Source organism: Podarcis raffonei, chromosome 8 (genome assembly GCF_027172205.1).
Source record: "Podarcis raffonei isolate rPodRaf1 chromosome 8, rPodRaf1.pri, whole genome shotgun sequence".
Lineage (NCBI taxonomy): Eukaryota > Metazoa > Chordata > Lepidosauria > Squamata > Lacertidae > Podarcis > Podarcis raffonei.
The window spans coordinates 5,625,912-5,914,269 of NC_070609.1; the positions used below are offsets into that span (position 1 = coordinate 5,625,912).

At 48.2% G+C, this 288,358-nt stretch overlaps 2 protein-coding genes across 6 annotated transcripts; one reads left to right on the top strand and one right to left on the bottom strand.

Annotated features, from left to right (window-relative positions):
- Positions 1–7,914: 7,914 nt before the first annotated feature.
- On the top strand, positions 7,915–130,273 carry SLC8A2 (solute carrier family 8 member A2). Its single transcript, XM_053397737.1, has 8 exons — positions 7,915–8,049; positions 54,649–56,482; positions 111,850–111,953; positions 113,146–113,163; positions 121,711–121,835; positions 123,558–123,657; positions 127,952–128,227; positions 129,795–130,273. The coding sequence occupies exons 2-8, from the start codon at positions 54,678–54,680 to the stop codon at positions 130,169–130,171; spliced, it is 2,805 nt and encodes a 934-aa protein (XP_053253712.1). The 5' UTR covers positions 7,915–8,049; positions 54,649–54,677; the 3' UTR covers positions 130,172–130,273.
- Positions 130,274–165,472: 35,199 nt separating this feature from the next.
- Positions 165,473–253,439, bottom strand: MEIS3 (Meis homeobox 3). 5 transcript variants are annotated; one of them, XM_053397764.1, is made up of 13 exons: positions 252,366–253,439; positions 248,595–248,797; positions 238,020–238,167; positions 233,125–233,175; positions 228,045–228,095; positions 222,113–222,262; positions 207,931–208,042; positions 190,891–191,036; positions 174,126–174,202; positions 171,644–171,702; positions 169,284–169,370; positions 167,652–167,735; positions 165,473–166,329 (listed from the first exon to the last, which is right to left on the bottom strand). In XM_053397764.1, exons 2-12 carry the CDS (start codon positions 248,768–248,770, stop codon positions 167,686–167,688), a joined length of 1,107 nt encoding a protein of 368 aa, XP_053253739.1. In that variant the 5' UTR covers positions 248,771–248,797; positions 252,366–253,439; the 3' UTR covers positions 165,473–166,329; positions 167,652–167,685. The 5 variants fall into 5 exon arrangements, with proteins under 5 accessions (XP_053253739.1, XP_053253736.1, XP_053253740.1 ...); XM_053397761.1 differs by having other exon boundaries at positions 251,954–253,439; XM_053397765.1 differs by lacking the exon at positions 252,366–253,439 and adding an exon at positions 249,617–249,641.
- Between the last annotated feature and the right edge of the window lie 34,919 nt (positions 253,440–288,358).

Here is a 288,358-nt window from a genome sequence, read left to right on the forward strand (position 1 = left end):
CAGGCCCGACTGGCATGTTCTCTCCCTCCTGGTCGATCGTTCGGGAGCTTCAAAAGCTTTCTTTTGCCCGAACATCACAGCGACCAATGCCAACCAACACCGGCACAGTTAGGGATCCGCAGAGTTTGTGCAGTTTGCGTAACAGACCTAAGCAACTCAGCATTTTGGCTAATCTGCTTTACATATAAACACAGACGGAGCACTGCAACATGGCTCCCTCTCTCTCTAGTATCAGACAGCAAAGAGAAAGAACAAAGGACAATAGTCCCACTTCACGGAACACAGTAACACAAACATCCCGTCTCCGTCACTTCCCACTCTGTGGAGTCAAAACCTCCACCGTCATGTGATAGACAACAATCCCATGACTGCAGTCATGGAGCAGGAATTCTAACAGAATGATCCTCTGGCCATCCAAGCAGAATGTCCACTGCTTGGCTCCAATCCTAAGAATCCCATGGACTCCTCCAGGACAACAGAGAAGGGGGGGACTTGGTGGTAGGCTGTTTTGAAGGGTGTGGTGTGTGGGCCTTTGATCTGCTGCCTCCCCCACCCCAATTTTCTTGCTAACTGTGGTTTAGTAAAATACAGAGCCTTCTAGCTTGAAGCAGAGAGGCTCTGGGCACCATTTCCTCAAATCAACGGGAGGTTCTTTGGCACTGCTTTTGTGCAGATATATATAGAGCCTCTGAAATGTGCTCAGAAGAGTCTTTTGTAGACGGTGCTCATCATTTCGTTGGTACTCGTTCTCTTGCTGACGGTTCTGCTCAGTACTCAGAAGGAGGGAAGAGGAAAGCACATCCCGCTTCATTGTCCAAAGAAGGTTCATTTTCCATCTCCTTTTAAGTTCTTTTTCTGACTCTCCAAGGTCTACTGCTGAGTGAGAAGCACATGCTTAAAAATAAACTGACATTCAGATTATGCTTTCTCAGGTGTTTCCAAACCCGGCATTTGGAAGCCGGAATCCAGGAATCAAGAGGACGCCATATTGCTCAGAAAAGAGAACTGTTTTGTTTGTTTTTTTTTCATTTCCCAGAATAGGAACAGATATTTGCTGGTATATTAGCTGGGTTTTCTGTAGTGAAGAAAGACGGGTTTGTCTTTGGAGTTCCTCTTGAAGAGAATAGGGAGGGCTTGTTCCATTTCTTCTCAACTGGGACTGCCTGCAGGGCTTGTGTAGGGCAAGCCCCTGAATTCTTTTCTCCTGCATCTTTCCTGTAACCTTTAAAAAAAAAAATTTCATCCCTATGTCCGTACATATATAAGTGTATGGTATACATGGACATAATGGTTTCATTCAGAGCAGACCCACTGTGTTGTAGCCAATGTAGTGCTAAGTTAAAGTTACTTAGCCGTCCAGTAAAATATTTTGCACAAGCAGAATTGTGCAAGAGTACAGGGAAGCAGCTTAGTCCTGCTGGCCACATGACCCGCAAGCTGTACACCGGCTCCCTCGGCCAATAAAGCAAGATGAGCGCCGCAACCCCAGAGTCGGCCACAACTGGACCTAATGGTCAGGGGTCCCTTTACCTTTACAGGTAAACAGACTGCTGTTAACTTCATTGTGCAATAGATTGCTCCATCCATGGTGCAACAGATTCTTACAAGTGCAACATTAACACTCGCCCGTCCATTAATGCAAGAGTCCTTGCTAGGTGGATTGCAAACGTTGGATGAAGTCCGTTGAAATTCATGAGCCCCAATTAGGCGATGAGCCCCAATTAGGCGTGTCTACAAACTTCACAGGGTCTGCTTGGGGCATTGGAAACAATACAACTATAGCAAAAAAAAATTGGGGGGCGGGGGGGGGGGCGGTGAATCAGAGCACCTCAGAGCGCTGCCGCTCTCTGATTGTTCAAGGATCCCTCATAAGTGGAGATTCCTCTGACATGGTCTTTCTTCCATTCCCATTCATTTGTCTTGCAAATTAAGGGCGGACATTTTCAAGAGTGGTTGCTGGATCCCTAAGTCTAGTGCAGGGGTCAGCAACCTTTTTCAGAAGGGAGCTGGTCCACTGTCCCTCAGACCTTGTGGGGGGCCAGACTATATTTTGAAAAAAAAAAAAGAATGAACAAATTCCTGTGCCCCACAAATAACCCAGAGATGTATTTTAAATAAAAGCACACATTCTACTCATGTAAAAACACGCTGATTCCCGGACCGTCTGTGGGCCGGATTAAGAAGGCGATTGGGCCGGATCCAGCCCCCAGCTTTAGTTTGCCTACCCATGGTCTAGTGCTTTCAAGTATGGTAGTTTTCACCTCTTTTAGCTTCTAACCACACAAGTAGACCCTGTGCTCAGACAAGTCCTTTCTCTTCCAGAAGTTGTGTGTGGCTTGCTCTTTTGAATATGGGACACCAGGTCTCTCCCCCCCCCCTTAGTCTTTTTTGCCTTTTCTGCCTTAGTGGCCATTTTAAGGATTTATCCCTGGGCTGTCTTTGGTTGCAGCACGACTGGAATTTTTTTTGCTTTAAAATAAGCAGTTCAGGGAGTGTTTGGGCACCAGCAGAGAGCCTGACTATACCCCTGACTGAGGACTGAAAGAATTAGTAAAGTATTAATGGTTTCAACAGGACGGGAAACCTTTTAAGCCAGGAGCTCCTACTTCAGCTGTCCATTTACCTTGCACGGCTTCCCTTTTCCCTTCTACTGCTTAAAAAAATTAAAATGAAAAATGCACCACCTTTCTTCCATAGAACCTTCCATCCAGAAACAGGTCAGACCCACACCTACTTAAGCTTCAGCAAGGCTGCTGAGCCATGGTGAGAGCCAGTGTGGCATAATGGTTAGAATGTGGGAGACCAGGGTTCGAATCACCACTAGGCCATGAAGCCTCGACCCTGAGCCAGTCACTCTTTCTGAAGGACCAGGTGCGCAGCCTGGGAGTCATTCTGGACTCACAGCTGTCCATGGAGGCGCAGGTTAACTCTGTGTCCAGGGCAGCTGTCTCCCAGCTCCAAGTGGTACGAAGGCTGAGACCCTACCTGCCCGCAGACTGTCTCGCCAGAGTGGTGCATGCTCTAGTTATCTCCCACTTGGACTACTGCAATGCAGTCTACACAGGGCTACCTTTGAAGGTGACCTGGAAACTGCAATTAATCCAGAATGCGGCAGCTAGACTGGTGACTGGGAGTGGCCGCTGGGACCACATAACAGTGGTCCTGAGAGATCTGCATTGGTTCCCAGTACGTTTCCGAGCACAATTCAAAGTGTTGGTGCTGACCTTGAAAGCCCTAAACAGCCTCAAAGGCCCAGTATACCTGAAGGAGCGTCTCCACCCCCATCGCTCAGCCGGACACTGAGATCCAGCACCGAGGGCCTCTGGCAGTTCCCTCATTGTGAGAAGTGAGGTTACAGGGAACCAGACAGAGGGCCTTCTCGGTGGTGGCGCCCACCCTGTGGAACGCCCTCCCTTCAGATGTGAAGGAAATAAGCAGCTATCCTATCTTTAAAAGACATCTGAAGGCAGCCCTGTTTAGGGAAGTTTTTAATATTTAATGCTGTACTGTTTTTAACATTTGATTGGGAGCCGCCCAGAGTGGCTGGGGAGACTCAGCCAGATGGGCAGGGTATAAATAATAAATTATTATTATTATTATTATTATTATTATTATTATTATTATTATACCTCACAAGGTTGTTGCGTGGGGATTAAATGAGGAGTTGGAGAACCACGAGTTCCTTGGAGAAAAGGGCAGAATGTAAATGCAATCAATCAATCAATCAATCAATCAATCAATCAATGTGCCTTCTGACCAATTCTTTGCATGCATATGGGAGAATCAGGTGATCTGTGTGTTGATGCAGGAGAAGAAAATAATAATAATAATAATATAGAAAGATGAATTCTTGGATGCCAAGACCCAAGTTTGGGGCAGGTACTCTTAGGTGAGAGAACCCCAACAGAGATTTAAATTCACAGAATATGCAGCAGAGTAAAGTGGGGAAATATAGGATGTTTGGGAGGAATTGTGCCTTTCTAAGTTCCTCCCAAAGTTTCCCTAGCATAGAAAAAGACCACACGTTTGGTAAGTTAAAAATAGTTTACTTACAAACTACCCAAAGGTTAGATTCATGTACTTTCCCATACAGCATTCAGAAAAAGTTGCATAGGCAGTAAAACGTGGCTTAGTTGCAGTGGTGAAAGTTCCCTTTTTGTGTGTACAGAAACTCAAGAGAGGCTTGTAAGAGCCATGTGGTCTGAGCTGCAGCAACCCTCTCAGACCTCCTCACACGTTGAGCTTCTCAGATAGACTGATGGAGAACAATAGGCCTGATTACCTAGTCCCTCCCAAGCTGAGCAAATCCAGGCAGGACAGCTTACTTTATGGTCTTAACCCTTTCATGCTTTAATTAGACTTAAGCACGTTGGCTATACAAGGCTGGTTATCGCACCCTATGGCTGTGCAAAACCTGTCAATTCATACCACAGTGCATGCCTCTGAACAACCAATGTTAGAACCAACCAATGTTAGAACCAATGTTAGAATCAATGTTATAGAACAAGGCAGCTATAGCCTTGTTAAGTTTGCTTATTTAGTTATTTGATCTGTTTATATGCTGCTTAAGACTAAACTTGTTAAGTGGGTTACACTACTCTGAAGACATTTTTAAAAAATAAAATCCAGGCATTTTAATAAAAGTTTAATCTTGCAGATTTAACTGGGTTGTGGGGAGGGGTTTTTTTGGTACCTCTATTGGTTGGTTCTTTATTTGCACCACAAATAGAGAACCAAAAAAATACTCTAGGCAGTATGGAACGAAATTTCCAAGATAAATATATTTTCATACTTTTTCAACCAATAGAGACTATATATAAATGGCCACTAAAGACCCCTCATTTTATGATGGGATTTTTTGTCCTGTTGGGAGAGTAGCAGTACAATAAACCCTGAAAACATATTATGAAAAGTAATTAAATGTCAACCACTGTATGATACAAGATATGTCCTATAGGGTCATCAAACCTGATGCCTTTTGCATTCTGTTAAATACTCCTCTACATCTGACCAGCAAGGTATCAGTTTCAAACTTACAGGTAAGAGTATGAGAATTTTAAATTACTGAAACAATACAAAAATATATTTAAATATTTAAACTAAAATCCAAACCTGTGGTCCCAAAGCTTCTTATGTTGCTCAGCAAATGGCTAAGACATGGCTTTCCAATAGATCTTTTCGCCCCCAACTAAATTTTATTTGCTGCTGTTGTGAATTTTCTTTTGGATGCTTAAATCCCCTCCCCTTGTGGCCATTTTTAGTTTTTTTAACACTATTGTTTTCAAAAATTGTATTGTAATCCCTCTTGAGGAGGAATTAGGTCTTGAGGAAATGGCAGGATATTTTGGTAAAAGAAATAAAAGCTGGTGTATGCAATTTGTTTTGTTTTGTTTTTTTAAAAACAACAAGTTTCTAGTCCACATGCCAATGAAGTTGTGCCTGAATGTATGTGGACACAGCTGGCTGACAGCTCAGAAGCCCGGGAGCCTGGTTGAATAAAATCTCAGGAGAGCAAGCAGATGAATTATGCAAACTTGCTCCAATGTGCATAAGCTATACTGTACCAGGTAACAAAAACTTATTTTTCAGGGCACCTTGGGCAATTTACATGTTCTATATCTATATATGTAGTGTGTGTTCACGTGTAAAGATATATACCATTATTGATATATAGCAGAGAGTGTTCACAATCTTGATTAAAAACAATTAAATATAATGCACAAGATAAGCATTAAATGCTTCTTTCTCCAACCCAAGAAATGGTGCAGATCTTTAGGAATGTCTTTTAAGTAACTTTCAGATGTGCCAGCCCCTTCCCTAACAAGGCAACCTCCAGATGTTTTGGACGGCATTTCTCATCAGTCTTAGCCAGTTTGAACAGTTTTCTTGTTGGGGAGGAGGCATAAAAATGTTAAACCAGTTCTTTGGAGGTGGATTCTGAGCATCGGGAACACCCAAATGAAATAAACGGGGACAACTCCTCTCCTTCTTCATTTTTGCTTCCCACCTGCCCCCTGCCCCCAAGCCAGAAGCCAGAGACTAGTGCTGGTTAAAGTGTTTGGTGGACCTAGAACAGGCCCTAGCTGCACAGATGTGGAACTCTGAGCAATGCCTCCTTCTTGTGATCTTACAGGATGGATGGACATATTTTAAGAGAAGAAGCAACACTATCTGGAAATGGCCTTGCACTTGTTTTCAGCAGCTAGACTGGTGACTGGGAGCGGCTGCAGAGACCACATAACACCGGTCTTGAAAGACCTACACTGGCTCCCAGTACGTTTCCGAGCACAATTCAAAGTGTTGGTGCTGACCTTTAAAGCCCTAAATGGCCTCAAAGGCCCAGTATACCTAAAGCAGCATCTCCACCCCATCGTTCTGCCCAGACACTGAGGTCCAGCGCCGAGGGCCTTCTGGCGGTTCCCTCACTGCGAGAAGCCAAGTTACAGGGAACCAGGCAGAGGGCCTTCTCGATAGTGGCACCCGCCCTGTGGAACACCCTCCCACCAGATGTCAAAGAGAAAAACAACTACCAGACTTTTAGAAGACATCTGAAAGCAGCCCTGTTTAGGGAAGCTTTTAATGTTTGACAGACTACTGTATTTTAATATTTTGTTGGGAGCCGCCCAGAGTGGCTGGGGAAACTGTGCCAGATGGGCGGGGTATAAATAATAAATTATTATAATATTATTATTCTTATTTTCTTCAGTTGCATGTTCTCCCCATTTTTGAATAATTTTTATTGATTTCAGATTTTCGGTACAAGACGTCTCGAGTCAATTAAAAAAACCACCTGTGCATTAACATAAACTGCAAAAATAAAACAGAGGCACTGCCTTTGCAAGGCTTTAAGTCACACATTGCAGCTAGTTCGTAAGAAAGGTACTGGGCGTTTACAAACAATGAACTAGTAGGACTAATCCTCAGTCCTTACTTTTCCTTTTCCCCAGGGACCAAAAAATTCTGTCTGATGGTTCTGTTGCCCGACGTTCCTTTCTTGCCTTTGCAAAAGCCTTGGCCAATGAACCTTATTCCCATTTTACAGATAGAAGAACAGAGGCTGACTAAGAAGTGTGTGCATTCGCGCCTGTGCAGATAGCTGCCCAAGGCTGGCTAGTTCATGGGCCTGAGCTGGGGCTGAAACCAAAGGTTTTCAGCCTCATATCCAGCAGCCCACAACGGTCAAACCATCTTTTTATTTTTAAGTGTGTGCGACTTTCGGCGTTCCTTCCTTTCCAAACACAACTTCAGAAGCAATAATGCGAAGATACCAAATATTTGCACTGTTAAAATGCCAGTCGCGCCCTCTCTCTTCAACGCCCCCTTCCCCAAATACATTGGATGCGCTGTCCGGTCTGGGGAGCTGTCCACCGTTTCCTGGTGCTGAAATGGCTATTCTCTGTCCAGACTCACCGTGGTACTGATTTGCTGGGGGCGAAGGGAGCTGCCCGGCTGCTCGAGTGGGTGGGTGGCTTGGGCCGCCTTGAGCAGAAACCTGGACCCGATCCGGGCATGGCGAAGCAGCAGACTTGGCGTTCTTCCACGCAGCTCTCACGCCTCGGCCACACTCTCTGGCAACGTGGGCTCAGCTAACCACCACCCAGCTTGAGTAGAGTTGCACCCCTTCCCTTTCCTGGTGGTGGCGGGGGTTTCCTTGCACCCCCTCTCCCGCCCCATAGCTTCTTTCTGTGGGTCTTGAGGGCTCATTTCTCTCTTCCCACAACCTCAACCCACCCCACCCCGCACCAGCGCTGCCCCTCCCCTTCTCTCCTCCTCCTTTCACCAGAGGCGGGCTCGCTCTCCATCTCTCTCTCGTCTCTGGCTCCGAGGAAGGGACACTCTCTGGCTGGTGGGGGCAGCGACCAGGATCTGGGGGCTCTCGGGCTTCCACCGCCACCCCCTCGTGTTAGGCACGGCGCCCAGCCCTGCTGAAGAGCAACGTGGGGAGGAGGGGGGCGGGCAGAGAGCGCGAGAGAAAGACCATGGCGAGGAACTGACCGGCTTGGCTCAGCCACAGCTGTGGGGTGTCTCTGAGAGGAGGCGCAGAGGAAGGTAGGTGCTGGGGCGACGTGGGGGGTCCTTTTCCGCTCGCGGGGCAGAGGATCGTGTGTGCGTGTGTGTGCGTGTCGGGGTAACAGAGAGAGGGGTTCCTGTTCCTTCATTTCCTCCCCGCCACCCACCTACCCAAATCCCCTTTTCCTGCTTGGATTGATCCGATGGCGGGGGAGTAGTGTGTGTTGGGGAGCTTCTGGGTCGCTGGGTGATCCGCTGTCGATCAGGATCGGGACCACGGGCTGCCTTGAGCCTTCCCTCCCTCTCTGCTCCCGTTTACTTCTTACTCTCTCTGTCGCTCTTCATCGCCGCTGACTCTCGGGTCCCTTCCCGTTCCTTCCTCTCCGGGCACCGCGCGCCGATTTGAGCCACAACCTGGTGCCGGTCAGCGATCGCCACATGATAGCCCCCTCGGGGGCGGGTGGGGGCCGCGAGGCTCCGGCCTCCTGAGGGCATTCCCCACCACCTACCAATTGTAGACCCGGTTGTGTTGACACCATTGGGGTAAAGAGAGATGGAGAGAGAGACCTCTTTGCCTCGCCCAGGAAATATGTGCCGTTTTAGCTGTGCTTAGTTAAAATACGGCGTCGAGGTGTGATTAATTCCTCCACCCGCTATGAAAAATCTATATGAAAAGAAATGAAAACCCAGCTCCAAAATTCCTACTCACTTTAAAAAATAAAAATCTGGGACCATGGTGTCAAGATCCCGACCCGCCTTTAAAAAAAACAAAACACAATTAAAAATCTTGTACCAAGACTCCTTTCTGTAATTGAATTCTCAATAATATTATGATTTTTTATTTTTTAAAAAAATATCCATCCCACACATTTTCCCTCCATCCTTCTTTACGTCCCCCATCTCACATATCTTTCTAGCTAGGACAGTTGCTATAGACAACCACCTTCAGTTTTGAAGGATCTCAGAAGATAATTCGCCGCCGCCGCCACCTCGCTTTTGCAGAGACATGCATGCGTTACCCACTCCTCCACCCCCAAACTTTTTTTAATTAAAAAAAAAAAGATAAATAAGAATTATTTCTGATTGCCGTTCAATATACTCTGACAGAGTGGGATAGGCGCGTGTGCGTCCTCACTCCCCGGTTCAGTCTAGTTCAGTCTGAAGTGATTTGGGCTCCACAATGGCCACATCCTGGACTAAGAGAAACCAGCGCCGGGTTGGGAGAGGAGGCTGGATCCTGCACATAAACAAAGTGAATTTTCGCCTGGCCAAAAGTAGTTCGTGGGACCTGAAGCCCTGCAGTTCCGAGAGGAGCAAACCCCTTTCCTCTCTGGTTCAGCAACCATATTGAGCAATAAGTGTCTCAACACACCCTGAAAACCATCAGATGTTTATATGTTTCAGATTCCAAACCTGGGAGACGAGAGGAGATTTCCCCCTCCCCAGAAAACAATTCACATCAAATAAGCATCTGCCCGGATCCCAAAATCAGGGGGACTTTTCCTCCTCAACTCCCTCCCCACATTAAGAAGGGGGGGAGGGACTTTCCAAATGATGGAAGTGAGACGTGTAGGTGCCTCAAAGTGGGTATGGATTTGATGCTCTGCTGTGCTGTGCAGTGCATCTCCAGATGTGACATATTTTTTTGCCTGCTCTATTTCCCACCTTCTCCCAAACCCAACTCGGAGGCAACTTGTGGGAAGCAAAGTCCATCATCCTGGGATGTCCCCTGGCAAGGACTGTCTCCCTAGGAGATATTTGTTTGAGATGGAGAGGATGATATATAATGATACTACTACTACTAATAATAACGCACACCTCTTGGCTTGTCTCATGGCCCTGGCATGCCAATTCCAGCCCCGCACCCATTTTGCCAATCTCGTGAGTTGTCTTGTAGGGTAGACCAAGCGCTGGGGGAGTTGGGGGGCTGAAAGGAACTGGACGCAAACTTGTTCTTATTATAGCGCTTGTAACTATTGTGTCTGGTGGTGTCATGGTTTCGGTTGCTGGATGCAAGATCTGGGTTGGCTGACTGAGTGGCTTTCACTTACAGCAGTTCTCAACCTGTGGGTCCCCAGATGTTGTTGGACTACAACTCCCATCATCCCTGAGCTCTGGCCTTGCTAGAGAGGGGTGATGGGAGTTGTAGTTCAACAACATCTGGGGACCCACAGGTGGAGAAAGGCTGCAGCTAGGAGATCCCTGAATCTGAGAGAGTCAGAGAAGGTGGCTGGAGGCCTCTAGCCTTCTGAGGGGCTCTGTGCAGTTGTGTGTGTGTGTTAATGTTATTATTGTTGGGGTGGTGGTCTTATTGGCAGAGCAGGAGACCCCGCCAATGCCCAGCCCCATGATGTTCTGCTCCTTGCCTTGCTCAGTTTCCCCATCTGCACAATGGGCACAATAGGGAGAGGATTCCTTTCCCCTCTTTTGATCGATCCTGCTTATTTCTTGCTCCGTGTTTAGAATCTAGATGTTGAGATGGCTGGTTCAGAAAAGCTTGGGTGTAAGTTCCCTCCTCCAGGTTAAGCACAAGAGAATGATGAAAGCTGTGGGCATCTGATCCCGGTTCAAATCTTAGCTCTGCTGTGAAACTCACCAGGAGTCAGATCAGCTTGCAAGATCTAGTATTTGGGTGATGGTACAGAGCTCCCTCACAGGGTTGTTGTGAAGGTGCCTCTTGAGGAAGGGCAGGATACCAGTGAAAATAATTTATTACAACATCTCCTAGAGGTGCAGTAAGACTATTTTATCTCTCTCCCTAACAAGCCGTTGATGGCAGGCAGAATGTGTCAGCCTACTTTTCATCTTTTAAGGTGTCTGTTAATATTTTATTCAAACCTGTGCATTGACTGGAGATGTGTGTTGCGCGTACCAGGCAGGTTATAGCAGTGCATGTACCAAAAATTCACCAGGTAGATCTACTGCATTTCATCGGTCGAGGGGGGAAAACTACACCTCTTGAATTTGCACCCGTAACGCCGCTGGTGGAGGCAAAGGAATAATTTTGGTGGTGATGGGCAGGAAGGAGAACCATCTGCTTTAACTGGGATTTCTGTTCAACATTCCACACTCCTCTTAAACAGCAGGCAGTTACTTGTTGCTTGTCTTTCTAAACTAAAAAGCACATGTTGAGGTTGCATGATTGTACCAGCGGGTCCTGGGACGCTGCTCAAAGCCTAGGAGACATTTGTGGGTCCATACGTGTGACAAGGTGTATGTTTTATTGGGGTGGGGGGGGAGGAATGACTCTTATTCAGCACCGAGGGCCATGTCAGAAATAGACTATGAATCAGAGGGCTACTGCTAATTCTAGCTGCCAATCATCCTTGCAAACATTCATTTGGGCCGCAATTCACTCTTGCAGCCATGACAGGTGTCAAACTGCCACCGTTCCTTGCAGTGCCATTTTTATTCCACAACTGGGAGAAAACCAAGCTACCTTGGAGGCAGCAGCAATGATGGGGAGGGCAAACACACAGGGCTAGGAACTGGGCAGAGTTGAAGTGCAGAGGACATGGGCTTCTGGACGATCTCTCTAATCCTAATTCTGCACGAGCCAGAGTTGTGTTCCACTATTCGAAATAATAAGGGACACAGGTGGCACTATGGTCTAAACCACAGAGCCTAGGACTTGCTGATCAGAAGGTCGGCGGTTTGAATCCCCGCCACGGGGTGAGCTCCCGTTGCTCGGTCCCTGCTCCTGGTGACCTAGCAGTTCGAAAGCATGTCAACATGCAAGTAGATAAATAGGTATCACTGCGGCAGGAAGGTAAACAGCATTTCCATGTACTGCTCTGGTTTCGCCAGAAGAGGCTTAGCCATCCTGGCCACATGACCCAGAAAAACTGTCTGCGGACAAACGCCAGCTCCCTCGGCCTATAGAGCGAGATGAGCGGGCAACTCCAGAGTCGTCTGTGACTGGACCTCATGGTCAGGGCTACCTTTACCTTTTATTTGAAATAATTGATGGGGCAAAAAGTTCAGTAAGCTCTAGAGTAAAATGTTGACTTCTAATGATTTTGCTCTCTCCATCCCCTCTATGAAAATATGGCTGTCATGCAACCATATAGCACAAAACAATGCAACCATGTGCACCAGATCCGTTTTTTAAAAAGTGTTTTTTCAAAAAGAAAATAAAAATTATACTTCATAGCAGCCTAGTTTCTGAACTGTCTTCAGAGGCAGCCCTACGTATAACATGTTGCAGTAATCTAACCTAGAGTGTAGATGACAGAAGGCAAACTATCCCTGTCCAGAGAGGGGCACAGTTGGGCACCAGCCAAAGCTGATGGATGGTACTCTGCGCCACTGAGACCACTTGAGACTCAAGCAACAGCAAAAAATTCAGAAGTGCCCCCCATGCTACCAGGTCCTTCAGAGGCAGTGGAACCCCATCAAGAGCAGGCAACCTCCCAGCCGTCCGGTCTATGGAACTTCCCACTAACAGTGCCTCAGCCTTATCTGGATTGAGCTTCAGTTTTTTGGTTCCCATCCAGGTCATTATCAAGGCAAGACAATGGTCCAGCACATCCACTGCCAAACCTGAAGATGTAAAGGAAAACTGGAGCTGTGTGTCATCAGCTTATTACTGACAACAGACTCCAGACCTCTAGATAACCCCACTCAGTGGTTTCATGTAGATGTTAAACAGCATAGGGGATAAAATTGAACCATGAGTAGCCCCACATTGAAGGCTCCATGGGGCCAAAGCATCACCCTCTGGAAACGATCATTCAAATAGGACCAGAACCACTGCAAAGCGCTGCCACCCCCAACTCAGACAGCCACTCTAGAAGGAGACCACGGTTGATGGTAATGAAAGCCGCTGAGAGGTCAAGGAGAATTTATAGCAACACATTCCACCTCTCTCTCTCCCGACAGAGATCATCATACCAAAGCAGTTTCCATGCCCAAACCAGGCCTGTACACCCGACTGAAATGCATCTAGAAAATCAGTTTCCTCCAAGAGTGCCTGGATCTGGTCCACGACCACCCGCTCAGTCACCCACTCAGCCAGTGTGGTGTAGTGGTTAAGAGCGGTAGACACGTAATCTGGTGAACCGGGTTCAATTCCCCACTCCTCCACATGCAGCTGCTGGGTGACCTTGGGCCAGTCACACTTCTCTGAAGTCTCTCAGCCCCACTCACCTCACAGAGTTTGTGGGGGAGGAAGGGAAAGGAGATTGTTAGCCACTTTGAGACTCCTTAGGGTAGTGATAAAGCGGGATATCAAATCCAAACTCTTCTTCTTCTTCTTCAAGAACCTTGCCCAAGAAGGGAAGATTGTCAACTTTGATTTTCCAAATCCAGGGAGGGTTTCTTGAGGAGTGATTCTGCCATGGCCTCCTTCATGCAGGCAGGAACCAGCCCCTCTTGCAAAATGTTGAGGGTTTTGCCCTCAAAACGCTTTGAAAACGAGTTGCAGTGAACTACTCTTGGTTCTACCTTTGGGCCAGACCGTAAGAGACCCCACACCACCTGGAAAAGCTCTACCGGACAGCACATCGAGAGCACACTCTTTTCCTTCTTTGCTGCCTTCGCTGCCACTAGGTAGGCTCGACGATGAGCCCTCAACACTGCGCAGTTGCATTACACCCGAGCTTCCCTCCACTCGCGTCTGAGCTGTCTCCCAGCTTGTTTCCTCACTGTAAGCTCTTGTTGTTGTTTAGTCGTTTAGTCGTGTCCGCCTCTTCGTGACCCCCGGACCAGAGCACGCCAGGCACTTCTGTCCTCCACTGCCTCCCGCAGTTTGGTCAAGCTCATGTTTGTAGCTTCGAGAACACTGTCCAACCATCTCGTCCTCTGTCGCCCCCTTCTCCTTGTGCCCTCCATCTTGCCCAACACCAGGGTCTTTTCCAGGGAGTCTTCTCTTCTCATGAGGTGGCCAAAGTCTTGGAGCCTCAGCTTCACGATCCGTCCTTCCAGTGAGCACTCAGGGCTGATTTCCTTAAGAATGGAGAGGTTTGATCTTCTTGCAGTCCATGGGACTCTCAAGAGTCTTCTCCAGCACCATAATTCAAAAGCATCAATTCTTCGGCGATCAGCCTAAGCTCTAGTATATCAGAAAGCCAAACTGGCTCCACGAAGTGGAAGAGGGCACTCAGGGGGCAACGACCCTAGCCAATGAGATGTTCCAGAGATCAGCAAGGGCTTTCACAGGAGTGCCAGTCATATCAGCTGGAAAATGCGTTGTCAGTTTAAGGAGCACACTCCATGAGGCATATTTATGACCCATCAGCTGCAGTGGCTCTGAAAAACGATCGGACAAATTTGTTGAAGCAGCTGCCAGCTATGGAAGTGAAATGGAGCCTCCATATTCAAGAGCACTATACCAGGTCGACCTTTTAAAACCCTGTTTGTGAGTACCTGGATGGATGACTGCTACAAACGGGCTAGATCCAGTACGTGACTTTTTATAATAATACAGTCATACCTCAGGTTACAGCCGCTTCAGGTTGCATTTTCTCGGGTTGAGGACTGCCGAAACCCGGAAGTACCGGAACAGGTTACTTCCAGGTTTCTTGCTGTTGCGCATGTGCAGACATGCTAAATCACCCTTTGCGCATGCGCAGAAGCACCGAATCACAACCTGCATGTGCGCAGACACAGGTTCCGAACGTTGTGGGTTGCGAACGTGCATCCCGCACGGATCATGTTCGCAACCCGAGCATCCACTGTAACTTTATTGTCAATGTACAGCCTGTGTACAATGAAATTAACCGAGTCTCCCTCCCCACACACAAACACTCAATCTCATTGCACTCTGTGTGCTTGTCGCACAACACACCAACACCGAAAGTCAGTTGCACTATATTATTTTCCGTTCAGCAGCCTAACAGCCCACGGATAGAAACTGTTTTTTTAGCCTGTTGGTACGACTGATTATACTTCTATATCTCCTGCCCGAGGGTAGAAGATTAAAGAGGTGCTGGCCAGGGTGTGAATCGTCCCTGAGAATTTCTCTCGCTCTCCTAAGGCAACGGTCCCTTGCGATGTCATCTAGCGGGCTCAGGGGACAGCCCATGATATCATGTGCTGTGTTCACCACCCTCTGTAGAGACTTTCTGTCCGTGGCTGTCAAGCCAACGTACCACACTGTGATACAATATGTGGACCGGTAGAAGGAGGTCTTTTCTTAAACATTCCCAGGAGACTCTTGAAATAAGTGTGCAATGAATTGGGTTTGGGGGTGGGAATTCTAATGGGAATTATGTTCATCTCTGTCCATGCTCAGAGGTAAGAGCACATGCAGGCAGGCACCTAGCACATTTGGCTCCGCATGGCAGGCACATGCCAAACGCGGAAGAGCGACCCATGCTGCGTGCGAGATTTCTCCTGCCAAAATCCAAATCTGATACACCACATGTCCTAGTAACAAGTCACAATCTGCTACTGAACAGCAGATGCGTATGTGTGAGAGTTGCCTCAGAGGAGGCGTGAAATAAATCTCTTTCGTGCCTCCCCCTCCTGCAGCCCATAGGAGGGGGGGGAGGGAAGCAAGAGAGAGGTGATCCTCTATCCACCTTGCACCCATGTAATATTTTGTGCTGCCACTCCAAGGCTCATCACCCATTTCCCCAAGCTATAAATACCACGCTCTCTTAATCTCCCCTCCTGCGTCAATGCCTGAGGCTTCCTTAATCATGCTTTTGCGATTCCCCCCCAGTTTCTCTCCCAGTTGCTGCTAATGAAGTACCTCGGAACTGGCAGGGTCAGTCGCAACCTGAGAAAGGTTTATGGCCACCGTTGCCTTGCAGTCTCTGATCCAATTTGCCACCTTCCTCAGTGGAAGCAGAGACCAGGAAGCTCAGGTGAAAAAGAAGGAAAGAGGGAAGTTTCCCTCTTGGAAATCTGGACTCCCTCCCTCTGTCAATGCTGGAGAAGTGGAATATGGAACGTCTCTTGTTATTTGGCTCTGAAGTCCCCTCGTTTTATATTGTTGTGTGCACCCCAGTTTCTGAGCATTGAGAGACTCTGGGGTTCTGGCGCTTACATAGGATGAAGAGGATCACAGCAGCAACCTTCCAACAGTTCTTGCTTCCCTATTAAGTTTCCAGGGAAGTCCCAAGCCACAGCTTTGAGTCTGGCAGAGAGCAGCACATTTCTCTGTCTCTCCATCTTAACTCAGGCACACCTCACTGCCAGTTCCTCCTCCAGCAAACACAACCCCCCACTTCTGACACCAATGTTGTGTGCACCTCAATCTCAGAGCATTGTTGTGTGCACCTCAATCTCAGCATTGCCTACACTTACCTAGGGTTCAGCTAACTTGGAATGAAGGTCAATGGACACTGTGGTATCTTTAGGATATAGGGTTTTATTTACACAGGTATACAACCTGAGCATAGGATGGGAGGGGCTCACAGCATTGACACTGCAACAGATCTTGCCTCCCAACTCAGTTGCCAGGGAAGCCCCAAGCTACCACTTTGGGTCCAGCACAAAGCAAAACACAACTCTGTGCCCTCAGCTTCCAGCAGTAGCCAAAACTCAAACATTAAGCTCTGGCTATGGTTCTTCTACCTTACAAGGTGATGTCGCTTCCAAGTGGATAAGGGAAGTTTCCCTTGCTTGTCTCTATGGCAACAGGGCAACCTCTTTGGATATGTAAATGGGTGTACTTGGCTGGCTAAGGCCACTACCTTAACAAAGAAACTGGTTGAGCTGGTATCCTCTTATTGATTCTACAGTTGCTTACATAGGATTGCAACTGTCTCTTCCAGTTTTGGAAGAGACCTACAAGTGTCATCCAAACTGACAGCGCCACCCGCGTCCCTCGCAGGCTTGCATACAAGAGTGCAAAAATCGAAGCAATGGACTTTAGGGTTTTAGGGAGTTTTTAGGGACTTTAGGGTTTAAGCTCTGGATTTTAGGGAGGCTGACGCCAGCAGCCTATGTCCTGCGCCTTGGAATCTGACATCCTCTGTGCCATTTTGCAAGCGATCCTGGGACACAGGTTTGCAGGGCACAGCGTGGCAAAGCACAGGGTGGCCATGAAAATGTGTCTGTTTCTCCAAACGTGTAACAACACCCTGCTGAGTTAGAAGGTATTACACTGCGCACCTCTCTAATGAGGCTCTGCTGATTCGCAATCCCCTTTGGACGCCAGTCTGTGAATTAGCGAGAAAAAGATCCATTTAATTTTGCCTAATTTACCCCCTCCCTCGCCCCCCACCCCTTTGTTGTGAGTCAAATGTGCGTTAATCTCCCCCTGCCTCCTTTTCTGAAATGGAACGTGGTTCGCTGGGTAAGCTGTTCTCTTTCCACTGGACAATGCTGTAGAGCTTGGTAATTCTCCTTTATCCAGTACATTTCCAAGCACAATTCAGAGTGTTGGTGCTGACCTTTAAAGCCCTAAACGGCCTCGGCCCTGTATACCTGAAGGAGCGTCTCCACCCCCATCGTTCAGCCCGGACACTGAGATCCAGCGCCGAGGGCCTTCTGGCGGTTCCCTCATTGCGAGAAGTGAGGCTACAGGGAACCAGACAGAGGGCCTTCTCGGTGGTGGCGCCTGCCCTGTGGAACGCCCTCTCTTCAGCAGTGAAGGAAATAAGCCGCTATCTTATCTTTAAAAGACAAGGCAGCCCTGTTTAGGGAAGTTTTTAATATTTAATGCTGTCTTGTTTTTAACACTCGATTGGGAGCCGCCCAGAGTGGCTGGGGAAACTCAGCCAGATGAGTGGGGTATAAATAATAAATTATTATTATCATCATTATCATTATCATTATTATTAAATTATTATTAAATTATTATTATTATTATTATTATTAATAATAATAATCCATAAACCCCGGGAGCTGTGTCTTCTGGGCTCCAGGAGCAAATCTCAATAGAAGCTGCAGCCCTGGCAGCTTGCAATCACTGCCAAAAACATCAAGAAGAAAATGTGTGGCGAGGTGAGGAGGCTTAGAACTGTAGGCTGATTGTGGCTGCAAACTCTTATCTGGCCCCTGGGACACCCCTTTCCTAACCATACCCCCACCAGCCCTGCTCTGCACCAACCTTCATTGGTTTTGCCCGGCTGGAATTTGTCCATGACCTCTGACAATGCCTCTTCATTTTTTACTCAGTTAAGGGTATTTTTGCACAGTTAAGTGTGTCTCTCTGTGTGCAAACTAGGTAAACTTTGCTTCAGCTTCCCACCCACTTTGACCTCTGACCTGGTGTTATGTACTGAGTTGAATAGGATCCAAAAGGCAGCAGTCTGATTGGTCCTAGAACAATAGGATTCAGAATGCAGCAGTTTGATTGGTCCTAGAACAATAGGATTCAGAATGCAGCAGTCTGATTGGTCCACAGGAGCCACCCAATCCAGCTCCAGGTGGAAGTGAATCTGCAACCTGATTGGCCTACAGGTGAATCCTGGAATTAGCCAATCACGTGGGGCCCATTGTGGAAATAGTGTATATATAGCAGACATTCTGGGGGAACTTCCATTCCTCCTCACCACTATGAGCTGAATAAAGAGCATGAAATCCACTCTCAACTCCGAGTATATTTCACCTGGCATGTGGCCCCTGGAATTTTCCCCAGAATAGAATGTGTCCCCCTGTTGAAAAGGGTTCCCCATCCCTGGTTGGTCTACAGCCGTGCTGCTGGCTGAGGCCTCATGGGAACTGTAGTCCAGAACTGGGCTCAAGTGGCGAAAGGCTGACCTAAAGAACACCGGCATGGCCGTTGGAGAGAGGAATGATGGGAGTTGTAGTCTAACAGCATCTGGCAGGCCACAGGTTACCCACCCCGTAATCTACAGAGGCCCTCTTCTGAGTATTACCACCACCTGACGAATGCTCTCCCGAGAGAGACACTCCTGGTGCCTATTTTAAACACATTTTCAGTGCCAAGTGAATACTTGGTGAAATAAATCACCCCAGGCCTTTTAAGACCTTTGACCACCCGGTTTAGTTATTTATTTAGATGATGTTGGTTTGTTCTCTGCACATTGATGGTGATTGGTCGGTTTCCAGCTATTCTGGGGTGCGTGTGGCTGCGCTCTGCTGATGGATTTGCAGAATCGGTTGCTGATGGGCTGAGAGTCCCAGGTGTTTGTTGCATGTTGGGCTAGATATTTTATTGCTGAATTCTTTGCTGGCTTGGATTTTATTGGTTTTCTTGTTTGAGTTGCCGACTTCATTGCGTGTTTAATTTTCTTCCACGCTATCATTGCCTGTCGCCTGGAATATATATCTTTTATTTATTTATTGGGTGACTAATAAAATGGGAGTAGCAAGGAAATATATAAAATTTCACGGCTGGTGCCAGTGCTCGATGGATCTCGCATCGCGTGGATATATCCTGTCTTTTTTAAAAGACCAGCCTGATCCTTCTGTGTTTAGAAAGGCTGCATAGAATCAGATAATTGTACGGATGGAAGGGACCCTGCCATCTACACATTTAAAGCACATTCAAATAATTCTGGGAACCGTAGTATCGCCGAAGAATTGATGCTTTCGAATTCTGGTGCTGGAGGAGACCCTTGAGAGTCCCATGGACTGCAAGAAGAACAAACCTATCCATTCTTAAGGAAACCAGCCCTGAGTGCTCACTGGAATGACAGATCGTGAAGCTGAGGCTCCAAGACTTTGGCCACCTCATGAGAAGAGAAGACTCCCTAGAAAAGACCCTGATGCTGGGAAAGATGGAGGGCACAAGGAGAAGGGGACGACAGAGGACCAGATGGTTGGATAGTGTTCTTGAAGCTACCAGCATGAGTTTGACCAAACTGCGGGAGGCAGTGGAAGACTGAAGTGCCTGTCGTGCTCTGGTCCAGGGGGTCACGAAGAGTCGACACGACTAAACGACTAAACAACAAATGATTCCCTAGCACCCTCAACAAACTACAGTTCCCAGGATTCTTTTGGGGTGGGGGAAAAGCATGCTTTAAATGCTTGTTGAGAGAAAGAAAAGCAAAGCCAAGGGTGCTGTGGAGTCCCCCAGAAAGGGGGTCCCCCTAATTGAGCCAGGATTCCCTGGTCAGGCGGGGCTCGCCCGCCGCAGAGCTGTTTCCCTTGCAGATTCTAATCGTGATGGATTTTCCAGGTTCCTCGCTCTTTTCTTCTGGCAGTGCCGGGAGTGATTCTCTTGTCAGATCGATGCTTCGTTCTACATACGTGACGGGCAGGTTCATTAGGGGAGGATTCACCCTGCTGGCCATGCAGCAGCAACAGAAGATGGAGAAGGAATAGAAGATGCAGGGAATCCCACTGTCAAAGGCAGGGGCTTGGGAGAGGCGTCCGTCTGCAAACGAGGAAGCCCACCAGGACACAAGCTTGCCGTGAGGAGAGCAGAGCACTTTGGACTGAACTGCAAATTGGGCGCTCTCCTTCTAGTACTATTGCTGCCACTAGTAATAATAATAATACTGCTTAGCATATATTTTGGTCAGCAATGTCTAGGCAACACGATGACCACATGTACATATGCAATAGACAATCTTTATAGAATTCCTTCAAACCATAACAAGTCCAAAAGGAAATCTTTCGTTTCAAAGTCTCTGAAAATCTATAAATGAAGCAAGGGACCAGACTTTGTAGGATGAAAGACAAGCTGTGAAGCTTTGTGTATTCGGCAAATATGATGTCCAGCGCTGAACAGTGACTACTGTTTCGTAGAATTCTTCGTCAGCGTGGTGGGAGGATATAGAATTGCTTCATAAGCCCATCTTATTTCGACTGAGTGTATGTAAATGAAAATATCAAATGCTGTGGAACAGTGCTCATGTAATAATGTAGTCACTGCATATATTTGGAGCATTAGCAGACCGACCCAAGTATCCCTTTTTTCCAGGGACAGCTCTGGATTTACAGAAGCTGTCCCGATTTCTGATCCGATCACAGAATGTCCCGCTTTTCCTTAGGACGTCCCTATTTTCACAGGAGAAATACTGGAGGGTATATGGCAGGACGTTGGAGGGTATGGAGTTTTCTGATCCCCAAGGCATCTGAAGGCAACCCTGCCTAGGGAAGTGTTTTTAAAAAATTATTTTATTATATTTTTTATATATGTTAGGAGCTGCCCAGATGGGCAGGGTAAAAACAGTGAAATCATTATGATTATGGAATAAAGGTAAAGGTAAAGGGACCCCTGACCATTAGGTCCAATCGTGGCTGACTCTGGGGTTGCGGCGCTCATCTCGCTTTACTGGCCGAGGGAGCCAGCATACAGCTTCCGGGTCATGTGGCCAGCATGACTAAGCCGCTTCTGGTGAACCAGAGCAGTGCACGGAAACGCCGTTTACCTTCCCGCTGGAGCAGTACCTATTTATCTACTTGCACTTTGAGGTGCTTTCGAACTGCTATGTTGGCAGGAGCAGGGATCGAGCAATGGGAGCTCACCCCGTCGCGGGGATTCGAACCGCCGACCTTCTGATCGGCAAGTCCCAGGCTCTGTGGTTTAACCCACAGTGCCACCCACGTCCCTTTGATTATGGAATAGAACATCCCTATTTTCACTGGAGAAATGTTGTGGGGGTGGGTTTATGTATTAGGAAAATGAAAGCAAGCAGGGACAGAGGAAAATAGGGAGAGGTTGATGGGGCTGCCTTGATAGGGGATCCCATTTAGAATAGAAAATAACTCCAGTATTTGCTGCACTGGCTGGCAGTGGATCTCCAGAGAGATCGCAGAGAGAGTTGTCTCTCAGTCTTACCTGCTGGGGATCAAACATGGGACCTTCTGCATGCAGATCACATGCTCTCCACATGGTGCTTTGCACAAACTCCAAGCTTGTCCTGTTTATTTACGTAAGGCTTTTAGATATGTTGCATTTGCTAACACACACACACACACACACACACACACACACTCTGTTATGAACTGGCAAGGACTTAGAGCAGGGGTCAGCAAACTTTTTCAGCAGGGGGCCGGTCCACTGTCCCTCAGACCTTGTGGGGGGCGCGACTATATATATATATATATTGGGGGGGATGAACGAATTCCTATGCCCCCAAAACAACCCAGAGATGCATTTTAAATAAAAGCACGCATTCTACTCATGTAAAAACACGTGGATTCGTGGACCGTCCGCAGGCCGGATTGAGAAGGCGATTGGGCCGTATCTGGCCCCCGGGGTCTTAGTTTGCCTACCCATGACTTAGAGAACAAATTTGACATCTTGTTCTAGCAAACCACAGGACCACTTAATACCTTCCAAGTACCCCTGTTTTCCAGGGACAGTCCCGGAATTACAGAAGCCATTCCAGTCTCTGAACTGAAACTGGAATGTCCCGCTTTCCATCCCTTCCTTGTCTCGGAGAACAATTAAAAGTGGTTTCTGTGTCTGTGTGTGTATTCAGTGGAGATTACTCCCAGGTAACTGGGTAAAGACTGTGCAGCCTTACACTGCAATACTAATCATTTTTACTCAGAACTGAGTTCCACTGTGTTGAATAGGATTTACTCTCTGGTTTGTACCAGATCATTCTCACAGTTTCTATTGTTGTTGCTGTTGCTGTTGTTACATCCTGCCTTTTCCCCTGACAGGGGCTCAAGACAGCTTACCACTAAAATCTTATTCCATTCCATTTATCTGTTAAAGGCGTTGCGCACGATGCCTTCCCTTGCACAAATTTTCTTTACAACAACCTTGCAAGGTAGATTTGGCAGAGAGGTTGTGATTGGCTCAAGGTGGCAGGTGTATATATATATTCGTATATGATGTCTATGTGTGCAGCGAGATCAAATGTGGAGAAGCTTCCTGATGTAGAATAAAGGTAAAGGTAAAGGTACCCCTGCCCGTACGGGCCAGTCTTGACAGACTCTAGGGTTGTGCGCCCATCTCACTCAAGAGGCCGGGGGCCAGCGCTGTCCGGAGACACTTCCGGGTCACGGGGCCAGCGTGACAAAGCTGCATCTGGCGAGCCAGCGCAGCACACGGAACGCCGTTTACCTTCCCGCTGGTAAGCGGTCCCTATTTATCTACTTGCACCCGGGGGTGCTTTCGAACTGCTAGGTTGGCAGGCGCTGGGACCGAGCAACGGGAGCGCACCCCGCCGCGGGGATTCGAACCGCCGACCTTTCGATCGGCAAGCCCTAGGCGCTGAGGCTTTTACCCACAGCGCCACCCACGATGTCCCTATTTTCATCAGAGAAATCTTGGAGGGTATCCCACTTTGCCATGGAAAAATCCACAGCTCTGATAAAGATGACTAGCCCCCGCCATGCCCCCACCATAAAGGCAGGATCTTTCCTTCGCCCTGGCACAATCACTTTGCAAATTCGCACTTTTAATTTTAGCCCTATCAGCATCTATTTAGAAAAATTGAATTAAACGTATAGGTATATCTATCTTAAGTTTTTTTAAAAACAACAACAACAGCAGGCAAACAGTGATGGCTCTGACCTGGTAGAATGCTCTGTCCCATGAGACCAGGGCCCTGCAGGATTTAACCTCCTTCCTCAGGGCCTGTAAGACAGAGCTATTCCGCCTGGCTTTCAACTTGAACTTAGCCTGATCTTTTATTCCCCTTCCTTCCCTCCCTTTCCCCTTTTTATGAAGATTACCCGCTCTGGGATCCCACAGCTAATTCTCCCCTGGTCTCCTCGCCGGCCCAAATAGAACTAATTTAGCCAGCTAGCCCCGGTGATCATCTAATGTTTATTGGATGGATTTCCCCCCTAAATTGATTTTTGAATTCTGAATTTATTGTTATTCACGTTTTATACTGTATTTTATGCTGTTTTTGTTGCATCAATTAAGTGTTTTAAATTTGTTGTTAGCCGCCCTGAGCCCGGTTTTCTGAACCAGGAATGGTGGGGTATAAACAAACAAACAAACAAACAAACAAACAAACAAACAAATCAATAAATAATAAAAATTGATGGAGAATAACCATGGCAGCTAAAAGAGAAGCTTCCATGTCCCAAGGCAGTATACCTCTAAATTGTGGATGCAGGGGAGTATTTTCCTTCCTCTCCTCATTGGAGAGGGAATCTAGCCATATGCGGCTGAAACTGTGCTGTTCTTAGGAGACGGCAGAGTATACCCCTGGGAAAGCCCTCTTCGTGGAAAATTCAAACATGACACCAGCAGATTGTGCACCGTTTCTTTGTGCTAATATGAAAATCCCTTAGCTGGAGAGCACCTGGTGGCAATATATATATATCTGGTGTGTACTAGGGAGAATATGCAGCACAGCGGCTGCTTTACAAACCAGGGAACTGCGCTGTGCATTTAAAGCAGTATCGCGCCACTTTAAACAGTCACGGCTCCTCCCAAAGAATTGTGGGAACTGAAGTTGGTCAAGGGTGCTGAGAGTTTTTCGGAGACCCAGTTAGGGAGCTACAGTTCCCTGGGTGCTTTTAGCAAGCTATCCTTCTCCCCAGGAAACTCTGGGAACTATAGCTCTGTGAGTGAAGCAGAGGGTCTCTTAATAACTCTCAGCACCTTTAACAACAACAACAACAGTAATAATAATCATAATTTATTATTTATACCCCACCCATCTGGCTGGGTTTCCCCAGCCACTCTGGGCGGCTTCCAACAAAATATTAAAATACAATAGTCCGTCAAGCATTAAAAGCTTCCCTAAAAAGGGCTGCCTTCAGATGTCTTCCAAAAGTCTGGTAGTTGTTGTTCTCTTTGACATCTGATGGGAGGGCGTTCCACAGGGCGGGTGCCACCACCGAGAAGGCCCTCTGCCTGGTTCCCTGTAACTTGACTTCTCGCAGTGAGGGAACCTCCAGAAGGCCCTTGGCGCTGGACCTCAGTGTCCGGGCAGAACGATGGGGGTGGAGATGCTCCTTCAGGTATACTGGGCCTTTGAGGCCGTTTAGGGCTTTCAAGGTCAGCACCAACACTTTGAATTGTGCTCGGAAACGTCCTGGGAGCCAATGTAGGTCTTTCAAGACCGGTGTTATGTGGTCTCAGCGGCTGCTCCCAATCTAGCTGCTGCATTCTGGAATAGTTGCAGTTTCCGGGTCACCTTCAAAGGTAGCCCCACGTAGAGCGCATTGCAATAGTCCAAGCGGGAGATAACCAGAGCATGCATTCTTTGGGGTTGCATGCAATGTTGTTTATACCCAAGATTGGTCACATGAAGTGTATGGGTGCATTGGCCAGTCAGCCTAGACAGTACAGAGCTCAATCAACCAGTGGCCTGACTCCATCTAAAGCAGCTTTCTATGATCTTTGTCCTGCAAGAGTTCATGAGGGCTGCCAACTTGTATGGTTTTAAAAGAGGAAAAGACAAAGTCACGGAGGGAGCTATCAGGATGGCTATTTCTTACTGGTTTTTTTATTTTTGTTTTTGTTGGAAGCTACCCAGAGTGGCTGGGGCAACCCAGTCAGATGGGCAGGGCATTATTATTATTATTATTATTATTATTATTATTATTATTATTCCACCTTTGGACACTGTATGCCTGTGTATCATGGTGGTGAGAATGCTGTTGAGCTTATCAGGTCTCTTCTTACATTCTAGCAAAGGGATGACCCAATATATTTTGCTGCCTGAGGTGAAAGACAAAATGGCATCCCATTTTCACCTACAGAATCTTACCTCAATAGCAGCTCAGTCTCTCTTGAGTGCTGGTGATGGGACCTCATTCTGTACCACACCTGAGGTCGGCAAGCTAATTTAGGGGGCTCAGGACAGGCCATGCAGCTCTCCCAGTTCTGTCCATGCAGCAAACCCTACCACCACCCAGTGGCATCTGCCACCTGAGGCCACTGCCTCATTCTGCCTCCTGCTAGGGCCGGTTTAGCTCAGTGGCGCCTTTAAGACCAACCATATTTCTCGAGGCAGAAGTCTGCTTAGCTGAGAGCCAACGCCGTGATGGGTGGCCTCCGCTGGGAAACAATGCGTAAAACAAATTAACTAAGGCTGTCAAACAGGGGTTTTCTTTTAATAGATTAACTGCCTGGCTTTTAATTGATCAATTATTAAAATTAAATAAGTGTCCATGATGGGAAACATCAATGAAGATGCCTCCTTGCAGCTCCTGGGGGGGACGACGAAGAGCTTGTTTTTGGGCTATATCATCTATTAAGTGTTTTTTAGGTGGCTTGAAAACATCTCGGGGGTGTTTTTCTAAGTGTGGACAAATCTTTTATTTTTCCCTTAAGTGTACACCTTGCCGACAAAGGTCCGTATAGTTCAAGCTCTGGTTTTCCCAGTAGTGATGTATGGAAGTGAGAGCTGGACCATAAAGAAGGCCGATCGCCAAAGAATTGATGCTTTTGAATTATGGTGCTGGAGGAGACTCTTGAGAGTCCCATGGACTGCAAGAAGATCCAACCTCTCCATTCTGAAGGAAATCAGCCCTAAGTGCTCACTGGAAGGACAGATCCTGAAGCTGAGGCTCCAATACTTTGGCCACTTCATGAGAAGAGAAGACTCCCTGGAAAAGACCCTGATGTTGGGGAAGATGGAGGGCACAAGGAGAAGGGGACGACAGAGGACGAGATGGTGGGACAGTGTTCTCGAAACTACCAACATGAGTCTGACCAAACTGCGGGAGGCAGTGGAAGACAGGAGTGCCTGGCGTGCTCTGGTCCAGGGGGTCACGAAGAGTCGGACACGACTAAACAACTAAACAACAACAACATAAACCAGCAGACTATAAAACTGTTTGGGATGTTAATCCAGCAATGAACTAAGACCCTTAGGCTCATTGGAATAAAGCAGTGGAATTGCCCAGATTAATTGATTGAACCGTGAAGCCCCAGAATAATACATTAAAAGCATTCGGCTTCAAACATTGTGTGATATCCAGCTAAGCCATACTCAGAGAAGACCCAATGAAGCCAATAGACTTGACTTACTTCAGTGGTCTGGGTACGACTATCATTGCATGTCACCTTAGATCTGCAGACTTTACTTCGGGAATGACAGAAAGCTTCCAGTGGTAGATTTCCCAGCTGACTGTTTCGTAACTGTGGATTAGTTTGTGAGGGCTGGTTGTCATTAAGCGGGACTTAAACGTAGGGCACACCAGGGACAAAACACTACTTCGCTTCTGGTGTGTTACTGTCATGAGCATCAAAAATATTAAAAGGGGGCCTTGCCACCCACTGGTGTTTCGCTCCCCCCCTGAAATCAGAATGCTTTCACTCACACGGTGAAACGTGAGAGCCAAAATGAGGAAAGGTAGTGTGTGGTATGGTACGCGGGTGGCACTGTTGGTTAAACCACAGAGCCTAGGACTTGTCGATCAGAAGGTCGGCGGTTCGAATCCCCGCGACGTGGTGAGCTCCCGTTGCTCGGTCCCTGCTCCTGCCAACCTAGCAGTTCGAAAGCACGTAGGTACCACTCCGGTGGGAAGGTAAACAGTGTTTCTGTGCGCTGCTCTGGTTCGCCAGAAGCGGTTTAGTCATGCTGGCCACAGGACCCGGAAGCTGTACGTCAGCTCCCTCGGCCAATAAAGCGAGATGAGTGCCGCAAACCCAGAGTTGGCCACGACTGGACCTAATGGTCAGGGGTCCCTTTACCTTTACCTAGTGTGTGGTAGCTGCAGCAGATGGACGAGAGGAAGAGCCCATTAAAAAAAAAGAAAGATTAGAACTGTTCTGGAATTTTCCACAGTGACTAGTTGCTCAACCTCATGCCAGGGGAGTTTGCTTAGGGCAGGAAGTGGGGTGTGATTGGTTCCCCAGAACTGCCTGAAGGTTCAGGCCAGAGGTACCAAATCAGGCGCCTAAAAAGGCCCAAATGCTGTAACTTTTCCTCGTAAGATCCCTTTGATCATACAATACAATAATCTTTATTGTCATTGTCCCATACAGAACAACGAAATTGAAAATATCTACATCAGACATTCAAAAACCAACAAGCCTGCTATCCCAGCTATCCTAGCCTGGTTAACCCCCTAAAAACTCTGATACCCCACAATTAAATACAATACATTCCCATAGAGACTACCTTACACTGCGTTTAAAACCAAAATCACATTTGGATAGAAACTGTTTCTCAGACGGCTGGGCCTGGTCTTTATAATGGGTAGGCAAACTACGGCCTGGGCTCTGGATCCGGCCCAATCGCCTTCTCAATCCGGCCCGCGGACAGTCTGGGAATCAGCATGTTTTTACATGAGTAGAATGCGTGCTTTTATTTAAAATGCATCTCTGGGTTATTTGTGGGGCATAGGAATTCGTTCATTATTGTTTTCAAAATATAGTCCGCCCCCCCCAAGCTCTGAGGGACAGTGGACCGCCCCCCTGCTGAAAAAGTTTGCTGACCCCTGCGTTTGACCATTTTTGTTGCCCTTTTCCAACTCTTCGATACCCATTTTGAGGCGAGGCAACCAGAACTGTGTTCCAAATGCAGCCGCACCGTAGATCTATACAGTGGTACCTCGGGTTAAGTACTTAATTCGTTCTGGAGGTCCGTTCTTAACCTGAAACTGTTCTTAACCTGAAGCACCACTTTAGCTAATGGGGCCTCCTGCTGCTGCCGTGCCGCCAGACCACGATTTCTGTTCTCATCCTGAAGCAAAGTTCTTAACCTGAAGCACCATTTCTGGGTTAATGGAGTCCGTAACCTGAAGCGTATGTAACCTGAGGTACTACTGTATAATGGCATTATGGTATCAGACATTTTGTTTCCAGTTCCTTTCCCAATGATCCATAGGATGGAATTTGCCTTTCCTCCCCCAGAGCTGCTGCACGCTGGATCAGCACCAGGCAAGTCGCTCTGCCAACCCCGCCTGGAGGTAACCTTGGGCCTTCTGCATGCCAAGCAAGCGTCCTGTCATTGGGCTGTGGCCCTCCTCCCTGGCCCCACCATAAGAAGGAGATGCTGTCCTGCTCACTGCTGAACTATAGCGCCACCAGTGGAGCTGGCCAGTGGGTGGTACTGCACCTTGGAGTGCAAAGCTGTCAGGTGACAGAGGGGAGCCAATCGGATTCTGCCTGTCTCTACAAAGCCTCTGATTTTAGCACAGCTGCTCAGTGTGAGCGATTTGTTTTTCTTCAGAGGAAGTGGGAGGCCGGGCTGCTCTCCCTTTCCCACATCCGATTGTCCTGCCTCCACTTTAGCGGCACGGAAAGGCGTCTGGCGGGTTGCCCAGGGACCTTCCCCGAGCCCTTTCTCCAAGTCGGCCTCTGCTGCAGCGAAAACATTGCAACGCAACCATCTGGGTTCCTGCTGCTGAACAAACCATGCTTTTGTGTATATGTGTGTGTGTGTGTGTTAGTCACAAAGGCAGCTTAAAGCAGCTATTAAGGAGCGCCAAACCCTCAATCGGAAAAGGGGGAGAGATCTGAATAGAGCCCCATTGTTGTCCTCTGCTAGAATGAGCCTCCCGGATGCAATAATTGGTGTTTCGCCCAGATACAGTTAATGAGGCTATTACGTTAATTACAGGAATGTTTGCCTTGGAAGTAGAGCCCTGGTTTCCCTCTTCTTGGGAGCATGTCAGCACTGGAGATCACAGAATTGTAGAGTTGGAAAAGACCACAAAGGCCATCTAGTCCAACCCTCTGCAATGCAGGAATCTTTTGCCCAACATGGGTTTCGAACCTGTGACCTTGAGATTAAGAGTCCCGTGCTGTACCAACTGAGCCATCCCAGCTGCCTACTTGCTTTTCTTTCTTGGTCCTGGAGCTGTAGAACGCAAGTCATTTCTGTGACGATCCGTAGCTATGAATCAGGCAGGAATCCTGAGGCTCATTCAGGTCTCACTTTCCCGCTTTGCCGATTTATTAATTAAATTTCCACCCCACCTTTCCAAAGGAGCCCAGGGCGGCAAAGAACGAAGCATTAAGATGATACAATTAAAAAATAAAACAAAGCTGGGTTGGCTCGGATGGTAGAGCGTGAGACTCTTAATCTCAGGGCCCTGAGTTCGAGAACCATGTCAGGCAAAATATCCCGGCATTGCAGGGGGTTGGACTAGATGACCCTTGGGGGTCCCTCCCAATTCCATGAAAGCATATTTAAAAACATATCCCCGCAGCGAATGCCAGGGTTGCTGGGCACAGATAGTCTTTCCCAGCCACTAAATGCCCTGGTAAAAAGGATTGTTTTAAACTTCTTCCTGGATGTCAACAATGAGGGAGGAGGAGGCAGGATATTTCAGCCAAATTCCCACATTACAAAGGGGAAGAGATTCTCAAGTGGGGAATACCAGAGCATCTCTCTCAATGGGAAGTCTATGGGATCCTTGCCGCAGGATCACATTCACCCGGTGCTATACCAGCTGCACTGGCTCCCGGTGGAGTACAGGATCAGGTTTAAGGAGCTGGTTTTAACCTTTAAAGCCCTATACAGCCTAGGACCCTCGTACCTACTGGACCGCCTCTCCTGGTATGCCCCACGGAGGACCTTACCGGATTCAAACAAAAACATCTTGGAGATCCCGGGCCACAGGGAGGTTAGACTGGCCTCAACCAGAGCCAGGGCTTTTTCGGCGGTGGTCCCGATCTGGTGGAACGCTCTGTCCCAAGAGACTAGGGCCCTGCGGGACTTGACATCTTTCTGCAGGGCCTGCAAGACAGAGCTGTTCCACCAGGCCTTTGGCCAGGGCACAGCCTGACCCCCTCCTTTGGTAATCCTCACAGAACTCTAGCCCAATGGTTGCCATTAATTTGATTCTGAATTGATTTTAGAATGTATTTTAATTAATTGGCTGTGATTTTATGTAAATTGTGCTATTTTTACTGTTGTTAACTGTTTTGGCTGGGGAGGGTGGGATATAAATAAAATTTTATTATTATTATTATTATTATTATTATTAGGAATATCAAGGTGGTGAAAAACACCAAGCGCAGCTCCATTTGTAAGTTACAAGCTCATGGTCCAATAACAGGTGATACCAGATCCGAGTCCAGCAACATTTCACTGTGGAGACTTTCAGAAAAAGCTTTGTAGGGAAGGCCCATCCCACTTCTGTTATGGATTATTTGTTTATTTAAAATATCTATTGTGGGCCGCCTTGCAGGGCAAAGCCCTTATTTCCTGTCTGCTTGTTTCCTGGGCTCATTGTGAGATTTTGTTTTTCAAGTTTCTAGTCCTTATCGCTGCTGAGAAAGGCTCTTTTTTTGGGACGGAGGATGACGCAGGTCATCTGCCTCTTTCCTCCTCCAGTTCCTGTCTGCAAGCTGCTCCTACGCCAGCTCAGTCCTCTATGGCTTGCCTCTTGCCTTCAATTCTACCTCCCCCAAATTCCAAGCTCCAGAAAAAAAGGAGAAAGAAAACGAAAGAAAAACGCCACCAACTTAAAACTGGACGGCGTGATGTTGATTTGCATATATCCTCACCCTCCTGTCCATATTTGAAGTTTTTTTATAGATTTTAAAGCGCTTGGACGTGGATGGCCCTGTGGTCTGAACCACTGAGCCTCTTGGGCTTGCCAATCAGAAAGTCGGCGGTTCGAATCCCCGCGACAGGGTGAGCTCCCGTTGCTTGGTCCCAACTCCTGCCAACCTAGCAGTTCGAAAGCACGCCAGTGCATGTAGATAAATAGGTACAGCTGCGGCGGGAAGGTAAACGGCATTTCCATGCGCTCTGGTTTCTGTTATGGTGTTCCTTTGTGCCAGAAGCAGGTTAATCATGCTAGTCACATGATCCGGAAAGCTGTTGGTGGACAAACGCTGGCTCCCTCGGCCGGAAAGTGAGATGAGCGCTGCAACCCCATAGTCGCCTTTGAATGGACTTAACCGTCCAGGTGTCCTTTACCTTTTACCTTTACCTAGTATAGCATCAAAGTAACTATTTTTGGATATACAACTAGAAACAGTATCCAAGCCTCTCTTCAAGAGCTATTCCTCTGCAGTTCTGCATGGTGTATTGTTGTGAACAGGGCTTTTCAACTATGACAAATATGGAAGATCAGGAAAGAGAATGGCTTTTTTGTGTTGACGAGGAGATGAGAGTTTGTTTGTCTCAAATCTGACCGAATATAAATGCGATTACCCAGCAAAAGCAAGCTTGTGCCTCTCGTTGAATTTGTGTACAGTCATACCTCGGGAGTGGCGCTGTGGGTTAAACCACAGAGCCTAGGACTTGCCGATCAGAAGGTTGGCGGTTCGAATCCCCGCGATGGGGTGAGCTCCCGTTGCTCGGTCCCAGCTCCTGCCAACCTAGCAGTTCAAAAGCATGTCAAAGTGCAAGTAGATAAATAGGTACCACTCCGGTGGGAAGGTAAACGGCGTTTCCGTGCGCTGCTCTGGTTCTCCAGAAGTGTCTTAGTCCTGCTGGCCACATGACCCGGAAGCTGTATGCCGGCTCCCTCGGCCAGTAAAGCGAGATGAGTGCCGCAACCCCAGAGTTGGTCACGACTGGACCTAATGGTCAGGGGTCCTTTTACCTTTTTATACCTTGGGTTACAGATGCTTCAGGTTGTGTTTTTTTTGGGTTACGGACCTGCTAAAACCTGGAAGTACTGGAACGGGTTACTTTTGGTTTTTGGGGGTTGTGCATACGCAGAAGCACTAAATTGCACTTTGCACATGCGCAGAAGCGCTGAATCACAACCCATGCGTGCTCAGCTGTGCCGCTGCGGGTTGCAAACATGCATCCCGAATTGATCACGTTCACAACCCGAGCGTCCACTGTACATGAATGATTAGTGTTCAAAAATGCTTTCTGGATGTCCCGTGATCATAGTATAAAGTAGTTGTGTTCTGTGTTATAAATCGAGCACTGCTGGGAGCTGCTTCTATTTGTTTCCCAACACATTTTGGTTTGGCACGAGAAAAATCTGTGGCCCAGAGAGAGAAAGTTTGAGAACCACGGTGCTAATGGAAAAGCTACCAGGAGCAGCCCCAAACTTCCATCTGGAAATAGCGACTGGCCGCTCAGCTCCGAAACCATTCCCGGCAAGCTCATCCTCCAAAGCCAGACAGTCCCCGCAGCTTCTTCGTTCTGTATCCCCGAGTTTAGCATCCTTTTTATAGCCCGGTTGCTACGGGAACAGTGAGGTTGCTATGGGCGGAGGAGCGTGGCAACAACACTCGCAAGAGCCAGCCTTTGGAAGCAGGTGTGTGTCTAGTTCCACTTCCCTCCCTCCCTCTCCCTGTGCTAACTTTATAGATCGGGCACACACACATGCAGAGAGAGAGCTTCTTCAGGCGTAATTGCCTCTTGTAGCTCAATTTCCTCTTCATTGAATTTATCAGCAAATGGATCATTGTTAATTGCCCCATCAGAACTGTTGTCAAGGACAACCCTGGTTCTTTCTCCCCTCCCTTTTAAAGTAGAACGTAGGGAACTGCCTTACACCGAGTCAGAATATTGGTGGCCCTCCATTGCTCTCTACCTGGCCCTTGGGATTCTCTACAGGCCACGCCCATTCCTAGCATTGCTCCACCCCCTTTTGGCTACTTCTGCCTGGCTAAGGTAAAGGTAAAGGGACCCCTGACCATTAGGTCCAGTCGTGGCCGACTCTGGGGTTGCAGCGCTCATCTCGCTTTATTGGCCGAGGGAGCCGGCGTACAGCTTCCGTGTCGTCGTCATCATCATCATCATCATCATCATCATCATCATCATAATTTATTATTTGTACCCCGCCCATCTGGCTGGGTTTCCCCAGCCACTCTGGGCGGCTTCCATAGAAACCAAAGATACAGTAAAATATCACAGATTAAAAACTTCCCTGAACAGGGCTGCCTTAAGATGTCTTCTGAATGTCAGGTAGTTATTTATCGCTTTGACATCTGATGGGAGGGCGTTCCACAGGGCGGGCGCCACTACCGAGAAGGCCCTCTGCCTGGTTCCCTGTAGCTTTGCTTCTCGCAATGAGGGAACCGCCAGCATGACTAAGCCGCTTCTGGCGAACCACAGCAGCGCATGAAAACGCCATTTACCTTCCCACTGGAGCAGTACCTATTTATCTACTTGCACTTTGAGGTGCTTTTGAACTGCTAGGTTGGCAGGAGCAGGGACCGAGCAACGGGAGCTCACCGCGTTGTGGAGATTCAAACTGCCGACCTTCTGATCGGCAAGTCCTAGGCTCTGTGATTTAACCCACAGTGCCACCCGCGTCCCTCTGCCTGGCTAGAAGGGGCTTTTTCAAGCGGCTTTGCTGCAGGAGGTTGACAGAGCCCTTTGTTCCACTTTAAACCTTCCCCACCCCGCAATGCAGCGGGGCTCGGCTAGATGGCCCCCGGTGTCCCTCCAATCTGTGACATGCACAAAGCAAAAGTTCTGGCAAGCGTTTGGCTCCCTCTGGAAAAATACTGATGGTCCGGAGGCGCCCCGGATCATATTGCGCTCCATGGTGGAAGGAAGGCGGGCTGTCAATCAATCAATATGTCAAGCTGTCTGTGCCACAGGCTGGAGTCTCTTTACTTCCAAACAATGGGCAGATTGTCGAAGTGGACTGCCTCGTCGCAGCTGTTGAAAAGCCTACGAAAAGGAACTACAGCGAACACTCTGAAAATACGCTGCTTTTGGGTGGCAATGGTGTTGGGGATTTAATCCTAAATAAATCGAACTATAGGCTTTTAGAAGGGGAAGAAATGGAGGCAGTGAGAGATTTTACTTTCTTGGGCTCCATGATCACTGCAGATGGTGACAGCAGCCATGAAATTAAAAGACGCCTGCTTCTTGGGAGAAAAGCAACGACAAACCTAGACAGCATCTTAAAAAGCAGAGACATCACCTTGCCAACCAAGGTCCGTATAGTTAAAGCCTTGGTTTTCCCAGTAGTGATGTATGGAAGTGAGAGCTGGACCATAAAGAAGGCTGATCGCTGAAGAATAGATGCTTTTGAATGATGGTGCTGGAGGAGACTCTTGAGAGTCCCATGGACTGCAAGAAGATCAAACCTCTCCATTCTGAAGGAAATCAGCCCTGAAGGCTCACTGGAAGGACAGATCCTGAAGCTGAGGCTCCAATACTTTGGCCACCTCATGAGAAGAGAAGACTCCCTGGAAAAGACCCTGATGTTGGGAAAGATGGAGGGCACAAGGAGAAGGGGACGGCAGAGGATGAGATGGTGGGACAGTGTTCTCGAAGCTACCAGCATGAGTTTGACCAAGCTGCGGGAGGCAGTGGAAGACAGGAGTGCCTGGCGTGCTCTGGTCCAGGGGGTCACGAAGAGTCGGACACGACTAAACGACTAAACAACAACAATAGGCTTTTAAACCTTGCTTGACAACCTTGCAAGCCTCCGCCCTGAGATCTCTTCCTTTCCCCCCATTAAACTCTGAAATAAGACTCCTGGAGTGGGAGGGATTGGAGATGAAATTATAATAGCTTCCGAAAGACTGAGAGGTTTTGCGTGATTAGCAAAGCAGTAGGTAACAGAGGAAGGGGTGTGTGGCTCAAATCAATCTTTCTCCCCCTTCTCCTTTTTATACACACAACCAATCAGCACCTTGTTAATTAATTAATTCCATGGTCGATTCGTAGATGGTTGCGCAAATCTTGAAAGAAAACGTGGCAATTGGGAAGCACAGTGGAACAGAAGAGCGAGGAAGATTTCTTCGGCGATCCGAGGGGGTTGGACTTGGTCCTGGAAGAGGCAGGTTCAAATCCCTCCTCCGCCGTGGTGTGACTGAGAGACCCTAGGGGACACTCTCTCCCTCTGCTGCCAAAGCATCCTCCTGTGTATTCGTCATGACTCCCATAACAGCGTTGCATTTCATTGCATGGAAACACTGCCATGTTGGGAAATTTGTCAACAGAGCATTACAAGCGCCACTCGCCTAGCTCAAGCACAGCACCTGCCTGGCAGGCAGGATGTCTCAGGAGAGGGGCCCCATCTAAAATCCTGGAAAAATCAGTGTGGATGATGCTAAAGTAGCCACCCACTAACCCATGGGTAGGCAACCTCAGGCCCGGGGGCTGGATGCGGCCCAATTGCCTTCTCAATCCGGCCCACGGACGGTCCAGAAATCAGTGTGTTTTTACATGAGTTGAATGTGTCCTTTTATTATTATTATTATTATTATTAATAATAATAATAATAATAATATATTATTTATACCCCGCCCATCTGGCTGAGTTTCCCCAGCCACTCTGGGTGGCTCCCAATCGAGTGTTAAAAACAATACAGCATTAAATATTAAAAACTTCCCTAAACAGGGCTGCCTTCAGATGTCTTTTAAAAAGAAGACGGCTGCTTATTTCCTTATCTCTGGGTTATTTGTGGGGCATAGGAATTCGTTCATACCCCACCCCCCAAAAAATATAGTCCAGCCTACCACATGGTCTGAGGGACAGTGGACCGGCTGATGGCTGAAAAAGGTTGCTGACCTCTGCACTGACCTCACTCCAAGTTTCTGAAGATGGCTTAGAGCTTTTCCCTCTGCTGGAACTCACCAGAACTCAGTTCTGGCACCTCTCGGGTGGTCGCCATTGCCATCATAAGAGAACAAGGGAGGAGTGTTCAAGGTGAGTTCTGGCACCTCTTTTTTCTAGAAAAATAGCACTGGTAAGCAGTGTTTTGGAAGGCTATGGTTTTCCCAGTAGTGATATATGGAAGTGAGAGCTGGACCATAAAGAAGGCTGATCGCCGAAGAATGGATGCTTTTGAATTCTGGTGCCGGAGGAGACTCTTGAGAGTCCCATGGACTGCAAGAAGATCAAACCTCTCCATTCTGAAGGAAATCAGCCCTGAGTGCTCACTGGAAGGACAGATCCTGAAGCTGAGGCTCCAAGACTTTGGCCACCTCATGAGAAGAGAAGACTCCCTGGAGAAGACCCTGATGTTGGGAAAGATGGAGGGCAAAAGGAGAAGGGGACGACAGAGGAGGAGATGGTGGGACAGTGTTCTTGAAGCTACCAGCCTGAGTTTGACCAAACTGCGGGAGGCAGTGGAAGACAGGAGTGCCTGGCGTGCTCTGGTCCAGGGGGTCACGAAGAGTCGGACACGACTAAACGACTAAACAACAACATTGTGCAAAGCCCACCCTGGCTGCCTGGCCTCTACTGTGCTCCCCAAACATGGCTCCTGTGGAAAACAATTGCTGCAGAGAAAGGAGCAATGCCCTGCTAGCCTTCTCTGTTGCTGTGAGGCAAGCAGCCTCTGCACTAGATGACCCCTCTCTGGCTGGAAGAGGTGGAAATTGCTCTTTGGAAATCTGCTCTCGCTGAACTGGTGCCTCAGCTGCTAATGAAGCAGAAGGGATGGTTGGGTGGTGGGGAGAGAGAGAGGGAAGGAGAACAGCTGCCCACCTCCTGAGATTATTTCCCAAACAGCATCTGTGCTTGGAAGGTGGCTGATAGGCTCCGCTTTGCCGCTTCGACTTTGTACAAAGTTGGGTTCTCTGGTCCAATGGCTTTTTCAGCGGGTGGCTTTTGGAGGGGGCAGTGGGTGGGTAAGGGGTGTTGCTGCTGAGATCGGCTGCTTTGCCTGCCTCTGAGCTGGGGGCATCTTCATGGCTGTACAATTGGCGGTCAGACACTTCGATCGTGTGCCTCCCGCCACCTGCCGTATATTACCAGGGACATCGGAAATGGTGGCTGTTGTCAGGGCACCAGGAGGAAAGCGAGGGCACTGTTGCTGCTGGTGGTTTGACTCGTGGAAAGAGTTCCCGCTGGATGGGAGAAACTGGTGCTCAGATCTCTGCATTTCTGACATAGCGATGGGCACCAAATTGAATGGTTTAAAACAGGGGTCAGCAAACTTTTTCAGCAGGGAGCCGGTCCACTGTCCCTCAGACCTTGTGGGGGGCCGGACTATACAGTGGTACCTCTGGTTGTGAACAGGATCTGTTCTGGAGGCCCGTTCGCAACATGAAAAGAGCGCAACCCGCAGCAGCGCATGTGTGCATGCACAGGTTGCGATTCGCCGCTTCTGCACATGCGTGCAACGTCATTTTGCGCTTCTGCGCATGTGCAAGCGGTGAAACCCGGAAGTAACCCTTTCCAGTATTTCTGGGTCGCTGCGGGATGTAACCTGAAAGAACGTAACATGAAGCGGACGTAACATGAAGTATGCCTGTATTTTGGAGAAAAAAATGAACAAATTCCTGTGCCTCAAAAATAACCCAGAGATGCATTTTAAATCAAAGGGCACATTCTACTCATGTAAAAACACCAGGTAGGCCCCACAAATAACCCAGAGATGCATTTTAAATAAAAGGGCACATTCTACTCATGTAAAAACACGCTGATTCCCAGACCGTCTGTGGGCCCGATTTAGAAGGCGATTGGGCCAGATCCAGCCCCCGGGCCTTAGTTTGCCTACCCATGGTTTAAAAGGGGTAACCAACTATCTTGTCAGGAAGTCTGTTCCAGGCAGATCCGCACTACACATTTAAAGCGTATTCGGTGCACATTTAAAGCACATGACTCCAGTGAGAGCCAGTGTGGTGTAGTGGTTAAGAGCGGTAGTCTCGTAATCTGGGGAACCGGGTTCGTGTCTCCGCTCCTCCACATGCAGCTGCTGGGTGACCTTGGGCCAGTCACACTTCTCTGAAGTCTCTCAGCCCCACTCACCTCACAGAGTGTTTGTTGTGGGGGAGGAAGGGAAAGGAGAATGTTAGCCGCTTTGAGACTCCTTAAAGGGAGTGAAAGGCGGGATATCAAGTCCAAACTCTTCTTCTTCTTCTTCTTCTCCCCCTGCAAAGCGTCACAGGAACTGTAGTTTGTTAAGGGTGCTGGAAAGGGTGGCTACAGGGGAAACTACAGTCCCTGGGATTCTTTGGAAGAATTGAATGTGCTTTCAATGTGCATTGACTATGCTTTAAATATATAGTGTGGATGTGTCCCAGGAACCGGCCTTTTAGTGTTGTGGCACCTGCCCTTGGGGATTCCTTCCCCACGAATATCAGACCGGCGCCATCTCTGTTTCCTTTTTGGAACCTATGGAAGACCTTCCTTTATCCAACAAGCCCTTTGAGCGGAGATCTTTCTCAGTGAAATATACTCAAAGTCGCAAAGTGATTTCATGCTCTTTATTCAGCTCATAGTGGTGAGGAGGAATGAATGAAAGTCCCCTCAAAGTATCTGCTTTATATACATTATTTACACAATGGGCTGCACATGATTGGCTAATTCCGGAATTCTACTGTAAGCCAATCAGGTTGTGGATTCACTTCTATCTGGAGCATGATTGGGTAGTTCCTGCCAACCAATCATACTGCTGCATTGTTCTAGGACCAATCAGACTGCTGCATTCTGAATCCTATTGTTCTAGGACCAATCAGACTGCTGCCTTTTGGATCCTATTGTTCTAGGACCAATCAGACTGCTGCCTTTTGGATCCTATTGTTCTAGGACCAATCAGACTGCTGCAGTTTGGATCCTATTCAACTCAGTACATAACACCCAGTCTGCGTGGAATTGTTTTGAGGCTGTTTTAAAGATGTTTCTATTGGTTTATTGCTTCTTGTTTGCAACCCTGGCCTCCTTGGAGTGGAAGCCCAGACTAGAAATTCAATTAAAAAGTCAGTTCAGGGAAGATGGGGCTATCGTGTAAGGATGTGCGTAGACGTGAGGAGAAGAGATCGTTATTGGGGATTATCCTTCCTTCCTCACGTTTGTGCCATCCCTTTGTATTTAGGGAAGCTTTTAATGTTTAATAGGTTATTGTATGTTAGTGTTTGGTTGGAAGCTGCCCAGAGTGGCTGGGGGTATAAATAATAAATTATTATTATTATTATTATTATTATTATTATTATTATTATTATTATTATTAAAGGAGAGGCTTAGAGAGGCCAGCTTTTAGCCTTTCACTTTAAGTAACCCAGGATGCTTTTAAGGCAGACTAGATTCTCCTGGTATTTCACCCTTTTCTCTCCCTTAAAACAATAATCACGCAAACAATCTTGAAAAAGGTAAAAAAACCCACCCACATTCATTCAGAATACTTGCTGAAGAGCAGGCACCTCCAACCCTCGGTCCTCCAGATGTTTTGAACTACAGTTCCCATCATCCCTGACCACTGGTCCTGTTAGCTAGGGCTCATGGGAGTTGTAGGCCAAAACATCTGGAGGGCCGCAGGTTGGGGGTGCTTGCTGAAGAGTAACAGGTGCAGCATCCTTGTTCAGGCAGGTTTAAAACGGCAATGGAGTCTGAACAATGGATTTCAGACATGCAGATGTTCTCACATGGCTGGAATGAGGTCAAAAAGAGCAGAGAGGAAGTCCAGCCAGGTGTAGCTACACCCTCCCTCTGTCAGCACACAGTGCGGGGAGATCTCTCAGGGATCTCTCTAGCAAACTTACAGGAAAACTCTGTGAGCTTCAGTTCCCACCATGTGCCTATCTAGCAAACATGCATTGTTGGTTTGAAATGTCCCACATATCAATAGGTGCTGACTATGATAGCTATAAGAGGGACGTGGGTGGCGCTGTGGCCTCAGTGCCTAGGACTTGCTGATCGTATGGTCGGCGGTTCGAATCCCCGCGGCGGGGTGAGCTCCCGTCTTTGGTCCCAGCTCCTGCCCACCTAGCAGTTCGAAAGCACCCCTAAGTGCAAGTAGATAAATAGGTACCGCTTTATAGAGGGAAGGTAAATGGCGTTTCCGTGTGCTGCGCTGGTGCTGGCTCACCAGCTGCAGCTTCGTCACGCTGGCCACATGACCCAGAAGTGTCTTCGGATGGCTCCGGCTCAAGGCCTCTAGAGCGAGATGAGCACGCAACCCCAGAGTCGGACATGAGTGGCCCGTACAAGCAGGGGTACCTTTACCTTTACCTTTATGATAGCTATAGGTTCTGCTTCCACCGTCAGTGGAGACTGGTGATTGGGAGCGGCCGCCGAGACTCCCTGAGAGGGGAGTCTTGTCATCTGGGTAGCCCAGGACCTCCAGACACACTGCCCAGGCTTGCGTCCCGGGGAAGGTCACTTTGGTGCTGCTAACAGCGGTTTTGACTTCATCCCTGGAGGTGCACTCCATTGGCAATGACAGATGCCAACAACAGCAACAAATTATTATTATTATTATTATTAAATTTTATTTATACCCCAACCTCCCCAGCCGAGACCGGGCTCAGGGCGGCTAACACCGGTATAAAAACAATTTGATTGAAATACAACTTAAAAACAAGATTAAAACACAACATTAAAACATTAAAATGCAGCCTCATTTCAGTAGGAACTCAAATCAAAAACTTTTTTGAGGATGAAAACGTCAAGTCTTCACCAAGGCCAACTATCCAGACTGGTCCTACGTGGGCCAGAAAAAAGCCAGGGAAGTCCCCAAAAAGGAGTTCCATCCAGTGGCGTAGCGTGGGGGGTGCCAGGGGTGCCGGCCGCACCGGGCGCAACATCTGGGGGGGGCGCAAGTCCAGAGGGCCCAGCCGCGTCGTGCCCTCGGCCCGCCCCTATTGTCAGAGCGGCCGGCCAGCCTCTGCCTGCTCCTACCTTGCCCACCCGAGGACTGCGGCAGCGCCCGCCCCCGTGGCCACCTACCCTCGTCTCGCCCATTGGCTTGCCTCCCTCGGCCCCGCCTCTCTCCGATGGCCGCGGGGGTGTCCTGCTCGGCGCCGGTGACTTTTTTCAGGAAGTAGGGAGGCATAAGTGACCACTCTAATAATGTCTCACACCACTGGTTTTCTCCAGTGCTTTCTTTCCAGAAAAAAAGGTGCTGGTACTGCGGGTGGCGCTGTGGATTAAACCACAGAGCCTAGGACTTGCTGATCAGAAGGTCGGCAGTTCGAATCCCCGCGACGGGGTGAGCTACCATTGCTCGGTCCCTGCTCCTGCCAACCTAGCAGTTCGAAAGCACATCAAAGTGCAAGTAGATAAATAGGTACCGCTCCAGCAGGAAGGTAAACGGCGTTTCCGTGCGCTGCTCTTGTTCACCAGAAGCGGCTTTGTCATGCTGGCCACGTGACCCGGAAGCTGAACACCAGCTCCCTTGGCCAGTAAAGCAAGATGAGCGCCACAACCCCAGAATCGGCCATGACTGGACCTAATGGTCAGGGGCCCCTTTACCCTTTACCTTTTACTGTGCACCCCTGAATACCCCCAGAAAAAAACCCTGTTTTTTTCCTGCCCAGACTGGCAGTGGCTCTCTCCATCTGCTGACACTTCTAACTGGAGACGTCACAGGAAGACTGATCTTGGGGACCTGATGCCAGCAAGACCTGCACTCTGCCACTGAGATCAGGTCCCTCCCTTGCCCACTTTGGGGCTTGTTGACAGCCTGGCCCCTCGACCCTCCTGCAGATCCAGACTGGCTTCTCAGCTGAGTCAGGTGCTGATCTCTGCCGGCTCCCGAGGAAGAGCCAGGAAACCTGCTCCTTGCCCACCCGCTTTGCCTCCTTTCCTTCGGAGGGATTCCCCCTCCTGCCTGCAGTAATGAGGCCTCCAGATTTAATGAGGCCCTTAGTCAGCTCTTTCGAGCAGCTGGGAAACCACCAGGCCTGCAGATGCTGAGCTAAGTGCAAACTACTCACCAATCTGGAGAAGAAAGGGGAATTTAGGACTGGAGGGTAACAGGGAGGCAGTGGCGGCAGCTGGGCAAAGCGCAGGTGGTAGATGCTGTTTAGAAGGCAGTGTCAGAAGCTGCCTTAACACCATACCAGGCCCTTGGTCTGTCCTTCTCAGCCTACATGCGGCTACCTTTGAAGGTGACCCGGAAAACCACAACTAATCCAGAATGCAGCAGCTAGACTGGTGACTGGAAGCAGCCACTGAGACCACATAACACCAGTCTTGAAAGACCTACATTGGCTCCCAGTACATTTCAGAGCATCATTCAAAGTGTTGGTGTTGGCCTTTAATGCCCTAAACGGCCTCAGCCCAGTATACCTGAAGGAGCGTCTCCACCCCCATCGTTCTGCCCTGACGCTGAGGTCCAGCGCTGAGGACCTTCTGGCGGTTCCCTCATTGTGAAAAGCAAAGCTACAGGGAACCAGGCAGAGGGCCTTCTCGGTAGTGGAACGTCCTCCCATCAGATGACAAAGAGAAAAACAACTACCAGACTTTTAGAAGACATCTGAAGGCAGCCCCGTTTAGGGAAGCTTTTAATGTGTGACATTTTAATGTATTTTTAATCTTTGTTGGAAGCTGCCCAGAGTGGCTGGGGAGACCCAACCAGATGGGTGGGGTACAAATAATAAATTATTATAATATCATTATTATTTTCTACATTGACTGGCAGGGAGTCTCTACCTGGAGATGCCTAGGATTGAAGCTGGGACCTTCTGCATGCGAGGAAAATGCTTTGCCACTCAGCTACCCCCCATGGTCTTATTTCTTGAGATGTTCAGACTGCTTAGACTTTGCAACATGGCAGGCAATGTTAAACCACAGTGATCAACCGATGTCATAAAACAGAATGAAAGAACTGAATGTATGGAAAAAGCTGGGGGGGCAGAAGTGAGGAGGGGGCTGTTCGGCTCTCGTGCTTGTGGCATCTGGTCAGAATAGGATGCTGAGTGAGGTCCAGGGATTGGTGCAGCTTTCCGTTTTCTTTCTCTCTCTCTCTGATTTTCATTTTCCGAGCCTGAAGTTCAGTTCATCAAGTTTCTGCACTGGTTTGAGATTTTCTTTTGGTGTATGTATGTGTGTTTTGTTGTCGTTTAGTCGTGTCCGACTCTTTGTGACCCCCTGGACGAGAGCACGCCAGGCACTCCTGCCTTCCACTGCCTCCCGCAGTTTGGTCAAACTCATGCTGGTAGCTTCGAGAACACTGTCCAACCATCTCGTCCTCTGTCGTCCCCTTCTCCTTGTGCCCTCCATCTTTCCCAACATCAGGGTCTCTTCCAGGGAGTCTTCTCTTCTCATGAGGTGGTCAAAGTCTTGGAGCCTCAGCTTCAGGATCTGTCCTTCCAGTGAGCACTCAGGGCTGATTTCCTTCAGAATGGATCAGTTGGATCTTCTTGCAGTCAATGGGACTAAGATCAAACCTATCCATTCTTAAGGAAATCCTCTTCATGGATCACTGCCTTGCCGTGGTGAAGGGGCTTGAATAACTCAGAGAAGCTATGAGCTATGCCGTGCAGGGACACCCAAGATGGATAGGTCATAGTGGAGAGTTTTGACCAAACGTGGTCCACCTGGAGCAGGAACCGGCAAGCCACTCCAGTATCCCTGCCAAGAAAACTCCATGGACAAAGCAACAGTGTGATGCAGCATCAAAAAAAGCTAATGCAGTTCTAGGCTGCGTCAACAGAAGTACAGTGTTCACATGAAGGGAAATCATGGTCCCATTCTATTCTGCCTTGGTCAGACCCCACCTGGAGTCCTCTGTCCGGTCCTAGGCACTTCGGTTTAAGAAGGATGTTGACAAGGTGGAAGGTGTGCAGAGGACGGCAACCGAGACGATCAAGGGCCTGGAAACCAAGCCTTATGAGGAATGGTTGAAGGAGTTGGGTATGTTTAGCCTGGAGAAGAGGAGACTGAGAGGAGATATGATAGCCATCTTCAAATATCTGGAGGGCTGTCACATGGAAGAGGGAACAAGCTTGTTTTCTGCTGCTCTGGAGGGTAGGACCTGAACCAATGGATTTAAATGACAAGAAAGGACATTCCAATTCAACATTAGGAAGAACTTTTGTAGCTGGAGTCAGTCCGGGCCCTGCCCTCCCAGGCTGGGTGGAGAAAGGCCTGCAAGGCAGGGAGCAGGTCTTCCAGGACTCAAACCCAAGGATGCTTCCATGCCCTGGTTATTTTCCTGGTGTGATAGAGCCCATCGTGAGAATGTGAAGCGGGGGAGCCCCCCTCCTTCAAACCATCCTCATGTCACTCGCTTTGTCTTGGGAGAGCCTAATGAGAGCATTCCCACAAATTGAAACCTTTCTAATTGCTCCACCGGTGGCACCGTGTAAGCAGCTTAGCAAACATCCCGGCTATTATATAGGACAACAATCACCGTTAAGAGTCTTTGCTACCCACCGCCCTGCCCCACCTCTCAGCCTGTTCCAGACGGTCATCCCGGCTAGACCCAAAGCTCCTCACCACTAATCCCATCTTGCCCATCAGCTGAAAGTGCATGGTACGTGTTTGTGTTTACCCAGCCGCAAGATTTCACGACTCTCACTATTTAAGAACTTTCCCCTGTGGCTGCAACAACCTCTTTAGGTGATGCCGTAGTTCATTTAGACAGGGGTCAGCAGAATACATTACCTTCTCAAAATGTGGTTGCTTTGCCTGCTGAGGGTTGCTCCATCTGACCCAAGTGTGTTCCTGGATGTGGTCCAAAGCCCTCTCTTGATTCCCTCGAGGTCACTGAAAGAAGGAAGGAAGGAGATGTTGCTTGGGAAGTGAAGCCAGCTGTCTCCACACCAGCCCTGGATGTTGCTTCTAGGAGATTTTCATCCAGAAGTGTGAATAGGTCACAGTCCCAACAGTCTCAGCCTCATACCCTCCACCGCTTCTTCGATGAAAATAGGGACATCCTATTCAACAACAACAATTTTATCATTTATACCCTGCCCATCTGACTGGGTTGCCCCAGCCACATTGGGCGGCATCTGAAACATTGTTTAGTCGTTTAGTCGTGTCCGACTCTTTGTGACCCCATGGACCAGAGCACGCCAGGCACTCCTGTCTTCCACTGCCTCCCGCAGTTTGGTCAAACTCATGCTGGTACCTTTGAGAACACTGTCCAACCATCTCATCCTCTCTCGTCCCCTTCTCCTTGTGCCCTCCATCTTTCCCAACATCAGGGTCTTTTCCAGGGAGTCTTCTCTTCTCATGAGGTGGCCAAAGTCTTGGAGCCTCAGCTTCAGGATCTGTCCTTCCAGTGAGCACTCAGGGCTGATTTCCTTCAGGATGGAGAGGTTTGATCTTCTTGCAGTCCATGGGACTCTCAAATCTCCTCCAGCACCATAATCCAAAAGCATCCATTCTTAGGTGATCAGCCTTCTTTATGGTCCAGCTCTCACTTCCATACATCACTACTGGGAAAACCATAGTTTTAACTATACGGGCCTTTGTTGGCAAGGTGATGTCTTGCTTTTAAAGATGCTGCCTAGGTTTGTCATTGCTTTTCTCCCAAGAAGCAGGCGTCTTTTAATTTCATGACTACTGTCACCATCTGCAGTGATCATGGAGCCCAAGAAAGTAAAATCTCTCACTGCCTCCATTTCTTCCCCTTCTATTTGCCAGGAGGGGATGGGACCAGTGGCCATGATCTTAGTCTTTTGATGTTGAGCTTCAGATCATATTTTGCGCTCTCCTCTTTCACCCTCATTAAAAGGTTCTTTAGTTCCTCCTCACTTTCTGCCATCAAGGTTGTGTCATCTGCTAGAAGACCTTTGAAGGCAGCCCTGTATAGGGAAGTTTTTTGGAAGGTATGCAAAGGGGAAGCTGGACTAGGTGGGCCACTGGCCTGATCCTGCAGAGGCTCTTACTGTGTTCTTAATCTTCAACTGCTTGGTCTTCAGCATGCTAGGCTGCTGAAAAAGACACAGGAACAGCGTGACGGGCGGCAGGGGGAGAGATGGCAACCCTAGACTCTGAGGTTTCTTCCTCCCTGTGCAGTCTCTGCTTGCCACACACACAAACGCACTTCCACTATCACTCCCCCCCCCCTCCCGCTGCCTCTTGTCAGGCTCCAGGGCTCCACAAAAGCCGTTCCTGTATTCCTGGCAAGCCTCCGCCGCAGTCTTTGATATTCTCTTCACACGGCACCGTGGGCTCTTTCCGTTCCTGGCCTCCAGACCCCAGAGAGGGTTTTTCCTTGACTCAGCTGCTCTGCCAGCATCACTGAAATAAGCCCTGCCTGGGAGAATTGCATCTTCCTCCAGCTCTGTTGGCTGCAGGACATTCCAGCTGCTGGGTTGCTTTCTTTTTTTGAATGCAATAAGGACTTGTCCACGTGTACCTTTGCTCTGCATTTCTCGGCAGAGGTCCGGTCTCTCTCTCTCTCTCTCTCTGCCTCTGTGCTTTCCCTGCACAAAGAGTTCTTTGCTGCTGAATCGGAGCAAAGGCTATCTGCGGTAAACCCAAAATGCCATTTGTTCTGACTCAGGGCTGATCCACCTCGCCTCTTGGAGGAAACCGCTCTTTAGCGCTCAATCGGAGCAAACAGCCATTCGGGTTTCCTCTGGATTGCTACCGTTTAGAGCTAAGGAGCAGGTTTCCCTGGGAAAGGAGTGAGGCAAAGAGGGGAAACCACTCAGACCTGAGCCTAGAAAGTGCGGATTAAGCAGGAAACAACTTGGACACTTGCTTTCTAAGGATAAGCGGAAGTGTAGACAATTCCCAAGTGTTAAAGAGTGGGGTGTTAAAGAGTGGGCTTTCCTGGGGAACTCAGCTGGGGGGAGAAGGAGATGGACGCACACTGGAAAGTGTGCCTAGAAAGTATGGGGCAAAAGGTACAATGAGATCCTATTACAAGCAGCCTGCAGCTTTTTCTGCCCTGCCTTTCTAAGGGGCCTCTGTGGGCATCAGAGTCAAGAGGACCTGGTTCCCTCCAGAAGTTCATCTGATCCAGCTCCCAGCAGCCCCAGCGAATACGGCCAACACTCAGGGCTGGCAATAGTTGCGGTCCAGAAACATCTTGAAGATCCACAGTTTCCTGGCCTGGATCTGGGTGAACCCAGAAGCCCAGGTTTGATTTAGCAGTGCTGGACATATATGGTAGAAGGTAAAGGACCCCTGACAATTAAGTCCAGTCGCAAACAACTCTGGGGTTGCGGCCCTCATCTCGCTTTACTGGCCGAGGGAGCCAACATTTGTCCGTAGACAGTCATGTGGCCAGCATGACTAAGCCGCTTCTGGCGAAACCAGAGCAGCACACGGAAAGGCCGCTTACCTTCCCACCGGAGCGGTAACTATTTATCTACTTGCACTTGCGTGCTTTCAAACTGCTAGGTTGGCAGGAGCAAGGACTGAGCAATGGGAGCTCACCCCGTCGCGGGGATTTGAACCAGTGACCTTCCGATCAGCAACCCCTAGGCTCTGTGGTTTAGACCACAACGCCACCCGCATCCCGGACATATATGGTAGTCATCTTCAAATATCTGAAGGGCTATCACATAGAATCATGGAATTGTAGAGCTGGAAGGGACCATGAGAGCCCAACCTTCTGCAATGCAGGAATCTTTGTCCCAACGTGGGGCTCGAACCCACAACCCTGAGATTAAGAGTCTCCTGTTCTACCAACTGAGCAGTCACATCAGTCATGGAAGGTGGGACAAGTCTGTTTTATGCTGCTCCAGAGGGGAGGACCCAAACTGAGGGATTCAAGTTATAAGGAAGGCGATTCCAACTAAACAACAGGAAGAAGTTTCTGACAGCAAGAGCCTTTTTTTGTGTCCAAGGGACGTTCCTAACTCACCGAGGGTTTGAGACCCATCGGCTACCCTCCCCTGGTTAAGCTGGCCAGTCGAAGCCTTTCCCAGGCTGCTGGCACCTTCCAGGAGTCACAGATGGGAGCCAGGAGCAATGGCTCCACAATCGAATCTCGGGGAAATGGCTTGCCAAGCTGCAGCCCAGCAGCCTGACAGGTGACCGCAGGAGGCCGAGTCGTGAGGGGGGTGCGTTCTCCCTTGGAAGTCTGGCTGGGGCAGTAGGGGCAGAGCACAGGCTATCCATCAAACGAGCTGTGGTTTTAATATGCAATCTTTCTCCCACCCACACCTTTTCCAAATCCTTGCAGGCATCTTCCTGGTATCTTGAAAAGGTGCACGTAAAGATTTCTGGCTGGGAAGCCAGCATTTTCCTGTGATCCGATGAGTGAAAGCTCCAGGAGTTGGTGAAGCCAGGTGCTTGCCGGGACCTCAAGACTGCCCACGACACGAACAGGACCCCCAACACCGTTCTCACTTTGCACAGGGCCAGAGGAGCACCTAATGTCCCTTGCATCCTTTGTGAGGAGCTGTATCAGCACCCCCCCCCCAAAATCATTTTACTGCAATATTGTCATTGCATCCATCTGTCTCAAGAGACAATGGAGTGCGCCTCTGAGGGTCAAGTCAGACCACTGTGTTAGCAGCACCAAAGTGACCTCCCCAGGGTGAAAGGTTAGACACATAGTATGGAGGTCCTCAGAATGGAGGACCTCCATATGGCGTCATGCAACTCCAGGGGCTGGTCACTATTGGACGATTGGGCGATGCAATTGCAGGGAGATCAGCTCCTAAAAGAAGAGGAGGGGGAATATTCTCCCCCCCCCCTGAATCCAGCATTTCCAAAAGCAGAGAGACAGGCAGACACAGAAGCTGCACAGCTGAGAGAGGAGCTACCCAACTATGAGATAGTAACTAAGCAACCAGAAGGGAGGGAGCAGCTAGGTGATACATCACTTGAGAGTGGGAGGAACCTCCTCCCTCCCCACGAACTCGGAGGTCTGAGCATGTCAGAGAGCAAAGGAGACGCAGGGGGGAGGGACTTGCCATTGGCGCGCTTCTTGCTGCGGAAGTGGGGAGGAGCCATAGTAGGCAACTGATATCCTCGCGGAGGGTTGCCTGTTAGTGCTTGTAACACAATGCTGAAATAAAAGGACTATAAATCTACCAAACGCTCGTTAATTCTTATCGGTGAGCCACGAGAAGGGAGGGGGGAACTCCCGTACTTGACACCATGTCAAGGAGATGACAGCCTTTAGAAGAAGTTTTTAAATGTTTATTATGCATTTATATGTTTCGGACATATAAAGTCACGGACAGCAGTCACGAAATTAAAAGACGCCTGTTTCTTGGGAGAAAAGCAATGACAAACCTAGACAGCATCTTAAAAAGCAGAGACATCCCCTTGCCAACAAAGGTCTGTATAGTTAAAGCTATGGTTTTCCCAGTAGTGATGTATGGAAGTGAGAGCTGGACCATCAAGAAGGCTGATCGCCGAAGAATTGATGCTTTTGAATTATGGTGCTGGAGGAGACTCTTGAGAGTCCCATGGACTGCAAGAAGATCAAACCTATCCATTCTGAAGGAAATCAGCCCTAAACCACTAAACGACTGTTATGTACTGAGTTGAATAGGATCCAAAAGGCAGCAGTCTGATTGGTCCTAGAACAATAGGATCCAAAAGGCAGCAGTCTGATTGGTCCTAGAACAATAGGATTCAGAATGCAGCAGTCTGATTGGTCCTAGAACAATGCAGCAGTATGATTGGTTGGCAGGAACTACCCAATCATGCTCCAGATAGAAGTGAATCCACAACCTGATTGGCTTACAGTAGAATTCCGGAATTAGCCAATCATGTGCAGCCCATTGTGTAAATAATGTATATAAAGCAGATACTTTGAGGGGACATTCATTCATTCCTCCTCACCACTATGAGCTGAATAAAGAGCATGAAATCACTTTGCGACTCTGAGTATATAAACAACAACAAACGAGTTGCATATGCACATGAGCCTTTCACAGCAATGGAGATCATCACAAATGCCTGCTAATGCTTCAAGCTCCCACGAAGGGCATAAGCCCAGAGGCGGATTGAAACATTGGCAATTGAGAGTTGTGCAATTGACGCCGGCCTGTCCATGCAGTGGGATTTTCTGCATGGGAGGAAAAGGCACCCAGGTTTTTCTCCGTTTTCTGCACTTCCAACCCACTCTCTCCCGGGAAAGGCTGGAGCTGTGCGAATTATGCAAAAGCTACTGCTACATCCAGCAAGCTTCTCTCTTCCCTCGCTCAACTAGAGATAATTGAATCAGCCACCTGCCCTCTCTTTCGGCATCTAAAGAGACTTGACCCCGGCGGGTTAGCTGGAGAATCGCTGTTGGAAGTCCTCGTTCATTCCCACTCTGGCGGAATATAGGGAGTAAATTAGAGGGAGCCGCACGTCATAATTGACCAGGGGGCAGAGATGAGAGAGAGACAGACAGACAGACAGACAGACAGACAGACAGACAGACAGAAAGAGAGAGTCAATCCAGCCATTCTGTGAAGGCACTAAGGTTTTCAGGGGGCACTTTTGTGTGCCAGATTATAATTTCAACTGTGCATTTTATAGCTAGAAGAATAAAATCTGGTGGTGCTCACTATGGCTCCGGTTTGTGAGAGAGATGTTCAGCAGAGACCCACCTTAAAGATAAAGGTAAAGGGACCCCTGACCATTAGGTCCAGTTGCAGACAACTCTGGGGTTGCGGCATTCATCTTGCTTTATTGGCCAAGGGAGCTGGCGTACAGTTTCCGGGTCATGTGGCCGGCATGACTAAGCCGCTTCTGGAGAACCAGAGCAGCGCATGGAAATGCCATTTACCTTCCCGCCGGAGTGGCACCTATTTATCTACTTGCACTTTGACGTGCTTTCGAACTGCTAGGTTGGCAGGAGCAGGGACTGAGCAATGGGAGCTCACCCCGTCGCAAGGATTCAAACCACCAACCTTCTGATCGGCAAGTCCAAGAGGCTCTGTGGTTTAACCCACAGCGCCACCCACATCCACATTGCTTGGTCACAAATACACCATAAATTCAAGGCACATGACTCCTCCCGCTTAAGAATCTTGGGAACTAGAGTTTGCTAAGGGTGATTGGAACGGTGGCTCTCCAAGTGGGTAAACTGCAGTTCCCAAGGTTTGGGTTGTTGTTTTTGTTTTTACAGGAAGCCATGTTCTTCTTACGGGACCGCCTCTCCTGGTATGCCCTGCAGAGGACCTTAAGGTCCATGAATAACCATAGTCTAGAGGTCCCGGGCCCTAAGGAAGTCAGACTATCCTCCACCAGGGACAGGGCCTTCTCAGTGATGGCTCCGACCTGGTGGAATGCTCTGTCCCATGAGACCAGGGCCCTGCAAGATTTAACTTCCTTCCGCAGGGCCTGTAAGACAGAGCTATTCTGCCTGGCTTTCAGTTTGAACTTAGCCTGATCTTTTATTTCCCTTCCTTCCTTCCCTCCCCCTCCCCTTTTTATGAAGATCACCCGCTCTGGGATCCCACAGCTAATTCTCTCCTGTTCTCCTCACTGGCCCAAATAGGACTAACTTAGCCAGCTAGCCCTGGTGATCATCTAATGTTTATTGGATGGATTTCCCCCCTAAATTGATTCTTGATTTTATTGTTATTTACGCTTTATACCGTATTTTATGCTGGTGTTTTTTTTTTTGTAGCATCAATTAAGTGTTTTAAATTTGTTGTTAGCTGCCCTGAGCCTGGTTTCCTGAACCGGGAAGGGCGGGGTGTAAATAAAAAATTATTATTTATTATTATTATTATTTAAATGTATAACGTGGCTGTGGTCTTTGGTTCCACGGCTGCCAGCTGACCCCAGTTGGCCTGCCCTGTGGCCTTACATGATGAGCAGTGATCAGTGCCTCAAGCTTTTCGTAGCACAGGTGACGATCGCTCGCTAGTGTTGTCACATCAAGGTTTGAAGGCGTGGCATCCATGGTCTGTTGAAAAGCTCATGGTCCTCGTTCCATCTGCTCAGCAAGCACCCTGTTCCTCATCAAATCCTGGGCTCTGAGATGGCCTGATGGAAATACCCTCTGTTGGTGGGCAGGGGAGATATATTGAAGAAAAAAAACCTTTGGTCCTCTGCATGTTGCTGAACTACAAAACCCACCATCCCTGGCCATTGGCTGTGCTTCCAGGGGTTGATGGGAGTTGTTGGAATCCGTCTGTCTTGGGAGATAATGGAGGGGTACGCCTTTGGGGGTGAAGTCAAACGGCTGGAGAGTTGCAGCTCCTGCTGTGGCTGTAGAGACCGATATACAGGAGAGACATGTTTTGTTGCAGTTGGGGCAGAGGAAGGCGTCCGGTTGTGCTGCTGCAAATGGGAGTTGCAGTTCAGCATCATCAGGGTGTGTGTGTGTGTGTGTACTGAGTGCAGTAGGGGGACTGATTTACACCAGGACCCTCCCCATTGTGTAGCTAATTGCTGCACAATGTGTGTTTGTGTGATGCTTTCATGGCAATTGTGCTGCGCTCTTGAAGAAAACTACGGCGCCCGGGCTCAGTATGAACGTGTGTGTGCGCGCATGCAAAATACCGAGGACACCTGCAAACTACACATTTTAATGTGATGTGCCATTAAGTCCCACATGTTGCAACTTACTTTAGGTGGCAGGTGACTCATTATTTTACACAGGTGCCAAGAGGGCATGTGCTTTGTCTAGGCCATGCCATGATTCATGTCTAGGGTGGGATTTGAACTTGGACCTCTCTGCCCTCTGTGGCTGAAGATGCAAGCCTTTGCTGTATGGAGCTCCCCTCCCCCCTCCCTCCTGCTTTTCTGCAATCCATGCCTGGTGTTTTTCAGCCTTCGTTCTGTTTGGGAATTAAAAATAGAAATAGATTTTCTCTCGCCCAGGAGGTTGGTGAATGGAACTAGGCTTGTATGTGGGCTGTCGTTGGTAGGATCCGTCTGTGCTGTTGAAGGGTCCAACGCAGGAGGAGAAGCAGTCGGGGGGGGGGCAGGGAAGCAATGTTCTCCAAGCTGGTGTGGGGAGAGGGGTTTGATTGAAACAAAAGCCTGCAGTGGTCTCAGAGCAAAACAGTCCCTTCCCTGAGTTTCCCTTGGAAGTGTGCTTGCCGCACTTCCCAGGAGAGATAAAAAGGTCCAGATCTGATCCTGGACCTTTCTAACCCCTTCCGCAAGAACTCAGCTGGTTAGAGTGTGGTTCCGGTAACGCCAAAGTTGCAGGTTCAGTCCCCGTTTGGGACAGCTGCATATTGCAGTCTTGGAGCCTCAGCTTCAGGATCTGTCCTTCCAGTGAGCACTCAGGGCTGATTTCCTTCGGAATGGAGAGGTTTGATCTTCTTGCAGTCTATGGGACTCTCAAGAGTCTCCTCCAGCACCAGAATTCAAAAGCACCCATTCTTCGGCCATCAGCCTTCTTGATGGTCCAGCTCTCAGTATGCATAGTGAGCTGGACCATAAAGAATCACGTCTACCACCTCCCCCTTTGCCCTCACCCTTTCTCTAAATCAAAAAAGCCTCAAACACTGCAACTTTCCCCCATGAGGGACTTGCTCCACCCCCTGACTGTTTTGCTTGCCTCTTTCTAAAGCTTTTCCAGCTCTTCAGTACCCTTTTTGAGGCGAGGCGACCAGAACCCCACAGTATTCCAAGTGCGGTCGCACCGTAGATTTGTATAAGGGCATTACGCTATTGGAAGTTTTATTTTCAGTTCCTTTCCTAATGATCCCTAAGTAAGTATGTGTTGGAAGCTTCCCAGATTGGCTGGGGCAACCCAGCCAGATATGTGGGGTATAAATAATAAAGTTGTTGTTGTTGTTATTATTATTATTATTATTATTATTATTATTATGGAAGGACTGTTTTTGAGTAGTCATGCATGTGTTTTGCAAAGGGTCCCAGGATAATCGTACGGTCAAATGCAATAAACAAGCAGAGGGAGACTTTCAGTGGATAATAATAATAATAATAATAATAATAATAATAATAATAATAATATTGTTATTAACTGATAACAGTAACTGATGCAGGCAGGAATAGCAGCAAAGTTCCCCGCTGCCTTCCCTTTAGGGTTGTGTTTGTGAATTCAATTCAGCTTGAGAACACACCTAATTTGCACTTTCTGAAGCAATCTGCAAACTGAAAGAGCGCCGTTCTTCAAAATGTGCACTTCTGCAAATTTTGCAAGGCAGTTCTGCCACCAAGCAAGCCGCAGAACAATGCATATACTAGATGGAGCGGTGCATAAAGATGCATATATCATGGTTTTGCGTAAAGAATGTTTATTTCGCTTTATCATGTATGTAAAACAGGGATAACAGTCAGAGCAAAGCAGATAGCTCAGTTGGTAGAGCATGAGACTCTTAATCTAAGGGTGGTGGGTTCAAGTACCACCGAGACATCATCTCCATACGTCTCCTTCAATGCACAGCATGTTGTAAATTTTAAACCTTCCCTCCGTAGCTTTTCCCAAGATGAAAATTCTGTGTTCTTGAATTTCATTCTGTCATGCATCTGAAAGTGACTATCACTTGCTGTTTTTCAGATCCTGTTGGCCTGAACTGCCCGAGGAGGATGTTGCCGTCGCATTGGGGGTGGTGGCTGACCTCTTGCACTTTCGCCAAAGTCTTGGTGGCCTCGGCCGTCTTCGCCGAGAACGCCTCCTGGGCCGGAGCCTACGATGCCGAGACAAAGGCCAATGGCAGCTGCGAAGGATCCAACAAATGTCAACCGGGAGTTCTGCTCCCCGTCTGGCAGCCGGACAACCCATCCTTCGGCGACAAGGCTGCCAGGGCCATCGTCTACTTCGTTGCCATGATGTACATGTTCCTGGGAGTCTCCATCATTGCCGACCGCTTCATGGCATCCATCGAAGTCATCACCTCCAAGGAGAAGGAGATAACCATCACCAAGTCCAACGGCGAGACCAGCATTGGAACTGTGAGGATCTGGAACGAGACTGTCTCCAACCTCACCCTCATGGCTTTGGGTTCGTCGGCGCCGGAGATCCTCCTCTCGGTGATTGAGGTCTGCGGCCACAACTTCCAAGCCGGCGAGTTGGGTCCTGGCACCATCGTGGGCAGCGCGGCCTTCAACATGTTTGTGGTCATTGCCGTGTGCGTCTATGTTATCCCCAACGGCGAGAGCCGCAAGATCAAGCACCTGAGGGTGTTCTTCGTCACAGCTTCCTGGAGCATCTTCGCCTACATCTGGTTGTACCTGATCTTGGCGGTCTTCTCGCCAGGGATTGTGCAAGTGTGGGAAGCCTTGCTGACCCTTGTCTTCTTCCCGGTCTGTGTGGTCTTCGCCTGGATGGCGGACAAGCGCCTGCTCTTCTACAAGTACGTCTACAAGAGGTATCGGGCGGATCCTCGCAGCGGCATCATCATCGGCACCGAGGGCGAGTTCCCCAAGGGGATAGAGATGGACGGCAGCTTCGTGGGCAATGACCACCGGGAGAGCGTTTTTGTGGATGGGAGCGCTGCCTCGGTGGCCCCGCTCCCCATCACCACCCAGGAGGAGAAGGAGCTGGACGAGAGCCGCAAGGAGGTCATCCAGATCCTCAAAGACCTCAAGCAGAAGCACCCGGACAAGGAGCTGGACCAGTTGGTTGAGATGGCCAACTATTACGCCCTGTTGCACCAGCAGAAAAGCCGGGCTTTCTATCGCATCCAGGCCACGCGGATGATGACAGGGGCGGGGAACATCCTCAAGAAGCACGTCTCCGAGTTCTCCAAGAAGTCTGTGAACCTGCTGGAGGTGCCTTCAGAAGCAGAGGCAGAAGAGAACTACAGTAAGATCTTCTTTGAGCCGTGCATGTACCACTGCCTGGAGAACTGTGGCTCGGTCACGTTGACCGTGGCTTGCCAGCAGGGCGGCGACACCTACAACACCTTCTACGTGGACTACAAGACGGAGGACGGCTCAGCCAAGGCGGGCTCTGACTATGAGTTCAGTGAGGGGACGCTGATCTTCAAGCCCGGCGAGACGCAGAAGGAGCTGAAGATTGGCATCATTGATGATGACATCTTTGAGGAAGATGAGCACTTCTTCGTCCGGCTGCTCAACCTGCGGGTGGGGGACGCCGAGGGCATGTTTGAGTCCGATTCGGCTGACCACCCCAAGGGCAGGCTTGTAGCGCCGCTGGTGGCCACCGTGACCATTTTGGACGACGACCACGCCGGCATCTTCACCTTCCAGGATAAACTATTGAGGGTCAGCGAGTGCCAAGGGACCCTGGAGGTCAAGGTCATCCGCAGCTCGGGGGCCCGTGGGACGGTCATGGTCCCCTACCAGACGGTGGAAGGGACGGCACGAGGAGGGGGAGTGGACTACGAAGACTCCTGCGGGGAGCTGGAGTTCAAAGATGACGAAACAGTGTAAGTAAACAATGCCGTTTCTTTCCTTGCTTGTTCAATGTATTTTTAAAATTTGGTTTTACATATTTAAATTTATAATCATATCGCAACACATCCAAAGTTACAAGATTCCTCCAAATCTCTGTACTTTCCCCCTTCCCCTCTGTGGGTTCTGTTGTGAAACCTTTTCTACTGCGTCTCTCTCTTTTTTTAATAATCCGAATTTTTATAACTCCATTGCGTCCATAGTTCTTGTTATACCATGAGTGTTACTGCAGTCCTGCTAAGGTTTTCTTTTTTTTTTTATAATATTTTTATTAAACAATTTTTATATTAATACAAACAAAACATACATAAACAAGCAACAAACAATAACAGAACAAAAAACAAGTACCACTTCATATCCTAATTTCTTAAACCTTACTTCCTCGACTTCCTCTTGCCTCCCGTTTCTGTATTCCAAGTTCTTATAATTATTCAGCGAATCTTCCCTTATTTTACTATAAATTTATGTTAATCATCCTTATTCTCTTTGTCTTAACCATTACTAATAGTAACCATTTATTTTAAACCCAACATCATTCTAGCTGTCATTAATTTTATAGTATTTCTTTAAATAGTCCTTAAACTTTTTCCATTCCTCTTCCGCCGCTTCTCTTCCCTGGTTTCGGATTCTGCTCGTCATTTCTGCCAAACCCATGTAGTCCATCACCTTCATCTGCCATTCTTCCAGTGTGGGTAGATCCTGTGTCTTCCAGTACTTTGCGATGAGTATTCTGGCTGCTGTTGTAGCATACATAAAAAAAGTTGTATCTGTCCTTAACACCCCCTGGCCGACAATACCCAAGAGAAAGGCCTCTGGTTTCTTGGAGAAAGTATATTTAAATACCTTTTTCAGTTCATTATAAATCATTTCCCAGAATGCCTTAATCTTCGGGCACGTCCACCAGAGGTGAAAGAATGTACCTTCCTTTTCTTTACATTTCCAACATTTATTGTCAGGCAAATGGTAAATCTTTGCAAGCTTGACTGGGGTTATGTACCACCTATAAATCATTTTCATTATATTTTCTCTTAAGGCATTGCACGCCGTAAACTTCAACCCGGTGGTCCACAACTTTTCCCAATCAGCAAACATAATGTTATGACCAATATCCTGAGCCCACTTAATCATGCTTGATTTTACCATTTCATCTTGTGTATTCCATTTCAGCAGCAAATCATACATTTTTGATAAATTCTTAGTACTGGATTCTAACAGTTCAGTCTCTAGTTTTGATTTTTCCACCTGGAAGCCTATTTTGCTGTCCAATTTAAACACTTCATTTATTTGATGATAATGTAACCAATCTCTCACCTTCCCTTTTAGTTTTTCAAAACTCTGCAATCTCAGTTTGTCCCCTTCCTTTTCCAAAATTTCCCAATATCTTGGCCATTTCGACTCCATATTTAGCTTTTTAACTGCCTTAGCTTCCATTGGTGATAGCCACCTTGGAGTCTTATTTTCCAGCAGGTCCTTATATCTAACCCAGACATTTAATAGTGCTTTCCTGACAATATGATTTTTAAAACTTTTATGCGCTTTAACCTTGTCATACCACAAATATGCATGCCACCCAAAAATATTGTTAAATCCTTCCAAATCCAAAATGTCTGTGTTTTCAAGAAGCAGCCATTCTTTTAGCCAGCAGAAAGCTGCCGCTTCATAGTACAATTTAAAGTCTGGCAGGGCAAACCCCCCTCTTTCCTTTGAATCCGTTAATATCTTAAATTTTATTCTGGGCTTCTTGCCCTGCCAGACAAATTTAGATATATCTTTCTGCCACTTCTTGAAACAATCCATTTTATCCATTATTTGTAATGCTTGAAACAAAAACAACATTCTTGGCAAAACTGCTTACAGTGGTCTTCAAGATAAGTTATAATTTCCCCCCATTCCTTTTTTAAATTTTGGTCTTCCTGGTTCCTAAGCTTTCTGGTCATTTTTGCCATTTCAGCATAGTCCATCGACTTTGTCTGCCATTCTTCTCTGATAGGGACTTTATATTCTTTCCATCTCTGGGACAATAACATCTGCGCAGCTGTCATCGCATACTTGAAAAGTCATTTCTGCTCCCTTAGAATTTCAGCACCTACAATTCCTAATAGAAAAGCCTCTGGGTTTGTTTTTTTTAAAAAATCAAAATTATTTTAAACACCCCCCCAATTCATTATAATGGTACATCTGGTTGCGAACGGGATCCGTTCCGGAGGTCCGTTCGTAACATGAAAAGAACGCAACCTGCAGCGGCGCATCTGCAAATGCGTGGTTTGCAATTCACCGCTTCTGCGCATGCACATGACGTCATTTTGTGCGTCTGCGCATGTGCGAGCAGCAAAACCCAGAAGTAACCCTTCTGGGTCACTGCGGGACGTATCCTGAAAGAATGTAACATGAAGCAAATGTAACATGAGGTATGACTGTCTATCATTTCCCAGAATGCTTCTATTTATTCATTTTCCCCTCCTGGGTCAGCAAAAGCGAGGCGGACAGTTTGGAATTGAATTATTTAACTGTTTCCCAGCACACCGTGGGCCTTTGTGGAGCAGGTCCCGGCTTAAGTGGGAGGATGCCTAGGGGTGTAAAACAGCATTGGGGACGAGGTGGTACCCTGTGCCTGCCCACAGCACACCTTCCAGGGGCCCAAAGGCCTTCACCTAATGCTGTTCTCTGAAGCCAACCCAGGATATAGGGTCCAGAGCCCCGTGAAACTTTGCCTCCCTATACTCACCCCAGTAGGTAAAGGTAAAGGGACCCCTGACCATTAGGTCCAGTCGTGACCGACTCTGGGGTTACGGCACTCATCTCGCTCTATAGGCCGAGGGAGCTGGTGTTTGTCCGCAGACAGCTTCCGGGCCATGTGGCCAGCATGACTAAGCCGCTTCTAGCGAACCAGAGCAGCGCACAGAAACGCCGTTTACCTTCCCGCCAGAGCGGTACCTATTTATCTACTTGCACTTTGACGTGCTTTCGAACTGCTAGGTTGGCAGGAGCAGGGACCGAGCAACGGGAACTCACCCCGTCGCGGGGATTCGAACCGCCAACCTTCTGATCGGCAAGCCCTAGGCTCTGTGGTTTAACCAACAGCGCCACCCATGTCCCAGTCACCCCAGTAAGTCGGCTCAAATGGGTATCGAAAGGTGCTGAGTGGTCAAGTGGGGGACCGGACTATATTTTTTGGGGAAAATGAACAAATTCCTGTGCCCCACAAATAACCGAGAGATGCATTTTAAATACAAGGACACATTCTACTCATGGAAAAACATGCTGATTCTCAGACCGTCCGTGGGCCAGATTGAGAAGACGATTGGGCCGGATCCGGCCCCTGGGCCTTAGTTTGCCTACTCATGCATTGACCACACTCGGAATCCCCTCAGTTACATGTCTCACAACGTCTTTCTCCACATTTTCCAATTCCTTCGCCCCCCCCCCAATGCTAAAAGCTAAGCTGGGGGCAGATTATCAAAGCGATCAAGAGCTCCGGTTTCTTTTACTTTTCCATTTAAAATGATCCCTTCTCCGGGCTGGCCAAGACTCTCCCCCCCCCCCGCCAGTCGCCACATAATTAAAAATATAGACATTTTATTAGATCAAGTGTGTGAGAGAGGAGGGCTGCAATTTTATTCATTACACCTTTAAAGAGAAATTTCGTCTGAAAAGCTTTCCTCCGAGCTGGCACTCCATAAATTAAAGCAATAATTTTGAACTGCCTTTTCCTAGGCGTCTATCCAAACATTTTAGGGGTGTGTGTGTGAGAGAGAGAGCGCTTGTTTTAAAGGCTGGGACTGGAGCCAAATGAAGTGACTGAGAAAGTTGAGACTCCCCTTCTTTCTCTCCTTATGGTTTAATCAATTACCATATTTTTCTGTGTACAAGACTAGGTTTCCCCCCTAAAAAATAATGTCAAAAATTAGGGGGTGTCTTATACACGGATATTGCCGAGGGTGGATTTTCTTAAATCTGAGTCCCCAAAAATAGGAGGCGTCTTATACATGGAGGCGTCTTATAGACGGAAAAATATGGTAATTACTATGGTCTAGAAACCTGAATGGGACGCGGGTGGCACTGTGGGTTAAACCACAGAGCCTAGGACTTGCCGATCAGAAGGTCAGAGGTTCGAATCCCTGCGACGGGGTGAGCTCCCGTTGCTCGGTCCCAGCTCCTGCCAACCTAGCAGTTCGAAAGCACCTCAAAGTGCAAGTAGATAAATAGGTATCGCTACAGCGGGAAGGTAAATGGCGTTTCCATGCGCTGCTCTGTTTCGCCAGAAGCGGCTTAGTCATGCTGGCCACATGACCCGCAAGCTGTACGCCGGCTCCCTCGGCCAATAAAGCGAGATGAGCGCCGCAACCCCAAAGTCGGCCACGACTGGACCTAATGGTCAGGGGTCCTTTTACCTTTACCTTTAGAAACCTGAATAGGCTCAGTGGTCCAGTGTTGTTGATGGTCAGCTATTCTGGGCTGGAGGTGACAGCGGCCATCGCTTCCTATCACCTGGCATGCACAACCTTCCTTGGTCTTGAAACCTGACCGTGGGCCATTATTGCACCAGCAGGACAAGGGGTCAGTGTGGGGCAGCAGCAGCAGCGGCGGCGGCAGAGAACACCGGAAGCTGCCTTAGTATGGCCCATCTGACTCAGTATTGCCAACTCGGACTGGCAGGGACTCTCTATTTTTTTTTTAAAAAAATAATTTTTTAAAAATAATTTCAACATAACAAATTATCACAACATATCATCTTCATCAATTCCTCCCCAATTTTCCCCCTCCACCCAAGACTTCCCTCATCTCCTCTCTCTGATTTTTCAGCACACGTTGTTCTCTGCGTATTATAAAATTATAAAGATCCTTATCTATCTATTATGTTAACAACCAAAAAAATTGTGTATGTTTATTCAAAGCCTGCCAAGGAGTCCAATCCATTTTGTTGTTTTTTTAAGTAGTTTGTAAAAAGTCCCCATTCTTCTTTAAAGTCACAGTTGTCCTTGTCTCGCAGTTTGTATGTCAGTCTCACCAGTTCTGCATACTCCATCAATTTCTCTTGCCACTGTTCTTTCGTCGGGATTTCCTCATTCTTCCAGCCGTGGGCTATTAAGACTCTTGCCGCCGTTGTCGCGTATATAAATAAATTCTTTATTTTCCTTGGCAGGTAAAAGGTAAAGGTAAAGGTACCCCTGCCCGTACGGGGCAGTCTTGACAGACTCTAGGGTTGTGCGCTCATCTCACTCTAGAGGCCGGGGGCCAGCGCTGTCCGCAGACACTTCCGGGTCACGTGGCCAGCGTGACAAAGCTACTCTGGTGAGCCAGAGCCGCACACGGAAACGCCGTTTACCTTCCTGCTATTAAGCGGTCCCTATTTATCTACTTGCACCCGGGGGTGCTTTCGAACTGCTAGGTTGGCAGGTGCTGGGACCGAGCAGCGGGAGCGCACCCCGCAGCGGGGATTCGAACCGCCGACCATGCGACCGGCAAGCCCTAGGCGCTGAGGTTTTACCCACAGCGCCACCCTTGGCAGGTCTTTCCCTAAAATCCCTAACAGAAATGCCTCTGGTTTTTTTTAAAAAAATAAATGTTAATTTAAACATTTTCTTCAACTCGTTATATATCATTTCCCAGAACTTTTTAATTTCTCTACATTCCCACCACATATGGTAACGGCAGGGACTCTCCATGGCGTGAATCAGCCTGGAAACAGGTTGCTCTGCTGATAAGAACACTAGTTGTTTTGCACGTGACGTAGGGACAAGGGAAGCTATATGAAACACATAAAGAAGAAAGCAAGAAAGGATTTAGTTATACTAGATCTAGGTTTTAAACGGAAGTGATTGAAGGGAAAGTGAAACTACTGAAGGCCGCATATAGCATACTATTAGAATGGGAGATGAAAGATGAAGAGGTAAAATCAGTTATGATTAAATGGGCACAAGATGTAGGTCACAACATTATAGTGGAAGATTAGGTTAAATTATGGAAAACTGATTTAAAATTTACAGATTGTTCCCTACTGAAGGAGAATTACATGAAGATGATGTACAGATGGTACACAACACCAGTGCAGTTAGGGAAAATGTACAAAACTCGTTCAAATATATGTTGGAAGTGTAAGGAAAAGGAGAGGACATTTTATCATATGTGGTGGGATTGTAAGGTAATTAATTTTTTTTGGGAAATGATATACAACAAATTGAAGAAAATGTTCCATTTAACATTTGTTAAAAAACCCGAGGCATTTTTGTTGGGGACTGTAGGGAAAGACCTGCCAAAAAAGTTGAAAAACATCTTCATGTATGCGACAACGGCTGCGAGAGTTCTGGTAGCACAAGGATGGAAGACTGAAGAAACCCCAACTAAAGAATCATGGCAAGAAAAATTGATGGACTACGCAGAACTAGCAAAACTGACATATAAGCTATGGGACAAGGATAACTGTGACTTTAAGGATGAATGGGAACCCTTTACAAAGTATCTGAAGATGCAACAAAGCGAACTGGACAACTTGGCAGGTTTTTTATTGATAATAATCAGCTAAATATTTTGAGGAGCTATACAACTTTGTAACATGCAGAAAACAGCATTCTTAGAGAAACCAAAGACTGGAACTGAGGGAAGCCGGGGTGGGGTGGGGTTGGGGTGGGTGGGGAGGGAGGAAAAATGGGGGGGGGGGAAACAAGGCTTATATGTTTTTGGATAATATGTCTTGTTATAATTTTGAATTTAAAAAAAGGGACAAGGGAAGCTTCCTTATAAGGAGCCTGAAGATTGCTCCATCAAACCCCAGTATTGTCAGCACTGGCTGGCAGCACCTCTCCAGAACTTCAGGCCGGGGTCTAAACCTTCTGCAAAGCCAGTGTTGTGCCCACTGAGCGGAGGCCCTTCTCAGAGGAGCCGCAGTCTTTTCCAAACGTAGGTTGAGGACTTTGGGGAGGAGATGAGCTGAGCTGCTGCAGGAACATCTCCTCTCTTCCCGCCTGCACTTCATCTGCGTCGCTTCCCTCCGCCTGTCCCTGGGTCTGCCAGGCTCCAAAGAGGCATAAATTGCTATTGATTTTTCTCGCTCTTGACGAGGCTTCAAGTCCTCCAGTTCATCAGCTAATCCGGCTGTGCTGACAAGCCGGCGAGGGGAGCGGGGAATGAACGAGCCGTTCCGAGGCGGCCTTCGCCAACCCGGTGCCCTCCAGCCGTTTCGGACTACAACTCCCATCAGCCAGCCCCACACAGTGGCTGAGCCACTGGTCCCTAGGGGCCCAGGTGGACTCAGAAATCCATGCATCCAGAAAAAAACCTCTCCAACCTTTTGAATAATTCCCAGCTTTGTTTGGGTGGACACCAGTGAGGAAATGACTCCACCAGGCCCCTCATGCAGAGGCCTCCTACCCCTCAGTTTTTTTGGGGGAGTCTAAAGAGCTAAACAGGGACACGGGTGGTGCTGTGGGTTAAACCACAGAGCCCAGGACTTGCCGATCAGAAGGTCGGCAGTTCGAATCCCCGCGGCGGGGTGAGCTCCTGTTGCTCAGTCCCTGCTCCTGCCAACCTAGCAGTTCGAAAGCACGCCAAAGCGCAAGTAGATAAATAGGTACCACTCTGGCAGGAAGGCAAACGGCGTTTCCGTGCGCTGCTCTGGTTCGCCAGAAGCGGCTTAGTCCTGCTGGCCACATGACCCGGAAGCTGTACGCCAGCTCCCTCGGCCAATAAAGCGAGATGAGCGCCGCAACCCCAGAGTCGGCCACGACTGGACCTAATGGTCAGGGGTCCCTTTACCTTTAAAGAGCTAAACTGCATACCCTCCCAGTGTCCTGATTTTCCAGGGACAGCCCCAGACTTACAAAAGTCCTCCGGCTTCTGATTTGATCACTGTGAGTGCTCCTGTCTTAAAATGTCTCTCTGCATGTCATCCCTGTTCAGACTCAATGCATGGAAAGTGCTGTCAAAAGTAAGACATTTTGTAGTCTGAGAAAGGGGGTCAGAAGGCAGGATCCATACGACCACTAATGGTCCTGCCTTGAGTCCTTCTCTGTCTTTTGCAAACCTCCTTTGCCAACCCCCCCATCACCCGTTCCTCAGAAGGTCTCCCCATCAAAAGAGCCAAGAGACAGATTCCCCCTTTTTCATTTATTCTGCCCTCTTCTCGCTTCCTGACCTGGCATTACTCATTCCTCAGCCGAGCCGGCTAGGAGAAAGGTCTCCTGTATTTTTAATGCCTGGTATTACTGAGGTGCTGACAGGTTGTTTTTATAAATGAGCACATCTTCTCCTTTTGGTGGCGTCTAGATTAGAGAGAGGAAGAGATGGAGGAGGAAAGAAAGAAAGAAAGAAAGGGAAAAGTGAGAAAGAGACTTTCGGAGGGTTATAATAATAATAATAATTTCGGTCCTGGGATTGGAGGCCAATCAATTACAGTCCTCCAGGTTGGCACTTATCCCCCCATCTTTTCGTTTGGCGAGGACGGTAGGCCACAGCAAATGTCCCTGTTGCCATGGGGATGCCACAGAAAATGGCAGCCTCTTCTCATGGTGACTGATCCCTTCTTGGCCTGCAAATGTTTCGAAGTGCAGCGAGCCTGTCTGCCTTAGCCTAGCTCCCACAAATCGCTTTGCTGGCAGCATAAGCAGAAAAGATACCATCAGGCAACCATGAGGGGAAGGGGAGGAAATGGAATGTGGAAAGAGTGCCCCCTCACCTGTGGACTAGGGACCACAAGAGTCATCTAGTCCAGTCCCCTGCAATGCAGAAATCCTTTACCCAAGTGGGGCTCGAACCCAGAGATTAAGAGTCTCTACTGACGGAGCTATGCCTGCCAAGTGGATGGCTGAGGAGCTAGAGAGGGCTGTGGAACCTGCGACCACTGGGAATTGTGCCTCCCCTTCTCCGCTCTTCCAGCAGGAAATCTCAAAAGCCATTCCCAAGATCTGGAGCAGTCCAGTCCATACCTCTGGCCGGCCCTGCTCTGCACTGTTCTTGAGTGTTTCACTGTCCCTGAACGCTGATAATTGAATTGAATTTTATTATTACGGTCACACACATAGTTAAAGCTATGGTTTTCCCAGTAGCGATGTATGGAAGTGAGAGCTGGACCATAAAGAAGGCTGATCGACGAAGAATTGATGCTTTTGAATTATGGTGCTGGAGGAGACTCTTGAGAGTCCCATGGACTGCAAGAAGATCAAACCTATCCATTCTTAGGGAAATCAGCCCTGAGTGCTCACTGGAAGGACAGATCCTGAAGCTGAGGCTCCAAGACTTTGGCCACTTCATGAGAAGAGAAGACTCCCTGGAAAAGACTCTGATGTTGGGAAAGATTTGAGGGCACAAGGAGAAGGAGACGACAGAGGACAAGATGGGTGGATGGTGTTCTTGTAGCTACTAACATGAGTTTGACCAAACTGCGGGAGGCAGTGGAAGACAGGAGGGCCTGGTGTGCTCTGGTCCAGGTGGTCACGAAGAGTCGAACACGACTAAACGACTAAACAACAACATTATAGTCACAGACCAGTTCCGGCTCACTTACAATATCAGAAAAATCATAAAACATAACAGGAATACATTGGATTGCAATTAGGTATAACAGAGACAATTCAGGTATAGGGGCAATTAAAAATATATATTAAATCTTTAACACTGATAATGCCTTTTCCCTGCCTAGATGGCAAGGGGTGCGAATGTGTGTGGAATCATAGAGTTGGAAGGGATCCCGAGGGTCATCTAGTCCAGTCCCCTGCAATGCAGGAATCTCAACTGAAGCCTCCATGACAGGTGGCCACTCAACCTCCCCCACTGAAGGCGAGAGAGTCCACAACCTCCAGAGGAAGTCCGTTCCACTGTTGAACAGCTCCTACTTTCAGAAAGTCGGAATCTCCTTTCTTGTGAAGCCATTGATTCAGGCCCTCGCCTCCAGGGCAGGAGAAGAGGTACCTGTACGTTTCCGAGCACAATTCAAAGTGTCGGTGCTGATCTTTAAAGCCCTAAATGGCCTCGGTCCAGTATACCTGAAGGAGTGTCTCCATCCCCATCATTCTGTCTGTACGCTGAGGTCCAGCGCCAAGGGCCTTCTGGCGGTTCCCTCACTGTGAGAAGCCAAGTTACAGGGAACCAGGCAGAGGGCCTTCTCTGTAGTGGCACCCGCCCTGTGGAACGCCCTCCCACCAGATGTTAAAGAGAAGAACAACTACCAGACATTTAGAAGACATCTGAAGGCAGCCCTGTTTAGGGAAGCTTTTAAGGTTTGATGCATTACAGTATTTTTATATTTTGTTGGAGGCCGCCCAAAGTGGCTGGGGAAGCCCAGCCAGATAGGCAGAGTATAAATAAATTATTATTATTATTATTATTATTATTATTATTATTATTATTACCGTATTTTTCGCTCTATAAGACGCAACAGACCATAAGACGCACCTAGTTTTTGGAGGAGGAAAACAAGAAAAAAAATATTCTGAATCTCAGAAACCAGAACAGCAAGAGGGATCACTACGCAGTGAAAGCAGCAATCCCTCTTGCTGTTCTGGCTTCTGGGATAGCTGCACAGCCTGCATTCGCTCCATAAGACGCACACATATTTCCCCTTACTTTTTAGGAGGGAAAAAGTGAGTCTTATAGAGCAAAAAATACAGTATTATTATTATTATCATTAAAGAAGAAGAAGAAGAAGAGTTTGGATTTGATATCCCGCTTTATCACTACCCGAAGGAGTCTCAAAGCGGCTAACATTCTCCTTTCCCTTCCTCCCCCACAACAAACACTCTGTGAGGTGAGTGGGGCTGAGAGACTTCAGAGAAGTTTGACTAGCCCAAGGTCACCCAGCAGCTGCATGTGGAGGAGCGGGGAATCGAACCCGGTTCACCAGATTACGAGTCTACCGCTCTTAACCACTACACCACCACACTGCTGTTTAACAGTAGAATGGTCTATTTTGGAAGGTTGGAGTGGACCTTCCTTCATTGGAGGTTTCTGAACAAAGGTTGGGTGGCTTCTTCAGCTGCAGGGGGTTGGGCTGAATGACCCTATGGGGTCCCTTCCAACTATACAATTCTACGATTCTGTGTCGTAAGCCTCCAGAGGAACCTAGCTGGCTTCTGCCTGGAATAGGCAGCTGGGCCATTCACCTGTCCAAGTGGTGTGTGTGTGTGATTCTTACGTAATGGGGAGGGGGAGGAGTTGGCTTGGTGTTTATCAAGAGTTCCCAGCCAATTAGAAGGCTGGGCTGGGGGCCAATCAGGCCCTGGGGAATCCTCAAAGGGAGGAGGGGCAAGCGGGAAGATTGAAAGGCCTCAATTCCCTGGAGAGCGAAGAGAGATCGTAATTACTTTGCCATCGGTGGAACATTGTGTGCCTCTCTCTCTCTCTCTGTGTGTGTGTTGCTTTAATTGGGTTTAAAAATCTATGTTTTGCTCTTGGCTGAGGTGCCACCTGCAATTTTAGGCTTCCTGCTCTGCACATTTCGGTCATGTCTCCAGGTTTCTCTCACACTTATTTTTTAAAAACGCATGCCGGGAGTCCAAGCGCCGGAAGGAAGAACTCTGGCTCATCTTGATAACATGGCAGGAATTTCTAAGAGCTCTGGCTGTTGCCGCCTCTGAGGCAGAGAGACTGGCGATGCCAACAGGTGGGGAGTTTGTCTTTTCTCCAGATTTGCATTCTGGAATCAATATTGTTTTGAAATTTTATGGTGTTGTTTACAACGGCCAGCTGGTTTATACATTTCAAATACTTTTTTTGGGGGGGGGTGGAGGAGAAGTTCCCCCTCCTTCCGAAACAGAATATTTGATTTATTTATAAAGGCAGTCACTGACAAGCCAGCTGCCACTGCGGTGATTGGTGGCGAGGTGGCTTGGCTGAGCGCCTGGCAAGTTTGACGTCCGCGTGGGCATTGGAGGGGGGGGGAAGGTGGAGAAGGTACCGTTTCAGGGGCGCAGGATGAGGTCCGTGACCCTGCGCCCGGCAGATCAGTGATCTAACAGGAGATGTTCCACAGAGGTTTAGGCTATGGCAACGCAAAAGATGTATGAGGAAGGCTGGAGGGTTCTGTGCTAAAAGAAACCTCCCAAATGCATCTATGTGTGCCCCCCCATCTCTAAAAAAAAGAACTGGAGTGTGTATAAATGATGCTTAAATTGCAAGAAGGGAGGCCTCCCTGCTGTTATGTACTGAATTGAATAGGATCCAAAAAGCAGCAGTCTGATTGGTCCTAGAACAATAGGATTCAGAATGCAACAGTCTGATTGGTCCTAGAACAATGCAGCAGTATAATTGGTCCGCAGGAGCCACCCAATCCAGCTCCAGGTGGAAGTGAATCTGCAACCTGATTGGCCTACAGGAGAACCCCAGAATTAGCCAATCACGTGCGACCCATTGTGTAAATAATGTATATAAAGCAGATATTGTGGGGGAACTTCCATTCCTCACTACTATGAGCTGAATAAAGAGCATGAAATCCACACTCGACTCAGAGTATATTTCACCTGCATTGAGGGCTTTCCAATCAAAAATTCAACCAAGGGAATGGAAAGGGAGGCCGCAGCAAGGAGAGGTGTCATAAATTGCGGCAGTTCCCCTTTGCATAGTTTATTCTTCAGCATTGCTCTTTTGCACAGTAATAATCACAATATCTTCTGCTTAGTATCATAGAATTGGAAGGGACCACAAGAGTTCATCCCCTTGCAGTGCAGGAATCTTTTACCCAAGTTGGGCTCGAACCCGCGACCCAAAGATTATGATTATTATTTAAATTTATTTAATCATTTTTTCGATACAAACCACAACCGCAACAGACACGACAACAAAAACCAGAATAACAATAATAACACAATTTGACAATTCAGATTTAAATGCACTGATATACCCATGACTGCTCCCTTTTGACAATATTTCCCCACCTCTCTCTCCTCCCCCCGACTTCCCGCCTCTATCTGCCTTATCGCTTAAATATTCATTCCAGATTTCTTCATATTTATCCATTCTTAATTTGCGTCGACATGCAATTTGTTCATATGTAGCTACTCTGTCCGTATTATCAATCCATGTGCTCAACGGAATCTTTTTGCTGAATCTTCCAGTTCATCAAAACAAGAGATTAAGGGAAACGGCTTGCGTCTTTGGTCCGAGAAGTATGAGTTGGGGAGCTTCTCCTCACTGAAAGCAAAAGAGAAGCAACTATGAGGAACGGCTAAGGGAGCTGGGCATGTTTAGCCTGGAGAAGAGGAGGTTAAGGGGTGATATGATAGCCATGTTCAAATATATAAAAGGATGTCACATAGAGGAGGGAGAAAGGTTGTTTTCTGCTGCTCCAGAGAAGCAGACACGGAGCAATGGTTCCAAACTACAAGAAAGAAGATTCCACCTAAACATTAGGAAGAACTTCCTGACAGTAAGAGCTGTTTGACAGTGGAATTTGCTGCCAAGGAGTGTGGTGGAGTCTCCTTCTTTGGAGGTCTTTAAGCAGAGGCTTGACAACCATATGTCAGGAGTGCTCTGATGGTGTTTCCTGCTTGGCAGGGGGTTGGACTCGATGGCCCTTGTGGTCTCTTCCAACTCTAGGATTCTTCCCCATCCTCTGTTACGCAGGCCGATCGCCAAGGCAGCCTCCTGCCTTTCCTATGTTCCTAATTGCCTGGGATTCTCAAATCGCTAAGAGTGGTGGCTCAGCTGCGGAATGGAAAAAGGCCTCAGTGGAGCTGCCCACTCTGTCCCTGCAGTTTTACACCAGAAGGGCTCTTTGCTGCGGCTTCCCTCCTCCTCCTGCTTCTCCTCCTCCTCGGCCATCTGTATCAGTTGCAGGCAAGAGGTCCCCTCTGATGATGCCCAATTGGTTCTGCGCTTTGCAGAGTGGGAGGAAACAGAAAAATGGCTTTATCGGCAGGGCAGCTGCGCTCACAACCTCACCAGCTTCCTGAGCTTGGCAGTGGCTGTCGACTCGGTTGGAGCCAGGTCTTGATTACACATGGGGATGAGTACTCCAAAGGGGAGGGGCCGTTAGAGCGGGATTTGTTGTTGTTATAATATAGTACCATCCGTATTGGCGATTAAGGTCTAACTGTAGGGCCATAAGAAACGCCCCCCCCCAACGCCTTTCTGAGAAAGGAGAGGTCCGTCAGGAGAACAAGGCTGGCATTGATGGAACAGGCTCAAATGTTTATTATTCAAGGTTGTAAAGAGATAAGCAGACTCAGGAATGCACACTGCAGTGGCGTGGTGGGGCTGGTGCAGGAATTGGGGGGGGGGCAAACCCATGTAAGGACAAAGGAACTTACTATAACTTTCGATTTCCCAGAAATCAGATGGTTTACAAGAAATCAGGTGGTATTGTATTCTGCAAATGTATAAAAAGCAGGCACGGTCAGAATTGTGTGTGCAGATTGCGAGCTTATCGCGCTGTACCTTTGTCCTGCATATGCATTTCAAATAAATCCTGTTGAATCCTGCAAGGTTGGTTGCCACTTCGTGTGAATCTGTGCTCCGGGGACCCAATAGCAGATATGGAAAATGTCCAACATAACCAGGCTTGTGTGTTGAGCCCACTGCTTTTCGGAAGCGGCCAGCTTAGAACCACCAGGAGCGATGCCTCAGTGCCTTCCACAGGCACTCTGTCCTAAGGATTTGGGGCAGAATTCCACGCAAAAGATGCGCTCTTGCAAGTCCACATTCCCAGCATGTGTGCACTCCTATCTCAGCAACATCTACCCAGGCTGAGACCCTACCTGCCCACAGACTGTCTCGCCAGAGTGGTGCATGCTCTGGTTATCTACCGCTTGGACTACTGCAATGCGCTCTACGTGGGGCTACCTTTGAAGGTGACTCGGAAACTACAACTAATCCAGAATGCGGCAGCTAGACTGGTGACTGGGAGCGGCCACCGAGACCACATAACACTGGTCATGAGAGACCTACATTAGCTACATTAATTGGGATGGTCGAGTGGTATGCATTCAGTCCTTGAGACTGAGGTCGCCGTCTCCTGCTTTGCATCGCAGCCACAGTATGCTGTTGCTTGGCGAGTCCCCCCCCCTGGAAATAAAGACACATGACACAATTATTTAAGGTTAATGGGCTAAATATGGCCACAACTTTATTGGTTACAGGTGATGAGCAGTATCGGCTTAGGCATTGGTCCTAACAGACTATCTGGCTTCAGCCAGTTTGCTTGAAGTCCGGGAAGGGTTAACCACCAGTAGGGGGAGTCCTGCTGATGCACTGGTATGCGGGAAAAGAGGGAGATCTTGGGCCGTGCCTGCGTTTAAATCGTGAGGGCCACGCCCCCAAAGCCAGCTGATTGGCTGGCCAGGGGGTGACACGGCCGGGGCCGTGATGCCCGCAATCCCACCTCCTCTGCAGGGCAGAAGTGACTTTCTTCCACAAATTCCAGAGCTAGTGGCTCTCCTAACTGTATCTACACAAAGGTAAATCCAGTTGAGTTCCATGGGGGTTTAACCCCAGGTAAGTGGGGTTTGGGACGCGGGTGGCGCTGTGGGTTAAACCACAGAGCCTAGGACTTGCTGATCAGAAGGTTGGCGGTTCGAATCCCATGATGGGGTGAGCTCCCATTGCTCGGTCCCTGCTCCTGCCCACCTAGCAGTTTGAAAGCACGTCAAAGTGCAAGTAGATCAATAGGTACCGCTCCGGCGGGAAGGTAAACGGCGTTTCCGTGCGCTGCTCTGGTTCGCCAGAAGCGGCTTAGTCCTGCTGGCCACATGACCCGGAAGCTGTACGCCGGCTCCCTCGGCCAATAAAGCGAGATGAGTGCCGCAACCCCAGAGTCAGCCACGACTGGACCTAACGGTCAAGGGTCCCTTTTTTAAGTGGGGTTTGGATGGCAGCCTAAGTGGAAAGCAGGTTTAAAAGCTAAGCTTCTCTAAGCTTTTGCTCAAAGCTCCCAGCATGTTTTTAGACCACTAGATGCCACTTCTTTCCCAGACCTAAGAACAGAAGCCAGGAGTCGAGGCTCCAAGACCTTAATTGGCCCTCACTTCCCATCTTCCACACAGATAGCGATAAAACACTGAAGTACCTGCCTGCCGTCCTATAACTAGACATCAGTTCCAAACCATCGAAGCAGAGAAAAACATTCCAATTCTGGAATCCAGCATTTGCGGAGAGAGAGAGATATTTATAAATGAGAGTCTAGCCTGTTGATCTTTAATGACCCCAATCTATTTCATTTCAGTAAATTAGGCAGGTCACATTTGCAAGGCAGGACACATGCTCTCTGCTCCAGACATCATTGGCGCCTTGGTGGAAGACATGAGGGATAGCAAAGATCAGTGATCTTGCAGGCTTATAGGGAAAGGCTGTGCTGAATTGTACTGGGCCCTCCGGATGTTTTGAGACTACAATTCCCATCACCCCTGACCACTGGTCCTGCTAGCTGGGGATCATGGGATTGTAGTCCCACAGGCTGTCGCAGTTGTGGGGGAGAAGCCTCTGGACGTTGAAGTAACATTACCTTAGTATATGTATCAGATAGATGGAGCTGGTAGACAGCTGCCCTGGACTACAGAATTGACCTGCGCCTCCATTGGCAGCTGTGAGTCCAAAATGAAGAGTGCATATCTCTCATCGAGTCGTCTTCTTCTTCTTCTTCTTCTTCTTCTTCTTCTTCTTCTTCTTCTTCTTCCTCTTCTTCTTCTTCTTCTTCTTCTTCTTCTTCTTCTTCTTCTTCTTCTGCCATCACTCGTAGTCGAGTAATATTGTCTCCCATGAATACGGTCTTAACAGTATGTCTGTAAGTGACTGTGGAGGCCAATTCTGGATCCGCACATCCTTCCACAGTGGGGACATTGGTTCCCAGGCAGAAGTTGATCACAGAGAGGATTTGCCAAGCGTGCCTTCCTCTTAGCACATTTCTCCCTTTCGTCCTGAGTTTGAGCTTCTTCAAAACCCATTATGCCTTTGGTAAAGGCTGTTCTGCAATTGGAACACTCACAGACCAGTGATTCCCAGTTGTCGGTGTTTATACTACTTTTTTAAAGATTTGTCTTTTGTTGTCCACCGCCATTACGCTTTCCATTTTAAAGTTCAGAATAGAGTAATTGCTTTGGAAGATGATAATCAGACCAGTCCAACAAAGTTGATGTTGAAGAATCATTGCTTCAACACTGGGTGATCTTTGCTTCTTCCAGTACACTGGCATTAGTTTGTCTGTCTTCCCAAGTGATATGTAAAAATTTTCGGAGACACCGTTGGTGGAATCTTTCGAGGAGTTGGAGATGGCGTTTATAAGCTGTCCATGTTTCACAAGCGTACAGTAAGGTTGGTAGTACAATAGCTTTGTAAACAAGCATTATGGCTTCCCTGTGAATGTCCCAGGCCTCAAACACTCTGCTTTTTGGTCGGGAGAAAGCCGCACTCACCATGCTCAGGCGATGCTGGATTTCGGCATCAATATCAGCCCTTGTGGAAAGATAACTGCCTAGGTAGGGAAAATGATCCCTTTTCTCATTGAGTAACAGTAGCCAGGTCCTTGTGATTAGGTGAAAAACCTCCCAGTCAGTAAGATGTTTTTTGGGTTCTTCTAGGCATGTGAGCCAGAACTCCTGGGTTCCTTCCCAGTGTTGAGAGGCACACATTGTATCCGTGGCTGGATGTAACACAGCCATCCTTCCTGGTAGTCAATTATAGCCTTAACTTCCATGAATCTAATTTGAGGGAATGGTGTGTCGCTTGCGTACCTAACGATGGGAGGGGCCCCGGTTAGCGTCGCAAACGGGCCAGAGGGGCTTTAAAAGCTTTTGCGCCAGCGGTCAATTGAAAACAGGACCTTTCCCCTTGGCCACGCTGAAGTTCATCCTGCAAATGGATTTTTAATGGCATCTTCCTGCAGAGAAAATGCACGCGAAAGTTGTAAGCCAAAGGTGGTTTATTGGTCGGCTATTCTTGCATCGTATTCCTTTCTGCTCCTCCGCCAGCAAACACGCCCCCCCCCCCAGTCTGACTACTTTCCCCTTGCAGATTCCCTTCTTATGCTCACCCATCCCACCCACCCACCCACCCCCGGCCATCCTCTTGCACCACCAAATGAACAACAATCATAGTGATGATACTAACAGGAGTTTAATCCCCAGTAAGCCCTTAGGATAAAGGAAGCAATTCTCTGGCTGTTTGACACACACACACACACACACACACACACACACACACACACACAGGTTAGATAGCAGGACAGGATGAGATTATATAGTGCCCCACTTAAGCTTCTGGGAGCATTAAAAGATCCAGGGTCTTGCAAGACAAGAGAGGCACCTTAGTTTATTTTGAATGACGGGGAGGAGGGAAGTTCCCTCTCAGGGAGCAGAACATCCCTATGGTGCTTAGAGATCCCAACAAAGGTGTATAGTGGCAAATTCAGAAGTGTGGGGCCCCTTCATGAGAGTCACAGCCAAACTGCCTCATAGCAGAGCCGGCCCAGGCAGGTGAGACTGCTGCTTCAGGTGGCAAAAGCCCCCGGCGGGCGTGCCTGTGGATGCCCCCTCGCTCTGCCATCAAAAGAAGAAGAAGAGTTTGGATTTGATATCCCGCTTTATCACTACCCCAATGAGTCTCAAGGGACGTGGGTGGTGCTGTAGGTTAAACCACAGAGCCTAGGACTTGCCGATCAGAAGGCCGGCGGTTCAAATCCCCGTGATGGGGTTAGCTCCCATTGCTCGGTCCCTGCTCCTGCCCACCTAGCAGTTCAAAAGCACATTGAAAGTGCAAGTAGATACATAGGTATCGCTCCAGCGGGAAGGTAAACGGCGTTTCCGTGCACTGCTCTGGTTCGCCAGAAGCGGCTTAGTCATGCTGGCCACATGACCCAGAAGCTGTATGGCGGCTCCCTCGGCCAATAAAGCGAGATGAACGCCGCAACCCCAGAGTCAGGTCAGGGGTCCCTTTACCCTTTACCTTTTAAGGAGTCTCAAAGCGGCTAACATTCTCCTTTCCCTTTCTCCCCCACAACAAACACTCTGTGAGGTGAGTGGGGCTGAGAGAGTTCAGAGAAGTGTGACTAGCCCAAGGTCAGCCAGCAGCTGCATGTGCAGGAGAAGGGAATCAAACCCGGTTCACCAGATTACGAGTCCACCACTCTTAACCACTACACCACACTGAAGCGCTGCCCCCATATTGGCACTGATTTTGGGAAGTATCATGGAACATGCAAGATTCCACATGGTTTGGGGTGGAGCATGGTTTGGGGAGGCGCTGGGAGGAGCACAGAGGGAAGAAAAACCACTGTATATCTGCAGCAGCACAACCGGACATCTTCATCTGCCCCGGCTGCAACAAAACATGCCTCTCTCATATCGATCTTACAGCCACAGCTGGCGCTGCAGTCTTCCAGCAGTTTGACTTCACCTCCGAAGGTGCACTCTTCCACTGTGTCCCGAGGAAGGAGGAAACCAACCGCCCAAGTAACGTCCCTGTGGAACACAGCAGGGCAGAGGATGGGGTCCAAAATAGAATTATTTGGCTTTGCCTGTCTTTGGCTCTGGTTCCACCCAAAATGGGCACCAGCCACCACTGGGTTTGATTACGCTTCTGGTGTCCGCATGGCTCTGTCCACCCCCACAGTGAATAAGGACATTTTTACAGGGCTCCAGTGAGTGCAATAGTTTTTGAAGCGGCCAAGATTTCAGGCCTGGCCTAGATCTTGCAAATAAAGTTCTTGGTGAGAGATAATTTTAGCAGGTGGCCTGTCTGGATTATTTATTCCTTCTGTGCGGCAAAGGCTGCATTCAGCCAGAACATCCCAGCCAGAGAGGAAACATGGGATGTTAGTGGCTGCAGCCCAGACCTGGGATGGTGTGGCAGATTGCGATGTCAGGCTGCGGCCGGAGAGATCTGGGTTCGAATCCCCGATCAGCCACAAAGCTCAGTGAGTGACTTTGGCCGATCGCACTCTCTCCATCCAACCTACCTCACAGAACAGTTGTAGGGAATGCAACTTGGGGAGAACATTTATGCTTTCTCCTGTCAGTCTTTTGGCAAAGACTTTGTTGTTGTTTAGTCGTTTAGTCGTGTCCGACTCTTCGTGACCCCCTGGCCCAGAGCACGCCAGGCACTCCTGTCTTCCACTGCCTCCTGCAGTTTGGTCAAACTCATGCTGGTAGCTTCGAGAACACTGTCCAACCATCTCGTCCTCTGTCGTCCCCTTCTCCTTGTCCCCTCCATCTTTCCCAACATCAGGGTCTTTTCCAGGGAGTCTTCTCTTCTCATGAGGTGGCCAAAGTCTTGGAGCCTCAGCTTCAGGATCTGTCCTTCCAGTGAGCACTCAGGGCTGATTTCCTTCAGAGTGGAGAGGTTTGATCTTCTTGCAGTCCATGGGACTCTCAAGAGTCTCCTCCAGCACCAGAATTCAAAAGCATCAATTCTTCGGCGATCAGCCTTCTTTATGGTCCAGCTCTCACTTCCATACATCACTACTGGCAAAGACTTAGAAAAAGGATTACCAGAGGGTTGAAGGCTTTTGAGAGGGTTGGTTTGCACCAACTTTCCTGGGTGAGAGAGAGATATTTGAGCAGAGTATTCATTGCACACAGCAGATCTGAGAAGGCTGATTGAGGAGTCTTCGAAATAAATAAAATGCACCCCATGTGTTATTTTCTCTAGTTTATATATATATATTTTACCCCATGGAGGCGCAGGTTACAGCCACAGCCAAGGCGACATTTTTCCACCTTCACCGCATCAAGCAGTTGGTCCCTTACCTTTCCCGCCCCAACCTGCCACAGTGATCCATGCGATGGTCACCTCCAGGCTTGACTACTGTAATTCGCTCTACGCGGGGGTGCCCTTGAAGCTGTCCCAGAAACTCCAGCGGGTACAGAATGCTGCAGCAAGGCTCCTCACGGGGTCTCTGCCATGGGAACATATTCACCCAGTGCTTTTCCAGCTGCACTGGCTCCTGGTGGAGTTCAAGGTGCTGCTTTTGACCTTTAAAGCCCTTCACGGCCTAGGACCCTCGTACCTACAGGACCGCCTCTCCCGGTATGCCCCACGGAGAGCCTCAAGGTCCATAAATAGCAACACCCTGGTGGTCCCGGGCCCTAAGGAAGTTAGATTAGCTTCAACCAGAGGCAGGGCCTTTTCAACTCTGGCTCCGGTCTGGTGGAACGCTCTGCCTCATGAGACCAGGGCCCTGCAGGATCTGATTACTTTCTGCAGGGCCTGTAAGACAAAGTTGTTCTGCCTGGCCTTTGGCTTGGAGCCAATTTGATTCCTTCCCCCTTTTTCTTTTTCTTTTTCCTTTCTCCTCCTGTGATGAGGCTGCATTTTAATATTTTAATGTTTCAATATTTTAATTGTTGTATTTTAATCTTGTTTTTAAGTTGTATTCATTCAACTTGTTTTTATTATTGCTTGTTAGCCGCCCTGAGCCCGACCTTGGCTGGGGAGGGCGGGGTATAAATAAAAATTATTATTATTATTATTATTATTATTATTATTATTATTATTATTATTCATTTTTGTTTAGTTGAAGCATGACATTCAAAAAAAAAAACAATCGCAGAAAGTGCAAATTTCAGGTGTATTTTTTATTTATTTAGTTCATTTCTATCCCACCTTTTCCTCCGAGGAAATCAAGGTGGTGTACCCCCCCTTCCTCATTTTATCCCTCAAACAATCCTGTGAGGTAGGTTAGACCAAGAGACTAGCCCAAGCTCCCCCAGTGAGGGCTTTGTCTCCCAGCTCCTAGGCCAGCGCTCTAACCATTACACCACACCACCTCCATTTTGGTTTACATATTCGGAAAACATAGATTAGGTAGTTTCGCCTCAGAGTCTGTACTGCGCTGAATGTCTCCTCCGTCTCTGCGCGGTCACCTTCATACTGATGGAGAATTCTGGGAGCTTGTCCAGGCTGTCCCAGAGGATTCTGGGAGATGTGGCTGAGAGAGAAGCTCTTCCTGCCAGAATCAGTCTGCACAGCTGCTACGGATCAGGTGCACTGGCCTCCTTTGCCTGCCCTCGTGGGCGAGTTGTTTCACAGGTAAACGATGCTGTGTCTCTGAGGAGATAGAAAACAAAGCCCCCCTTCTCCTCAGCTCCCGTTGGGTTTCTCCCCGCTCCACATCACGCCCACTCTCCTTCTCCCTGCTACCTCCATATTTATGTTTTATGATCTCATTCGCCGAGCCACAGACTCGAATTCCCTCCTTCGAGCGATTAAAGCAAATGCGGCCTGACCCGTTCCCCACAGTAATTTCCTATCTTGGAGAAGCCGGGAGCTCACACTCCTTGAGGGAGGGAGGGAAGGCAGAGGGAAAGAGAGCAGCTGAGAATGTTGTTTGGCAATGCTCATGGGTTTCCCAAAAAGACCTGGCTGGCAGCCGCAGTTCAGAAGAGGATGCTGGACTAAAGGGATATTTGGTCCCATCTAGCAGCAACCTTTTATTGAGGGTGAAAGAGGAGAGTGCAAAATATGGTCTGAAGCTCAACATCAAAAAAACGAAGATCATGGCCACTGGGCCCATCACCTCCTGGCAAATAGAAGGGGAAGAAATGGAGGCAGTGAGAGATTTTACTTTCTTGGGCTCCATGATCACTGCAGATGGTGACAGCAGCCACAAAATTAAAAGACACCTGCTTCTTGGGAGAAAAGCAATGACAAACCTAGACAGCATCTTAAAAAGTAGAGACATCACCTTGCCAACAAAGGTCTGTATAGTTAAAGCTATGGTTTTCCCAGTAGAGATGTATGGAAATGAGAGCTGGACAATAAAGAAGGCTGATCACCGAAGAATGGGTGCTTTTGAATTCTGGTGCTGGAGGAGACTCTTGAGAGTCCCATGGACTGCAAGAAGATCAAACCTCTCCATCCTGAAGGAAATCAGCCCTGAGTGCTCACTGGAAGGACAGATCCTGAAGCTGAGGCTCCAATACTTTGGCCACCTCATGAGAAGAGAAGACTCCCTGGAAAAGCCTCTGATGTTGGGAAAGATGGAGGGCACAAGGAGAAGGGGACGACAGAGGACGAGATGGTTGGACAGTGTTCTCGAAGCTACCAGCATGAGTTTGACCAAACTGCGGGAGGCAGTGGAAGACAGGAGTTCCTGGCATGCTCTGGTCCAGGGGGTCACGAAGAGTCGGACACGACTAAACAACTAAACAACAACAGGAGCAGCAGTGGTGTAGTGTGGGGCAGGAGGCCACAGGGGCAGTCACCCCGGGTGCAAAATGGTTAAGGGTGTAAAGTTTCAACACCCAGTGCTGCCTCAACGCAGCTACACACTTCTGTCTTTGGGCTCCATTGAAAACGGCTTCTCCATGCGAACCAAGAAGTGACTTCTCCAGACAATGGAACAACTCTTCTTTTCTTATCTTTGCGGCTCCGATCTGCTGGATGACATGGATGCCATTAGACAATGGTCACCTATTCCTGCTCTGCGTGACCCCGGGCACTGGCAACCCATGCTATGCAACTGCCCAGCAGAGCTCTTGTTTTTGTTCCTATGTTCATAGCAGGGATCCAGCAAAATCACCCAAGGGCTATCTGAACTGTAAAGCTTATGCAGTTATAAAGCACATGCAGAGCAAAACGTAAACACGGTGCATGACCGTAACCTGAGATGCAGAGAAAGGAGATCCTAAGAATTGTAGCTATGATTGATCCTGGATTATCCTTCCTTCCTTCTTTTGTGGGCGGACAATTGCTGCATCAAGTTATAGGCATGGGCGTGGATGCCAAACTCCCTGCTATGAATGGATAAGACTTCACATTCACAGAAAGGGGCTTCCTCTTTCTTCTTTTATGATGCATGGTGCTGCCCCATCCCTCCCCACCAAGGAAACCTGCTGTGGAGGTCGGGGCATCCACGGGAAAAGCGTGAGATGTGTGCAGGGGACTGTAGATGGAAGGGGAAGTTGGTGGAAATGACAAAGTCCTTACACGGAAGAAGGAGCAACTTGGTACCCCACCAAGTCATGGTCCAAGACCAACATCATCATCATCACCATCATTCTGATCGGCAAGTCCTAGGCTCTGTGGTTTAACCCATAGCGCCACCTGTGTCCCTAGACCTCTACCTGTGTACAAAACTACTGCTGCTTCAGGTCAACTCAACAGGACTGATTCACACAACCTCTGCATTCACCAGGGGCATATACCCATTTTGACCTGGGTCAACCTCGTGCTCACGGCTATCTCGTCCTCTTCTTGGCCACTGGAGTGCCACTAGCGACTGCCCTGCGCCCCAGCTCATCATCACGCCTGCTTGCCATGCTTTTAAAAGCGGCACACACATTCCCACAGACGCTCTTTCCTCCTCCCTCTTGCCAGTGTCACCCCCGCCGTTGCAGCCGGCGAGTTCTCCATCACCCGCCCACATACCCAGGGCCGAGGCTGTTTGCTTGCTTCTTTATTAAAACCCAGTTCCCTGGAGCATCGCTGCCTCTCCGGTAGGCCGGCGTAGATTTGTCATTACCCACCGTTTTCGTCTCGCCGTCTCCCTGGCCAAAGGTTTCATTCTGTTCATTATTATTTTTTGCTATCCAGAGAGCTGCAGAATTGTAGAGCTGGAAGGGACCCGCAAGGGTCATCTAGCCCAACCCCCTGCAATGCGAGACTGATTTCCTTCAGAATGGAGAGGTTTGATCTTCTTGCAGTCCATGGGACTCTCAAGAGTCTCCTCCAGCACCAGAATTCAAAAGCATCCATTCTGAAGGAAATCAGCCTTCTTTATGGTCCAGCTCTCACTTCCATACATCACTACTTTGACTATACGGGCCTTTGTTGGCAAGGTGATGTCTCTGCTTTTTAAGATGCTGCCTAGGTTTGTCATTGCTTTTCTCCCAAGGAGCAGGCGTCTTTTAATTTCGTGACAGCTGTCACCATCTGCAGTGATCGTGGAGCCCAAGAAAGCAAAATCTCTCACTGCCTCCATTTCTTCCCCTTCTATTTCCCAGGAGGTGATGGGTCCAGTGGCCATGATCTTAGTTTTTTTTTTTATGTTGAGCTTCAGACCATATTTTTGCTCTCCTCTTTCACCCTCATTAAAAGGTTCTTTAGTTCCTCCTCACTTTCTGCCATCAAAGTTGTGTCAACTGCATATCTGAGGTTGTGGATATTTCTTCCGGCAATCTTAATTCCGGCTTGGGATTCATCCAGCCCAGCCTTTCGCATGATGAATTCTGCATATAACCTCTGATTAAAGACCTCCAATGGAGGAGAGTGCGGCATCTTTTGAGGACGTCCGTTCCACCGTTGAACAATTCTTGCTGCCAGAAAGTTCTTCCTAACATTTAGTTGGAATCTTCTTCTTTGTCCTTTGAATCTGGTGGTTCTGGCCCTACCTTCTGGAGCAGCAGAATACAAGATTTCTCCATCTTCCATGTGACAGCCCTTTAGATATGTGAAGATGGCTATCAGTCTTCTCTCCAAGCTAGACATACCTGGCTCCCTCTCTCTCCCACCTTGGGCCTCCACCTCCCTTCGTTCCCATGCAGGTGTCGATCAGCAGAGTCTGCATTCAGCAAAATCAGGGGGTTGAGCTTTGCCAGGAAAGCGGCACTCCAGTCTCCAGACTGCAGGGAGTGGTGTGTGGAGAGGCAAAATATACGAATGCTCCTGCACAGAAGCCAAGCCCCTGTTGTAGGTGGAAGGATAATGTTTGTGGGAGAATCTTTCTGCCTCCGTTTTATACACCGAAGTTGTTTTGTTTTGAAATGGATGGCACATTCAAGCACACAACACCTCTCTACAGACTGAAGTGGAGGGATCTGGAGACGGCTGTACCATGCCATTCCAGAGAATGGCAACCACAACACACATACACACACACAGAGAGAGAGAGAGAAAGAGAGAGAGAGAGAAGAAGAAGAAGAGGAGGAGGTGGAGGTGGAGTTTGGATTTGATATCCCGCTTTATCACTACCTGAAGGAGTCTCAAAGCGGATCACAACCTCCTTTCCCTTCCTCCCCCACAACAAACACTCTGTGAGGTGAGTGAGGCTGAGAGACTTCATAGAAGTGTGACCGGCCCAAGGTCACCCAGCAGCTGCATGTGGAGGAGAAGGGAATTGAACCCGCTTCACCAGATTACGAGTCCACCACTCTTAACCACTACATCACACCGGCCCAGACGAAAAGATGGTCATCTCATTTTGCCTGCCAGCAACACTTTCCTCCATTCTTCTTCCACCAGTGGAAACCCAAACAGAGGTGCGGTAGAAATTGCAGAAGTGATTTCTCAGAGGCATGGACTGAGGAACATTAAAAACCGTTGGTGTTTCCTGTCTTCTGGAGGCATTGACTCCAGATTGTGAGCAAAATCCAAGAGGGCTGTTGGTTCAGTTTGAAGGAATGTCGCTGCCTCCCCCTTCCAGCAGAATGGAGAAGGAAGAAGGAACAACAGTGTCATTCTATGGGGAGGGAGGGATGGGGTCTCTAGTGATGGAAGGTCTGTAATACTGAATTAGAGAACAGTGGGTTCCCCCTCACCCTCCGTAAGTTGCACTAAGAAACCAAGGTGTTGCCCAGGATCAGGGATGCTTAGGGGTGTATAATCTTGTTCACTTCATTCCAGCAGAAAAACTCAGAATTGGAACCTTGTGTGAGCGAGCGTGTGCTTTAATTAGAATTTCCCCCCTAATTCACCCTCCCAGGCACTGCATTACATTAAAAAAAAAAAATGACAGTGAATCAAAGGCGCACACGGCATTTCTCATCGTAATTCTAATATATTGCCATTGGCAGCAAGAACTAATTAAAGGCGTAAAAAGATGGGGGAATCGTTTTCTTTTTACGGGGAGGGATTTTTTGATCTCCTTCCACTCCTTAGCTCTTGCAAGACAACTGAAGGCAGGGGATCCGCCCCTTCCATTTTCTCTCCCTCTGTGGTGCCTGTGACTGCAACCTGGGGCCGGTTCTATCTGTAGGCAGCTGCCTTGGGCAGTTGATGGTAGGAGGCTGGGAGCAGGAGCAAGAGAATGGAGGATGGAGCAGTGGCGTAGCTGGGGTTTTTGCTGCCTGGGGCGGTCACTGAGTTTGCTGCTCCCCTCGGTGTTCCTCATCTGGGAGCCCTGCTGGCTTGTCACGGTCTTCGCCTCCTCTCCGATGGAGCCTTTCTACCCTTCCCTTCTTACCCCCACTCCCTGGGCTCTGACCCTTCTTCCCTTAGTGGTACCCCAGCGGGTTCCTCCAACCATCCCTCTGCGTCCAACGTTCCCATGACAACCGCCATATGCATTTAGAGAAAGTTGGGTTTAATTGTTCTGGAAAAGCCATTATGAATTTAAAACCGCAAGAGCAACAGAAGACGAGCAAAGCGCCTTATGTAAATCCAGCACAACTTTTAACATGGGTCTAATTAATAGACTCTGGGCTAATGGGGATATTTATTTGTTTTGCTTACGACATTTACGACGGGGCTGGAGTCATTGTAAACCGCAGGGCCTAAGGTGGGGATCTTCAGGAATGAACACATTGCTGCTTGTTTAAGGGTAAAGAAGATGAATGTTGGAATTTTCAGGATAGACCAGCCATAGGCAAACTCGGCCCTACAGATGTTTTGGGACCACAACTCCCATCATCCCTGACCACTGGTCCTGTTAGCTAGGGATGATGGGAGTTGTAGTCCCAAAACATCTGAAGGGCCGAGTTTGCCTATGCCTGGGATAGACCAAAGAAGGGACTTATCCACACAGCACATCGCTAAACTATGAAACACAAGTGAGCAAGAATGGGGCTGCATCATTGCAAGAATCCAGCCAAACTGACCCCATAAAATATGGGAAGCTGCTGCGCAGCATGTCATAGAGTTGAACTGAGACTCCATTTGGTTTTTTGGGTGTGTGTGTATGTTTGCGTGTCTTGCTGTTCTGAACAGGCCAGTCAGATTTCGAAAGAGTCTGACATCAAAGCCCAGAGTGCTGGCCCAAGGCATTTTGCCGACTGAGGCGAAAGCAAGATGGCGGAGCCCTCCCAATTCCACATCCAGACACCATCCAGACTGGCCGTTGACTTTTTCTTTTGACACCAGCAAGGGAATGGCCACTCACCCAAGGGCAGTTGTAGCTTAGTGGGTGCAGGACAGGCCATGTGACACACACACAGCTCTGCCTGCTCCCTGCTCCCTCAGCAAGTACCGCCTGAGGCAGCTGCCTCGCTCTCCCTCATGAGGGATAGCTCGGTTGGTAGAGCATGACCTCTCAGGGCCAGGGGTTTGGGCCAAAGAATCCTGCATTGTAGGTGGTTCGACTATATGATTCTCATGGACCCTTTCAACTCTATGATTTATGATCTATGGTGGGGCCGGCCCTATCAAAGGGCTTCTGCTACGGGGGCCATGTGACCTCAGGCGAAGAAACCACCTGGGCGTCGAAGCCTTCTCCTGTTCCTGGCACGATTCTCCCCAGTTGGCAAAACCCAACATCATGTTGTAATGAGGGATGTTTAACGTCGCCTCGCCTGAGACATGACGGATTGGCCACTTATCTGCTGCGTAATTCCCAGCATTTGCTGTATCTAACATCTTGTTTTGAACGGCGACGCTTTTCGGATGTTAGTCTAATTCAATACATGATGCAGAGGAACTTGAGATGTCTGGTGACAACCACCTCAGGTCTGTTGGTGGCGGGGAGATTTCCATTGTCTCTCAGCATCCGTGAGAGAATTTGAGGAAGGGGGAGAGAGAGGTTTAGAAGACTGTTGTCCCTTCCCACCTGCAGATTTCTATTCACTCCCTCTCCCCCTCAGTTCAGGAGATGGAAGCTGCATATTATGAACCAGGGTGTCCTGGACACAAATTTTACCTCATCTCCTAAACTTGCAAAATGGACTCTATGGTGGTGGTGGTGGTGTGTGTGTGTGTGTGTGTGTGTGTGTGTGTGTGTTGCTGTTCTCTCAGCCCTCTTCCCCTCTTCAAAACTGGGATAATAATGCTGACCTCTAGCTTTCTCCATAATCCAGCGCATGTTTGCAATTTGGTCTCTGGCTCCTCTTCCCCTTCGAAATCCAGCTTGCAGCAAAGGTCCGTATAGTTCAAGCTATGGTTTCCCCAGTAGTGATGTATGGAAGTGAGAGCTGGACCATAAAGAAGGCTGATCGCCAAAGAATTGATGCTTTTGAATTATGGTGCTGGAGGAGACTCTTGAGAGTCCCATGGACTGCAAGAAGATCAAACCTCTCCATTCTGAAGGAAATCAGCCCTGAGTGCTCACTGGAAGGACAGATCCTGAAGCTGAGGCTCCAAGACTTTGGCCACCTCATGAGAAGAGAAGACTCCCTGGAAAAGACCCTGATGTTGGGAAAGATGGAGGGCACAAGGAGAAGGGGACGACAGAGGACGAGATGGTTGGACGGTGTTCTCAAAGCTACAGTCATGAGTTTGACCAAACTGCAGGAGGCAGTGGAAGACAGGAGTGCCTGGTGTGCTCTGGTCCAGGGGGTCACGAAGAGTCGGACACGACTAAACAACAACAAAATGTTGACCTACCTTACAATATTCTTGTAAGGATCACTGAGATGATATAATAATAGGAGAATAATAGAAATGTAGAGTTGGAAGGGATCATGTGAGTATTCTAGTCCAGCTCCTTCAATGCAAGGCTCTTTTGCCAAATGTGGAACTTGAACACAGGACCCTGAGATCGTGCGGTGGTGTATAGTGACGCTGGACTTAAACGAGGGAGCCCTGAAGTGAAATCCATGCCTAGCCACAAAGAATACTTTGGACCAGTCACTGTCCCTTAGCCTAAACCACCTCACAGGGTTGCTGTAAAAACATTACTTTGAAAGGGAGATAATTAACTCAGTTTCAACCACTAGATATATAGATTTTTAAGGAGAATAGATAATGGGTGGCGATTAATTTGCTGGGGAACCTTCCTTTTTTAAAACCTTTTTTTGTTTTTTCAAAGCAAAGCTACCTAAATCCACCCGCCTTTTAAATTCCTACTGCCTGGGATTTGGGTGAGCCCAGATTCTGAAATGCAGCCCTTGTGTTTTTCAGATGAGAACCCTCTGGTCGAATTGGCTGCATTAACAGCTGGGGGTGGGGGTGGGGAAGCCAGCAGGGATAGAGATTTGGAGCAATAACATTTATATTTTTGTTAAACACGGTGCAGGGCTATGGGTCTTGTCCCCCCCCCCGCCTCAGCAAAATGAGTGGGTGGCAGGAACCCTTTGCTACTGGGATGGTTCCATCTTCCTGCCTGAATTTTGTTGTATTTTGTTGCCATCTGCCAGTGTGGCAGGGTTGCCACATACTGAAAGCAAAAACTCTCTTGGGTGGAGTGGAGCTGTGGCAGAACCCAATGCAGGTCTGAGTATCGAACTGGAGAAAGTGTGTTCCCCTCATGAAATATTCCCGGAGTCGAGTGTGGCTTTCATGCTCTTTATTCAGCTCATAGTAGCGAGGAATGGAAGTTCCCCCAAAACATCTGCTTTCTATACATTACAGTGGTACCTCAGGTTACATATGCTTCAGTAAAAAAAGAGAGAGGACAAAATGGACAGAAATATGCATACAATTTGCTCACATGCGGCTTTACTTGTGCGCAGGTGCAGTTTCAGAAAGTAATTACGATGAGGTTAATAGGAATGCATCTCACTACAATGGTACCTTGGGTTAAGTACTTAATTCGTTCCGGAAGTCCGTACTTAACCTGAAACTGTTCTTAACCTGAAGCAACACTTTAGCTAATGGGGCCTCCCGCTGCCGCCGCTCCGCCAGAGCACAATTTCTGTTCTCATCCTGAAGCAAAGTTCTTAACCTGAGGTACTATTTCTGGGTTAGCGAAGTCTGTAACCTGAAGTGTATGTAACCTGAAACGTATGTAACCCGAGGTAACACTGTACACAATTACAGAGGCACCTCTGGATGCGAATGGGATCTGTTCCGTAGCATCCTGAAGCAAACGCAACCCGCGCCTGAACATCTGCGCGTGCGCAGGTCGTGATTTGCCGCTTCTGCGCATGCGCATGATGTCATTTTGAGCGCCAGTGCATGCGTGAGCGGCAAAACCCGGAAGTAACGCGTTCCATTACTTCCCGGTCTCCGCGGAGCGTAACCAGAAAACGCTCAACCTGAAGCATATTTAACCCGAGGTATGACTGTATGTAAGGGACGCGGGTGGTGCTGTGGGTTAAACCACAGAGCCTAGGACTTGCCAATCAGAAGGTCGGCGGTTCGAATCCCTGCGACGGGGTGAGCTCCCGTTGCTCGGTCCCTGCTCCTGCCAACCTAGCAGTTTGAAAGCACGTCAAAGTGCAAGTAGATAAATAGGTACTGCTCCGGCGGGAAGGTAAACGGCGTTTCCGTGCGCTGCTCTGGTTCGTTGGAAGCGGCTTAGTCATGCTGGCCACATGACCCGGAAGCTGTACGCTGGCTCCCTCAGCCAGTAAAGCGAGATGAGTGCCGCAACCCCAGAGTCGGTCATGACTGGACCTAATGGTCAGGGGTCCCTTTACCTTTATGACTGTATGTAAGTGACATAAGTCACGTGATTTTGCCGCAGAGAGAGGAATAACCGGTGGAAGGCGAACTGCAGCAGGAGGGAAACGCCGGCGCTTGTGACGAATGCAGGGTAGGGCAGAAAACAATGCCTTCTGGCATCTGTGTTGGCTACTAGCCATAATGCCTGTATCCAGCCTCCATTCTCAGATGCAACATGCCTCTGAATGGCAGATGCAGGAAACCAGGAGTAAGGGGAGTGCAGTTGCCCTCAGGTCTCGAGGGCTTCCCATAAGTATCTGGTTTATCAAGATACAAGATGCTGGACTAAACGAGCCTCTGGTCTGCTCCAGCTACAGGGATCTCACTCTCTTAGATCGCACCTTCTCCCAACACGATGAGTCCTCCTTTCAAACTGCTTGCAGCCTGAGTGTCTTGGTGACTAATAGAGCCTTCTCTGCTCCCCGGGGACTTCGATGTCAGAGGTCTCTGTCTGTCCTCTCTTTATCCCGCGACTCCGCTCCAAGCAAGCGACGGTGATGGATTGTGTTGTTGGATGAATCCCAGAGGGTTCTGCTATTTTCATGGTGCGGTTTATTCATCTCGGGTTATTTGCTTGCCACCCGTCAGAAGGTTCTGCTGAGCTGCTAAATTTAGCTTGGCGATAGAGACCTGTGTTGCCATGTTGGGTTCCCACCAGATAATACAAGGTGCAAAACAGGGGGAGGCGGCTGTTTGTTTTCCCGGACCACCTTTGGGTGTCAAAAAGGGCCTTGCTAGATTCTGAGTGGCAGAGATCTCTTAGGCAGGCTGTGCGTGAGATAGAGGGAGGAGGTGTAATTTTTAGCACACGTAAGACTATTTTGCTGTTTTCTTTCTTTAGAAAGGGGCGGGAGGGAAGGCGAGATCAGTAACTCAGCGCTGCTACACCTGAGCCTCTGCGCCAAAAAAAGGGAGAGAGACTGACATGGAGCAAATTAATAGAGAGGCTATTTGAGGGAAATTATTCACTCATTTCCCCCAGCCTGGATCAATAGGATGCAAGGGATCTGGCTGAACCTGCAGAAAGGAAGTGTTTAATTTAAACTTTAACATTTTTAAATCACTGCCTTTGGGATGGAGAGTGAGACAGAAATTTGATATTGCTACTACTGCTAATAGTAATCCCTGAATAAATAAAGACATGGAACACCTCAAAAGCCTCATGAATACTTTGTCCAGGCCAGGCTAGGGGGCTACAATTCCATCTTGTTTTGTTTTAAATCGTCACAGATCGCAAAGAGCACAAGAGCACAAGAGCACAGATCGCAAAGAGCACAGAGATTTGCTGCCTCTGAGTGGGGCGGATAGCATCTCAGGTGTACAAATTATTATTATTATTATTATTATTATTATTATTATTATTATTAAACTGATATACTGCCCTATACCCGGAGGTCTCAGGGCGGTTCACAGAACAAAATCAAAATTGTTGTTGTTTGGTCGTTTAGTCGTGTCCGACTCTTCGTGACCCCATGGACCAGAGCACGCCAGGCACCTCTGTCCTCCACTACCTCCCGCAGTTTGGTCAAACTCATGCTGGTAACCTCGAAAACACTATCCAACCATCTTGTCCTCTGTTGTCCCCTTCTCCTTGTGCCCTCCATCTTTCCCAGCACCAGTGTCTTCTCCAGGGAGTCTTCTCTTCTCATGAGGTGGCCAAAGTACTGGAGCCTCAGCTTCACGATCTGTCCTTCCAGTGAGCACTCAGGGCTGATTTCCTCCAGAATGGAGAGGTTTGATTTTCTTGCAGTCCATGGGACTCTCAAGAGTCTCCTCCAGCACCATAATTCAAAAGCATCAATTCTTCGGCGATCAGCCTTCTTTATGGTCCAGCTCTCACTTCCATACATCACTACTGGGAAAACCATGGCTTTAACTATACAGACCTTTGTTGTCAAGGTGACGTCTCTACTTCTCAAGATGCTACAAAACCACAAAATATAATAATCAAAATAAAAACAATGATTCCCCCCTCCCAAAAAACCCCCACATTTTAAAAGGGCATAGGATGTCAATCAAATAAACCAAAGGCCTGGTTAAAAGGGAACGTTTTTTGCCTGGCGCCTAAAGGTGTATAATGAAGGCGCCAGGCGAACTTCCCTGGGGAGAGCATTCCATAGATGGGGAGCCACTGCAGAGAAGGCCCCGCTCTCGTGTTGCCACCCTCCGGACCTCTTGAGGAGGAGGCACACGAAATCTCAGGATGTATGCATCTCAGGTATCAAAGGCCAGGGAAAGAAATGTATCTCCAGCATTCGCCAAAAGCTGTATAGTGAAGATGCCAGATGTGTATGTGACTAGGGGTCACCGCTCGGGGGCGTGCCTTAGACCCACACCTCCATAGGCTTCGGACAGGGCAACGCCCCCCGGAATCCTTTACCGGACTCCCTTCCCCCATCATTTGCATAACAACACCCCTACCAATGCCTAACCGCCAATGCCGAGAAGTTGTGATGATTTGCTACGAGGTAGGCGAAAAACCAAATGGCTGGTGCCAATTTGCCAAATGGAAGAAAATCCTACCAGGACCCTTGACGGCGACCGACTGAAGTCCATAGCAAGGTCAGAGCAGTAAACTAAGGGCAGGGAGGGTGGGAAACCGCAGCAACTGGAAGGGCGAAGAGAGGGCAGTCCTCGGGTACACCGGCCCTAAATAGCCCAGCCCACGCCTCCCTGGCCAGCCGATTGGCTGGACAGGGGAATGACGCGCCCGAGGATTCCCTCATTCTTGCGGGGGCTGTGAGTCAGCCCCTGCATGTGTGGGTAGGGTGTGGGCCCGCAACCCCACCTCCTCTCTAGTTCAGAAGTGGCTTTGTGGGGGAGGAAGGTGTTACGGCTAAAATCTGGGTGCGGGGCTACTCTGCCACCCAGCTCATCGGACTAAGTCCGTGGGTCCCTGCGGAAGAAAATGAGCTCAGCCGGACAGGAGCAAACTGCAGAAGATCCAAGTTTATTGCGCAACAGGTTCAAGGCAAGATTGAACAGCGAGAAAGGTGTGACATGAACTTTTGAAACTCCCCCCATGTCCCAGAATACAGTGCAAAATACATCCCAGTTACATCATGAATACATTAAGGAGAGGTTGGGTTACATCGGATTAACATATGGAGGAGGGAGGGGGGAATATGCAGAGCTGGAGATAGGCGCAGATAAGCGCTTCCTGAGTGCTGGTGATGGGAAGACAATGGTCCATGTATGCATAGTCTGCCACCTGGCATTGCCCGGAGGAAAGGCTTGGCAGAGCACCTTACTTGAGGGATTATGGAGGACAGGGGAGGTGTCATAGAGTCCTAGAGAAATTGAGCAAATTGGCACGTTGATTTTCTATGGATTTTATAGATTTTAGTCCCTTTTGACATTGACAATTGGGAATAAATGGATATATTGTAGCGAAGAAGAAGGTGAAGAAGACATGCCCCCCCCTTTCCGTAACAAAGGGAAAGGAGAACATTAGCCGCTTTGAGACTCCTTAGGGTAGTGATAAAGCAGGATATCAAATCCAAAATCCAAACCAGCAAAGAAACTCTGCTCACGCTCCAGAGGCAACTGGAGCTTTTTTGCAGAAAAAAGATGTGCCAGGCCTCAGAGCCAGCGGTTCGTTAGCAACCTCCATCCCGATGAACCAATTAACGAGCTTTTTAAAAATAAACACGTTTAGAAAAACAAACCGTCTGCTCCAACTGAGCAACGCCTACCCCGACGGGATCCCAAATTTGCATGTCAAAACAGTCCTTAATGAAAGATCAGGAGAGCGTCCTCCCAAGACGCGGGGAGATATAAACAGATGCATTCTGGTGCAACCTCCCATCTTGCCTGCAACGACTTGGGTTTGTTTTCCGGGCTGGGAGCCTTTCAAGCAACAAGAGTTTGCCTGGGAGGGAGTGGCTAAGGCAGGCATAGCCAACTCAGTGCCAGCCAGATGCTTGCTGTTGTTGTTGTTGTTTAGTTGTTTATTCGTGTCCGACTCTTCGTGACCCCCTGGACCAGAGCACGCCAGGCACTCCTGTCTTCCACTGTCTCCCGCAGTTTGGTCAGACTCATGCTGGTAGCTTCGAGAACACTGTCCCACCATCTCCTCCTCTGTCGTCCCCTTCTCCTTGTGCCCTCCATCTTTCCCAACACCAGGGTCTTTTCCAGGGAGTCTTCTCTTCTCATGAGGTGGCCAAAGTCTTGGAGCCTCAGCTTCAGGATCTGTCCTTCCAGTGAGCACTCAGGGCTGATTTCCTTCAGAATGGATACGTTTGATCTTCTTGCAGTCCATGGGACTCTCTCAAGAGTCTCCTCCAGCACCAGAATTCAAAAGCATCAATTATTTGGCGATCGGCCTTCTTTATGGTCCAGCTCACTGTATATAGTGAGATGGTGGGGAGGGGTATTACTCAGAAGGGTGGTGGGAATGGTTGATTCGCTGATAGGTGTGGTAAACCTGTTGACGACTGAAAGCTATTTTTGGCCATCTCACCCCTTGCTTTTTCCTGTAAGACCAACTGCAGTAATTAACAGTCATCAACAGGTTTACCACACCTACCAGCCAATCATCCATTCCCACCACCCTTCTGAGTAATACCCCTCCCCACCTCTCACTATATATAAAGGTCTGGTGACTTCTGTTTCAGTGTATCTGAAGAAGTGTGCATGCACAGGAAAGTGCATACCAAGAACAAACTTAGTTGGTCTCTAAGGTGCTACTGGACAATTTTTTATATATTTTAAAAATATATTTCTACTGCGTCAGACCAACACGGCTACCTACCTGAATCTAGAACCACTTCACAGGGTTGTTGTGTGGGGATGAAATGAGGGAGGGGGAGAGCCATGTACCACCTTGAGTTCCTTGGAGAGAGAAAAGGCGGATATAAATGCAATAAATAAATAATATTAAGTAAGGAAATGCAATCCTTACTTGATGATAATGTTTCCCAGGTGTTATGTACTGAGTTGAATAGGATCCAAACTGCAGCAGTCTGATTGGTCCTAGAACAATAGGATTCAGAATGCAGCAGTCTGATTGGTCCTAGAACAATGCAGCAGTATGATTGGTTGGCAGGAACCACCCAATCATGCTCCAGATAGAAGTGAATCCACAACCTGATTGGCTTACAGTAGAATTCCAGAATGAGCCAATCATGTGCAGCCCATTGTGTAAATAATGTATATAAGGCAGATACTTGAGGGGACATTCATTCGTTCCTCCTCACCACTATGAGCTGAATAAAGAGCATGAAATCACTTTGCGACTCAGTATATTTCACCAGTGCAGCTTTAGAATCAAATGACAGATTGTCCTTTGATCTGGAGAATGGGTGGCAGCGATGAGAGGTTTGTCCTCATCATAGCTGGGAGACTCACCATGTATCATCAAGCACTTCTACACGATCCTTTCTAAACTGATAGGCTCATTCCACATAACTGTATTTACCAGGCTTCCCCCCCGCCCTGTGGAGGTGTAACAGTGGTGTCAGAAGTGGGGATGTTCATTTTAGTTGTCTGAATTCCGTCCCCACCCCCAGTCTTAAATTCAATTTTCCACAACCCTGCAGCAATTTGTATTTTTAAAAAAGAAAAAATGCTACTCCTGAAAATCCATCAGCATGTTCGTGTCGATTTATCCTAACAAACACAGTTTTGCATGTAGTTTTGTCTTACACCTGCATTTTTGCAAGTAATTATCTGCAAAACAACGCACGTTTGCTAGTATATATGCATTACACACACACACTTTAAAGTAGTATTTGCATTTTTAGTACACATTTACGTAACTGGGACATTGCGAAATGTGCAGGAGTGTTGATTTCAAAGGATGGCTGTGTGTTGAGTTGCATCATGTTTCAGGAAGTGCGGATTACCGAATCGAATTTCTCCTCCGTCCCTAGTCAGAAGCAGCAACGGAGCTGAAGATTCCAATCCTGTACACACACACACACACACACACACACACACACACACTTCCAATCTAGGCCCAGTTGCCATTTTCCCCAAACACCTTCCCTTTCCATTGAGCGCAGGTTTTGTTTAGCGGGGGACTGAATGTGCCAGAAATCACTTCTTGCAGATACCAGCCCACTCAGCAAAGATAAATTAATGGCTGTATGCCTCTCGGGGTGGAGGGGAAACAGGGATGAGAGCATGTCGTTGCAAACTAACACCGCTTATTCATGATTAAGAGCCTTGCAGAATCCCAGTTGTAACAGGTGGAAAGAGTGAAATGTGTTACCTTAGTACGAAAAGCACCAGGTCACCGGCAAAGGATTTAATTTGCTAATTCCACCCACGTTGCTGGGTCAAATTAGGAGCAGCGCCAAAGATGGACTTGCCAGGATTGGGTTGCAATTTCACTTGGTAATGAGCTTCTTTGGTTCCCGAGCAAAAGAGGGCACCTGGGCATTTAGAGTGGGCTTGGTATCCTCTTGGCATGCTCTAGTTATCTCCCGCATGGACTACTGCAATGCGCTCCACGTGGGGCTACTTTTGAAGGTGACCCGGAAACTGCAATTAATCCAGAATGCGGCAGCTAGACTGGTGACTGGGACTGGCTGCCGGGACCACATCACACCGGTCTTGAAAGACCTACATTGGCTCCCAGTACGTTTCCGAGAACAATTCAAAGTGTTGGTGCTGACCTTTAAAGCCCTAAACGGCCTCGGTCCTGTATACCTGAAGGAGCGTCTCCACCCCCATCGTTCAGCCCGGACACTGAGATCCAGCGCCGAGGGCCTTCTGGCGGTTCCCTCATTGCGAGAAGTGAGATTACAGGGAACCAGACAGAGGGCCTTCTCGGTGGTGGTGCCTGCCCTGTGGAAAGCCCTCCCTTCAGATGTGAAGGAAATAAGCAGCTATCCTATTTTTAAAAGACATCTGAAGGCAGCCCTGTTTTGGGAAGTTTTTAAAATTTAATGCTGTACTGTTTTTAACATTTGATTGGGAGCCGCCCAGAGTGGCTGGGGAAACTCAGCCAGACGGGCAGGGTATAATATTATTATTATTATTATTATTATTATTATTATTATTATTATTATTATTATTATCCTCGGAATCCCCAGCCAAAATGATCATAGAACAGAAGGAGCCCCCTTTTTTTTCTTTTTAAAATCAATTTTATTGAGAGCTTTCAACATGAAATACAATACAAGCCAAACTAATCTCAAGAAGATAAACTAATAAATGGGGAAGAAGCAAGAATAAGCAAAGAAGGAAATAAAGAAGAAGAAAGAGAAGAGAAGGAGAAAAATAAAATAAATATAGGGTCCTCTGTCACAATTATCCTTTAGCCTTATTCCATATGCAGAAGAGTGATCTCTTCCAGATCTCACCTGCGGTTCCCAGAAGCTATTGAGAAGCACTGCTGCCATCGTGGCTAATAACAGTCCATGGACCCTTCTGCCATGATTTTGGCCAATCCTCTCTTAAAGGCATCTAGGTTGGTGGCCAACCTGCCTCCTGCAGCAGTGAGTTCCATAGTTCAACCACACACTGTGCGAAGAAGCCCTTTATTTCATCTGTCCCGGATTGTCCAAACTTCGGTTTTGTGGGATGTCCATGCGCTTTGGTGCTGTCAGGGAGGGTGGAAAACTTTCTCTCTCTCCACTGAGTCCAGCATCTTGTTGCGTGTCAAGACCCCGCAACCACCCCCTCGTTGAAGAATAAACACACAGGACACAAATATTTTGTTGTTGTTGTTTAGTCGTTTAGTCTGTCCGACTCTTCGTGACCCCCTGGACCAGAGCACGCCAGGCACTCCTGTCTTCCACTGCCTCCCGCAGTTTGGTCAAACTCATGCTGGTAGCTTCGAGAACACTGTCCACCATCTCGTCCTCTGTCGTCCCCTTCTCCTTGTGCCCTCCATCTTTCCCAACATCAGGGTCTTTTCCAGGGAAGTCTTCTCTTCTCATGAGGTGGCCAAAGTAACACAAATATTAGGTTAATGTTATTGGGCAAATTTTGGCCACAACTTTATTGATTACAGAATGTGAGCGGTATTAGCTTAGGCATTGAATGAACCCGACTATATCTGACTCCTGCCCGTTGCGCAGGGAGTCCGGTAAGGGTAAACCACCAGAAGGGGGAGCCCCGTCAATGCAGACCAGCTTGAGCTCCCCCAGGTGTTCCCGACGGGGTCATGTCATGGCCCTAGCCCCGCCCCGGGCTTCGGACAAGATCCACACCCCCGGATTCCTTTAATGGAATACCCTTAAGCTTGGAGGGGCAGGTGATGGCCACACCTCCCCTCTGCCATCAATGCCTATCTGCAAAACCTTACAAAGTTGTGACGATTGCTACGAGGTAGGCAAAAACCAAATGGCCCCATGCCAATTTGGCCAAGTGGAAAAATTACTACCAGGCCCCTCAATGGCGACCAACAGAGGTCCATAAAGGGTAAAGGGGACCCCGACCATTAGGTCCAGTCGTGGCCGACTCTGGGGTTGCAGTGTTCATCTCGCTTTATTGGCCGAGGGAGCCGGCCTACAACTTCCAGGTCATGTGGCCAGCGTGACTAAGCCGCTTCTGGCGAACCAGATCAGCGCACGGAAACGCCATTTACCTTCCCGCCGGAGCAGTACCTATTTATCTACTTGCACTTTGAGGTGCTTTCGAACTGCTAGGTTGGCAGGAGCAGGGACCGAGGAACAGGAGCTCACCCCGTCGCGGGGATTCGAACCGCTGACCTTCTGATCAGCAAGTCAAAGGCTCTGTGGTTTAACCCACAGCGCCACCTGCGTCCCCCCGAGGTCCATAGCAAGGCCAATAAAGGGAGGGAGGGTGGGAGATAGAAGCAGCGAGCCAAGACGAAGCCCTCCGATTCGTGCCCTGGCTTAAATGGTCCTGGCCACACCCCCACCATCCAGTGGATTGGCTGGCTGGTCTTTGACGTGGCTGGGATCCCCCAGGCAACGGGGGACTTCGTCCCCCACCCCGGAGGTGAGTGGGTGACCATGCAGTCCACCGCAACTCCTCCCCACAGTGAAGTGGAGCGGACTTCTCGCAATGGAATGTGCAATTATCCCCCCAGTGTAAGATTTCAAACTAAAAGAGGGGTAATCCAGCCCAGTAGTCTGGATCTGCAGACTACTTCAGAAGGGGCCTTCTCTTGGCCATCCCACCGCCCTCAGGACATAGCTGTCAACCTTCCCTTTTTTTGCGAGAAATTCCCTTATTCGGGCGCCGTTTCCCGCTGCTTCCAGCTGCTATCTCAGATTGTTAGATATCCCATAGACTGTCCCAGGGACAGGTGAGGCTGCTGATCCCTCGTTTTCGAGGCTGCTGATCCCTTATTTTCAAATCTGAAAGTTGACAGCTATGCCTCAGGAGCTCGCGATGTGGGGTGGCAGCCCGGGAGCAGGGAACTCCCTGCTGCTGAATTTTGGGAGGTTCAGAAGAGACGGACCAAACCCGTGTCTTCATCAAGCACTTAGTTGAAGTTAGGGAATTTGACTTGGTTCTGACCCAGTCTGGCTGTTCTTAGGTTTCCTTTTGGGCAGGTGGGAACAGGACGTGAGTGTTGCTGGTGCCTTAAGTTCCATGAGAGAAGCTTGCAGAATTCTGCATTCCCATTTTTTTTTGCATGTGATGAGAGGCATAACCCAGAGCAGCCCCTTCTTCGGAATGCAGCCCCCGGCAGCTGGTGACACACTAACTGGGCACAGATAAATATTTCAGCACCCAATGAAATATTCATGTTGCTCCATCTCCATCTCCTTTTGCTCGGTTTAGTGCGGGCCCAGAGCATGAAAGATGGAAATAATTGCTCCTTCAGCGAGAGGCTTGTAATAAATGTATGTGTGTTTGTGTTAAATTTTAAAAAATACCCCTCTTAGACACAGATGAACTGCGCCAAGGCACCTTGTGGAGACCATGATTGATGCTTTGTATGGAATCGTAGAATTGTTGAGTTGGAAGGGACCCAAGGGTCATCCAGTCCAACCCATTGCAATGCAGGAATCTCAGCTGAAGCATCCATGACAGATGTCCGTCCAACCTCTGCTTAAGACCCACCAAGGAAGGAGAGTCCACCGCTTTCTGAGGGAGATTGTTCCATTGTCAAACAGCTTTTACCATAAGAAAGCTCTTGTTCATGAATGTGTGTGTTTTTAATAGACCATTTAACCCAGTATTATAGTATTTCTTGGGTCCGGAAACAGGGACATGAGTGGTGCTGTGGGTTAAACCACTGAGCCTAGGGCTTGCCAATCAGAAGGTCGGTGGTTCGAATCACCACAACAGGGTGAGCTCCCATTGCTCGGTCCCTGCTCCTGCCAACCTAGCAGTTCAAAAGCATGTCAAAGTGCAAGTAGATAAATAGGTGCCACTCCAGCGGGAAGGTAAAAGGCGTTTCCGTGCGCTGCTCTGGTTCGCCAGAAGCGGCTTATTCATGCTGGCCACATGACTCAGAAGCTGTACGCCGGCTCCCTCGGCCAGTAAAGTGAGATGGGCACCGCAACCCCAGAGTCGGACACGACTGAACCTAATGGTCAGTGGTCCCTTTACCCCTTTACCTTTCAGTGCAAATGGAATTGGGTTTCTCATGCATCCCTAAGAGAACAGCGTGGCTGTGATTCCTGCATTGGAGGGGGTTGGACTAGATGACCCTCGGGGTCCCTTCTGACTCTTTGCAATTCTTTGAATCAGTTTCCTCCCTGGGAGCCCTTGCACTCAGGTGATCACACACTGCACCATAGTTTGGTTTAGTGTGACATGCAAACCAGGCCTTCGGGTAGATGTGGTTTTGCAAATGTCCTTTGCTCTTGGAAGTTAACCATGGTAATAACACCATAGAATCATAGCATCTTAGAGCTGAAAGGGACCCAAGGGTCATCTAGTCCAACCCCTGCAATGCAGGAATCTCAGCTAAAGCATCCATGGCAGTTGGCCATCCAACCTCTGCTTAAAAACCTCTGAGGAGGGAGAGTCCACCACGTCTCATGGGAATCTGCTCCACAGCTCTTACTGTCAGAAAGTTTTCCAAATGTTTAGTTGGAATTACCTTTCTTGTAACTTGAAGCCATGTGTTCGAGTCCTACCCTCCAGAGCAGAAGAAAACAAGCCTGTTCCCTCTTCCATGTGACAGCCATCTAGATATTTGAAGATGGATATCCTATCTCCTCTCAGTCTCCTCTTTTCCAGGCAAAACACACCCAACTCCTTCAACCATTTCTCATCAGGCTTGGTTTCCTAACCCTTGATCATCTTGGTTGCCGTCTTCTGCCCACCTTCCAGCTTGTCAACATCCTTCTTCAATTGTGGTGCCCAGAACTGGACACAGCACTCCAGGTGTGGTCTGACCAAGGCAGAATAGAGTGGGACTATTACTTCCCTTGATCTGGACACTATACTTTTGCCTATATTTTTAAAAACTGCTTTATGCTTGAAGAGCAAACATGCCCTTCAATCTACTCCTCAGGCTGCTCCGTTGTGAATTAAATTGTATGCTGTAATGATTGGTTCTTAAGGAATTGTATATTTGTTATTAACGGAAGCTGTTTTAGGAAGCCTGTAGTCCCCAAAGCAGCTTAGAAATATCTAAAGTTCATGGAGGGTGAGTGTTTACAATCTCCCTTTGCGCTTCTGACTTTGCTTCCGTTTCACAATAAGCCAAGCAATGAACCCCAATTGTAAGGACTGGAATAATAATAATAATAATAATAATAATAATAATAATAATAATAATATATTATCTATACCCCACCCATCTGGCTGGGCTTCCCCAGCCACTCTGGGCAGTTTCCAACAAAATATTAAAATACAGTAATGCATCAAACATTAAAAGCTTCCCTAAACAGGGCTGCCTTCAGATGTCATCTAAAAGTCTGGAAGTTGTTCTCTTTGACACCTGATGGGAGGGCGTTCCACAGGGCAGGTGCTACTACCGAGAAGGCCCGCTGCCTGGTTCCCTGTAACTTGGCTTCTCGCAGTGAGGGAACCGCCAGAAGACCCTCAGCGCTGGACCTCAGTGTCCAGGCTGAACTTTGGGGGTGGAGACGCTCCTTCAGGTATACTGGACCAAGGCTGTTTAGGGCTTTAAAGGTCAGCACCAACACTTTGAATTGTGCTCAGAAACGTACTGGGAGCCAATGTAGGTCTTTCAAGACCGGTGTTATGTGGTCTCGGCGGCTGCTCCCAGTCACCAGTCTAGTTGCTGCATTCTGGATTAGTTTCTGGGTCACCTTCAAAGGTAGCCCCACGTAGAGCGAATTGCAATAGTCCAAGCAGGAGATAACCAGAGCATGCACCACTCTGGCGAGACAGTCTGAGGGCAGGTAGGGTCTCATCCTGCGTACCAGATGGAGCTGGTAAACAGCTGCCCTGGAGACAGAATTGACCTGTGCCTCCATGGACAGCTGTAAGTGACTCTTTCAGATTTTTGAAAATTGGCAGCTATTTGTCCTCCGCTATGGAAAATTCCACGTCATGTTTGGGAATATAGGTGACTATGGGAGGGGGGGGGCAGACAAACTGACAGCACACAGCTTCACCCATGGATATGAGCCATTACATGTAAATGGAACCTTCAGGAGCAGAGGCAGTCTATCTCTGAATAGCAGACACCAGAGACAGAAAAGAGGGGAGGGCTCTTGATGTCATATCCTGCTTGTGGACTTCCTGGGAGCATCTGGACAGGGAGGACCAGGAAGCTGCTCTCGATGTTCTGATCCAACGCGACTTACCTTACATTCTGAACTCTCTGCGACAGAGAACAAATCTTTCACATCTTCCGTTTGACACCTCAATTCCTTCATCTGGAATATGCATTTTTTAAAAGAAACATCTCTTGAAGCTGATTTAACTTTGACCCGAACCAGGTGTGGCCCCCCCCTTAGCCAGGGGTCAGCAAACATTTTCAGCTGTGGGCTGGTCCACCATCCCTCAGACCTTGTGGGGGGCTAGACTATATTTTGAAGGAAAAAATGAACGAATTCCTGTGCCCCACGAATAACCCAGAGATGCATTTTCAATAAAAGCACACATTCTACTCATGTAAAAACACCAGGCAGGCCCCACAAATAACCCAGAGATGAATTTCAAAAAAAGGACACATTCTTTGTTGTTGTTTAGTCGTTTAGTCGTGTCCGACTCTTCGTGACCCCCTGGACCAGAGCACGCCAGGCACTTCTGTCTTCCTCTGCCTCCCGCAGTTTGGTCAAACTCATGTTTGTAGCTTCGAGAACACTGTCCCACCATCTCGTCCTCTGCCGTCCCCTTCTCCTTGTGCCCTCCATCTTGCCCAACATCAGGGTCTTTTCCAGGGAGTCTTCTCTTCTCATGAGGTGGCCAAAGTCTTGGAGCCTCAGCTTCAGGATCTGTCCTTCCAGTGAGTACTCAGGGCTGATTTCCTTAACACATTCTACTCATGTGAAAACATATTCTAGTCATGTGAAAACACATTCTACTCATGTGAAAACACATTCTACTCATGTGAAAACACATTCTACTCATGTGAAAACACGCTGATTCCCGGACCATCCATGGGCCAGATTTAGAAGGCGATTGGGCTGGATCTGGCCCCTGGGCCTTAGTTTGCCTACCCATGCGCTTAGCTCTCTTTGTATGCACGCACACACACACACACACACACAAGTGTGTGCTAGAGTGCGTGCGTGCCTCTGTCCGTGCATGTGCTCACAGAGCTACCTAGAGGATTTTCACCCGCTCCGGAGCAGAAAGGCGTTTTTTCTCTGAATAACGGCATAATTGCACTCCCACGCAAGCAGCCTGTCTGGCTCACACTGGGTTGGGAAAAGAGAGAGAAGGACCTAGCCTGAGCCGAAATGGAGCAAAAGGGTGGAGATTGTTTAGAGCAACCAAAGCTCCTGGAGTCTGGGCAAGCGGAAAGAAGGAGAAGGCGAAGAATCAAACAAATGTATTATTATTTAATAAAAGGAGAGAGAGAGAGCACAAATATTCTTTGCCATAGTTAAGCTCTGGCAAATCATAGCTCAGCCTGCATCAACATGGCAGCTTATTCCATCCTCCTGGTGTCGGGAAGGAGGCAGGAGGGTTGCAGGATCCTCTCAGAGGCCTGGTGCATCCTTCCCAAAGCCTGGGAAGCTTCTGCCTGACTTAGGGAGGGAGGTGCAATGTTCATGTACACAACATCACACTTGTGTCGGCCCCCCACCAGTCGCCTTTGCAAGCTGGTGCCTCTGCCCCTAACTGTTCCCCTATGACAAATTTCACTGCACACCACTGCAGTTCAGAGTGGCTGGGGCAGCCCAGTCAGATGTGCGGGGTACAATAAACAAGCAATTATTATTATTATTATTATTATTATTATTATTATTATTATCCAAGGGAATCTGCTGACACTTCAGGACAGGCTCAGCCACGTGGAGCCCAATAGCCAGGCTGAATTATTCAGTGTTTGTGTTTGTGTTTGTTTGTGTGTGTGTGTGTTGATATCCCCCACAAGCTCAAGCTCTTGACTTTAGTGGATGATTCTTATTTATTTGTCATCATGGAGAGCAAGCAACTGTGAACATATGGTGTGCGCCAACAAACAAGGGCTGGCTGAAAACTGAGCACCGTCCAGAGTGGTCTCCCAGGCCTGATGTTCAAGGCACAAACGATACGTGAAGTTGCTTTAACATCTGAGCGAACATCTATTTGAGGACCTGGTGGAAGTCCTAAAAGGGAAGCATGGAGAAAGTGGAGCGAGCGAAACATTTTGCTCCCTCTCTCCTGACACTCGAAGTCATGGACATCTATTCACTGCTTTTTTTATGGAAAAAGGTGGGAGAACTAACTATGAAGTTAGTTGGTTAGTTAGTTAGTTAGTTAGTTAGTAGTTAGTTAGTTAGTTAGTTAGTTAGTTAGTTAGTTAGTTAGTTGGTTGGTTGGTTGGTTGGTTGGCTGGTTGGTAGGTTGGTTGGTTAGTTAGTTAGTTAGTTAGTTAGTTAGTTAGTTAGTTAGTTGGTTAGTTAGTTGTGGGCCCAGTTGCAGTGGCACGTGTGCACACACACACACACACACACACCTCGACTGGGAGGTAAATGTAAAGTTAAAGGGACCTCTGACCGTTAGGTCTAGTAGCGGACGACTCTGGGGTTGCAGTGCTCATCTCGCTTTACTGGCCAAGGGAGCCAGCGTACAGCTTCCGGGTCATGTGGCCAGCAGGACTAAGCCACTTCGCGGGGATTCAAACCGCCGACCTTCTGATCGGCAAGCCCTAGGCTCTGTGGTTTAGACCACAGCACCACCCGCGTCCCTGAGCTAAATGTAAGATGTGATTAATACAAGCAGGCAGTTATCTGAATTAGAAATGGCCACAACTTTATTGATTACAGATAAAGGTGGATTTTGGGCTCAGGCAGTGGCGCTGTGGGTTAAACCACAGAGCCTAGGACTTGCTGATCAGAAGGTCGCTGGTTCGAATCCCCGCAACGGGGTGAGCTCCCGTTGCTCGGTCCCTGCTCCTGCCAACCTAGTAGTTAAAAGCACACCAGTGCAAGTAGATAAATAGGTACCGCTCCAGTGGGAAGGTAAACGACGTTTCCATGCATTGCTCTGGTTCGCCAGAAGCGGCTTAGTCATGCTGGCCACATGACCCGGAAGATGTACGCCGGCTCCCTCGGCCAATAAAGCGAGATGAGCGCCGCAACCCCAGAGTCGTCTACGACTGGACCTAATGATCAGGGGTCCCTTTACCTTTCTTGGGTGTATATATATATATATATATATATATATATATATATATATATATATATCCTAGCCCCAGCCCATAATAATAATAATAATAATAATAATAATAATAATAATAATAATAATTTAAAGGTAAGGAAACTTTGTTCCCTTGAGTTCCTGCCCCAAAGACCCCCTGCACCCCATGAAGATGAACAGGACACCTAAAGGGAAGGACTTCTCCATGCAGCACAAAGATAAGCTATGGAACTCAGTTCCTCAGCAGTGATGGCTTTAAAAGAGAATTAGAGAAATTCACGAACAAGTCTCAGTGGCTACTGCCTCACTGATCAGAGGCGATGATGTTCCTGAATATTCGTTGCTGGAAACCATGAGAGTTCTCGTGTGCATAAATTCTGGTTTCCCACGGGCATTTGGTCAGCCACTGTGGGAACAGGATGTTGGACTTATATGGGCCGTTGGCCTGATCTAAGCAGGGTTTTTCTGATGTTCTTACGCCTCTTCTGCTGTTCTTAGTGCCCAGTGCGTGGGTTGGGTGCAGAAGTTTCATCCCACTTCAAAAGGGCTGGGGTGCAATCTCATAAAGTTTAAGGGAAGCTGCAGCGGGTAGGCGGGCAATAGGCTCGGGTCAAGCAAACGAACGAAGAAAAATAGCTCAGTTTTTCTTTCTCTGCTTCCTTCGCCTTTTCCAACCTTGTAACCCCGCGAGAACTTTTTGAGTTTTTCCTCCTCCTCTGCCTTCCCTCCATCCCTCGGCCCCCTTCTTTCCGTGGGGGAGGGGGAACCTGTGTAATTTGTCAGTAATTGATTTTCTCTGAGCCTCATGTCAACAAGACAGGATCTCGGTTGCCACGGCAACCTTGCTCCCTGATGCTTCTGCTGGTGGGAGGGGTGGGAAAGGGAGCAGACAAGCACCATCCCGCTCGTTAGGGCACCAGCGCAATTTCCTCTCCCTGGACACCCCCACCCCCCATTAATTCCCTCCAATTGCTTCATTTCGTTGCAGGATTGGGGGGGGAGGAGTGGACAAAGTTAGGGAGAGGCAGGGACATGCTAGCCAGAGAAGGAGCTGAAAGAGATGTTTGCTCATGTATTTGGGGCGGGTGCAAAGACTCTTTCTTTGGGGTTGCAGTGCTCATCTCGCTTTACTGGCCGAGGGAGCCGGCATACAGCTTCCAGGTCATGTGGCCAGCATGACTAAGCCGCTTCTGGAGAACCAGAGCAGAGCACGGAAACGCCATTTACCTTCCCGCCGGAGCAGTACCTATTTATCTACTGGCACTTTGACGTGCTTTCGAACTGCTAGGTTGGCAGGAGCAGAGACCGAGCAACGGGAGCTCACGCCATTGTGGGGATTCGAATCGCCAATCTTCTGCTTGGCAAGCCCTAGGCTCTGTGGTTTAACCCACAGCGCCACCCGCAGCCCTTTTAGACATGGCCTAATGTCTCCAGGATGGCAGAGGGAACAGCTGCCTGTCTCTCCCAGTTCCCTGGACCTTCTGCCCCCTTAGCCACTGAGGTCAGTTGTTGTTGTTGTTTAGTCATTGAGTCGTGTCCGACTCTTCGTGACCCCCTGGACCAGAGCACACCAGGCACTCCTGTCTTCCACTGCCTCCCGCAGTTTGGTCAAACTCATGCTGGTAGCTTTGAGAACACTGTCCATCCATCTCATCCTCTGTCGTCCCCTTCTCCTTGTGCCCTCCATCTTTCCCAGCATCAGGGTCTTTTCCAGGGAGTCTTTTCTTCTCATGAGGTGGCCAAAGTCTTGGAGCCTCAGCTTCAGGATCTGTCCTTCCAGTGAGCACTCAGGGCTAATTTCCTTCAGAATAGAGAGGTTTGATCTTCTTGCAGTCCATGGGACTCTCAAGAGTCTCCTCCAGCACCAGAATTCAAAAGCATCAATTCTTCCCTTCATAGGGTCCCTTAACTTCCAACTCTGCTAGGACCAGAAAGGACGAGATGGTGGGACAGTGGAGGACTTCTGGGTTAGCGCCATCGGCGAATGGCGGAGTTCCTCCGACCAGAGGAACTGGCTCCGTGGAAACTGGGTCTTCCCGCCACGGCGAAGGTGGGGACCCACTAGAAATCCCAGGTGGAGGAAGCCTGGGAACGTGAGGTTCGGCAGGGCACCAGGAGCGCCCCCCTACTCGTGGGGAACCCCATTTAGGGGCTCCGGAGCGAAGTGGGGTGAGCGGCGCGGTGCTGCGAACTGATTGCTACTTTCACGGAGGGAAGCCGCACAGCCATTGCCGGAGAGCGCTGACTTTTTCCTGTGGACAATTGGACTCTAAACAAGTACCCGTGAGTAGAAATGGAAAATTGGATCAAGAAACACCCTAATTTGGCACCGAAGCGGGAAGGTTCAAACAGGAAGTCTGCCTTCCGCTTTTTGTAAATAGACTGAAGCAAAAACCTTGTAAGCTAATAGCTTGGAAAGTCGTTCGTAAAGGTCAAAATTTCCTTCATTTATAACCACTAAAACCCCCTTGGAAGCAGGAGAAAAGGGGGGGGGGTTGACTGTTCAAGCCTGCAGGAGAGGGAGTAAAGAGAGATAAGGATTTGCTGAATTAACTAACTGAACTGGAATACAAAAAAGGGAGGTGTGAGGAGGTCAGGGAAACAAGTAAATGAAAGACAAGACATGGGAAGATCGATTTGTTTTTTAATTGTTTTTATTTTTCTGTATTTTGTATTTTTTCTCTTTTTTTTTCTTTCTTTTTCTTCTTGTTGTAACTTTTTCTGAAACTTTAATGAATATTATATATATATTTAAAACGAGACGGTGGGACAGTGTTCTCAAAGCTACCAGCGTGAGTTTGACCAAACTGCAGGAGGCAGTGGAAGACAGGAGTACCTGGCGTGCTCTGGTCCAGGGGGTCACGAAGAGTCGGACACGACTAAATGACTAAACAACAAATGAAGGAAAGCATGCAGGGGCCTTGGAACTTGCCTGCCCTCAACAGATAGCAAAACGAGGAAGCAAACAGGTCGCAGGCGAGATGCGCTGCATTCCTATTTCAATTATAGTAATTATTTCTAAATTTGCATCCAAGCATATAAATCAACACATGCAAATTTTATGCAAATCAGTGCCCTCTTTTGCACTCTTCCCCCCCCCCCAGTGTGGAAGTGGCAACCCGGATTAAAATAGTTAATTTTAAAATAACTTGTCTGTAAATCATGACCTCTGGCCTGGAAGTATACTCTCCCTTCGTTAGGAGAGGTGAAGAGATCTGGTTGTGGCTACTTTGGAGTACAGGAGGTGCACTCTGCACATGCTCAAACATAGTCTCAACTCCTTTGTGGATTTTGAGAGGATGCGCAGTGGCAAAGTTTTTTTTAAAAAACCAACCCTGCTTTCAATAAACAGACTATTTAAAGAAATTCATCTAATCTTTAGGTGGATTTAAATTGGGATTGTGTGTTTACATTTTACATGTTGTGTGCGTGTTTGTGTATCAGTAAGTGAGAGAGAGAGAAAAAGTATCTATCTAAAAAATAATCCTGCTGGAGTGGGGTAGGGGATGAAGTAAACCGTGGGCGGAATGAAATGAATAATTATCTGCGATGACAAATCTTGTAGATGGGGATAAGAAAATGAGTCAGAAAGAGGTATTTTCTACCAGAGGGCAGAGGCTACCCGTTTGCAGGGACTTGTCTGCAAGTGAAACGAACTGGGAAGCCGTGATGAAGACAGGCAGATAAATCATCGCCATAATAGTTTATAATGCATTTCCAAATGTTTCACATACATTATCTCAGCCATCCTAATGTTTCACATACGTTATCTCAGCCATCCAAATGTTTCACATACATTATCTCAGCCATCCAAATGTTTCACATACGTTATCTCAGCCATCCTTGCACAGCTGCCAGGGCACGATGAGGACATCCTTGCAAGTGTGGCAGACCTGCGATGTTGTCATGGAAGAGCTTCAGGTCAAAAGTCTTTAGGAAAATCTCTCAAATGACTCCACAGACCCTTAATTCCTGAGTGAAAGCTTGCACTCCTGTCAATTGGGGGGGGGGGGTGGAGTTGCTGTTCTCCACAACGAACTCCTTATTCATCTCTTGTTTGCTGTGTTTATGGAGTTCTGGGCAGCACCTGATCTTTGTAAGCTCCAAGATACTTGGATATTCATGTATGGCTCTCGACTCTCCTAGAGAAATCCACCCATCAGGCCTCATTCTTCAGAGCAAGGGTGGAGAACCACAGGTCGGGAGGGGGAGAATGCAGTCCTCCAAACCTTTCTCTCTGGCCCTTGGTACCGTCCCCAGTTCATGCCCTTCACTCGTCCTCTAAGGCACCTGACTTGAGAGCTTTCACCAGGCTGAGATGATAAAGCCACTTCCGAACTCGGGAGGAGGTGGTGTTGTGGGCTTCACGCCCCCAAAACCCACGCGGAGGCTGGCTTCCAGCCCCTGCATGATCTGGGGATTCCTCGCCCGCGTCATCCCCAGGCCAGCCAATCGGCTGGACCAGGGGGTGTGGCTTGCCTCATTTAAGGCAAACGTGGCCGGGAATCTCCCTCTTTGGCCGCTCAGCTGCTGTGGTTTCCCACCTACCCGCCCTTCGAGGTTTCTCTTTTGACCTTGCTATGGACTTTGGTTGGTTGCCGTTAAGGGGCCTGATACGAATTTTTTTCCACTTGGCAAATTGGCACCAGCCATTGGGTTTTTCACCTACCTCGTAGCAAATTGTCACCACTTTCTCAGTTTGGCGGTTAGACATTGGCATGGGTATTGTTATGTAGATGTATGGGGGGGAGGAGCGCCATCACCTCCCCCAGATTTTGAAGGGTAATCCGGTAAAGGATTCCGGGGTGTGTGGCCTTGTCCTAAGCCTATGGAGGTCAGGGCCCAAGGCACACCCCGAGCGGTGACCCTGGGGGAGTTCCTAGTTGATGTACATCAGCAGGGCTCCCCCTTCTGGTGTTAACCCTTTCCGGTCTTCAAGCAAGCAGGCTGAAGCCGGTTAGTCGGTAGGACCAATGCCTAAGCCAATACCGCTCATCACCTGTAACCAATAAAGTGGTGGCCAATTTTAGCCCATTAACCTAATATAACGGCGTCATGTGTCTTTATTCCTACTGGTGGGAGGCAGGAACTCGCCACGCAATGACTCTTGCTTCTCTGGAGGGAGAATGGAGACAGGTGTGTTTGTGTGTAGAAAACAGCCTCTTGCTTTGTGAAACTGAAATATATACCCATTGTTCTGGCAAGTCTTGCCACTGCTTTAAAGCCTTGCTCAATTCTGAGGCCTCCTGTGCCATTTGGTGTCCTTTTAAATCAGGGGTGAGCAACTTTCCTCCTTCCATCGGGGTTGCGTGCCAGAGATTGCTGGAAACTGAGCTGTTTTATTTATTTGGAAACATTTGCAATTTGCTTAAGCACAGAGCATTCTAAATGGCATCTATCATAACAATACAGGCAAAACACTGCTAGCCCCCCCCCAAACCCTGTTCTCCTGGCTCCCTTCCCAAACAGTACAACACAGGTTGTTATTTGATAGCATTAAAAAAAATTCAAGTGGCAGGGAGTTCCGAAGCACGGCATTGGGAATTCTAATGTGAGAAAGACTGAACTGAACCAGGGTGGAGTTTTCCAGATTATTTCACCCACGACATTTTTCTCTCTGGCTGCACCCCATTCTTGGTTCTGGCTCCATCCACCAGCAGGATGTACCCCTGTTTAACAGATTACATCTGAGGGAATGTGTCTCTGAACCCTTGCCACCCAAAAAAAAGTGTTGCCAAACCTCCTTTGCAGAGGAGGACGCAATTGCAAAAGCCCAATACTTGCCACTTTGAGATGCTTGGAGGAAGGGCAGAACCCAAATGCAATTACCAAGGGTGATGGCAACCTTGTGTGTCACGCAGGTATGTTTGCGAGGGAGCCTGGCTTGGCTGCAGATCCCAGTTGCAGGGCAACAACTACCTAAAGTGAAAGTTGGGGGTAGCGGGGGACGGGAAGATATCTAAGAATTAAACACGCCCTAAGAAGTTTAAAAGGCGTTGTGAGAGATCTCGTTTCAGCACCACGGACAGCGGCAAAGCTGTCCCAGATATTTCATGTAAACTTAGTTTTAACCTGTCTAGTAAGAAGCCAAATGAGGGATGCGGGTGGCGCTGTGGGTTGAACCACAGAACCTAGGACTTGCCGATCAGAAGGTCGGCGGTTCGAATCCCCGCGACGGGGTGAGCTCCCATTGCTCGGTCCCTGCTCCTGCCAACCTAGCAGTTCGAAAGCACGTCAAAGTGCAAGTAGATAAATAGGTACCGCTCTGGCAGGAAGGCCAACCTAGCAGTTCGAAAGCACATCAAAGTGCAAGTAAATAAATAGGTACCACTCCGGCAGGAAGGTAAACGGCGTTTCCGTGTGCTGCTCTGGTTCGCCAGAAGCGGCTTAGTCATGCTGGCCACATGACCCGGAAGCTGTACGCCGGCTCCCTCGGCCAGTAAAGTGAGATGTGCGCCACAACCCCAGAGTCGTCCGCGACTGGACCTAATGGTCAGGGGTCCCTTTACCCCTTTACCTTTAAGAAGCCAAATGAGATCTCCTTCACTAGAATCTGGTGGAGACTTCCCCAAATCCACTCTCTTGAGAGTGAGATCAAGCTGATGGGCCACAGTGCAGACTGCAAGAGCCGCTGGACTGTTAGGAGGAAGAGCTTTCTGGATCATGCCAATGGCCCACTTTGTCCAGCATCCTTGAATCATAGAACTGTAGAGAATAGAAGGGACCTGAGGGTCATCTAGCCCAACCCCCTGCAATGCAGAAATATTTTTGCATCACATGGGGCTCAAACCCAAAACCCTGAGATTAACCTTCTGCATGCGGAATGGATGCTCTGTCCCTGAGCTACAGCATTGACCAAATAATTATATAATAATAATAAAATTTTATTTATATCCTGCCCTCCCCAGCCGAAGCCGGGCTCAGAGCAATTAACAATAATAAAAGTAACACAACATTCTAAAATCAATTCATTTTAAAATCAATTCAAAATCTAATTAATGGCAACCATTGGGCTAGAGTGCTATGAGGATTACAGAAGGAGAGAGGGGGTCAGAATGCACCTTGGCCAAAGGCCTGGTGAAACAGCTCTGTCTTACAGGCCCTGCGGAAAGAAGTCCCACAGGGCCCTAGTCTCTTGTGACAGAGTGTTCCACCAAATCGGGGCCACGGCCGAAAAAGCCCTGGCTCTGGTTGAGGCCAGCCTAACCTCCCTGTGGCCTGGGACCTCCAAGATGTTTTTGTTTGAAGACCGTAAGGTCCTCCGTGGGACATACTAGGAGAGGCGGTCCCGTAGGTACGAGGGTCCTAGGCCGTATAGGGCTTTAAAGGTTAAAACCAGCACCTTAAACCTGATCCTGTTCTCCACCGGGAGCCAGTGGAGCTGGTATAGCACTGGGTGAATGTGATCCCGCTCCTTCCCTCCCTCCCTCCCTCCCTCCCTCCTCTTCATCCTGCCTCTCCGGTTGGTTTCTGATGTCGTCACTTTGCCCATCTGCCAGGGTCTGATAGAGGAGAGGGGAGAATAGCAGGGAAGGATCCCTGCCTCTCCTCCCCCCCCCAAGTGATGTGATCTTCCCCTAATCTGGCTGCCAGCAGATACCTAACCCGCCAGAGAAGCGCCCACTCTTTGGAACGAGTCGGGAGAGGGAGGATGCGAAACCCGGAGAAGGTGGTCTGATGAGAGCATTTATGCGCCACGGAACACACCATGGAAACCAAGGCTGGAAGGAAATGTTTTATTCTGGTGCACTTGAAAGATAAAAAGGGTTTGCAAAATGGGGGTCTTCGGGTGATGGTTTGCTTTCTCAGGGGCTCCCGGCTTTAATTACACTGCAGGCGCAGAGAGAGGGGGGGGACTTTTTCAGCCTTGTGGAAATACAAAGTAAAAACTTTACCTCTGGAACTGGCTGCCGCAGGACACAGAAATGGCCACTAACTCGGATTGCCATAAAAGAGGATTGGGCAAATTTGTTGAGGGCGAGGCCTTTTGGTAGCTCCTATTCACGATGGCTGAGCTGTGCCTCCACCCTCAGAGGAAGCCTGTCTCTGAATGCCAGTCGCTGGGGGATCACAAGTTGAGAGAGTTCTGTTGCACCCAGGTGACCTGGTTCTGGGCTTCCCATGGACACCTGGTTGGAACTGGAGGTTAGGATGTTGGAGTAGATGGGTGCTTCAGCCTGATCCTGCAGGGCTGAATCTCTTTGCGGGGATATCTGGGCATGTGGTTGGCAACCTCAGCATCCTTTAAACTCTTCCCAATGAAGATTTTAATGCTTTCTCTCCCCTCTCACCCTTCCTTCTCCAGGAAATCCCTTTACGTGAAAATTGTGGACGTTGAAGAATATGAGAAGAAGGACAGCTTCTTCATAGAGCTGGGACAGCCACGCTGGTTGAAAAGGGGCATATCAGGTAGGTGGCTATGGGGTGGGGAGAACACCTTTCAAAGACTGGAGGTGTCATCGTGAAAACTGGGGAGTGATGTTCATCTGGAGATGGTCATCAATGGTGGAGTAGCATCCCTAGAGGACCATCTGCTTCCCACCTTCCCCTATAGCACAGGGGAGGCACCTCAGGCCCTGAACCTATTGCTATGGGGCCCCACCTCCATATCCTGGTCCCTGTTCAGTTTGGTTTGAGGGGGGTAAATGTTCTAAGCAGCCCACCTGAACTGGGACACAGCCTTGCAAAACTGCCACCAGCTGCACTTTGCTTTTGGTTTTGCTGCTTGCTGTTGGTTTTATACTTGTAAAGCGCTTACAGAAGCAGTTTTGGCAGATAAGCAGCATATAAATAAGTAAATAACTGCTAACGATAGCAGCTTTGGGATTTTGGAGAGGCTCTAAGGGTGAGGCTCCCCCACAATTCCAAGTTGGGACCTCTTAACCTTGGAGACCAGGGGAGGCGAAAAGCTAAAAGGGTAAAGGTAAAGGGACCCCTGACCGTTAGGTCCAGTCGTGGCCGACTCTGGGGTTGCGGCGCTCATCTCGCTTTATTGGCCGAGGGAGCCGGCGTACAGCTTCCGGGTCATGTGGCCAGCATGACTAAGCTGCTTCTGGCTAACCAAAGCAGCGCACGGAAACGCCGTTTACTTTCCCGCCAGAGCAGTACCTATTTATCTACTTGCACTTTGACGTGCTTTCGAAATGCTAGATTGGCAGGAGCAGGGACCAAGCAACGGGAGCTCACCCCGTTGCGGGGATTCGAACTGCCAACCTTCTGATTGGCAAGTTCTAGGCTCTGTGGTTTAACCCACAGCGCCACCCGCGTCCCTGGCAAAAAGCTACTCTTGTGCAAAAACGGAAAATGACGGTGCTGTTGGAGCAGCAGAGCCTTTCGGCAGGCCTGGAGCCTCAGTAAACACCCAGCCTTGGCTCTTCCTGGTGCCATCCCTAGAGGCAACTAGCAGTTGATTAGAAGGAGAAGGCTGCTTTGAGCATGAAATCCCTGCTGTATTGCCTTTGATGGGGTGGGGCTGGCTCCCCAGCCATTCCGTTCCCTGGTGGCTGTTCCTTCAGATCACAAATCCTTCTGTCTCTTTACTGACGACCTGCGTAATTTCTCTCTTTCTCTCTCCCTCTTCTCTCTGTTTCCTTTGTCGCAGCCCTTTTGCTAAACCAAGGTAAGCTCTCCCTGCTTGCTCTCCCTTTTTCTTCAACCTTCGACTGGTTCTGCCTTCACAAATGCAGCTCACACTCAACCACCCCCATCTGTTCCCTCCACCCACTCTGAACGTCTCACGGGCACAAACTTTCCAGCACCTAAGGCGCAGGGCATTTACTACGCCCATTTTACAGATGGAGCAACTTCGCCCCAAAGTATCGGGCAGGCAAATCCTATGCTCAGAAGTAATTTCCGCTGAATTCACTTGGGCTCACAGTGCCCAAGGGAATGGATAAAGCAGTGGTTTTCAACCAGTGTGTTGTGGCACCTTGAGGTGCCTTGAATGATGGACAGGGGTGCTACAGGCAATCCTGGCCTCTGTCCCTCTTTTCTTTCCTTCCCTCCCTCCTCTGATGCCCTCGTGTCCCCACCTCCCAAAGGCTTCTGCAGCTGTTTGTTGCAGCAGCCCTGGCTATAAGCTCCCTAGGAGAATGGTTCCTCTGGGGCTGGCCAGGGGGTGCTTCTCAGACCCCTGTGGGGCAATGTGAGGAGATACCTGTTGGGATGCTGCCGGGGAGACGGGGGCATTTGGCAGGCCCCCAGCTGGCTCCAGCCACCAGCGGGCAGCCGGGCGAACACTGGTACAGCATCAATCAGCGACACGAGCCTCAGATACGTTTAAAGACTCTGCACGCTCTTATCAGCAGAGTGAATAAATCCTCACAACAGAAGTGGCGGACAGAGTCATGTGTGAGCATTATTTACAACAATTTATTCAGCATAGTTCAAGAACAAAGGAAAAACATGTCTGCTTCCCTTCGTCTCCAAGCAAAACAGCAATAGCAAAAGCAATATACCAAAGGAAGTTCCCAGCAAGTGCTGGAAGTAAACAGGCATGTGACACACAGCAGTCATTCCTGTTCCCTTTTAAGGTGGAACGGAACTATATCCTAACAACACCTCTCTTTGGGGTGGGGGGGCAGTTCAGAGACCAAGGGCAGCAGCTGCAGCTGCCCAGAGGACCCCCAAGTCGAGGGGAGGAGGCTCTGAGGGAACCCTCCACAAGGGAGGGTGTTTGAAAAAGGGCGAGAGGCTGCCAGCTCTGCAGGAAAGGGGTGACAAAACTGGGCTCCTGAGCCCCACAGGGGAGCCGGAGAGAGAATGTAGTCGGTCAAGGGAGCCGTGGACTCAAAAAGGTTCTGCAGAGATAGAAATTTTATTACAAGGTGTCTTTTCCCCATGTTTCATTTGCAAAATAAAATAAAATAATGAAATAGAAAATGGAACTTCACTGGGCATTCCACAAAGTGTCGGGTTCTGCTTTGACACAGGGCCCTCCAGATGTTGTTGGATTCCACCTCCCATTATCCACAGCCAGTGTGACTAATGGTTAGTGATGCTGGGAACAGTATTTTAGCAATATCTGGAGGGTTCCCTTTCCCTGGGTCAAGTTATGTGGGAGGAGAGATGTATTGGTGCTGCAAAGACATGGATATTACAATTTTCGCACATGACTCTGTTGTACACAGACTAGACACATAATTGCAGTGTGTGCAATACTTGTACATGCCACTTCCAGCTGGTTATGGGATCGAAAGGGGCCCTCAACGGTCATCTAGTCCAACCCCCTGCAATGCAGGAATGGCAGCTGAAGAGTGCCTGACAGAGGGCCACCCGACCTCTTGTTCAGAAACCTCCCATGAAAGAGAGTCGACCGCCTTCTGTTACAGCTCCTCATGCAAGCTAAGAGTATATAAATACCCAAGAACTGCCTTGCTGGTCCAGGCCATAATATCCACTTTGGCCATCTTGCAATTTCCAGAAGACACCTCTAGAATCTCGCAAGTGGGGCACGAAGGAGGTGGTTTTGTTCTTTGTCCCCAGCAGCTGGTATTCAAAGGTATACTGCCTTTAAACATGGAGGTTCTGTAACCGCTAGTTATTGGTAAATCTCTCCTGTAGCCCCAGTGCTTCCCCCCCACATGAATGTATGGGGCATGGATCCTAATGCATTGCGTCCTGGACATGAATCCAAAGGGATTGGGTACTTGCTTTGTAGCTGAATCTTAAGGACAAAATATCTGAGGACTTGTGAGGAACGCTAAAATGGTTTCGCTACGGCTGGCAAAAAAAATTAATTGTAATTATTTTTTTAAAAAAACCCAGTTTGCTACTGGATTTTGTCCACTGCAAAATTCAATGCAAATTTGTTGATTTCCTCCGGTGGGGTTAGGAGGAAGGAAATCTAGAGAATTTCGAGGAAAACAAAAACAACAACAACACAGAGGTGTGTGTGTGTTTGCTTCTCTGGTGCAATGGAATTGCATATCGAATGGTGATTTGGTGTGAGATCAGGTTACCAGACATCCCCGTTTCCTGGATTTACAAATCAGTCCCCTGAAAAAAATCCATTTATTTAGTAGGAAGTTGAAAGGTGTCCCTGGATTCATGGGGAGGGGGGGGGAATCTGGTAAGCTTAGTGTGAGAGAGGGAGATATCCTGTTCCTGTGGCCTGTCCCTGCAGCAGTGTGCAGATTCCCCGAGGCAGGCAAAGGAGTTGGCAGATGAGGTATAGCCTTCTATTAAACAGCTGTGGCTGGGAGAGGGAGCACTTTGCGGGGGCGAGGGAATGCCACGGGAGAGGGTGCGTGGGAGAAAGTGTGTATGCGTACGCGTTAGCCATGTTCTGGTGAGAGAGGCAGTGAGTGGGAGAGAAACTATATGCTTTGGAAAAGATTGAGATGAAAATGTGTGCTTTGATGAGAGGGAGGGAGAGGGAGAGGGAGAGAGAAATCTTACCTGCCCCAAACAATGATCTGTCGTCTTCTTCTGGGGGAGAGATTGTGCATGGAACAGGTTGTGGGGTACATGGGGTCACCAGGACATGTTGGCTGGGGTTGGGGGTTTTTTAAAAGAAGAAGAAGAAGACGAAGAAATTTTATTTATACCCCGCCCTCCCCGGCCAGAGCCAGGCTCACGGCAGCTAACATCAATAACATTTCAGTAAAAACATAATAAGAAGGAAAACAAACAAACACACAATTTAAAATACAGGTTAAAATGCAATTTATAATGCAGCCTCAAAGTCAAAACCATAAGGGGAGGTAAACATAACGGTCAGACGAAGTCCAAACCAAAGGCCAGGCAGAACAGATCTTTCTTGCAGGCCCTGCGGAAAGATGTCAAGTCCCGCAGGGCCCTAGTCTCTTGTGACAGACAGTATCTTGGGTTCCACGTTGTTTGAGTACCAAGGCGTTTGAGAACCAAGGTATCACTGTATGCAAAACAAGTGGCAGCGTATCATTTGCGTAGTTCACTGCGCTTGCAGGATCCTGCGTTTTCTCTCTCTGCTGAATTTTGTTGAGGTTTCCTCCCCCTTCCTTTCAGGCACGGGGTATGTATTGCCATGTGATTTGAACGCACTGCCCTGGCAATTTAACATATTGTCAGTGGGGATCATTCTGGCATTCGGATGAGGGTGAAACAGCAACTGTGGTTGAGTAGGCTTGAACGGAGGTTCCTATCTTGGAAATTATCCATTGCCCAAGTGAAGAGAGCCAAGACGCCAGGGAAAGGAAGCAAAAGTGGTCTGGACTCCAGGATTCTGTTACTTCGAGGCATTAATGCAAAATTGCATGTTGCGATTTTTCTCTACAACAGATATTTCAGGCCCAGCCGGAGTTGCACTCCAGAAACATTTCCACTAGGTTGGAAATGGCTGCTCTAGTTGCGTGGCAAGTTCCCGCCTCCCCCTCGGAAATAAAGACACAAGACACCGTATTTAAGGTTAATGGGTGAAAATAGGCCACAACTTTATTGATTACAGGAATTGAGCGGTATTGGCTTAAGCATTGGTCCTGTCGACTAACCGGCTTCAGCCTGATTGCTTGAAGACTGGCAAGGGTTAACTACCAGTAGGGGGAGTCCTGCTGAGGCACGTCAACTAGGAGCTCCTGTTGGGATACTGCCAGGGAGACAAAGTCCATCATGGCCCCCAAGCCGGCTGCCGGACGTCCATCGATCTCCCGTAGACACGCAGTATCAGCAATTAGCGACATGAGCTTCCAGAACTAGCTTGCCACATTCCAGAGCTCATGCACACTCTATCAGCAGATAATGCACAGCAAAAGTCGCACTCAGGAGAGCATTATTTACAAGTTTTATTCAGCGTTGATCAGAACAAAAAAAACATGACTGCCTGCTTCAGTGTCTCTGACACAGAGAGAGCGAAAGCATAGACACAACAGAAACATCCTGTGAAACAGGAAATACGCAGGCTGTGACACAAACATCCTGCTCCCTTTTAAGGTGGAACGGAAATATCCTAACAGCTCCCCCCCGGGGTCACCGCTCAGGGGCATGCCTTAGGCCCACACCTCCATAGGCTTCGGACAGGGCCACGCCCCCCAGAATCCTTTACCGGACTACCCTTCGTTATGGGGGAAGGTGATGGTGCTTCCTCCCCCCTCTCATTTGCATAACAATACCCTTACCAATGCCTAACTGTCAATGCCGAGAAGTTGTGACGATTTGCTACAAGGTAGGCGGAAAACCAAATGGCTGGTGCCAATTTGCCAAGTGGAAAAAAATCCTACCAGGCCCCTTGATGGCAACCAACCGAAGTCCATAGCAAAGTCGAAGAAACAAACCTAAAGGGTGGGAGGGATGGGAAAACCAGAGATGAAGAAAGAGGGAAATCCTTGGCCGCGCCAGCCCTAAATAGCGCAGGCCACGCCTCCCAGGCCAGCCGATTGGCTGGCCAGGGAGATGACGCGTCCGAGGATTCCCCCAGTCTTGCGGGGGCTGTGAGCCAGTCCCCACGCATGTGGGGAGGGCGTGAAGCCTGCAACCCCACCTCCTCTCTAGCTCGGAAGTGGCTAAAAAGCAAAACAAAAATCCACAAATCCCCACACAGAGAAAGCGTGCTCTTCAAGGAGAAGTATACAAAGCAGCTTCTTCTCCTGATGAGCTATTTTTCTACATTAAGGGGAATATTCCTTCCCCCCCACCACCCAGGTACCAATGTCCAAGCAAGTCATTTGCCCATCTGAAGCCTGAAACCCCAAACGCCAGAAAAAAAAGATTACCACTTTTGTTCTGTGGGGTTTCCAAAGCAGCAGTTGGCGTTTGAGAATCTAGGATTCAAAAAATGAAGAGTACATTTTTATACGCCACAGTGGCAGCAAGAGTTCTTATCGCTACAAAGTGGAAGAGTGATGAAATCCCTTCTACCCAATAAAAATGGATCCAGATTATGCGGCGCTAGATAGTTTATCAGAAAAAAGTAAAGAACAAACCAAAACAGGAATTTATTTCAAAATGGGAAATCTTCAAAGTTTATTTGAAAAACAATTGCAGTAGTTTAAACTCTGTCGCAGCACTTGAATAACTTTAGCAGTAGATTTAAGAAAGATATGAAACTTAATATAAATCAATAATTAGTTAATTTAAGATACAAATGTGTTTTGGCAAGAAATAATAGATAATTGAAACAAGGAATGGATGGGAGGCCAGGTCTATAGTCCACTTTTTGCTTTATTGATTTGTAACTAATATTGTCTTTATCATTGTTTTGTTTGTATTCTTGTCTTGTTTTTTCCTTTCTTGAATAACAATTTAAAAAGAGAGAGAGAGATAATCTAGGATCTAGGAAGAGGTATTTTTGGAGAGGGCTGGTTGCTAGCGGAAGTCAGAATATTTCTCAGGGGGCTGGGGGAGGCAGAAATTAATTCCATTTCCCTGTGCTGCCACTGGCCATTTCAACGCCAGGTCAAGCTCTCAGTTCTGCACCTCATTATCCCCAAGGAATCAGTATTCGGGTGTGTGGAGGATAAAGTAACCCCTGACCATTAGGTCCAGTTGTGGCCGACTCTGGGGTTGCGGCGCTCATCTCGCTTTATTGGCCGAGGGAGCCGGCGTACAGCTTCCAGGTCGTGGCCAGCATGACTAAGCCACTTCTGGTGAACCAGAGCAGCGCACGGAAACACCATTTACCTTCCCGCTGGAGTGGTACCTATTTATCTACTTGCACTTTGACGTGCTTTCGAACTGCTAGGTTGGCAGGAGCAGGGACCGAGCAACGGGAGCTCACCCCGTCGCGGGGATTCGAACTGCCGACCTTCTGATCGGCAAGCCCTAGACTCTGTGGTTTAACCCACAGTGCCACCCGCGTCCCTGCATGGAGGATACTTCTGCCCAAATTCTCACTGCTCAGGTAGACTGCTCCTGCCCAGAAGGTGTTGTGTTAAAAAAAGAAAAGAAATAAAGTCTGGTGTTTGCTGCTAGCACCATCCAAATTTTCCAGGCTCCCCCTCCACATCCTAGCGGTTCTCTGTGGCTGAATCCTAGCGGTTCTACTATGTTAGGCTGTGCAGGACCAGTGAGGAACGGCGCCTGCTGCCTGGCCTGCTGCCCTCACTAAGCCTCTGAGCAAGATGCTATTCTTTTTTCATCTTCCATCTCTCAGACAGGCTGAATGCTCCCACGCCAAGAAGAAACCCCTTTGTAATTTAATGTTGTATTAATAGCAGCTAATTATGTGGCCCTCTCTAGGTTATGGCCAAAGGCAGGTTGCACCCTTAATATGTTCTCAAGGCTCAAGAACAGGGGTAGCCAGCATGGCGCCCTCCATAAGTTGAACTACAATTCCCATTATACCCAATCAGGTTGGCCACACCTTCTATGGAAGCCTGTGGGTCTGAAGAGCTCCTGTGGCCAAGACACTATATATATATATATACAGTGGTACCTCGGGTTACAGACGCTTCAGGTTACAGACTCTGCTAACCCAGAAATAGTGCTTCAGGTTAAGAACTTTGCTTCAGGATGAGAACAGAAATTGTGGTCCGGCGGCGCGGCGGCAGCAGAAGGCCCCATTAGCTAAAGTGGTGCTTCAGGTTAAGAACAGTTTCAGCTTTAGAACGGACCTCCGGAACGAATTAAGTACTTAACCCAAGGTACCACTGTGTGTGTGTGTGTGTGTGTGTGTGTGTGTGTGTGTGTGTGTATGACTATGCAGAGCTGACAAAAGAAACTAACAGCAAAAATAAGAAAAGAAAAATATCATCATCAGACGAAATCCCAAGCAGGATTTGAATTATGAGCAGCTGTACAAGATTGATAATATATGAAATAGAAGGATATGTCTCAGGTGAAATGTTTATTAGAATGCAGTATGTAATTGGGGTGGGATTAAGATCAGCATGGAGAGAAAGACAGGATGTCAGAGTTTAAAGAGAAGTGTATAACGAACTTTGAATCTGGAATCAGTGCATTTTCCCTCAGGAGGTACTCGGGGGTACTTGGTACAAGAACCTCTTTGTTGTTGTTAAAAAGTGTGACACTTACTGCAACAACTTGGTGGTGAGTACCAGCGCCTATTTTTCTAGAAAGAAAGAAAAGCACTGTCTAGAATATATATGGCAAGATTTTAAAGTTAAATAAAAACTGGGCTCCAAAATCTCTTGATGCAGAGGAACGGGCTGTGCGACTCAAGAAAGGAAAGCCTGCCGTCAACAGTGAAAAGTTGCAAGAGCAAAATACAGAACCTCCATGTACAAGAGCAGTATATCTCTGGGTACGAAAAGCTGGTTGATTCGGGTCACTTCCTGGAGGACCAGTTGCTATATCTCAGCTTAGCCTACCCCAGAGGGTTGGTGTGAGGATGGTGAAATTTGCAGGATAGAAAGCAACGGTCCTTCGCTAGAGGTTTTTAAACGGGGAGGGTACGGCCGCCAATCTGAGATGCTGTGGAGGTGTGCTCCCTGGTGTTGGCAGGAGGGTCAGGCTAGATGGCCTTTGGAGGTGCCCCGCTTACGATTCTGTTGCTATCTGCGCACCACCTCGAGAAGGTGGGATATCAGTATACAGTGGTACCTTGGTTCTCAGACTTAATCCGTTCCGGAAGTCTGTTCCAAAACCAAAGTGTTCCAAAACCAAGGCACACTTTCCCCTAGAAAGTAATGCAAATCGGATTAATCCGTCCCAGACTTTTTAAATCAACCCCTAAAACAGCAATTTAACATGAATTTCACTACCTAACGTGACCATTGATCCATAAAATGAAAGCAATAATCAATGTACTGTACTATAAAATAAATAAGGCAGTATTGTAGATGATAAAAATTAAAATTATTTTTTTCTTACCTGGACTGATGATTGTTATTGTTATTGGATGGGGGGCTTTTATCCCTTTCCACAGTAACACAATCAATCAATCAATCAATCAATCAATCAGTAACTGAACTGGGTTCCACACAGTCACAAAAACAAATGAACCGAAAAAAACCACAAAAACGCAAAATAAGTAGCAAAAGCGTGGAACTTAATCTGTTCCGGAAGTCTGTTTGACTTCCAAAATGTTCGAAAACCAAGGCGCAGCTTCTGATTGGTGCAGGCGCCCTGGAAACAATAGCCGACAGCCACTTCGGATGTTCGGCTTCCGAAAAATGTTTGAAAACCAGAACACTTACTTCCGGTTTTTTCGGCGTTTGAGGACCAAGGCGTTTGAGAACCAAGGTGCCGCTGTAGTCTCTTCTTCCTTACGCCATGTTTTCCCCTGACTTAGTGGATGCCGACAAGAAGCTCTCGGCCGAGGAAGAGGAAGCCCGGCGGATCGCTGAGATGGGGAAACCGGTCCTGGGGGAAAACTGTCGCCTGGAAGTCATCATTGAGGAATCCTACGACTTCAAGGTGAGGACACGGCAGGTGCCTTGCCCAGCCTCGATTCCCAGCCCTTCACACCTGTGTGGCGTCGTGGTTAGAGCGTCGGACTCTGAGCTGGGAGGCCAGGGTTCGAATTCCCACTCAGCCATGACGTTCACCGGGCGACCTTGGGGTCCAGTCACCGCCTCTCAGTCCAACCTTACAGGGTTATTGTTGTTGTGGGGATTAAAGGGGGAGAGGGAGGACCACGCAAACCGCCTTGCCCTCCTTGGAGGGAAAAGGAGGGATACGGATGCATTAAATAAATAACAAGCAAGCGACATAAAAAGGCTTCGCTGGATCTTGAATTTGGTTTTGCATTTATATGGCGCTTTTGCAGCTCAAAGTGGCTCACAATAGTAACATGAAGCATTCTACTCTTACTATTGTGCTATTCATAAATGCCAAATTATATTACCGTATTTTTCACTCTATAACATGCACCCGACCATAACACGCACACAGTTTTTAGAGGAGGAAAACAAGAAAAAAAATATTCTAAACGAAACAGTGGATGTATGATTTTTGTGGTTCATGCTGTGGCCACAGACATGTGATCTGACGGTGAGTTTGGAGTAGCCCAATGCAAAAATCCTGAGGATCCATGTGGATCCATGCTTTGTAACCACATTTTTGCACCACTGCAGCCCCAGGCAACAGTGGGTGCGTGATTTTTTTGGTGCAAGCTGTAGCCATGGACATGCTATGTGATCTGATGGTGAATTTGGGGTGACCCAGTGCAAAAATCCTGAGGATCCATGTGGATCCGTGCTTTGTAACCAGGCTCTCTGTCCCTCTCTCCTCCCCACTCAACGGCTCTTCTCCCGCTTTGCTGTTTCAAAGTAAGCCACGGAGGAGGGAACGAAGGGGAACCATGGATCCTCTGCTCACGACTGCAGCAGATCCCCCCGCCATCCGCAGGCATTCGCTCCATAACACGCACAGACATTTCCCCTTACTTTCTAGGAGGAAAAAAGTGAGTGTTGTGGAGCAAAAAATACGGTATTTAATAATAGTTAAATGATGATACAGTGGTACCTCTGGATGCGAACAGGATCTGTTCCGGAGCCCCGTTCACATCCAGAAGTGAACGCAACCCGTGTCTGCAGGTCGCGATTCACCGCTTCTGCACATGCGTGTGACGTCATTTTGACCGTCCGCGCATGCGCGAGCGGTGAAACCCGGAAGTAATGCGCCCAGTTACTTCCGGGTCACCGCGGAGCGCAACCCAAAAATACTTATCCCGAAGCTACTTCAACCCGAGGTATGACTGTATTATTTACTACTCCTAATATAGATTTTTTGGGGGGTTATGCGTGAAGGACTGAATTTAAGACTGACGAAACCACGACCCACACTGCTCCCCCCAAAACGCCACCCGCCCTAGACTTTTAGAGCAGTATGGCTTCCCGTGAAGAATCCTGGAAACTGTAGTTTGTTAAGGGTGCAGAGAGCTGTTAGGAGACACCCACCCACCCCACATTCCCCCTCATGGAGCTACAATTCCCAGAGTTCCCCGGGAATTGGAAAGATGGTTAAACCACTCTGGAAATTGTAGCTCTGGGAGGGGAAGAGGGGGTCTTCTAACAACTGTCTGTGCTGGTAACATGCTACAGTTCCCAGAATTCTCTGGGGGAAGCCATGTTTGCTGAAAGTGATATATGCATATCAGGCAGACCTGACTGTGCTTCTGTTGCCCGCCTTCTGTAGAACACGGTGGATAAACTCATCAAGAAGACAAACCTGGCTCTGGTGATTGGCACGCACTCCTGGCGGGAACAGTTTCTAGAGGCGATCACCGTGAGTGCAGGTAGGCGACTCTAACTTGGGGCGATTGAGAGAGGGTGCCATCGTGAGCTTACCCTGCGACTGTTGCCCAAGGCCCTCTTCTGTGTGTCTGATCCCCGGGAGGTCCAGAGGGTGGCAATGCACAAGCAGGGCCTTCTCAGTGGTGGCCCCTCGCTTGCGGAACCTCACCTAGCTCCTGCGGGGAGCTGTCTTGTACATCCGAATCAACCTTGATTGATTTACCTTTGCATTACGGAGGTCAGTCCTGCTTAGAGATTTCGCCAAAGGATTTGAGGAAGGGTGAAAGGGAAGTCCAAGTTTTTCCTTTGGGGGCGGTGCAAGAAGGGGCAGATTGCTTTGGCTGCGGGTGTCTGTTCCCAAACTGCATGGCTCAACAGCAAATGGGCCTGCCCCAATGCTTTTCCACCCCCAAGTCCTTTCCCCCCTTCCCCCTCTGCCACCCGCCCTTCTGTTCAACCTCTTCTCCTTCTCCATTCCCCACCATCCCCTCCTAATGGTCATCACCCTGTGGTTTGCAGGGCGAGCGCCATCTGCTGGCAGCCATGGGAACTACAACCTGACAACAACCTTACACAAATTTATGCAAGAGAAGAAACGCAGGAAAAAATACATTAACCTAAACACTGATATAAACACCTTCTTCTGATGCACTCCCCCTCTTCCCGTCCATCAACACCTCTCAGCTTCCTGGCCCTCACCAAAGACTCCACCCATACCCCCCCGGCTCTCAAAATTCACTTTTAAAAAAAGAAGGGGGAGGGGAAAGGACTCCTCGTGGCGCCTTCTGGCCATACCCCTCCCTCACCTCACATAATTAGCTGTGGGAAAGAAAATGGGTTTATTTATATTTTTTTGCACTGATGACTAAGTAAATCTGCCGAAATCTATGATTTTCCTCTCAACCAAGGAGCCTAGAAATTACTTCTTTGGCGACAAATAAATAAATAAAGCACAGGCGTTGCGTAGTTTTGCTGCTGCCCTGAAAATCTCTTTACGGTGACAGCACCCGCTATAAAAGCTGTGGGTGGATTTTTATTTTTATTTAATTCGAGGGTGGGGAGGGAATGGACCGGGAGGGAAACAGAAAGAGAAATTATATATTCTCCCCCTCCCCTGAGCCCTGCACTGCTGTCCACCCACAATGTTCTTTGCTTCAATCTCTCTTCCCTTCACACGGTCAACCAGGCCTCCCCCCGCCACTGACACTCTTTGGTAAGGAAGAGAGAGAGAGAAGGAAGGAGACTATTTTGTGCCATAGGGTTATAGAATTGTGGAGCTGGAAGAAACGTAAAGGGTCATTCTAGCCGAAGCCCCATGCAGTGCAGGAATTTACACTGAAAGGGCTTTAGTCCGGGGCTCTCAAAATTGCTAAACAGCCCTAGTAAAAGGTAAAGGTCCAATAAAGGTCCAGTCGTGGCCAACTCTGGGGTTGCGGCGCTCATCTCGCTTTACTGGCCAAGGGAGCCGGCGTACAGCTTCCGGGTCACATGGCCAGCATGACTAAGCCGCTTCTGGTGAACCAGAGCAGCGCACGGAAACACCGTTTACCTTCCCACCAGAGCGGTACCTATTTATCTACTTGCACTTTGACATGCTTTTTGAACTGCTAGGTTGGCAGGAGCAGGGACTGAGCAACGGGAGCTCACCCCGTCGCAGGGATTCGAACCGCCGACCTTCTGATCGGCAAGTCCTAGGCTCTGGGGTTTAACCCACAGCGCCACCCGCGTGCCTAAACAGCCCTAGTAACACAAGCCAAATAGTGCTGGCTGGTGCCCATTGGGGCCAGTGAGGTGGAATCCAGGGAGCCCAGATGGTAGGCGGAGCCAGAGGCAGCGAAAGGCAGAGCCAACTCTTTCCAGTAATAATAATAATAATAATAATAATAATAATAATAATTTATACCCCACGCTCCCCGGCCAGAGCCGGGCTCAGGGCGGCTAACACCAATGAAATCACAGTAAAAACATAATAGGGAAAAAAGAGAGGGGGGGGGAGAACCAATTTAAAATACAGGTTAAAATGCAATTTAAAATGCAGCCTCATTTTAAAGTAGCCGATAAACCACCACTTGCAGATTGGAAGGTCGGTGGTTCAAATCCCCGCGACGTATTGTTCTTTTTTTTCGTAGTGTTTAAATTGTTGGAAAAGTAATAAATATTATTTAAAAAACAAACAAAAACAAATCCCCGCGACGGGGTGAGCTCCCATCGCTCTGTCCCAGCTCCTGCCAACCTAGCAATTCAAAAGCACACCAGGGCAAGTAGATAAATAGGTACCACTGCAGCAGGAAGGTAAATGTCGTTTCCATGCACTCTGGTTTCCATCACGGTGTTCCGTTGTGCCAGAAGCGGTTTAGTCATGCCGGCCACATGACCCGGAAGCTGTCTGTGGACAAACGCCGGCTCCCTCGGCCTGAAAGCAATATGAGCGCCACAACCCCATAGTCACCTTTGACTGGACTTAACCATCCAGGGATCCTTTACATTTACCTTTTCTTTGGCGATCACTTGTAGCCAAGTAAGATTGTCTTCCATAAACAGAAGCATTGCTTGCCTCTACCAGTGGAGGTAGAAAGTGGCCATGACGCCCATTAGTATTAATAATAATAATAATAATAATAATAATAATAATATACCACCCTATACCCGCAGGTCTCAGTGCGGTTCACAAGATAAAATTACATTGTAGTTGTTGTTTAGTCGTTTAGTCGTCTCCGACTCTTTGTGACCCCCTGGACCAGAGCACGCCAGGTACTCCTGTCTTCCACTGCCTCCCGCAGTTTGGTCAAACTCATGCTGGTAGCTTCGAGAACACTGTCCAACCATCTCGTCCTCTGTCATCCCCTTCTCCTTGTGCCCTCCATCTCTCCCAACATCGGGGTCTTTTCCAGGGAGTCTTCTCTTCTCATGAGGTGGCCAAAGTATTGGAGCCTCAGCTTCACGATCTGTCCTTCCCGTGAGCACTCAGGGCTGATTTCCTTAAGAATGGAGAGGTTTGATCTTCTTGCAGTCCACGGGACTCTCAAGAGTCTCCTCCAGCACCAGAATTCAAAAGCATCCATTTTTTGGCGATCAGCCTTCTTGATGGTCCAGCTCTCACTTCCATACATCACTACTGGGAAAACCACAGCTTTAACGATACGGACCTTTGTCGGCAAGGTGATGTCTCTGCTTTTTAAGATGCTGTCTAGGTTTGTCATTGCTTTTCTCCCGAGAAGCAGGGGTCTTTTAATTTCGTGACTGCTGTCACCATTACATTACAAAATTACATTATAAAAACACAAAATGCATTATGAAAATGTAAACAGAAACAGCTGAATACACTCTCCGCCCACCAAACCCAAACAAAAACAGTTAAAGGTTTTTTTTAAAAAACACACAATTAAAAAGCAGTTTAACAGAATGCAAACAGTATTCTCTGCTGGGTGGCAGCAGTCCTTTTGTCGTCTATCAGGCCCTGCCCTAGGCCTGATGGAGGTGAGACAGACAGGACCCTCAGAAATCAGTAGAATGAGGCGTAGATCTTCCAGTCATTATGTGGCATGGCCGTGGTGCCCTCTAGTGGCCAACGTGCCTTACAGCACCTTCCAGAATAAACAACGAGAAGAAAAGTACCGTATTTTTTGCACCATAACACTCACTTTTTTCCTCCTAGAAAGTAAGGGGAAATGTCTGTGCGTGTTATAGAGGGAATGCCTACGGGTGGCATGCCTACGGATTTTCCTCCTCTGAAAACTACATGCGTGTTATGGTCGGGTGCGTGTTATAGAGCGAAAAATACGGTACTTTGAGAAGGACTCAATACAGGTAGGTCACTTCACCCTTCTGGCATTAACAGCAGCTTGAACTGATGTTGAGGCTGAGCAGGCAAAGCATACAGGTGTCAAGGGAAATTTTTGCCTCTTTAATTTCCAAAGGTGAATTTGCTGCTGCGAAAGGCCAGACAAGAGAGGCAGCGCGGTGTAGTGGTTAGAGTGTCAGACTAGGACCTGGAAGCAGTCTTCAAATCCTCGCCCTGTTTAGGGAAGCCTTTAATGTTTGATGTATTACAGTATTTTAATATTTTTTTGGAAGCCGCCCAGAGTGGCTGGGGAAGCCCAGCCAGATGGGCGTGGTATAAATAGTAAATTATTATTATTATTATTATTGCCATTTAAATGGGCATCATTTGATTGATTTCAGGGCAGGGCTTACCTGCCCCCCTAATATCTTATTCAAGTTGGCACCCCTATTTGGAGGCCTCAGAAGCGGCCCAGAAGCGCCTCTAATTCTCAGTCCCTACCTCCCTGTCCCTAGGAGACGAGGAAGATGAGGAAGACGGGCGCGAGGAACGCCTCCCCTCCTGCTTCGATTACGTCATGCACTTCCTGACGGTCTTCTGGAAGGTTCTCTTCGCCTGCGTCCCGCCCACCGAGTACTGGAACGGGTGGGCTTGCTTCAGCGTCAGCATCCTGGTCATTGGGGTGCTGACGGCCCTCATCGGAGACCTGGCCTCCCACTTTGGCTGCACTGTCGGCCTCAAGGACTCTGTCAACGCCGTGGTCTTTGTGGCGCTGGGCACGTCCATACCAGGTATTTATCCTTGTTATGTACTGAAGTTCTCACCCTGGGCCAGCAGGGGGATACTGTAGATAGTTTTCGCTCAGGTCCACATATGCAAATAAGGGATTGAAAGTGACGTTCAGCCATTGGATAGTTACAGAAAGTGGTTACAGTTGTGTTGTAGTGGAGCTCTAGATAAGCAGGCTGGCTGAACCCTTCAGTTCAGTTCTGTTCTGGCCTGTGAATAAACAAGAGCTGTTTGAAGAATCGCTGTGTCGTCTGATATGTTCACCCACAACTTAACAAACCTGACGGCAGAAAGGTGGCGGGAAGACTTGCTGGAAGGTGGGCCTCTGAATCCCCAGGGGTGACCAGCCCATGTTCAAGAGGTCGAGGGTCTGTTGCTGGATCTCTTACAAATGTTTCTGTTGCAAATACGTTCTTACCCTTAACCTGATGCCGCCCAGAAGTTCACATGCAAAGGAAAGGCCAGTTTAGCAACTGAAACGCAAGAGACAATAGTATGCGGGTGCTGTTTTCGTACAGCAAATTCGCAACATACTGTATTTTTTGCTCTATAAGACTCACTTTTTCCCTCCTAAAAAGTAAGGGGAAATGTGTGTGTGTCTTATGGAGCGCATGCAGGCTGCGCAGCTATCCCAGAAGCCAGAACAGCAAGAGGGATTGCTGCTTTCACTGTGCAGCGATCCCTCTTGCTGTTCTGGCTTCTGAGATTCAGAATATTTTTTTTTATTGTTTTCCTCCTCCAAAAATTGGGTGCGTCTTGTGGTCTGGTGCGTCTTATAGAGCAAAAAATACAGTAAGCAGGCAGCAATTCATACAGCATGCGCACCTGATGATCTTGAGAGACCAAATAGGATCCCTGGCTATTCCCAAAGCCTAGCAGCCGTTTGCCCACTCTAAAGACTCGTCTACAGTTCTGTTTGTTCCATGATTTCTAGGCCTAAGTCCGAGAGGTCCTTCCTTTCGTCCTGCCACTTTTAAACCTGCTCTTTACTGCTGAATTGGAACAAACATCAGTTGAGTTTTCTGGGGCTTGATATTTGTTCCTTTTCAGCAGTAAAGAGCAGGTTTCCCCAGGGAAAAACCTAAAAAATCTGGGGACAAACATAAGTGAGGATGAGCCCTAAAAGTGAAGTGAGGACATTTGTGGCCTGGGGGGGGGGTGGCATTCCACCCCAAGGCAGGCCCCACAAATAACCCAGAGGTGCATTTTAAAGAAAAGCACACATTCTATTCATGTAAAAACACACTGATTCCTGGACCATCTGAGGGCCGGATTTAGGAGGCGATTAGGCCGAATCCGGCCCCCGGGCCTTAGTTTGCCTACCCATGGGTAAGACTTTCCTTTCGATTGATCTGCTTATTTACTGCCATGGGGGAGGAAGCTGATTCCCCGAAGCCTGACAAGAGATCAGCCATTTCCTCCCTTGAAGAGGGCACTTGACTGCTGTCGCCCCCTTGTGGCACCAGGGCATCACTGCAGGAGGAGGAGGTGGCGGTGCAGGGGGTTGGGTCGCCCAGGGTTGTTGGCCACCCTCTGTCCCTGCTGACCACGGCTCTCCTCTTCCCACAGACACCTTCGCCAGCAAAGTGGCCGCCCTCCAGGACCAGTGCGCCGACGCCTCCATCGGCAACGTGACTGGGAGCAACGCCGTCAACGTCTTCTTGGGCCTGGGCGTGGCCTGGTCTGTGGCGGCCATTTACTGGGCCTTCCAAGGCAAAAACTTCGAAGTGGAGACGGGCAGCCTGGCCTTCTCTGTCACCCTCTTCACCATCTTCGCCTTCGTCTCCATCAGCGTCCTCATGTACCGCCGCCGGCCGCACATAGGGGGCGAGCTGGGGGGTCCCCGAACCCCCAAAATCCTCACCACTTGCCTCTTCATGGGCCTCTGGCTCGTCTACATCCTCTTCGCCAGCCTCGAGGCCTACTGCCATATCAAGGGCTTCTGAGGACCGCTGGGGTGAACGCGTGGGGTCGGGCTGGGGAGAGATAGCTGGCCGACAGGGGGGCACCCTCTGCAAATAGACGCTCCTGCGGCCTGGTTCCCCCACAAGTTTCTGAGCATCATTCCCCACCAGCCAGCCACCCCTCTGAACCACACGGGACAAAGGGGTCTCTTCTCTCCTCGCCTCAGGAGCAGACGCCTGTCCAATGGCTGCTCCCAAAATTTCTAGGCATCTCCAGGCCATATTTGCCCCCCTGCGCTTGTCCCACTTGCTCTCCAACCAGGACATTTCTGTTTCTCCACTCTTCACTCCCCAAGGGGGGTCTGCCATACTCCAGTCCTGGGGTCTCCCCCCCCCCACTGGAACTAGGGACGCCAAGACAGAGGGGAGCATGGTGTGTGTGTGTTTGTGTGTGTGTGCGTTCTGTTTTTAACACCCAGCTACTGCTGTGTCTGCAATGTGTCTGCTCAAACCCCCTCCTGTGGTTCTTCGGCTCCACGGCACCTAAGACCACAAAACCAGAAGGGACCAGTCACCTTCCTTCCTTCTCTCGCTCCCCCTTCTTGAAGGCGGGCGTGGCGTTTTATGAAGGCCGCTCTCGAGAGGCGAATCCTACGCCAGCAGTGATGGGATTTTGCCATTTGTTTTCTATCTCTCTCTCTCTCTAAACGATTTCGACGTTCTCGACACTTGCTTCCGACGTGCTTTTGGAAATGGGTTGGAGTTGTCATCGGCCGGAGACATGTGACAACTGGCTCCACCCCAAATAGAAGGGGACGTTTGACCTCAACATTCATCCTCCCCACACACTGCCCCCCCCCCGTTCCTGGGATTTTGGAGGGGGGCCAACGGACAAGCAAAATCTCCTGCTGCTTTTTCTACGAGGTCATGTTCACCAAACTGGTGAACTTCTTTTGGAACAGCGCCATAACTCGCTTTTAACTCCTGTTCTGCTCTCTACGGCGAAAGGTGTTAGAATAATCGTCTGTACCGCCCTGCTTTTTAAAGGAGGGTGACATCCCTGACCTTCCGACTGTTCGGACAGGGTCTTCCTCTCCTCCTTTCCTGGAATGTCTTTTTCCACCACAATGAGAAGAATTTCGCTCTAGTGGGTGGCTGGGAGAATGGTATAGTCTTTTAGGAGTCGTTTTGTACCTTATCCGTGGTGGAATGGCTTGCCACATCACTATGGACGATTCTCTCAGATGGGGTGGGGTGGGGACCCGATGACCTTCCTTTGAACTATAGGTATGGGTTGTCCTCAGTGATCCGCTCATCCCCATGTGATTCTTTCGGAGAAGCGTGTGGGATCCAGGAAGGAGGACAGAGAAATTTCAGTGTGCCAGAAATGTAAAAATGATGCTCTTTTGTGGGGGCTGGGGCTGGGGAGGTGCTAGATGGCCTCACCTACATGCAGAATGTGAATGGAAGCAGGAACGTTGCCTTGAGCGAATACCGTTTCCTTCTGGCCATCTGAATGTGCAGATCAGTGTTTGTAGATCTTACCGTATTTCCCTCTGCAGGCAACTTGAGGGTCTCTTTCTGGAGCAAAACATTTGCCTAGACCAGGGGTCGGCAACCTAAGGCCCGTGGGCCACAAGCGGCCCGTGGGGGTTGTTTAACCGGCCCATGGACACCCACTCGGTCAGCTCCCATGCACCATGCTAAACTGGCGCAGAGCAGAGTGGCGACTGCCTTCCACAACGCTGGCCGGCTTCCCATTGGCTGCAGGAAGCTCCTGCAACCAATGGGAAGCTACACACACCTCCTCTGCTCCGGAAATAGCTGCGCATGAGTGCATGCATGCACACACACACAGTCCAGCCCACCGCGGCGTCTGTGGGACCATGAACCAGCCCAAACCACAAACCTTTGCCGATCCCTGGCCTAGACTTAACATTACGATTGACACTTGGGCACACCAACTCCCTAGTCTACTAGAAATGTCTCGACTTGTGCTGAGTGCTCATTCCCACCCAGGTACAGCGTACAATCGTGCATGCCTGGCTGAGACGGAAGAGACTGGAGACCAGCCTTCGCTCAGAACCCATTTTGCAACAGGAAGAGGAAGTGCCGCCATCTTGAAACTGGGAGCGCTGGGCTGCTCCAAGCTTGTGGCTTCCATGGACTCTCCCTCTCTTTGAAGAAACCGTTCCCTCTTCTTCGCCTCCTTCTAATAACTTTTCTCCACGAAGAGGGAAGCTCCCCCTCAGTTTATGAACACAGATGCAGTGAGCGAGAGGTAAGGAAGGTGCCATCCTCACAAATCTGCTTCCAACGCTGTCGCAGTGCATGCATTTCACTGCCTCTTTGCTGCCCACTCTCTGGGACTATCCTTCTTGCCCTCATGCCCACAGCCATCCCGGGTGCCAACCAGATATGGCCAGGCACCCCAGCACCATGCCTCTGATGAATGGAGTGGGGATTATTTGAACTCTTCGCAAGACTCCTTTCCTTCTCCACCGGAGCTTTGGCATCCAATTTCGTCCTTTATCATTGGCTGGTGGACCTAAAGACAGCAGATCTGAAACCAGACTCACACTGCCATTGGACAACATTGCCGCCCAATCATACTTGGTCTTAGAGGTTGTCTAGCTTTAAAAACATGGCAGATGATGGGTTTCAATGACTGGCTGAGGAGTGGAGCCAAGGTGGAGGACCAGAAGACTGGCTGTGTGATTGGAAGACACAAGTTTTACTGGTCAACCTGGAAACACGCTAGCCGGTTGGAAACGGCCATCTCAGCCCATCCGTTTGTGCACCGCAAAGCTTCCTGCAGTGTCTCTAGCTCCAGAAATCCCACGTGGTACAGTTCTGTTTCAACCCACTATTTTGAATAGAGCCAGCCCTACCATTAGGTAGAGCGAGGTGGCTGCCTCAGGCGGCAGTTGCTGATGGGGCAGGGAGCAGTGTTCAGGGCTGTGTTTGCTTTGGGGCCTGCCCTGCTGCCATCAGGTGTGTTGTGGTGTGTGGGATGTTCTCCTATTACCATGTTGAAAGTAAGATCTTCTCTAGGCAGATGGTTTCTTTTTGAGTGTCTTCTGCAACGTGCCATCGGTGCAACGATAGTGCATTGGTGGTAGGTTTATAATGGACGCACCATTCTGCAGTTCTTCTGCAACGCTTCCTCAACGTCGCTGCATTATTGCCACCTGGAGGAGAAATACAACACAATGAAAGCAGGACAAAGACAAATAAAAAGTTACAGGATTTCAGCAGGAAGTTATGGGAGACCCACAAATGGGAAACAGTATGCCTGCTCCAAAAGTTTTGCAGGCACAAACAGTATTGGAATCTGGCTTGCGTATAACAGCCCAGATACCATCCTGAGAACAAGCCATCATGAATGCACAATAAACAGGATTTCTGGAGGGGCCCTGATTTTCAACTACCAGCCTGGTTCATTTTTTTAACATGGAATGGGATGGTGCTGGTGGAAGGGAGCCATCTTGGCCTTGCTTGTCTCAGACAGCAAAATAACTTGGGCCGGCCCTACCATTGGTTCATCTACTTATGAGAGCAATGGCCAGTGGGAGGCCTTTGGATGAGGAGTGGGGACTCCAGGTCCCATCAACCTTGGCTATTGGTGATACTGACTTGGGCTGGAGGGGGTTGGAGTCCAGCGCAGCAAAAAAGAAGAAGCTACTGCAATTCTAGGTTGCATCAACAGATGTATAGTATCCCGATAAAGGGAAGTCATAGTCCTGCTCTCTTCTGCCTTGGTCAGAACACACCTGGAATACTGTGCCCAGTTCTGGGCACCACAATTTAAGAAGGATGTTGACAAGCTGGAAGATGTGCAGAGGAGGGCAACCAAGATGATCAAGGGTCTGGAAACCAAGCCTTATGAGGAACAGTTGAAGGAGCTGGAAAAGAGGAACTGGAGAGAAGATATGATAACCATCTTCAAATATCTTAAGGGCTGTCACATGGAAGATGGAGCAAGATTTAAGACTAGTAACTGGGAGTGGCTGCCGATACCATGTAACACCAGTCCTAAAGGATCTTCACTGGCTCCCAGTATGTTTCTGAGCACAATTCAAAGTGTTGGTACTGACCTTTAAAGCCCTAAACGGCCTCAAAGGCCCACTATACCTGAAGGAGCGTCGCCACCTCCATCATTCAGCCCGGACACTGAGGTCCAGCTCCAAGGGCCTTCTGGTGGTTCCCTCACTGCGAGAAATAAAGTTACAAGGAACCAGGCCTTCTTGGTGGTGGCGCCCTCCCTGCGGAACACCCTCCTGCCAGATGTCAGGGAGTTAAAGAATTACACAACTTTTAGAAAACATCTGAAGGCAGCCCTGTTCAGGGAAGTTTTTAACGTCTGACATTTTATTTTATTTTTATATTTTGCTGGAAGCCGCCCAGAATGGCTGGGGAGGAACCCAGCCAGATGCGCGGGGTATAAACAATAAAATTATTATTATTATCATCATTATTATTTCCTCTTGCTCTGGAGGGTTAGGACCTGAACAAATGGATTCAAGTTACAAGGAAGGAGATTCCGACTAAACATCGAGAAGAACTTTCTGACAATAAGAGCTGTTTGACTGGGGACTCCATTGGAGGTTTGTAAACAGAGGTTGCCTGGCCATCTGTCGCAGATGCTTTAGTTGAGAATCCTACATGCAGGGGGTTGGACTAGATGACCCTCGTGGTCCCTTCGAACTCTACAATTCTATGATTCTATGAGCACATACAGGGCCACGGGTTCCTTGACTTGGTGTGGTTAGGTTTAGGGATGGCTGTGCCCCTTTAAGTAGGTCTAAGAAGAAGGGCCATAGCTCAGCGGTGGAACATCTGCTTTGCATGCAGAAGGTCTTGGGTCCAGTCCCCGGAATCTCTAGGTAGGGCTGGCAGAGCACAGTCTGAAATCCTGGAGAGCCGCTGCTGCCAGCCAGTGCAGCATAGCTGTCAACTTACAGATTTGAAAATAAGGGACCAGCAGACTCAAAAATAAGGGATCAGCAGCCAAAATAAGGGATTTTCCCAGCACAGGTATGTTCAACTTCTGAGCCCCTCCGAGCCAAAGGCAGAAAGCCCAGCCAGCAGCCAAACGAAGCCTCAAGCGGTGGTTCCCACAGTGCAGCAACCAGGCAAAGGGGATGCAGCAAAGAAAACCACCGTCACCTCTCCGCTGGGAAGTGCTGAGCAAAGGCGAGTCCCCAGGCAACACAGCCGATTTGATCGGCACAAGGCATGCAAGCTCCACCCCCCAGTCATTCTTAGACTCCTTATTGGGTGAGCAACGCAGCCAAGCAACACAGTTGAAGCCTCTCTCCTCCCTGGCCGGGAGGGAGGGAGGGAGAGGAGCTGCTTCCTTTGAAACCCGGGAAATTTAAGGGACATTCTCAATAAGGGACAGCAGCGGGACATGGCGCTGGGATAAGGGACTGTCCCGCCAAATAAGGGACGGTTGACAGCTATGCAGTGTAGGCAGTACTGAACTGGAAGGATCAATGGTCTGACTCAGTATAAGGTACCTTCCTGTGTCCCTCTGACACCTGCTTTGGTTGCTAATTAAACAGAGCCACTTGACAGCGTAACACAGGGAAGAAAGAAGGAAGGGGGAAAAGAGAGGGAGGTCTCTGCCTGCAAGGAGCTTCCAATCCAAATGTCAGCAGTAAAGAAGAGAATTTAAGGAGGAGAGGGAGCATTGTATCAGGGGTTTAAAAGCATTGCTTCAGCTGGGGATGAGCAACAATATTCTGGAAAGGGAGAGAACGGATGAAAGATTTTGCACCTGCTCAGGTGAGTCTAGGAAGTGTAATCCAACCTCTGCTACTTTGGTTGTTGAATATATTTTTTTACCTTGGCTCAGGCCGTCCACTTTGACTTGGAAAGGGGGCAAAGCAGAAAAACGACCTGTTTTCACTATTCTGAACCCAGAGGGTTTACCGTATTTTCGCTCCATAAGACGCACTTGACCATAAGACACACCTAGTTTTTAGAGGAGGAAAGGGGGAAAGCCCCGTTTTTGGGGGATCAGCTCACAGTTGTGCAGCTTCTTTTGCAAAGGGGAAAAATCCTGTTTTTATGGGGTTCAATTCACAGTTCTGCAGCTTCTTTAGGAAAGGAAAGGGAGCCATTTCTACAGTTTCCAGCCAGATAATCTAATCAGCAAGTCACACGTTGCTGGGGAAACAAACAGCCTCCGTCTGCAGAACATTCAACAATGGAGGCCAGGGCAAGGGGCCGGAAAGGGAGCCAGCAACCGACCACACATTCGCTCCATAAGACGCATAGACATTTCCCCTTACTTTTTAGGAGGAAAAAGGTGTGTCTTACGGAGCAAAAAAATACGGTAAGCGTAGCGGTGGGGAGCAGGGAGAAACCATCAGTTGTACTGAGTACCATACCTTTCAAGTGCCCCGGAAAGAAACAGGTCGTTCCATTTTTTCTCGCGAGATCTCGGCAGCCATTTTGGGTGCTGTGCTCTGGAACTGCGGTCTCTCCCCGAAAAGCCACTTTTCCAGGGCCGCGATCTCGCCTTGCGTCCCAAAATGCACATCTTTGGGTGCCACGCGAGATCTCGTCCCCCCCAAAAAAACACTTTTTCAGGGTGAGAGCAAGGTGCAAGTCACATGACTTGCCCGGGAGCACGTCCTGAAGGACACACGTCCCAGTTTTGCATCGGAATAAGTTGGGAATGATTGAGCACTATCCAGAGGTAGCTTTGCTCCAGCTCACCTCAACCCCAGTCGGCGTGGCCTGGGGTCAGGGGTGGTGTGTTCGAGTCCATCAACTTCCGGGAGGGAGTACAAAGCTCCTGCTTACCTCTAGATGTCGTGGGAGATCTCAGGAGTTGATTGCTCCCCTTGTGGAAATTCCACCTGGGACAAACGTCCCATTCGCCCAATAGCGGGGCCGATCCCAAGCGAGAAGTTACCCATTTCCCAAGTCCTCTCCCAAGACCAGCTTTCCTGCCCATATCTTTGACATGACTCCACTTCTTGGGGGGGGGGCTTCCCTCCCTCCCTTTCCAAGCATGGGGTGGGGGCTTTATGAACTTGTCGCTGGATGGGAGCTCTACTTGCCCTAGAAGACGGGTGCTCGCGTTCCGATTTTTTAAAAATAAAAACCTTTACCAAATCCCCACCTGACTTTCGTAGCCCAAAGTATGGGTACAGTTTTCTAATGCATTTGTGGGGGGCAGAGGGGGAAATGTTATTGCATTGGTGGGAGGGGAATAAAATGTGGTGTTTATAATATCTGGTTTTCTAACCACTTCTTCCCTTTCGGCGTATGACGGAAGATACTTTTCAGACTAAGAGACTTTGTAGTTTCTTTCTGCTTTGCAGTTCTGGGGAGCGGTGGGGGGAAATCTTAATTCAGCAGCCTTCTGTTTTCACTTTTCTAGTTCGCCGGCTCCTACTCTTGCTCTTAACTTTTTAATTTTTTTAAAACTCTGCATTGTACACTTCCTCTCTCTCTCTCTCTCTCTCTCTCCCTCTCTCTCTCTCCCTGTACAGGTTGCCATAAGATATTGAATCTTGCCTGTTATTCATTTTGCAAAGAAAAAACAAAACACAAAATCAACAACCTTGTTTAGCAGAACTTGCATGATGCTCTCCAGAAACAAATGAACAATTTATGAATACATGTTATTTTGAAGGGAAAAAAACAGCGACACCTGGATCCTAACTGAGTGTGGTTATTTTCAAGACGTGTCTCTCTCTGACTTTTCAGATCTGGGTACTCCTGTTGGGTTGGTGGCTTCCTTTGGGGTCTATCGCGAGAACATTCGCACCAGACTTTTGGAAGTGGGAACCTGTTTATGTTAAATTGACACACATTTCAAATAACTAAAAGGTAAAGGGACCCCTGACCATGAGGTCCAGTCGTGGCCAACTCTGGGGTTGCGGCGCTCATCTCGCTTTATTGGCTGAGGGAGCCGGCGTACAGCTTCCGGGTCATGTGGCCAGCAGGACTAAGCCGCTTCTGGCGAACCAGAGCAGCGCACAGAAACACTGTTTGCCTTCCCGCCAGAGTGGTACCTATTTATCTACTTGCACTTTGACGTACTTTTGAACTGCTAGGTTGGCAGGAGCAGGGACCGAGCAACGGGAGCTCACCCCATCGCGGGGATTCGAACCACCAACCTTCTGATTGGCAAGTCCTAGGCTCTGTGGTTTAACCCACAGCGCCACCCGCCAACTGCTTAAAAAACACACACAACAGCTTACAGAAAGGAAGAAGCAACACAATGGTTAAAAGACCGACAGGGGTTGGAAAGGCGGATGGACTGCTGCTAGTTCTGGAGGTTCCTCAGGCAAAACAGTGGAGGAATTTTGAGAGCACTAAAAAGAGGATGATTTTATTATTTACTTCATAAAATGTATAGACCGCTTGATTGTAAACAACACCAAAAACACCCTCAGGGCTGTTTGCACAAAGAATAAAACAATGAAATCATTAGTAAAAAAAAACCAGTTAAGAATAACTATTATTATTATTATTATTATTATTATTATTATTATTATTATTATTATTAAAAACCCCAATTAAAATCAATGATAAGATAGCAACCAGATTAAAACACATGTCAACATTCTCCCTCGCTGGACAGGCTTGACTAGACAATTTTTTTAAAATATCATTTATTTATATTATTATTATATTCTGACAAAGTAATAATCATAAATAAATAAGAATTAAAATGTGCACCCCTCCTCTGAGACCATTCCATTGTAACTATCCAACCTCCCAAAATTCCAACACCTCTTGCGATGGTTTGGCTCCTTTCTTCCGTTTTAACAGTACAAATTCTACAAATTCCTTCCATATCTCCTCAAAATATTTTCTCCTGCATATTCCCCGTCTCGCCTTAATGGCACATGTTAATTTATCATTAATAGCCATATCCCACACCTCTTTATACCATTTTTCCATTTTATATTCCGCTTGCCCCTTCCTCGCTATCATAATTTGTGCAGCTGTCAATAAATTTGTGAGCAAGTCCTTCATAGCCCTGCAAACTTTCCACCCCATTGCAAATTGATAATTACGCTGCCTCTGGACTTTTGGTCTGCTTTTAACCCAGTGATTCCTGTTATCTCCTTAAACACCCTTCGCCAGAAAACGTGTGCATTTTTACGCCCCCACCACACGTGAAGACAAAAATGTTTTAGCAGGTGCCGAAAGGAGTGCAGGGAAGGTGTCAATTGGCAGGGAGTTCCAAAGTGTAGGTGCTGCCACACCAAAAGATCAATTCCTTACACGTGCAGAATGAGTATTATGTGGCGCCCGTTCCACAGATGGAAGTGGTTGGGTTGGCACACATTCGATTAGGGTTTGATAAGATGAAAACAATTCCGCAGGGAGGGCGTTCTGCACCCCCCAAGTGTGGTGAGTTGGCACAGGGGAGTATCTCGGGCCTGGATCTCGGGCAGACCCGTGGCACACAATTCCTTATAACAGGGAGTGGAGAAAGCGGGAAGGGAGACGTTGTTAAACCTCTCTCCTCACGATAGAACCCAACGGGATCATCTAATGAAGGGGGGGGAGGACAGTCGAAAGGAAGTACTGTATTTTTGTTCCATAAGACGCACCTGACCATAAGACACACCTAGTTTTTAGAGGAGGAAAACAAGAAAAAAAAAATATTCCGAACGAAACAGTGGATGTACGATTTTTGTGGTTCATGCTGTGGCCACAGACATGGGATTTGACAGTGAGTTTGGGGTAGCCCAATGCAAAAATCCTGAGGATCCACGTGGATCTGTGCTTTGTAACCACGTTTTTGCACCATTGTGGCCCCACGAAAGAGTGGATGCGTGGTTTTTTTGGTGCAGGCTGTAGGACATGCTATGTGATCTGATGGTGAATTTGGGTGACCCAATGCAAAAATCCTGAGGATCCATGGGCTTTTACCTCTCCCCCTCCCAGGCAGCCTCCTTTATCGCTAGAGTCCCTTATCTCACTCCCGATCGCTTGCTGACCAGCTGCTTCCTTTCAACACCCCCTTCCCTCTTTCAAAAGAAGCAAAAAGCAAAAAGCATGATCTGCTTTTCTCCCCTGGGCAATTCGGCTCCAGGGACCACACATTCGCTCCATAAGACGCACAGACATTTCCCCTTGCTTTTTAGGAAGAAAAAAGTGTGTCTTATGGAGCGAAAAATACGGTACTTCTTCACATAGTTAAAACTACAGAATTCGCCACATAAAAAGGGGTTTGGGCAGATTTGCGGAGCCTGTCAATGGCTGCAAGTACTAATCTCCAGTTCCGAGGCAGGGAATTCCTCTAAATCAAGGATTCTCGAATTTGGGTCTCCAGCTGTTTAGAGCAGGCATTTCCCCAACCTTCGGCCCTCCAGATGTTTTGGACTACAATTACCTCCGAGGATGTGGACAGGCTGCTTGGACGAGTGAAACCAACCACCTGTCTCCTGGATCCTTGCCCATCCTGGCTTATAAAAGCTAGCCGGGAAGGACTGGGCGATGGGCTTCGTGGGGTGGTGAATGCTTCCCTCCGTGAGGGAGCCTTCCCAGACCCGCTGAAAGAGGCGGTTATTAAACCGCTTCTTAAAAAACCATCTTTAGATGCGGCCACGATGGCCAACTATCGCCCAGTCTCAAATCTTCCATTCTTGGGCAAGGTGATTGAGCGAGCGGTTGCCGAACAACTCCAGGCACGCCTGGAAGAAGCGGACCATTTGGATCCCTTCCAGTCGGGATTCAGGCCTCATCATGGGACTGAAACTGCCTTGGTCGCACTGGTTGATGATCTCCGGCGGGCTAGGGACAAAGGTGAGAGCTGTTTCCTAGTTCTGCTGGATCTCTCAGCGGCGTTTGATACCATCGACCATAACATCCTTCTGGACCGTCTTGAGGGGCTGGGAGCTGGGGGCACTGTCATACAGTGGTTCCGCTCCTTCCTCCTGGGCCGTGTTCAGAAAGTGGTGGTGGGGGATGAGTGTTCAGACCCCTGGGCTCTCACTTGTGGGGTGCCTCAGGGTTCTGTCCTCTCCCCCATGCTTTTCAACATTTACATGCAGCCGCTGGGAGAGATCATCAGGAGGTTTGGGCTGGGTGTTCATCAGTATGCGGATGATACCCAGCTCTACCTCTCTTTTAAATCAGAACCAGTGAGGGCGGTGAAGGTCCTGTGTGAGTGTCTGGAGGCGGTTGGAGGATGGATGGCGGCTAACAGATTGAGGTTGAATCCTGACAAGACAGAAGTACTGTTTTTGGGGGACAGGAGGCGGGCAGGTGTGGAGGATTCCCTGGTCCTGAATGGGGTAACTGTGCCCCTGAAGGACCAGGTGCGCAGCCTGGGAGTCATTTTGGACTCACAGCTGTCCATGGAGGCACAGGTCAAATCTGTGTCCAGGGCAGCTGTTTACCAGCTCCATCTGGTACGTAGGCTGAGACCCTATCTGCCTGCGGACTGTCTCGCCAGAGTGGTGCATGCTCTGGTTATCTCCCGCTTGGACTACTGCAATGCGCTCTACGTGGGGCTACCTTTGAAGGTGACCCGGAAACTACAACTAATCCAGAATGCAGCAGCTAGACTGGTGACTGGGGGCGGCCGCTGAGACCATATAACACCGGTCTTGAAAGACCTACATTGGCTCCCAGTACGTTTCCGAGCACAATTCAAAGTGTTGGTGCTGACCTTTAAAGCCCTAAACGGCCTCGGTCCAGTATACCTGAAGGAGCGTCTCCACCCCCATCATTCTGCCCGGACGCTGAGGTCCAGCGCTGAGGGCCTTCTGGCGGTTCCCTCATTGCGAGAAGCAAAGCTACAGGGAACCAGGCAGAGGGCCTTCTCGGTAGTGGCGCCCGCCCTGTGGAACGCCCTTCCAGCAGATGTCAAAGAGATAAATAACTACCTGACATTCAGAAGACATCTTAAGGCAGCCCTGTTCAGGGAAGTTTTTAACGTGTGATATTTTACTGTATTTTTGGTTTTTATGGAAGCCGCCCAGAGTGGCTGGGGAGGCCCAGCCAGATGGGCGGGGTATAAATAATAATTATTATTATTATTATTATTATTATTATTATTATTATTATTATTATTATTAATTCCCACCATCCCTGACCGCTGGTCCTGTTAGCTAGGGATGATGGGAGTTGTAGGCCAAAACATCTGGAGGGCCTCAGGCTGGGGATTCCTGGTTTAGAGGCTGCAAATCCCATCATCCCTAGCTAGCAAGACCAGTGGTCAGGGAAGATGGGAAATGTAGTCCAGCTGGAGACCCAAGTTTGGGAAACACTGATCGAAATACAGTGAAGGTCCTGTGTGAGTGCCTGGAGGCAGTTGGAGGATGGATGGCGGCTAACAGACTGAGGTTGAATCCTGACAAGACAGAAGTACTGTTTTTGGGGGACAGGAGGCGGGTGGGTGTGGAGGACTCCCTGGTCCTGAATGGGGTAACTGTGCCCCTGAAGGACCAGGTGCGCAGCCTGGGAGTCATTTTGAACTCACAGCTGTCCATGGAGGCGCAGGTCAATTCTGTGTCCAGGGCAGCTGTCTACAAGCTCCATCTGGTACGCAGGCTGAGACCCTACCTGCCTGCAGACTGTCTCGCCAGAGTGGTGCATGCTCTGGTTATCTCCTGCTTGGACTACTGCAACGCACTCTATGTGGGGCTACCTTTGACCCGGAAACTGCAATTAATCCAGAATGCGGCAGCTAGACTGGTGACTGGGAGTGGCTGCCGGGACCATATAACACCGGTCCTGAAAGACCTATATTGGCTCCCATTATGTTTCCGAGCACAATTCAAAGTGTTGGTGCTGACCTTTATGCTAGCCCTAAACGGCCTCAGCCCAGTATACCTGAAGGAACGTCTCCACCCCATTGTTCTGCCCGGACCCTGAGGTCCAGCTCCGAGGGCCTTCTGACGGTTCTCTCCCTGCGAGAAGCCAAGTTGTAGGGAACCAGGCAGAGGGCCTTCTCGGTGGTGGCACCCGCCCTGTGGAATGCCCTCCCATCAATGTCAAAGAGAAAAACAACTACCAGACTTTTAGAAGACATCTGAAGGCAACCCTGTTTTGGGAAGCTTTTAATGTTTAATAGGGTTATTGTATTTTAGTGTCCTGTTGGAAGCTGCCCAGATGGGCGGGATATAATAAATAAATAAATAAATAAATAAATATTATTATTATTATTATTAGAGAGCAAGATTGCTAAGGTCTTGCTTGTAGGCTTCCCAGGGGCTTCTGGTTTGCCACTGTATGCGAACAGGATTCTGGGAAAGACGAGCATTTGGTCAGATGAAGCAGGTCTCTTCCTGGAGAGGAAGGTCTGTAGCTCAATGGCACAGCACCTGACTTAAATGCAAAAGGTCGTAGGTTCAATCCCCATCATCTCCAGCTAGGGCCAGCAGAGAGCGCTCTCTGAAATCCTGGAGGAGCAGCTTTCAGCCAGTGTAGCCAGTACTGAGCTCGACAAAGCAATGATCCATATATAAGGCAACTTCTTAAGGGAGTACCAAACCTATATATGTTTCTTGGGTGCAGAGAGTCTTCAAAGAAAGAGTGTGGCATGTGAAGACATGTAAAGATGGCCACTAGGTGGCGCAGTAGGGATGCAGGTGGCGCTGGGGTCTAAACCACTGAGCCTCTTGGGCTTGCCGATCAAAAGGTTGGCGGTTCGAATCCCCGCGATGGGGTGAACTCCTGTTGCTCAGTCCCAGCTCCTGCCCACCCAGCAATTAGAAAGCATGTCAAAGTGCAAGTAGATAAATAGGTACCACTCTGCGTTTCCGTGCACTGCTCTGGTTCACCATAACTGGCTTAGTCATGCTGGCCACATGACTTGGAAGTTGTCTGTGGACAAACGCCAGCTCCTTCAGCCAGTAAAGCGAGATGAGTGCCGCAACCCCAGAGTAGTTCGTGACTGGACCTAATGGTCAGGAGTCCCTATACCTTTAGCTGGCACAGTAAGACTAAGGCTGTTTCTCTACAAATGTATTTTATCCATAAAGGTAAAGGGACCCTGACCATTAGGTCCAGTCATGGCCGACTCTGGGGTTGCGGCGCTCATCTCACTTTATTGGCTGAGGGAGCTGGCGTACTGCTTCCGGGTCATGTGGCCAGCATGACTAAGCCGCTTCTGGCAAACCAGAGCAGCGCACAGAAACGCCGTTTACCTTCCCGCCAGAGCGGTACCTATTTATCTACTTGCACTTTGACGTGCTTTCGAACTGCTAGTTTAGCAGGAGCAGGAACCAAGCAACAGGAGCTCACCCCGTCACGGGGATTCGAACCGCCGACCTTCTGATCGGCAAGTCCTAGGCTCTGTGGTTTAATAGAAATGTATTAATGGTTAAGAAAGCCTGCTCTTTCTACAGAGGCTTTGCTTTCCTGCAATTAGGTGAGAACAAAACTGAATTGGAGATGCCACACAAGCACTTAATTAATACAGCCTTGATTGTAATATTATTAATAGCATTTATTTCCCACCTTTTCCACCAAAGAGCTCAAGGTAGCATACACGAGTCTTCCCCTCCTCAATCCCCAACAAAAACCCTGCAAGGTAGGTCAGCTTGAGAGGCAGTGAGAGGAGTGAGGATTTGGACTCTAACCACTACACAACGCTGCCTCCCAAAGCAATGGTTTCCCCCAGGTCAAGAGCCTTCCCATGTTTACTCACAAGTAAGTCTCATTCAGCAAAAGGTCCCAACAAGGTTAATTAATTTACAAGTTTCCTTCTTCATGTTCACTGCTGTTGCTTCTTGCTGATGGGGGATTAGTGATTAACAGCCTATTAATTGCTGCTTTCGCTGTCTCTGTTAATTGCCCTGCTTAGTCTCTGTTCCCAATTTTCTACCATATTTGTTTTTATTTTGAAAGAAAAATAGCCACATGTTGCTGTTTGAAAAATCAACAGGGAAAAAAATGAGAGGAAAGCTCTGCCCATGGGAACAGAAACTGACATTGTAGCAATTAAGAGATGCTACTGAAGAACAAGGACGCAGGTGGCGCTGTGGGTTCAACCACAGAGCCTAGGGCTTGCCTATCAGAAGGTCGGCGGTTCAAATCCCTGCGACGGGGTGAGCTCCCGTTACTCGGTCCCTGCTCCTGCCAACCTAGCAGTTCGAAAGCACATCAAAGTGCAAGTAGATAAATAGGTACTGCTCCGGCGGGAAGGTAAACAACGTTTCCATGTGCTGCTCTGGTTTGCAGAAGTGGCTTAGTCATGCTGGCCACATGACCCAGAAGCTGTACGCCGGCTCCCTCGGCCAATAAAGCGAAATGAGTGCCACAACCCCAGAGTCGGCCACGACTGGACCTAATGGTCAGGGGTCCCTTTACCTTTTACTGGAGAACAATGGAAACTGCAGTCCTATACATAACTGCCCACTTGCCTGGAAGTCAATTCCATTGAACTCAATGGGACTCACTTATGAATTGATATGTATAGAATTGCTTTAGCAATAATCCTCCAGCCACATTCAGCAGGAATCTATGCAATAGGGTGAACCTGTAAACAGGCAAAGGAGCTCTTACAGAAGTTACTGTGCAGGATTAGACAGCAATTGCATTTTCTTGCTAGACGTTAAGGTGCTGCAATTGCATTTTACCACCAAAAAGGGGAAGCGATTGTGACTAATCGAGTCTGAATAAATACAAAAGGGCAACACAGAAAACCAGTGGGCTTCAACAATTTGACAATTACACCATCTTGCTAAACTACAAAAAACCCCAGTGAATTTGAATTCTGCCAATTAATAGCAAATAACACCTGGAAGTCAAGGAAGGCCAAACACCACGATGATTGGCAGCACTACGACGAGCCTGACATGCAGAAATTAACTTGGTGGAGAACATTCCAGAAACTTCCAGAATGAGGGGAGACTTTGTGTCACCTCTTGCGACACTGATCTCCCGGCAGTGGTGCAGTGTGGAGAGGGCACAGGGGCGGTTGTCCCAGGCACCAATTTGTTAGGGGTGCAATATTTCAACACGCAACATAGCTGTGTGCTTCTGTCGCTGGGCTCCATTAAGAGCAACTTCTCCATGCAAACCAGGAAGTGACCTCTTCAGACAACAGAATGAATCTTCTTATATCCATGGCTGCAATCTCCTGGGTCATGAGGATGCTGTTAGGCAGTTGAGTGGCATGCATACTCCGTCCATTTCCCTCCCTCCCCTCCACACTACCCTGGGCACTGGCAAGCTATAATACACCACTGTTTCTGGGGAAAACAAATCTAGCATCCACCAAGAGGCCAACAATCCAAAATCTCCAGCTTTCCACCTGCTCTGTTTTTTCACCAGTGCAAGAGGCTTACTAACCTTGCTGGACCAGACAAGAGGGCATGCCCATGGACCCTCCAAAACCTGGATCTGACCATCACACACACACACACACACACACACACACACACACACACACTGCTTGCCTGTGCTGTGAGCCCTGCTTGTTCCGACTTTCACTAAGGAAATGGCATAGGTGCATATAATCAAATGGGATGCTGGCAAACTCGCAGGCCCCAGGGCGGGTTGCAGCAGTTTAGGAATCAACATAAAGAGCAGTTAAAATTGCAATCACAGGAAATGGATGGGCCCTGGAGAAAACACAGCCAGCTTGTGCTGCAAATTTTGCAGGGCATATCTCTGCCTGCAACCTTGGAAAGGAATAAACAGGTGTGTTTGAAATGAACGCCACGAGACACCTTCCAGCCTGGCTGCTGTGCTCAATGTGTGTGACACCTGTCTCTTCCACTGTTTCTTTTTCCTCATCTTCCTGGAAAACTGGCCCAGTTTTTAAAGCTGGAGGGGTCTTGGAATGGTGCAGACTACCAAATCCATATAATAATAATAATAATAATAATAATAATATAATAATAATAATAATTTATTTATATCCCACTCTCCCCAGCTGAAGCTGGGCTCAGAGCGGCTAACAACATTCATACCTCGGCTTGAAGTAGCTTCGGGATGAATTTTTTGGGGTTGCACTCTGCTTGCTTGCGCATGCGCAGACTCTAAAAATGACATCACATGCATGCGTGGAAGCGCCGACTCGCGACTCGCACATGTGCAGACTCATGGACGCGGGTTGCGTTCACTTCTGGATGCGAACGGGGCTCCGGAATGGATCCCATTTGCATCCAGAGGTACCACTGTATACTCAACTACTCAAAGAGGAGAAAGTGGTGCTTTTGATTACATCAGCTAAAATTACAGCTACCAGGTGGCGCTATTGCTCTAAAGTTTGCACTGGTTTGTGAGATATAATCTGTATATGTGTGTGTATCTCTCTCTTTCTCTCTCTCTCACACAAACACAGTGGGGGAGAAATTTGATTCAATTCACATTTAAAGAAGGACCCGGGCAGGGATGCCAACTTGAATAAAATATTGGGGGAGGCCAGGTAAGCCCCGCCCCACAAAATCAACCACATTCGAATGGCAGTGTCCATTAACTTGGGGTGGTGGACATCATCCGCCAGGCAGAAGAGGACTGGAGTTGTAGTCAAAAAATTCAGGAAGGTCTACCAGGTGTGCAAAGGCTGCCCTAGACATCAGAATCAGCGGAGGAATATGGAATGAGCAGGGCCATCTTTAGCAGATGCGGTGCGGGGGTGAAAATATCCACTCAGCACCCCCAAATTACCACGGAGAGTGGGGGGGCGAAGCTGCACACTGCCATCCATGAGAGGGGTGCGCAACTCTCCCCAATGCTGCTGTGGGAGAGCTGTGGTGCCTTCCCCAAGGGCCCTGATCCTTTAATAGCTAGATTCTGGCACCTTGAACACTTCAACTAAGTGGGGTCAGTCTCTAACTAGGGATAGTGGTTATTGTGGATTAATTGAAGGGGTGTGTTCCATGACGAATGGCGCCCATTTGGACTGGTGATGCTGGAGGTCAACAGTAGGTGGCGACGCAGCCAATGGCAGGCAGAGCCACGTAGTGCTGGTTTTGTTGCCATCCTCCTCCCTGCCTCCCCCAAATAATCCTGATGGCTGCAGAAGCTGCAAGTTGCAAGGAGACAGGACCCCCCCCCCATTCCCCACACAGAGCTACTATTCCCAAAGTTGCCTTTGAAGAGGAATTGATTGCAAAACCACTCTGAGAACTCTAGCTCCAGGAAGGGAATAGGAGGTTTCCTAAACAACTCTCCGCAGCCTGGGAAAACTACAGTTCCCAGGATTCCCTGGGGGATGACTTGACTGTTTAAAGTGGCATGATACTGCTTTAAACGTGTGGTGTGGATTGGGGCCTAAGGAGGAGGAAGCCGATGAACAGTGCCACCTTGTGGGCTGGCTGTAAATGAGCAGGTCGGCAGGTGGGGGCTGGCTGAGGGGAGGTGAAGGTCCCCCTTCATTCTAATGGATCATCACAGATGCGAAGGTTATGGTGGCCAAAATTGTGGGAATGTTCAGGGATGCAGGAGAGGATTTATTGTGTGATTATAGCCTTTCCAACTTGTGTAAACAAGTTCACAATTTAGCAGAGTAACATTCCCCTTTTTAAACTCACAGCGGATGTGTTTGCTCAGGCTCGCTAAAGCCTCTATAATAACTGTTCTGGTCTTTCCCCCTTATTCCCTCATAAAAGATAAGACACAACAGAGTCTTCTATAAAAGTATAAAAAAAAGTTTACTCACATTCTGTTCACAATTGGATCCCAGAAGGCAGACTTAGCTTAGAAGAGGAACATAGACCTGGAAACTATCTCATAAGGAGATAGTCCCTTTGTCCTCTCTTGGCTGGAAGCCAAGAGAGCATCTTTGGCTAAGCAAATGTTGCTTCATCGATGCATGTAGTCAAAGAGAGAGAGATGGCTGCCCTGCCCTGTGCTTTTGTCGTTAGCTGCACAGGTGAGGCCACGCCCACCTCTAGTCACATGCAGAGGAAGTCTGTCCCAGCCCAGAAGGAAACAGGAAGTTTACCTGCTGGCTGGACAAACATTCCTCTCCATGTGTAAACATGTTCGCTCTAGGAATGTTGTACTTGACTGCTCTTGTGTTTCACATCCCACAAAAATGATCAAGAGGATGCTGTTTTGGGACATTTTAGATTAGAGAACAGGCGAGCGAGAGGCGACATGGTAGAAGTTTATAACTCACTTCCCCAGGAGGCAGGAAGGCCCGACTTGGGTGGCTTTAAAAGAGAATTGGACAAATTCATGGAGAAGGAGAGATGGCTCTGACTCCACAGCTGGGGGCAGGAAGAAACAACAACAGCTCCCTCTCTACAAGAGGGGAGAGTTGCTCTTGTGCTCAAATCCTTCTTGTGGGTTTCCTACAGACATCTGGATGGCCAATGTGAGAACAGGATGCTGGACAAGACGGATCATTGGCCTGATCCACTGGGATCTTCTTCTGTTGTCCTTGGTCTTCAGGCAGGTACAGTTTGCCCCGCAGTGGCGAGTAGCAGGTTGCCCACTTTTGACACCTCCCCTCCAATTTCTGCACATCAGATTTCTGTTAATGGCACAGGAACTGTCTAGGCAGGTTTTGTCTGACCAGTTGGCAATCTTAGGAGAGGAGGTAAAGGTAAAGGACCCCTGGACAGTTACATCCATTCAAAGGCGACTATGGGGTTGCGGCGCTCATCTCGCTTTACTGGCCGAGGGAGCCGGCATTTGTCCACAGGCAGCTTTCCAGGTCATGTGGCCAGCAGGACTAAACCGCTTCTGGCGCAACAGAACACCGTGACAGAAACCAGAGCGCATGGAAACATCGTTTACCTTCCCGCAGCAATGGTACCTATTTATCTGCTTGCACTGGTGTGCTTTCGAACTGCTAGGTTGGCAGGAGCTGGGACAGAGCGATGGGAGCTCACTCTGTCGTGGGGATTCAATCCGCCAACCTTCCGATCGGCAAGCCCAAGAGGTTCAGTGGTTTAGACAACAGCACCACCCGCGTAACCTATCTAGGAGAGGAAAGGGTTTCCTGACACCATAATTGCTTCTTCTGACCGACGTGATGAGTACAGGACCCCTGGTTTGCAACTTTTGATAATTTCCATGTTTGATCTTCATGGAACGACCCCATTGAGTTCTAGTATTATGAGAGAGAGAACAATCTTCATTAGGCCTTCACTTATGGTTGCCCTGACAAGGGACGCGGGTGGCGCTGTGGGTTAAACCACAAGCCTAGGACTTGCCGATCAGAAGGTCAGCGGTTCGAATCCCTGTGATGGGGTGAGTTCCCGTTGCTCAGTCCCAGCTCCTGCCAACCTAGCAGTTCAAAAAGCACGTCAAACCGCAAGTAGATAAATAGGTACCGCTCCGGCGGGAAGGTAAAGGGCGTTTCCGTGCGCTGCTGTGGTTCGCCAGAAGTGGCTCAGTCATGCTGGCCACATGACCCGGAAGCTGTACGCCGGCTCCCTCGGCCAGTAAAGCGAGATAAGCACTGCAACCCCAGAGTTGGTCATGACTAGACCTAATGGTCAGGGGTCCCTTTACCTTTACCTATGATTGCCTTGGTCTAAACAGCACCCTTGTATCATATAAAGTGCTATGTATAAACTTCCACTCACCCCATTTCCTTCTTTGCATTCACTGCAGGCTCCCTTCCACACACACACACACCGGCCTTCCATGACACAGACACACATTAATATCAAAGTCTATTCATCATTTTGTCTAAGAACTTCCCGTGTCTTTTTAATTTAATTTTGTGTTCTTGAAAAATGCGCTGCAATCAAGTTGGGTATTCCGTCTAATCGAGGTGGCATAACTATTTCGCCTTCCCCCCGTCCAAGTTCTAGATAAAGAATGGATCTGTGGCTTGATAGATTCGAAGAGAGGATATTTATGACTTCTCAGCGATTAGACGTGATTTCAACCAAGGAGGGAGGAATGTTGTTGCAAAGGTGGACATCGCCTGGTTTTTCCTGTTTTGTGTTTTCATCCACGAGGCGAGAGGGCCGTAGGGCTGGTTGCCATGTTTCCCCCCTCCCGCCTCCTCTGCCCCCAATCCTCTGGCATTAAGAGATGCAGAAAGCAAAGCACAATGTCTCCTGCTTGGCATAGAGATAAAATGATCGTGGAGAAAACGCTGCTTCTTTCATTCCTCTGTGTTCAGGTGCTGTCAGATTTGGCTCCTCTCAGTTCCTCACCTTCCTAGTCTTCAGTGCAGTGGTACCTCTGGTTACGGACTTAATTCGTTCTGGAGGTCCGTTCTTAACCTGAAACTGTTCTTAACCTGAAGCACCACTTTAGCTAATGGGGCCTCCCACTGCCGCCGCGCGATATCTGTTCTCATCCTGAAGCAAAGTTCTTAACCCGAGGTACTATTTCTGGGTTAGTGGAGTCTGTAACCTGAAGCGCATGTAACCTGAGGTACCACTGTATTTCAATCATCACTTTGCAATATTTGTTTTTTTTGAAGTCCTTGTGAAAATTCACCAGCATTTTAGTTTGAATTCTCTCTCCCCCCGTGTTCCCCTCTTTCTATAATATATATTTTCCTCTTCCCCCTTTTCCCTTTTCCCTTTTCCCTTGTGTGTTGTGTGCTTTTCAGACTGTAAGCCTGCCTTGCTCCAGGAGACTTTTTCGGCTGAAGAACTGGGTGCCATATGCTCTAAATTAATAAACAAACATACATGCAATTGTTTATGCAATTTTGCCTAACGTATGCATTTCCCTGCCAAAGCAATCTCTCTTAGTACAATGAGTTTATATATGCTATTTTCATGAACAAATGCATTCATATGCACGCTTTATATTATTTTATTTTATGTTGTTCATACAAATATTTATTTACTGCTGTGTCTCGTGTGTGTGTGTGAAAATATCTAATTGGTTTACAGCAATAAAACATCAAACCATATGATAAAAAACACACTTTAACAGTTTAAAAAACAGACATCAATCCTCTAGTTATCTCCTGCTTGGACTACTGCAATGTGCTCTACGTGGGGCTACCTTTGAAGGTGACCCGGAAACTACAACTAATCCAGAATGCGGCAGCTGGACTGGTGACTGGGAGCGGCCACCAAGACCATGTAACACCAGTCGTGAAAGACCTGCATTGGCTCCCAGGACGTTTCCGAGCACAATTCAGAGTGTTGGTGCTGACCTTTAAAGCCCTAAACGGTCTCAAAGGCCCAGTATACCTGAAGGAGCGTCTCCACCCCCATCGTTCAGCCCGGACACTGAGATCCAGCGCTGAGGACCTTCTGGCGGTTCCCTCATTGTGAAAAGCAAAGCTACAGGGAACCAGGCAGAGGGCCTTCTCGGTAGTGGCGCCCGCCCTGTGGAATGCCCTCCCATCAGATGTCAAAGAGTTAAACAACTACCTGATGTTTAGAAGATATCTTCGTGTCACGAAGAGTCGGACACGACTAAACAACTAAACAACAACAACAACAAAGGAGAAAGTCACGCTAAGATGCTGGCGAATTTTCACGAGGATTTTTAACGCACGCGCACTCTGCAAATGGTTGCAGAAACCCATAGAACTAAAATTAAAGATTTGGGGGAAATGAGAAACCAGCAGGACTGAAATAGGCTGAGCCATCCATCCATCCATCCTCACCCAACACGAATTACTCCACTCGCATGTCCCAGTGACTTCCAGGGGGCGCTTGGTGCAGCCCTGGTTTATTTCTGAAAGCCCAACTGCTCCTCTTTTTTTACTTATTGTTGCTTCCACCTGCCCTTGCTTACAGTTTGGTTAACTGCTAGGTGATGGGATGCTTCAGCAATTGGCAGCGACTTCTACGCCTGGAGGCCAGAGCAGGGAATTTGAGTCGGGTGCCCCCCTTTTTTATCTAGACACAAAACTCCCCGTGAGTTTAGCCCCTCTGCCCCCCCCGCCCAGTTCACCCCTCCCCCTCCTGCTCCGGGGTCCTCTGTTTTGCTTCCTATTGTCTCCCTGGGATTTGTTTTTGCCTGGGGGGCCCCTCCGAGCTCCGGTGCCTCCAGCCTCATTCAGCGCGCCCTGAGCCATTGTTCCCAGCCTGACAGGTGTATAATTGGATGATTAATGTGGCTTCATTAGCCTGTGATTGAACCAGAGATGGCCACGCATGGCGTTTAAGCCTTCCCAGGGACCACAGCGGGGAGAGCAGAGGCAGAGATCAGGGAGCGCAAGGAGCCGCGCTATACCCATCTGTTTAAACCTTTTGTCATCGCGGCGACGGAAACCTTCCCAAGCCGATGTTACAAAGCGCAACACGCTCTGGTCATCCTTGCCCAGGGTGCGAGGTCTGAGCAAGGATCAAATGGTCCTGGGATGTGGCTTTGGCCTCGAGGGGCATGGAAATTCACAAGGTTGCCAACTGCTCTGTGCCTTTTCCAGCATCTCGGAAGTAAGAAGAGCCCCACATTGGACCAAATCAGAGGGTCATTGAGAGCCAGTGTGGTGTAGTGGTTAAGAGCGGTGGACTCCTAATCTGGTGAACCGGGTTCGATTCCCTGCTCCTCCACATGTAGCTGCTGGGTGACCTTGGGCTAGTCACACTTCTCTGAAGTCTCTCAGCTCCACTCACCTCACAGAGTGTTTGTTGTGGGGGAGGAAGGGAAAGGAGAATGTTAGCCGCTTTGAGACTCCTCAGGGTAGTGATAAAGCGGGATATCAAATCCAAACTCTTCTTCTTCTTCATTGAGTCTGTGGCTCGTCTGCTTTGCCTGCAGAAAGTCGCAGGTCCAAATCCTGGGCTCTCCAGGTACATCTGGGGGAGACCCTTGCCTGAAAGCCCAGAGAGATACTGCCGGCCAGTGCTGGCAATGCTAAGCCAGGCAGGCCAGTAGTGTGTCTTGGTCCAAGGCAGCTTCCTGTCTTCCTGTATCGCACTGGGGCCAACCAGATGCCCTCAGGAGACCCACAAGCAGGGCATGGGGGCAACACCCCCTACTTCCCCACAACTGGCATCCTGACTCTTGAGCCAGACGGGGCCAACTAGCTACCATCAGGTGAAGCCTTTCGCAGCATGTCTAGAGGATGCGCTGCTCTGAAAAGCACAGGAGCCGATGAAAAAAGAAGTTGGCAGCCTCATCAGATGAAAAAGCATTAGGGCAACTCAGATCATGTTCAGCATATGCTCAGTGGGTCATATGCATGTCACTCAATGCACCAAACTGGCTCTCAGTGTTGGCTGGGGAAGCCATGAAAAGGATTTTTCAGCTTTATAAGTAGCAATCTTCCTGGATCCAATGCATGTGTTCACACTTGTCTTCTTTCTCTCTGGCAATCTTCCTGGATCCAATGCATGTGTTCACACTTGTCTTCTTTCTCTCTGGCACTCCGTGGTTTTCCTCTCCTTCCCGACTCATTCAACACCCTGATTTCTCCCTTTGGTCATTCTTTTTCTCCCCCACCCATCTTTCAGCCTCCTCCCTTTCCCTTCCCCTCAGTCTCCCCGCTCTCTGCTCAGCTGCTCCAAAGCCAATCTGAGCCCTGGAAAAGCACATAGAGCCGTAAGAGGAAGTAGGAAAGAGTGTCTCTCTTCCAACTTCCTCCTTCAGCTCTATGTACTCTTCAGGGGAGGAAGGTAACTCATGATAAAGGGGATGTTCACAAGGCTCAGCCTCAGCTTCAGGATCCGTCCTTCCAGTGAGCACTCAGGGCTGATTTCCTTGAGAATGGAGAGGTTGGATCTTCTTGCAGTCCATGGGACTCTCAAGAGTCTCCTCCAGCACCAGAATTCAAAAGCATCCATTCTTCGGCGATCAACCTTCTTCATGGTCCAGCTCTCACTTCCATACATCACTACTGGGAAAACCATAGCTTGAACTATACGGACCTTTGTTGGCAAGGTGATGTCTCTGCTTTTTAAGATGAATAACTCAGAGAAGCTATGAACTATGCCGTGCAGGGCCACCCAAGACGGACAGGTCATAGTGGAGAGTTTTGACCAAACGTGATCCACCTGGAGCAGGAACCGGCAAGCCACTCCAGTATCCCTGCCAAAAAAACTCCATGGACAAAGACAACAGGCATAAATAATATATTATTATTATTATTATTATTATTATTATTATTATTATTATGGAATAGGACATTCCTCTTTCCATCTGATAAATGTTGGAGGGTATGCTCCTGGGAGATAGTAGACCATAGCTGTCAACTTTTCCCTTTTCTTGCGAGGAATCCTATTCGGAATAAGGGAATTTTCCTTTAAAAAAGGGAAATGTTGACCGCTATGTAGTAGACCTCCCCAAAACCCAGGTACCTTGTGGGAGGAGATGGACAGCCCCTGCCCCTGTTCCCACAATGAAGTAATTTCTCCTCTGTATAGGACCACAAACTCGGTGCTCTTTCGGGTGAGGCAAATGTAGGCCGGAGCATGTAGAAATGAGCTATGGGTTTCTTTCCCCAACCCCCCTTTTATAAAAAGCTCTTATATGGAACCACTGATAGCATAACCCTTGGCCACATTTGGCAAGCTGAAAGAAGGGGGTTCCCCACTCCTTATTCCTCACCTGTGCCCGTTCCACTAGAGAGCAACAACAGTGCTTAAAAACCAGCAGCTCAGAAACAGGCGCTCAGTCCGGCTCGCTCCCCCCCTCGCTGCCCCCCTCTCCTCCCCCCGCCCTGTTCCCCAGAGATCGGCGGCTTGACTGGCGAGCCTCGCCCGGTGATAAATGACTTTATTATGATTCTTATTTCCCCAGCTCCCACCCTTTCCTATTTTTTCTCCTGGAAAGCCTGGGTCCTCGACACCTAATTCTACCTCTTTGGCATGGCCCATCCATCATTCCTCCCCCCTCTCTCTCCCCCCCTCTCGCCCCCCCCCACAACCGCGGCGGCATCAAACCTCTCAGTGACATTACCCACCAATTGCCGTGCCTGCTGGCATGAATCACGCTGCCAGAGACGGGATGCAGATACCCCGTAAATTAGCATGGCCTAGATCGGAACCCGGCCCCCTTGTTTGCTGTTAATCTGTCCGTGGCAAAGAACTGGAAATGGCTGGCTGTTTGTTGTGGGCCTTGTGTGTGTGTGTGTGTGTGTGTGTGTGTAAGAGGGTGTATATGTGTGAAAGAGGGTGTATATGCGCCTGTAATCTTCACGGAAACGAGAAAGGGGTAAGATTATGGCTTCCGAAAGCCTGGAGGACAGGCACGGGCCAAAAGAGGGGGAGACTTGTCCGGTTTGATTTGCCTTCAACTGAGCTCCTAATTCGCCTTTCCAGAAACAATACGCAAACCAAAACCCAGCTCTTCTTCGAAATTCGCTTTTCACCGAATGCAGTTTGCAAGAATGTCTGTGTTCGGCAAGATTGCATGCAGAAACATGTGTATCAGGAGAAAGCAGCATTGAGGCACTGGCGAATTTTCGCCATGGCTTCTCCTTTTTTTTTAAAAGAAATTGCACCCTGATGCAGAAATTTGATGAGCTGAAGTTGAGACTGAAGAAAACGAGATAGGGAAGGGAAACAAAGCTGAAAGATTCATCCATCCTGAATCTCTGAGTGCATCTCTGGGTGATTTGCCATAGGTCAGCCCACGTTTCTGATTCCCCATTGTCTGATCGCCGAAGAATTGATGCTTTTGAATTATGGTGCTGGAGGAGACTCTTGTGTTCAGATTGTGGGGCTTCCCATCTGGTTGCCCCCCATGTGAACAGGATGCTGGCCTAGCCAGACCTCAGGCCTACAAGGTTCTTCTGATGTTATTGTGCCGCCTTCAGAATCCGATTCCCAAATACTCTGGCCGATAACCCACAGCTAGGAAGAGAATTTTGAATTATTAGTTTGGAATTCTGGTGCTGGAGGAGACTCTTGAGAGTCCCATGGACTGCAAGAAGATCAAACCTCTCCATTCTGAAGGAAATCAGCCCTGAGTGCTCACGGGAAGGACAGATCGTGAAGCTGAGGCTCCAATACTTTGGCCACCTCATGCGAAGAGAAGACTCCCTGGGAAAGACCCTGATGTTGGGAAAGATGGAGGGCACAAGGAGAAGGAGACGACAGAGGACAAGATGGGTGGACAGTGTTCTCAAAGCTACCAGCATGAGTCTGACCAAACTGCGGGAGGCAGTGGAAGACAGGGGGCCTGGTGTGGTCTGGTCCATGGGGTCACGAAGAGTCGGACACAACTAAACGACTAAACAACAGCAACAGCAACGACCAAAAAAGCTGTCTGCTCAGACACCCCTAAATTAAGTTACTGGGGGGGATGCATTGAGGTGTGTTTGGGGAACAAAAGTGTATTGTGTCTGGAGGAACTTGCCCGCTTGGTTCTGGTCCTGATAACAAACCCCCATGCATGGCAGACGCTCAAAAGCACCCTGTTCCCTAATTGTTGGCGTATGTCAGCCTGCCTGAGCCACTGAAAAGCAGATCACACAAACCTGAAGCCTGCTCTCTCTTAACGCAGGAAAACAACAGACGTTCCGCGTTGCACAGGTCTCGACACACATCTGTACAACACGCAGTGATCTCGATTTAAGAACGAAACAAAAGGTCCATCCAGTTCAGCGTTCTGCTTCTCATCAGCTCTGAGCCAGGTGCCTCTAGGAGGTGGCCTCACCCTGTTCTTTGTCTCCAGCGTGCAGGGCAGACTGCTTTGGAAGCTCCACTCAGCTATCATGGCTGTTAACAGACCGCTCCTCTCCTGCCAATGTGAGAGCCATTGTGGTGTAGTGGTTAAGAGTGGTGGACTCGTAATCTGGTGAACCAGGTTCGCTTCCCCGCTCCTCCACATGCAGCTGCTGGGTGACCTTGGGCCAGTCACACTTCTCTGAAGTCTCTCAGCCTCACTCACCTCACAGAGTTTTTGTTGTGGGGGAGGAAGGGAAAGGAGAATGTTAGCCGCTTTGAGACTCCTTCAGGTAGTGATAAAGCGGGATATCAAATCCAAACTCTTCTTCTGCTGCTGCTGCTGTCCATACCAGATATTTAAGGAGCTTTCTCCTTTCTCCTCCTGTGATGGAACTCCTTTTTGGGGACTTCCCTGGCTTTTTTCTGGCCCACGTAGGACCAGTCTGGATAGTTGGCCTTGGTGAAGACTTGACGTTTTCATCCCCCAAAAAGTTTTTGATTTGAGTTTCCATTGAAATGAGGCTGCATTTTAATGTTTTAATGTTGTATTTTAATTTTGTTTTAAAGTTGTATTTCAATCAATTTGTTTTTGTATTGGGTGTTAGCCGCCCTGAGCCCGGTCTTGGCTGGGGAGGGTGGGGTATAAATAAAAGTTATCATCATCATCATCATAGACCCAGGGTCACACGCCTTCTTAGGGGCCCACATGACAGCAGTGGTGAGAGGCAAAGGGTGGCGGGGTGTGTGTGTGCACAGCAAATGATGCAACTCTTACCCCACTGCCTTGTGGGACATCTCTGGGAGAAGAAAAGGCTCATGGGTAAACCCTACACAAATCCAGAGCGGAGTCCCTAAGGTGGTTGGATGGTGCCTTGTTCGTCTCCTTCCAGCAACTCCTGCAGCCAAGCTGGTTCCAAACGTCTTGCTCTCCTTTCCTTTGGACCCCATCAGTGAGACCAAGGGGAGGGGGTCTTGTTGTTTGGGCAGCTCAAGACCTCCAGGCACACTGCCCAGGACTGCGCCCCAGGGAGGTGACTTTTAGGCTGCTAATGCAGCAAAAACAATGCAGAAGAAGGCAGGAGCTAAGAGTTATAATCTCAACTTGATGCTTGTAAGGCAGAGCATTCCAAACCGTGTGTCGGTCGTGACAGCTGCAGTGTGTAGGTGTGTTTTGTGAACACTTGCCACGTTCCTCCCAGGGCTGGAAAGGGGTTAGTTCAACCTCCAGTTTGCTAGTAAAACCGAATTACTGTGTTGCAAAATGTTGCATGTCTAAAAAGTGTGTCACTGACATGAAAAGTTTGAACAACAACAAAAAATTCCTTCCAGTAGCACCTTAGAGACCAACTAAGTTTGTTCTTGGCATGAGCTTTCGTGTGCATGCACTTCTGATAGGTGTGGTAAACCTGTTGACGACAATCACCCATTCCCACCACCCTTCCCCACCCTCTCACTATATGTAAGGGTCTGGTGACTTCTGTTTCAGTGTATCTGAAGAAGTGTGCATGCACACGAAAGCTCATACCAAGAACAAACTTAGTTGGTCTCTAAGGTGCTACTGGAAGGAATTTTTATTTATTTTTTTGTTTCGACTATGGCAGACCAACACGGCTACCTGTAATGAAAAGTTTGGAAAGCTTTGGTGTGAGGTATGGGTATTACAGGTTGCCTTAATTAGCCCCACCATGTGGGAATCTCTTGCAGATGACTGCAGCACTTAGAGACAGCCAGGTTGTGCATCCACAGCTGTGGATGGAATGACCTCAGGAAGGAGAGCAGAGAGAAGCAGCACAACCGGACGCCTTCCTCTGCCCCAGCTGCAACAAAACATGTCTCTTTTGTATCGGTCTCTACAGCCACAGCAGGCGCTGTAACTCTTCACCCCCAGCACCACACTCCCCCGTTGATTCTGAGACAGACAGATGCCAGCGACAACAGCAACTTGTGTACAGAGTAACACATTCCAGCTATGCAAATGCCACATCTAGGAACGCACATCTCTCCGTTCTGCATCCAGCGTTGTCTCAGTTCAAGGACACATTCCTGCTAAGGAAAAAGGCTCAAGGCTGCTGAAGGTGTAGTGTGCGGAGGGTCTCGAGGGCCAGATGGAAAGGTCTCGAGGGCCACATTTAGCCCCTTGGCCAAACCACCCCAGACCCCATGGCCTTTGGGCACATTGCTGCCGTCAATTCCGAAAGCGCACTTCCCTTTTTTCAGAGTTGCAGTTATTTAAGCAAACGCAAGTTCTGGTATAAGGGATGTGGGTGGCGCTGTGGGTTAAACCACAGAGCCTAGGACTTGCCAATCAGAAGGTTGACGGTTTGAATTCCCATGACAGGGTGAGCTCCCGTTGCTCGGTCCCTGCTCCTGCCAAGCTAGCAGTTCGAAATCACGCCAAAGTGCAAGTAGATAAATAGGTACTGCTCCGCGGGAAGGTAAACGGCCTTTCCGTGCGCTGCTCTGGTTCGCCAGAAGCGGCTTAGTCACGCTGGCCACATGACCTGGAAGCTGTACGCCGGCTCCCTCAGCCAATAAAGCGAGATGAGCGCCGCAACCCCAGAGTCGGCCACGACTGGACCTAATGGTCAGGGGTCCCTTTACCTTTACCTTTTAAGTTCTAGTATCCCGAGAGAAGCAGGCGAGCTGGGTGGGTGGGGAGATAATAATCTCCCTCCGCACATTGCACCGTTTTGTAAACCTTTCTCTAAACAAAAGCACTGTGTCTTTTAGGTTTGGCCTTTCCACCCGGAAAAAGCAGGGAAACCGAGGCATTAATATCCCAGGACAAAGGTGCGCAGGCCGAGTCGGCCAACCCTGATGGATCTTAGATCTGCTCTCCATCTTCCAGCTTGCTTTAATCCCCCTCCAGACCACCGGGCCATCCATCAGGTTGTCCACCGCAGGCCCGGCGAGGCCCATTATCCCCTTTCCCTAATCAAGAGGTTGTCGCACTGTGAGATATTGCCGCCAGCTGCCTCCCCATCACCTCGGCCGCATCGATTCTCCTTGGCGTGCTGGCATCAGGTGAGGTGGTGCAGAGTTGCGGCCGCTCTGTGGAAACAGGGCTCTTACCTTTCAAATTCGGCACTCTCAGCGTTTGGGCTGCTGCCGCCAAGAGGGTTTTCTCTAATAAAAATAAATAAATAATATTTTTTTATTTATACCCCGCCCTCCCCAGCCGAAGCTGGGCTCAGGGCGGCTAACAACAATAAAATAAAACAACATTTTAAAATCATTTCATTAAAAAATTACTTCAAATCAAATTGATGGCAGCCATTGAGTAGAGTTCTGTGAAGATTGCCAAAGGAGGGAGTCAGGCTGTGCCTTGGCCAAAGGCCTGGTGGAACAGCTCTGTCTTGCAGGCCCTGCGGAAAGATGTCAAGTCCCGCAGGGCCCTAGTCTCTTGTGACAGAGCGTTCCACCAGATCGGAGCCACAACCGAAAAAGCCCTGGCTCTGGTTGAGGCCAGCCTAACCTCCCTGTGGCCTGGGATCTCCAAGATGTTTTTGTTTGAAGATCGTAAGTTCCTCTGTGGGACATACCAGGAGAGGCGGTCCCGTAGGCACGGGGGTCCTAGGCTGTATAGGGCTTTAAAGGTTAAAACCAGCACCTTGAACCTGATCCTGTACTCCACTGGGAGCCAGTGCAGCAGAATGTGATCTCGCAGCGAGGACCCCGTAAGGAGTCTCGCTACGGCATTCTGCACCCGCTGGACTTTCTGGGTCAGTCTCAAGGGCAGCCCCAAGTACAGCGAGTTACAATGATCCAGTCTGGAGGTGACCGTCGCGTGGATCACAGTTCTGTAGACCTTTTGCAACCCAGGGGGAGGCACATCCCCACCTGAACAGTCTTCCGGGGCCACATCAATGATGGATACAGCGAAGAGTGAAGTGGGAGGAGCAATTAATATCAGTTTTACCTTTGTGCAGTAGGCTAGTTTCTTCAGGCACATGCATGAGAGATAAGGTTTCCTTCGACATGAAATTGAGATTGATCCGGCAAGAATCAATATTTTGAGTGTAATTGACCCTGTATAGGAAGGCACCGTCCAGCTCAGACAAATATTGGAGGTGTAACACAGAAAATGCCTCATTGAGGCGTACAAGGTGGGCTTTTCGGTCCGAAGTTGTTATCCACATCAGTTTTGTATTGGCAATATCCCTGATATTTGCAGGTGTTTGTGTACTTTCATATCATCTTCCGGCGGCATGGCGATTAACGGCAGGACAGCAAAAGTGGATTTTGCAAGCACGTATGGTTGCTAAGAGACTTGTACTTCGAGCCTGCAAGGATAAATGCCCACTGTCTACTATGCAACGGTCTGAGGACCTCTCTGCCCTGACAACATTCAAAAAATATTTTATATGGACATCAATTTCACGTGGACATTTTGAACACCTGGAGGGCTTACATTAATTTTAAGATGCATATTCTGATGACTGTATCCATAATATGAACTGATAGTGTGTGTGTTTTTGTTAGTAACATTCATATATTATTCCTTTTCCTTTATTTTAGTGTCTCTTTAATTCCCCTTTCCTTTCCTTTGTTAAATTTGCAAATAAAACATTAATAAACACACACACACACACACACACACACACCCCTCTTTGTTGTCTGTCCAGACAAGCAGGAGAGATGGTCGGAATTCAAGGACAATTTTCAGCTGAATTTGGGGTGCAAAGTGGGGCAATTGAGGGGTGTGGTCTGTGAAGAAGGGGTGTGGCCAGCAGAGAGTTCATAGAAGGCTGCACTCCTGGGCCTGAGAATACCCAACCTCACTATAGACATACCGTATTTTTCGCTCTATAAGACGCACCAGACCACAAGACGCACCTAGTTTTTGGAGGAGGAAAACAAGAAAAAAAAATCTGAATCTCAGAAGCCAAAACAGCAAGAGGGATCGCTGCGCAGTGAAAGCAGCAATCCCTCTTGCTGTTCTGGCTTCTGTGATGGCTGCACAGCCTGCATTCACTCCAGAACACACACACACATTTCCCCTTACTTTTTAGGAGGGAAAAAGTGAGTCTTATAGAGCAAAAAATACGGTATTTAGTAAACATAGTTCTGGGCTGTGCTTTTTTGAAATGGGAAGGGGATGAGGTGTCACACGACTGAATGCAAACCTTTTACCCAAAATCCCTGCACCTAGTTAGCTAGGATGTTGAGGACAAGCCTAGGCTATAGAACCCTTCTCCCTGACAAGCTAGCATTCCGGGTGCGGGGATGTCTTTCAAAGTGGCCAATTGTGAATGAAGGCCACGTTCATTGATTTCTGTGTGGCGGGGTCTTCGCTTATTTCATACAAGGATGAACAGGGTGGCTATAAAACTAACTATCAAATATAATCCATTCCAGGGTGTCAGGGAACTGCCATCGGAACGAGAGGAGGAGGAGAGGCTCCACGACGATGCTGGAGAGGGGCCAAGTAGGGAGAGAGGCAGGTCTCCTGTTGGGGAAGAAATTCAGCGCGACACCAGGGATGGAGGGGGGCCAATGGGGGAAGCGGAGAGCAGGCTCCGAGACTCTTCACTGGACACCAGCGGAGAGAGCACAGGTCCTCCGCTACCCACGCCCACCCTGCGCAGAAGGATTCCGCGCAGGGAGGCTAGGAGGAGACTGGGCGTCAAACAACTTTTATGTTGGAAAAGGTTGAAGAAACGCCCACTGTCGGATTCTGCCAGCGACTGAGCAGCCACGAAGTGAGGGGCTGTCCAGCCAGGAAAGGTTTAACCAGGCCACCTACCCAGGAGTGGTGGCAACTTACGCACGAGCAACCCCATAAGCATTAGACAGGGGGGAAAATATAGACTAATAAAAATTTGGGACAAAAAAAAACAGATAAAAGAGACGCATTAAATAAAGCAGATTGTCCAGTGAACCAGCTTTTGTTAACCTGGGGATGTTTTGAATATTTCCCATCTGCAGCTGAGGCTGATGGGAGTTATAGTTCAAAACAACTGGAGGGAACCAGTTTGGTGACATGTTTTGTGGTTTCTTCTTTTTCTTGTCATCCTACGTACAAAAATTTATGGCTATTCATGAAGTTGTGTGCCTTGTCGTGCTGGCAAGCACTGGATCTATGATTTTTGCTGTGCTTTTTTACCACTGTAATCTTAAATGGGATGGTGATCGTGGGCGAGCCTGTAAAATCATGCAAATCCATGAGGATCCATTCAGTTTTGGGTGGATCTGACTTTTCGCCCAACTCTGTAGAAAGAAAGAAAATACAGTGGTACCTCGGGTTACATAAGCTTCAGGTTACAGGTGCTTCAGGTTACAGCCTCCGCTAACCCAGAAATAGTGCTTCAGGTTAAGAACTTTGCTTCAGCTAGTTTTTGGAGGAAGAAAACAAGAAAAAAAATATTCTGAATCTCAGAAGCCAGAACAGCAAGAGGGATCGCTGCGCAGTGAAAGCAGCAATCCCTCTTGCTGTTCTGGCTTCTGGGATAGCTGCGCAGCCTGCATTCGCTCCATAAGACGCACACACATTTCCCCTTACTTTTTAGGAGGGAAAAAGTGAGTCTTATAGAGCAAAAAATACGGTATTTAACCCGAGGTACCACTGTACGTGCTTTTTCTCCCTGTGATTGGGAGCGAGCAGGGAAGAGACTGTCCAGTGGAAGGTGGGGAGAAAAGCAACCTTGTTGGTGGTACCTATAACACCCCCTTAAAATTCCAGATGTGCCAACAGTCGTGCAACATAGGAATCAAAAGATCAGGTTGAGGTATGAAATGGCTGGGCTGGAACAAACTAACGGGACACAGCACAGCTCGATTCTGTTTGTTTTGGTCTGAACATAGACAGCAGTTTCTGGTCTTACTTCCACCATGTCAAATTACAACCCCCACGATCCTTTGGAGGAAGCCATGACAGTTAAATTTGTATAAAACTGGCATCTATAAAGATCCGTATAGTTGAAGCAATGGTTTTCCCAGTAGTGATGTATGGAAGTGAGAGCTGGACCATAAAGAAGGTTGATCGCCGAAGAATTGATGCTTTTGAATTATGGTGCTGGAGGAGACTCTTGAGAGTCCCATGGACTGCAAGAAGATCAAACCTCTCCATTCTGAAGGAAATCAGCCCTGAGTGCTCACTGGAAGGACAGATCCTGAAGCTGAGGCTCCAGTACTTTGGCCACCTCATGAGAAGAGAAGACTCCCTGGAAAAGACCCTGATGTTGGGAAAGATGAAGGGCCCAAGGAGAAGGGGACGACAGAGGACGAGATGGTGGGACAGTGTTCTCGAAGCTACCAGCATGAGTTTGACCAAACTGGGAGAGGCAGTGGAAGACAGGAGTGCCTGGCGTGCTCTGGTCCATGGGGTCATGAAGAGTCGGACACGACTAAATGACTAAACAACAACAACAAGGTTGGAGATGACACAGGACTTATCCAGACCTTTCAGAGGACTCTAATTTTTCATTTTCCTAGGAGGATAAAATCATAGAATTGTAGAGTTGGAAGGTCCAAGAGGGGGTCACCTAGTCCAACTGCCTGCAATGCAGGAATCTTTTGCCCAATGCCCTGAGATTCAGATGAGCCCAAACAGTTAATCTGGATTTAAAATGTTTTAGTGTAGACACACCCTTAGACATTAGCACATTCAGGATCCTTAAATTCAGCCTGCCCAGAAAAGGCAACTTTAAGGATTATTCCTCCCCTGCCCCATCCCACCAGCCATTTCTTATAAAGAAAGGAAGAGGTGAACGTCATTTTGTCTCGATAACTCAGAACAGCAACAAATCAACCCGGCGAGAACAAACGAGACCAAGGCCGCGGATGTAGTTCGTTTTGGTTTTTTTTTCTTTTCTCTTTTTCTTGAATTATTTCTCAGTTTAAAAAACAAAACGAAACAAAAAAAAAGCACGTTAAAAACAAGAACCCTGGAAAAAAAGATAAAAAGGAAAATAAAATGTACAGTTTAATTTACTTCCCCGTTTTGAGCATTGACATCAATAATTAATTAATAATTAAAACATCCAGAAGGAAGGAAGGGGGGGAGGGGGAAAGAAAGAAAGAAAGAAGGAAAAAGGAAAGGTTTTGGAAAATGAAACAAAAAAACAACCCTGCTTGGAACATTCTCTCCTTTGGAAAAGAAGTCCGTGAAGAGGCCGCCGTGTCTGGAGCGGTGGCGGGGGGAGCAGGCGGGCGTGAGGTATGCGCGTGGCAAGAAAAATGATGGCTCAGACCCCAAGCAATGAAAAAGTTAATACCTCAACCTTCCCCCCCTCTCCACATCTTTGTTGAAAGACGATGGCGCTCTCCAACCCTCTCTTGTTCTTTCTTTTTCCTTTTTTAAATGCTGGGAAGAGGGATCTGTTTCCATCAAAGTCCAGCTTGGTCTAGCTCCTAAACCCCGGCAGACGCAACGCCCGCGGGATATTTTGGAGCCTTGTCGTTTTGGCTACAGGTTGTCGGGAACAGTCCTTCTTTATTTGGCAAAAAGGAGTGAGGGAGAGAAGGAACTGGCGGAAGGGCGGGAAGAAGGAGGGCAGGGAAGGGGCGCTGTCCGTGCTCGGCCCGTCCCGAGTGGGGGGGGTTGGGTGTGCTGGGGGTGTTTCGCTTCCTCTGGTCAGGGGTTGCAGTGCGGACAGTGGCCGTGCGTCGTGGCTGGAGGGGGAGAGGGAGAATGGTCTGTGGCACATTCTCGCGGAGCGCTGGGGAAGTTGTGGACGGAGGAGGCCCTGATGTGCCGGGAGTCTGGTGCCCGTAAAACCTGCTAGGGTTCGTGTTGCCCGGCACACAGCCTAGTCTGGAAACCTGAAAAACAAAAAACAAAGAAGGAGCAGACAGTGAACACCAGCCATACTTTCCTCACTCCGCCTGCACTTCAAATCTTCTTTTTCAATTTGTTGTCGTATTTCTATCTGGCGAGCTCCAGGTTACGTACACAGCTCTTCCCCTCTGCCTCATACCCACACAACAACCTGTGTGTGGTAGGCTAGGAGATAGGGTCAAATGGGGATTTGAACCCTGGTATAAAGGTAAAGGGACGCGGGTGGCGCTGTGGGTTAAACCACAGAGCCTAGGACTTACCGATCAGAAGGTCGGCAGTTCGAATCCCCGCGACGGGGTGTGCTCCTGTTGCTCGGTCCCTGCTCCTGCCAACCTAGCAGTTTGAAAGCACGCCAGTGCAAGTAGATAAATAGGTATCCCTCTGGCGGGAAGGTAAACGCTGTTTCCGTGCACTGCTCTGGTTCGCCAGAAGTGGCTCAGTCATGCTGGCCACATGACCCGGAAGCTGTACGCCGGCTCCCTCGGCCAGTAAAGCGAGATGAGCGCCGCAACCCCAGAGTCGGCTATGACTGGACCTAATGGTCAGGGGTCCCTTTACCTTTACCTTTATAAAGGTAAAGGACCCCTGGATGGTTAAGTCCAGTCAAAGGCGGCTATGGGGTGCAGTGCTCATCTTGCTTTCAGGCTGACAGAGCCGGCGTTTGTCCACAGACAGCTTTCCAGGTCATGTGGCCAGCAGGACTAAACCGCTTCTGGCGCGACGAAACGCTGTGACAGAAACCAGAGCACACGGAAACGCCGTTTACCTTCCCGCCACAGCGGTACCTATTTATCTACTTGCACTGGCATGCTTTCAAACTGCTAGGTTGGCAGGAGCAGGGACAGAGCAATGGGAGCTCACTCTGCCGCGGGGATTTGAACTGCCGGCCTTCTGATCGGCAAGCCTAAGAGGCTCAGTGGTTTAGACCACAGCGACAGCCGCGCCCCTTTTGAACCCCAGATTACCTAATTGGGAGAATAAACGTGTGTTTAGGGCAGTAGCAAAGCAGACACTCTTCTCTTCTTATCCCTTATCCCCACCTAAACCAGGGGTTGTCCTATTAAGGTAGATCAAAACAATGCAAAGAAATCAGATCCTTTCACGTGTTGCAATCAATTTGTGCACCGATCCCTCTTGCTCTCCTGGCTTCAGCGAAAGCATTTGCTCCATAAGACGCACACACATTTCCCCTTTTTAGGAGGGGGGAAAGTGCATCTTATAGAGCGAAAAATGCGGTACTTCTGTTTCCTGGAGAATGAAGCCAGATGAACCCACCAGCTACTGCAAACTCCCATGAGATACTCACTTCCCCATCTCGTGTTGTCAGCGGGTTCAGGGCTTTACATGTAGTGCCATTGCCCCTCCATGCCCATTGCCATGCCCATTGGTCCTGGAAACGGGGGACAAAACAGAGCTTGTAAGTCTCCCAGCACCCCACTTCTATTTCACACAGGGTTGTAGCCAACTGAGTTTGTAGCCAACTAAGCAGACCCATTGAAATAACAGGCTTAAATTAGGCTGCATTCACACAGCGGTTTAGGACGTTTCCCTAACTGCTGACTGTCAAGCTGTATTTGAGCTTTTCACACAACTTCAGAGGCGCTGCCAGAAATATAGAAGAATATATTGCAAATTTAGCTCCTCTTTTTCTGGTTATTTGCAAACAGAAGCAAGTGCTAAACTTGGGCTACATTCTGCTATGTTTCCGGAAGTGTCTTTTATGTCATGTCAACACTCAAATATAATGCAGAAATTCACAGTTAGGGAAACATCAGGGGAAACAGAATAAACTACTGTGTGAATGCATTACTTAAAATGCATTACTTTCAAGGAATATACTTTGAGTAGAACTTGCACTGGAGACAACCCATTTATCAGGGCTAGGGGTGAATGACTCTGTCCCTTTTGGTTTCCCTCAGATTCTCATTTTCCAGCCTTAAGCTCAGTTCTCCAAATTTCTGTTAATGGTTTGCAAACCATTATTATTTCTAAAGTCCTCACAAAAAATCATCAGCATTTTAGCGCAAATGTCTCCAAATGTGCACATGTTTGTAGGCAATTTTGCCTGGAACGCACACTTTTGCAAGCAATATAATACACTTCACATGACGTCTTAATCCGATGCAACGAATTTTTCTGCACACTTTCCCTGAATGCACACATTCTTTGGTTGGAGAAGTGTGTTACAATATTCAGAGAAGTGCGAATTTTAAAGAATGCCTGCCATTCAGTTTCCCATATTGTTTCCAAAAGTGTGGCTGACATAAAGGTAAAGGGACCCCTGACCATTAGGTCCAGTCGTGACCGACTCTGGGATTGCGGTGCTCATCTCGTTTTACTGGCCGAGGGAGCCGGCGTACAGCTTCCAGGTCATATGGCCAGCATGACTAAGCCGCTTCTGGCGAACCAGAGCAGCGCACGGAAACGCCGTTTACCTTCCCGCCGGAGCGGTACCTATTTATCTACTTGCACTTTGACGTGCTTTCGAACTGCTAGGTTGGCAGGAGCTGGGACTGAGCAACGGGAGCTCACCCCGTCGTGGGGATTCAAATCGCCGACCTTCTGATCGGCAAGTCCTAGTGCCGCCCGTGTCCCTATAGGCTGACATAGGCCCACTTTAAAAATCTGAACCGAACCAGTGTTGGCATCAGAGTCTGCTTGGGGCCCCTCGGCTAAGTCTGGTGGCAGAGGTAAGCGATGGGCAGATCTGTCAATTTCAGTTTCTCCAGCCTTCAGTTAAGCTCTACCCTTTCCCACATCTGTTTGTGGGATTTTAAAGTCCTCTTGGAAACTTGCCAGGCTTTTAGCGCTGAGAAACTGAGCACATAGATGGGAAGCTGAGTAACCAAAATCGGCAGATCTGCCAATCCCTCTGATCTCATGATCCCACTGTGCCCTCTCTACTTCCCTTGCTGCCTTGAGTTCAGTCGCCACTTACCTGGGGGGCGAATCGTCATATGCTGCTGCCCATCCATGACGTAGCCTCCCATTGGCTGCCCATCAGGGCTGTACGGTGCCCCTTGACCTGATTGGACGAAAGGAACATCATCTCAAAAACGCGCTTGCGTTCATGATCCATTGAGGATTTGTGTGAAAATCCATTGGGAACTTTCTTAAAAGCCCTCATAGATTCTACACCTGCTGACGCAAGGGACTGCGCATTCTAAATGCCATCAACAAATTCCATACCAACTGCAAAGTCCTCCCAATTTCATCTTTTAGGTAATATAACAGGGTTTTTAGTTTAGGGTTTCTAGGTATCTGATAATCCTGTCAACTGCTGATTCATTGCAATAATAATAATAATAATAATAATAATAATAATAATAATAATAAAAATAAATAATTATTATTTATACCCCGCCCATCTGGCTGGGCTTCTCCAGCCAATCTGGGCGGCTTCCAACAAAATATTAAAATACAGTAATGCATCAAACATTAAAAGCTTCCCTAAACAGGGCTGCCTTCAGATGTCTTCTAAAAGTCTGGTACAGTGGTACCTCGGGTTAAGTATTTAATTCGTTCCGGAGGTTTGTTCTTAACCTGAAACTGTTCTTAACCTGAAGCATCACTTTAGCTAATGGGGTCTCCTGCTGCCACCGTGCCGCCGGAGCACAATTTCTGTTCTTATCCTGAAGCAAAGTTCTTAACCTGAAGCACTATTTCTGGGTTAGCGGAGTCTGTAACCTGAAGCATATGTAACCTGAGGTACCACTGTAGTTGTTGTTTTCTTTGACATCTGGTGGGAGGGCGTTCCACAGGGCGGGTGCCACCACCGAGAAGGCCCTCTGCCTGGTTCCCTGTAACTTGGCTTCTTGCAGTGAGTAATATCATATCCATTCGGCAGAAGATCAGGTTGATAAAGGCTTACATCTTAGTTCCAGTTAGAGCAGAGAGGGTGTCATGGGACTGGTTTGAAGCGGTGGGAGGAACCAGCTGGGGAACCCCTATGGGAAGAAGGCTCAGAGCCAGGGGGTTGGTGGTGGGACATTGATGAGTGGTCAGAGGGAAAAGACTTGGAAGCGGAGGTGTCAGAAGCGGAAGAGGCAACAGGGCTTAATGAGCAGGGAGAGTCTGTGGCAGAGAGCAGTCCAGAATCAGAGACAGAAGCTGAAGCAAGTGAGTGGGAGGTGAGAGGCAAAGAGGCAGAGATGAGTCTGGCTGGTAAAGAGTCACTGGGGTCTCCCCCTCCTGTTGTAACAAGCTTCCCCCCCCCCGACTCCTGGAATCAGAAGAGGCATGAAAGGGGCAGAAGAGAGATTGGCTGCAAGCAGGCAGCGTCTCAGATTGCTTGGGAAAAGCCCTGGAGAGGAGGTGACTTAGACGGCTGTGGGTGTTGGGATACTGCCGGGGAGACGGGGGCATCAGGCAGGCCCCCAGCTGGCTCCATCCACCGGCCGGCAGCCGGTCTCCCTTGGAACATCATCAATCAGCGACACGAGCCGCAGATACGTTTAGAGCCCTGCGCACGCTCTATCAGCAGAATGTGTAAATCTTCTCACAGCAGAATAGGCGGACAGAGAAATGTGTACAGCATTTATTCAGCATAGTTCAGTAACAGAGGAAAACATGTCTGCTTCCCTTCGTCTCCAGCAAAACAGCAGGAAGCAAAAGCTATATACAAACAGAAGTTCCCAGCACAGCTGTGCTGGAAGTAAACAGGCATGTGACACACAGCAGTCGTGCCTGTACCCTTTTAAGGTGGAACGGAACTACCGTATTTTTCGCTCTATAAGATACACCAGACCACAAGACGCACCTAGTTTTTGGAGGAGGAAAACAAGGAAAAAAAATATTCTGAATCTCAGAAGCGAGAAGAGCAAGAGGGATCGCTGCTTTCACTGTTCTGGCTTCTGGGATAGCTGCGCAGCCTGCATTCGCTCCATAAGACGCACACACATTTCCTCTTACTTTTGAGGAGGGAAAAAGTGAGTCTTAAAGAGCAAAAAATACGGTATATCCTAACAGTAGGGAGGCGGGGACTTTCAGCCTTGGCAACTGATTTCCACAGAATAAGACCACTAGGAACGAACTGCAACTTTGAACTTTGTGGTTACTGACTGACATGCTCCTGTGACAGAGGTGGAACCTGCAGCTGCCCAGATGTTGCTGCACCACAGCGCCCATCGCCCCTAACCTTTGGCGTTGCTAGCTGGGACTGGCGGGAACAGTCATTCGAAACATCTGGAGGGCCCCACATGGGAGGAGTTAAGCGAGTGCAGCCCCAGCATCCTGGATCACACAACCCAACAACCCCAAAAAAAACCCACTTCCCCTCTCCCAGACGGAACACCATACCTGTGCGATTTGATTGATCAATCATCGGTTGAACTATGCGCCGCCTGGCGTTAATAAACCTGCAAGAGACAGAAGAAGCAGTGGAGCAGTCAGGCACTGACTGATAATAGGGTCAGAGTTTGGTCTGGGATTATGCTGCCGCTCTCCAAAACGCCGCTTGCTTATTGGCAGCCCAACTCTGGGTCACAGAGCCACACTAAGAGCTTAGGAAGTTGCATGGTACAGAGTCAGACCCTTGGTCCTTCTGGCACAGTACTGGAGGCGGTTGGAGGATGGATGGCGGCTAATGGATTGAGGTTGAATCCTGACAAGACAGAAGTACTGTTCTTGGGGGGCACGGGGTGGGCTGATGTGGAGGACCTCTGTGTCCTGAATGGGGTAACTGTGTCCTTTAAGGACCAGGTGCGCAGCCTGGGAGTCATTTTGGACTCACAGCTGTCCATGGAGACACAGGTCAATTCTGTGCCCAGGGCAGCTGTCTGCCAGATCCATCTGGTACGCAGGCTGAGACCCTCCCTGCCCGCAGACTGTCTCACCAGAGTAGTGCATGCTCTAGTTATCTCCCGCTTGGACTACTGCGCTCTACGTGGGGCAACCTTTGAAGGTGACCTGGAAACTGCAACTAATCCAGAATGTGGCAGCTAGACTGGTGACTGGGGGCGGCTGCCGAGACCACATAACACCGGTCCTGAAAGACCTGCATTGGCTCCCAGTACGTTTCCAAGCACAATTCAAATAGTTGGTGCTGACCTTTAAAGCCCTAAACGGCCTCAAAGGCCCAGTATACCTGAAGGAGCGTCTCCACCCCCATCGTTCAACATCTAACTGATTTGCTGACTCTAGTGGCCGGCTCCCCTTTTTGTGGCACCGAGTTCCATGTACTAAATTAATCATCGTATTAAAAAAACACACTAGACCCTCCTGTCGTTGGGTGAGCCTGAGTTTGAGTTGCTGGAATCACAAGTGGAGAGAGAGCTCTGTAACACTTAGGTCCTTTTTGATGGATTCCCATTGCAGCATCTGAGCGGCCACAGTAAGAAGAGGATAATGAACTAGAAGGGCCATTGGCCTGATCCAGGAAGCCCTCCTTCTGTCCTTAAAATGGCATAAGAACATATTTTCAAACATATTATTAAATAATTTAAAGCCTTTATCCTGTGCACCCACTACATCAGGGGTGTTCAAACATCAGAGGGCCAGATTTGATGAAGTGAACATGCGTGAGGGCCGACCAAGTTGTTGGTTTCTCAGATAATATTCTTGTCAGTTTCTTAACTTTATTTTCTTTAGTGGCCTATACCTTCCTAATACCTTCTGACTGATTATCTCAACTGTTTGACTGACTCCTCTTAACAGATTCTCTCACATCAGACTAGCCCAACCCACAGACTTATCCTCAGACAACCCACAGATTAGGCCCCCGAAACAGACTTTGGACATGCCTACCCCACATCATTTAAACACACACACAGCTAAAAAGTCACCATGGTGTAAACCCAAAGGGCTGCGTCCAGGGTGTGTCCTACTCAAAGTAATTGAAATGACTGATCATTACTCACTCAGGTTCATAATTCTTAAATATGTCTACCACGAGCAGAAAGCCACTCCCGACCTAAAGAGGGGGTGGGGTTGCGGTCGCACGCCCCCATCTACTTCTTGCGGGGCTGGGGCCAGCCCCGCGGGGATTCCCTTAGCATTAATATTCATCGCCCACAGCGTCAGCCAATCGGCTGGCGCTGGGGGCGGGCCCACCAGGGAGCATTTAGGGTCGGGGCAGCCCTGGCTCGCCCCTTTTCTCTCTTACAGCTGCTGCGGTTTCCCACCCACCCACCCTCTAGGTTTGCTTTCTGACTTTGCTATGGGCTTCGGCTGGTCGCCGCAAGGGGCCTGGTAGGAGTTTTTCCATTTGGCTAATTGGCTGTATTTTGAAGCCACTTGGTTTTTTCGCCTACCTCGTAGCAAAACATCACAACTCCTTGGTTTTGGCGGTTAGGCATTGGCAGGGGGCATTGTCATGCAAATGAAGTCGGGGGGGAGGAATGCCATCACCTCCCCCAAATCTTGAAGGGTGGTCTGTTAAAGGACTCCGAGGGGCGTCGCCTCGTCCAAAACCTACGGAGGCTAGGGCCTAAAGCGCGCTCCCGAGCGGTAACCCCTTGGGGAGCGCCTACGGATGTGCATCATGGGGGGCTCCCCCTGTTGGTGTTTAACCCTTCCCGGTTAGTCCGGATAGTCTGTTAGGGCCAATGCCTAAAGCCAATACCGCTCTTACCTGTAATCAATAAAGTTGTGGCCATTTTCGCCCATTAACCTAAATTCTTGTGTCCGGTGTCTTTATTTACTCCATCTGTGGGAGGGGGCGGGTATCGCCACGCAACCTAGTTGGCTGCAACCCACATCAATGAAGAGAACCTCCGGACTGGGTGAAGAAATGGATCTAAAGAAGCTAAATACCCCTCTGCTCCAGCGTTGAGATCCTTACCAGTTATTGACTTGCAAGATGGTCAGTCCCGTATCCTGCGCTAGCTGCTTCTTCTGTTCTTCCGAGGGATAGGGGTGCTGTTCAGGGGAAGAGAAGAGAAGTTGGGGAGGGCGTTAGCGAAGCTGGCCTGATATTATCCGAAGGGTTTTGCGGAAGGTTTCTTAAACCGCATTTGAGCTTGGCCGCCGTACATAGCGATAACCTCATGCTAGCATCACAACCTTAGCCCCCAGCATAATTCAAGCACTGAACTACCCAGAGTGCTTTATAGACTTTGATGTGAACCAGAGCCTTGTGGCCAAAGATTTAGCTAGAGTTGACATATGACTGGAATTCCCTGGACATAGCTGGTATTCAGCCCTTGTAAACAGCGTCTGGGCAGAAATCTCTGAAATATCCGGGGAAATCCGGACATATGGCAGCCCATGACGGAAGTGTCGATTTTGGCGAACTTCATTAAAAATAACTCAAAAGCTCGGGTTTTTTGAAGAAGAAAAAACTCCTGGCCACATGCATTCCCTTCTCTCTGCTAAACCGTGGCCCAGTTTACTGTATTTTTTGCTCTACAAGACTCACTTTTTCCCTCCTAAAAAGTAAGGGGAAGTGTGTGTGCATCTTATGGAGCGAATGAAGGCTGCGCAGCTATCCCAGAAGCCAGAACAGCAAGAGGGATTGCTGCTTTCACTGCACAGCGATCCCTCTTGCTGTTGTGGCTTCTGAGATTCAGAATTTTTTTTTTCTTGTTTTCCTCCTCCAAAAACTAGGTGCGTCTCGTGGTCTGGTGCGTCTTATAGAGCGAAAAATACGGTATATGATGAGCAGAAATCAAGTGGCAAAGCTTTTTCGTGGACTGCACCACTTGAGGCTACAGGGGTAAGGGGTGGTCTGGAGTATTTGAATACTGGGCCACAGGTAAAATTCCATGGGGGACCTGGAGTTTTACCAAGTGGCTACGCACAGCAGTAGGCCTCAACGAGGACAACAGGGGCACCCTGAGCACCCCCTGCTGGGCCTGGCTCAGGTTTCCCCAAACTGGTGCCCTTCAGGTGTCATTGAACCTCCATTTCCAACATGCTTGGCCTTGCTGTCTGAGGCCGACGAGAAAGCAGAGTCCCACAGAAGCTGGGTTGCAAAAGACTGGTCTATTTTAACTTCTGACAGAACCCTGGCATGATACTGAAATGGAGGCATTTTGTGGGAAATAGACCCAGCTCAAAGAATTTTTTAAATTTTATTTTAAAGAGGACCCACAGTAGGCATCAGTAGTGGGCCCTGCCAGGACAGAGGGGCCCTAGCAACTGCCTAGGGGTGCCAGGTGTTAAGGCCAGCCCTACCTGCAGAGGTTTGGGGGGTTTTTTTAAGTGGGGAGAGTGTACCAAGGGAATGTGATACTGAGTCCTTCTTGAAGAGCTGTTTTTCTACATGCGGGGAGATATGCTGGACCATAAAGAAGGCTGATCGCTGAAGAATTGATGCTTTTGGATTATGCTGCTGGAGGAGACTCCATGCTGCAGCGAGACTCCTTACGGGGTCTTCGCTGCGAGATCACATTCATCCGGTGCTATATCAACTGCACTGGCTCCCGGTGGAGTACAGGATCAGGTTTAAGGTGCTGGTTTTAACCTTTAAAGCCCTATACGGCCTAGGACCCTTGTATCTACGGGACCGCCTCTCCTGGTATGCCCCACAGAGAAACTTACGGTCTTCAAATAAAAACATCTTGAAGGTCCCAGGCCACAGAGAAGTTAGGCTGGCCTCAACTAGAGCCAGGGCTTTTTCGACTGTGGCTCCGACCTGGTGGAACACTCTGTCACAAGAGACTAGGGCCCTGCGGGACTTGACATCTTTCCGCAGGGCCTGCAAGACAGAGCTGTTCCACCAGGCCTTTGGTCAGGGCGCAGCCTGACTCCCTCCCTCGGCAATCTTCGCGGAGCTCTGGCCCAATGGTGGCCAGTGGCTTGAATTTAATTAATTTTATAATGAATGATTTTAGAGTGTTGTTTGTGTTGTACTTTTGTACTGTTTTATTGTTGTTAGCCGCCCTGAGCCCGGCTTCCGCTGGGGAGGGCGGGATATAAATAAAAATTATTATTATTATTATTATTATTATTATTATTGAGAGTCCCATGGACTGCAAGAACATCAAACCTCTCCATTCTGAAGGAAACCAGCCCTGAGTGCTCACTGGAAGGACAGATCCTGAAGCTGAGGCTCCAATACTTTGCCCACCTCGTGAGAAGAGAAGACTCCCTGGAAAAGACCCTGATGTTGGGAAAGATGGAGGGCACAAGGAGAAGGGGACGACAGAGGATGAGATGGTGGGACAGTGTTCTCGAAGCTACCAGCATGAGTTTGACCAAACTGCGGGAGGCAGTGGAAGACAGGAGTGCCTGGCGTGCTCTGGTCCATGGGGCCACGAAGAGCTGGACATGACTAAATGACTAAACAACAACAACAACATGCTGCATCTCTTCCCACCCCCAAGTGTGGAGTATCCAAACAAGCATGCAACCCACCAGCACCCTCAAGAAGAGGTCCAGGGAAAAAGCTTCGCTGCTCAATTTTGCCAGCCCTGCACCAACTGAATGTCACAATCTTTCCTTTCTTTTCAGGTTCCTTTTTTGGCCCCTATCTCTTCGCCTTATGTTCCCAACAAATATGGGAACAGATCACCTTCGGGGATCACCTTCCTTTTCCTTTTTTTAAAAATTACATTTTATTAGTTTTCCATACATTTATACCACATTAACAATTTACATTAAACTTTTCGGTTTTTTGACTTCCTTCGGCTTCTCTGCCAATCATTCAAATTCTAATTTTTTAAAATACACATTTCCAAATTTTAGTATTGCCTTTATACCTACCCCCCTCTTATATTTTGCTTTTTTACAATATTTCTTATTCTGTTACAGAGCTTCTTTAAATGCCACTAACATTATTCCGTTATCACTTATACATTCCCAGTATTCTGCTAATTTTCTCCAGTCCTCGATGAATTTTTGATCTCGTTGATATCTAATCGTCCCAGTCAGTTTATCAAGTTCTGCATAGTCCATCAGCTTCGTTCTCCATTCCTCCAACGTTGGTATTTGTTCTTGTTTCCATTTCTGGGCCAGTAGTATTCTTGCCCTGAGGGACGCGGATGGCGCTGTGGGTAAAAGCCTCAGCACCTAGGGCTTGCCGATCAAAAGGTCGGCAGTTCGAATCCCCGCGGCGGGGTGCGCTCCCGTTGTTCGGTCCCAGCGCCTGCCAACCTAGCAGTTCGAAAGCACCCCCGGGTGCAAGTAGATAAATAGGGACCGCTTACTAGCGGGAAGGTAAACGGCGTTTCCGTGTGCGGCTCTGGCTTGCCAGAGCAGCGATGTCACGCTGGCCACGTGACCCGGAAGTGTCTCCGGACAGCGCTGGCCCCCGGCCTCTTGAGTGAGATGGGCGCACAACCCTAGAGACTGGCAAGACTGGCCCGTATGGGCAGGGGTACCTTTAGTATTCTTGCCGCTGTCACTGCATATTGGAAAATTTTGTAGTCCTTTCTATTTATTTCATTACCAACAATTCCTTTTCCATGCCCATCACAAAACCACGTCCCTTTCTTTTCTCCAAGTCCCAAGCAGATGTTCCAAGACACGAAAGTTCCCCTGTACCCAGTATCGGGGGACCTGGCAACTGTCCATCCCCCCTCCTCCACGCTGCCCTCCGCCTGCTCCAGCCTTTTAGCTGTCACTCCAAATGATGGATGAGTTGGGTCCTTGCCCACGAGTCACAACCGGTCCTCCGTATGGCCCCCGGCTCTGACAGCCCGGTGACAGATGACCAAAGGTCACCCAGGTCACACCCAGAATGGGGCAATGGCTATGGAGACAACTCTGAAGCCTCTCTCAGGTTTTGAAACACAAGGTCACCACTTTGGGGCTTTCTTCTGTTGCATCGTGGAGATCAGAACTTCCACAGATGCTCCCGGTTTTCCCAATTTACCAGGACTGGATGGACTGTCTGAATTCACGGTTCCTTCTTTCCTGTTTAGGGAAGCTTTTAATCTTTGATGCATTACTTTGTTTTAATATTTTGTTGGAAGCCGCCCAGAATGGCTGGGGAAACCGAGCCAGATGGGTGGGGTATAAATAAATTATTATTATTATTATTATTATTATTATTATTATTATAAATTATTATTTCCATTTCCAAAAAAAGCTTGGGAATATCCTGATGCACAATTAAACAGATCTTCCTTGTTGGGGGGAACTCTTGAATGTAAAAGGGGGAGGTGGAATTGAGCTTAAAAATATACATAGTTTCCCCCCTCCATATCTATTTGTTGTTGTTGTTGTTTAGTCATTTAGTCATGTCCGACTCTTCGTGACCCCTTGGACCAGAGCATGCCAAGCACTCCTGTCTTCCACTGCCTCCCGCAGTTTGGACAAACTCATGCTGGTAGCTTCGAGAACACTGTCCAACCATCTCGTCCTCTGTCGTCCCCTTCTCCTTGTGCCCTCCATCTTTCCCAACATCAGGGTCTTTTCCAGGGAGTCTTCTCTTCTCATGAGGTGGCCAAAGTATTGGAGCCTTAGCTTCAGGATCTGTCCTTCCAGTGAGCACTCAGGGCTGATTTCCTTCAGAATGGATCGGTTTGATCTTCTTGCAGTCCATGGGACTCTCAAGAGTCTCCTCCAGCACCATAAATCAAAAGCATCAATTCTTCGGCGATCAGCCTTCTTTATGGTCCAGCTCTCACTTCCATACATCACTACTGGGAAAACCATAGTTTTTACTATGCAGACCTTTGTCGGCAAGGTGATGTCTCTACTTTTTAAGATGCTGTCTAGGTTTGTCACTGCTTTCCTCCCAAGAAGCAGGCGTGTTTTAATTTCGTGGCTGTTGTCACCCTCCATATCTATGGTTTCTCCCAAAAAGGAAGACTAGGAAATATAGGTGTTTGGAGTTTCCCTAGGCACAAGTGTAGTTCCCAGTGATCCCAGTGAAGAAAAAATAGCTTCTACACCCCTTCAAGCCTTCAGTGTAGTAGAATGTACAGATGACAGGCTTTCCTATGACAGCACATAAAGAAATCACTATCATCCTTGTTCACTCTGCACTAAGGACCGTGATCCTGCTTCCCTTGCCATATAACCTTTCGGGGAATGGTTGAGACAATATAACCCAGTAGATCAGGTTTCATTATCAGTACCTGAAGTCAGGATGGGGAAAATAGGCTTAGCTCCCAATCCACATGAACTAACCATATATTCTCCCATGAGTTGACGGGGCCTTTTTCAGCATGGATGGCCCCATATCTGTGGAACTCTCTCCCTAGGGAGATTTGCATGGCCCCTGCTTTGCTGGACCCTGAAAACCCAGCGTGGGGGAACCTATGTCCCTTCCGGTGTCTTTGGACTCCAACTCCCATCAGCCCTTGCCAGCACAGCCAATGGTCATGGATTATGGGATCGGTAGTCCAACATCCTCTTGAAAGGCTAAAGCTTCCTCATCTCCCAAAAATCTTTTTTTTTTCCAAGCTGCTGTTCAAAACATGGCCCTAACTATTGCGTTAACGGCTGCCTTTTAATGCTGTAAAGTTTAATTTATTTTTAAACTGTTCTTAGTTCTGGATTGCAGCTTTATTGATTTTGGATGACCGATGGGATGTTGTTCTGATGTCAGCCACCTTGGGAGATTTGCCCTGGGATGTGACTTATAAATATCCAGAAGAAAAGAAAAAGTCCAGAGGCTGAAAGCTTAGGATGCAGGAACCTTGATGAAGTTAAGCAGAACTTGGCCTGGTTAGCACCAGATTGGGAGACCTCTGGGGGACTCTGTGTATCAGAAAGACCACCTCCTTCCCTATAGACACTCTTGGGTGAAAAGAGTCACAAGTGTCCCAGGAAAACTGGGACATCCCATTTTTTTTCGCGAGAGAATGGCAGACATTTTGGGTGCCATGATCTCGCGAGATTCCGCACCACATTTTTCCTTTGGAGTGGGGAGATAGATAGATAGCTAATTTATTACGGTCGGAGACCAACTTATAAAACACACTTGGAGGTACAATCCCAGAAGGAAAACAAACATTTAAAACAATTTAAAATTTATAAATGCGATAAGCGTATAGACGCTTAAACTTTAAGATAAGCTTCTGGCACCCATAAGGCTATTCCCCCCTTAACCTCACAAATTCCCCCTAACCTTTGAGTCTCATTCTTTCAATCTTTGTATGAGGACGCTGAACCTCCGTTACGCAATTATAATATAGAACAACTGGCTAAACGGCCACCAGTTTCAGTAACTGAAGTGAAATCATATCACGATCTCGCACAGCACCAGAAAATGCACATTTTAGGCCACTGTGCCCCAAAGAAACACTTTTTTTTATTTCAGGAGGAAATCACAGCACAAAATTGTGTGAGATCACAGTGCCCAACATGGCCGCCGTTCTCTCGCAGGAAAAAACAGGAAGATGGCGCCCAAGAAGATGACGCCACGGTTTTCACCTTCAAGGTGGTAGAGGGCGTGTAAAGATCAGCAGTTAAGAACTGCCCTAAGATCTTTTGATGAAGGGCGGTATAGAAATCTAATAAATAAAAATAAAGTAAATAAAATAACTTGGTAGGACCACCATTATCAGAAGTTCTGTGTGTGAGAGACGCAGGAGAGGGCATTCTCTGTGGCAACTCCTAGGTTGTGCACTGTTATTGTGTATTTCTCTACTCTAGGCCTTGGTGAAACCATGTGTGTGTATGTGTGTGTGTGTGTGTGTGTGTGTGTGTGTGTGTGTGTGTATATATATATATTAGGATCCGTGCTATTATATTGACTGTAAGCTGGTTCAACTACAGTGGTACCTCTGGTTGCAAACGGGATCCATTCCGGAGGCCCGTTCACAATCTGAAAGGAACGCAACCTGCGTCTGTGCATGCGCGTGCCGCGATTCGCCGCTGCTGCGCGTGATGTCGTTTTGCGCATCTGCACATGCGCGAGCAGCGAAACCCAGAAGTAACCCTTTCTGGTACTTCTGGGTTGCCGCGGGATGCAACCTGGAAACGCTCAACCTGAAGTAAACGTAACATGAGGTATGGCTGTATTTTTAAATAGTACTTTAAACAATTGCAACCTATTCGGGACTTTATGGTGAAGATGAGGCAAAATCATCATCATCATCATCCCATACCCTCCAACATTTCTCTGATGAAAATAGGGACGTCCCATTTCATAATGCTAATTTTACTATTTCTACCCCACACATCTTAATGGGTTTTCCCCAGTCGCTGTGGGCAGCTTCCAACATATATAAAAACAGAATAAAACCTTAAACATTGTTAAAATGTACAAGACTGGCTTCAGACAGCTCAGGGGGGTCAGATAACCCCATACCCTCCAACATTTTTCCAATGAAAATAGGGGCATCCTAAGGAAAAATAGAGGCATTGAGGGACATGGGTGGCGCTGTGGGTTAAACCACAGAGCCTAGGACTTGCCGATCAGAAGGTTGGTGGTTCAAATCCCCGCGACGGGGTGAGCTCCCGTTGCTCGGTCCCTGCTCCTGCCAACCTAGCAGTTCGAAAGCACATCAAAGTGCAAGTAGATAAATAGGTACCGCTCTGGCGGGAAGGTAAACGGCGTTTCCGTGCGCTGCTCTGGTTCGCCAGAAGCGGCTTAGTCATGCTGGCCACATGACCCGGAAGCTGTACGCCGGCTCCCTCGGCCAATAAAGCGAGATGAGCGCCGCAACCCCAGAGTCGGCCACAACTGGACCTAATGGTCAGGGTTCAACTACCTTTAAGGAAAAATGGGATCAAATGATAAACCAGAACAGCTTCTCTAAATCAGAGACGTCCCTGGAAAATATGGACACTTGGAGGGTCCATTGTTCCTCTTTTACATTTGGACCCACTCTGATTTGGTCCTGGCCCTGACCAGCCCTGGTGTGTGGCCCCCGACATGTTAGCCATGGGGTCCTCAAGCTGGAAAAGGCTCCCTGTCCGTAGTGTAGTGGTTACAGCATCAGATTAGGAGTTTGGAGGTCAGGCTTCAAGCCCATATTCTGTTCAGAGGGTCAACTTGGGCCAGTCACTATCTCACAGCTGAACCTACCTCACAACATGGTTGTGAGGATAAAGTGTGTGTGTGTGTGTGTGTGTGTTTGTGAACCACATATGCTTCCACTCCTTGGGGCAAGGTTGGGCTTAAAATCTAAGCAGCAAATACGAAAACAAACTAGATAGCGCCTGGTGAGGAAGACGAGGCATCCCCCTGCCCCAATTCCAATTCGCTTGCTCCCTAGCGCACTAGAGCCAGGCTGGTCCCAGCTTAGCCGAAGCCGCTTAGCCCTGGAAGCCCCCCTCCCACCTCACTCCCTGCCAATGCGTTCAGGGTAATTGGCTAGAATTGATTACCCTTCACCAGCCTCTAATAGCTTTATAGCTCCTTCAATTAGCCACTAATTGGCCAGCGCTCATTAACTCGCCTTTGTTTAACTAACCAGGGAGAGGCCCTGCCTAATTGCCTGGCAGCTTGGTGGCGAGCGAGGAGGGGAAGGGAAGGGAGGCCGGGTGGCGGGCATGGAAAGATGCCCACTGCTAGCAAGCCGCCCGCTTGCCAGTTCAAAAGGGGCCGCAAGCAGGGAGCCAGCAATTCCCCCAACTCAGCCTGCGTTGGCAGAAAATGGTGCCGTGGGCAGAAATGATCAGCGGCATGGCCTATGAGGGGACCTTGAAACATCGTCCTTTATTGAGGCCAGCTTTGGGCCCATTCTAACAACGTATGGTCCGCATGCCTTGTTGTCGAAGAAAACCCCTGGTTCAAGCACGTTGGCATGAGGGGTGGGCTCTCACTGCAGGGCTGTCCCCAGAATTAATAGAAGAAGAAGAAGAAGAGAAGAGTTTGGATTTGATATCCCGCCTTTCACTCCCTTTAAGGAGTCTCATAGCGGCTCACAATCTCCTTTCCCTTCCTCCTCCACAACAAACACTCTGTGAGGTGAGTGGGACTGAGAGACTTCAGAGAAGTGTGACTAGCCCAAGGTCATCCAGCAGCTGCATGTGGAGGAGCAGGGAAGCGAACCCGGTTCCCCAGATTACGAGTCTACCGCTCTTAACCACTACATCACACTGGCTTTGCTCTTCCATACCCTCCAACATTTCTCCGACGAAAATAGGGACATCCTAAGGAAAAAGTCCCATGGACTGCAAGAAGATCAAACCTCTCCATTCTTAGGGAAATCAGCCCTGAGTGCTCACTGGAAGGACAGATCCTGAAGCTGAGGCCCCAAGACTTTGGCCACCTCATGAGAAGAGAAGACTCCCTGGAAAAGACCCTGATGTTGGGAAAGATGGAGGGCACAAGGAGAAGGGGACGACAGAGGACAGGATGGTGGGACAGTGTTCTCGAAGCTACCAGCATGAGTTTGACCAAACTGCGGGAGGCAGTGGAAGACAGGAGTGCCTGGCGTGCTCTGGTCCAGGGGGTCACGAAGAGTCGGACACGACTAAACAACAACAAATGTTTTTATATATGTTGGAAGCTGCCTAGAGTGGCTGGGGAAACCCAGTGTTGGGTAATAGTAAAATTAGCATTATGGAATGAGACGTCCCTATCTTCATTGGAGAAATATAGGAGGGTATGCATCTGACTTATGCATGGTTCTTGGGATGTAGTCTACCATGCAAAGGTAACAGTTGCATCCTCCGCTCTGCCCACAGTTGCTGTTGATTCAAGCCAAAAGCCAGAGGAATTGGCCACCCTCCAGGTGCCCGGCTTGAATCCTTGTTGACCTCCCTGTCAGCGACTCCCGGCAAGACCAGGGGAGGTCTGAATCGGCGATCCTTCTCAACGTGAAGAAGAACACACCACTTCACCCCTCCCATTCCCAGGGAGGGGAAAGAGACAGACAGAAATGTATTTACATGCCTTTATTCCTGTCTTTCCAGCAGTACAGAGAAATCGTGTCTGTACTCTCTCATCACCGACTGCAGAGAGAGAATAACTCCACCCATGTACTTCCAGTACAGGGTCATGTGACACTCTGAGCTAACATCCGGTGCTCAGTGCACAGAATAGACTGTCCCTGGTTCCCACGGTACAGTCCCATAACATCAACATCCTGTTTGGCATTCCAGCCACCTGGAGCTCGCTTCTGCATTGCTCCTTTTTCGTAACAGTTGCCTCTATCCACCACTGACCTGTGGCCTTCAGAAAGCTGCCTACTGGAAAATGCAGACCATGAGTTGGAAGAGCGCCCCCCCCCACTTGCTACAGCAACTCCACTTCTCCTGTTAAAGGAAGAGGATCATAGAATCATAGAATCATAGAGTTGGAAGAGACCACAAGGGCCATCGAGTCCAACCCCCTGCCAAGCAGGAAACACCATCAGAGCACTCCTGACATATGGTTGTCAAGCCTCTGCTTAAAGACCTCCAAAGAAGGAGACTCCACCACACTCCTTGGCAGCAAATTCCACTGTCGAACAGCTCTTACTGTCAGGAAGTTCTTCCTAATGTTTAGGTGGAATCTTCTTTCTTGTAGTTTGGATCCATTGCTCCGTGTCCGCTTCTCTGGAGCAGCAGAAAACAACCTTTCTCCCTCCTCTATGTGACATCCTTTTATATATTTGAACATGGCTATCATATCACCCCTTAACCTCCTCTTCTCCAGGCTAAACATGCCCAGCTCCCTTAGCCGTTCCTCATAAGGCATCGTTTCCAGGCCTTTGACCATTTTGGTTGCCCTCCTCTGGACACGTTCCAGTTTGTCAGTGTCCTTCTTGAACTGTGGTGCCCAGAACTGGACACAGTACTCCAGGTGAGGTCTGACCAGAGCAGAATACAGTGGCACTATTACTTCCCTTGATCTAGATGCTATACTCCTATTGATGCAGCCCAGAATTGCATTGGCTTTTTTAGCTGCCGCATCACACTGTTGGCTCATGTCAAGTTTGTGGTCAACCAAGACTCCTAGATCCTTTTCAAATATACTGTTCTCAAGCCAGGTGTCTGTCACCCATCTTGTATTTGTGCCTCTCTTTTTTTTTGCCCAAGTGCAATACTTTACATTTCTCCCTGTTAAAATTCATCTTGTTTGTTTTGGCCCAGTTCTCTAATCTGTCAAGGTCGTTTTGAAGTGTGATCCTGTCCTCTGGGGTGTTAGCCACCCCTCCCAGTTTGGTGTCATCTGCAAATTTGATCAGGATGCCCTTGAGTCCATCATCCAAGTCGTTGATAAAGATGTTGAATAAGACCGGGCCCAAGACAGAACCCTGTGGCACCCCACTAGTCACTCTTCTCCAGGATGAAGAGGAACCATTGATGAGCACCCTTTGGGTTCGGTCAGTCAGCCAGTTACAAATCCACTGAGTGGTAGCATAGTCAAGACCGCATTTTACCAGCTTCTTTACAAGAATATCATGGGGCACCTTGTCAAATGCCTTGCTGAAATCAAGGTAGGCTACATCCACTGCGTTCCCTTCATCTACCAGGCTTGTAATTCTGTCAAAAAACGAGATCAGGTTAGTCTGACATGACTTATTTTTCAGAAATCCATGCTGACTATTGGTGATCACAGCATTCCTTTCTAGGTGCTCACAGACTGTTTGCTTAATGATCTGCTCCAGAATCTTCCCTGGTATTGATGTCAGACTGACTGGGCGGTAATTATTTGGGTCCTCTCTTTTCCCCTTTTTGAAAATAGGGACAACATTTGCCCTCCTCCAGTCTGCCGGGACTTCGCCTGTTCTCCAGGAATTCTCAAAGATGACTGCCAGTGGTTCTGAAATCACATCTGCCAGTTCTTTTAATACTCTTGGATGCAGTTCATCTGGCCCTGGAGACTTGAATACATCTAGACTAGCCAAGTATTCTTGTACTATCTCCTTAGTTATTCTGGGCTGTGTTTCCTCTGCTGAATCATTTGCTCCAAATTCTTCAGGTCGGGCATTGTTTTCTTTATCGGAGAAGACTGAGGCAAAGAAGGCATTGAGGAGTTCAGCCCTTTCTGTGTCCCCTGTGTGGTGTAGTGGTTAAGAGTGGTAGTCTCGTAACCTGGGGAACCGGGTTCGTGTCTCCGCTCCTCCACATGCAGCTGCTGGGTGACCTTGGGCCAGTCACACTTCTGTGAAGTCTCTCAGCCCCACTCACCTCACAGAGTGTTTGTTGTGGGGGAGGAAGGGAAAGGAGATTGTTAGCCGCTTTGAGACTCCTGAAGGGGAGTGAAAGGCGGGATATCAAATCCAAACTCTTCTTCTTCTTCTTCTTTGTTCTTCCTTTTGCTACGAACATACCCATAAAAGCCTTTTTTGTTGCTTTTAACCTCTCTAGCAAGCCTGAGTTCATTCTGTGCTTTAGCTTTTCTGACTTTGTGTCTACACGTGCTGGCTATTTGTTTGAATTCCTCTTTGGTGGTTTCCCCCCTTTTCCATTTTTTGTACACATCCTTTTTTAATCTTAACTCAGTTAAAAGTTCTTTAGATAGCCACCCTGGCTTCTTTAGGCACCTTCCATGTTTCCGTCTCATTGGTATTGCCTGAAGTTGTGCTTTTACTATCTCCCTCTTAACAAACTCCCAGCCATCATGAACTCCCTTTCCTTTTAGTATTACTGTCCATGGGATCTCACCAAGCACTTCCCTAAGTTTTATGAAGTCGGCTTTCTTAAAGTCGAGAAATTGAGTCCTAGTATGCTTGGCTGCTCCTTTCCGCTGTATAGTAAACTTCAGAAGAGCATGATCACTCGCGCCTAATGATCCTTCCACTTCTACCCCACTAACCAGGTCATCAACATTGGTTAGGACCAGATCTAAAATGGCTGTTCCTCTTGTTGCTTCTCCCACTTTCTGGACAATGAAGTTGTCTGCAAGGCCAGTGAGGAATCTGTTTGACCTTATGCTCTTGGCTGAGTTTGACATCCAACAAATATCCGGGTAATTGAAGTCCCCCATTACTACTATCTCCCTTCCTTTTGCATGCTTGGCCATCTGTTCCAGGAAGGCATCATCTATGTCCTCCGTTTGGCTTGGGGATCTATAGTAAACTCCCACAGTGAGGTCACTGTTATTCTTCTCTCCCTTAATTTTGACCCAAATGCTCTCACTTTGGCTTTGAGGTTCTAAATCTTGGATCTCTTCACAGGTATACACATCCCTGACATATAACGCCACTCCTCCTCCTGTCTTGTCTGGTCTGTTTCTCTGAAATAGATTGTATCCCTCCATTATTACATTCCAATCGTGGGACTTATCCCACCAGGTTTCAGTGATTCCTATTATGTCATATTTAGTTTGCTGTACCAAGAGCTCAAGCTCATCTTGTTTATTTCCCATGCTTTGCGCATTAGTGTACAGACATTGAAGTCCATTAATCATTCCCCCGTGTCTCTTATTTAAGGATTTTTTCCTCCCACCACTAGGTCTGCGTGCTGTTTGCTCCATTCGGTCTATGACATTTGGATGATCATCTTCATCAATTGATAGACTCCTACCTTCAGGAGCACTGTCTCCCTCCCCCACATTAGTCAGTTTAAAGCCCTCCTGATGAGGTTTCTGAGATTTTTTGCAAAAACATTCCTCCCAACCGTTGTGAGGTGCAGCCCATCGCTTGCCAGAAGTCCATCTTCAAGAAACTGCATTCCGTGATCTAAGAATCCAAACCGTTCCTGTTTACACCATTTGCGAAGCCAGTTGTTCACTTCCACTATTTTTCCCTCTCTCCCTGGGCCACGTCGTTCAACTGGGAGGACAGATGAGATGACAATTTGTGCATTTAATTGCTTCAATTTCCTGCCCAGAGCCTCGTAATCTCTTTTGATCTTCTGGAGGCTATTGCTTGCAGTGTCACTGGTTCCCACATGAACCAAGAGGAAGGGGTATTTGTCAGTGGGTTTTATGATTCCTTGCAGTCGTTCAGTTACATCTTGGATCTTAGCCCCGGGGAGACAGCACACTTCCCGAGACATCTTGTCAGGCCCACAGATCACTGCTTCTGTTCCCCTCAGTAGGGAATCCCCTATCACCACTACACGCCTCCTCTTAGGTCTGGTCGGGGTTCTTCCGTGAGCTGTCCGTTCCAAGGTCGCCTGCACATTCCCTGAGGACTGACTTTGCTGCTCGTCTTCATATACCTGATCGACTGTAATGAGGGAGAGATCCTCAAATGGAGTCTGCTCTTCGTCTTCCATGCTAGGGGAAAGGACCTTAAAGCGATTGCGTATTTCTAAACAATCAGAGCGAACCCTGGGCCTCCTACTTCTTTGAGTCACGTTTCTCCATATATCTGGCTCCTGTGTTGGTGAACTAGCCTCCTCAGGGGAGTCCCCTGTCTCCTCCTTGGTGGAGACGGTGTGCTCTGTTGCTTCCAAGAAGAGCTCCAGCTCTCTAATTCTTTGGAGCGTAGCTACACGTTCCTCCAGTTGCTGGACTTTGTCTTTTAAGAGGGCAATCAACATGCAATTGCTGCAGGTAAAGCTGCCTGCAACCTTTGGCAAGATGGCAAACATTGCGCAGGAACCACAGGCGACTGCAGCTGTTCCCTCACCCTCCATCTTGAGAAGGTGTCGTTGGGGGTGACTACAGCGGTCCTCCATCATAAAAAGTGTGAAGACAGGACAAATAAATCCCCCCAAATAAACCTATATCTCCCCCAACAAAACGTTTGAGACTAGCTCCCCTAAATCTAAAAGATGGATCAAACTGCCCTGCAACTTGCCCTGGTGGGGGTCTTCTGGACACAAATTTCAAACAAATTTGAAACCAGTGTCAAACTGTCATGGCCTCCAGTGGTGGTTCGACAATTGCCTTCCCACTCTACCAATATACCTTGAAGGAGCATCTCCACCCCCATCGTTCTGCCCGGACACTGAAGTCCAGCTCCAAGGGCCTTTTGGCAGTTCCCTCATTGCAAGAAGCAAAGCTACAGGGAACCAGGAAGAGGGCCTTCTCAGTGGTGGCGCCCGCCCTGTGGAACACCCTCCCATCAGATGTCAAGGAAATAAACAAGTATCTGATTTTTAGAAGACATCTGAAGGCAGCCCTGTTTAGGGAAGTTTTTAATGTTTGTTGCTTTATTGTGTTTTTAATATTCTGTTGGGAGCTGCCCAGAGTGGCTGAGGAAACCCAGCCAGATGGGTGGGGTATGTATGTATATATGTATAAAATTATTATTATTATTATTATTATTATTATTATTATTATTATTATTATTACATACCAGGCTACCCTACTTGCAAACTGCCCTGTGGATAGCATCCTGGTGATATTGATCCTGATGATATACAATATTGTTTGTACCTTGAACACTGAATATTTTGGTGTGTGTGCGTGTTTAAATGTAGTTGAATCTCACTTGTGTAAGCCAACTTGGAAGGGTGTGTATCCTGAGGGGCAGGATATGAATAACTGCAATAAATAAATAAATGCTCTTGTGATAAAACCATTTAAAATACAAGCTCAACCCAGCTCTGGGAGGTGGGGGAGAAACAGCTAACCGCTGGGGAGACAGAGGTAGCAAGAACAACCACACAGCCTCTGCTTCTCCTCCGCTCCAAAGCCTTACATTAAGATCACCTGGGTCTTTGCTGCTGCTCACCAAAACGGCAAAGGGGTCAGGGAGAGAGGGTCCTCTCTGAAGAGGGTGTTGCGAAAAACAGAAGTCTTGTGCTAGGACCTTTCTGTTAAACGCTCCTTGCTACTTCACAAAACAAGTGTCCGTGATCCCTTGAGCCAATGGAAGGGCCTGAAACTGGGTTAATTTGGGAGAGGGGAAACTGTGGCCTTCCACATACTTGTTGGACTACGACTCCCATCATTTGTGACTGTTGGCCATGCTGGCTGATGGGAGTTGGAGTCCATTTGGAGGGTGACGGGTTTCCCAGTCCTAGTTCTAGAGACAGAATACAGTGGTACCTCGGGTTAAGTACTTAATTCGTTCCGGAGGTCCGTTCTTAACCTGAAACTGCTCTTAACCTGAAGCACCACTTTAGCTAATGGGGCCTCCCGCCGCCGGAGCACAATTTCTGTTCTCATCCTGAAGCAAAGTTCTTAACCCAAGGTAATATTTCTGGGTTAGCGGAGTCTGTAACCTGAAGCGTATGTAACCTGAAGCGTATGTAACCCGAGGTACCACTGTACAGGTGGTGGGAAGTCAAAATTTATGTCTGTATGTTTAGTTTGTATGTTTGTTTTCTTTTTTTTGTAATCTAAGTTGAGAGGTGTATGTATCTATGTATAATAAGTTTGTTTAGTGTTCTGGTTTTTGTTTGTAAGTACAGTGGTACCTCGGGTTACATACGCTTCAGGTTGCATATGCTTCAGGTTACAGACTCCGCTAACACAGAAATAGTGCTTCAGGTTAAGAACTTTGCTTCAGGATGAGAACAGAAATTCTGCTCCGGCGGCACAGCGGCAGCAGGAGGCCCCATTAGCTAAAGTGGTGCTTAACCAGAGGTACCACTGTATGCTGTTTTCGCATATCTGACCGGTTCCGTACTCCAGGAAGCTTCAGGAAACTCCCATCAACCCTTGTTCAAATTGTCCGGCCCCCCATTCCCAATTCTTCCCTGCGTAGCTGAGAATGGGACACAGGAACCCTTGAACCCCTGGGGTTCAAGTCCTAGCATTTCCAGGTAAAACTGGGAATGCCCCCCCTTGCACAAAATGCTGGAGAGACTCGGCCAGTAGGGGCACTGCTGAGCCAAATGGACTAATGGTTTTATTCCATATAAGGCAGTTCTCTATGATCCTGGCGCCTTGCCTTCCCTTCCCTTCCCCCCACAGAGATCCAGGTTCTTACCGACAAGTGTTGGAATAGCCACGCACGCATAATGTTTGTTGCCACTTTGGGGAAGATCCCTCTTTTCTTGTTCCGTTTTTTGTCTCGGTCTAAGTCGTCGTCATCTCCCGTGCTGGGGGAGGCCACACTGTTGTCTAGACAGTCCCCTGCGAGGAAAAAAGAAGCAGAAATGGAGAGAGAAAACCCTTTGAGAAAGAGGCCCGCAATGTTTGTACCTGGTGTGGGACTAAATCTGCTGTGGCTTGGTTAGAAAGAGGTTTTGCAGTCATACCATATGTGGCCACTAGAGGGAGACATGGTATCAAGCGTCAAATGTTAGAGGCCCCCTAGAGGCTGATGGTGGAATTTCACCCTTGGGAGGACTGTTGTAAACTGAAATCTGTGATGAAATCAGGGTCTTTAAGAATAGTGAGCCTCTAGATAGTTTTCCCTTCTCCCCCTACTCACTTTGACCCGCTCACACGCATAGCTGGCTGAACATTACAGACCCAGCTGCTGCATCGCAGCTGTAAGAGCAGGAAGGAGGTTATGCATATGAATTGCTTTGATGGATCCATATGGTTTAGAATACTGCTACACACAGCAACCAGACAGACACGATCGGGCATTCATGAACAGAATATAAAGGTAATATATGTCCTATATTTGTCCCTGCATCTGGCATGGAGGTTCTTTTTAAATATCTTGGCGTACAGTCCTTGATTTCTAAACCAGAAGCTAAAAGCAAACTGTGCCGGAAACACATCTGAACTAGCCCTGTGGGGACTGAGTGTGTTATTTAGGGGCATTCATAGCCGTTGTAAATCGATCATTTATCCTCTGTGAATTTGTCTAATCCCCTTTTGAAGCCATCCACATTGGTGGCCACCCCGGCTCTTGTGGGAGTGAGTTCCATAGTTTAACTGTGCGAAGGGCTACTCTCTTTTGTTTCCTGGTTAGCAGGTGTTCCTCGGATCTGGCCACCATACATGACCGGCTAAGCCTGTCCATTAGGTAGGCATTAGCGGTCATGGTGGAGGGACACGGGTGGCACTGTGGGTTAAACCACAGAGCCTAGGACTTGCCAATCAGAAGGTCGGCGGTTCGAATCCCCGCAACGGCATGAGCTCCCATTGCTCGGTCCCTGCTCCTGCCAACCTAGCAGTTTGAAAGCACGTCAAAGTGCAAATAGATAAATAGGTATCGCTCTGGCGGGAAGGTAAACGGTGTTTCTGTGCCCTGCTCTGGTTCGCCAGAAGCGGCTTAGTCATGCTGGCCACATGACCCGGAAGCTGTACGCCGGCTCCCTCGGCCAGTAAAGCGAGATGAGCACCGCAACCCCAGAGTCGGCCACGACTGGACCTAATGGTCAGGGGTCCCTTTACCCTTTACCTAGCAGTCATGGTAGAGAACGTGTCTTGCATGCAAAAAGTGGCTGGTTCAAGCTGTAGCCTCTCTAGATGTCAGCACTGGTCTGGTGAGCCCTCATCAGTCAGAGCAAACAGCAGCGAGTTAAGAGGGAGAAAGCAGACAGACCATCCGTCAATTTAAGATGGGCTGCCTCTGTCCTTGAGGCAGAGCTGGCTGTCACAGGGTGATCAGTCAGGGCCCGTAACACGTCCACTGGATCAACACAAAAGCAGAGAGAAATGACGCACACGATCAAGGGTCTTGAAGCCTAGCCTTATGAGGAACGGTTGAAGGAGCTGGGTATATTTAGTCTCAAAAAGAGGAGGAGATATGATGGCCATCTTCCAATAGCTAAAGGCTATCACATGGATGTATGGAAGTGAGAGCTGGACCATGAAGAAGGCTGATCGCTGAAGAATGGATGCTTTTGAATTATGGTGCTGGAGGAGACTCTTACCGATCCATTCTGAAGGAAATGAGCCCTGAGTGCTCACTGGAAGGACAGATCCTGAAGCTGAGGCTCCAAGACTTTGGCCACCTCATGAGAAGGGAAGACTCCCTGGAAAAGACCCTGATGTTGGGAAAGATGGAGGGCACAAGGAGAAGGGGACGGCGGAGGATGAGATGGTTTGACAGTATTCTCGAAGCTGACCAAACTGCGGGAGGACGTGGAAGGCAGGAGTGCCTGGCGTGCTCTGGTTCATGGGGTCACGAAGAGTCAGACACGACTAAACAACTAAACAACAACAAATCACACGGAAGATTCCAACTAAACACCAGGAAGTACTTTCTGACAGTAGGAGCTATTGGACAGTGGGACGGACTCTCTTGGCAGGCTGTGGACCCTTCTTCCTTGGAGGTTTTTAAGCAGAGGTTGGATGGCCATCTGTCACGGATGCTTTAGCCAAGATTCCTGCATTGCAGGGGGCTGGACTGAATGACCCCCAGGGTCCCTTTCAACTCTACAACTCTACAATTCTGTACTTGGCCACAGACATCTCCTCTGGCCACAGACATCTCCTCTGCTTGGAAGTAGACAAGACAGGGAAGGGAACCTAAGGCTCTTCCAGACATGGTTGGACTCCCAACCGCTCTAGCCAGCTTGGCTAGTGGTTAACGATACTGGGAGCCTGTGGTCCAGCAATACCTGGGAGGCCAAAGGTTAGCCATCACATTCCACAGGGAGGCACCAGGTGCTCTGATAATGACCCACTCCAGGTATCAGATAATTAAACAGCCTCAGAGGTGGTAAAGGGACGCGGGTGGCACTGTGGGTTAAACCACAGAGCCTAGGGCTTGCCGATCAGAAGGTCAGTGGTTCGAATCCCCGCGACAGTGTAAGCTCCCGTTGCTCGGTCCCTGCTCCTGCCAACCTAGCAGTTCGAAAGCATGTCAAAGTGCAAGTAGATAAATAGGTACCACTCCAGCAGGAAGGTAAACGGCGTTTCCGTGCACTGCTCTGGTTCGCCAGAAGTGGCTTAGTCATGCTGGCCACATGACCCGGAAGCTGTACGCCGGCTCCCTTGGCCAATAAAGGGAGATGAGCACCGCAACCCCAGAGTCGTCCGCGAATGGACCTAATGGCTAGGGGTCCCTTTACCTTTACAGAGGTGGTGAACCTGTGGCACTTTGCCGATGCCGTTGTATCTCTCATCACCCCTGACGATTAGCCATGTTGGCTGTTGCTGCTGGGAGACGGAGTCCAGCAATGCCACTCTTGCAGTGCTGGGATGGGATATTTGAGTTGGTTACTGTGGTGGTTGGATTCCCCACCCCTGACTATTTCGTTTTATTCTATACTTTTTATGCTGTAACCCTGCTCTGGGATTTATCTTAGTGGAAAGAAAATTATGATGAATCGCCCGAAATCAACAGCAAACATCTTGGGGGAGGCACCTTTATTTGGGGCCGTGTGTGTGTGTGTGTGTGTGCCTGGTGTATTTCTTTCTTATAAACTGTGTGCGTTTCTCAGTACATCTGTTTGTTTGTTTGTTTGATTAATTCATAGAATTCATATCCCGTTGGACTGAAAAGCCCCAAAACTCTCAAAGCAGTTTAAAAGAATTAATCAATGAAATTATCAATAAAAAACCAACATTTTAAAGCCTTTAAACAACAACAGCAACAAGCTAAAAACCAGATGAAAACACATGCCAACATCCTACATATTTGCTTTAGAATGTATGCTGTAATGTATGATATAACTTATGTTTATGTTTTTAAATAGGCTTGGAGACCTTTCTGTATAACATATACAGTAATAGCTCAGGTTAAGAACTTAATTCGTTCTGGAGGTCCGTTCTTTTATATATATATATATATATAATAAGTTTTTATTAAATTTTCTTTTACAAATTGATCAACACAACCAGGTTCTCAAATTTCCAGCTTTTTGTACTTCCACCAGCTCCTCCACCAATCATCCATATTTTCTATTTGTTACGCATTTTCGATATCTTATATTGCCAATTAATATTATCCTTTCATCTCTATTTCTTTTTACAATACACCTTTAACAATCACAAAGCCTCTTTAAAACCAACTAACGTTGTCTGTTCATCACGTATGCTTTTCAGATAATCCGTAAACTTTCCCCAGTCCTCGATGAACTTGTGATCCTTTTGGTACAGTGGTGCCTCGCAAGACGAAATTAATTCGTTCCGCGAGTTTTTTCTTCTTGCGAGTTTTTTGTCTTGCGAAGCACGGTTTCCCATAGGAATGCATTGAAAATCAATTAATGCGTTCCTATGGAGACCGCTTGCCAGGCTGGTGGTGCGGAGAAGGGCTTTTCTCCCCACCGCAAGCATTCAGGACAGGTACGGGAACAGAGGGGAAGGCGCGCAGCGCTTCTCCTCTGTTCCCGGGGCTTGCAGTGGGAGGAGGGTTTTTCTTCCCCACCGCCAACATTCAGAACAGCATTCTGAATGTAGGCGGTGGGAAGGAAAACCCTCCTCCCACCGCAAGTCTTCAGGACAGCCATCCGAAGGCTGGCGGCGGGAGGAGGTCTCTCCGCCCCACCGCCAGCCTTCGGAGGAGCCTTCTGAAGCCTGGCGGTGGGGCGGAGAGACCTCCTCCCGCGGCCAGCCTTCGGAGCAGCCTTCCGAAGGCTGGCGGCGGGAGGAGGTCTCTCCGCCCCACCGCCAGCCTTCGGAGCAGCCATCCGAAGCCTGGCGGCGGGAGGAGGTCTCTCCGCCCCACCGCCAGCCTTCGGAGCAGCCTTCCGAAGCCTGGCGGCGGGAGGAGGTCTCTCCGCCCCACCGCCAGCCTTCGGAGCAGCCATCCGAAGCCTGGCGGCGGGAGGAGGTCTCTCCGCCCCACCGCCAGCCTTCGGAGCAGCCATCCGAAGCCTGGCGGCGGGAGGAGGTCTCTCTGCCCCACCGCCAGCCTTTGGAGGAGGTCCGAGGACAGTGGGGAAGACGCGCTGCGCTTCCCCGCTGTCCCGGAGATTTCCCTATGGGCTTTCGTCTTGCAAAGGAAGCCCATAGGGAAATTCGTTTTGCGAAGCGCCTCCAAAACGGAAAACCCTTTCGTCTAGCGGGTTTTCCGTCTTGCGAGGCGTTCGTCTTGCGGGGCACCACTGTATCTAATTTTCCCAGTCATTTTGTCGAGTTCTGCGTAGTCCATAAGTTTCATTCTCCACTCTCCAAGTGTCGGTAGTTCCTCTTGTTTCCATTTTTGGGCCATTAATATTCTTGCCGCTGTTACTGCATATTGAAAGAGTTTATAGTCCCTTCTGTTAATCTCTCTTCATATTATTCCGTTCTTAACCTGAAACTGTTAATGGACTACGCAGAACTTGAGGTACCACTTTAGCTAATGGGGCCACTGCCACCGCCATGCGATATCTATTCTCATCCTGAAGCAAAGTTCTTAACCCGAGGTACTATTTCTGGGTTAGCAGAGTCTGTAACCTGAAGCGTCTGTAACCCAAGGTACCACTGTACAGTCATGTTACGTTTGCTTCATGTTACGTTCTTTCAGGATACGTTCCGCAGGGACCTGGAAGTACCAGAAAGGGTTACTTCCGGATTTCGCCACTCGCGCATGAGCAGGTGCGCAAAATGACATCACGCACATGCGCAGAAGCGACAAATCGCAACCCACGCATGCGCAGACGCCCCTTTGCGGGTGTGCTCTTTTCATGTTGTGAACAGGCCTCCGGAATGAATCCCGTTCGCCACCAGAGGTACCACTGTAACAAGTTTTAATATCATGAGGAGGTAGAGGACTTGGAAGTCCCACATATTTTAAATCTCACCTCACTGAGTGGGCTTAGGCAAGGCACTCTCAGTCCCTCTCTCTGAGGGATGGCGGATTACTAAGGAAGAACATGCTGTGCTGCGTTTATTTGAAATACGTCCCATAATTCAGGGGCAGACTTTGAGCTCTGAAATTTCAGTGGCGCTAAAATTCGGTGCCCCCTGCCTCTCACACTCCGTTCTACGGTATTGTTTCGGCGCTCCCTGAAGGGCGGTACCCCGTCACACTTCCCTAAAACCACCTCTGCATAACCATGAAAGGTCCTGAAGATGAGGCAGTGTGGTTCAGTGGTTGGAGTGTTGGTTTAGGACCAGGAAGAACCAGGCAGAGGGCCCTGCTCAGCCCTGAGGCTCACTGAGTGACCGTAGGCTAGTGGTTCTCAAAGAGTGCGGTGCGCCGCACTGGTGTGGCAGGAGAGGAGAGCAAGTATGGCAGGAAGGTTCAAGGACCATCAAAGAAACACTTAAACATTTCAGTGTGGTATAGAGGAAAAAAATTATTTGCAGAATATGGATAGATGTGTTTTCAAAATGAGATCAAGAGAATCAAGGACAATCTTAGCTGCAAAGTCACAACCTTGGAGACACGCTGGAGAAACTCACTTATAATTATATTTTGGCAATGATTTGTGTTATTATGTAGCTGCGTTTATACTTTTTGGGTGCCCCGTGATCATATTATAAAGCAGTTGTGTTCTATGTTATAAATCAAGCATGACTAGGAGCCGCTCCCTTTCGTTTTCCAATGTATTTCTCATCCATAAGAAATTCTGTGTGGGGCGAGCCTTCCTTCTTCTTCTGAAAACATTGGCCCAGATAAAGAAGTTTGATAAGCCACTGCCTTAGGCCCATTAGTCACGTTCTCAGCCTAGCCTACCTTACGGGGTTGCTGTCGTCGGGATTTTTAAAAAAGGAAGGACAACACCTTGAGCTCTTTGGGGCGGAAGGCGAGATTTAAAAGCTAATAAAATAAGCTTTCTTATCCCACACAGAAGCAGAATTAACAAGGAAAAACCCCATTGACTTCTGGCCGTTTTGAGTCAACCTCCTTTCCTAGCGGGGCTCTCAGAAAATTGAAGATAGAACTTCAATGTCAATGCCCAAGGAATGGGGAGGGGGGGCCTGCAGTGTGGAACCCCCTGCTATCACACGCTCCCCGCCTCCCTTTGCACACAAGCCTCGCCTAACAAACATAAAATCCCGTCTCCTTTCCCCCCACACACCCACCCAATCCTAGCCCAATGGAACAGCTGTCATGCTTTTATATCCTCCGGCTAAAAGGCAGCTTAAAAGCCCTGCCTGGAGGGGGACGTAAATTATGCATCAGAGAAAGCACTGCTGTCGGGGGCTTCCAGCAGACATCACCCGTGTCCCCACTTGATCACCAGCCCCACCCTGCTTTCCTCGCCTCTCCCGCTCTCCCCCCCCCCAAAAAATGCAAAAAGTAAAACCCATTGCCCTCTGTTTCCAGAACTCTGCTTGCGGAGGGGTGTGCAAGGACAGTTCTTTGCAAAAACTGCAGCAGCTCTTTGCAAAAGAACAAAACCAGAAGGGCGAGGTGCAGATGCAGTCGGGCTTTTCCAGGCAAGCCCCAAAGCCAAAATTCCAAAATAAAAAGGCTGCAGCAACGTCACTGCAGTGAGATTTGCACAACGGCAGCAGAGCCTCACCAAAAGAAATTTGGGAGCAGTGAGCACTGTCACCATTTTATTTTTATTTATTTTTATTTTTTGCAGATCACAGGATTTGGGACTTTGATAAGGTCAGGCAGTACCCTTCTACACCTTTCTTGTCTGCTTACCACATTATAGGTGGATTTATGGTTTATGATTAGACTAGGGAGAGCAGGGGTTGGGGAAACAGTGTGCTTCAACGAGGCTCTCACTTCTGTGTTCTGCCACAGAACAGCCAGTGCACACTCTTCCTAAATGAAGAAACACAATATCTGAACCTAGAAAAAAAAAAGCTTTTGTATTCCGGGTGCTTATTTGATTAATTGTCTGTCTTTTATCTAATTAAGTTGAAATAAATGTGCACATTACCAAAAATAGATCCCATTTTGAAATGATTTGCAATTTAATAAACGAAAGCTGCTGCTCCTTGTTTCAGGAAAGAGAAGGCTTTGATTTTTCTACTTTCCCATTCCCTGTTGTTGGTCACATACAGGAACTAATCTCAAAACATAAACAAGCAGGTGTCTTAACGTCCTAACCCAGAATTAAAATGCGCCTTTGACTCTTTTGCTTAGCCAGCACTAATCAAATTACAAAAAGATTTTGTTGACTAACCTATTAGTGAAAGGTTGCAGTCCTAAGATAAAAACGTAGCTCTCTCATGTGTCCTTGCTGCAGTATCCCCCCATTTCACAGATAGGGAAAACTGAGGCTTAGAAATGGCAGCTTTTCAGTGGAACTGGATGTGGAAAGAGGTAGGACTTTAGCCTAGGCCGTCCCAGATCATCCAGAGTTTCCTTATCCAAAGTACCTTTAGCACCACAGGGGCCCAGCCTAACCTAGTTGTGTAAACACATTGCTATAATTATTATTTATAATAGGATAAAGGAGCCTGATCTCAGAGGAAAATCCCTCTAATTTCTCCCCTCATCCCTATTTTACATACCCCCAACATTTCTCTGATGAAAATAGGGACGTCCCATTCCATAATGATAATTTTACTATTTATACCCCACACATCTGATTGGGTTGCCCCAGCCATTCTGGGCAGCTTTCAACAGACATTAAAACATTTAAAAAATAATTAAAAATAACATAAAAAAACCCTTTCCTGTACAGGATAACTCCATACCCTCCAACATTTCTCCAGTGGAAATAGGGAAATCCAAAGGAAAAGCAGGACATTCCGGGATTGATTCAGAACCCACGATGGCTTCTCTAAATCAGGGGCGTCCCTGGAAAATAGGGACACTTGTAGGGTCTGAATTTATTCCCCTACTCTAAGAGTTGGCACCTGGAAGCCACCAGGCCATGGGGAGGCAAACTAAGGCCCGGGGGCCAGATCCGGCCCAATCGCCTTCTCAATCCGGCCCGCGGACTGTCCAGGAATCAGCATGTTTTTACATGAGTAGAATGTGTCCTTTTATTTAAAATGCATCTCTGGGTTATTTGTGGGGCATAGGAATTCGTTCACTCCCCCCCCCAAAAAAATATAGTCCGGCCCCCCACTGTCTGAGAGACAGTGGACCGGCCCCCTTCTGAAAACATTTGCTGACCCCTGTGCTAGGCCCAAACCAACCCCACTGAGAGATGCTACCTGATCTCACATCTGTCCCCAACCTGGATGCAAGAGTCTGGTGTGGAGAAGGGAGTAGGAGGTAAAACCCAGGTCCCAGGGCCAGCCCAATACACCCGAGAGGAACCCCAAAGTGGTGCCCCCGTCCCTGCCAAGGAAGAAGGGGGCAGGGAAGCTCCGCATAGGAACAAGGTGCGTGGGGAGAAGAAAGATTGACACCAGAATCTGCTGCTCCAGTGGACTTGCCGCCCGAGGCAGTTGCCTCACCTTGCCTCATGGGTGGGGCGGCCCAGACTGGCCCACTAACTCTCACTCTCTTCCTCACAGCAGCCCTTCAGAAAAGTTAGTTTATCTGTCAAGGTGCCAATCGCTTGCAAATCAGCGGAGTGCAGAAATTGTCTAGACCAGATATTGAGGCGCTTCCGGTCTAGTCAATTTCACTCCCGCACTCTTCCTTTTCATCGTATATACATTGGCACAAGCGCATACATGGATGCGCGGGTCGTATTTGCACACACAATGCAATCAAGGCTGCAACGCTAGTACACACCTGGGGGTAAGTCCCATGGAATCCAGAGGAACACACCTCTGAGTTGCAAAACGGTTCCTAAATTTAGGTAAAGGTAAAGGGACCCCTGACCATTAGGTCCAGTCGTGGTCGACTCTGGGGTTGCGGCGCTCATCTCGCTTTACTGGCTGAGGGAGCCAGCGTACAGCTTCCGGGTCATGTGGCCAGCATGACTAAGCCGCTTCTGGCGAACCAGAGAAACACCGTTTACCTTCCCACCGGAGCGGTACCTATTTATCTACTTGCACTTTGACGTGCTTTCTAACTGCAAGGTTGGCAGGAGCAGGGACCGAGCAACGGGAGCTCACCCTGTCGCGGGGATTCGAACCACCGACCTTCTGATCGGCAAGCCCTAGGCTCTCTGGTTTAACCCACAGCACCACCAGCGTCCCTTTCCTAAATTTACCAAGCCCTTTATTCAGTACTCAGTAGCACAGTGTGCTTCAAATGTGCTTCAGAGGTGTACACAGTAAAGAGTTGGGTTAATGCACAGGAACTTTTAAGTGCTAAGTGCCCTGAGAGAGAAGCAGAGAAGAGAAGAGAAGCTCACCTAGGGTGAGAGACTGGGAAAGGGAAGGAAAGCCCTCAGGTGAGAGCTGGGAGACTCTGTTGTTTTCTATAGGTAGTCAGGATCAAGAGCTACCTTTGACAAAAGATTCTGCATCTGTGGGCTGTCTTTGTAGTTTAGATACCCTGCTGCTTATTTTCTCGTCTATTTATGCTGTTGCTTTTATGAGAATTTGTGTTTCATTACGCATTCCTTGGGATGCGGGTGGCGCTGTGGGTTAAACCACTGAGCCTAGGGCTTGCTGATCAGAAGGTTGGTGGTTTGAATCCCTACAACGGGGGGAGGGTTCGGTAGCTCAGTCCCTGCTCCTGCCAACCTAGCAGTTCAAAAGCACGTCAAAGTGCAAGTAGATAAATAGGTACCGCTCCGGCGGGAAGGTAAACGGTGTTTCCGTGCGCTGCTCTGGTTCGCCAGAAGCGGCTTAGTCATGCTGACCACATGACCTGGAAGCTGTACGCCGGCTCCCTCGGCCAGTAAAGCGAGATGAGCGCCGCAACCCCAGAGTCGTCCATGACTGGACCTAACGGTCAGAGGTCCCTTTACCTTTTTATGCATTCCTTAAAATAATAGCATTTGTATAATTATTTTGAATTGGATGTTACATAGATGTTATGTTGTGAAATTGGTCTTGCATGCTGCAGTTTTCTGGCGAAAGGTGGCATATTATTATTATTATTATTATTATTATTATTATTATTATTAACCCCATTGCTACTTAAGCTGGGGCTGGTGTTTGTGTGTGGCTTTTGTTGCATGCATCTGTCCCCCTGCAACGTCCCATGTGCAGCCAGGGAAGCCGATTGAACCAGAGAAGGAATGGAATGTCGGGCAAAAATGTCGGCTGATCAAGCTGCTGGTGGGCAGCAAGAAAAACCACCCTCGCTGTTGCATTTCGCTTTGCAAAAAGCAAGCTTCCCCTCCCCTTCCCATTTAGGCGCCGACCCCTTGACCCTTGGAACGTCACTATTCAGCTTGGAATGAGAGGAGAGGTCACACACACACACACACAGAGGGCCGGCTATTTTCTGTTCCTGCCCTGAGTAACCAGGCCTGTCTCTGGAGGCCAGCAGACAGGTTTATGGATGTCCGGTCGGACAAAGAGAATACGGGGCTGTCTCCAACCAAGCTGTGCTCAAAGTAGACCCATTGCAATGAATGGCCCAAGCTCAGACTTGTTCATTTCAGTGGGTCTGCTCTGGGCAGGACTAGCACTAATGCTTAGTGGTTAGAAGAGCAGGGTGGGGAACTGAGTCAAAAAAGGGGGTGGCTTTCAGCTGGTGATGGTCTCAATGGGCGGTGCCTTCAAAGTTAGTCTAGGCCAGGGGTCTGCAACCTTTAAGACAAAAAGAGCCACTTGGACCCGTTTCCGAAGGAAAAAAAGACTGGGAGCCACAAAACTCGTCATTATAAAAATAACTTTTTTGTCACTTTTTAAAATTATTTCTTTGTTTGACCCCTCAGAATTACTCCTCCTCATAGAAATAAACGTTAAATTAACAAGTTACCTTTTTGTGTGTGTGTGTTCTTCACTCCCCTTCAAAAGAGTGACCAGCGTACATGCCCCCTTTCAATGCAGTGACCAGCGTACATGCCCCTTACAATGTAGCGGGCAGGCGGGTGGGAAGGTGACGTCGGGACGGTGCGTGACTAACGCACGCACCCCCCATGCGACGTCACAGCCAGTACAGCGCCTGCCACAGTGGGGCCCAATGCGCCTCCTCCCCTCGCTAGTATCCGCCCCGGAGCCGCGGCAAAGATGTAAAAGAGCCACATGCGGCTCCGGAGCCGCGGGTTGCAGACCCCTGGTCTAGGCTAACCCCCACCCACACTTAGGAAGTCCCTGCCAATTGATCTCAAGCAGGAACCTTCACCGAAACCTTCCTAGCACCTGCTAGATAGGCAAGCCTATCTAGGTACGATGAATGTGGATGGGTGTTTTAATCTGGGTTTAAAAATTAAAAATTAAATGGTTGTTTTGAACTTTTCCTGCCTGGAAGAACTGATGTAGCCGGCTTGTGCCACAGAAGGAGAGAGGTTGAGTAGAGTAGGGGTCAGCAAACTTTTTCAGCAGGGGGCCGGTCCACTGTCGCTCAGACCTCGTGGGGGGCCGGACTATATTTTGGGGGGAGAATGAACAAATTCCTATGCCCCCCAAATAACCCAGAGATGCATTTTAAATAAAAGGACACATTCTACTCATGTAAAAACACCAGGCAGGCCCCACAAATAACCCAGAGACACATTTGAAATAAAAGGACACATTCTACTCATGTAAAAACACGCCGATTCCTGGACTATCCGCAGGCCAGATTGAGAAGGTGATTGGGCCACATCTGGCCCCTGGGCCTTAGTTTGCCTACCCATGGGGTAGAGCTTATTTCACATTCACCATCACCCTATTTGCTCCCAAGCTCTCCAAGCAGTCAAAGGAAGCCAAACTCTCTAGGCCAGAAGCATCTCAAAAACTGGTCCAGCCAATTTCACCACTCCTTGCTGATTTGCAAGGGATTAGCAACTGGGCTGATGACTAACTTTCCTGAAGGGCACTGTGCGAAAGGGAGGGAGGGGGTAGCGGACAAAAATGTTAACTCTTTGTCCCTTAAAAGCCCTGCATGCCAGGCCTTCTAACACTCCTCTTTTACCAGCAGGCAAGGACCAGGATGGAGGCAGTGTCCGTTCTGCCCGGACCCTGAGGTCCACCGCCGAGGGCCTTCTGCCGCTTCCCTTGCTGAGAGAAGCAAAGCTACAGGGAACCAGGCAGAGGGCCTTCTCGGTGGTGGCACCCGCCCTGTGGAACGCCCTCCCACCAGATGTCAAAGGGATAAACAACTACCAAACTTTTAGAAGACATCTGAAGGCAGCCCTGTTTAGGGAAGCTTTTCATGTTTAATAGGTTATTGTATTTTAATACTTTGTTGGAAGCCGCCCAGAGTGGCTGGGGATACCCAGCCAGATGGGCGGGGTATAAATAATAAATTATTATTATTATTATGATGAGACAGGCCATTTTGTGGGGAGGGGGCCGGGAAGTCAGTCCGCTAAATCTCCCTCCTTCTCCTAGGAGGCCTCGCTCACCCCATCGCCTCTAAAACATGGATGTTGATTTTCCCAGGGCAATCTACCCCTCCTCCCACTCTGGTCCTCCTCGTCTCCCCCTCGCCCGCTCCCCCCTTGCAACCCCCCCATTGGAGGCTGACTTCTGCGCTCTGCAAGGTCTGGGGAGGAGGAGGTTCCACGGGGCGGCTTGCAGCTCCGCCGCAGTGACTCCCAGGGCAACCCCCCAGCTTCGAGGGCTGCCAGCACCCCCCCTCCTCTTGCCTTTGCTTTCCCTTTCTTCAGTTGGATGCCCCCATTCTCAGGGTATTTGCTCAACAGATGGCGACTGCTGGAATGCAGAGGCCCGTGTGTGTGTGTGTGTGTGTAAACGCTCACACTCTAATTAGCATAACTGTGATCCCCGGCTTTCTGCAGAACACGCTCGCAGGTGTTGTAAGTGGGCTCCCGCCCTCTCTGCACATGCGTGGGGATTGCAAAACGCAGATGGGAGGCCAGGATCCATCTCCTTCCTGGCTTAGGGCACGGGGAGGGAAAGCATAACGTTGGTACACAGGGGTGCCTCTATGGCAACGCTCCAGAATATGGATGAGAGAGCACAACACAAGCCAGTTTGTATCCTTCCCCCAATAAAACAGCCCACCTTAGCACAGGTTTGACCATACAGTGGTATCTCGGGTTACATACGCTTCAGGTTACATACACTTCAGGTTACAGACTCCGCTAACCCAGAAATAGTACCTCGGGTTAAGAACTTTTCTTCAGGATGAGAACAGAAACTGTGCTCCAGCGGCAGCAGGCGGCCCCATTAGCTAAAGTGGTGCTTCAGGTTAAGAACAGTTTCAGGTTAAGAACGGACCTCCGGAACAAATTAAGTACTTAACCAGAGTGGGACGCGGGTGGCACTGTGGGTTAAACCACAGAGCCTAGGACTTGCTGATCAGAAGGTCGGCGGTTCGAATGCCCACGACGGGGTGAGCTTCCATTGCTCGGTCCCTGCTCCTGCCAACCTAGCAGTTCAAAAGCACGTCAAAGTGCAAGTAGATAAATGGGTGCCACTCCGGCGGGAAGGTAAACAGCGTTTCCGTGCGCTGCTCTGGTTCGCCAGAAGCGGCTTAGTCATGCTGGCCACATGACCCGGAAGCTGTACGCCGGCTCCCTCGGCCAATAAAGCGAGATGAGCGTCACAACCCCAGAGTCGGCCACGACTGGACCTAATGGTCAGGGGTCCCTTTACCTTTACCACTGTATTGACCATAATTTCTTGCAATGGAGAGATCTGGTTTCACACATTTTTGTTCATAAGCCTGTCCTGCTCTTACAGTTGCCTATGGGGTGGTTTGGTTTTTTTAAAAAAAAAATCAGCGTGAAAATTCATCCTTAAATACTTCTTTTCATTTACTTATTCAAATACTTGCTCTATCGCAAAATGAGCGTTTCTGAACACACCTCATCTGAAGGCATGCCCTTTGAAATCCGTTTTATTCTAAATGAGACATTTCTTTCGTCCGAGAATCACACATCGCAAAATTCAAAGGACTGTCGAATCCAAAGAATAATTGCGTCCCGATCAAATACATTGGCCGATAAGATACAGATTACATCGTTCAGTTCACAGAACTCAAATTCCTGAAGCGCTGCTGATAATTTCTGCGCTAGGTTTGGATGGCCTTGGCTCCAGGAGCAAACTCTGGAAATCTTTGGGAGTCTGGCACCCTGAGCGAGGCCAACATTTGCTGCCCACAAATGGATCTTCTCAATCACGGATCTTCTCAATTTTGAACCCTGTTGGCTCAGTGCCCTGTGCAGGGGAACCAACCACAGCGCTCTAAATCCAGCACTGCTTGGCACAATTTAAGGGTATGCAGGTAAGCTGGGGTATGTTAGGAACCCAAAGGTATACCCCCCACCTTGTCTCTGGTAGAGACCACTATGCCAAGCCTAGTTTCTCTTATGTGCCCTATCTTCTCATTTTCCGAGAGCCTTTGATCCTACAACTGGGGTCCCCAAAAGAAGTGCAAGTAACTGGATGTGCTCACATTTCCCGCTTTGCTCCGCCTTCCTCTCCAACCTTTACTGACTTTCCCACATAATACATTGCTTAAATTGAGATGGAAAACTCTGTAAGGACCTCTTTGCTCTGCAAGCAGCTGCATACATTGTAGAAAAACAAGACAAGTACGTCCCTTTATTCTAGACTCGACTGGCCCCCCTCGCTTCATCATAACCAGCATCGTAGTCCCAGAAGCATCTCATCGCTGGGTGAAAGTTTGCAGTTGCAATGTACAAATTACCGTATTTTTTGCTCTATAAGACTCACTTTTTCCATCCTAAAAAGTAAGGGGACGTGTGTGCGTCTTATGGAGCGAATGCAGGCTGTGCGGCTATCCCAGGAGCCAGAACAGCAAGAGGGATCGCTGCTTTCGCTTCTTGTTGTTCTGGCTTCTGAGATTCAGAATATTTTTTTTCTTGTTTTCCTCCTCCAAAAACTAGGTGTGTCTTATGGTCTGGTGCGTCTTATAGAGCGAAAAATACGGTACTCCAGTGTGTCATTGCTCTTGTGCTAAGGGATCACGATTTTACAGAGTTATAATCTTACGAGGGGGGCTCAGCCGAGCCACCATTTTCTTTGCCTCAGCCTCCGTCCCTCATTATTATTATTTTGCAAGACCCGTCTCATAAATTATGGTCTGACACAGAGGGCTGTGGCGTAGATGGCTGACTTAATACGAAAGCAGAAATTAGGAAGAGGAGCACTGTCTGCAAGCAAGTCTGCTGCGAAAAGCATTGCTGGCTACAGAGGTTTTGGAGAGATTAGGAGATTCAGGAAGCACTGCCCTCACTCAGCGCTGACTTTGCTTGCCTTCGGTTAAGTCCTTCTGCAGTACCACTCTTCCCAGACTGAAGGCAAATGAATTAAGCTGCATCTGATGAGAGTTATAGTCCAAAACATCTGGAAGACCCCGGAACTCAGTTTCTGAACTTTCGTTGCCATGTAACAATAGTTTATTGTCAGGTTACCTGGTTCATTGTTGGTACAGTGGTACCTCGGTTTTCGAACATCTCCGTTGACGAACATTTCGGTTTTCGAATGCTGTAAACCCAGAAGTAAATGCTTCGGTTTTCGAACTTGCCTCGGAAGTCAAACATACCACACACCTTCCGTATTGAGTTTTCCATATTCAGTTTCTGTATTGAGGCTTCCATACTGAGTTTTTGGTTTTTGAACGTTTCAGAACTCGAATGGTCTTCCAGAATGGATTATGTTTGAAAACCAAGGTACCACTGTATTTTGTTATACGTGGACCACTGCTAGTTATTTTTCTTGAGCTTCCCTATTTCGTTGGCCCGTGTCAAATATTTTTATTTGAGGTGGATGTCTTTTCTTTTTCTACAATTGTTCCCTTAAATTCTTTCTTCGCTGTATTAGTGCTGTTGGTCAAAGACATCACATTTCACACCTTCTTTAGATCCTTAAGGTAAAGGTAAAGGGAACCCTGACCATTAGGTCCAGTCGTGGCCGACTCTGGGGTTGCGGCGCTCATCTCGTTTTATTGGCCGAGGGAGCCGGCGTACAGCTGGTCATGTGGCCAGCATGACTAAGCCGCTTCTGGCGAACCAGAGCAGCGCACGGAAAGACCGTTTACCTTCCCGCCAGAGTGGTACCTAGTTATCTACTTGCACTTTGACGTGCTTTGGAACTGCTAGGTTGGCAGGAGCAGGGACCAAACAACAGGAGCTCACTCCGTCGTGGGGATTCGAACCGCCAACCTTCCGATCGGCTAGTTCTAGGCTCTGTGGTTTAACCCACAGCACCGCCCACGTCCCTTTAGATCCTTAATTCCACCTAAAAGGCTCTCTCTGCAATGCTCTCCTTCCCTTGAGCCCACACAGAAAATCCAGGACCACGGAAGCAGAGCCTTTCTCCTCCCTCCAGCATCCGCTAAACCTACCTTGTTCGCTGGAGTTATCGCCACTCTGCGACGCGATCCCACCGCTGGAAGGTCCTGGTGTTCCCGAGTGCGTGGATCCCGTCTCATCGTGGTCCCGGATCCAAGAGTTGTTCTACAGGACAAGAGAGCACACATGGCAAGGTTAGCTGTGTGAGTGGGCACCAGGAGATCACCCAGATCCATGTTTTCCTTTCATCCCCAACCCAGGAAGAATGGTTATCAGCAGAAGGGTAGATGATAGATAGATGATAGATAGATAGATAGATAGATAGATAGATAGATGATAGATAGATTAGATAGATAGATAGATATAGATATAGATAGATAGATAGATAGATGATAGATAGATAGATGATAGATAGAGATAGATAGATAGATATAGATATAGATAGATGACAGATAGATAGATAGATGATAGATGATAGATGATAGATGATAGATAGATAGATGATAGATAGAGATAGATAGATAGATATAGATATAGATAGATGACAGATAGATAGATAGATGATAGATGATAGATGATAGATGATAGATGATAGATAGATAGATGATAGATAGAGATAGATAGATAGATAGATAGATATAGATATAGATAGATGATAGATGATAGATGATAGATGATAGATGATAGATGATAGATGATAGATGATAGATAGATAGATAGATAGATAGATGATAGATAGATGATAGATAGATAGTTATAGATGATAGATAGATAGATAGATATAGATAGATATAGATAGATAGATGATAGATGATAGATGATAGATAGATAGATGATAGATAGATAGATAGATAGATAGATAGATAGATATAGATAGATAGAGATAGATAGATGATAGATAGATAGTTGATAGATAGATAGGTGATTGATAGATAGATAGATGATAGATAGATAGATAGATAGATGATAGCTAGATAGATGATAGATAGATAGATGATAGATAGATAGATGATAGATAGATAGATGATAGATAGATAGATAGATAGATATAGATAGATAGATGATAGATAGAGATAGATAGATGATAGATAGATAGATGATAGATAGATAGATAGATGATAGATAGATAGATAGATAGATAGATAGATGATAGATAGAACCCTTCATCTGTCACCTGCAAGACAATTCTTATTCCTTGGGCGTTCCGTGAATGGCTTGGAAGAGAAGCTTTGCAAAATCTGAGCCGGTCCTTGAAAGTCCTCAGCTGTCCCAAAGGCCATGCAACCAGAGTCAAATCGATATTGTATTCTTAATTAAACTAATTAGCTAACTAAATCGCCTTCCCCACCCATACCTCAAGGCAAGGTACAAAATGCAATGAGCGTGGCGTGGAAAACCAGTTAAACACAACACAGAAAATAAGAGCAGATGAATGTAAAGGCCGTACAAAATAGATGCCTGTGGCAGAGACCCAGCTAGGAAAACTTAGGTGGCCCATGTAAACCAATTCGAACACCCTGCAATTAATTCTTTATTGACCTTGAAGCATCCCTCATCCCTGAGCATATGACAAGGAGGAGAAAAATAGTTCTCTGGGAAAGTTTCTGTCTCTCCACCACCCCTGTTCCCCAGTCACTTTGGGTGCTCAGTATGGAAAGTTAGCCATGTGCCCCCCCCGTTATGGGAACTGTAGTCCAACAATGATTTGGAAGGCACCAAACTGCCTGCCCCCAATCTGCCCCCCTCAAAAATCCCTCAATATCCCTGCAAGGTAAAGGTAAAGGGACCCCTGACCATTAGGTCCAGTTGTGGCCGACTCTGGGGTTGCGGCGCTCATCTCGCTTTACTGGCCGAGGGAGCCGGCGTACAGCTTCCAGGCCATGTGGCCAGCATGACTAAGTTGCTTCTGGCGAACCAGAGCAGTGCACGGAAATGCCATTTACCTTCCTGCTGGAGTGGTACCTATTTATCTACTTGCATTTTGACGTGCTTTCGAACTGCTAGGTTGGCAGGAGCAGGGACCGAGCAACGGGAGCTCACCCCGTCGCGGGGATTCGAACTGCCAACCTTCTGATCGGCAAGTCCTAGGTTCTGTGGTTTAACCCACAGCGCCACCCACGTCCTGTCCCTGCAGAGTAGGCGGGTATTATTGGTATCCCTAGTGTGTTTGTAAACAGGGACAATCAGTAGGCAAATTCTTCCCCACCCTGACCCTGCGCAGACAGGAGACACGAACGGACAAAATACAGCTCGGTTGGTTAGAGTCTGGTGCTGATAACGCCAAGGTTGCAAGTTCGATCCTCGTAAGGGACAGCTGCGTGTTCCTGCATTGCAGCGGGTTAGACTAGATGATCCTTCCAACGCTACGATTCTACGAAATTTGTTTTTCCTGGCAAGGGTGGCAGCTTCGCCGGTTTGACTTCCGCCTGTCCAGAGGCTGCTGGCGGCTCAGGGAATCCCTGCCATGGGGCAATTCCCTTATCCGCAGCTCCCAGTTCCTTCTCCCATGCAAGCCTTCCCCCCCCCCCATAAATCCTTTAAGGAGGAGGCCAGGATTTAGCAGGGATTTCCACAATGCCTCCGCTGGGGCTGTAATTATTTTGACCCCCCCTCCCCTTCCCTTGCCCAATTGAAGAGAGTTCAAAGGGGGACACCGGGCCTCTCGCGCAGCTACCGAAGGGGCTCGGATTGCAGCCCCCCGACTTGCCGGGGGACTAAAACAAAGCCCCGGGCCCCCCGCGCCCCCGCCCCGCCTTCTCATGCCCTCCCTGATTAACCTGGCAGAGCTGATCACAGGAGCCCCACAAGCAAGAGGCCTAAGGGGTTCAAGGGGTTAAGGAGCTGCGGATTTTGAAAGCGAACCTAACACTTGTAGACCACAATAAACGGGAAGGGAGGGGTCAGGGGGTCGCTGTTTCAAACTCTAGGAAGCGAAGGTAGCAACACTAGCGGTTAATTAAGTGCAGGCCCAGCAGCTTTTGCCCAAAGCGGATTTCACGAGAGCCGCTTAAGAGTCAAGTCCAGGGCTGAGATTTGGCTCCCCATCTTAAGGACGGAGGCTTAAGCATGTTATAAAGGGGGTGGGATTTGAATTTTCAACAATTATTATTTGGGATATTAACATTCCCCCACCTGCCCAATCGTGGAACTGACGGCCGCAGCAAAAGCAACTACCTTTATTTTTTTTTATTTACAGTGGTACCTCAGGTTACATACGCTTCAGGTTACAGACTCCACTAACCCAGAAATAGTGCTTCAGGTTAAGAACTTTGCTTCAGGATGAGAACAGAAATCGTGCTCTAGCGACGCGGCAGCAGCGGGAGGCCCCATTAGCTAAAGTGGTGCTTCAGGTTAAGAACAGTTTCAGGTTAAGAACGGACCCTCCGGAACGAATTAAGTACTTAACCCGAGGTACCACTGTATTAAAAATCACACTTTCATACAAGAAGAGAACACACAGTGCTGCAATAAGAATGTCAAACGAAGAATCTCAGGTTTTGAAAGGAGCAAAAAGGGTTTTCTTGTGTGTGTGTGTGTGTGTGTGTGTGTGTGTGTGTTTCTTTGTGGCTGATTAGCTGCTCTCCCTGTGCAAAGGTCAGAGGGGGCAGGGTTTCTGTTGAGGCAGGTGATTAGCTGTGGGAGGAGCTTATCAGAGCTTGCAGGGCAGCGGCGCACACCTAGAGGCGCACACAGTTTGATCCATCTTTTAGATTTAGGGGAGCTAGTCTCAAACATTTGTTGAGGGAGACCTAGGTTTTTTGAGGTGGGGAGTTATTTGTCCTGTCTTCACGCTTTTTATGATGGAGGACCGCTGTAGTCACCCCCAACGACACATTCTCAAGATGGAGGGTGAGGGAACAGCTGCAGTCGCCTGTAGTTCCTGCGCAATGTTTGCCATCTTGCCAAAGGTTGCAGGCAGCTTTACCTGCAGCAATTGCATGTTGATTGCCCTCTTAGAAGACAAAGTCCAGCAACTGGAGGAACGTGTAGCTACGCTCCAAAGAATTAGAGAGCTGGAGCTCTTCTTGGAAGCAACAGAGCACACCGTCTCCACCAAGGAGGAGACAGGGGACTCCCCTGAGAAGGAGGCTAGTTCACCAACACAGGAGCCAGATATATGGAGAAACGTGACTCAAAGAAGTAGGAGGCCCAGGGTTCGCTCTGATTGTTTAGAAATACACAATCGCTTTGAGGTCCTCTCCCCTAGCATGGAAGACGAAGAGCAGACTCCATTTGAGGATCTCTCCCTCATTACAGTCAATCAGGTATATGAAGACGAGCAGCAAAGTCAGTCCTCAGGGAATGTGCAGGCGACCTTGGAACGGACAGCTCACGGAAGAACCCCGACCAGACCTAAGAGGAGGCGTGTAGTGGTGATAGGGGATTCCCTACTGAGGGGAACAGAAGCAGTGATCTGTGGGCCTGACAAGATGTCTCGGGAAGTGTGCTGTCTCCCCGGGGCGAAGATCCAAGACGTAACTGAACGACTGCAAGGAATCATAAAACCCACTGACAAATACCCCTTCCTCTTGGTTCATGTGGGAACCAATGACACTGCAAGCAATAGCCTCCAGAAGATCAAAAGAGACTACGAGGCTCTGGGCAGGAAATTGAAGCAATTAAATGCACAAATTGTCATCTCATCTGTCCTCCCAGTTGAACGACATGGCCCAGGGAGAGAGGGAAAAATAGTGGAAGTGAACAGCTGGCTTCGCAAATGGTGTAAACAGGAACGGTTTGGATTCTTAGATCACGGACTGCAGTTTCTTGAAGATGGACTTCTGGCAAGCGATGGGCTGCACCTCACAACGGTTGGGAGGAATGTTTTTGCCAAAAATCTCAGAAACCTCATCAGGAGGGCTTTAAACTGACTAATGTGGGGGAGGGAGACAGTGCTCCTGAAGGTAGGAGTCTATCAATTGATGAAGATGATCATCCAAATGTCATAGACAAAATGGAGCAAACACCATGCAGACCTAGTGGTGGGAGGAAAAAATCCTTAAATAAGAGACACGGGGGAATGATTAATGGACTTCAGTGTCTGTACACTAATGCACAAAGCATGGGAAATAAACAAGATGAGCTTGAGCTCTTGGTACAGCAAACTAAATATGACATAATAGGCATCACTGAAACCTGGTGGGATAAGTCCCACGATTGGAATGTAATAATGGAGGGATACAATCTATTTCAGAGAAACAGACCAGACAAGAAAGGAGGAGGAGTGGCGTTATATGTCAGGGATGTGTATACCTGTGAAGAGATCCAAGATTTAGAACCTCAAAGCCAAAGTGAGAGCATTTGGGTCAAAATTAAGGGAGAGAAGAATAACAGTGACCTCATTGTGGGAGTTTACTATAGATCCCCAAGCCAAACGGAGGACATAGATGATGCCTTCCTGGAACAGATGGCCAAGCATGCAAAAGGAAGGGAGATAGTAGTAATGGGGGACTTCGATTACCCGGATATTTGTTGGATGTCAAACTCAGCCAAGAGCATAAGGTCAAACAGATTCCTCACTGGCCTTGCAGACAACTTCATTGTCCAGAAAGTGGGAGAAGCAACAAGAGGAACAGCCATTTTAGATCTGGTCCTAACCAATGTTGATGACCTGGTTAGTGGGGTAGAAGTGGAAGGATCATTAGGCGCGAGTGATCATGCTCTTCTGAAGTTTACTATACAGCGGAAAGGAGCAGCCAAGCATACTAGGACTCAATTTCTTGACTTTAAGAAAGCCGACTTCATAAAACTTAGGGAAGTGCTGGGTGAGATCCCATGGACAGTAATACTAAAAGGAAAGGGAGTTCATGATGGCTGGGAGTTTGTTAAGAGGGAGATAGTAAAAGCACAACTTCAGGCAATACCAATGAGACGGAAACATGGAAGGTGCCTAAAGAAGCCAGGGTGGCTATCTAAAGAACTTTTAACTGAGTTAAGATTAAAAAAGGATGTGTACAAAAAATGGAAAAGGGGGGAAACCACCAAAGAGGAATTCAAAAAAATAGCCAGCATGTGTAGACACAAAGTCAGAAAAGCTAAAGCATAGAATGAACTCAGGCTTGCTAGAGAGGTTAAAAGCAACAAAAAAGGCTTTTATGGGTATGTTCGTAGCAAAAGGAAGAACAAAGAAACAGTGGGGTCACTCAGAGGAGAAGAGGGTGAAATGCAAACAGGGGACATAGAAAGGGCTGAACTCTTCAATGCCTTCTTTGCCTCAGTCTTCTCCGATAAAGAAAACAATGCCCGACCTGAAGAATTTGGAGCAAATGATTCAGCAGAGGAAACACAGCCCAGAATAACTAAGGAGATAGTACAAGAATACTTGGCTAGTTTAGATGTATTCAAGTCTCCAGGGCCAGATGAACTGCATCCAAGAGTATTAAAAGAACTGGCAGATGTGATCTCAGAACCACTGGCAGTCATCTTTGAGAATTCCTGGAGAACAGGCGAAGTCCCGGCAGACTGGAGGAGGGCAAATGTTGTCCCTATTTTCAAAAAGGGGAAAAGAGAGGACCCAAATAATTACCGCCCAGTCAGTCTGACATCAATACCAGGGAAGATTCTGGAGCAGATCATTAAGCAAACAGTCTGTGAGCACCTAGAAAGGAATGCTGTGATCACCAATAGTCAGCATGGATTTCTGAAAAATAAGTCATGTCAGACTAACCTGATCTCGTTTTTTGACAGAATTACAAGCCTGGTAGATGAAGGGAACGCAGTGGATGTAGCCTACCTTGATTTCAGCAAGGCATTTGACAAGGTGCCCCATGATTTTCTTGTAAAGAAGCTGGTAAAATGCGGTCTTGACTATGCTACCACTCAGTGGATTTGTAACTGGCTGACTGACCGAACCCAAAGGGTGCTCATCAATGGTTCCTCTTCATCCTGGAGAAGAGTGACTAGTGGGGTGCCACAGGGTTCTGTCTTGGGCCCGGTCTTATTCAACATCTTTATCAACAACTTGGATGATGGACTCAAGGGCATCCTGATCAAATTTGCAGATGACACCAAACTGGGAGGGGTGGCTAACACCCCAGAGGACAGGATCACACTTCAAAACGACCTTGACAGATTGGAGAACTGGGCCAAAACAAACAAGATGAATTTTAGCAGGGAGAAATGTAAAGTATTGCACTTGGGCAAAAAAATAATAATAATGAGAGGCACAAATACAAGATGGGTGACACCTGGCTTGAGAGCACTACATGTGAAAAGGATCTAGGAGTCTTGGTTGACCACAAACTTGACATGAGCCAACAGTGTGATGCGGCAGCTAAAAAAGCCAATGCAATTCTGGGCTGCATCAATAGGAGTATAGCATCTAGATCAAGGGAAGTAATAGTGCCACTGTATTCTGCTCTGGTCAGACCTCACCTGGAGTATACTGTGTCCAGTTCTGGGCGCCACAGTTCAAGAAGGACACTGACAAACTGGAACGTGTCCAGAGGAGGGCAACCAAAATGGTCAAAGGCCTGGAAACGATGCCTTATGAGGAACGGCTAAGGGAGCTGGGCATGTTTAGCCTGGAGAAGAGGAGGTTAAGGGGTGATATGATAGCCATGTTCAAATATATAAAAGGATGTCACATAGAGGAGGGAGAAAGGTTGTTTTCTGCTGCTCCAGAGAAGCGGACACGGAGCAATGGATCCAAACTGCAGGAAAGAAGATTCCACCTAAACATTAGGAAGAACTTCCTGACAGTAAGAGCTGTTTGACAGTGGAATTTGCTGCCAAGGAGTGTGGTGGAGTCTCCTTCTTTGGAGGTCTTTAAGCAGAGGCTTGACAACCATATGTCAGGAGTGCTCTGATGGTGTTTCCTGCTTGGCAGGGGGTTGGACTCGATGGCCCTTGTGGTCTCTTCCAACTCTATGATTCTATGATAATACTGTTTTTAGAAGGCATTAAAAAGGGGTAGGGGTGGCTCCTGCCAAACTTCTATTGGCAAGGAGTTCCACAGGGCAGGGCCTGCCCCAGTCAAGGCTTGGCCCTGGGTAAAAGCCAGACAAACATTACATGCCATGTAGGCCCACCCAAAGTGCACTTCTTACCTGCCCTTTATGCAGGTGAAAAAAAAAAAGCAGTATTAAAATTAGCCCTAGCAACTTACATTTGGGAGAACAGGGCGGGTCTAAATATAGACACCTTCAGTGTCAAAGGGTAAAAATGGGAAATTCAGATGACTTGTTTTTTAAAAAAAATAAGGGGGAGGTTAGGCACATATTGAAAGCCCTCGAATGCAATAGCTAATGCATTTTAAATTGCATTTTAACCTGTATTTTAAATTGTCCCTCCCCCCATTTTTCCCTATTATGTTTTTACTGTGATTTTATTGGTGTTAGCCGCCCTGAGCCCGGCTCTGGCTGGGGAGGGTGGGGTATAAATAAAATTTATTATTATTATTACCGTGGTACCTCGGGTTAAGTACTTAATTCGTTCCGGAGGTCCATACTTAACCTGAAACTGTTCTTAACCTGAAGCGCCACTTTAGCTAATGGGGCCTCCTGCTGCTCCTGCGCCGCCAGAGCACAATTTCTGTTCTCATCCTGAAGCAAAGTTCTTAACCTGAAGCGCTATTTCTGGGTTAGCAGAGTCTGTAACCTGAAGCGTATGTAACCTGAAGCGTAGGTAACCCGAGGTACCACTGTATTATTATTATTATTATTATTATTATTATTATTATTATTATTATTATTATTCAGAACCTCCATGTAGAGGCGCAGTGTACCTGCGATAAAGCGGGGCGTGGGGTGGAAAAACAGGGGCAGGCCACCAGGCCTCGCTTACAGGCCCCCTTAGGCAGTCGCTGGAGATGGGAGAAGCCTGGTCTCCATCCAAAACGGACTTTCTTTCCCCTTCATGTTCAGTGTGGAAGAGGAGATGAACGGCTAAGAAAGGGGTCGTTCCTCAGATGCCGGGCTGCAGATGTTGCTAGAATTAGCCTCCTCCTCCCCCCTCCGTCTCCTTGCGCCAACCCCCCCACAAAAATAAACCCCTCCACTCTGCGAAGCTTCCAGCCCGATAGCCCCAGGGCACATTAAAAATGCAAGGAAGTTGCTATAGGCAAATGAATGTGTTGACTGCATTAGCGGGGCTTGGGAAAAAATGAAAAAGTTGACGGAGCAGGGAGGGGAGAGATCAGGGGCAGTGCAAGAGGCGACCACGTCTCCTTCATTACCAGCTAACTGTCAGGGGTAATTATTTTCCAAATGTACGACCCTTTTCTTTCAAACTCATGAATGTTGCAAGGAGAGCTAGGTTCCCCCTTCCCCCCCTTCCCTTGCAGGGGAAGGGGCGAGAGTGGCCATACGGGCTGGGAGAGAAGGGGTTATATTTATTTTACACCATTATTAATCACTCCCCCCCCCCCAAATTAAGGTAGACCAAAAAGAGTGGATGTATGGAAGTGAGAGCTGGACCATAAAGAAGGCTGATCGCCGAAGAATGGATGCTTTTGAATTATGGTGCTGGAGGAGATTCTTGAGAGTCCCATGGACTGCAAGAAGATCAAACCTCTCCATTCTTAGGGAAATCAGCCCTGAGTGCTCACTGGAAGGACAGATCCTGAAGCTGAGGCTCCAAGACTTTGGCCACCTCATGAGAAGAGAAGACTCCCTGGAAAAGACCCTGATGTTGGGAAAGGTGGAGGGCACAAGGAGAAGGGGACGGCAGAGGACGAGATGGTGGGACAGTGTTCTCGAAGCTACCAGCATGAGTTTGACCAAACTGCGGGAGGCAGTGGAAGACAGGAGTGCCTGGCATGCTCTGGTCCAGGGGGTCACGAAGAGTCGGACACGACTAAATGACTAAACAACAACAGCAACAACAACAACAACAACAACAACAACAACAACAACAAAAAGAGCGGAAAGCGGCTTGAGAGATAAGCTTGATTTTGTAGGATGCAAACACACCATTCCTTTCTCCCTGCCCATCAAAGGGCTTTTTGAAGCAAGCAGAAGCCGGCTAAACCTGTTAGGAGACAGGACAGGGGGTGCGGGGTGCAGGGAGGGCTCCCAAAGTCAGCTATATTTCAAAATGCTTTATGTGAGACGTCGGGTAGCCTGAGGATATCCAAGTGTTATTTCTGCGCCTCCGTCTGCCTCGGCAAAAAGTATCGCCGCACGGCAAAACACGCACTTGCAGGCAAAAGGTTCGCACCCTCAAAAATCCAGCTAGGGCTGTGAACAGTCCCATTGTCCTAAACACTGGGGAGTCATCGGTGGTCTGTGGGCAAGATGGAGACCCTTGCCTAATTCAGTATGGCCTGATTTCAAGGGTCGTCTCTCTGCAAGTGGTCACTTCAGATCTGTGGCGAAAGTGAGATCTTCCCTAGTCCGGCAGCCTGTTGGGTGGAGATGAAAACAGGGAGGGCGTGGGCACCCCCCACATTTGCTTTGGCCCCGCCTATAAGAATAATGATTTTATTATTTATTTGCCTCTCATCTGACTAGGTTGCCCCAGCCACTCTAGGCAGCTTCCAGCAAAATATAAATAACACAACAGAACATCAAACCTTAAAAATTTCCCTAAACAGGGCTGCCTTCAGATGTCTTCTAAAAGTCAGATAGTTGTTTATTTCCTTGATGTGAGGGCGTTCCACAGGGCGGGCGCCACCACCGAGAAGGCCCTCTGTCTGGTTCCCTGTAACCTCACTTCTCGCAGGGAGGGAATCGCCAGAAGGCCCTCGGAGCTGGACCTCAGTGTCCAGGCTGAAAGATGGGGATGGAGACACTCCTTCAGGTATACAGTCAAATCTCAGTTGTTGAATGTAATCCGTTCCGGAAGACCGTTCGACAACCAAGGCGTGGCTTCTGATTGGTTGCAAGAGCTTCGGAATGTTCAGATTCTAAAAAACATTCAAAAACTGGAGCATTTACTTCTGGGTTTTCAGCGTTTGGGAGCCGAAATGTTCAAAAACAGAGCTGTTCAAGAACCGAGGTTTGACTGTACTGGGCCAAGGCCATTTAGGGCTTTCAAGATCAGCATCAAACTTTTAAGTTGTGCTCAGAAACATACTGGCAGTCAATGTAGATCATTTAGGACCGGTGTTATATGGTCCTGGCAGCTGCTCCCAGTCAACAATCTGGCCGCTATATTCTGGATTAGTTGTAGTTTCTTACAAAAGCAGAGTGATTATTAGGTAGCACTTGTAACAGACTGAAGCAGTAGATTGGGCATATATGCCAGGTCTCCCAGCAGAGAAAGCAGGTTAGGTAAGGATTGCCACACTTTCACGCACAAAATAGCAGGCCCCGTATAAGAGCAGGATTTAAGACTAGAAGGGACTGTTCTGAACTCAATATGTTTGGAAGAAACAGCTGTACAAGAAATATCTGCGGTTATCATTTCCTAAACTGAAGAGGGTGGGATCACATCATTGCAGCAGCAAATGTTATGCCCCCAATACAACAACTGGGTTCTGAAAAGTTGCCATTAACTCTCAGAAAGAAAAAGGGGAGCGCAGTCAGGCCAGACAAGATTTCTTATAACTCTTGCCCAGCATAAAGAAAGCTGACCCAAGCAAGTCGGTCAGAAATGGTAAGAAAACACAAGGTCACATGATGGATTACTTATTTATTAAAGTGATTGTTTCAACCTGCCCTTTTCAGGGATGGGAAGAACAGAATTCCAGCATGTCAAGAGAGCAGAGAAAACGACGAACACGGGCTTAAAATTTCATCACAAAAAGGTGGTGCAGCTAATGGTAATAAATAACTAATTATTGTTTCCACAGGAGAAAAAGAGCTATGTGCCACTGTAAAATAAAAAAGGAAATAAATGAAGTATGTAGCATTAAGCCAGATCACTATCCTCTTTAACTAGCACAACAACTCTAGCACCCCAAATTGCAATGTGAAATAACGATCTGGAAAATCCTGCTGTTACCCCAATTGCACATTGGCTATTGGGAAAATAGGAATTTGCTGTATTGCGAGTCTGACCATTGGTCCATGTAGCACATTATTGCCTACACTGGCTAGCGGTGGCTTTCCATGGTTCCAGATAAGGGTCCATCTTTTGGGATGTAATCCACTGGGAGCAGTCAAATACAGCATTCCTTGTCTTCCTAGAGTGGACATGCAAGGGGATGTTTGGTCCAGCCAGTTGAAACTTCCTGTTCCTCCTGGACTGGAGCATCCTTCCTTTTGCATGTGATAGAAAGTGGGCGTGACCTAACCTGTCCAGGTAACAAATGGACGAGTCATGCAGCACACCTCTCTCTTTTTTACTTCCTTCTTCGTTTGACTAGCTTCTAGCTAGGACTGCTCTGCTAGCTCTCAGCTAGCAGAAGTTCTGGGATTATCCCCCAATATGGGGTAGATCAACATGTACATATTTGTAACTAAGTCTGCCTTCAGGGATCCAACTGTGAACTGATGTAAGTAAACTTCTTTTATTGACTTTGAATAAGATTGTGGCGTCTTTATTCTTTTAAGAGAGATTCAAGGGAACTTACCAGGAACATACAATACAATCTGAGACAGGTAATGTGAGAGGCTTACACAAGCCTGCAACCAGCTATCTGCTGTGCGTGTAAAAAGGGGAATGTAAACTCTGCTAAGTAAAGGAACTTGCTAGCATGTGCTGGTCCCGTGGGCTAACCGTGAGGCAAGGTCTGAGTCCAGTTCGAGGTCGAGGTTGCAGTATGGAGGCAGTCCGTCAAAGCTGAAGCTGGGTCCAAGGCAGGGAGTCGGGTGAGGTCAGGAGCTTCGGCAGGACAGGATGCAGGCAGAAACCGGCTGTGATGGCTTGGGAATCTGATTCAGAGGCTGAACCGGAGGAATCCCAGCCTGCACAGGAGTCCCCGCCTCCAGGGCCGGCTGAGCCAGGGCAGGGGCTTGAACCTGAAGGGCCCTCACCTGTGCCGGATCCTCAGGAGCAGACACCAGCTGAATCCACTCTAGCTCCAGAGGTGATTGAGGACCCATTGCCTGCAAGTGCTCCTCTCCCAGCCCTATCAGGGGAAGGTGAGGCGGCCTCTGTGTCCAGTAACCCTCCAGCCTCTCCTGAGCTGCAGAGGCACAGGGCAGAGAGGCGGGGGGAACTAAGTTCTCTCAGAGGAGTGCTCGCCTTAAGGTCAGGAGAGGCGAGTCACCTGTGGGCCGGGACTGCCCTAGGCCCCAGAGGAGATAAAGGCCAGTCAGCCCAGTCCCAGGTTGTGGGAGCAACGTCGTTGGAAACCTGTTTCTGCCAGCACCCAGACCCGTTTTTCTGGAGTTCCCGACCATGCCCGGCTTCTTGCTTTGGACCCCGCTTCGCCCTTGGTGTACAGACTCTAGACCCTCGACCCAGGACCGGACTCTGACCACGCCTCACGGTAACCCCCCCCCCAGGACCAGCACACTGGCTACCAACAATGTTGCTCCCGCAACTTGGGACTGGGGCTGGCTGGCTTTTATCTGCCCTGAGGCATAGGCGGCCCCAGTCCACAGGTGACTCGCCTCTCCTGGCCTGGAGGCGAGCACTCCTCCTGCGGGAACTTAGCTCCCTCCGCCTCTCTGCCCTGAGCCTCTGCAGCCCAGAAGAGGCTGGAGGGTTACCGGACCCAGAGGCAACCTCATCTTCCCCTGACGGGGCTGAGAGTGGAGCACCTGCTGGCAATGGGTCCTCCATCACCTCAGGAGCCAGAGCAGACTCAGCTGGTGCCTGCACCTGAGGATCCAGCACAGGTGAGGACCCTTCAGGCTCAAGCCCCAGCCCTGGCTCAGCTGGTTCTGGAGGCGGGGAATCCTGTGCAGGCTGGGATTCCTCAGGTTCAGCATCCGAGTCCGAATCCCAGGCCATCACATAGCACAAGTTAGAAGGATATTAATAATCAATATATCTTCTCTTGTCACCCTGAACATTCTCACACCTCTCAGTCCCACCTGAAGATGCTAGAGATTGAACCTTCAGCACTTTTAACCCCTGAGCTATTGCAGGTAAGCATCCCAAACTCACAAATGATGCTTTGCATCAAGGTAGAGTTGTGCATGGAAATGGCACTGGGAGATCCTCACATCACTCCACTTTTCCTATAAAATATTTTGCAATATAGTTGACTTTGCATTATAGTTGATGCCGCTGATCACAAGCACAACATTCAGACACGCACATTTGCAAATTTCCGGGTCGGCAGAAAACTCCTTGAAAACGTGCCTCCTTTTTCTTAAAATCTATTTTTGATTGCAGCAGGTAAACGGTTCGGCTGCAGCCAGGGCTTGCTACCCTGCTCCTGCCCCGCAGGTGTCCTACCTGATCAGAGAGGCTGGCGCAGGAGCCGCCAAAATCTTCAAGGTCGGATTTCGAGCCCCCGTCTCTGTCGTCGATGACCAAGTCAATGGGCATCTTCCCCTTGAGGCAAGTGATGTAGCGGTGGCAGAAATTGTCACAGAGGTCATGTACCTGCCAAAAAGAAAGAAAAAAAGTGAAAATGGAAGAATAGCCAGGAGTGGCTGGTTTAAAAGCCAGGGATTTCCAGCTGGCAAGTATTCTACCTGAACATTCAGGAGTTCTGGAAGCAACCAAGAACTCAGGGAAGGGAGGGGCAAGATATGGACTTTTTCCTTTCTAATGATGGCATAACAGATAAGATCCTTTCCTGCATCAGTAACTGGTTCAAGAGCAGGAAGCAGAGGGTATATTTACCGTATTTTTTGCTCTATAAGACTCACTTTTTCCCTCCTAAAAAGTAAGGGGAAATGTGTGTGTGTCTTATGGAGCGAATGCAGGCTGCGCAGCTATCCCAGAAGCCAGAACAGCAAGAGGGATTAATGCTTTCGCTGCGCAGTGATCCCTCTTGCTGTTCTGGCTTCTGAGATTCAGAATATTTTTTTTCTTGTTTTCCTCCTCCAAAAACTAGGTGCGTCTTGTGGTCTGGTGCGTCTTATAGAGCGAAAAATACGGTATATGCCCAGGATTTCCCTGCCCCATAAGAAAAGCCCCCATTTTACATGTTTTTGAGTCCTCTGATTTTCTGTTTTATTCATTTTCTGTGCTTTTATATTGCTGTTTTATCAGGCTCCGTTTTGGTTCCTGTTTATGTATGTGTGGGTTTTGTAAAGTTCAGTCTTATTATTTCATTATCATTCCATTTGCTTTAACAGTATAGTGTATACTCTATAGTATACTTTATAGTATAGTGTATACTCTATAGTATAGTGTATAGTATAGTGTATAACAGTATACTCTATAGTATAGTGTATTTTAAAATGGGGTTTCAAAGTTTTTAGGGGGTTTTGAATGTTTTATGTAGTTTTTCAATTTCATTGTTCTGCATGGGACAATGACAATAAAGATATCGTATATTATATATCGCATATATCGTATATTTGTTCGTTTTTTAGACTGAGAGATTCTTGAAATACTGTGCGGTTTAGGAATGCTTTCACATGAATAAATAAATGCCCCATTGCCCTTTTCAAAGCTCTTCTTGAAGCACCAGGGTCTAGAAACTTGGCAGGGCTTTTGTTTTTAATAAACAGGCCGCCGGCCAGGGCTTATTCTGAAGGTACGTGAAGCCAGCACCTTGCTGAAACTAAGCCGGTCTGGATCTGGTAACTGCCTAGTGAATTTTTGGGACCCCCTTAATGTCAGAGATCTAAGAGACTTCAGTGGTGGCTGAATGGGGCTGCCTCCCCACAGCCTTGTCTCTGACCCAGCAAAGCACCACCGACCCCCTTCTCCCTCTTCTGAACTCAGAAACACCCCTTTCCCCAGGACAAAGAATTAAACCCCGGCTTCTAGAGTCTGCTGCTTCACAGCAGGTGCCCTCTGCGTGAATCAAAGGGTTAATTACATTAACAAGGGATTTATCAGGTTACAAACACTGAGTTTTACTGCGTGGCTAACGAGCTCATTACCCTAGCAAAGAGCGTGCCTTTATTTCCACACACACACACACACACACACACACACACACACACACACACAACCCCATGCCCCACCTATAGAGGCAACCAGTGGGTTTTTCACATGTGGTTTTGGGCTGGTTAAAGGGGGGTAGACTTGACACCCACTCTTTTCCAGGGCCCCCCAAATAACTCAAAGAGGTGGGCAGCCTGTGCCTCGAAAGCTAGAGTGTCAGGGAGGAGGCATGTCCCTGATGTGTTAGATTTCTAGGTGAAAGGATTGTTCTGTTTTTGTAAAGATAAACATTCACATGGAAGTTGGTCACGTCAGGGAGAAGGGTTGTAGTCTAGTCCGTCTGTCCCCCTGACTTGCTAGCTTTCTGCGGCCACATTTATTTATTATCTATTCGTTTCGTTCATGAAATTCCTATCCCAAGCTTCCTCCCAGAGGAGCCCAGAGCAGCGAGCATCAAAATGGTGCAATAAAAATAAAACATTTAGAACATAATAAAAAATAAAGCAACGAGACACCCTCAGGCATTGATTTCATGGTTGCTACGGCCAGTGTCTATCAGCCACTAGCTGCTTGGGTAAACAAGAATATTTCTAACTTTCTCAACAGTGAGGGAGACAGGTGTACCTTGCCAGGAAAGGTGTTCCGCACCCGGAAACCATCACCGAAAAGGCCCTGTCAAGTCACAGTAAGCTTACCAACCACAATCCGGTTGTATTTGTTCTGCCCGCCCTCCTGCTAGCGCTGGAGAGAGACAAGCCACGATCCCTATCTTACCATTACATCCAAATCAGGGATTGTGGTTTGTTTCCCTTCCAAGGAACTCTGATCTGTAGCCAAGGTTTGTCCTTGGCTTACTGACCGCGGTTTGTTAGAGCAAAACAAACAACGGTCCCCAGTTTGGACGTGACCCTAAGCCAAGGAGCATGGCCTGTCTCTTGCAGGGAAGACCCAAAAGGTTGCATCCAACGTTAGTCCTGCTCAGAGTAGACCCACTGAAATTAACAGACACGGCTAACTTCAGTCAAACCCGCGATCCAAAGGATGAAATTCTAACTAGGCTGACACACAGCCTGTGATTTTAAGTACTGTGACATCAACCACCCATATCCGAATTTCTGAACGCAGGAGGCCCAAGCCGCTGGTCCAAGGTATCGCTCAAATAGAGCGGTTGCTAAGCAACAACCTCCGATGAACCCAGCATCTTCTGAACTTAAACACATAAGCAACATGTACCTCATATACTTATTTCTGGACAAGACCTCGCCAGGATATATAGACAGGCTATAATAATAATATAATTATAATAATAATTTATTATTTATACCCCGCCCATCTGGCTGAGTTTCCCCAGCCACTCTGGGCGGCTTCTAATTGAGTGTTAAAAACAATACAACATTAAAACTTCCCAAAACAGGGCAGCCTGCAGATGTCTTTTAAAGATAAGATAGCTACTTCTTTCCTTCACATCTGAAGGGAGGGCGTTCTACAGGGCGGGTGCCACTACCAAGAAGGCCCTCTGCCTGGTTCTCTGTAACTTCACTTCTCGCAATGAGGGAACCGCCTGAAGGCTCTCGGTGCTGGATCTCAGTGTCTGGGCAGAACGATGGGGGTGGAGACGCTCCTTCAGGTATATAGGAACGAGGCCATTTAGGGCTTTCAAGGTCAGCACCAACACTTTGAATTGTGCTCGGAAACGTACTGGGAGCCAATGCAGATCTCTCAGGACCGGTGTTATGTTGTCCCGGCGGCCGCTCCCAGTCACCAGTCTAGCTGCCGCATTCTGAATTAATTGCAGTTTCCGGGTCACCTTCAAAGGTAGCCCCATGTAGAGCGCATTGCAGTAGTCCAAGCGGGAGATAACCAGAGCATGCACCACTCTGGCGATACAGTCTGTGGGCAGATAGGGTCTCAGCCTGAGTACCAGATGGAGCTGGTAGACAGCCGCCCTGGACACAGAATTGACCTGTGACTCCATGGACAGCTGTGAGTCCAGAATGACTCCTAGGCTGCGCACCTGGTCCTTCAGGGGCACAGTTACCCCATTCAGGACCAGGGAGTCCCCCACACCCACCCGCCTCCTGTCCCCCAAGAACAGTACTTCTGTCTTGTCAGGCTATGCCAACCTGGCGCACTCTAGTTGTAGCCCAAAATATTTACAGGGCACCATGTTGGCCGGGCCAAAGGTGATGGACAGCAGAGGGTAGAAAGATGGCTCTGCCAACACCCTCCTTCCTTCAGCTCCCAGTGTGATCTCACTGGATGCCTTTCTGCAGCTTCGCCTTCAGTTACGTTTGCCTAGAACAATTGAAGCTGTCAACGTGGAGCTAGAAGCCGCGAGATCAAAGCAAAAGGGGAGCTGCATAGGAGCTGAGCCGCATAGCAAAGTGCCCCGTGGCGACCCACCCACCCAGCCAGCCAGCTCCTCTCAGCTCCGCTGCAGGACCGGGGCCCTGGGATGAGGTTTGCGAAACCGGAGCCACTAAACTTAAGTGGCTTCCATTGACAAGGCCAGAGTGGCTTTGCTAAATATAGTGGCTCGATAGCTCAGATCTGAAGTCTCGTAACCTGTCCTGAGCATATATGCCTAGCTCAGAAACGGGCGGTTGTGGGATGAAAACCTGAGCATTGTGGTCGCCAGGAGATTTGTGGATCGAGCCACAAAACCTACAAGACACACACACAGAAATACGTCGTTTCTATATTCTTTAGCCATCAGTATGAATGGGTGGCGAGCATCGCTAGATTAGCATTTATCTGAAAACCTATGAGTTCTGGTGCCGTAAAAACATAATGGAGAACTGGACTCTGAGTCTATTTTTAAAACTTCTCCCCCTCTCACTCCCATATGAGGAAATACTTCAAAATTGGAGACAGCTGTTGCTGCCGCTTGTGAGAAAGGGAAATTATTTGCAAACTTTTTTCTTTTTGCTGGAGGATAACTTGGATTTTGATTTGTTTTTTTAAAAAAGAATCCTATACTTTGAGATAGTGGGATTTTTCACCCTTTCATTTTTCCCAGGGACCACCTCAGGCTTTACTTTGAGCTATGTGAAAACTAGTTTTGCAGAAGCACAGAAGAAATATGTGAGATATTGCACTATGAGACTTGAGAATTCTGCTGTGGACCTCAACTCCCCCTCCCCACCATCAACTTTCCTTTTATAAAGACAAGTTTCTGTCCCTCATGAAAAGCCTGGAGGTGTGTGGGCAATGCCTGAAGTCTCAGGTACCGGGAGGTGGGCCTCAGTTAACGTTTTCTAAAGGGTTGGGGCAGGATATCAGCAGAACCAAAACAAGCCATGTGAAATGGCAAACATGTCAGAATAATAATAAAATAATAATAATAATAATAATAATAATAATAATAATAATAATAATAATAATAATTTATTATTTATACCCCGCCCATGTGGCTGGGCCTCCCCAGCCACTCTGGGCGGCTCCCAATCAAGTGTTAAAAACAGCACAGCATTAAATATTAAAAACTTCCCGAAACAGGGCTGCCTTCAGATGTCTTTTAAAGATAGGATTTCCTTCACATCTGAAGGGAGGGTGTTCCACAGGGTGGGCGCCACTACCGAGAAGGCCCTCTGTCTGGTTCCCTGTAACCTCACTTCTCGCAATGAGGGAACCGCCCGAAGGCCCTCGGTGCTGGATCTCAGTGTCCGGGCTGAACGATGGGGGTGGAGACGCTCCTTCAGGTATACTGGACCGAGGCCGTTTAGGGCTTTCAAGGTCAGCACCAACACTTTGAATTGTGCTCAGAAACGTACTGGGAGCCAATGCAGATCTCCCAGGACTGGTGTTATGTGGTCCCGGCGGCCACTCCCAGTCACCAGTCTAGCTGCCGCATTCTGGATTAATTGCAGTTTCCGGGTCACCTTCAAAGGTAGCCCCACGTAGAGTGCATGGCAGTAGTCCAAGCGGGAGATAACTAGAGCATTCACCACATGATTTATACAGAAGTCAGGGAACGCATGTAAAAAATAATAATGGTTCAATCTACCTAATTCATGCAGGTTTCAAAATCCAACTTTCTTGAGTGCAGGATTCTAAACTAGCTGCAGCAGAGAAGACATACTGACCACAACTTGTCTTCTCAGTAAACTTGATTTGGCCCAACATTTGGTTTCAGCAGTTATTGTAGGAAACCACAGCTCTTTCCCAATCAGGGATGCCTCTAATAAAGCAGGGATCAATCATGTCCTTCTGCCTAACTTCCAAATTGCTAAGACTGGGGGTGTTTTTTGAGGGTGGGTGTGTAGGGTTTGCAGGTGGGAAAAGGATAAAAGAAATTGCAAAGCAAAGCAAACATCTGTACCTTTTCTAATTCCAGAAGGTGGAATCTCAGAACTTGAATAGCTTGGATCATCTGAAATTATAAAGAGAGAGAAAAATAAGTCGTTGCTAAAGATTGGTGACTGTATTACTTTTCTTAGACTGTGATATTGTTCTTGTTTTAGCCGCCGTTTTCCCTGACAGAAGTCAAGGCGGCTTACAGATAAAATCAAGAGCTGCTGAAAACATAGACTAATCCAACATTAAAAAGCAATTAAACATTGATAGAATTAAAACTATATGCATATATTAAATCTGTTTATAAATACACCAATATTTACAATGAAAACAGCATGCCACCAGCCTGTTAACTAAAAGCAGTCGATTCCCAAAAGCTTGTTGGAGCAAAAAGGTCTTCACCTGCCAGCGGAACGACAACAAGGAGGGAGCCAGGCGAACTTATTTAGGGAGATAACTCCAAAGTCTGGGAGCAGCTACTGAGGAGGCCCTGTCCCATGTCCCCACCAGGCCTTCCTGTGAGAATGGCAGGATGGAGAGAAGGGTCTCCCCTGAAGATCTCAAAACCCAGGCAAGTTCATATGAGAGAATACGGTCTTTCATAGAGCTTGGGCCTACATAGTGTAGGGCTTTGTAGATCATAACCAGCGCTTTGAACTGTGCCTGGAAACAGACTGGTAGCTGGTGGAGCTTTTCCAGCAAGGGAGTCTTCTGCTCCCTCTAACCGGCCCTGGTCAACAATCTGGCTGCCGTTCTTTGAGCCGGTTGAGGTTTCTGAGCATTTTTCAAAGGCAGCCCCATATAGAGCATGTTACAGTCATTACAATGGGGTGCAACTTAGGCCTGTGTCACTGTGGCCAAATCAGATACACTAAACCCTCAACTTTGGTGTATCTTGTGCGCACAGGGCTGTCTTAAGCATATGCAGCACCAGGGTGCAAAAATCCACCCGGCGCCTCCCTCCCCGGGTTGCCCAGTCCCAGGTGCGCAGGAGGGCGGAGCCGGCCGGCCGTCTCAGCGTCTCGCTGGCTCGGTCGCCCCCGAACTTGCGGCGCAGAGCCGCCCGCAGCAGAAGAGCCTGCCGCGGCACTCCGACTGACGGGCGGGCTCTTCCCTAGACTCAACTCTCAGGCGCCGGACTCTTGGCCTGGCGCCCCTGAGAGCCCAGAGCCCGGGTGCCCCGCAGCCCTAGCGCCTATGGGTAAGACGGCCCTGTGTGCACATTCAGCTTTCATGGCCTAGGACCCTCGTATCTACGGGACCGCCTCTCCCGGTATGCCCCACGGAGAGCCTCAAGGTCCATAAATAGCAACACCCTAGAGGTCCCAGGCCCTAAGGAAGTCAGATTAGCCTCAACCAGAGGCAGGGCCTTCTCAGTGATGGCTCCGGCCTGGTGGAACGCTCTGCCTCATGAGACCAGGGCCCTGCAGGATTTGATTTCTTTCCGCAGGGCCTGCAAGACAGAGTTGTTCCGCCTGGCTTTTGACTTGGAATCAATTTGATTCCCTCCCCCTCTTTCTTTTTTCCTTTCTCCTCCTGTGATGAGGCTGCATTTTAATGTTTTAATGTTGTATTTTAATCTTGTTTTTTAAGTTGTATTTCAATCAACTTGTTTTTATTATTGGTTGTTAGCTGCCCTGAGCGCGGCCTTGGCTGGGGAGGGTGGGGTATAAATAAAAATTATTATTATTATTATTATTATTATTATTATTATTTAAAAATATTTTTTAAAATTAGAATGCCAGTGGGTATCCATGAGAAAATATTCTGGCAATCCCACCCGCCATTGCACCCAATGTGCTCTAACCATGCACAATTTTGACTTTAGGCATGATCCCCAAAACATAATGCCCATGTAAGTTGTGGGATTACTGTAGGAAGGGGTGCAGCTGGTGCCCTAGCTTATTATGTACATATAGTACACAGAGTTAAGTCTCACTGAAGATCCTGGCTTCCTTCTGAAGAAAACCTGCATGGACTGAGGCAAACGACTTCTTAAATCCATGTTCAGAGTTAACCCATGTAAAGGCACTACAGTGGTACCTCAGGTTACATACGCTTCAGGTTACATACGCTTCAGGTTACAGACTCCGCTAACCCAGAAATAGTGCTTCAGGTTAAGAACTTTGCTTCAGGATGAGAACAGAAATTGTGCTCTGGCGGCGCGGCAGCAGCAGGAGGCCCCATTAGCTAAAGTGGTACTTCAGGTGAAGAACAGTTTCAGGTTAAGAACGGACCTCCGGAACGAATTAAGTACTTAACCCGAGGTACCACTGTACAGTCAATCCTTGGGAAAGCGCCACCCGTCTCATCTGCTGTGGCAAACACATCCTTCCGGGAACCCGGGCGTAGTTAGCAGGATGGCCACGTTTGTGTCGCCGGAAAGGTGGAGAAGCGCCACAAAAAAGGGAGAGGCGGAAATAAATTCCACAACTGTCAATTGACATGGAGATACCTATTTATGAGTAATGACTATAATGTTGTGGTTAGAATAGTAGGTGAGGACCTGGAAGACCAGCGTTCAAATCCCTGCTCAGCTGTGAAATTCACTGGGTGGCCTTGGGCCAGTCACTGTCTCTCATCCTAGCCTACCTCGCAAGGCTGTTGAGAGGATAAAACAAGGAGGAAGAGAACCACCTTGAGCTCTTTGGTGGAACCCTGGGCTAGAAATGAAACGAAAACATCTCACCAGAGTGAGGAAGACTGTGACCAGGTGAGCTGTGGGCCTGCTCAGTCTGCTGGCCAGGTGTTGCTAACTGTTGACAGGCAGCTTCAAGGCCTCTTCCTTCTTAGAGTTACAGTGGTGCCTCGCAAGACGAAATTAATTCGTCCCGCGAGTTTTGTCGTCTTGCGATTTTTTTCGTCTTGCGAAGCACGGTGTCGGGAAAGTTTTGGAAAAGCTTCAAAAATCACCAAAGTCTTTAAAAACCTCTAAAAAGGCTACCACACCGCGTTCTATGAGTTGCTCCTCGAAGTCAAGTCGCAACTGTATTAACGGTGTCAAGAAAAAGGAAACAAACTTGCAAGACGTTTCCGTCTTGCGAAGCAAGCCCATAGGGAAAATCGTCTTGCGAGGCAGCTCAAAAAACAAAAAATCCTTTCGTCTAGCGAGTTTTTTGCCTTGCGAGGCATTCGTCTTGCGAGGTACCACTGTATTTATCTCTAAACTCGGCTTGGACCAGACATCCTTTCAAATAGCGACTCTCCTTTGTAAAGGAGGAGAAAGCCATCAATGGCTACTTGCCAGAAAGCAAGCGGTACCTCGGGTTAAGTACTTAATTTGTTCCGGAGGTCCGTTCTTAACCTGAAACTGTTCTTAACCTGAAGCACCACTTTAGTTAATGGGGCCGCCGTGCCACCGGAGCACGGTTTCTGTTCTCATCCTGAAGCAAAGTTCTTAACCCGAGGTAATATTTCTGGGTTAATGGGATGCGGGTGGCGCTGTGGGTTAAACCACTGAGCCTAGGACTTGCAGATCAGAAGGTTGGCGGTTCAAATCCCCGTGACGGGGTGAGCTCCTGTTGCTCAGTCCCAGCTCCTGCCAACCTAGCAGTTTGAAAGCACGTCAAAGTGCAAGTAGATAAATAGGTACCACTCCGGCGGGAAGGAAACAGCGTTTCCGTGCACTGCTCTGGTTCTCCAGAAGTGGCTTAGCCATGCTGGCCACATGACCCGGAAGCTGTACGCCAGCTCCGTCGGCCAATAAAGCGAGATGAGCGCCGCAACCCCAGAGTCAGCCACGACTGGACCTAATGGTCAGGGGTCCCTTTACCTTTAATATTTCTGGGTTAGCGGAGTCTGTAACCTGAAGCATATGTAACCCGAAGCGTATGTAACCCAAGGTACCACTGTACTTTTGAATACCAGTTGCTGGGGAGATGGCTCTTGTGCTGGGGTCCTCCTTGCAAAGGCTTCTGGGTGACCACAGCAAGAACAAGACCCCGGACTGGATGGGTTCCCTTTGGCCTGATCCTGTAGGACACGTGGCTACCCTAGTTAAGGCTGAGAGGCAGTGGCTCGCCTAAGACTTCCTAGCAGACCGACGGCTGCAGCAACTGTAGAGCCAGGGATTTTATTTGCTTGGTTTTGCTGAGCAGCTGGTCTCTGAATCACCCTCAATGGAAGGACCCAGGTTGTGTCCAGTTGGCTAGCAGGCAGTGAGGATCACTGGTGGGATCATTGGCAGGCCAGTTATTCAGAATCCAGATTTGCAGCCCACTTGTGTAAAGCTGTGAAGGAATGATGGTGTGTGTCTAAGATGGGCGGACGCCAATCATGTGTACTCCCATCATCCTTCATGGGTTGCGGGACTACAACTCCCATCATCCCTGACCATGGTTGGTGCATAGCTATCAACTTTTCCCTTTTCTTGCGAGGAATCCTATTCGGAATACAGTGGTACCTCAGGTTACATACGCTTCAGGTTACAGACTCCGCTAACCCAGAAATAGTGCTTCAGGTTAAGAACTTTGCTTCAGGATGAGAACAGAAATCGGGCTCCGGCGGCGCGGCAGCAGCAGGAGGCCCCATTAGCTAAAGTGGTGCTTCAGGTTAAGAACAGTTTCAGGTTAAGTACGGACCTCCGGAACAAATTAAGTACTTAACCTGAGGTACCACTGTAAGGGAATTTCCCTTAAAAAAAGGGAAACGTTGACAGCTATGGGTGGGTGAGGCTGCTGGGAGCTGGAGTGCAACAACATCTGGATGGTGCACACATATTAATTGATTTATTAATTGATTCATCGGCTTTCCATAACAGCTTTTCCTCCAAGGTACTTGAGGGGGCATACCTGCTTCTTCCTCTCCTCGTTTAATCCCCACAAGAATCTTGTGAAGTAGGATAAGGCTGAGGGGCCATGACTCACCCAAAGACCTTCATGGACAAGTGAGACCTTGAACCATGGTCTCCCGGATCGTGGACCAATACTCTAGCCACTGCACTACACTTTCTCTGAATGGAAATGTGTGTGTGTGGAGAAGTGATTACTAAAAGTGAATGTGAGAAAATACCTCGTTGCTCCTATGCGCAGTAGGCAAGGCTGGCAGACGGACAGAGGAAATGAAGTTTAAAAACTTAAAACGAGAAAAGTAAGAAGTGTCCTTACCAAGTTATCCAGCTCAGGATTGGAAGAAAATAAAGGTTTTTCTGTCCTAACCTAAAAAACGGGCATTTCGGGATGGGAAGGGGGGGGAAGAGAAGAAAACAGAAGGAGCGTTAGTACAGGGGGAGAAAACATGATAGAGAGAAATGTAAGGAATCGATGCGCATCACTGAAAAATCTGTTTCTCTCATTTCCCAGAAATTGTAAAGAAACGGCAAAAAAATGTGACTCTCGTCCCCCGAGAGCAGCAGCTGGCAGGAGAACATATATTTCACTTTCAAGAGTTTGCAACCTCCCTCTCTCCACACCCCCCACCCCAGGAACCCCCTGTGCTTTTAAAATTCCTCAACATTTCCCCTCCCTGTATCAAAATGCAAAAGTGTAGTTCCCCCCCTCCACATGTCTCATTTAAGAAACGAGAGAGAAATCGCGGCACTAAATAGTTTCAAGGCACTAAACAGGCCCAGGCGTCTGGCCTCATCCTCTCTGTTCTGGGACAGGGCTGCGCCAACTTGGAGAATCAAAAATTCTGGTACCCGGGTGGGACCTTTAAGAGGAGATCCAGAGGCAGCTGCGAAGGGGTGTGTGTGTGTGTGTGTGTGTGTGTGTGTGTGTGTGTGTGTTTGTGTGTGTGTGTGTGTTTATATGTGTGTGTGAAGTCCAGTTTGGGCAGGTCTGGGGTTGGAGCAAAAGTTGTTTACTCACCTAAGGCGAAGTTTGCCTTGCTACTGCCTTCCAGATGTGCTTGGACTACAAATCCCATCATTCCCAGACATCTGGAGGGCACCAGCTTGGCAAAGGCTGACCTTGGGAGTGCCGTTTTATTATTTTATTTTATTTTATGACGGCGAGTGAGGAGGGCTCCTCCACTTCCCCTTTTGTTGTTCTGGCAACTGGCTGAAAAGATAGAAGGCGGGCGGGCGGGGGGGAGCTAAATCCCAGTAAAAGGAATTTCCTAATTCCCAGCTGCGTCTCAAGGACAAACAGCACATTGCGAACACATATAATAATGCCTTATGCCTTTAAAAAAAGAAGGGGGTGGTTTAGAACTGAGAAAAACCAGTTTCTTAACCATTTCTCGGCTCGCCATTTCTCTGCATCAGTTTGCTTGCCTGCCGCCCCCCCCCATATCCCCAAAGGGTTTTCTCCCCATTGGCGGCACTGCCAGACTGGGATTCCATCACACCGTGGCAAATTCAGGTTGCACAGTTTATTTTACTTCAACTGGCTCTATATGCTGCTTAAGAGAGCCAGTGTGGTGTAGTGGTTAAGAGCGGTGGACTCGTAATCTGGGGAACCGGGTTCGCTTCCCCGCTCCTCCACATGCAGCTGCTGGGTGACCTTGGGCCAGTCACACTTCTCTGAAGTCTCTCAGCCCCACTCACCTCACAGAGTGTTTGCTGTGGGGGAGGAAGGGAAAGGAGAATGTTAGCAGCTTTGAGACTCCTGAAGGGGAGTGAAAGGCGGGATATCAAATCCAAACTCCTCTTCTTCTTCTTCTTAGCATCATAAAACTCAGGTCTCACAGCTAAAGTTCGTGAGGACCACTCGTGCAACAAAATCGCTTGTTTTTAAGAGCTTCTGGACACCCTGTTTATCAAGCATTTGTTCCGATTTGCTTGCAGGGGAGGTTAGGTGACGTTAACATAGAATAATAGAGTTGGAAGGGACCCAGAGAATCATCTAGTCCAAACCCCTTCAATGCAGGAATCTCAACCATAGCATTCTTGACAAATGGCCCTCCAACCTCTGCTTAAAAACATCCAAGGAAGGAGAGTCAACTACCTTCCATTCCTTGGTCAAACAGCTCTTACTGTCAGAAAGTACGGTACTTCCTGATGTTGAGCCAGAATCTCCCTTTCTTGCAACTTGAATCCCACCGTTTCCAGTGCCCGCTGCCTGAGCTTATTCCATGCACTAGAAAGTCTGATTTGGGAGGGGGAAAGTGGGTTTGTGCCAAATCAGCGCTGATTGTGCCTCCTAAACTTGCCACCGTGTGCTGGAAGCCCACCTATAATGAAAGCAACACTACAGACGCACCCTTGGCAGGGAGATGTACTGGAAAGGGTGGGATAACACGTGCTGGACGCAACCAGTGCTGGATTTACGTATAAGCTAAGCAAGCTATAGCTTAGGGCCCCAAAAAAATTTAAAGGGGAAAAAAACTGGATGCACATTTCCAAAATATAAGATAAACATAAAGGTAAAGGTAAAGGTACCCCTGCCTGTACGGGCCAGTCTTGACAGACTCTGGGGTTGTGCGCCCATCTCACTCAAGAGGCCGGGGGCCAGCGCTGTCCGGAGACACTTCCGGGTCACGTGGCCAGCGTGACAAGCTGCATCTGGCGAGCCAGCGCAGCACACGGAAACGCCGTTTACCTTCCCGCTAGAAAGCGGTCCCTATTTATCTAATTGCACTCTGACGTGCTTTCGACCTGCTAGGTTGGCAAGCGCTGGGACCGAGCAACGGGAGCGCACCCCGCCGTGGGGATTCAAACCGCCGACCTTTCGATCGGCAAGCCCTAGGCGCTGAGGCTTTTACCCACAGCGCCACCCGCGTCCCATTAAGATAAACATAAAATAAAATAAAACCTACATACAGCAACAGTGTTTTGTAGGCTCCTATGATGTAAGTAGAGGGACGCGGGTGGCGCTGTGGGTTAAACCACAGAGCCTAGGACTTGCCGATCAGAAGATCGGCGGTTCGAATCCCCGCGATGGGGTGAGTTCCCATTGCTCGGTCCCTGCTCCTGCCAACCTAGCAGTTCGAAAGCACGTCAAAGTGCAAGTAGGTAAATAGGTACCGCTCTAGCAGGAAGGTAAAGGGCGTTTCCATGTGCTGCTCTGGTTCCCCAGAAGCGGCTTAGTCATGCTGGCCACATGACCCGGAAGCTGTACGCCGGCTCCTTCGGCAAGTAAAGCGAGATGAGCGCCGCAACCCCAGAGTCGGTCACGACTGGACCTAGTGGTCAGGGGTCCCTTTACCTTTACCTTTAATTGCAATAAAGGAGGAAAGGGGTTAAGCTCCTCTTTCCTCCTCCCCAAGCTGTTTTTCCACTCTGTATTCTCTACTCCTGACAGAGCTTTTTCTTTTAAAGTGTAGAGACCTTGTTACAGACTTTACAGCCTGCTTTGCTCCCCCCACCCCCCAAAAAACACACTTTTTTTGTTCCATCCTAGGCTATTCATTTGATACATCTTGGCTTTTGAGTTCACCTTCCAACGAAATGAGGGGGAAATTGACCTCCATTGATTCATCATATTGGTTAACTGAGCAATCCTTCCAACAGTGGGCTTTTAATCAAGAGGTCCCCGTCTCAAAACCTTGCGGGAACCTACCAACGCTGCTACGAGCTTTGCCAGACCTTCACCCTCTTCTGCCCGGTTGCCAGAACGGAAAAGATATAAAGGCAGTAGGACGATAAAAACGTGGGATTAAAAGAATATAAATGTCCCTAATTTCCATACAATTAAAAGACTACAGAAGATATTTTTTTTAAGGCCAGACTACATGTATGGCGCTATGCATGGGCAATTGCTTTTCATTGAGAAACAGCAGGCAAGGAAACCCCAGGAGTGGAGATCAGGATGGTCACATGGGTGTGGGTGGGTGTAACGCTTTTCTCCTGCATCCTGGTCCTAATGAAAATCACCTCTTACCTTAAGCCATGGAGCTAAGCAAAAGACCAGCATGACTTTCTGCACTGCACAGAAAATCTGCATTCAGCGGAAGGTGCTCTGCTCTGTATACCTGAAGGAGCGTCTCCACCCCCATCGTTCTGCCCGGACACTGAGATCCAGCACCGAGGGCCTCCTGGCGGTTCCCTCATTGCGAGAAGCAAAGCTACAGGGAACCAGGCAGAGGGCCTTCTCGGTGGTGGCACCCACCCTGTGGAACGCCCTCCCAGCAGATGTGAAGGAAATAAGCAGCTATCCTATTTTTAAAAGACATCTGAAGGTAGCCCTGTTTAGGGAAGTTTTTAATATTTAACGCTGTACTGCTTTTAACACTTAATTGGGAGCCGCCCAGAGTGGCTGGGGAAACTCAGCCAGATGGGCGTGGTATAAGTAATAAATTATTGTTATTATTATTATTCTCAACAGTGTAAACCAACCTTGAAGGTTGAGCCTTCCTCAACCTTCCTCTCCCTCTAGCAGTGGGACTACAACTCCCATCAAACCTGACCACTGGCCATGCTGACCTGCTAAAAAATAAAAACCTCCTCCTTGTTTAGGCAAGTCTACCCAGGCATGTGATTTTATTATGCATATTTATTTATTTTTAAACCGCTGGTTTTCTCTGCAATTTGGTCATTTTATCCTGCTTCCTGTTCGAAAGCTTGTTTTTCTTAATGAACATTTTACACCATTTTGTGCAAACAGCTTTGAGCCAAGTATATAACTCTTTGTTAAATGAAATAAAAATAAGGAAGGACTAACCAATTTATATGGGATGCGGGTGGCGCTGTGGGTTAAACCACAGAGCCTAGGACTTGCCGATCAGAAGGTCATCGGTTTGAATCCCCGTGACGGGGTGAGCTCCCGTTGCTCAGTCCCTGCTCCTGCCAACCTAGCATTTCAAAAGCACGTCAAAGTGTAAGTAGATAAGTAGGTACAGCTCTGGCAGGAAGCTAAACCGCGTTTCCGTGCGCTGCTCTGGTTCGCCAGAAGCGGCTTAGTCATGCTGGCCACATGACCCAGAAGCCGTATGCCGGCTCCCTCGGCCAATAAAGCGAGATGAGCGCCGCAACCCCAGAGTCGGCCACGACTGGACCTAATGGTCAGGGGTCCCTTTACCTTTACCTTTACCTTAGAGAATATTTATTTGCACGTTCCTACTGCCAAGCACTCTCCAGCTCTGCCCTCCCTCCACCACCTCTCGTTCTCCAGAAACCAACCTGTTTGGCAAAGACGGCAATGTCTTCGTTGAAGGAATCCGACGAGCAGACGTCTCCTCCCGGGTAGGAGCCAGAAGTGTCCCTGGGAGAACAGGTTGCCAGCTCACATTTTTCAAAGACCAGGGCCAGCAGCGGGAATAAGGGATGCCTGTTACACAAGAGTAGATGTTTAGGGCCTAGCAGAGTGGGAGATCCAAAGAGACCAGCCAACGTTTCAGCTCGCAACAGAAACTGGGGCACGATGGGTTTGGAAAGGAGTTGGAGGCTCAGAGCATAAGCTCTTCTTACAGAGCCTGGTGCTTTCCTCTCATTTCCTGACTAGCCACGCTGCCAGCATAAAGTGAGGCAAAAGGGCCCTTGCTGTTCGAGACCATTTGAAAGGGAAAAACAAATTACTGTACATTAAAATTCATGGAAAATTGGGGGGAAAGTTGCATTGGTTCTCAGTATTTACTTTCCTCGGCCAGGCAGTGGTGGGATTGCTGCCTCGGGGTCATAGGGTTGTCTCCACCCAAGTTCTACTCAGAGTAGACTTATTGAAAACAATGGGCCTTAGTCATGCTGCCCAATTTCAGTGGATTATTCTGAATAAGAAGACTTGACATTGGATACAACCCATAACCTGAAAACCCATATTGCTGCTCTCTTAATGCCATCATCATTGATTTATTAACTGCCTTCTAAACCACCATCTCCAGGCATATAAGACAAAAACAGAAAAACAACAACAATAACAGCAACAATTTTATTTTTTACACTCTGCCCATGTATTTAACGTTAACGCAAGACTAAAATATTAACAAGTGGACATTTGTGGTAAAGACTCATTTGCCCATGTGGTAAAGCCTGTTGGAAGAAAAAATTATTGGAGAGACGGTTGGAAACAATAAAAAATCATCTGCATATGCCCTGAGACCCACTTTCACCGCATCTCAAATTCGCATATGGGCCCCAGGACCCAGCCTTGGCTGTGAGAGGCTCTGTAGGCAAGCTCTCGTTCAGTAGAAGGCACATGGAGACCCAGAAAACTATAATCATGAATCGTGTCTGCCCATATTATGCATCTGTTTGTTGTCTCTTACATCCCCTGGCCCTGCCTTGGCCCACCAGCGCTGGAGACCTCTAAGCCGAGTTTGTAAACTGACAGACTCCATCAAACAGTGTGTGTGTGTGTGTGTGTGTGTGTCAAGCAGTGCGAAGGCTGCAGAAGACCTGCCTGGGATGTGGTGTATGACACGGCATGTTCACACCTCAAAGTCACCACAGTGTGGCATCATCAAGATATCAACCTTGCATGTGTGAAGGGAACTCCCCGCCCAGTGAATAAAAACAGCAAGGGCCATGTGTGTGTGTGTGTGTGTGCGCGCGTGTGTGCAAAAAACCAAAACCCAATTCCACAATACTTAAAATCCATGCAAAAACTGCGATTTGGAATCTTGGTCTACGTGCCAAGTAATGTTCTAGATGAAGAGCAAATTCTGAAAAAATGAGAGAGAAGTCATTCAAAGGAGGGGGAGAGGCAGTATGTGGCTCTAAGAAACCGTTTCTGCTAGGATCACAGTTATTTCAAAGAGCTCATTTGGGGGTTCAGAGGGGAGCTGACTTCCATCCTGTTCTGTGATTTATGTCGTATGAGCAATGTCAACTGCAAACCAGTAAAGGCCATCCTTTGGCTGCTCCCCGCCCCACAAGCACACACATTTCCCCCCTAGATTTGGACGGATAGCTAGCAAGACAGAGTGTTCCCAGCCATATATTATACAAGTTCACGCACCATATGTTACACAAATATTTGTAGCTGAGGCCCAGCACGGTGTAGCTGTTAAGTGAGTGTCTCCACGGAACTTTTAGATCTCGTACGCAAAGAAAAACAAATCCCCCGCTGCCCCCCAGGAAAGATGGGGAGGCAAAATTCTGCAACATTTCATCTCCTCTCTCCCTCTCTGCCCCGCTGCAATTTCCAAGAGGGGGAGAAAAAATTGCAAATTAAAACCATTGCCAGCTGTAAGTAGGGATCTGGGGGTAGGGTGTTGCAGGGCTGGGCATGGCGGCGGGAGGGGGGCAAATAACTTTTATGTTTCGTAGGGTGGAAAAAAATAGACTTGCTCAAAGACGGCTGGAAAGTTTCAAACCGCACAGCGCAAGTCGAAGACGAAAGGAAGGGAAATCCATCACGTTCCTCTTAGGCCAGTTGCTCCCCCCACCCCCAGTGACGCTTTTTAACCAGTTTCTGCATTTCCCAACCTCGCTGGGGAGGGGGCAGAGCACTTTTGATTTAGGAACCAGATTCTACAGTGATTTCTGACCTGAGCTAGAACTGGCGAGGGAGCAGAACACACACCAAAGGGCACTTAGCCTTTTTCGTGAAAATGAGGACCATTTGCTAGGAATCACAAGTGCTGTGAGAGCTCTTGTGTTCAGATTGTGGGGCTTCCCATCTGGTTGCCCCCCATGTGAACAGGATGCTGGCCTAGCCAGACCTCAGGCCTACGAGGTTCTTCTGATGTTATTGTGCCGCCTTCAGAATCCGATTCCCAAATACTCTGGCCGATAACCCACAGCTAGGAAGAGAATTTTGAATTATTAGTTTGGAATTCTGGTGCTGGAGGAGACTCTTGAGAGTCCCATGGACTGCAAGAAGATCAAACCTCTCCATTCTGAAGGAAATCAGCCCTGAGTGCTCACTGGAAGGACAGATCATGAAGCTGAGGCTCCAATACTTTGGCCACCTCATGAGAAGAGAAGACTCCCTGGAAAAGACCCTGATGTTGGGAAAGATGGAGGGCACAAGGAGAAGGGGACGACAGAGGACGAGATGGTTGGACAGTGTTCTCGAAGCTACCAGCATGAGTCTGACCAAACTGCGGGAGGCAGTGGAAGACAGGAGTGCCTGGTGTGCTCTGGTCCAGGGGGTCACGAAGAGTCGGACACGACTAAACGACTAAACAACAACAGGAAGAGGAACACTGGTTTTATTTGGGGTTCCAGGGCTCAATCTGAGCTTTCCATACAAAAGTGCAAGAATTCGGTTCCCAGTGTCCTTCCCCTTCAGCTTTTCTTCTTAAAATGTAATTTCCTTTACACTTGAAAAGAGATATTTATATAATTATCCAACACAGCAAATATTTAACCATTCTCTATATATAAAAAAAACCCAACCATGCAGAAATATTACATTTCCCAGTAATCGGGTTGCTGAGAAGCTGAAGAGGGTGGGGGGATCTGAATTGCTTTTCTTCCGATGGGCAAAGGGAGGGGGGTTTAGAATGGGGTAATTCTTCTCTTCCACACCGGCCTTTCCCCCTCAAAAACAAACATACACCTTTCTCCTCCTAATCACAGAGCTGTCGAATGGCTGGGGTGTGGGAGCGAGAAGACACAGCGCTGATACGCCAGCCCATAATCTCCCCACAGGGGCAAAGATGTTAGCTGTGAGAAATTCGGTCATGAGAAGAAATCTTCTGACACTCCCCCCAACCCAAATCCTAAACACAGACAAGGTCCTATCGAAATCAGTGGTACTTACATCTATATAAACATGCATGGGATGAGAGTACCCTAAGGTGGATGTTGTGTGTTGTATTTTAAGCACAAACCTTTTTTTTTAAATGCAGTGCGAATACAATAAAGTTATGCCCCATACAGGAAGCTGGGATTGGCTGCAGATCTGCAATGGCTTTGGCCCCAGCCTGGTGGAACACTCTATTGCAGGAGACCAGGGCCCTGCGGGACTTGACATCTTTCCGCAGGGCCTGCAAGACTGAGTTGTTCCACCTGGCCTTTGGTCCAGGCCCAGTTTGACCCCCCCCCCCATGGGACCCTATAAATTACCTATTTGGCCCTTTTATTGACTCATGTGGGACCAACATGGATAGCTGGCCCTGATGAATATTTGAGGTTCCCGACCCCTATGGTTGTAATTTGTGGGCAATCATTTAATTTCATCCTGATTCTAATATTTAAGCTGTATTTTAATCAATTGTTTGATTGGGTTTTAATGTATCTGATATTTGATGTTTGGTCTTGGCCGGGGAGGGCGGAGTATAAATAAAAAATTATTTACTTACTTACTTACATTTGGTATAAGGTAAAGGGACCCCTGACCATTAGGTCCAGTCATAGCCGACTCTGGGGTTGCGGTGCTCATCTCGCTTTACTGGCCGAGGGAGGGGCATACAGCTTCCGGGTCATGTGGCCAGCATGACTAAGCCGCTTCTGGCGAACCAGAGCAGCGCACAGAAACACCCTTTACCTTCCCGCCGGAGCGGTACCTATTTATCTACTTGCACTTTGACGTGCTTTCGAACTGCTAGGTTGGCAGGAGCAGGGACCGAGCAACGGGAGCTCACCCCGTCGCAGGGATTCAAACTGCCAACCTTCTGATTGGCAAGTCCTAGGCTCTGTGGTTTAACCCACAGTGCCACCCGCATCCCCTTACATTTGGTAGCAAACCCCAAATTTACATCTGTGTGGTGTGAGCAAAACAATTGTTCATTAATGAGTTACCACCAAGTTCAGTCCTGTGCCTTTTAAAGAAGTCCTAGTCGTTGACGGGGGGTTTACTCAAGTCCCATTGAACTCTTCAAGACTTACTTCTGAGTAAATGTACTGAGGATGCTGCCATTGCCCTTAGTCACAACTAAAGCTGAAGTCGTGGTTTAGGGCTGCAACCCAGTGGAACAGCATTTGCCTTCCATGCAGAAAGTTCCAGGTTTGATCCCAGGACGAATCTCCAGGTAAGGCTAGGAGGGATCTCTGCCTGAAACCCCAGACCCAGAGAGCAGCTGCCAATCCATGAAGACAATACCAGCTGAGACAGGCCAGTGGTCTTACCCAATGGAAGACAGCTTCCTAAGCCCTACACACTGTAACTGGGAAGTACGTTCCACCGAAATGAGCTGAACGTTGATTGCACTGCACATTTTGATGGATTGTGTCCATTATATGAAAGTTAAGTGGCACTGGGTTGTCTGCAACTGAGTCTTACGAAGTCCCATTGAAACCAATGGACCAAACTTAGTTTCAACAAGTCTGCTGTGAGTGGGACTAGCATGAGATGCCCCCCATGAAAGCAAATGGAACTTGCTTCCAAGTAAGGCACAGACATCACCTTGCCGACAAAGGTCCGTATAGTCAAAGCTATGGTTTTCCCAGTAGCGATGTATGGAAGTGAGAGCTGGACCATAAAGAAGGCTGATCGCCAAAGAATGGATGCTTTTGAATTGTGGTGCTGGAGGAGACTCTTGAGAGTCCCATGGACTGCAAGAAGATCAAACCTCTCCATTCTGAAGGAAATCAGCCCTGAGTGCTCACTGGAAAGGGCAGATCCTGAAGCTGAGGCTCCAAGACTTTGGCCACCTCATGAGAGGAGAAGACTCCCTGGAAAAGACCCTGATGTTGGGAAAGATGGAGGGCACAAGGAGAAGGGGACGACAGAGGACGAGATGGTTGGACAGTGTTCTCAAAGCTACCAGCATGAGTTTGACCAAACTGCGGGAGGCAGTGGAAGACAGGAGTGCCTGGCGTGCTCTGGTCCAGGGGGTCACGAAGAGTCGGACACGACTAAACGACTAAACAACAACAACAACAAGGCAGGTGAGGTCCCTAGGGGCAGTCCAAAGCCACGTGCTGCCACAACCTTGCTGGAGCTTAAGCAGGCCAATGTCTGGTCAACACCTAGGTCACCTAAGAATTGTACAGACTTCCATTATGGGGGAAAACACTCAACACGATCTCACACCTTGCAGCTCCATCTTGTCCCCAGGTTCAGAAATAGACGGCACCTTCCCACCAGCACCAAGCTTCTTCTTGTTTTCTCTCTTGGGACACTCATTTGAGATTTGCCTCCTCCCTCCCAATCCTAAGTGATCAAAGCATGGGACAAAACATCCAAGCTGGAGTCCTCCAGATGTTCTGGACTCCAGCTCCCATCACTGATAGGACTGGGAGTCTAAAACATCTGAAGGGCCCCAGCTTGGACAAGGCTGATCCACTCTTTTTACTCACAGAAGAGCTTGTGGAAGAGATTTCAGATGAGCAACGATTAAGTGTAGCTCACAATGAGGAGCAGAAAGAACACCTTTGCAACTGGAAGCTGGCATTAAAAAGTACCGTATTTGTTGCTCTATAAGACTCACTTTTTCCCTCCTCAAAAGTAAGGGGAAATGTGTGTGCATCTTATGGAGCGAATGCAGGCTGCGCAGCTATCCCTGAAGCCAGAACAGCAAGAGGGATTGCTGCTTTCGCTGCGCAGCAATCCCTCTTGCTGTTGTGGCTTCTGGGATTCAGAATTTTTTTTTTCTTGTTTTCCTCCTCCAAAAACTAGGTGCGTCTTATGGTCTTGTGCGTCTTATCAAGCGAAAAACACGGTACTTGGAGAAGGCTTATCTAGCCACCCGACCCATCTAAGCGGCTTCTAGGGCCAGCAATGTTGCTATGGGCTCTGAAGTTGCATTCACAACCATCATGCCAGCTTCCCAAAGGAATCTGGCCACTGCAACAGGATGCTGGACTAGATAAGCTATTGGCCTCATCCAGCAAGCTGATCTGATATTCTTATGTTCTTACAAGGACCCTGTTCGCAATCCAAATATATAGGCACCTCTGCAATATCACAGGGACCTGACTGGGGTGTGCTCTGCCAATCACACAGGGAGCATGTTCAGTGTTTGCTGCACGAGCTGGAGGCAGGGCATTTGTGGTGGCGTGGGAAAAGCCAACCTAAGTGGCTTCTCCCACATGGCCACTGCGCATGGGAAACTGAGAAGCACACTGAAGCATCTACCTCAGCCTGTCTCTATGGGGTGGTCATGATGGTTGCACTGACAACCCAGAAGAATGGTTTATGGTTACCCAAGCTGCTTGTGGGACGTAGCCTGAGAACCCAAGAGGAAGCAACCAGCAAAAAGCCAGAGCTTAATGGAACTTTCTTCTTCAGTGGCAGTGTATCCCAGAAAACACTGCTGGCAAACAGACAATTGGGGAGGACAATTCATTTCGTTAATTAATTGTTGGTCTTAAAGGTTCTCAGACCTGGGTAACCACCTTGAGCCAAGCATACATTTGGGGACCCATTTCTCTATTATTATTATTATTATTATTATTATTATTATTATTATTATATCTCTTCGGTGGCAGTGCTGCTGTTGCAACCCATCTTAGATCAGGCCTTGACCAGTTCAGCAGTGAAAACATATATGAAATGGATGGAAATGAAATATAAAATAGATTTAGATTGGGATATGCAGGAAAATAGAGTAAATATAAAGAACAGCAGAAAGAGGGGGAGTCAAAATATGATATGTAAAGATGATTCTGTTTGAAATGTTTATTTGTCATAAATGTAAATAAATAAATAAATGAGTGACCAGGCCTTGACCAAATAGTGAGCCCTGACCAACCAGCTGAATGCCACTGAACTAGACCTGCCACTGTCGGAAACAGGACACTGGGCAAAGCGGACCTTTTGTCCGATTGAGCCGACTTTGTGTTCTAATGCCAAACTAGCTCTACTCGCAGTCAAAGTGCTCCAAGAAGCACATCCCAGAATCAGGTTTTGAGTCAACTCGCTTCAAAAAATGTAACAAGGGAAAAAACCCAAAAACGCCTACTAAACTTTTCAAAACTGTCATTTGGATTTTTCCTTCTTGGGTGCGCAAATAAATCCAAATCCAGGAGGGTGTGGATCTGGGTGTGCCGCATCCATGCCCACTCACAAAATCATGCGTGCACCTACACACACACACACACACACACACTTCACCTCTGCGATGAAAAAAATACTGCAGCACAAAGCCCGATCTGGAGATCCCCACCTGTTCGCTGGGACCGATCCAGCGCAAAGAGCAACAAAAGGCACTTTGTAAAACGCTGCATGCTCTCTCTCACACACACACCCACACACCGCGGTGAAAAATAATCTTAATGCCCGTATTAATAAATGCCATTTTCAACTGGGGTGGTGGTGGTGATGGTCTGTAGGAACCCCTTGTGGGGATTCTACAAGGATCGTCATGTGGGATGAAACGAAAAGACCCTTTAACACTCAAGGTCCCCTTTTCCGGAGTGCCCAGCCTTGCGCCTCTGGGAAGCTCAGAACTTATAACGGGGCTGGCGACTCCGTCTTTGGATCCAGTTCACACGGGATCCAGGAATTCGTCGCACATCCCGAAACAGATTCCTCCTCCTTCCGTTCAAAAGCTCCTGCTGCAAATCCTCTCACCCCTCGCAAACCTGCTCTGAGAAGTCCGCTGTTGGTCCCGTTTTACAGACGGGGGAACTGAGGTTGGAGTTGTGGGGGCGAGGGAAGAGAGGTGAGTGACTGGACTGTTCTGCCCTAGGACACAGCCGTCTCCCTGCCTCGCCATTCCTTCGTTGATGCCCCAAATCTGAGTCAGGTGCCTCTTCTCAAACCGGGGAGGGGCCACGTCTGCAAGGCACGCCGGGGAGGGTCTGATCCTTGTCTGATTCACACGGAAGCGCTCTTGTTTTCAATCACTCTATTTTTTTTCAATCCTCTCCACCACCCTTTCAGATGACCTGCGCACTTTGGAGTCCCTTTCTGCTGGGATATCAACCACAGGATGATAATAGCAGCAATGGTGATGATGATGATGATGATGTGGAAGAGGAGAGGCTGCGGCTCAGGGGCAAAGCACCCGCTTTTCACGCACCCCGGCATCTCCTCTTGGGGTGCGGGTTCGAATCCTCCCCCGCCCGAAACCCTGAGAATCACTGCCGCTGCCAGCCCGAGCGGGCAAGTCAGACCCAAACGGGGCCTGACTCAGGAGAAAGCAACTCTCGTTGTCCCTGTGCCCTCCCATCCCGCCTCCCCGGCGTCCTCCGCTTTTGCCAACCTGCCGCCCTCCGGCTCTCCACAGCTAGCCGCGGCTCAGTAGATGCGCATCTGTTGCGCATCGAAGAAGGTCCCTGGTTCGGTTCTCCATGGCATCGCCAGGTAGGGCTGCGGGGAAACCCCGCCTGAAACCCCGGGGAGCCAGGTTTCCGAGCTAGCTGGACCCAATGGACTTGGAATAAGGCATCTTCCTCCTGTTCTGTCATCTGCTGCTCCGAGGTCTTAGTGAAATCCCGAGATTTCAAGAATATAAACCTCCGTTGCTTGCCCGCTTCTTATTTCTTGCGGTCGTCGGAGGGTTCGCCCCTATCCCTCTGAGCCTAGCAGGAAACAAAATGCCTTTCAGAAGCGGGGGGGGGGGAGGAATCTATACTGTAGGATTGGTGGAAACTAAAAAAAGAGGCCCGGAAATCTCGAGAGCATTTCATCTGCTGTGGAAATCCTGAGACGCGCAGCCCAAAAGAGGAACGGACCTTTTGGAAAGGAGGAGAGACCCACCTGAGGTTGGGAATCGTAAACGCACAGCAGGAAGGAAAATCTAGCTAGCCAGCAACAGGAGACGCGAATCCTGTCATTCCTTGGCACGGAGAAGCGCGCAGAATGGAGAGCGCCCGAGAGAAAGATATACAGTACAACCCATCCTTTTCGCCCCACGGAGAAAAAGCGCGAGGATAAAGTGAAGTCTTAGAAACCGCAGACGCCCAAATAAATCTCGAGGCGCGCAGATGTTCTAGAAATCCCACGCACCTTGAGCGGATTTCTAAACAAGAAGAGCCTGCAGAACCCAGGCAGAAAATGCCCGCTGTAAATCAAAGTCTGTCTGGTTGGAGTCACCAAACAAACCGATTAGGACCTAGAGGGAGAGGACAGTTAATTCAGGCTGCGGGCCTCGGCAGACTTACTCGAGAGCACATAGGAAAAATACTAACGAATAAACACCCAGAGGATCCGGCTGCAAAAAAAGGATAAAGTGTGCACGAGACTGGGGGGTGGGGTGGGGAACCCCACTAATTACGCTCCCTGGGAAAAGCAAGACGGGGAGACCCGCAGGGAAGCCACGTCCCACCGAATCGATCAATTAAGCAAACACGGTAATAACCCTCTTTCATGGGGGAAGGGGGAAAAGCCTGAGGACAGATCTACCGGAAGGGAACATCTTCGATCCGCTAAGAGTTTGTGTGTGAGAGCGAGATCCAGCTGAATTTAGAGAAATATCCCGGTTGGAATATATCAGATTTGCGGTCGGGTCGTCTGCACGTCTAACTGGGAAGCAGCCCCGGTGGCTTCAGAGAGGCTTCCTTCCAAGCGAGCGCAGCACGATTCCTCGGGAGTAAGTCCTCAGTGCAAGCAGGAGCAGGCTCGGCCGGGTTCACCCCGATGTAAGCGAGCAAGCGGCGGGGGTGCAGCCTCTGCAAAATAAGTTTTGAGTCTTCCTGCGGCCCGTTTCCTTGGGTGGAAAGCCCCCTAGAGCACAGAGGCATTTACTCCCGAGGAGGCAGGCTTCGGATCGAGGCGCTCATGTTTCCACCCTTCTCCTCCCTTTCTCCAGTATCCAAAGAGGGTTTGGGGAAGAGGAGGGGGACCGATCCCCGATACCAAAGAGTTGCGCGCACAAGTTTTCAAGGCGAGTTGGGCTCATCATCCGAACCCCTGCCAAACCCCCATCCTTCCCCCCCCTCCCGCCGTCCTTCCTCGAGGGACTGAGCGGGATCCGGACTCACCCATAAATCTCATCCTTCTCTCTCTTCAAGGCGTCGTTGGTGCCCAGCCCCGGGGGCAAGCCGGGCCGGTGGTTCACTCCGGCGGATCCGTAAGGGCCCCCCTGGTTCAGAGCGTGGTGTTGCAGACCCCGGCCCGTGTGTGGGTCTCCAAAGCCCGGCAGAGAGACCCCGTCCATTCCGGCGTAATGTACCAAGTCATCGTACTGGAGGTAAAGAAGACCCAGGTGCGAAAACGGGGCAAAGTGGGGGGCAAAGAGAGACAGACAGAGGGAGAGAAAGTTTAGACATCCGATCTAGGCGCATTTAGCCAATTTCATATCACCAAAGGGCGAATAAATTGCACAGCCAGACACCAGGGAAACCCATATCTGAGCACGCCTAAAAAGTCACATTCGTGTGTGTGGTACAAGGAAAGATGCCTGTTAAATGACCGGCTTTTAAAAAGCAAATTTTTGGAAAGTTTTCATCTCAGAGAGGAACTGGGGCGAAGTATTGAGGGGGGAACAGAAATATACAGACACAAGCCTTGGTTATTATCTAAATCTCCCCGCATCTTGATCTTTTCCCACCGACTTCCCCGAGTTTTCCACTTGGGTCAAACATTTGCTAGTTTTGTTTGTCGTTCTTCTGCACCCCCTCAAAATAAATTAAAATTAAGCTTAGCAGCAGCGTCCATACACCAACGGCCAGCTTCGCCCTTAATCCTCCACACTGGAGACCCCCGGCCATTTCTTCCCAGCCGCCCCTCACAACAGCCCCCAAACTTTCGCCATCTCTCGCCACAAATGGGTCCTCTTTTGTGCCTTCGGCCACTTAAGTCAATTTCACGCCAGTGCTCGTCAATTTCACGAACCCGGCCTTGTTAATTCCAGCCTCCGTCTCCAAGGCCTGCGCGCAGCGTCGCGCTCCCAAGTACTGGGCGCCGTAGTCTCTCTCTCCCCCCCCCCCAGCCCCCTACAAAACACAGCAGCTAGAAGAAGACCCCCACCAGTTCCCCCCTTCCCTAAAAAAAAGTTACTTGCAAATCAGGTGGGGAAAGCTGCTAATTTCGCTTGCAGTCTGATGCACCCTCAAACTGCAAAACACCTTCCGCACATACAAGGAAAAATAACCTAGCTTCCTTAAACCCCAATTGCTTTTGTTTTTGCTAGTGGACCAGAGGCTGCTTCGCTTCTCTGCAAGCTTTTAAAGAAGTGATAAAGCTTTTCTCCTAGCCGGGGAGGCGCTGAACTTTGGAGAGATCAAACTCACGCACGCACACAGTCATACTCCTGTCCTGGGACTGGACTGTCCAAGAAGGAATTTTTAATTTTATCATCATCATCATTTTAACGCTGGGAATCTGCCTCGTTTTCATGCTTCCTGCAAGCGGGCTTTTAAATAAGCTTGGATTTAATTCCTGAATGAACTGCCCCGTCCCCCCCCGGTTACTCGCAGGTCATCTTCATCTTTTCCCCCACTGGCTGTCCCCCTTAAGAAGAAATCAACACCTACATCTTTTTGCCCCAATCCTTCTCTCGCTCGCTTTTATTTTTCCTCCTTAAAGGGAGTACAGTCAACCTCTTTATAACTCCTTAAACCCCGCCAGGCACTTTTCGAAACTCCAGTGTTCTTTTTAAATAGAACAAAAACATTCTCTTCTTCTCCCATCTCCCGCCCCCCTTTCGTGGGGAAAGGGAGGGGGCAAAAAAAGAGAAAGTGTGAAATTTTTTCACCCTGCCAACTATTCTTATTTAAATCATGCCGTATCTCATGCTCCTATGGGCCGCTTGACGTTATTTCTCTCTCTCTTGTTTCGCAAAACCTCGCTTGAAACTCCACAGACTCCTCTCTTTCAACGGGTGCAAAATACACAATTTCAAATAAATAAATGAACGGATGCCTTTTAAATGCCCCACATATGCTCTGTGCGTGGGACCTTTGAATGATGAACAACAACAGCAACAGTAATTTAAATTGTTCAGGTGTAAGTGATGGTAACAAATGCTGGTTGCAAAACTATTGAGCACACTCATATTTTGAATTATCTTATCAGAGTTTCTCCGAGGTGTAAGTATGTGAAGGGTTTCCAACACACTCACACCCTTCCGCTTTTGCCTAGAGGAACAGTTGATTTCGAAAGTTCGAAAACTTAGTCAGAACGGACAGGATTTTTTAATAAAGCGGCAGAGATTCTCTTTGAATTAAAAAATGTTCGTGCAAGCTGCATTGGCTTGCTATAGAGAAGTTGGGTGGCTGGGGGGAAAATCGAGAGACTTTTTTGCAGAAGGAAGTAGCTGGTTCTGTCTCTGTTGCAAGGAATTGTAGTTCCTCCAGCCCCCAACGTAATGGATGAATTTCAAAATAGTGGGGAGGGGGTGGGTACTGAAGCGTTCCCCCATACAAAATAAATGGTGGCGGTTTGGGAATTAGAGTCCCATGAAAAGTTTCCTGAATTTCTTACAACCGGCCACATTGAAGACACATTAACCTCAGCCTTTCAGACCGGCCAGATCTTTTCTGCCGCTCCACGGAGGGGGGTCAGAGGAGGAAAAAGGAGTCGAAAAACTTCAGAAAGGCATCGCAAAATGCCACAAAGCAGCCCCATTGAGGCTTTCAAATGAGCAACGTGGAATCAAAGCAAAAAGGCTAGACTGAGAAAGTCAAGAAATAGTTTGCCCTGCATGAGAGAGGTTTTGTCCCCGGCTGCTTTTTCGGTTTTGTTCTTAAGTATACCCAATGCATCTATTTTGCTCAAATTTGCTATAGGGACGCTTCAAAACACCGGTCAATATTTAGTTTATTTTGTTGTTTCTTAAACCACAAAGTTAACCCGAGAACGAGGCGTGCCTCTATTTATACCGACTAGGGGTGACAGCTAATATACTCGAAATGAAAATGCTTTTAAATATATATATTTCCAAAGTGGCATTCCTCTCTCTTTTCTTTTTCCCCATCCAAAAATATTTCATTTGACACTTGCCAATCAAACCCCGGGGTGGGCGGAGGAAGGGAAGAGATAAATATTTACAAATAAGAAGTTGAGATGGGAAGTGTTGAAGGAAGATGAAGGCTGTTTTAAAGGCAGCAGACAGGTTCAAGCCCTGTCTGACTTTGTCGCTGTGAGTTCTAGAGTTACTAACTTCACAAGCCACAAAGTTATTTTTTCTTTTCCGAAAGAGCAGGCAATAAGAAAACTATATATCTATAAACACAGACACACACACACACAAACACGCAGACTTATCATTCCTTTTTTTTACTTGTTGAGTTTTTGTCGTGTGCTTCTAAGAGTCTAGGCCAGAAGATAAGACATCTTTCAGAACAGATTTTGCAAACGACACCGAGTTCTATCCCAAAAACACATTATTATCACTTACCCTTTGTGCCATCAGACGCTGGGAAGTTTGTTCTCTCGGGCTTTCTTTCCGTCTTCCTTCTCCCCCTTGGGGGGAGACGGCTCTGGGGGGGCCAGAGAAACTTCAGTCCTTTCCAAAAAGGAGATCTTTCATTTTGGCCCCCTCTCTGACCCCATCGTTCCAAGAAGACCAACCAAGTGAGACAAGGAAACTGTTTCAAACAGTTTGGCTTTTGTTGCCTTTGGGTTGGGTTTTTTGTTTTGGTGGGTTTAGGAAACAACCTATTTTCCTTTCAGGGACGGCCGGTTTCTCTGTGGATCGCTCAGCAGCAAGAAGAATATTTTTTTAAAAAAATAATCCCCCCCAAAAAAAAGAGAGGGAAAAAAATCTAACCTTTTACACTCACACACACGTACAGATATAGAAAACAAACCTAAGCCAGCTTGCTAGTGAGATTGCCGGGGTGACAGATCTGCGTGGATGTGTTTGCATGGGGGGGGGGGGGAAGGCTAGAGTTCCTTATTTCCTTCCTTGCGGGTATCTTCTTCCTCCCAAGTAGACCCTTTCTTCTGCCTTTTGGCTGTCGTAGCTGCCCATCAAGTGCTGCGAGGTGTCAGACTTCAAGTGACTGATGGTCCTCGTAGGGGGAAAAAAAATATCAACAACCCGGTGGTAGTTTGAAATTGGAAGGGGGGGGAGGAGAGAGAGAGAGAGAGATAAAGAGAGAGAGAGAAGGGGTGTGTGTGATGATCAAACACCACCACCCCCTTCTCCAAAACACTCCTTTCTCTCTCTCCCCCCTTTCTTTTCTTTTCTTCCCCCCTTCTCCTTCTCCTCTCCTTTTAAAAGATGGACATCGACTCTCTCTTCTTCTTCTTCTTCTTCTCTCTCTCCCCCCCCCCGGCTCCTTTCTCCTCCCTCTCCCCTTTTAAATGGTTGTGGCTTCAATCCTATCAAAGCAAGGAGCCAGGAATGAAAAGGAAAACCGGGTTGGGGGGGAGGATGGAGAGAGAGAGAGAGAGAAGAAGAAGAAGAGGAGGAGAGTAGGTGCAAGAAGGGAGGTGTGGGGGGGCTCAGAGGGTCCAAAAAGCCCCCCCACCCAGTATCTCCACCAAGGAGGATTCAGCTCCCACAACACACCCCAGCCCCCTCTGCTCAGCAAACAGAGGAGATGGGGCGGGGAATATGGGGGGGGGGACACACACACAGAGAGAATATGGGCTTGTCAGTTTCCCCTCCTCTTAAAGCAGCAGTGGACCTGGCGAGGAGGGAGAGGATGAAATGGACTAGGCGCCCTCTCTCCTGGCTGGGAGTTTGGATTCTGAAAAAACCCACGGTGGCTATTTTTATCTATCTATCTATCTATAGATATATCTCTTTTAGAAAATAATCAATCAAATCGGTTGCCTGCGGTTTCCCTTCGTTGCCTGTCTCTGCTCCTTTGGAGGCTGTTTTGCTTTCTGTATATGTGGGAAGAAGAAGAGAAGAAGGAGGGGAGAAGGAGGGAGAAAGAAAGATGCTCTCTCTCTTGTGCGCCCTGGTTCTCTCTCTCTGTCAGCTTCACAGCCCTGAGCTATGAACACATCCGGAAGTAGAAGGGTTTTTTCTTTAACTCGTTCTCTGCCTGCCTGCCTGCCTCCTCCTCCGATGGGAAAGAGCGGAGGTTATCAGCTGAGCGAGGGGTCCTTCTGGCGGACGAGACAGGCGGCAGGGAGACTCTCCCTCCTCGCCCTAGCAGCGCCAGGAGCCGGCTTGCCTCCTTCCCCCTGGGCTGGCCCCAGTTGCTCCCCGAGATCTCCCTCTCTTGGACTTTAGGGGCAGCCGCTCCCCAGAGTTTTTTTAGCCCCGGCACCTATTTCTGAGGTTGCCGCTAATAAAATAAAATAAAATAATCCAGACCTGGTAGATCAGGGTTGTCACCTTGTTGTTGTGGGGGGCTTCCCCCCCAAAAAACCTGGCATTCAGGATTTTAGCAGGTAAAGGCTTTCCCTAGCAAGGAGATGCGCGGATCTTGTTATGTTCTGCAGTGCCACTCAAAACACCTGGCAACCCGAGCCCTAGACAAGTGAGCAGGTCTTTTTTTTTTATAAGATATTTATTAAAGTTTTCAATTTTTTATGCAAACAAAAAACAAAAAGATTAAAAAAGACATATAGTTCATAATACAAACTTTTCAGTAACATATTTCTCTGACCTCCTCATACCTCCCCTTCTTGTATTCCATTTCAAATTATTTGTTCAGCAAATCCTTAACTTAAAGCATTACAGCTTATAATATCACCTTATTTTCTATCCAAACCCTTTTTTCCCCCATATTCCTTTATACCATTACAGCTAGAAACCACTCAATTTCAATCCAACATCATTCAGCATTCCTTAATTTTACAATATTTCTGTAAGTAGTCCTTAATTTTTTTCCAATCTTCTTCTGCCGACTCTTCTCCCTGGTCACGGATTCTGCTCGTCATTTCTGCCAATCCCATACAGTCAATCAGTTTCATCTGCCATTCTTCCAGAGTGGGTAAATCTTGCGTCTTCCAATACTTTGCGATGAGTATTCTTGCTGCTGTTATAGCATACATAAAAAATGTTCTGTCCTTCTTTGGCACCACTTGGCCGGCCATGCCCAAGAGAAAGGCCTCTGGTTTCTTCAAGAAGGTATATTTAAATACCTTTTTCAATTCATTATATATCATTAGACAAGTGAGCAGGTCTTGCCGGGTCAACGCTGAGCCACAGCCAACAGAACCAGGCAGGTGCCTGTTTGGGGAGCCACATAAGTTAAACTACTTTCCCTTGGGAGTGTAGACACCAAGGAGCAACCCGGAGGGGGAGAGATCTGGATTAACACCCAGCAGGGAGAGAGGTCTAGCTCCTGATCCTAACTGCAGGACCCAAGTCCTGTGGCCCTGGTGATGTTGTTCCCTAAAACCATGGACTATGTACTTCCCCCAGATTAACTGTGGTTAGTTAATTAGTATGGCTTGATCATTGTGCATGCCCCTTTGCAGATGGGCCAGGGTATAAATTATTATTATTATTATTATTATTATTATTATTATTATTATTATTATTGAAGCCAAATCACCAACAGCGTCATCTAGGGGAGTAACTGTCACAGCAAGTACAACCGTTTTGTATTTTTATGTGGTGAGCCACCCAGTAATCTCAGGATGAAGGGTGGGTATACAAATTTAAATCATCATCACCATCATCATCATCAAGTTAACAATTTTATCGTAGGAAGATTTTTCTCTGGTTAACCCAACATAATCAGATGTATAAAGTGGACAGTGAAGAAGTTGGGGCATCCAGATAAGCTGACTAGGAAGGGTTTTCAAAGTGAAATTAAGATATGCACAAACACTTTCTGAAATCAAAGACACTGCAAACAAGATTCGAACATGAAGGATCTCCCAAGTCCTGCCAGAGAATCAGGCACATTAGACTATGTGGAGGGAAGTGAAGTGTGGCCCTTTGAAGCTTAATTCTCGACACTGTGTTTGAGGTGTGTGTACGATGGAAAGAGAGGATCAGTGTGCGTACAAAATGTAACAAAAGAGGCCTCTGCCCCAGGAGTTTAGAATCTAAAATTTGACATGGGGAAGCAACGGAGGAGTAGGCAGAAAACGGAAGCGAGACCTGTAGATGGGACCCTATGAACTGAAAACACAGACATTAAAAGTACCTTTGTTATCCACAATAATCTTCCGATAAAAAACAAAGAAAATGTAAACAAGAGTAAACAGGGGGGGAATAATTACACATGTTTACAATGTAACACGGGGACTAAAGTTAATGAATCTGCACAACATATTATGTATTTTATTGACTCGTTTTTAAATAAATAAAAACAATAAATATCAACACTTCTTTTCTTTTAGATTTATTATCTCAGAATAGCAGTCAATTATATGAATTTGGAGGAGAGGATGGAGCCAGTTTACTAATTTTCTTCGCAGAAAGCAGTACCAGGAAACATCCGCCAGTCACTTCTCTGAGAAATTGCCACCTAGGTTTGCTTTGAATTAAAACAGGTTTTTGCTTTTTGCTTTTCCCCTCCCCCTGTTCCTTTTGGCCCCTGTTCCCTGCCACGGATGAGGGAGAGATAAGTGTCTGTCAAGGCAAAATTGGCCTTGGCTTGACGTGCTGATTACCCAAGATTGTTAGTTTCAGATTTGAGAAGTACCCATGATGGATAACAGTAATCACTGCTCGGGTCTTTAGCAGGGATGGACAAATTTGCCAGTTTTGGTTTCTCTCTGATTCTCATTGTTCTAATCTTAAATTCAGTTCTCCACATTGCAGCGTTGGTTTGCAATTTTTAAAAATAATCCTCATGAAAATTTGCAAGCATTTTAGTGTTTATTTCTCTCAATTTACACTCTTGATATTTGCAGTTTTGCCGGACACACATTTCTCCAAGTGATTTCCTTTAATATAATGCATTGTTCCATGCTATCACTGACATATGCTCTTCAATGCACACTTCCTCGTATCTGAAGTAGTGTGCATGCACACGAAAGTTTATACCAAGAACAAACTTAGTTGGTCTCTAAGGTGCTACTGGACAATTTATTTTATTTTATTTTTTTAGATATTTCGGCTTCCCCTTAAATTTTGCACATTTTGCACGATTTTCCCAGGCAGGATTCAGTTGGAGAACTGCACCACAAAATTCAGAGAAGCGCAAATTTCAAAGGATGGTTTTGGTTTGCATATTGCATATTTCAGGAAGTATGAACATAAGAACACTGGAAGAGACTGCTGGATCAAGCCTGTGGCACAACTAGTCTAACATTATTCCATTCCAGAAGCTAACCAGATGCCTGTGGGAAGAATCCATAAACAGGACCTGAGCATAAGAGCACTCTCCCCTCTTGCATTTTCCAGCAGGAACATTACTGCCTCCAAACATGAAATAGGTCGCTTCACATTAAAATGTAAAAGTAAAGGGACTCCTGACCATCAGGTCCAGTTGTGGCCGACTCTGGGGTTGCGGCGCTCGTCTCGCTTTATTGGCCGAGGAAGCCGGCTTACAGCTTCCGGGTCATGTGGCCAGCATGACTAAGCTGCTTCTGGCGAACCAGAGCAGCGCACGGAAACGCCGTTTACCTTCCCGCCGGAGCGGTACCTATTTATCTACTTGCACTTTGAGGTGCTTTCGAACTGCTAGGATGGCAGGAGCAGGGACCGAGCAACGGGAGCTCACCCCGTCGCAGGGATTCGAACCGCCGACCTTCTGATCAGCAAGTCCTAGGCTCTGTGGTTTAACCCACAGCGCCACCCGCATCCACCATGTGCACTGAACCAAATTCCTCCTCTAACCCTTCTATTTAGAAAGTCTTGATGGATAGTAGCATTGGGCCCCGGAGTTTTGTTCTACAAGGGTTAATTCACTTGCTTAATTTGGTCACTCCACACATGTGAGCGAATGCGTGGACTGCGGTGCACTGAAAAGCATGGAGCTTGAAATTAGATGATGAGAGTAAAAACCCACATCATTCTGCAGACACATTTGTGTGATAATGTGTAGTACCTTATCTGTATCTAATCTGCTTCATCCTCTCTTTCTCTCCGACATACACACACCTAGAGCTACAGCAGATTGTATATCCAGAGTTGACCCATTAAAATTAGTTGGCACAGCTATCTGAAGTTCGTCTGTTTCAATGGGTCTGTTCCTATACAACTCGTACATGCTGTTATACATGTCTGCACAAAACTCATTTGCACAATCTAACAGTTGGCTAATATTTCTTTCCCCTGGCTTTCCTTATTGAACCCTTACATGAGCTCCTCTGCTCCTAGGAATTTTGCAACAGCTTGTTCTTTTCTTTCCATTTTTATAAATAAACAAAAACTCCTGAGCAATTGGAATGTTCGTGGACATTCCGTCACCCATATATATACACACACACCGACAAAGTGTATTGCACTCTCGCAGCCAATAGCTACGAGGATTTTAAAGGCCGCAGCTTATATTTACTTCATGTGTTGGTCATGTTTGTCTGATTTGCAGAGGGATTCCCCCACCCCCTGCAAATCTGCACATTCTGAGATTTCAAAATCACAGCTGTCTCTCTACCTAAAAGATGTGGCCTAGGACCCCCGTACCTACGGGACCGCCTCTCCCGGTATGCCCCGCAGAGGACCTTAAGGTCCACAAATGAAAACATTTTGGAGGTCCCAGTCGCAAGGTGGTGAGATTGGTCGCAACTAGGGCCAGGGCCTTTTCAGTACTGGCCCCGACTTGGTGGAACGCTCTGTCACAAGAGACAAGGGCCCTGCGGGACTTGACATCTTTCCGCAGGGCCTGCAAGATAGAGCTGTTCCGCCTGGTTTTTGGTTTGGACTCAGTCTGACCCTTATGTTTTCCCTCCCCTTATGGTTTTGATATATCGGCTACTTTTAAAATAAGGCTGCATTTTAAATTGCATTTTAACCTGTATTTTAAATTGGTCCCCCCCCAATTATGATTTTACTGTAATTTTATTAGTGTTAGCAGCCCTGAGCCCGGCTCTGGCCGGGGAGGGCGGGGTTTAAATAAAATTTATTATTATTATTAAGAGTATGCAAATAACAGTAGAAATATGAATAAGTTCTTGTTGTGTGGAATGTATGTAGTTTGTTAAACATGGGCATAGCCAGGAATTTTGTTGCAGGGGGGAAGAACCTCAGTTTGCTATGTATTTTTATTGATATGGGCTGCCCCCTTGGCTACACCCATGTTTTTAAGGGTGTTAAAAAGGTTTTAAGTTTGCCTTCTCAGGAACCATAGTTCCCTGAGAAGGCAAACTTCCATTCCCATGATTCCTTGAGTGCAGCCTTGCGCTCCAAATGTGTGGTGTGCATGGTTCCCTCCAAACTCTACAGTTCCTCATGCTTTCGGGAGTGGTGGTTGCCCACGAGAGGACATTCTCTGTGCCAGGCCCAAAGTCGTGGAATTCCCTCCCCACAGAAGTGTGTCCAGAAGGGGCGGACTCTCGTTTTTAAAATTTCAGCTGTGCCTTGCACAAGGTCAACATTTGGTGCCCCCTGCCTCTTTTCTGGGGACGCGGGTGGTGCTGTGGGTTAAACCACAGAGCCTAGGATTTGCCGATCAGAAGGTTGGCGGTTCGAATCCCCGCGACGGGGTGAGCTCCCGTTGCTCAGTCCCTGCTCCTCCCAACCTAGCAGTTCAAAAGCACATCAAGTGCAAGTAGATAAATAGGTACCACTCCGGCAGGAAGGTAAACGGTGTTTCCGTGCGCTGCTCTGGTTCGCAAGAAGCGGCTTAGTCATGCTGGCCACATGACCCGGAAGCTGTACACCGGCTCCCTCGGCCAATAAAGTGAGATGAGCGCCACAACCCCAGAGTCAGTCACGACTGGACCTAATGGTCAGGGGTCCCTTTACCTTTACCTCTTTTCTGCTATGTCATAGTGGTGACGCCCTTAGGCCTGGCACCCAGGGTGGCGGAACTGGTTGCGCTGCCCTCAACCGGCTTCTGTGTCCAGCACCTTCACTGTGCAGCTTTCAGGGCTATGCTGAGCACCCACCTCTTCACTCTGGCCTTTGGCACTTGAGGTGTATATTCTTAAGCCCCACCGTATTTCCAAGATTGTTATTTGTTTTAAATTGTTTTAACATTTTGTTTTAGATTGTTGTAACCTGTCCTGGGACCTAAGGGTTAAGGGTGGGTCATGCATTTTATTTTATTTTAAATTGCTTGTGCAGGTTCTCTGCTGTTCGCTTGTGTTCCTTTGGTGGTGAGAGAGGTTGGGGTTGGCCTAGGGTGTGGTGATTAATTTGTGGTTGGCTGTGGTGGTCTTTGTTTTCCTGTGTGAGTGGGGTGGGTGGGTGTTTTGGGTCAGGTTAGCCATATTGATTTGTATGCCATTGGTGGATTTTTGTCAATGTCTTGTTGGGCTGTGTATGTCATAAAGGGGAGCCATACTGGGGTGAAGGTGTCTTCTTCTATTTGTCCCCGTGTCAGTTTCAGTTTATTGGTTAATTTTTCTAATAAGACTGTTTCCCATACTATTTGGTACCATTGGTCCATGCTTACTCCTGACAGGTCTCTCCAGTGTCTGGTTATGGTGTTTCTGGCTGTTGAGAGCAGGTGGGTTATGAGTTCTTTGTGGTGTAAGTGGGCATTGTTGTCTTGGAAGATGTTTAGTAGGGCCAATTCTGGGGTGATTTCTAATACTTGCTTGGTTATTTTACATAGTGGGTCATGCATTTAAAGAAGAGACAGTTGGAAGGAGATACCTGTTTCTATGGCTTCTCTATACTGTCTTTCGAAGTGGAGGTTGCTCTTCTGAAGTTCACAGGTCGATGAGAACTAGGTCATACTCAGAGTAAAAGGTAAAGGTAAAGGGAACCCTGACCGTCAGGTCCAGTCGTGGCCGACTCTGGGGTTGTGGCACTCATCTTGCTTTACTGGCCGAGGGAGCTGGCGTACAGCTTCCGGGTCATGTGGCCAGCATGACTAAGCCGCTTCTAGCGAAACCAGAGCAGCGCACGGAAACGCTGTTTACCTTCCCGCCGGTACCTGTTTATCTACTTGCACTTTGACGTGCTTTCGAACTGCTAGGTTGGGAGGAGCAGGGACCGAGCAACGGGAGCTCACCCCGTCGCAGGGATTCGAACCGCCGACCTTCTGATCAGCAAGTCCTAGGCTCTGTGGTTTAACACACAGTGCCACCCACGTCCCTCATACTCAGAGTAGACCCACTGAAAACAATGCACCTAAGTAAATAATGTTTAATAAGTTTTCTCTGAGGACTAGCATTGGATACAGCCCCCATGACTAGTAAATGCTGACAAGTGAGAGCTGCAACAAAGTGTTGTGGTATAGAGCGCTCCTGCTCAGGATTCCACCCAGTCACTGCTTCTTCATTTCTCTCTGCTCCCTAGTTTTCCAACTTTTATTTCTCTCCCAGTCAAAATGCCAGCCTTCTGTGGCCACTGAGCACACTCAGTCCTCAGTGGGATATGCTATTGCTTCCCTCTTACATTTCTCCCCCAAATATTTTCATCCTGATGTCTCCAATCCTTAGGGGGCTCCCGTGAGCATGCTTATATTTAGCTCTTATACTTAGTGCTTTTTCACCTACACAAGGATCCCTGCTTGGAGAAACAAGTTTGCTATTAATATATGCGATCAATGTCTCCACTTACGTATTTTGCTAATCCTTTTTTTAAAAAATAAAAAGGACTCATTGATGCCTCACGGCACACTAAGGCCATGCAATCAATCAATCAATCAATCAAAATGTTATAAGATTTACATCCTACCATTCCATTGGATGAACGGCAAGGTGGCTTACACTAAAAGAGTGGATCCGAAAGTGGCTTTTTGGTTAGGGAAAGCCTTTTATATATAACCTTTAGGAGACATCTGAAGGCAGCCCTGTAGAGGGAAGCTTTTTAAGGTTTAATGTTTTACAGTGGTACCTCAGGTTAAGAACTTAATTCGTTCTGGAGGTCCGTTCTTAACTTGAAACCGTTCTTAACCTGAGGTACCACTTTAGCTAATGGGGCCTCCCACTACCACCGCGCAATTTCTGTTCTCAACGTGAACAAAGTACTTAACCTGAGGTACTATTTCTGGGTTAGCGGAGTCTGTAACTTGAAGCGTCTGTAACCCGAGGTACCACTGTACTATGCTTTTATATATGCTGGAAGCCGCTCAGAGTGGCTGGGACTGTCCCCGGGAAACAGGGACGTCTGGTAACCATAGTCAAACCAACAATTCAAGTTTTGCTAGATAGGTACATAATAAGAGCTGGAGCTCACTAGAGTTTTCCTGTAAACTTGCTAGAGAGGAACTCTGTGAGAGACACTCACCGTGCCCTGACAGGGGGAGCACATAGCTAAATATTGTCCTACCTGCCTGGGCAAACTCTTTTCCTCTTTCCATCTGAGAACATCTGCTAAGCTTGAGGTCCATGCTCAGTCTACATCTTAAGCTAGACTTAAGTATGTCTTTGTAACTCAATGACCATTTTAAGCCTGTCTGAACAAAGCTGCTGTATCTGTTACTCTTCAACAAGTATTCCTAGTGAGTCAATGTCATTTTCATGTTTTGCAAGACTGTGCGATTATTGTTTTAAGGGGAAGAAAGGGAGGAAATACCAGGAGAATGCAGTCTGCCTTAAAGCATTCAGGATTACAGTGGTACCTCGCAAGACGAAATTAATTCGTTCCGCGAGTTTTTTCTTCTTGCGAGTTTTTTGTCTTGCGAAGCACGGTTTCCCATAGGAATGCATTGAAAATCAATCAATGCGTTCCTATGGAAACCGCCTTCAGACCAGGTCCGGGGACAGTCTGTCCCCCGACCTCTTCTGAAGGCTGGTGGGGGGGGACAAGGGCTTTTCTTCCCACCGCCAGCCTTCAGAAGGCTGTTCTGAAGGCTGGCGGTGGGAAGAAAAGCCCTTCTCCCCACCTCCCGCCCCGCAAGCTCCGGGGACAGGAGGGCTTTGCTGCCGACCGCCAGCATTTTAAAAGCCCCCAGGACAGCGGAGACTTCTCCGCTGTCCCGGGGCGATTTTAAAATGCTGGCGGGCGGCAGCGAAGCCTCCGCTGTCCCGGGGCGATTTTAAAATGCTGGCGGGCAGCAGCGAAGGCTTCGCTGCCACCCGCCAGCATTTTAAGATTGCCCAGGACAGCGGAGAAGTCTCCGCTGTCCCGGGGGCTTTTAAAATGCTGGGGGTCGGCAGCGAAGGATTCGCTGCCGCCCGCCAGCATTTTAAGATTGCCCGGGACAGCGGAGAAGTCTTCTGAAGGCCAGCGGTGGGCGAAAGTCTTTGCTCCCGACCGCCAGCATTTTAAAAGAGGTCCCCGGAGATTTCCCTATGGGCTTTCTTCTTGCGAAGCAAGCCCATAGGGAAATTCGTCTGGCGAAGCACCTCGAAAAATGGAAAACTCTTTCTTCTTGCGAGTTTTCCGTCTTGCGAGGCATTCGTCTTGCGAGGTACCACTGTAGTTAAATGGCTAAAACTAGCCTATCTAAGATTCCCTTTAAGCTGCAAAGGGATGGCACTCTGCTGAATTCACAAATGTGAGGAAGGAAGGAAAATTTGTAATAAATACAGTGTTATCTTTCAAGAAAAAGAGGTACCAAAACTCAGGAAGAATACCTCCCTTGTTCTCAACCAGAGCCAGGGCTTTTTTGGCCGTGGCCCTGATCTGGTGGAACGCTCTGTCACAAGAGACTGGGGCCCTGTGGGACTTGACATCTTTCCGCAGGGCCTGCAAGACAGAGCTGTTCCACCAGGCCTTTGGTCAGGGCGCAGCCTGACTCCCTCCTCTGGCAATCCTCACAGAACTTCTAGCCCACTGGTTGCCATTAATTTGATTGGAATTAATTTTATAATGAAATGATTTTAGAATGTTGTATTATTCTGTTGTTGTTAGCTGCTCTGAGTCCGGCTTCGGCTGGGGATGGTGGGATATAAATAAAATTATTATTATTATTATTATTATTATTATTATTATTATTATTCTCCTCATATAAAGGCAATGGTGCCTGAGAGCTGCCAGAACTGAGTTTTGGCAAGTACCACCTGAAAAAAAAGCCCTGAATAAATATATCCTCTCCTAGGATCTATTTCCAAGGGACACGGGTGGCGCTGTGGGTTAAACCACAGAGCCTAGGACTTGCCGATCACAAGGTCGGTGGTTCGAATCCCCGTGACGGGGTGAGCTCCCATTGCTTGGTCCCTGCTCCTGCCAACCTAGCAGTTTGAAAGCACGTCAAAGTGCAAGTAGATAAATAGGTACCACTCTGGTGGGAAGGTAAACGGTGTTTCTGTGTGCTGCTCTGGTTCGCCAGAAGCGGCTTAGTCATGCTGGCCACATGACCCGGAAGCTGTACGCCGGCTCCCTCGGCCAATAAAGCGAGATGAGCGCCACAACCCCAGAGTCAGCCACGACTGGACCTAATGGTCAGGGGTCCCTTTACCTATTAGGATCTATTCACATCCCAACATATACAAGGAAAGGAGGAGAGTGCCATCTTGTTATTCTAGGAGCAAAGTGCTCAGTCAGTAGAGCACAAGACTCTTAATCTCAGGGTTGTGAGTTTGAGCCCCACATTGTGCAAAAAAATCCTGCATTGCCGGGGGTTGAACTAGAAGACGCTTGTGGTCCCTTCCAACTCTACAGTTCGATAATTCTATGAACAGCCTTTCATCCAGTTCAGTGCTGAGTCAGATCCTTAGTCCATCTAGTTCAGTATTGTCTACACGGACTGGCAGCAGCTCTCCAGAGTTTCAGATGGGAGACCTTCGCAGTCCTGTGTGGAGAGGCCAGGAATTAAGCCTGGGACTTTCTGCTCAACCACTGAGCCCCCCCACCCCCACCCCCACCCCAGTGGCACGACCCCTTTCTGTATTTCTATAGCAATGGGTCCCTCTTGCCAGACAGAAGGCAAAGAGTTCTGATTGTATGGGCAGAAAGGGAGGGCAAGGCAGATGCAGAAAGTGGCGTCGGGTTTACAAAGGACCAGGGATGGCACAAGAATGCAGAAGGGTTCCAGCTCAGTGGAAGAGCATTTGCTTTGCTTGCAGAAGGTCCCAGTCTGAGGTAGAGCTGAGAAGGACTCAAACCCTGGAGAAACACTGCCAATGATTCTTCAACATCTACTTTGTTGAACTGGTCATGTTGTGCGGATGCCTGATGATTGTCTTCCAAAGCAACTACTCTATTCCGAAGTTAAAAATGGAAAGCGTAATGCTGGTGGTCAACAAAAGAAGTTTAAAGACTCTCAAATCGTAAAAAAATGTAGTATAAACACCAACAACTGGGAAACACCGGCCTGCGAGCACTCCAGTTGGAGAACAGCCTTTACCAAAGGTGTCATGGGCTTTGAAGACGCTCAAACTCAGGACAAAAGGGAGAAATGCGCTAAGAGGAAGGCACGCTTGGCAAACCCTCACTGTCATCAACTCCCGCTAGGAAACCAATGTCCCCACTGTGGAAGGACGTGTGGATCCAGAATTGGCCTCCACAGTCACTTACAGACTCATTGTTAAAACCGTGTTTGATCTTCTTGCAGTCCATGGGACTCTCAAGTGTCTCCTCCAGCACCATAATTCAAAAGCATCAATTCTTTGGTGATCAGCCTTCTTTATGGTCCAGCTCTCACTTCCATACATCACTACTGGGAAAACCATAGCTTTAACTATATGGACCTTTGTTGGCAAGGTGATGTCTCTGCTTTTTAAGATGCTGTCTAGGTTTGTCATTGCTTTTCTCCCAAGAAGCAGGCGTCTTTTAATTTTGTGACTGCTGTCACCATCTGCAGTAATCATGGAGCCTAAGAAAGTAAAATCTCTCACTGCCTCCATTTCTTCCCCTTCTGTTTGCCAGGAGGTGATGGGCCCAGTGGCCATGATTGTGTATACAGAGGGCTTATCCACACCTCTGTTTGATCCACCGTTTCAGAGTGGGCTTTCCAGGGGAAGTGGCAGGGAAAAGGAAAAGTCGCAGTGGCTCTCCAGGCTTTCAGACAGGAGACATTCCCATCTCTACCTGGAGACACTGGAGGATTAAAGCTGAGACCTTTTGCACGCAAGACCACTGAGCTACAGTCTTGTCCTCACCAGGCAAAAGGAAGCCTCCTATATTACTCGTGAGTCAAGTCCTGGAAAGAGGAAGGAAAAGAAGCGGGGATGAGAAAGGAGACGTTTGAAAGTCACTGGAAGAATTTATAATACAGGGAGCCCAGGTAAAACGGAATAGCAGCGTTAACCCGATCATAACGACAAGCAGCTGAGATCATGTGAGCTGAAGGAAAGAGATCTGAGGGACACAAGACAAAGAACAGACAATAGTAGTGAGAGAAGGAGGCGAGGGGATGTAATAAGCAAGAGCTTTAGTTGCATCCAAAGAGAGAAAAGGGCAAATTTGTTAGACATGACAAAGGTAAGTTTAATCTTGGAATGCCAGCAAAAAAAGCCTGTGGCTTTTTGGAGGTAATCTGGTGGACAGGCTTTGTCTCTGTTTTAGGCCAGTTTAGCAGCCAAGGCTTCCCCCTGAAAGCATTCTGGGAACTGCAGTTTGCCACGGGCACTGAGCATCCTTTGACAGAGACCTTGAGTCTCCCATCACAGAGAATTGCAAAGGACTGCAAAGGATTCGCCAAGAATGACTGTCAACCCATATTCTATTTTCTATTCTATTCTATTCTATTCTATTCTATTCTACAGTGGTACCTTGGGTTACATACGCTTCAGGTTACATACGCTTCAGGTTACAGACTCCACTAACCCAGAAATGGTAGCTTGGGTTAAGAACTTTGCTTCAGGATGAGAACAGAAATCATGCTCTGGTGGCACGGCGGCAGCAGGAGGCCCCATTAGCTAAAGTGGTGCTTCAGGTTAAGAACGGACCTCCAGAAAGAATTAAGTACTTAACCCGAGGTACCACTCTATTCTATTCTATTCTATTCTATTCTATTCTATTCTATTCTATTCTATTCTAAATGCATCATTGAATATTACTTTGATTTAGGTTGTTTATTTTATAGCCATATTTTGATAATGACTTATTTGCATTGCATTAGATTGCTATAGGCTGATCTTGGATGTACTGTATATTTTGTTGCTTCCCTAGCTTGTAAACTGCCTTGTGTATAGCAATATAGAAAGGCGGTATACAAATGAAAAGTGAAATGAAATTTGAAGGCCAGGGATGGTCTAATCCAGGCATGTCCAAAGTCCGTTTCGGGGGCCTAATCCAGCCCACCGGCCGGTTTAATCCTAAAAAAACCTCAACAAATTCAGTCCTAAAAAAGGTCAACAACTTTGGTCAGCCCTCACGGCCCTTCACTTCATCAAATCTGGCCATCTGGCCATTTTCGGTTTCCCTCCCTTTAATGTTTCAAAGTTTATGTTCATTTCTTCTTGTTTCCTCAGCAATTTGCGATCATTACTTTTTCTTTTTTTTTAATCCTCATGTAAATCTGTCAGCTTTTTAGTGTGAATTTCTCTGCAGGCTTGACAAATACACACACACTTTACACGCTGCTTTGACTCACACAACAAATGTTTGAATTCTATTTTCACCAGCGCATGCACCCCCTAATTCATGCATTTCTGTATGTGATGGCTAAACAACCGCAACGCAAAATTTGGAGACGTGCACAATTCAAAAGACAGGTTATGTTTCTGTTTGTGAATTGTTCCGGAAAATGTGTGCTGGGGAGCTTCTCATTAAAAGGCAAACAAAAACCAAAGTTTTCCCTTGCCCCAGTCTAAGGCTGTCATGAAAACAGACCCTTTAGAGAGAATGGACTGCAGCTTAACCCAGGCTGGAGCAAAGTCAATAGGGGAACAGGCTCCGTAGCAGGAAGAACAGGGAAAACTCTTAAACTGCACATTCTATCTGTCAGGAGTGGCTTTTAATTGGCACTTTGTTACATAAGGCTTCATTAGGGGGGAAAGCCACTGAAGGTAATTTGTCACTAATTGCTCAATTATCTTCCCTGAGAGGAGGCTTAAGAAGAAAGCACTCGAAGAAGTGCTCTCTGTCTTTTTGGGTGCAAACTTTAAGGTGAAAATATTATTAGTTGGGGAGCGGGCTGCGGGGGGAACCAGGCAACCCAAGTCAAATATCCATGTCTCTTCATTCGACAAGAATTTGAAAAATCTTGTGTGATGGCGCTCAAGCCCTCTTGTGGGTTGGCAGCAATCAAGAGTTGAGAAACAGAGGTGCTGGGTTTGGGTCTGGATTTTCCTAGACATTACTGGGATTTCAAAGGCGGAACTGGCATCTGGGGGGAATTTCTGAAAGCTCAACAACTTTGGGGTTTTCCTTAAAAAAACTCAATTCTGGGATTTTTGGGGGTGTCTTGATTTTTACTTTTTGAAATAAAGCAACCCTAGTTTTGAGGGTTACCAGGCTATTTTTTTTGCCAGCCTTTAGCTGCAGCCCACTGTAAAGAAAGGTAGCAGGCAAATCTTTGGCCTCGCTTTAGCTGCTTGCCAGGAAAAGCTCTTTTGGACTGCTTTTAAGTTTATTTCCTCCATGGTGGAACTCAAGGCTGCATTCCCACCTCTCATCCATTCCCAGCACTGGTCAGATCCAGGCTTGCTTACAAGGCGGCTGCATCCTGGGTTCAAATTCTGCATCCAGGTTCAAATCAGAATATACATTTATGCCTAGAGGCTCTGCTGGCAGCATACAACTAAAGGCAGCTGCTGCCTGGGCCTTCTTTCAGGATCCTTGAGCATGGCCACAGTAAGAGTTTGCAGTTCTGTAAGAACCTCTGTGGGTTAAACCACAGAGCCTAGGACTTGCCGATCAGAAGGTCGGCGGTTCGAATCCCCGCGACGGGGTGAGCTCCCGTTGCTTGGTCCCTGCTCCTGCCAACCTAGCAGTTCGAAAGCACACCAGTGCAAGTAGATAAATAGGTACCGCTCCGGCAGGAAGGTAAACGGTGTTTCCGTGCGCTGCTCTGGTTCGCCAAAAGCAGCTTAGTCATGCTGGCCACATGACCCGGAAGCTGTATGCCAGCTCCCTCGGCCAATAAAGTGAGATGAGCGCCGCAACCCCAGAGTTGGCCACGACTGGACCTAATGGTCAGGGGTCCCTTTACCTTTACTAAGAACCTACTGCCTAACCGTTAAAATTCAGTTAAGAGGCTGGAAGCCAGATCTTTTTTTTCTGTCCCTGCAATTCAGGGTTCAGGCAGGCAGGTAACTTGGAACTCTGAATTGCCTGAATTTGAATCTCAAGGTTGGTTACAGGTCAAGACAGGAAGGGGTGAGCCTTCACATCACACACACACACTTAAAAACAAGAACTCCAAGATTTTAGCACAACGACAAAGCATAGAATAGAATACTGGAGTCTTGCACTCTGGTCTACCTTATGTGATCCCAGGTTCAGAAAGCAAGGAACAGAACTTAGAAACGAATTTCTAAAGGGGGAGGGATGTCGTAAGACTTTTTAACTCCCCGAAAGCCTTGTGTTCTTGTGCTCCGGTGAGACTCCAGATTCAGACCCAGTCTTTGCCACGTCACCGAAAACAAGCCTCCATCCCTCCCCCCCTCCCCTCTCCCAGCCCCCACCCCGTGCCAGGCTGTGAGCAGGCGGCTGCTAGGTTCTCCCTACAAAAAATGATTAATGATCGTCCCTTGCCCCCCTCACCCCTGTTACTATGTAAGAGCGTTTGAATCTTCCCCTCTCCCCTGCTGCAGCCATGCCAGCTGTTGGGATCACATCTGGACTGAAGAAGGAAAGGGGAGGGATGGTGATTGGAGGGGAAACTATGAAAACATCCAGGAGTGCAGTGATGGGATCGGAGGAAGTCACTGATTCCCATCGTATGTATGTAATATTCTAGTAGTGGTGGCGGGAGCTTAAGAAATGCACAGCATGGTTTCTGAGCAAGATCATCCAGTCTTTCGCTTCCAAGAGTCTGATCCTCTCTCCGGCCCAAGAACAGCCTTGCATTTAAGCACCATCTTGGAAGCCACAAGTGCCCTGGAATTGCAGACAGGTGGGTGAGAGTGGGCTGACAAATAATAATAATAATAATAATAATAATAATAATAATAATAATTTATTATTTGTACCCCATCCATCTGGCTGGGTCTCCCCAGCCACTCTGGGCGGCTTCCACAAAGACACAAAATACACTAATATGTCATACATTAAAAACTTCCCTAAACAGGGCTGCCTTAAGATGTCTTCTAAAAGTCTGGTAGTTGTTGTTCTCTTTGACACCTGATGGGAGGGCGTTGCACAGGGCGGGCGCCACCACCGAGAAGGCCCTCTGCCTGGTTCCCTGTAATTTGACTTCTCACAGTGAGGCAACTGCCAGAAGGCACTCGTCGCTGGACCTCAGTGTCCGGGAAGAACAATGGGGGTGGAGATGCTCCTTTAGGTATACTGGGCCTTTGAGGCCATTTAGGGCTTTAAAGGTCAGCACCAACACTTTGAATTGTGCTCGGAAACGTACTGGAAGCCAATGTAGGTCTTTCAAGACCAGTGTTATGTGGTCTCGGCAGCTGCCCCCAGTCACCAGTTTAGCTGCCGCATTCTGGATTAGTTGTAGTTTCCGGGTCACCTTCAAAGGTAGCCCCATGTAGAGCACATTGCATTAGTCCAAGCGGCAGATAACCAAAGCATGCACCACTCTGGCGACACGGGGAGGTAGGGTCTCAGCCTGCGTACCATAACATTACAAAGGAAGGGAAGAGGGCTCCATCCTGCCTCTGCGCTCAGCAGGGAAATCAAGTACAGGGCACGGGAGGGAGGGAAACCCCCCTACTCTGTGCTCAGTGAAGAAAAGCTGCAGGCTGCAAAGGGCTGGTACAGGAGCCATAGAGCAATTCCCCCCCCCTTTGACCAGACCCCAGCATTTAGGTGGACCTATTTGCAAGGTTGTTCTAGCACCTGGCCTTCAAAGGTAGACTGCCTTTGCACCTGGAGGTTCTATTTATCATGATGGTTTCTGATAGGTCTTTCCTTTCCTACAAAGTTACCTGGTCTGTCACCATCATGATTAAAGCTAAAACTGGTAGACCAGGCTTCCTCAACCTCGGCTCTCCAGATGTTTTTGGCCTACAACTCCCATGATCCCTAGCTAGCAGGACCAGAGGTCAGGGATGATGGGAATTGTAGTCTCAAAACATCTGGAGGGCCGAGGTTGAGGAAGCCTGTGGTAGACACTGCCTCACCTTGTGGCACTGAGTTCTGTAAGTTACAATAAATAGGGTGTGAGTAAGGATTTCATAGATTTCTAGAGTTGGAAGGGTCATCTAGTTCAATCTAGGAATAAATGCAGGATTTCTATTATCATCATCGTTATCATTATTAAGTTTGATCTTCCAATCCCTTCCAGTAGTATGAAAGAATAATTTACCTCTTTCTATATCTTCCATAAGGACACAGGTGGCGCTGTGGGTTAAACCACAGAGCCTAGGACTTGCCAATCAGAAGGTTTGCGGTGAGCTTTTGTTGCTCGGTCCCTGCTCCTGCCAACCTAGCAGTTCGAAAGCACGTCAGAGTGCAAGTAGATAAATAGGTACCGCTCCGGCGGGAAGGTAAACGGCGTTTCCGTGCGCTGCTCTGGTTCGCCAAAAGTGGCTTAGTCATGCTGGCCACATGACTCGGAAGCTGTACGCAGGCTCCCTCAGCCAGTAAAACGAGATGAGCGCCACAACCCCAGAGTCGGCCACGACTGGACCTAATGGTCAGGGGTCCCTTTACCTTATACCTTCCATAACATTACAAAACTCCATCAAAGCCTTCACCAACTTGCTGTGCCCTCCAGAAATTTGGGTTAAAAGCCCCATCAGTCCCAACTAGCATGGCTGATGGGCCAGGGCTGATGGGAGTTGTAGTCCAAAACATCTGGAGGGTGCATGGGCAGTTCGTGAGTATGGAGCCAATTGGGGAAGTGATGTAGCTCAGTGGAGGAGCATCTAATCTACTTTGCCAGGACTGGGAGACAACTCTGTCTGAAATCAGGGAGCGCTGCCCATTGATGTAAACCAGGGGTCAGCAAACTTACCGTGCCTTGGGCCGGTGTCTCCAGCACCGATCGCGAGGCGGGCCAGAGGGCAGGGGAGCGCGTGCCCATACGCGTGGCCACACGCTATTTCCGGCGCACTTCCAGGTCAGAGGAGCACAGGAAATGGCTTGTGTGCATGCGCACGGGCCTCCTCCGACCTGGATGTGCACCGCAAATAACGCTTGTGCATGCGTAAATAACACTTGTGCATGCGCAAATAACACTTGTGCATGTGCAAATAACACTTGTGCATGCGCACAAGCTATTTTCGGTGCTCCTCCGCGCAGCACAGCGCCAGTAAGAGCGGATGGCGGGGGTCGCCGTGGGCCAGATAAATGAGTCCCTCCAGCCTTATCCGGCCCAGGGGCCTTAGTTTGGGGACCCCTGGTGTAAACAGTGTTGAACTAGATGGACCAATGGTCTCTCTTCACACCAGGCGGCTTCCGATGCACCTCTGAAATTCACTGGGTGTCCTTTGGAGCCAATTCCGCTCTCCTTCAGCCTGAGCTACCCAACTGGCTTCTTCAGCAGACATTTTATACCATTAAAAGTGTTGCATATTTTGGCTAAGTTACCGTTAGTGAAAAGAAGGGCAAGGAGTAGATTTGAAAAATAGGGTTAGATTCAAAACAAAAAGAGAAACTTGGTGATTCAAGTTATCACCAACGCCATTACACCCCTAATCCGCCGCCTTTCATCCTGGGAACCCTGTCTTCCAATCTCCCCGCCTTCCCCCTCCAAGCTATCCTCCCCTACTCCCAGCCAGCTTTGCCAGTGTGGTGTAGTGGTTAAGAGCGGTAGTCTCGTAATCTGGAGAACCGGGTTCGTGTCTCCGCTCCTCCACATGCAGCTGCTGGGTGACCTTGGGCCAGTCACACTTCTCTGAAGTCTCTCAGCCCCACTCACCTCACAGAGTGTTTGTTGTGGGGGAGGAAGGGAAAGGAGAATGTTAGCCGCTTTGAGACTCCTGAAGGGGAGTGAAAGGCGGGATATCAAATCCAAACTCTTCTCTTCTTCTGCCCTCACTGGGGTGCTTCTGCCTGAAGTTCCCACCTACGGCATTTTCCCACTTCTCCCTTAGGCTCTCCACTTAACATTAACTAACAATCGAGTTTATTTATGGGCATGAACAAGCTTATGGTTTCAGTTAATTTTTGTTAGCAGTTTCTTAATCTTAGTTCCTAAACTGTCCTATGCGTTCCTAACACTACCAGGAGAAAACAGGAGATAGGGAGCTCTGCAGGTTCCTCTGAGCTACTTGGAGCAGGCAGGCCAGTGGCTCTTTACAAGTCCGGAGCCCAGTTTCACCAACACGCCAGCAGTGCTAGAACTGCACCTTGGACGTCTTAAGGCCTCCGGGATCGCGGCATAATTTAATCCGCCGCCGCCATTCTTTTTAAGCCTTTCATATTGTTTCAGATTTCAAGTAATGCATGCTTGTAATTCCGCCCCCCTTTTATCTTCCCCCTTTCTTTCTTTTTCTCCCCCTCTAACGCCCCCTCCCCAAAGCCATCCAGAGCTCAGATACTTTATCATAAATTACAGGCGTGCTAGTCCATAAAATCAACAGGACCCAGAGTGTTTATGTTGCTGCGTTAAACCAGCCCCTCCATTATAGACAAGAAAACACGCCAGGAATGCCCGCCTTTGAAATGCCCCACCACGTAAAATATATTTATTGCATGGCAGCTGTGAATTTAAAGGTGCAGTACTCACATTTATGACCTCTCGTTACATACAATTTTCAGTTAAAAGAAATCTTTTCTCTGCTCCCCCCACCCTCTCTTTCTGCCCATCCAATAATTCATTCTCAGGCTGAAAGCAAGGGGGCAAAGGCATCTCCCCCCCCCCCAGCCCCCGTCCTTTTCCTGCCTTTGGGAATCACTTTTCTCTCCAGATAAATTAATAAAAGGGAGAACACTGCGGTGTGGCTGTAGTTGTTTTTAAAGGGGTGTGTGTGGATGTTTCCTCGTTCCCTTGCAGCTTTTTACAGGGCTACCTAATTGGGACAACAAGATTAAAAATACTAAAAAGGTGCTTAAAAAATGAGCGAGCAAGCATTGTATATTAATAAGTTAAATGGTCGGGAAATTAGCAAGCGGGAGAGAAAAGATAAATAGGGCTTGACAAGCCTTTTTAACTGGCTTGGCTCCTGTATTCTGAACAACCATCTAATAATATGCAGAGATTTAAGAGGCAAACATTTAAAGGCTTGGGGATGATGGCTGGGTTTGGACATCATGATAAACCATGGTTTACTGTGATAGGAACAAGCCCCGTCAAGCATCAGGCTTTTATGCCTGCCACTGCTGTGGCTTTGGGACGCGGGTGGCGCTGTGGGTTAAACCACAGGGCCTGGGACTTGCCGATCAGAAGGTTGGCGGTTCGAATCCCCGCGACGGAGTGAGCTCCCATTGCTCGGTCCCTGCTCCTGCCAACCTAGCAGTTCGAAAGCACACCAGTGCAAGTAGATAAATAGGTACCGCTCCGGCTGGAAGGTAAACGGCGTTTCTGTGCGCTGCTCTGGTTCGCCAGAAGTGGCTTAATCATGCTGGCCACAGGATCTGGAAGCTGTACGCCGGCTCCCTTGGCCAATAAAGCGAGATGAGCGCTGCAACCCCAGAGTCGGTCACGACTGGACCTAATGGTCAGGGGTCCCTTTACCTTTACCTGCTGTGGCTGCAAGGAGGCGTTTGGAAGGTTTTGTTTCCATTTTAATTAACCTCAGCTTACTGTATTATCCAGATCCAAGAAACTGTGATTACTGTTAACTACGGTTTGCTGAAATAAGTCAAACCATAGGTTATGAAACTGGCTTGTTTCAACAAACTAAAGTAAGGGTTCACCAGAGGTGGCCCAAGACATTTTTCTGCCAGAAGCAAAGGGCAAGATGGAGTCCTCTTCTATTTCCATTGTCTTAACTGGCACTTGAATTTTCCTTCGACCCTGACCATGGGATAATTTTTTGCATTGCACTTGTGGGTAGATATTAGGCCACATGGCATGCTCTCCATCACCTCCTTCCCCAACCACCACCCCAACTCTGTTGCCTAAGGCAGCCACCTCATTCTACCTAATGATAGGACCGGCCTAGAGATTCACCAGAGTTTAGCATCTGGATATAATACTAAACTTAGGGCAGGAGCCTGGCAGGAGGTTAAGTTCCTTTCTGTCCAAATGGAGCCAAGGTGAAGGGACAAGCTTCACTCAATCAATTTCTGTGAGTCAGGCTGACGATGATCAGAGCACAGGAGCAGGGTTCCTGTGAAAACGGTGACACCACGATGAAGACATGATACATTAGATTTGATTAAGGCTGCAGCATTTCCTCAATTAGTCAGTTAGTTAGATTGATAGTTTTGAAACTGCTCGATGGATTAAAAAGGTGCCACAAGTAATCGGGCAGCCAATTTTACGAAAGATTAAGGGATTCGGATCGCGGATACAATTCTATGGGTGCATCTCCACCTCAGTTCCATAAAGCTGATGAAAAGCTTCTTGCGAGGAACAGCTTGTGATGAGGCACGTGGGAGCTTGTGTCTGGCGTAAGGGGAGATGGTGGAAAGTGGAGATCCCACTCCTGTGGACGGAAGCCCCTTTCACCTCTGTGGGTGCAAACCATTGTTTACAGTGCAAGGCCTTACAATATCCATGTGTGGCTGGGGCAACCTAACAAGATGTATTCTCATTTTGTATTTTTCTTTTACGAACTGCCCTGCGATATTCAGAGGAAGGGCAGTATACGTATAATAATAATAATAATAATAATAATAATAATAATAATAATAATTCCTTCTCATCCTCTCCCACGCAGGAGTGAAAGCCTCTTCTAAGAGGGCAGCTTCTGCCACAAATAATGCTGCAGCCCACTGTATATGCAGGTATGGCTGAGATATCTTTGATCAGGCAATAGACTTATCTATATAGGAAAAGGAACTTCTGGAGACAGGACCGGTTTAGAGACCCTAATGTCTACATTGTTGTTTAGTCATTTAGTTGTGTCCGACTCTTCGTGACCCCCTGGACCAGAGCACGCCAGGCACTCCTGTCTTCCACTGCCTCCCGCAGTTTGGTCAAACTCATCCTAGTAGCTTTGAGAACACTGTCCAACCATCTCGTCCTCTGTCGTCCCCTTCTCCTTGTGCCCTCCATCTTTCCCAACATCAGGGTCTTTTCCAGGGAGTCTTCTCTTCTCATGAGGTGGCCAAAGTCTTGGAGCCTCAGCTTCAGGATCTGTCCTTCCAGGGAGCACTCAGGGCTGATTTCCTTCAGAATGGATCGGTTTGATCTTCTTGCAGTCCATGGGACTCTCAAGAGTCTCCTCCAGCACCATAATTCAAAAGCATCAATTCTTCGGCGATCAGCCTTCTTTATGGTCCAGCTCTCACTTCTGTACATCACCACTGGGAAAACCATAGCTTTAACTAGATGGACCTTTGTTGGCAAGGTGAAATCTCTGCTTTTTAAGATGTAATGTCTATATTACATTCCAGGAATTATCTTTATTAAATCAACAGGATTTCTTTTGTGTGTGTGTGTGTTTTAAAATAAATAAGAGAAAAGGGAAAGATAATACACAATTCTGCATTTTGTTTCTTTCGTAGTTTAGCCCATCGCCCCCATTTCCAGTTATACCTGGAAATGTCTAACATTCTCCCCCCCCCATATCATAAACTTTACAAAAAATGGAAATTGTGGTAATAAACCTTTGCCAAAGCAGCTCTGTAAGGCTGTTAGCGATTAAAGGTTTCTGTAGCTGAACAACCTCCGCACTTTTAACTGATTCATCAACTAATTTGCCAGTTCAAACAAATGTTACATTATCTTCATACAGGTAATCATCTAGTGATAATTTATATTTCAACAGGTTGGGGGTCTTTTTTCATTGGTAGATTTAAGTCATGGGTAGGCAAACTAAGGCCCAGGGGCCGGATCCGGCCCAATCGCCTTCTCAATCCGGTCCGCGGACGGTTCGGGAATCAGCGTGTTTTTACATGAGTAGAATGTGTCCTTTTATTTTAAATGCATCTCTGGGTTACTTGTGGGGCCTGCCTGGTGTTTTTACATGAGTAGAATGTGTCCTTTTACGTCAAATGCATCTCTGGGTTATTTGTGGGGCCTGCCTGGTGTTTTCACATGAGTAGAATGTGTCCTTTTATTTAAAATGCATCTCTGGGTTATTTGTGGGGCATAGGAATTCGTTCATATATATTTTTTCAAAATATAGTCCAGCCCACCACAAGGTCTGAGGGACAGTGGACCGGCCCACGGCTGAAAAAGTTTGCTTTAAGTGATTTAAGTGATCCGGGGGCATCTTTGGTTTGTTTAGGGAAATGGTCTTGAAGGGAGAAAAAATAATATCCCCCTGTGGCAAGGCAGGCCATTCAAATCCTTATGGAAATCTCTTTGCAAGGAAAGCACCAATTAGGTGCTGACACCTTGAACCTCTGTTTCATGCAAGCAAAACCAAAGCATCCTAGGAAGCCATAAATTGTTTGTTTGTTTTCAGGGTGGCAATATCATGCCAGCTGATTGCTTCTGAGACCTGTGCTGCCCACTCATTAACTAGTTTTAGCCAATTAATTATCAACCTAAATGAATTGATCTTTGTTGTTGTTGTTGTTTAGTCGTTTAGTCGTGTCCAACTCTTCGTGACCCCCTGGACCAGAGCACGCCAGGCACTCCTGTCTTCCACTGCCTCCCGCAGTTTGGTCAGACTGAATTGATCTTAGATTAGATTGAAAATAAATATGCGTATTCCAACTCAGTATAGGCACCTTACTGACAATATTGTCAGCAGTGTGAAATTCTAACCTGTATTCTTGGAGGCAAAAACTACCCATTCCTCTCTGAGAGGAAAGGCTACCGTTCAAATATTTGTTTTCATTCCCTACTGTGGCAATGCATCAAAACAAAATAAATAAAAATAAGCATGTGTGCCCTTAATAAGTTTTGTGGACAAACTCCTTCAGCTTGTTTCGTTCTTTGAAACGGATACATTTGTTAGGGCTGCCATACGTCTGGATCAGGGGTCAGCAAAGTTTTTCAGCAGGGGGCCGGTCCACTGTCCCTCAGACCTTGTGGGGGGCCAGACTATATTTGGGGGGGGGGAATATGAACAAATTCCTATGCCCTGCAAATAACCCACAAGGGACGCGGGTGGCGCTGTGGTTTAAACCACAGAGCCCAGGAGTTGCTGATCAGAAGGTTGGCGGTTCAAATCCCTGCGACGGGGTGAGCTCCCGTTGCTCAGTCCCTGCTCCTGCCAATCTAGCAGTTCAAAAGCACATCAAAGTGCAAGTAGATAAATAGGTACCGCTCCGGCGGGAAGGTAAATGGCGTTTCCGTGCGCTGCTCTGGTTCGCCAGAAGCGGCTTAGTCATGCTGGCCACATGACCCGGAAGCTGTACGCCGGCTCCCTCGGCCAGTAAAGAGAGATGAGCGCCACAACCCCAGAGTCGGCCACAACTGGACCTAATGGTCAGGGGTCCCTTTACCTTTACAAATAACCCAGAGTTGCATTTTAAATAAAAGCACACATTCTACTCATGTAAAAACACGCTGATTCCCAGATAATCCGTGGGCCGGATTTAGAAGGCAATTGGGCCGGATCCGGCCCCTGGGCCTTACTTTGCCTACCCATGGTCTGGATTTTACCGGACATTAAGGCGGAATTGACGTCCAAGGAGAAATTCCAAAGTCCGGCGCAAGTGTGGAAAGTTGGAATCGCAAGTGTGGAAAGTGTTTAGGAAAACCCCACAGATTAAATAATATATAATATGTTGGAAAAAATGTTTAAAATAACCTTTTCTTTTTTAAAAAAACCCCGAAGTCTTCCTTTTAGGAATACTAGGTGCCAAAATCCCAAGGGAGCAGAAAAGCGACCACGGCTGTGCGGATGTTACTGGAAAGATGATAAAGTCCCTACCAGAGAAGAATGGAAGATCAAGTTGATGGATTATGCCGAAATGACTAAAATGACCGGAAGAATCAGAAATCAGGAAGACCAAAATTTGAATAAGGAATGGGGGAAATTTAAAATTTATCTTAAAGACCATTGTAAACATTTAAAATCGTTAGTAGGGTTGGAATAACACTTGTGGTTTAATGGTGGATTTTGGGCACAATGGAGAGGTAAAAGTTTTGAATTGTTATAAAAGATGCAGGAGGAAATAATTAACAATAGGACCCACAAAAGGGAGGGGGAAATCCAGGAGATTCTTTGGAAATTTTTTTCTATGTTGTATTTTGGATAAGTGACTGAAAAACCAAATAAATAAATTTATATATAATAAAGAAGAAGAAGAAGAAGAGCTTGGATTTGATATCCCGCTTTATCACTACCCGAAGGAGTCTCAAAGCGGCTCACATTCTCCTTTCCCTTCCTCCCCCACAACAAACACTCTGTGAGGTGAGTGGGGCTGAGAGACTTCAGAGAAGTGTGACTAGCCCAAGGTCACCCAGCAGCTGCATGTGGAGGAGCAGGGAATCGAACCCAGTTCCCCAGATTACGAGTCCACTGCTCTTAACCACTACACCACTCTGGCTCTCAGGAAAAACCCCAAAGTTGTTGAGCTTTCTTTAGACAAACCCCAAAGTCGTTGAGCTCTTTTTTAAAAAAAACAACAACAAAAACTCCAAAAGAACCGGGAAATTCCGGATGTACGGCAACCCTAGGACCGGATGAAATCAGCACTTTTCCCAGTTGAGATTGCCAGCAACTGGTATTCATAGGGAGGAGTTTGCTAATTTGGATATTTATTTTGCTCTATACCAGGGCTAGGCAACCTAAGGCCCGGGGGCCAGATCCGGCCCAATCGCCTTGTCAATCCGGCCCGCAGACGGTCTGGAAATCAGTGTGTTTTTACATGAGTAGAATGTGTGCTTTTATTTAAAATGCATCTCTGGGTTATTTGTGGGGCATACATAGGAATTTGTTCATTATTTTTTTCCATAATATAGTCTGGCCCACCACATGGTCTGGACCATCAAGAAGGCTGATCGCCGAAGAATTGATGCTTTTGAATTATGGTGCTGGAGGATACTCTTGAGAGTCCCATGGACTGTAAGAAGATCAAACCTCTCCATTCTGAAGGAAATCAGCCCTGGGTGCTCACTGGAAGGACAGGTCCTGAAGCTGAGGCTCCAATACTTTGGCCACCTCATGAGAAGAGAAGACTCCCTGGAAAAGACCCTGATGTTGGGAAAGATGGAGGGCACAAGGGGATGACAGAGGACGAGATGGTTGGACAGTGTTCTTGAAGCTACCAGCATGCGTTTGACCAAACTGCGGGAGGCAGTGGAAGACAGGAGTGCCTGGCGTGCTCTGGTCCAGGGGGTCACGAAGAGTCGGACGCGACTAAACGACTAAACAACAACAACAACCACATGGTCTGAGGGACAGTGGACTGGCCCATGGCTGAAAAAGGTTGCTGACCCCTGCTCTATACTATATCATAGTCTACATAGACGTGTCTGCCTGTGGCCTTGTACATGCAACTCTCCCACACTGCAAATGAGGACAACATCCCACCTAAACCAAATCTGCTGCAGCGAACTTGATGGAGACGGCAGCTCTTTTGGAAGGTGGGGAGAGGGTGTAATATTGCTTAAATCAATTTTCTCCTTTGAGTGCCATGAAAGGGAAGAAACTCAAGAGTACTGGAAATTAAGCCCCCCTACCCCCTCCCCTTGTCCCAGCTCAACATCTTTCTTAAAGTAAATCTCCAGAGGAAGGTCTTTTGAGTATTTTAAGGATTGGATTCCAAAAAGAGAGAGAGGAGAAGACGAAGAAGAAAAGTCAGCCTTGGTATTGGATAATAAAAGTTCAAAGGCTCCTGTCTTTAGTATGGTAAATAGATCATGCAGAAGAGAGCAGGGTGATAATCACCCTTCCTTGGAGAACAAGGCAGTTTGGGAGAGAAAAGGGGGCGGAGGAGACGACGGGGTGGAATTTCATGATCAAACATGTTCCCATCGTGATATCTCTCTGACCCCAGCTTCTCTTTCTTCCTCTTCCTGTTCGTAAGCGCATTTCCTTTGAAGTAAGCCCCATTGATTTTCAATTATCATTTAATTACTTATATAGTGCCAGCGCCCGCCCTCCACGGACTGGCATTGGCAGAGAAAGGGAAGGTCTCTGCTCCAAGGAGCCTACAATATTAATCCTGGAAAGTTTAAGGGAAAGGGATGGGAAGGAGGGAAGGGAGAAGAGAGGAGAGAAGAGAAGAGGCAAATTAAGGGTTGATAGGGGCAGATGGATAGGGACACGGGTGGTGCTGTGGGTTAAACCACAGAGCCTAGGACTTGCCGATCAGAAGGTCGGCGGTTCGAATCCCTGCGATGGGGTGAGCTCCTGTTGTTCGGTCCCTGCTCCTGCCAACCTAGCAGTTCGAAAGCACCTCAAAGTGCAAGTAGATCAATAGGTACCGCTCCAGCAGGAAGGTAAACGGCATTTCCGTGCGCTGCTCTGGTTCGCCAGAAGTGGCTTAGTCATGCTGGCCACATGATCCGGAAGCTGTCTGTGGACAAACGCCGGCTCCCTTGGCCAATAAAGCGAGATGAGCGCCGCAACCCCAGAGTCGGTCACAACTGGGCCTAATGGTCAGGGGTCCCTTTACCTTTTTAGGGGCAGACGGAGCCACCAGCTGGGTCACCCTCACACCCTACATTTAAAGCCTGTTTAAAAAGCATGGCTTCCCCGCAAAGACTCCTGGGAACTGGTTCCTCCAAAAGTTCCTCTTCATCCTGGAGAAGAGTGACTAGTGGGGTGCCACAGGGTTCTGTCTTGGGCCCGGTCTTATTCAACATCTTTATCAACGACTTGGATGATGGACTCAAGGGCATCCTGATCAAATTTGCAGATGACACCAAACTGGGAGGGGTGGCTAACACCCCAGAGGACAGGATCACACTTCAAAACGACCTTGACAGATTAGAGAACTGGGCCAAAACAAACAAGATGAATTTTAACAGGGAGAAATGTAAAGTATTGCACTTGGGCAAAAAAAAATATGAGAGGCACAAATACAAGATGGGTGACACGTGGCTTGAGAGCAGCACATGTGAAAAGGATCTAGGAGTCTTGGTTGACCACAAACTTGACATGAGCCAACAGTGTGACGCGGCAGCTAAAAAAGCCAATGCAATTCTGGGCTGCATCAATAGGAGTATAGCATCTAGATCAAGGGAAGTAATAGTGCCACTGTATTCTGCTCTGGTCAGACCTCACCTGGAGTACTGTGTCCAGTTCTGGGCACCACAGTTCAAGAAGGACACTGACAAACTGGAACGTGTCCAGAGGAGGGCAACCAAAATGGTCAAAGGCCTGGAAACGATGCCTTATGAGGAACGGCTAAGGGAGCTGGGCATGTTTAGCCTGGAGAAGAGGAGGTTAAGGGGTGATATGATAGCCATGTTCAAATATATAAAAGGATGTCACATAGAGGAGGGAGAAAGGTTGTTTTCTGCTGCTCCAGAGAAGCGGACACGGAGCAATGGATCCAAACTACAAGAAAGAAGATTCCACCTAAACATTAGGAAGAACTTCCTGACAGTAAGAGCTGTTTGACAGTGGAATTTGCTGCCAAGGAGTGTGGTGGAGTCTCCTTCTTTGGAGGTCTTTAAGCAGAGGCTTGACAACCATATGTCAGGAGTGCTCTGATGGTGTTTCCTGCTTGGCAGGGGGTTGGACTCGATGGCCCTTGTGGTCTCTTCCAACTCTATGATTCTATGATTCTATGAACTGTAGTTTGTGAGGGGTGCTGGGAATGCTCTGTGAGGGGCAAACTACATTTCCCAGGATTCTTTGGGGGGAGCCATGTGTTTTTAAGTGTAGGGTGTGGATATAGTTGTGGCCAAGGGCTGAGGGGTTAAGCCAGGCCTAGGCAAACTTGGCCCTCCAGATGTTTTGGGACTACAACTCCCATCATCCCTGACCACTGGTCCTGTTAGCTAGGGATGATGGGAGTTGTAGTCTCAAAACATCTGGAGGGCCTGGGTTAAGCCAAGGATGGGGAGCCTGCAGTCCTTTGGATATTATTGAGCTACAATAGGCCATGTTCTCTGGGGTGGATGGGAGATAGATTCTAGCAGCATCTGGAGACCCACAGATTTCCCCATCCCTGGCTTTATCCCACGGCAGAATGCCACGGCGAGACTCCTTACGAGGTCCTCACTGCAGGATCACATTCACCCGGTGCTATACCAGCTGCACTGGCTCCTGGTGGAGTACAGGATTAGGTTTAAGGTGCTGGTTTTAACCTTTAAAGCCCTCTGTGGCCTAGGACCCTCGTACCTACGGGGCTGCCTCTCCTGGTATGCCCCATGGAGGACCTTACGGTCTTCAGATAAAAACATCTTGGAGATCCCAGGCCACAGGGAGGTTAGGCTGGCCTCAACCAGAGCCAGGGCTTTTTCGGCCGTGGCCCCGATCTGGTGGAACGCTCTGTCACAAGAGACTAGGGTCCTGCGGGACTTGACATCTTTCTGCAGGGCCTGCAAGACAGAGCTGTTCCACCAGGACTTTGGCCAAGGCACAGTCTGACCCCCTCCTTTGATAATGCTCATAGAACTCTAGCCCAATGGTTGCCATTAATCTGACTCTTGATTTTAGAATGAATTGATTTTAGAATGTATTTCAATTAAATGATTATGATTTTATGTAAATTGTGTTATTTTTACAGTTGTTAGCCATTATGAGCACAGCTTCGGCTGGGGAGGGCGGGATATAAATAATTTATTATTATTATTATTATTATTATTATTATTATTATTATTATTAGACACACAGCACATGGAAGAGGTTACTTTTGAGGAACTACTAACAGTGCTCTGGCATGTGCCAAAGGGCACGATGCAACGTAAACAGGAAATAGTTAAACATTAGAAATATTTGAAGGGAGGGAGAGAGATGGCACTGTGTAGGTGTTCTAGGGTTAGGACAATGACAAACCTAGACAGCATCTTAAAAAGTAGAGACATCACCTTGCCAACAAAGGTCCGTATAGTAAAAGCTATGGTTTTCCCAGTAGTGATGTAGGGAAGTGAGAGCTGGACCATAAAGAAGGCTGATCGCCGAAGAATTGATGCTTTTGAATTCTGGTGCTGGAGGAGACTCTTGAGAGTCCCATGGACTGCAAGAAGATCAAACCTCTCCATTCTGAAGGAAATCAGCCCTGAGTGCTCACTGGAAGGACAGATCCTGAAGCTGAGGCTCCAGTACTTTGGCCACCTCATGAGAAGAGAAGACTCCCTGGAAAAGACCCTGATGTTGGGAAAGATGGAGGGCACAAGGAGAAGGGGACGACAGAGGACGAGACGGTTGGACAGTGTTCTCGAAGCTGCCAGCATGAGTTTGACCAAACTGTGGGAGGCAGTGGAAGACAGGAGTGCCTGGCGTGCTCTGATCCAGGGGGTCACAAAGAGTCGGATGCAACTAAACGACTAAACAACAACAGGTGTTCTAGGAGAGCCATAGAATCATAGAAAAGAATCGCAGAACTGTAGAGTTGGAAGGGGTCATGAGGGTCATCTAGCCCAACCCCCTGCAATGCAGGAATCTTTCATCCAACATGGGGCTCAAACCCACGGCCCCTTGCAACTCTACAATTAAGAGTCTCACGCTCTAGCAACTTAGCTGTCCCTACCTGGTTGTAGGAAAACCTCTCAGCCGTTTGCAAAAATAGAAACCGAAACATTACAATTCTCTTTTTAAAAAATAAAAACAGTTTAAAGCAGGCTTCGAAAAAGTATCCAAAAGATTGTTGAAATCAACAATAGCTAAGAAGAAATAAAACACCTGCAATGTTTACACATCTAGATAAAAAGGTAAAGGGACCCCTGACCATTAGGTCCAGTCGTGGCCAACTCTGGGGTTGCAGCGCTCATCTCGCTTTATTGGCCGAAGGAGCCGGCATACAGCTTCTGGGTCATGTGACCAGCATGACTAAGCCGCTTCTGGCGAACCAGAGCAGCACACAGAAACACCGTTTACCTTCCCTCCAGAGTGGTACCTATTTATCTACTTGCACTTTGACGTGATTTTGAACTGCTAGGTTGGCAGAGGCAGGGACTGAGCAATGGGAGCTCACCCCGTCGCGGGGATTCGAACTGCCAACCTTCTGATCGGCAAGCCCTAGGCTCTGTGGTTTAACCCACAGCACCACCTGTGTCCTTCCACAATAATTGCCCGAACCCAAATTTCTGGCATGGACTTGGATCCTTCCTGCAAAATCCTGACAATTTGGAGTCAACCTGGCCCCTTGGTGCAATAGTAAATTCCGAAGCACAAGCATTCTTCGTGACAATCCCTATAGCCACGTACCCCCTTCTAAGACTATGCAACGAAAATGAATTGTTGACCAATGCAGGCGTTAGAGCTTCGATACCAAGCCAGCTGTATCTCACCCCAGCCTGCACTTTACTTAACATGTAGCCTGATGAAGAGTTATGGCGGTCAAAAACTTGCTTGCTATTTTATGACATTTGGGCTGGTTGCATGCAGATGAATGTGGAAAGCTCCTTTGTATAAGGGCACTTCCTGGCAGCGGTGACCTGAGCATTCAGCATGATTTGTTTGCAGGGAGAAACGAAGGTGCTGGGCATTTCATAGGCATTCGTTCAGATTAGCTTGCAGGCAAGCAGGTTTGCTGGTGCAATCAGCTATAATTGCTGGAATGGAATTGGGTCCCACCAAAAATGGTGATAGTCTGGAAGCACCCATAGACAATTGGCTCATCTGGCTCAGTCCAGTATACCTGAAGGAGCATCTCCACCCCCTCGTTCTGCCCGGACACTGAGGTCCAGCGCCGAGGGCCTTCTGGCAGTTCCCTCACTGCGAGAAGCCAAGTTACAGGGAACCAGACAGAGGGCCTTCTTGGTGGTGGCACCCGCCCTGTGGAACGCCCTCCCACCGGATGTCAAAGAGAACAACAACTACCTGGCTTTTAGAAGACATCTGAAGGCAGCCCTGTTGAGGGAAGCTTTTAATGTTTGATGCATTACTGTATCTTAATATTTTGTTGGAAGCCGACCAGAGTGGCTGGGGAAGCCCAGCCAGATGTGCGGGATATAAATAAATTATTATTATTATTATTATTATGGCAGGGGGATGTAGAATGTCTGGGCACGCAGGGTCAATCTCCAGCACCCCTGGATGGGGCTGGGAGAGACTCCCTGTCTGAAATTCCAGAGAGCTGCTGCCAGCTAGGGCAGGCGATAATGAGCCAGATGGACCATTATCTGGCTCAGTCTAAGGCAGTAGTGTGAAGAGAATCCCATGGACTGCAAGAAGAACAAACCTCTCCATTCTGAAGGAAACCAGCCCTGAGTGCTCACTGGAAGAACAGATCCTGAAGCTGAGGCTCCAAGACTTTGGCCACCTCATGAGAAGAGAAGACTCCCTGGAAAAGACCCTGATGTTGGGAAAGATGGAGGGCACAAGGAGAAGGGGACGAGAGGACGAGGTGGTTGGACAGTGTTCTCGAAGCTACCAGCATGAGTTTGACCAAACTGTGGGAGGCAGTGGAAGACAGGAGTGCCTGGCGTGCTCTGGTCCAGGGGGTCAAAAAGAGTCGGATGCGACTAAACAACTAAACAACAACAACAAGGCAGCTTTTGATGATGATGATAATAATAATAACAAAATAATAAATGTTTATTTATATCCCACCCTCCCCAGCCGAAGCCAGGCTCAGAGCGGCTAAGAACAGTAAAACTAACACAGTTTACATAAAATCACAATCAATTAATTGAAATACATTCTAAAATCAATTCATTCTAAAATCAATTCAGAATCAAATTAATGGCAACCATTCGGCTAGAGTTCTGTGAGGATTACAAAAGGAGGGGGTCAGACTGCGCCTTGGCCAAAGGCCTGGTGGAACAGCTCCGTCTTGCAGGCCCTGCATAAAGATATCAAGACCCACAGGGCCCTAGTCTCTTGTGACAGAGCGTTCCACCAGATCGGGGCCACGGCCAAAAAAGCCCTGGCTCTGGTTGAGGCCAGCCTAACCTCCCTGTGGCCCGAGACTTCCAAGATGTTTTTGTTTGAAGACCGTAAGGTCCTCCGTGGGACATACCAGGAGAGGTGGTCCCATAGGTACGAGGGTCCTGGGCTTTATAGGGCTTTAAAGGTCAAAACCAGCACCTTAAATGATGATGAAAATAATAACAATGATGCCACATGTTGAAGGAAGTGATGCACATTACCATCCAAAGAAAGCCACCCCCCCAAAAAAACTCCAAACCATTAAGCCCAGAGTCTAAAATTATTTAACCCAACCAGCAACAGCTGGGCGTCATCCATTGCCCCAAACCCAGGACACACAACACCTGGATAGCTCAGCTGGCTAGAGCATGGTGCTGAAAATGCCAAGGTTGCAGGTTCAATCTCCATATGGGACAGCTGCATATTCCTGCATTGCAAGGGGTTGGACTAGATGATCCTCAGGGTCCCTTATATGATTCCAAGCTCCTGCATCTCTAAGGCAGTTGGGTGGGGGTTAATCAGCAGGCTGTGCAAGTTTGTCCTTCCATCTTCTCACTGAACTATTCCAGAGAAGCTTCCTAGGAATGCTTGAAAACCACCACCTTGCCCAAAGATTTCAGCATCAGATTTGGAGTCAAATCTCACTCTTTAGCTTTGGTGGGAGAAAAAAAGAAAGAAAGAATGAAATACGGGGCAGGGGAATGTGTTTTATATTCTTTTTGAAAACAGTTATTTAATTCTCCAACGCGCTGAGGTTTTAAACCACAAGGAACATGAAAATGGAGAACAGGCCTATGTCCCCCATTTTTATTTTTATTTTAAATCTTTTTTTTTTTAGATGCAATTTTCTCTGGCTTACAATGGTGTGAGCAGTTGGGAGAGAATGTTACAGAATTCTTAAGGAAAGGGCCTGGGACACCGGCAGTATTTCATGTAGACTCTTTGGGAAAAAAGGAGGGGAACCTATACGCAGCAGGAAAGGAGTTTTTAATTTTCAAACACCAGGGGTGGCACACAGAGATATTTCCCCCATTCTATTATTTCCTAGGGATTCTGATCTCTCACATTTCTGTCATTCGAGACCCTGCGAGCTTAAAAAATTCATCTTTCTCTCAACAAGTTTGCACTCTTAAACTAAACTTGCCGAAAAAAACTTTAATCAAGAGTTTACAGTTGCTTTGTGGGACTCAGCTGAGCTGAAGCGACGATGGCCACAGTGATAATGGTGGCACAGAGGATGCCTGCAGTGTCATCAGTGCCATAGCGGCCAAAATCCTTCTAATGGTATAATGGACTGCTTTCCGCCCCAAGGAGCATCCAGTAGCTGTGCGCTACCTACAGTCTATGGGCCAAAGCCAAACACAGGGGGGACAAGTTGGCCTGCAAGGCCATTTCCCCCAAACCACATTAACCCACCCATCAGCTGATCTCACTCATGAGTACTCTAGGCTACTGCTAGATCAGAATGTCCTTTTCCACATGCACAGGATCTGGGCAGGCTGAAATTCCCCCTGTTCTTAGGACTACATCCGACAGCCTCTTTATCTCTCTCCCCTCCCCCAGAGTAGATCCATCCAACTCCATTGGGTTTCTCCAGAGTAAACAAGTTGAGGACAGTTTTGTTGTTGTTTAGTCGCATCCGACTCTTTGTGACCCCCTGGACCAGAGCACGCCAGGCACTCCTGTCTTCCACTGCCTCCCGCAGTTTGGTCAAACTCATGCTGGTAGCTTCGAGAACACTGTCCCACCATCTCGTCCTCTGTCGTCCCCTTCTCCTTGCGCCCTCCATCTTTCCCAGCATCAGGGTCTTTTCCAGGGAGTCTTCTCTTCTCATGAGGTGGCCAAAGTCTTGGAGCCTCAGCTTCAGGATCTGTCCTTCCAGTGAGCACTCAGGGCTGGTTTCCTTCAGAATGGAGAGGTCTGA

Bases quoted from the DNA above. Each gene is read 5' to 3' on its own strand.
- SLC8A2 (XM_053397737.1), top strand. From the start codon at position 54,678: ATGTTGCCGTCGCATTGGGGGTGGTGGCTGACCTCTTGCACTTTCGCC. The intron at 123,658-127,951 runs GTAGGCGACTCT...CCCTGTCCCTAG, and splicing joins GGCGATCACCGTGAGTGCAG to GAGACGAGGAAGATGAGGAA. The intron at 128,228-129,794 runs GTATTTATCCTT...CTCTTCCCACAG, and splicing joins GCTGGGCACGTCCATACCAG to ACACCTTCGCCAGCAAAGTG.
- MEIS3 (XM_053397760.1), bottom strand. From the start codon at position 249,323: ATGGCCGGGGGTCTCCAGTGTGGAGGATTAAGGGCGAAGCTGGCCGTT. The intron at 228,096-233,124 runs GTAAGGACACTT...TTATAATTTCAG, and splicing joins ATCCTGAGCTGGATAACTTG to ATGATCCAAGCTATTCAAGT. The intron at 174,203-190,890 runs GTAAGAACCTGG...TCCCCTGAACAG, and splicing joins GGCTATTCCAACACTTGTCG to CACCCCTATCCCTCGGAAGA.